The sequence below is a fragment of the Sander lucioperca genome, chromosome 10 (genome assembly GCF_008315115.2).
Source record: "Sander lucioperca isolate FBNREF2018 chromosome 10, SLUC_FBN_1.2, whole genome shotgun sequence".
Classification (NCBI taxonomy): domain Eukaryota; kingdom Metazoa; phylum Chordata; class Actinopteri; order Perciformes; family Percidae; genus Sander; species Sander lucioperca.
Window position 1 is genome coordinate 26,995,743 of NC_050182.1, and position 268,810 is coordinate 27,264,552.

General features: G+C 40.1%; 9 protein-coding genes across 15 annotated transcripts; 6 read left to right on the plus strand and 3 right to left on the minus strand.

Annotated features, from left to right (window-relative positions):
• Window positions 1-12,355: 12,355 nt before the first annotated feature.
• Window positions 12,356-15,542, minus strand: sec61b (SEC61 translocon subunit beta). Its single transcript, XM_031299149.1, has 4 exons — window positions 15,390-15,542; window positions 14,815-14,912; window positions 13,529-13,633; window positions 12,356-12,937 (listed from the first exon to the last, which is right to left on the minus strand). The coding sequence occupies exons 1-4, from the start codon at window positions 15,390-15,392 to the stop codon at window positions 12,850-12,852; spliced, it is 294 nt and encodes a 97-aa protein (XP_031155009.1). The 5' UTR covers window positions 15,393-15,542; the 3' UTR covers window positions 12,356-12,849.
• Window positions 15,543-15,793: 251 nt separating this feature from the next.
• On the plus strand, window positions 15,794-21,301 carry alg2 (ALG2 alpha-1,3/1,6-mannosyltransferase). Its single transcript, XM_031299147.2, has 5 exons — window positions 15,794-15,992; window positions 16,855-17,026; window positions 17,141-17,278; window positions 18,519-18,686; window positions 19,756-21,301. The coding sequence occupies exons 2-5, from the start codon at window positions 16,856-16,858 to the stop codon at window positions 20,494-20,496; spliced, it is 1,218 nt and encodes a 405-aa protein (XP_031155007.1). The 5' UTR covers window positions 15,794-15,992; window position 16,855; the 3' UTR covers window positions 20,497-21,301.
• A 198-nt stretch (window positions 21,302-21,499) lies between these two features.
• Window positions 21,500-22,881, minus strand: LOC116049474 (phospholipase A and acyltransferase 4-like). Its single transcript, XM_031299148.1, has 4 exons — window positions 22,781-22,881; window positions 22,193-22,316; window positions 21,757-22,058; window positions 21,500-21,654 (listed from the first exon to the last, which is right to left on the minus strand). The coding sequence occupies exons 1-4, from the start codon at window positions 22,832-22,834 to the stop codon at window positions 21,565-21,567; spliced, it is 570 nt and encodes a 189-aa protein (XP_031155008.1). The 5' UTR covers window positions 22,835-22,881; the 3' UTR covers window positions 21,500-21,564.
• Window positions 22,882-34,509: 11,628 nt separating this feature from the next.
• On the plus strand, window positions 34,510-38,660 carry LOC116049472 (DOMON domain-containing protein FRRS1L). The gene is made up of 5 exons (XM_031299146.2): window positions 34,510-35,090; window positions 35,529-35,613; window positions 35,867-36,005; window positions 36,716-36,962; window positions 37,054-38,660. The coding sequence occupies exons 1-5, from the start codon at window positions 34,886-34,888 to the stop codon at window positions 37,224-37,226; spliced, it is 849 nt and encodes a 282-aa protein (XP_031155006.1). The 5' UTR covers window positions 34,510-34,885; the 3' UTR covers window positions 37,227-38,660.
• Window positions 38,661-39,214: 554 nt separating this feature from the next.
• On the plus strand, window positions 39,215-52,007 carry tmem245 (transmembrane protein 245). 3 transcript variants are annotated; one of them, XM_031299138.2, is made up of 18 exons: window positions 39,217-39,879; window positions 41,486-41,603; window positions 42,298-42,393; window positions 42,973-43,080; window positions 43,283-43,486; window positions 43,573-43,742; window positions 44,497-44,520; window positions 46,818-46,922; window positions 47,017-47,099; window positions 47,206-47,296; window positions 47,413-47,511; window positions 47,601-47,732; window positions 48,072-48,194; window positions 48,841-48,986; window positions 49,134-49,234; window positions 49,340-49,514; window positions 50,250-50,444; window positions 50,532-52,007. In XM_031299138.2, exons 1-18 carry the CDS (start codon window positions 39,280-39,282, stop codon window positions 50,560-50,562), a joined length of 2,601 nt encoding a protein of 866 aa, XP_031154998.1. In that variant the 5' UTR covers window positions 39,217-39,279; the 3' UTR covers window positions 50,563-52,007. The 3 variants fall into 3 exon arrangements, with proteins under 3 accessions (XP_031155000.1, XP_031154998.1, XP_031154999.1); XM_031299139.2 differs by lacking the exon at window positions 44,497-44,520; XM_031299140.2 differs by lacking the exons at window positions 49,134-49,234; window positions 49,340-49,514 and having other exon boundaries at window positions 39,215-39,879.
• A 6,812-nt stretch (window positions 52,008-58,819) lies between these two features.
• galnt1 (UDP-N-acetyl-alpha-D-galactosamine:polypeptide N-acetylgalactosaminyltransferase 1) lies at window positions 58,820-238,007 on the minus strand. Of its 4 annotated transcripts, none has more exons than XM_036006171.1 (14): window positions 237,952-238,007; window positions 86,469-86,581; window positions 75,224-75,363; window positions 74,973-75,141; window positions 69,267-69,433; window positions 68,652-68,779; window positions 68,466-68,545; window positions 67,704-67,874; window positions 65,529-65,646; window positions 65,037-65,217; window positions 63,382-63,521; window positions 63,037-63,192; window positions 61,950-62,084; window positions 58,820-61,051 (listed from the first exon to the last, which is right to left on the minus strand). In XM_036006171.1, the coding sequence occupies exons 3-14, from the start codon at window positions 75,360-75,362 to the stop codon at window positions 60,905-60,907; spliced, it is 1,731 nt and encodes a 576-aa protein (XP_035862064.1). In that variant the 5' UTR covers window position 75,363; window positions 86,469-86,581; window positions 237,952-238,007; the 3' UTR covers window positions 58,820-60,904. The 4 variants fall into 4 exon arrangements, with proteins under 4 accessions (XP_035862064.1, XP_031155005.1, XP_031155004.1 ...); XM_031299145.2 differs by lacking the exon at window positions 237,952-238,007 and adding an exon at window positions 104,575-105,020; XM_031299144.2 differs by lacking the exon at window positions 237,952-238,007 and adding an exon at window positions 104,571-105,020.
• On the plus strand, window positions 109,352-112,779 carry LOC116049469 (SUN domain-containing protein 3-like). Its single transcript, XM_031299137.2, has 9 exons — window positions 109,352-109,543; window positions 110,109-110,199; window positions 110,317-110,522; window positions 110,647-110,741; window positions 110,906-111,026; window positions 111,136-111,248; window positions 111,360-111,533; window positions 111,646-111,735; window positions 111,926-112,779. The coding sequence occupies exons 1-9, from the start codon at window positions 109,531-109,533 to the stop codon at window positions 112,088-112,090; spliced, it is 1,068 nt and encodes a 355-aa protein (XP_031154997.1). The 5' UTR covers window positions 109,352-109,530; the 3' UTR covers window positions 112,091-112,779.
• ino80c (INO80 complex subunit C) lies at window positions 113,726-117,309 on the plus strand. 2 transcript variants are annotated; one of them, XR_004898526.1, is made up of 6 exons: window positions 113,726-114,021; window positions 114,562-114,678; window positions 114,779-114,890; window positions 115,373-115,440; window positions 115,543-115,903; window positions 115,951-117,309. XR_004898526.1 is itself a non-coding variant. In XM_031299136.2 (5 exons), exons 1-5 carry the CDS (start codon window positions 113,839-113,841, stop codon window positions 115,672-115,674), a joined length of 612 nt encoding a protein of 203 aa, XP_031154996.1. In that variant the 5' UTR covers window positions 113,726-113,838; the 3' UTR covers window positions 115,675-117,309. The 2 variants fall into 2 exon arrangements, 1 of the variants encoding a protein (XP_031154996.1); XM_031299136.2 differs by having other exon boundaries at window positions 115,543-117,309.
• LOC116049466 (transcriptional repressor scratch 1) lies at window positions 165,837-175,230 on the plus strand. The gene is made up of 2 exons (XM_031299135.2): window positions 165,837-166,813; window positions 170,913-175,230. Exons 1-2 carry the CDS (start codon window positions 166,699-166,701, stop codon window positions 171,638-171,640), a joined length of 843 nt encoding a protein of 280 aa, XP_031154995.1. The 5' UTR covers window positions 165,837-166,698; the 3' UTR covers window positions 171,641-175,230.
• Window positions 238,008-268,810: the final 30,803 nt, after the last annotated feature.

Consider the following 268,810-nt stretch of genomic DNA (forward strand, 5'->3'; position numbering starts at 1 on the left):
CGCGGCCGAGGCGCTTGTAGGCATCTAAGTGTGCAGAGGCTGTTGTATGTGGCTGCCATGGAGTGAGTTAAGGTGTGTGTTTACTCAACATGGTGTCAACGTCAGTCAAGGAAATCAATGTTTATCCTCACACGTGTCAAGAGAGAATCATGTGAATGTCTGTGTACACCACTTTGCTTTGCCATCATCTCTTCACTGTCCCCAAACACACACCGATACACACACATACAGAGACTAATGTGTCCTGACTCAGCCTTTATTGAGCCAGTGTTAGTTAATATACCCACCAGCTGGCCAACAACCATAGGACAACTCTATGGTAGTTTTCCATGTGTGTGTTAGAGGGCATGGGGGGTGCACAGTTGCTCAGAAGCTTGGGCTTTCCATTGTAATAGCTGTGGTGGGCGGTGTGAGAGCGTCACTACTGCTTCCTGTGTATAACAATTGTAACACAACAAGACACACAAGATAAAAAACAACAATGTGGCACACAGAAAGAGAGAACAGCATCACAATGCATCCACTAATAACATCAGGGTCGTCCCCTTTCTCTGTCTCTCACTGTGTCCTTTGGGGCGGGAGGTTTGTGGCCACTTTCCCAGCTCTCCCTCGAGAGTCGGTTCCAGCTGCTTCAGCGCCACATGGTCCCTAACATCAACCCGACTTCACTGACCACATCCACAGCCTGACATCACTGTCCAGGCGTCCACGCACAGGCAGCTCAGACCAGCGCATACGCACCGCTGCGGAGACGTCACAGCCAAGACGACTGACACGCAGTTGCATTGGCTTCTCTCTGTGGAAGTTGTAGTTCCCAGGGCCTGGGTTGTAGTTGTCAGGCATTATTGGTACTGGACTTGGAAATATTTATGACTTTCTATGAAACACTGATATGTTTGGTGGTACACCCAGGACGAACCACAATTTTATTAAAGGCATATTTACATTGAATTAGTATGCGGAAATTTGCATTTCAGCATGAACAATTACGATGATGTGGTCTGTACGTAATGTTAACATGTCCGCTTGAAAGTATCTGCTAATATCATAGCCTATTTTCATTTGCAGTTCCAAAAACACATATGGTAAGCCTACACATAGCTTGGGACACTGAGACAGAGTACAACATAGAAGAACAGCTGAGATGTTGCATGAATGGGGCTGGATATTTAACCTCGATACTTTGTTTGCTTATTTTTTTATCTAGAAAATCTAAAAATCATGAAACTTAGCTAATTTTGACTATTTGATTTTTATATGACTGATTGTTTTAATTGCCCTACACAACCATAGCTGAATTCTATTTAGCTGCTTCAGTTTCAGAGTCCTGTTATTGTTCATACTGGCTATCACCTGTGCTTATTTTTACTGTGACAAGTAAAACTGTCTGCTGTAAAAAAGGCCTGTAACCAGCCCTATGTGTGTAAAAAAACTGGCACACAGTGTGGGTCAAGTTCACGGATTCTCACATTTGTATAAGTGATGAGTGATGGCAAGTGGTTAAGTCTTGGTTTATGATTTCAGTGTATCTGTGTGGTCCTTTATGTATGCATGTTTGCATATTTGATGGACCTTGGAGGCAGCAAGCAGCATGCGTGCATAGTCCCTCTATCCCTGTTGCTTCGGTACTGGCACACCAGTCCCGTTTTCCACATGGAAGCATACAAATATGCATACAAATATGCCTGTTTGTGTGGGTGGAACTGTTGCATATTGAGTGTTATATATAACATTGTTCTTTCTTACATTTGAGTAAGAGTTTTAGTATTTTCTTTTAAAATATGTTTTTATTTGTGTGACGGTTACTTGTACTTGTTACACTGTAAAACATTTTAAAGTGTACTTTTTAGGCCGTAAAACATTTTAAAACTAGAAACCTATAATAAATTACCTTGAAATTAACAGAAATGATATATTTACATAAAAGGTTATTTGATTCTGACAAAAATTATCAGATTGAAATGTGGTGTTCGTGTAGGTTAATGCCACAAAATCCTACAAAGCATCTGTTTGCGATCAAGCAACAATGCACCACACCTGTCAGTGATGTAACAATGAATATTCACAAGTGTCCGAAATCTCTATTTACTGCTCACTATCCAGCCATCTACTGAGTGTTTAATCATGTAGGTAATAGTAAATGAGTGACCGAGAGATATAGCTTACAAATCTCACTGCCTCTCACTGGCTGTCATCGCCTTGAGGTGAACACTCTCAGTTTTCATGTTCACAGCTCTCACAACTCAATCTCAGCAGAAAAGTAGAAAACGAAAAAGAAAATAATTTTCTGAGAAATATCGAGGAGGAAGGATGGAGGTGAAGAGCCTCAGAGGGGAAAGGTTGTACTGTATCAAGCCTGGTTGAATCTTCAGCATTGATCTCATGAATAATAGAGCTCCAGTGGCCATGTGACGATATTAAACGTGACATCCAACGACAACCTGGATCCACCATTCCTCAGAGCCATGCAGAAACAAACACTTGCATGTGCGCACAGTTGCGTGTAACCTTGTAATTCTGTGATTAATCCGGTCTAATCTGTTTTAACTGTGAAAACATTTTCAAATGAAATTATCCAAAAGGTCATTGTTAACTTTAACTTAAGTTGAATCAAAGTTATTTCTGTTTGGCTACAAATCACTGACTCACAAAAGAGTCATTAATATAAAACACCCTCATAAAAGAAAAACAAGTTGCCTGCTTAACAAGACGATCTCCTGTGTTTCCTTGTATTCTTCAGCTTCTTAATAATACATAGAGAAACAGCTAACGTCCAATGCTCAGAGCTCACACACACACACACACACACACACGCTCCCATGCTCCCACTCTCATGTTAACTGTCCCCACTCATCACTCACCCTGACAAATCTCTGTGAGAAAAAATCTGCAAGTCTGCATTTTTCACCCCCAGCAGATTGTATCTTTGCATTTGTTTTACCTGTTCTTCTTCTCATCAATTTATTCATGCGAGCAACTAGTGAACATCAGGGGTAAGCAGGAGCCCAGAGTGGGTGAGCTGAAAGGACGAGGAGGAAGAAACCAGTGGTGGAAAGTAACTAAGTACATTTACTCAGGTACTATACTGGAGTATTTCTAGTTTATGTTACTTAACAAACTGTATACCAAGTAATCAAAACTAGCCCCACCTCAACTAGCTGCAACAGTAGACAGTATACAGTATACAGTATAGATACAACAGTATAGTAAAATGCTACTTATGCATTGACACATTATCAGTATGAACAATATATGACAATATATCAGTTACAGATGCCATTTTACTTATAGTTTTAATTTTATATGATGATTTTAAATGCTGGACTTTTACTTATAATGGAGTATTTTACAGTGTTGTACTGCATGGTACTTTTTCCACCACTGTAAGAAAGGGAGAAGAAGTAGAGAAAGCAAAGAACGAGAGTGCAGGTAATAGAATAAGAATAAACTCCTATCAGTTTTTTTTCCCAGCACATCAAAGAGGTTAGAAAAACACTGACAGCTGCAGGAGAATTATGAATGAAAGTATATTTTGAAAAGGGGTTGCACAAACATTCTTTGCATCCACATATTTTAATCTGACTTTAGGTAAAATATGTTAGGTCCATATGTGTTTGTGTTATGTCGTGAATGTAAAAATGAACTGCTACCTCCTCTGTCAGCTCTAGCCACTGAAAAGAAATAAGTGGAAATCAGGCCAATTACAAAAGCTGGTCAGTCTGACGTGGTGTTGCCTGAGCTCATTACTATTCATGAGCTCGACCAGTTGCGCTGGGTAAAGGATGCTGATAGCCAGGCTCTCATTGGCTAGCTGTTAGCCATCAGAGTCAAGCAGCTTAGCTCGTTGAATATTAATGAGAACTGGCACAAATCGAGCTGAGTCTTCCTGCAAGCTTTCTATACCACGCTAGAATGGCTTGACATAAGGTAACCAAGGCATTTTTTTCCACAAAAAAATGTTACAGAGTCCATGGTAGAACTTCAGACATTGCCACAAAGTAATGAAATACGTGTGGCAGGGCACCTTTAAGCGTTTTTACTCCCTGAACACTGAAGATTGCATAATGCACCCTCACCTACCACAATCTCTCACACACACACACACACACACACACACACACACACACACACACACACACACACACACACCAACCTATCAACCTTTATATTGTTTTGGTTTTTTATTTTCTGTTCTCATCAGCGTCAGTTCCAGATGCAGAAGGCAGCTGTTTTCAGCAAAAAAAGCTCTGATAAACCTACTTTATGCTACCTACCTAGCACAAAATGGAACTGTTCACGACAGCTAACTAGCTGGTGAACATAGTGAAGCATTTAGCGGCTAAAGAGCTGTTGGAGGTGTTGGAGTTGGTGGAGACCAAAAACAGAGCTAAAAGGAGAGTGAATATTGAACTTACATTTGACACAAACAGCTCGATGGTGTTTTTTGCCTCCAACGGTGCCTTCCAGGCAGCTAACCCTGACCTTAACCCTAAACATAACCATTGCCACGTTGCCTGGGAGAAGACGTTGGGGGCAAAAAACACCAAAGACCATACAAACACTACTTCAAATGAATGCTAATGTTGGTCTGTGTTGTGTGTTTTGTTTACAGCTTTTTTCCCGCTGCCCCTGAGTGGCCTTTACAGCCTTTTAGGAAAGCATTTATTTTAATGGGAAGCACAGCAGCAGAGGAAGATGATGTTAAATCATTCATTACTTTATTTAGTGAGTGATGTTATTTATTAGTTTATATGAAAGTCATGCCATGAAATAAACCTAAAGTCAACAAGAGTCATGTTCCATGTCTGTCCAGACATGCGACTGAAGGCTGCTCACATTGTATGTGAAGCCGGCCTTCCTTATTCATCAGCGCTGCAGCTCTGCCGCTCATTCTGTGGAAAGCTTATTAAATCATAAACCACAAAACCACCACGCCTGTAGTGTACAGAGCAGAGAGAGAGAGAAACGGGGATATTCTGAATGTTGGCATTCATTAATGAAACATCTTGTATTAAACAATAGAGAAAATGTTCCCTTCCCTAGGTAACCACTAACCACATCCAATCCATGCATCTGTAGTATGCACACACATTCCTGCCAAGATCATAAATCTGACAGCATCATTTTCTTGGAGACAAAAATAAATATTTCATCTCATTCAGCACATTTAGAATTACTCCTCATTTTGCTCTTTTACATTCACATCACACATTCAATATTGATCGTAGAATTTTTGTTTCATTTTCATGTAATGTCGGATTTATTCGATTTAGGAGCGCAGCACAGATGAACAAGCCAAGAACATGATAAATATGACTCAGAGATGAAAGTTCTTCGCTCTGTCTTTAAGAAAAACTTCAAAAGAAAGACTGCGTAGGTCATTATTTGGACTATTTCTCTTACTAATGTGGGTTTATAATGTTTGGCTCATTAAAGCAAATCAGCCTAGCATTATTTTAGGCTGTAATGCAAAATGAATTTAACAAATATTGCAACCATTTACAATTACAACAATTAAGTGCTAAAATGAACTGAAAACATAATATCTTTTAGACTACTACATCAGTATATTTTAATGAGAATGATTATTATACAAGAGCCAGGTGATCCCCAGCTTCATTGCCTCCCTCTCTCTTCCTCACCTCTCCCCTCTGTCGCTGCCCTGGAGCGCTGCACAAGGAGCACTGCGCAAGGAGCACTGCACAAGGAGTGGAAAATACAGTCACCTAAAAATACACTGTACATAAGCAACACACTTACAAACACATGGGTACACACACACACACACACACACACACACACACACACACACACACAAAGTGTCTTTATTATTAGACAGCACAAGGCTGACACCTGAGACACTCAGTGGTGTCACCCCCTCCCTCCTCCTTAAATTAGTCCAGCAGTGGCCACCATCCCTGAGGGTACAGTCTGATCTGCTCTACTGCAGGCTGGCAGTTAGTGATGAGGGGGTTTTGGGGTGTGGGTGCTGGGGGGACACATTCTTATGACATCACAGCCCAGTTGGCCCTGCATGCCTGTGGCAGTCACACGGGGCATCACCAGGCCTGACATGGCATTGCTGCTGATGGAAGGGGATGTGTGTGAAAAGGTCACAGAGACCAACGTGGCCTCCGTCCTGGGATTCTCCTTATCACACCACCCTGCGCACGCACGCGCACGCGCGCGCACACGCACACGCACACACACACACACACACAAGTTTGACATTTACAGTATATTCCGCTGTTTGAACCACTTGTATTTTTTTGGTATTTTAACTGATCCCTCCTTTAAGGTTTTAATTCAGCTCTTATGTTTGTCTTTAGTTTAGCCTCGGCCTTGTTCCATTCTTTTAAGTCCTTTGCATATATCACCATAGACCTGTTCAATTTCTCCCACCATAGACTGTCTCCACCTGTTTCCATCTTCCTGTAGTTATTCATATCTCTCTCCAGCACCTTGTGTCTCTTCTTCTCTCTTTGTTTTACCTCTTGCTTTTGCTCAGCCTCTATTTCTGTCAACTCTCTGTATATTTGTTTTATTTCCTTTGTGCTTTAACCTCAACTGTTGCCAAGAGCCATATCCTACTTCAAGATCTCAATTTCCATTTCTATTTAACTTACCTATTGACTAATGACATTTATCTGTTTTTTTGTTGATACATTTCTTTTTTCTTTTTCTTTTTCTCTTTATGTCCTATATGCTGTAATATATTTGTTGTTCTTTATGCTTCTCTTGTTTCTTATCTGGATGTTTGCACTGGATCTCGTGCTTTTGTTGTGAAATATTTAACTTTATCATTGATTCTTTGATGTGTTGTTCTAATTGATTAGTATACAAAAAAAACATTTAAATGTAGGCTTCCAAATAATGCTTTTTGTATTTGCATATATTTTTCGAACAAGTAGACCTTATTTAATTTGATCCTGTTTTGTTGTTCAGTGGAGCAGAGACTGTGGGGAAAAAGTGGAACTCCGATGAATGGCTGTAATTTGTGTATTTGGTTGTGAATGGTAAGAGTGTAGACATACCACGTCTAAATACTTGGTCTGAGAACTGAGAATTTGATCTTTGACAGTGACACACACACACACACACACACACACACACACACACACACAGCTTGCTCCTGAGCGAGTTGTCCTACACAGTTCATATGACAGCAGCCATGTGGTCTGGATGCAGAATATGGAGTCAGATAATTTTACAGTGAACAAGCTCTCACCTCTCAGTAGACCTACTGATCACTGGCCATTAACAGTGTTGCATTAATTGACTGCTAGTCTACTGACTAATCACTGCCTGATCACAGCATGAAAGCACATTCACAAAGAATGTAAAAGATTTAAACATGTATGATATGCTGTACACCTTTCTTCAATGTTCTGATCTTCAGAGATGGGAAGAGTAAAACTATGTACATTTATTTAGTTACTGTATTCCGGTAGCATTTTAAGGTACTAAAAAAATATATTAACATAAGTTTATAGAGTAAAAAAATATAGTATACAGCAAATTAAAATTCACAATAAAGCAATGCATAAATATGGTACAGAAATACAGAAATTTGCTATGTAAAAGCAATTTTGCAATAAAAGGTAAAAAAAATGTATGTTGTTGAGAAAAGCTGTTTTATGTGACTTTATACTTTTACAAGTAACACTGTGAAAGTTAAAGTAGAGATCTTTTGATTTTTACTGAATTACATTTATCCAATGACGGTAGTCACTTTGCTCTTGCAGGTAACAATTGTTCAAGCAAAACATTCAATAAGTTCATGAAATATGATGCACTCCACCATGGATTAAAACTTACCACAAGTATATAAAATGATCAGTTTTACTATCACATGGACCACCATATTATTTAAGTACTTTTTGTCAGTACACTTTAAAGAGACCATTCCCTAAAATCAGTACTTTTACTTTGACACTTAAGTAAGACTTTTATTCTATGTACCTGTATTGACTTTAGAATGCATGATTTTGTTTTTAAATAAAGTATTTTGTAATATTTTAATGCTACTTTTGCTCAAATAAGGGAACTGAATACTAATTCCATCACTGCCAATACTTGTACAGGCTACTACCATATGTAGTTAGACAGATCACGCTAACGGGCCTTTCATACTGTTTCACAGTGTAGATCCCGTCACAGGTGTCCCTGCATCCCCTTAACTAGCCCTCAGTTTTGGGGACACCGCTCAGGATTCACCTGTTCGGTGAGCGTGGATCGATTCCACCTGCCTGTCAATTCTTTCCACGCTTTACCAACCATGTGATCTGTTCAAAAATACACACACACACACACACACACACACACACACACACACACACACACACACACACACACGACATACGTGCGTGCATGACTGGGCACTCACACTCATCTAAAGAAGGAATATTCTGCGCTCTATCCTGTCTTTGAAAGGAAAGAAGAGTTTCAAATCCTAAGCCCATTGCTGCACCTGATATCCTAGCTTTGTTTACCTTCAGGGTGTTACCAGCATAAACATGTGTGATGGATGGGTGAGAGAGTGACTTAGCCATAGAGAGGGAGAGAGAAAGACCTAGAGTGCTGACACAATAAGCAGACAGCAAAGAACTAGTGGCTACGAAGGCCAACTGTGGCGTTTCACGTCTCCTCACGTAGCCTGTGTCTTGCCGAAAAAGTTCCACTTGAGCAAAGACTACAGTCGACGGCCAACTACCATGTACGTTCTGCGCCTGCGTGAGAGGAAATAACTCTCCATGCCAACAGGCGGTGGTAATCTATTCGTTATTCAAAAAGGGAAACTTGATATATAAAATAAACAACGTTTGCCCTCCCGAATCAGCCAGCAGCACGGTTAACCCTAACCCTATGGTCCCTGTGCTTCACTTCCTGCCAGGGACACCAGAAGATGACTAACCAGATTGTCCATCTCCAGGGTTGTAATCCGTTCTCTCTGCAAAGAAGTATCCCTGTGGTGGGGAAGTGGAGGGACAGAGCAGCCCGCTGCGGCCACTGGCTAGTTAGCTAGCTTGTTAATTCCGCCCAACATGCCTTCATGCTACAATGGTTACAGAAAATGAATCAAACAAAGTTGTCACTTATCTGGCAATAGCAATGAGCTATTCTATGTTGTGACAAGAGTGTGTGTGCCCTCTCACAGTCATCAGTCAGTGCTTGCTTTCCTCACTACCATTTTTCTTCTTGTGCTCTAATTCACTTAAGCTGAACAGCCAATCACACGGATTCCTCTTACCGACGGTGCTGAAGACGATTCAACAATTGGCCGAAATAAAGCCGTTGAAGGCCGACCAGTCTTGACGAGTAGCGACGGTGCAAACTAGGACGACAGATGCTCAACGATCTTCTTGTTGTGTCAGCACCTTTAAACATTTTTTACTTTTTTTGCTAAACCACAGAGCAGCATGTGCTATGTAAAACATAATACATGTGACCTATTTACAGGTCTCCTAAATTGTGTGTGTGTGTGTGTGTGTGTGTGTGTGCGCGTGTGTGTGTGTGTGTGTAGCACATGTGCGTTCTCGCCTCTCTCTATGTAAGGGACCATCCCTTGTAAAAGCATGCGGTTTCTTCACAGGATATGGGTTTCTTGTGAAAAAGACACAGAGAGGAAGCACTCTGAAGAAAGCTTCTTTTTTTTTTTTTTTCTCTTTTTTCTTCCCATCTCTCACTTATCTCTTTCTTTCCACGGGACAAACGTCATCTCACGCGTGGATGTTCAGGATGATTTATGTAGAATAGACAGATAGAGGTTCCGCTTGTAACATGCACGTTGATGAAATCTCTTCTTGCTGCCTCTATTGCACCCTTGTGAATATTGTAATGTGTTTATTGAGTGATTGCCAAAGAATTAAAGGAAACACACATAGTTTAGTGAGGTGCAACGAAGAAAAGTTTCACACTAACTCTGACTTAATGATTGTTATCAACTTCTAAAGATTAAAAAAAATCCAACATTTAAACGGTTACACTTTACTTGAAGGTCTCTACATAAGAGTGACATGACACTGTCATGAATATGTCATAAACATTATAAACAAGCCATAAACGTTTATGACATAACGCCTCTTTTAGTAAGTGTCATTCGGTTTTTGTCATGACAAGTTATGGTTAGGGTTAGAGTTAGGGTTAGAGTGTGTGTTCATGACAGTGTCATGTCACTCTTATGTAGATACCTTCAAGGAAAGTGTAACCGTTTAAACTAACTTTGGCAGGTGTGTCAAATCAACACCAGCAACAAATTTGTTTCCACATATCTAAAGCCAACAAGCACAAACTGGAGAAACGCCAGAGTAAAAAACAAACAAAATAGAAAACATTTGAGTGCTTACATACTGAGTGAGTTAAGAGTATTATTGATGTGTCTGTGTGTCCAAAACATGAAGCCTGAGGACTCTGGGAGTTGACTTGTATAGACGTGTCAAGAGGAGTTTGGAACTACAGGTTGCAGCAGTGTGGAGCGCTCCACGTGCTGCCTGGGCCTGTTTGACTCCTGAACACTGAGGGACAGCTTTGACACGGCTCCTTCATATTTAATTGTTATGTTGAATTATTCTGGCTTACTGCCGTGTTGTGCCACCATGAATTGGGCCTTAGTGAGTGTATCTGTGTGTGTGTGTGTGTGTGGGACAGGGACAGGGACGACAGGGAGAGTGATGTGGCAGTTGTGCCTGAGTTTACCTCGAACACTGGAAGCCTATGGGAAAGCACAGCCATAGCAACAGAATGAATTAATGAACAGGATCCGAATGCTACGTTTAACACAAGGCGCGCACACACACACACACACACACACACACTTACTTTCATATTCAACGCAGGTAACCTGGTGATGCAGGCTGGGCTAGAACTGCTTCTACAACTACAAAACACCCAGCCAGCAGCTCACAGCATTGAACATACTGAACATCATTTCATAAATTCTTCCACACTGTTTGACTTAATGTGGTCAAATCAAATCTGAAACAGTTTCTAATCATTCACTTTTGTTCCACTCTGCTCTGTGATAATGATTTTCATCTAAAATAATTAACTGGTTATGATATTATGATAATATGATTAGGTAAAAAACAAAATCACCACACAGAACATGTGTTCATGCACTCCCTCAGTCATGACAGAGTTATATCTTGATTTTCTCTCAGCCAGTGTTTTTCAGAAAATAGTCTGCAGCGCCCCCCTCAGGAAAAGACAGAAAAACATCTGTGCAAAATTTAGATGAAGATGATGAAAATGATGAAGAGGCTCTGAGCGATTTCACAGGAAAACCTAAATGCAGTATGAGAAGAATTTATATTAATATAAACAACAATAGCAAGCCAGTTTTGGCTCAAAGAAAGGAACTTCTTGACTTAATGTTTTTTAGAGAATGATTTCAACAAAAACTCTGTTTTTGTGTGTTTTGGATATATGCAGGTATATACTTTCCCTAAAACAGATGATTGTTATGCTCTATTGTCCTAGGTGCACTTATCCAGAATCAAATGACCAGCCATGTGAAAAAAATGAAAAACTACTATATAGTTAACATTCAGCATTTATATCATCAGACATAAGCCATACAATTCCTGATGTGAATGCCTTCTGGTATTACTCTGGCACTATGAAGACTTGCCACTTTTCAGAAACTAATTTTACCTGTCTGCAATTCTTTAGAGCTGCAAAACAAGCTTCAGTATTGGTGGTGAGGACAAACCTGGGGCAGCCCATGTTGGAGGCTGATGCCTCTGAAGCTCTATAGAGGTAAGCATACTGAAAAGTTACACTTCCATCCAGTCAAACATCAATTTAAAGCAGCTAGTATACATATGTATAGACAAGTCTGGGCTTTTCTGCTCATACAAATAAGATGCTTTGGACTGTGTGTATGCTGTGTAATCTTGTTGAACCATAGGATGACAGGATCAGTTTAGGACAAGGTTGATTACACAAGTATACGTGTGGTTTTAGGTGCCATCTAAGATTGAACAAATTGAAAAGAATATTGATTATGGAGTTATAAAAAAAAAAAAAACCTCAGTCAAATTTGTTTAAATCAAGCATTAAAATAAATCACACTGAAATGTAACACATCAGTTCTGTGGTTCTCATAATCCTTTTCTGTCTGAAAGCATTTTTTTGTTGAAACAAAAGGTTTATGAATAGCTTTTGGCAAAATGTACAGCTTTCAGTAGTCTGGTAGTGGTTATAGAAAGTACAAAAAGAGTATAAAATCCCACTTGTCACTGAAAATATGGTTGAGAAACATCTCATTAAACAGACAGGCACATTCAGCTTGAAATGTTTCAAACACAAAACAGGGTTATAATTTCAGAACACAATAATGGTACATTTAAACACATTGATTTTTACTTCTTTATTGTACAATATTACAATTACATTTGTACAAATGCTTTTAACAAAAAATGCACTTCAGGCTACGAGAGGAAATGTTTGCAGGGGCCTGAAAACATCAATGTCCTTGGGTACTGCACTGAACCTTTTTGCAGCAGTGGCGGGAACATACTGCTGCTTGGAGGGAGGGCCACATACACACATACAAACTAAGACATTTCATCCGAGATGGGTGAGCATGACTCCCTCCTGTTCACCCCTTCAGATCTTAAAAACACAGGAAGGGCAAAAGGATGGATACCAACATCAATGCAGATGATGATTATGTACTGAAATGGTTAAATAAAAAAAAACAAGTTTGTGTGTCTTGTATGTCTGTGGGTGTTGTAGTGAAAGTGCAGAAGGGAACCAGGGGAGTGAGATTGTTGTTCATTTGTTGTTTGGTCCAGGTCCAATGTGTTAAAAAGACGAGGTGCAGGGTCAGAAGTCATCGGGTGGAGTTTAAGAGCGGGTGTATTTCCCCCAGATGTGCAGCATGAAGACCGATGCAATGAAGAGCAAACTCATCACCAGCACTGGCACGGGGCCGCTGTCACAACAAAGAGAAACTGATCAACACTCAGATTAACACACACCCAAAATCCCATCATTTTCTCCAACCTGCGTCTAACGCAGGAACAAACACGCACTCGATATACAGCACTGTATGGCGAGTCTGCCCTCCTTCGACTGCTGCAGAGACACACTCAATAACCACCACAGCACCATCGATCAACTATGGCCAGCTGTGGCCAGGAGACAGGACGCCTTCTCTAATATTAGGGGAGAGGTTGTAGCAGAATAGAAGTTTGAGAGTTTTCCAAACACAATTGTGTGTGTGTGTGTGTGTGTGTGTGTGTGTGTATATATATATATATATATATATATATATATATATATATATATATATATATATGCTGAACCACAGCTCAGTGATGATTTGTTTTACCACAGAAGCATGTCTGCCCAATTTCCTGCCATTAAACATTCCTCCCATTCTACCTGATGAACATATATAACACTAAGTGTCGGAAATCCTGTGACTTATATGCGTTTGTGAGAGGAAGTTAAAAATGTCAGGGGCTAAATTTGTTTGTAAGTGTGTATGTTCTTGTGTTCTGCTTTTATAAACTGCACTTACACTTTGAGGCCTGGCGAGTCTTCTGTGTAGAAGCGCCACATGCCGCCAGTGCCTGCCGATCCGGTGGTCCTGCCACCGCTGCGTGTACCACTGCTGGTAGCTTTCCTGTGGAACACACACACACACACACACACACACATTTGAGTGATTTAACATATGTTATTAATAAGGTCTTTACATGACATCTGTCATGAGAAATGTTTCCTTATGAAATTTAATTTTCGTATAGTGCATTTTTCATGTAACAAAGTACTCCATAGGAAAACAAAAAGATGATTAGAGCAAACAGACATAATTTTGTGAAAATCTGATAACTTTTACTCATCCAGCAGTTTCTTAAAACCAAACATTTGGATCAAAAGAAAAACAATCTTTGCCATTATACACCGAATTCTGAATGTAACTAAATACAGTAGCAGCTGATGAAAGAGTGGAGTGATTCATGGCTGCTTTACTCGTGGTGAGATTAAACAGAGGTTAATGAGGTAATGAAGAGGGTGATAGTAATGGGTAATAATGAGAGAGGTAACAGCGTGCCTCTGATTACACACTGATTAAGCCCACAGCACAACATCTATCAGCTGCTCTAATCTACACAGGTCACCCAAAACAAATAAAGGGAAGGGCTATCTGAAAATCATCAATCAATCACTCGTAACAGTATGATGACGAGCAAGCGGGGTCAATGCTGAGGGTATATGTCAAATAATTATTGAGAAGGTGTGCGGGCTGCAATGACCACATAACTTATGTATAATGTAAAGTGGTCTTCAATGGCTACTTTTTCACAGTGGTGGGCATGGGCAACATACAGATGCGTGACAAAACAAATTAATAAGGTGACTTGGTATACAAGACCACGAGTCGCCACAAGAGCATTGATGGTTCTTCAAATGGGTTGACATTTGGTGACTTTTATCATTCTTAACTCTATAAAATTCTTGTATTTAATTTTATTTAACTTTTTAACTCAAACTTTTAACTTTATTGTTTTACTGCACTGTATCACCAAATCAATTTCCTATGTACATTGGGAGAATTCTGATTCTGACAAAGCAATTCTGATTCTGGGACGACCGTAGCAAATAATAAACATAATTTTCATTCTCAAACAATTCAGTGAGCCTTGAGTCCTACATGGAAGATCTTCATCCATTATGTTACTGCACCCATTTATTCAGGTCTGTCGCACATCTGTATGCACTTATGGAGACTTTACCAATCGGTCTACTGGATAAAGAGTAGAGGTAAAAGTTTGGTGTGTATGTGTGGGTACGTGTACATACCTCTGTCTGACAGTGGAGCCTGCTGCACGGGGAGCCACCGTCTTACTGGGGGAACGGCTAGATGCCCCAACATTGGTTGCACTTGCTGCTGGTCCAGGCTGAGGGTTAGACGCCATAATGAATACACATGAACAGGACTCAACTCCATTATATCCTCTTTCTGACATTCTGTCTCATATCTTACACACACACACACACACACTTTTAATAATGATGCTTAGGTAGCTAACATTTGATTCTCAACTGTACAGTGTGTTTATGTCAGAGACTGATGGCAAAGGCCTTGCTAGCTGCACACACTGTTCATTGCTTTCAAGTTCTAGTGATAACATGTAGAGTCTCAACTAAATATGTTCACGAACATATATAATTAATAATCTAGTGCTGGGCTAGCTTTAAATATGTGTTTTGGGACTGTTTGAGTTGTTTAAAAAGATCCACGTCCACAAATGATGAGCTAACGTTAGCAAGCTAGCTAACCGAAAGCAAAACGTTAGGTCTGACGTTAAATGGGTGCAATAGAGCTGGTTAGCTTCAACAGTAGTAACAGTTTTAGAAATAGCTGAGAATCTTACCATTTTGTTTTATTTGTCCGATGCAAGGTAAAACCCTGAGCCCCTCTTCAAGTTGATGTCCACTTCCAATGAACAGCAGACAGTCGGTGTGTGATTTGGTCAAAAATTGAGAAGAGATCCCACAAAGCTGACGCTTGTCTAAAAAGGACACGACTGCAAAACACAAGACCAGTGCAGGAGGCTTAGCAAAAGCCTGACCGGCTGATCGCATTCACCACAAAATAATGATTCAAACGTTATTTTAGGAGCTTGTTTTCCTACCACTGTAATGAAACGTATTTTTAAAAATCAGTTGTATTTTTAGTTCATTGAATGTATATGTTTACTTGTACTTTAATTTTAAGGCAAATATTCCGTCCGCTTTGATTCTGAAGCAGACGTGTCTCACAGGAAGCGCATCGAGGGAACTGAGGGAACCTGGAGGAAACAGGCGCCATTGTGGTTTAAACATGAAAGCGCGATTAGCCTGCTCACAACAGAAGATTTTGAGCCAACATGGCGTCCAAACGGTAGAGTTTCATTACAGTTCATGCAGCTACGGTGGACTAGACGAGCAAAATAACAGGTTTCCAAACTCAGACAAGGTAGACAAGAGATCCAAAGGTAAACATAATTACATTATAATTAGGTTTTACGGATATATAGCTAACTTTAACGTTAACTAGTTGTGTTCGGTAACAAAGACAACGGCTTAAATTAGCTTTCTCAAACGGGTGATAATTTCGTAAGCTAACGTAAACGTTACATAGGCTAGCATCCATAGTCGTATTACTGTAACCCTTAACGTTAACTTAACGTAGTTTAAGACAAAAAAGTTAGCTTAAGACACTAAGGATACGTTTTTTATTAGCAAATGTACGTGTCATTTCTGTTCTTGCCATCAGTTTGACTTATCCGCAAATTCAGTGCCAGCTGAAGGTTTTCCTCAGAGCACTCGGGGGCATTATGACAGCCACAATGGTTTGCAGTAGATGTATGTTAGGTACGTTTTCATGCCAAGTGCTTCAAGGGGTAAAAGTTATGAATTCAATAATGTTACAAAAACAGGACAAATATTCTACGTTTGTCAACAACGCAGATCTGAAAAGTTTTTCTTATTGGCATGAGAGAGTGGGTTTATAAATCTCTGGTTACTTGTGTTGGAGAGAGTTGTTTTCTTTCGCCAATATGAAGTTTTAGATTTGTTTGAATGCCATTGAAAATTAATTTGCTTTTTTAATCACCTCAGTTTAAGGCAGTCACGCCTCCATGTTTAAGCTGTTGTGACTATACCCTTTATACTTCTGATTTTACCTGATTTTTTTTTTTACTTGTGATTTGCACTGTCTACTGGCTATCTGTGCTCATTAGTTTATCCTGCCATTCTACATGATTCAGTGATGTACAATGTGTCTGCAAACCAACATTTTCTTGTAGGGAAATATATTCCAGATTTAAATTGAGCTTTATTTATTCTTGTGTGCAGGATGGCGCGGGTCGTGTTCCTCCATCCAGACCTTGGTATTGGTGGAGCAGAGCGACTGGTGGTCGATGCTGCTGTTGCTCTGAAGTCTCAGGGATGTGGCGTTCAGATATGGACGGCCCATTACGACCCAACACACTGCTTCTCTGAGACCCTGGACCCAGAACTGCCTGTGGTATGTTAAAACACACCTTACTACATAATACTGTCCCTGAAAGATACACAACAAAGACACACACACACACACACACACACACACACGTCATTGTTTCTATTACTCCTCTAATAGGTATGTGTTGGTGACTGGCTACCCACCAGTGTGTTTGGTTACCTGCATGCCCTGTGTGCCTACCTGAGGATGATCTACGTGGCACTCTATCTGGTCTTCCTCAGCGGAGTTGAGTACGATGTCATCTTCTGTGATCAAGTGAGTCGTCACACAGGAACTATCTGTCTGTTTGGTCGTCACTCATTTAAGTTCCTTGGAGCCTTCTGTATCTCGTGACTGTCTTTGTTTCTCAGAGAATGGCTTCCATTGTTAGCAGTGGTCCATCTCCCTTTTTGTGCAACACCCTTTTACTATACCATGCCATGAAGAGGACATGCCCTTGCTTGTTTTCTATTGTTTTGCTTTTCATACAAATATGCACAGGTATCACCTTTCTCTTGCACATAAGTACAGTACAGAGAAAAGTCATTATTTAGATCAACTAATGGTGTGACAGTACAAGAAGCCTCACTTTTTAAATAATTAAAACTGCTATCAACCAAAGCATGTCATAAAGGTCACATAGCACTTTTACAGTACTTAAGATCAAGACATACTTTGTTGATCCCGCGAGGGGAAATTAAATGTTTCACTCTGTTAGTTATTACACACAGGCTGAAATACACACACATGCCCAGGATCTATACATGCACTAATGGAGAGATGTCAGAATGAGGGGGCTGACCATGACCCTGAGCATTTGGGGGTTTGGTGCCTTGCTTAAGGGAACCTTGGCAGATCCCAGGAGGTGAACTGGCACCTCTCCAGTAGGGTTGGGTACCAAACTCTGTACTTTTTTGGGTACTGACCGAATTACGTCGGTACTACTGAGGACCGATTCACTTTAAATCAAACGGTGCCAAATCTGGTACCTGAGAGCGCGTAAGCGCAAGCTTATCTGAACGCTCTGCGTGTGGACAGAGAGCAGGGCTCAGCTCCAACACACGCGCAGAGGTGTGGACTGAGCGAGAAATTACGTCGCCTCAGCAGTTTGTTTAAGTCACAAAGAGTCACTGCAATGCCGAAAAAGCAGTTGCAAGAGTGGTTACAGTTTTCAAAACTCTACACAGACAGCGCTCACTGCAATATAATATTAATGGCGAGCCGAAAGAGGTCACGGTGTGGTTACACTTCCTCTGGCAGGCAGGCACAACAGTGTTCTCTATGCCCTGGTGACAGACTGACAGGCTGGAGGTTGTAAGCTAGGCAAGGTAACTTTATTTCTATAGCACATTTCAGCAACAAGGCAATTCAAAGTGCTTTACATAAAACATTAAAGAGCAGTTTAAATGAGATAGATTTTCTGCTACCATATTTGCTTCTGATTAGCCAGAAAGAAGTTTTATTTTTTAGGGAAGACATGTACATTTTTGTTCATACCCCTTTCATTCCACCCCAGGTGTCAGTGTGTATCCCAGTGTTGCGACTGTCCCGTCGCAGGAAGAAGGTTTTGTTTTACTGTCACTTCCCAGACCAGCTGCTGACCCAGAGGAAGTCAGCCCTGAAGAAGCTTTACCGCACTCCTATCGACTGGCTGGAGGAACGCACCACTGGCATGGCTGATATGGTACGTAACGGCTGAGGGATGAAGGCTGTATCATTCTACAGGTTGTGATGATCTGATTGCAGGGCAGGATGGTGCTAAAAATGCTTTGCCATAAATACAAAAAAAATAAAACACATTACAGTACAAAAACACCAGACATGAATTAAATAAAGTTGGATAATAATAATACAATAAAATAGTTGTATGTGATTTTTAAAATATGTTTTTAATGTGGTCTGAGTGTTTTAAGGGCCCTTGTAGTAAATGCTGTGTGGATTTATGCACAGATTTGAGAATGGCCAGAGGATTTCAGTCTAAAGGAGAGCCAGGGGCTAAAACTATGCAGGTCTTTTAAGAGACATTCCTAATACATTAATTTCTAAACTTATAGGACAATATGATTTACTTTTTTCTTAAAATCCTTGTTTTTGCACTTTTGCCGACTACAGACAAGAAAGTGATTTTTTTTTTTTTTTTTGGGCAGTAACAAGAGTTACAAATTAAATTTTATGAATGAATGAAGTTTATTCTAATTCACAAAGTGAGTTTATAGCACTGGATATAACATCTTAGATATATAATATACTATATACTTGTAGATCATGCACATAGTGAACTATATTAATATTGGAATTGTCAGTGCTATCACAGGTAAAGGCTGCCTTCAAGGAAAAAAACTAGTGAAAAATGTATGTTTTTATAGCTCAGCCGTTCACGTTTGGAAAACAGAGTTGGTTTGCTCAGAAATTCTTTAATATCACCCAGATGTTGTTTAACAGGTTAAGAGAGAATTAGTATGACACTTGATAACTGCTAAAACTATAGAGTAATAGAATACATCAATATACAAGGTATATTCTTTTTAACAGCTTGAATGAATCAAACTGATATTCAAAATGTGATACAGCCTGATCTCCTCAGGCAAGCTGTTGTAAAAGCTAAGGGCCCTGATAGAAATGAAAATGACATTTTGATTTTAGTCCAGACTTTAAAATAATGACTGCAGGCTGTCATCCAACTCATAGGGAATTAAAATGCTTGTGATATATGTGAGATCCTTATGAACTAATCTCTCTGTACTTCCTCTTAGATTCTAGTAAACAGCCAGTTCACCGCAGGCATCTTCAGCGAGACCTTTCGTGGTCTAAGAGGAGTCCAGACAGATGTCCTCTATCCCTCCCTCAACACGTGTACCTTTGACCAGCAGTCCAGTCAAGCACAAGGCCTGGGAGGGCTGCTCCCTGAGGGAACCTCCTGCCTGTTTCTCTCTCTAAACCGATACGAGAGAAAGAAGAACCTGGGGCTGGCTCTGGAGGCTCTTGCATTCCTGAGGTGCAGCCTTCCTCTAGGCAAGCGAGCAGGTATTCACCTGGTGGTGGCGGGGGGCTACGATGACCGAGTTACTGAGAATGTTCAACATTATACTGAACTGAAAGAGCTAGCAGCGCAGCTCCACTTGGAGGACTGTGTCACTTTCCTTCGCTCCCCCACTGATTCACTAAAGGTGGCGCTGCTGCGGGGCAGCACAGCCGTGCTGTACACCCCGAGCAGAGAGCATTTTGGGATCGTTCCCATAGAGGCCATGTACTGCTGCTGCCCTGTTATCGCGGTGAACTCTGGGGGCCCCCTGGAGAGCGTGGCAGACGGGGAGACGGGCTTCTTGTGCGAGCCCACGGCAGAAGCCTTCTCTAAGGCCATGGAGAGGCTCGTTAGGGAGCCGCAGCTCTGCAGGGACATGGGACAAGCTGGGAGGAAGAGGGTGCAAGATAAATTTTCTCTTCAGGCCTTCTCCGACCAACTGTACGGGTACATCGTCAAGTTGAGCCAGTGATGTGAAAGCTGGAGGAGAGGCAGGAGACAGGTGGAAAAATGATCCTCTACTGAACTGGGAATTGTCTGCGGACGATTGGGGTCTGCAGTGAGGTGATGTGGATGTCTTCTAACGGGGAATGTATGTGTAAATGTGCTGGGAGTTGGGTGGGTGGGGGGTGTTATGAGGACTCAGAGGACAATCAATCAGCATTCCCCTGGAGGGGTTGCTGAGAGGGAGAAAAAGGATGGAATCTCTGTACCAATTAAGAAAAGAGTAACGAGTTTACCTACCCTATCTCTGGAAAGGAAACCACACCTGCAAATGTGTACGTGGGTGTGTGTAATTGTACATGTGTAGCAGCACTGCAACCAAGAGCCTAGCAAATGAAGTGAAATGTTTTGCACTGTGTATGGTTTTTTTTCTTGCTTTGCTGCAGTAGTCTTTGTCTTTGTGTTTGGGGGATGAACAAGAAGAATGTATTTACCACCATGTGCCATCAGGCAGTGCACAGTCCCAGATCAATAAACAGGATGCTTTCCACTACTTCCTGTCTGCCCAGAGCTTTGTTCCTGTCCTCGCATTCAGAAGACGCTGGCCTGTTCGTGACTCTTTCTGCCACGTGGAGGTTATTAGCAGATGATAGAGAGTGGTTGGTTTTATTAGAGGTCTGGTTGATGGGCAGTGTGGCTTTGTCTGGGTCATTATCATCGAGGGGAATGGCAGAAGGTCGTTGTGTCTGTGCGCTGGCCTTCTCAGCCCTCCTACTGTATAGAAATGCTCTTATTGACATTCCTGAAGTCTTAATAAACAAGAAGACACATACTTTCCTGACTCTTATGGGGTTTTCTTTGTTGGTAAGTTTTTTGGCCTTTAATAGACTTTGTGAAGGATTTTGTGTGTGAGTGCAGACGCACCAAAACATTGTTAATGTTGTGCCAACCTTTTTTTCTTTTTCAATTTAACAGATTTGATTGTGCCTTGAGTTGCGAATGAAACATTCTCAGACAGTGTCAGACAAGGAGTTTTATTTTTGCTCATTATCAAAGTCAGTGTGACAGATATACATGAGAGGCACCGCAGAAGATCTTAAGTTTCTGTCTCCATCCGTTGCTGCATTATCATTTGCAGGGTTTGAGTTGTATCAACATGCGTGCCATTCTTTTTCTTAAAGGGAATCTGAAAAATAATAAATAATTGGAACATTAAATTATAGGCTGATTAGGTATAGATCTTATATTTACCACACAATCTCTTTGACTCAGGTGTCGTTGAACCAACCTGGTTGCACACAGCGTTGCCGTATCGAACAAATGTGGCAAAATGCTCACTGTTGAAGTTCATCAGGTCATATTTGAACTCCTGGTGCAGAAAAGTCTCACAGCAATTAATCATCCTCTCCTGTGGAGATGGAACCAGGTTGTGCTTGTTGTTGTTGACCCTGATGCGAGTTCCTGGAGACACTTTGATCTCCGTAATGCGCTGTGTGCAGATTCTGGTCTTTCTCAGAACACGATCACCATTTGACTTTGGAACAATTTGTTGAAGGAGGCCGCGGCAGGCTCTCTGTGTCATGTTCTCATCTTACAATTACAGGAAATACAGTAAGAAAGTGCATAAAATAAAGTTTAGTAAAATAAACCTGGTACGTTCTGAGTAACAGTACGTATGCAGCATTTTTTTTTTTTTCAAATAAAGTCACATTTCAGTTTCGTACCTCCCACTCCAAAATGGATAACATGGCCTTCTCCAACATAAACACCCCAAAGAGACAATCCTGACCATGGATGTGCAAACTCAATCAAGTCTCCAAACTCTGCTGTGGAGACACTCTGATCAATCTAAAGAAAAACAAGAGCAAACTTAGAGCAGTGCACAGTATCCACACACCATTTTGTGAGAAGAAACAATGTAAAACTGGGAAATTAAAGACGATGGACATGAAATCAAATAATTTGACTTTTTTTGAAGAGCAACCGGTAACAATAAAGGACAGTCAAAGTGAGACAATATTCATAAAACAAAGCTGAGCTGCAGCAGTACTGAAGATCTTGAAATAACTAGGCTCTATACGGACAAAAACATATGCTCTAATGTGTGGAATTCCTCATTTTGAGAAGCACACATTAAATTAGAGCTATCAGAGTTTTCTTAGCTCCTGTCCCCAAAATACTTTTACTTTGGGAGATGTGTTTATACCACCTCTTAAACGGGTCAACAAACATAAACATGCACATACTTTGACAGGACTGTAGGTTCTGCTGCATCAAGTTAAACATTTCTGGATATGTTAAATAATGCTCACCTGTCTCCATGTCATTTGGGGAAAAATGCTGTTCCAGTTTCCCAAAAGGTCCATTGTTGCTGTTAGCTGAAGCCAACAGACGGACTGAAAGTCAATTATTGGGACGCTGTAACCAGCCTAATATGTTACCTATTAATCTAGTATGCGCTCTATTTCTCTATCAGGTTCAGGGTGGCACTGAGTCAATCATTAAAAAATAAATTATTCTGATATTTGCTTTAGTTTGTTTAAAATGTGTGGTACCTGCATTGAGTTTTCAATTCCCACTTCTCATATTGATTCAGACATTTCTTCAGAGTCATTTTCAAAAACTGAAATGCAAAGAAACCAACAGCGATATTGCTTGTTTTTCAGAACTGAAAATGATTTGTCCCTATAGATCCAATTAGTGCAGGTGGCCTTGGTTTAATTTAGAATAGATACTAAGGTCTAGCATTTGGAATATCACAGTGATAGACCTCAATTTTTGTAAGTGATCCAGATATGTTTGATGTGTGCAAATAGAATAAAAAATTATATTCTATGCATATAGGTACCGTATGTTCTGTTCTGTATAGGCTGGTAATTCCCAGTTCTGTTTATTTATAACTGTGACATTTGTTGTAGGTATATGTTGTCTTCATATTTAACGTTTTAACAACATTTGAAAACCCTTTATAAAACAGTTAGTTTCCAGTGTGAACAATATACAGATTATACATTTCTTAAACCTGTTTTTATAAGTAAGGAAGGGAAACTCATCGAAATTAACCACACAAAATATTTAAAGGCAGCTGTAAAATGTAAAATGCTACTAGGGCAAGAATAAAAATGTGTGTGTGTGCGTGTGTGTGTGTGTGTGTGCGTGCGTGCGTGCGTGCGTGCGTGCGTGTGTGCGTCTGCAGTGTTTCCACATGCAGAGGTATTAAGAGTAGATGATGATGATGATGAGGGCGTTGCTGCAGTGATTTAGTGGCCCCGCTAGCAAGATGATAAAAAGGCCCTGTGGAGCCTGTAAAGGAGGGAAAGACCCACAAACAGGCTCATTTCAGTGTAAATGTGTCCCACTTTACTGCTTCACAGAAATATGGCGTCTGAAGTCTCTTTTCTATCCCTTCCTGTTTTCCTTACTCTTTTAAGAAACTGTCTTTACCTCAAAGTTGTGAAAATGGAATCAATGTCCCTTCCCTCCCTTCCACCTCACCTCCCCTCTCTCAGTGCCCTGTGGTGGGGTGGTTATTGAGATCACTGTGTGTCTGAGTGGCAGCGATAACCGGTACCCAGGTGCCACTGGCACATGGTGTTTAATTAATTAATGAGACCGCGGGCTTGGCTTTCTAATTCCACCTAGCCAGCACCGCGGTGTAGGGGAGATAGCTGCGAAATGTTTAGGTGTGTTTTCAGGCGAGGAAAGGAGAGATGTATGTGTCAGTGTGTGCGTGTTATGGGTGTATATCTATTTTGTTGGCAGTTTGGGAGCTGGTTTCCTTGTTAGTGGAATATTAAATATGTATGGAATATTTTTACTCTGACTTTTAATCACGCCATATGATTGGGAGTTAATCATGGGCTAAATGCAGATGATGATGAGAGAAACACAGTTAGTGTTAATACATCAATCTGAACCTCCAGCACACTAACCAGGTCATGGACTCATTGCCCTGAAACAGAGAAATGAGATTTAAACATAATGCAAGTAGCAGATGCTGTGTAGAGCAACGTATGGTGCGTGTTACGCAGGTTTAAATATAATGAATTAGATGATTGTAGGGTTAAGATCAGTAGAAGTCATTTAGACATAGTAGGTAAGGATCTTGTAACATTTTAACAAACGTAATGCAAACAAAATGACGAAACCATTTCTCCATCAAACATTTCCATTCCATTTAATTCCAGAAGCTGGAGAGCATGTATAAGAAATAAACGTTATGATAAGACTTTTCAGAAATTGAGTAGTCCACACAAGTCCATTATATCATATTTTATATATATATATATATACATGTAAAAAGTTAATAAAATAATATAAATGAAGATTAAAAAACATGTTAGCTCAGTTGGTAGAGCAGGTGCACATATATAGATGTTTACTTCTTGACGCAGCGGCCGCGGGTTCGACTCCGACCTTTGCTGCATGTCATTCCCTCTCTCTCTCTCCCCTTTCATGTCTTCATCTGTCCTGTGAAAATAAAGGCCTAAAAATGCCCCCAAAAAAATCTTTAAAAAACAAGTTATGCAACATCCATTAACCATCAACAACCATCCTATCTCAATATTTCTTACTCAATACAATATTTCATTCAAGATTCAAAGCTGTATTCACTGTACAATAACATTCTTAAGTTTCTATCCCCTCTGATAACCATCTATAGAGGAGACAATTTTAAGTTAAAAAAGTATTCTAAACAGGAGCACACAAACAGAATTAGGGAAGTAAAAACCCTTGGCTAAATACATATAAACATTTGTAAAAAAAAAATGTGTCCAGTTTGTGTGAGTTTGTACAGTACAGTTAGATGTATAATACTGTACACCAGATGTGCAATATCAACTAAAAAGGGAGGTGTGCAGTTCCAGTCTTTGGATATATTGCGGAATCTTAACCATTCAAAATTGACCAAACACAAACATACAAAAATAACATTTCTCTTTGATGTATTGAAAGCTGTTTTAATCAGTGATCAATCAAACAATCTGGATCTACAGATTATATTCTGCAATTTCCTGTGATGCGTGAAGATGCATTATTGTAAGATAACATCGCCTTCCATCTCGCTCCAAATATTTTCACAAGAGACAGGAGGAGTTTTACTGTTGGTAAATGCAGCGAGGAGAAAGAGCCTTCCTCGTCATGAATGATAGAATATGCTTCAACAATAGATAATCTGCATTTGTATGCACAGCTCGTCTTTAAGAGCTGTTTTACGTGGTACATGTTAGCAAATTATGTATTTCACTCTTTACTGCTTCCATAAACTATTCAAATATATTAGCTTACACCTCATAAATGTTATCACTGCACAACTCTTATACTCACACTGGCAAAACAGTATTAGGAGCTGATATCACAGAGGTAAGGAATGATTTACTAAAGCTACATAAAACTCTTCGCTATGTGGGAGATCACAATAAAACTTCTATAATCTCTGATCTTTGATATTATAGATAGCCTCTATAAAGATAGCTTTATGGCCCAGAAAAGAGAAGCATTACGACTTGTTCTACCCTGCACGTTGTGGTTTAAACCATCTTATAGCTTAAAGATAAATGAGTCCATAGATTTCATACATCATCTTATTCACAGGAGATTTATCCATAAAAATGTAAGGAGTCTTGTTTCAGATGTAAAGTTATGAGGAAATGCCCACTGTCACTGATGCAGTGCAGTCAGATAAGAAACAACACAAAATAACACAAAGAAAAAACAAACAACGTTGGTTGCACACTGTTCTGGTACACAAATATGTAACTTATTCATAAGATTATCATCAAAGTTTCCACAAAGCAATAGTGTGCTTCAGATATGTATTGTTAATGTTTAATTTAAACTGAGACGACACGTGTATTTTCTGGTCTGAAAATGTGACTTCAATTGAGTCTTGTCGAAGTTGCCAGGTAACCAGATGAGATGCTGCAAAGATGCTGGATGGCTGTATAAACTGTTGTTCATCAAGAAATAGTGACAGGGCGTAACTCTTCCTAAAACCACAAGTTGTCATTTTTGACATTTATGTTTTTAGTTATAGATTAAACAAACAGTCGACCAGGTTAGCTGTTTCCACCTGCGTCCAGTCTTTATGCTAAACTAGGCTAACCTAGCCTGCTTCTAGACCTCTGAATGGCTGTCCACATCTCAAATGTGTTTACTTATTTAAATAGGTCTGGTGTTGTTTCCAATGACAATTGCCAGTTGGAGAAACAAACGACCAATCAGAACTTTAAGGCGGAATTCAAAATGGGGAAGCCATTTTCCTAGCTAGCTAACTACCTATGCAACTTTCACAATATATCTTTCAGACCATAATTACGAGACACCGAGTCTGAAAATATTAGCCTTCTATTAAATCTCAGTTGGAGATATTGGAAATATTTGACAGCGGCAATATCTCCCACTTAGTAACAATGAATAAATGAAGTGAAACAAAATGGCAATTCAGTCTTTGATGCACAGACATGAAAGTGTTAACAGTTTTGACATCTAACTTTCACAAAGAAAGTGAAAAAGTATTCCTCAAAATGTTAATCTATTCCTTTAAGACAGGTCAACCTGCTGAATAGCCTTCAACTTAGAAGTGAATTTAGAAATTATATTGTGAACTTTCTGCTTTCATTCATCTGCTATCTTACATTTATATCCCAGATAAACTTAGATCTGAACACACACACACACACACACACACACACACACACACACCTATCCTGGCATCCTGGTTGCTCTTCCTGGAGCAGCAGGGTAATGCAGGAGGAGGAGGGGGGAGAAAAAGGAAGAGGCAACAGGAGAACAGACCTCCCATTGAACTTGGCTCGCTTCCAGCACTCATTCAGCCAGTAATCAGCTGTGAGTCAGTCAGTCAGTTATACTGGCTTTAAACAAACACATTAACATTTGAGCGCACATTACATGAACGCTCACTTGCGCACACACAAATACATGCTATCATCATATTAAACACATATATATACACACACACACACACACACAAAATCAGGCGTGAGTGTAGAAATCTGGGTATTTCTGCTGCGCTCTTAACTGGTGCATTTTTCCTGTTTTTTTACGCTTTTTTGACCTCAGAAGGAGAGTTTCTTTACAGACGTTGGCCTGAGGGATGCGTTTGATAGTTCTGGTGGGGACTGACTTAGGGCGACCACAGGAAGGGGTCTATAATGATGATGGTGGAGGGGTTGGGATAGATGACTTACATGTGGGGTGTTTATGCAGGCAGATGTACAGAGAGAGGCTGGCTTGGTACAACCTGATCAAGGGGGTACCATCGCCCACCTATGGCCCAGAAGGAACAAAGACTCGCCTGTGGGTACGACTCAACAGCGCTGCACACGGAGAAGCTGAGCAGGCCCCCACAGAGCTGGGGATGATAACCTCCGGCGATAACACTCACAGGGGTGAATGTCAATCATGCCGTCTGTCTGAATGTGTGTGTGTGTGTGTGTGTGTGTGTCTGCATGTGTGAGACAATGCCCCTCAATTGTTGATGCAAGTATGCTTTATGTACAACTATGCATATTTAATGTGTGTGTGTGTGTGTGTGTGTGTGTGTGTGTGTGTGTGTGTGTGTGTGCGCCCAGTGCCCAGTGATGGCCTGTTAGATTGAGCTGTCAGTCGGCAGGCAGCAGATGAAGATTAATGGAGCATCCAAACAATAAGAGGCTGGCAATGATCATAAATATGCTAATGGGCATTATCAATACACACTCACTGACGTGTGTGTGTGTGTGTGTGTGTGTGTGTGTGTGTGTACAGTATTCATGCAGCAAAGATTTGGGATAGGAGGTGATTCGGGTTACTGAGTTGAATTCGTTCTCCCTCCTCCCCTCGGGATTCACACCAAAAAGCCGTGCGCACACAGGGAATGGACGGGAGAGACGGGCGTCCCATGTATTATGTTTGGGTTGTGGGCTACAAGAGGGAGGAGGGCTCATTGAGTAGATGACATGATTGGTGTCGCATTAAAATGTGTTTATTTAGTGTTTGTGTGCGTGTGTGTAGGTGTGTGAGAAGGGCAGTGGATAACGGTGATGTCTGTGCCAAGCCTCTGATTAAGACTACAGGTTCAGCTAATGGCACAATGAGAGGCTGATTAAGAGAGGAAGAGATGCTGAAAAAAGAGAGTAGCGGTAGATAAAAGGGATAGATGGACAGATCCATTCACTAAACTGGTGATGGGGCTCTTTGTTGTCTTGTCCTATTCTACGGTTCTCTAGGGTCCTTCCTGTGTCTGCAGCATAAACAAATTTTTTAAATGAAAAGCTTCTTTCTTTATCTCTCTCTGCCTCCCTCTCTTTTCTCTTTTTCTCTCTCGCAGCCCATCTGGGTCACACAGCACAAAAGAGCAGTACAGGAGCCCCGAACTGATACCTGGTCATCCACTTCATCACTAGAAAAACACATTTCTTAACCTCCTTCTATCTACTTTTCACCCACGGTCGTCTCTTCTCATGCAACCTCCCACCCATTTTTCCACTCTCTACTGGGGTCTGCAAAGTCCACTGGGAAATGTCGGGGGCTCACAGGGCTCTCCGACCTTCCTTGTCCTTTAAACACACATACACTCCTCCAGTCACAGACACAAACACTATCCATCCGATCCTAATGGAGAGTGTAATTTGTGTGTGGCAGGGTGGCGATGGATGGAGCATGTAAAGTAGACATAGGGAAGTGGTTATGATTGCGGCTAATGAGCTCACAGGGGACGCTTGAATAGAGGAGGCTAGCCAATGGCAGGCCTGGCTCAGATACACCTCTCTGGAGGGTCCCTGCTGAGCTGAGACCCTCGTGGCCCCATGGGAATTTGTTTGTGTACGAGTGTGTATGTGTTTGGATCGTTCCTGTTTGAAAACCCAACAGTCCCTGTGGTCATTATACACTCATTCAGCTGAGCTGGTTATTATTGTGCTCCGTGGACAGGGGTAGTTAAGCATTTAGACGTCAAATCACATCGGTCATTAAGTCAAGGTCACTGCTAACTGGTAAAACACAGAGGGGCTTGCTTGTTTTTGGAGTGCCACTGAGCATTATACACTGCTCTTGGAAGTCAGGCAGAGCAAACTCATAGAAACTGATGATTGCTAACACTGCATCAGTGGGAAGTGTGGGTGTGTGCGAGCAGGTGTGTGTGACAGTGTGTCATTCTGTGTGTGTCTCATTACCATGCATCGTGTGTCAGTGTTGTCCAGGAGGCTGAGCCTCTGCGCGGTGCTCCAGGGCAGAGTTATAGATTACTGGCTGGAGCAGACAGGGGCCAGGGGAGCCACTGGAGCCCAGACCCGAGAACTACAGGCTGGGCATGGCTTTCAGCTCATCAGCCTGTCTCTCGAGGCTGCGGAGCTTAACCTGGAGCAAGGCTCTGATTAACCAGACTAATGATGGTGCATCCCCCAGCTCCCAATGCCCAACACCATAATCACTGCTTAAGGCCCTGGCCAGTCGGCATGTCTATATGGAGAGAGAGAACAGTGTCACAGCTTAATGGATAAGTCTACTGACAACAAGTATTTTAAGTCAGCTGTCAATACAAGCTTTTAGAATCACTCAGATGGCAGGAGACCAATGTATGAGAGGCTGGAATGAGATCAAATACATTCAGAGCTTAAATACATTTTTCTGTGTTTGTCAGCTCTATGTGTTCATGTGGCTGAGTGCGTGCATGTGAATGTGTGTCACCACAGTTGGCGGTGTTTAATGAGTGCTGATCGATGTCTCATCTGTGCCTTCTTATCTCTAAAGCAAACATTTCATCAGCACAATGGAAGCTTTCAGCCTTTGGTACACACAGAGACCCCAACAGGCAAACTGCACAAACCAAACGACATATGCAAATTAGACAAAGACAGACATGCTTTTCTTCATATCCCGCTCTTACAGAGAACTATCCAATAAGTGTTATAAGCATACACCTGTAAGGATGCACGTCTTGTTTATTAGTGTCTTTGTGGGTGTGAAGGTTGGGAAGGATGGGGTGGCGTGCAGGTGAATTTGCTCTGCAGACAGAAGAGCATGCCAGTAGTGTTTACTGTCCTTTGTGAGTAAAGTGATTTCTGACAACTCTTAAATGAAGCCCTGGGGGTGTGGTGACCTGCAGCTAGATCAAAGACCTGCTTTATGACTGTTTGTGTGTGTGAGAGAGTTAGAGACAGAGGTAATAGCTTGGCGTTATAAGAGGGGGTGAGTCGATAAGTGATCTACCCACTCTCCGATAGAGAATGAGGTGGGAGGTATCCAACATTGAGTTCAGATGCCAAAATAAGACTTAACCTACAGGTTTATTTCTGCAGCTCTACGAGGGAATACATGATACCACTGCAATTACACTTACAGTATAAGCCTCCAAACAGAACAAAAGGAATGTGCAGAGGTGAGATATTTTACCTGCAGGAGATATACAGGCAAAGAGGAGGCAGACCTGGATTATAAAATATAGCTAAAGTTGTTCTATATTTCTATTAAGTTCTATACTTATTGTCAATAAAGCCTATCAAAAGAGCAAAACCAGCAATATGAAGTATGTCTCTTAATATTATTCCATTGCCCCAAACCCATTTGTTCCTAATAAATAAAGTAGAAAACTTTTTAAAAAACAGGTCACAATTTCTTTCTTTTTTTTTAAGGGCTCATTAATTTATTACAACCAGCTGGGCATTGAGGTTATAGTGCATATGCTGGTGAATTTTTTTAATATGAAATTTTAATAGTTTTTGGACAACAGAGGAATAAGCTCAGGCTTTGGCGTCACAAACAATTCTGTTAGTAGGATGATCAATTCATTGTTGGTTTTGGTCCGTTCAGAGGATTTGTTGACATTAGAGTATCGCCAGCTTTATTTGTTAAGGTGACAGAATGAAGAGAAGAAGTTGTGGCAGAGTAGATATGAGTATGCAGGACGTATTCGATGGGCCAGTCTTCACGAGTCTACAGGGGCTGGTATTGACTGAGAGCCCTGACTAAGCCATTGACATTGCTGCTGATCCTCCATAACATCCAAGGCTTACCTTGTGTCCAGACGTACAATTGTGGGTGGCTGGATGTGTGCCAGCCAAGCATATTTCTATTAGTGTGTTTATGTTTATGTATGTGTTTAGCTCTGCCTTTACAAGTGCCTGTTGATGGCTATAAGCAGAAGACATCCAGGCATGCACTCATAGCAGCTGTGTTTCTGAAAGGATCCAGCCTCCATTGTTCTCCTGTCACTAACTCATCTCTCAGGCCCAGGAGACCCACTGCTGACATTTACCAGACCTCCCCTCCCCACCATGCCTGCCTCACCCTCTCCTCATTGCTTCTCTCCCACCATTCCCTTCCACTCTCCTGTCTCATTCTCTCTTTCTTTCCATCATGTCCCGTCTCTCTATCTCTCTCTATGGCATGATGTGTGAGGACAGATTTGTGTGGATAGGTGTGTGTGCGTAAGACATAGTGAGTGTTTGTGTTAATGAGTGGCCCTTTAAGGCTATTAAGATAAGATTGCTATGCCCAGAGTCCCTCATTACCCAGCAAGCATTGCCCCCTACACAGAATGGTAATTGGGAAGGAGACAGAGCGAGAGAGAACGAGAGAGAGAGAGAGAGAGAGAGAGAGAGAGAGAGAGGGTCAGGTGGTAGAAGTGGAAATAATAGGAAGATAAACAAGGGATAATTAGGCGGATCGAGAACAAGAGGAGCGATTGATCAGGTTGATTTGTGTCTGCAGAGAGAGACGGTGTGAAGAGAGGAAGGGTTAAAGGTCACACACTCTTGTATGTACACACGTATGTGCGCACACATGATACAAAACCCCCCCTACATGTTTACATGCATGAGTGGATACCCTTTAAACCTGCAAACTACACAATGTAAACTTAAAAGCACACATGCACACAGAAATGCTACAACATACATGGAAACTCAGAGTGAAAAAGTAAACACATGCCATAGGTTTATGTTGTTATGGCTTTTATTGTATTATTTCCTTTCGACCTTTGTGCAGATATTCATCAGACTTCATGTGTTTTGAATGTTTAAAGACATTTACATTGCTATGCTGTGTGTGTGTGTGTGTGTGTGTGTGTGTGTGTGTGTGTGTGTGTGTGTGTGCGTGCGTGCGTGCATGCGTGCGTGCATGCGTGTTATTGTGGATGTCAGTCAGCCTTTAATCTCGCTGACTGTCCTTGTCTATTTACACTTTTTAAGATTGTGTAACACCAGCATCACCTACGGGACACAGACATGAACGGCAACATTTCTCACCTGCTGTCCCTGCCAAAAAAAACTCTGGAACTCAAGTGAACAACTAAAGTAACTTGTTATATTATATATTCAATCAATTTAGGTAATTTTCATTAGTTTAAGCAAAACCAGCAGTCCAAATGTGCTTCGTAAAGGTGTGTGATGATACATTAAATATCATTGTCTAATGTCAGCACCATCTGTTATAAAACCAATTCAATATAACATATTATATATTTATTTCTAGAGATCTGTTTGTCACTGCCGTCATGATTTCTATTGGATAAATTCTGATGCTAATGTAAATTCCTTTGAGATGTTCTGTTAAGCTTGCAAGCAGTGTTAAACTTTCACTGTTTTATTCACAGTTCTGAGGTTGTTGACTAAATGGACTGACTCATGACATATTAAGTATTGAGAAAATTTGAAAATGACGATGACTGGACACAGAGCAAGTGTAAAACTATTAATGTCACTATCACATTTAAGTGTGTTCCTGGGTCAGAGGCATTTGCAATTATGTAATGTTTATTTGTACAATGGCAACAGTAATGATGATCTATCATTGGCTGCAGATTCTTTAGATTTTTTTTATTTCTCAACTATAGATTAAGTAGGCCTAATACACTCATAATTAACCAGGCTATCATCAGCTGTAAGACACAAGAGCACTGAAGTGACTGAAGTCCTTACAAATATTTAGGTAAACGTTTGCTTGTCAGTTGTCTTTAACCAAAGTTGATGAGACATCTTGTTCTAACCCATGCCAGTCCAATATATTACATAGTGAACTGCATCAGTTGGAAAGGTTTTCTGTGAAAAATGAAAAAGATAGATAGTGGAATAAGAAAAGACTCCCTAAGCCAACCTGAACATAAAACAAACCATGGCTTTATATCACCACCAAGTGGCAGGACTGTGTACAACCACTGGAAAAGAGAGGATGGTGATGAAGTGAAGATGGTGCTTCTGATGTTTTGTTCAGTTAAAACATGCATATGCATCCATTCACACTATGTACACAAGCATGTCTGACTACACATTGTGTATCAATTTAGAAATTCACCAGTACTATAGGTACACCTACTGGGTCACCTGTACTGCAGTGCTTTGAATCTTATTGGGACATTGTGAACTAAATACACAAATTAAAGCTGCACAATATTACATAAATAATGCATTTGATGAGTGCATACAAGGCTGCACAATGCTCATACATTTTTAAATCGGACCTGTATAAAAATATACGCATATTATTAGACAGTTGTGGGATATGTGCCAGATTTGTTTGCAGCAGGAAATACGAATAATTTAAACAAAGCAATTAGCAATTAACAACATGGTGGATATTTCATAGGCTGATTTCAATATTTTTGGACAAAGCACATTTAAATTGAGCTACATTTATATAAATAAACAGCATTTAAACCTTTGTGTTAGAAGAACTTACAGATAATAGAATTGCACAAATTAATTAAGTAATTTTAGAGACTTCATTTTTGTTGTGTCAGGAGTCTAAGTTTAGGGGGACTAAAATCATTTTCTTTTTTATTTCCAACCAACCTGTCTTTTTTTTTTTTTAAGCCTCCTGCTTTTTTCCTACACATGGTCTGGCTTTTTGAGCATTAGGTCTACATGGGATACGATTCATATAGGCCTACCACCAAATCTCTGAAAGACTGTGTAAACTGTTTTGGAAATACCTTCTCTATCTCTGACTATGGGGCATAATCCCCAATTGATTGATCCTTATAACAGCACGTAGCGGCTCCTCATTGGTTATTACTGTGATTGACTGAGGAGGGAGAAGAGAGGGAGGCCGGGCGAAACCATTCATCCGGGCAATACTCCGCCTGGAAAATATGTGAAGATTAATGAACACTGCTCGGCATCTAGATTCGGATTTCAAAGAGGATTAAGGGCGTGTAGCTGAATTAGATGGTACGATTACAAATATGGGTAATTAAGGATTGGATTAGCCTCTTAATCGCACGGTCATCGGCGCTGAACCCCCCCCCCCACATCCCTGCGAGTAAACAGCCAAACGGGCAATTGGGATGCGGGGATGATTTTTGGTGACGCTGCGATGGGTACCTGCGAAGATACCGAAATTAAAACAATAATGAGGATCCGATTTGATTTCATGTTGCTTTAGTCGTTTTTACCGCTTCTTTGTTGACATTTGTGGCCATGATTTTCCCGCGGAGGCTCGTGCAGCTGTTGGTGCTGCTGATCCAGAGCGGGTGGTGGGGGGTTACGGCGAGCCCCACAGATGAAGGAGCACTCCGGGCCGGCCACGGGGAGCACGGAGAGCCTGGACATCAGGAGCCTCACAAGGACTCCTACAGCACCTTCGCTTCCGAGTTCCTGGAGTCCAGATATCTGTCCGATGACGGTAAGGATCTAATGCATTGTAGCCTACTAAAGATTCCCAGTTGGTGGGTTGTGTTTACAGGTCATGGGAAATAGACAAACTTCTAACATGCAAGCTTAAAGCATAACCAGGGAGAATTAAAGCGAAACTGTAAGCAGAAACTCTTAACGTGTGCTGTTTATTTTGTCTTGTATCCAACCTGTCTCCACTGTGCAAGGCCTTTCAGCACCCAGGCCAGCTCCCCGGTGGTAGCTGCACACCCCTCCTCCTCACACACAACACACACACACACACACACACACACACACACACACACACACACACACACACACACACACACACACACACACACACACAGCAGATGGCCTCCCCATAGTTGGCCCTTTGACTGTCTTGAAAACAAGCATGCATCAATTGTTTTGTGTGGAACCAACAGAGTGCTGATTTTGTATTTTGCAGGTTATCCATTCCCCACTGCCCCACCAGTGGATCCCTTTGCCAAGATCAAAGTCAGCGACTGTGGAGTAACCAAAGGCTGCATAAGGTTAGAGAAGGATACACATATTTTTCTGATGGTGCAGATGTATTCCGCTGGGCTGCTTGATCCTAAATGCTGTGGACTGACAGAAAACTGGAGCTGAACATGGCCTTCTCCATTGTGTAGTCTTTGTTCTCTGAAACCTGGTGGAAATTCATTTATAAAGTGCCCTAGTTCAATCCCTTATGTTATTATAATATTCTAAATGTGTTTGTCAGTATTGCCTTTAAAGTGAAAGTATTTATTTGTCTATGTACAGATATGGGAAGCCAGGGTGTGATGCAGAAACGTGTGACTACTTTCTGAGTTATCGTCGCATCGGGACAGATGTGGAGTATGAGATGAGTGCAGACACAGATGGCTGGGTGGCTGTAGGTTTCTCCTCTGACAAAAAAATGGTGAGCAGCCGCACAACAACAACTTTGACAGTTGGGACTTGGTTTGGGACAGCATAACACATATTTGTGTTATTTTATAGCACAACTAATTTTACATTTTTTGTTGCATCAAACCAAGTTACTGCAAAATGTATGGTCTATAATCTATAATGAAACACATAGATGTGTTGCAAATGATGCATCTTTTTAAGCACGTACACTCAATAGACTGTGAAACCAAATGATTAACTACACAAAAATGTACTTTTTAAAGCACTCACAAAATTATTCTCACAATAATGACCTATTACATATCTGCCAGCTGAAAGTGAGTTTGACATGCATGCAGTCAATTGGGATGGACATCAACTAGACAGTGTTTCAGTTGATAATATTAAAGGAGGTTTTGACTTTTTTTCTTCCTATGTTGCCTATTCCTACAGGAAAAAAAATTGAAAACTTACACTCATGTTGATTATAATGACCCATATTAATACAAGTTTAGAGAATCCGTTGCAGAGTCAAAATATGTCTCCAGTCTCATGTAACTGCAGTCTCACTGTGTGACAGTTCTTTGGCAGAAAACACTGGAGCGTACTGCACTTGAATTAAAATTATTAGTATCTGTCCAAATAACTATATTTAAATTTTATATCAGAATCTAACCTTCTTTCAAGAAATGAATGTGTAGCAATTTGGAATAAAGCTCTTCATCCTTCCTATTTCCTCAGGGAGGAGACGATGTCATGGGCTGTGTCCATGACGATAATGGACGTGTACGGATTCATCACTTCTACAATGTTGGCCAATGGGCTAAGGAAATAAAGAGGAACCCTGCTAGAGACGAAGAGGGCATTTTTGAGAACAACCGGGTGACCTGCCGTTTCAAACGTCCATTATACGTCCCTAGAGAGGAGACACTTGTGGACTTACACCTGTCATGGTATTACCTGTTTGCATGGGGACCTGCCATACAAGGTGATTGATCAAGCGTTAGCATCAAGTCAACTGTCTTTGTGCTTTTTTTGGTCTTTCACGACATCTTACATCATCTTACCTTTTCTAACAGGTTCCATCACGAGGCATGACATCGACAATCCACCTGTCAGCGACCGCATGATCAGCATCTATAAGTATGAGGACCTCTTCATGCCTTCTACAGCCTACCAGACCTTCAACTCTCCCCTCTGCTTACTGCTTATAGTAGCCCTCACCTTCTACTTACTAATGGGGACACCATAATGAAGCACAGCAGAGCACATAGTGGGAAAAAGAGGGATGAGAAGATGAAGCAGCAATAAAAAAAGTTGTCTGATGCCACATTCAAGTGTGCACTTTGCACAAATAGACACTGTATTAGATATAGTAAACACAATAGAGAGTATATATTAATTACTCTGAACTCATACAGAGGATCTTGACAATTAATAAACCTATATTGTAGAGTTGTCATGTACTGGTGTCAGTACAAAACAAGAGGTCTGATAGTGTTATAGTCTAAATAGGCCAACTATTTTCAGTATTTATGATAGCTTCCAAGTATTTAAAAAATACTACTACACATGACAATAAAGAAATCTCAAAAGTCTTCAAAATACTGCATGCACTGGGAAATCTGGAAATTATTTCTAAAACCCGCTGTTCACCGGTGATGAGAAGACAGTGCCACGTGTTGAACTTGGCTAAAATGCAAAGGTTTTTAGAGGACAAAAGAAAACAAGCAGCTCAAAGCCTGTTTGCACACTCTTCCTGTCCCTTTACCCTCTTATGTTTATATGGATATCAAGCTTTGCAAAAACAAAAGATACAATATTTGTTGTTCGTACTATCACAAAATATAGTTCCCAAGGTTTTAGGGACTGTCTACAGTACAATATGCATTTACCATGCAATAGATTTTCATTAACTTTTTCTTTGGCACTCAAACACTTGGCTCATCTCACTTTTCCTCAATTTCCTTTTTTAGATCATTTCCCCTTTCTCAACCACAGTAGCTGTTGGGTTTGTTTATCAGTACAGACAGAGAGAGACTGCTATATGAGTTACTGTTGCAAGCAATAACACACTGAACAGGAGCAACCTGTGGATTGAAGAACTGTTTGCCTTAGACATGGACTATTTCCCCCCTGGGCTGTTATTGTAGCCTTTTGATCTGTATTAAAAATTGATTGATACGTTAAAACGCCTTCAACTGAAACAATCTGCTATGGTTGTGTTTATTATCAATAAGCCTGTGAAGAAATAACAATATAAAATACACAAGAAAGTACATATGTTGCTGTGCATGAACATACAGCTCTGTCAAACAGTACATGTATAAGGCCACCATAGGACATGATATTAAATAAAATATATATATAAAATATACATATTTAAGCCCCTAGCTACCATTGAGGACCCTGATGTCATGGCCTCTGTATTTTGAGAATGCACATGCTGTAGCAACCTGGTACTATGTGTAACTTTAGATTTTGATGAAAATCAGGTGTGGAAATAGTCTTCCAGGGTAACATCAGTGAGTACTACCCCAACTTATACTTATAATATATTCAACCATGAATGTTGTTTCGAAGGGCTTGCTTCCTTGGTTTCCATGCACAAATTGTATGCAACATTTACGTAACACAAAATGACCTGTTAATAAAAATGTAGTATATATAGTGGCTGTAACCATAAGCCAACTGTTAATCATTGTTCCCACCACATCAGATAAAAACACTTCTTATCCAGCCCCATGCAGGACTCTTTGCATCAGTATTTTAAAAATACTGATTTGATTCCTGACTTATTAAAGTCGCTGTAAAAAGGTGAGTGATTATAGCATCTTTTAAATTGTTCTGATCTGATGGAATATGTGTTGTGCATTGCTGTCTTCAACCATATTTTTTTTATAATACTACCACTGTGAGGCACCAAAGTGTGAAATTAAAAATGCTACATATAAGTTAATAGTTTTAAAATAATACACTTCCAATACATTATGCAAGCACCACACCTTAAAAGTAAAACAAAAACCTTATTTGTTTACGTAGATCAAATGTTTATTATTATTGTTAATATTATAAATAATGATAAAAGTAAATAAATAATTCAACAATAAACAAAACAACGAAATAAAAGAAAACTGAGAAAATATATTAAAAATGATTATTAAAAAACACCGGAAAAGTTTTTTTCTCGCTTTCACTTCATTGCCCATGGTGCCCTTGGGCATTTCGTTAGTGCTACGTCACATATTTTCCTCCCTCACGCGGTGGATAGCTCGGGTGGACAGACCGAGGCGGAATCGGGGAACATGGCAGACGAGGAGGACTCTGCGCCGGAGCCTGCCTCCGTCTCTCCCCAGGAGAGCCCTTTCACTGGGCGGCCTCACTCTGTCTTTTTCTCCGAAAGCGTTCAGCCGGCTGTCGGGATGGTGAGCCAGCTGCTAACCCAGCCGTCCTCTTTGAAGTTTGATAAAAACATCAAACAGGCCTTCTACAACACGGGGGCTATGATCTTTGTGGCTATATGCTGCGGAGCTACTGTCCTGGTGTACTTCATCCTGGAGGCCTTCCTCCGCCCGCTGCTTTGGGCAGTGCTCTGTGGGACCTTCCTCCACCCCTTCAAATACTCCCTAGCTCGGCTCGGCCGCTCGTGGCTAAGCGGCCTGCAGGAAACCGGGACGCCCATCGTGGTGGGGACCCTGCTTATCCCTGTGTGGTGTGTGAACTACGGGGTAGAGGCGATGGGCAGGCTGGTGCTGGAGAGGCTCACAGTGCTGCTGGTGATCGGGGCCGGGGCGCCGCTTGTCTACTTCCTCTACCTTTTCTGGAGCGTCATCGGCATGCAGGTGATCCTCGGATACATCTGTTGGATCATCGGGGCCGCGCTGGACTATTTCAACACTGTGTGGGTGAGTTAATGGACAGTGGCAACAGGAAACTACATCCCCCCTGTAATGATGACAAAAGACCCTCTGTGGATGCTACTGTGGGCGAGGTCAGCTCTGTCAACTGGATCCTCCTCAACAGGCTGCATACAGAGTGAAGCTGGGCTATATGGTTGAAATCTATATCACAATATTAATAGGAATACTTTTTCAATATTAATTATGTTACTGCCTGGAACATGTATGCAAAATCACCCTATACGATTCTGAAATTGATGCAGTTCATTAGATGTAGTCCAATGTTATCTGTAAAATTCAGAAATATAAAACAAGAAGTTAAACACAGAGCTACAACAACTAATTTGATTAGGTGATAGACAAAAAAATAATCCACAACAAGTTTGATGCTCGATTTGTCATTTAGGTCTCTTTTTTCTTTTTCAAGTGAAAATGCTCAAAGTTCACTGGTTCCAGCTTCTCCAAAGTTCAAATTATCTTTATTGTACCTTACAGGGAAATTGGTTTACAGCCAGGATTCATACAAAAAACACAAAACACCCTTACACTGATGGACAACAACAAACAACAGGACATAGTTTACAGATTGGTTCAGTAGGAGGTTCTTCAGTGTCCAGTGTAAATAGCTGTGAGTTTTCTACAATAGTAAATTATTTTGAATATTGTGATTGGCAATTTTCACTATGATCTGACATTTTATAGACTGAATGAGTCATTGATTAATTGAGAAAATAATGTGTGGAGTACTCATTTTCCTAGTTTAATTCAAATGAACTCACATTCATTAATGTGTATAAGTTACACTGTTCAAGGATGACACAGTATGATATTATCCCAACATAACTCCATAAATGATAATCAGTATCAACAATCGGGCTGAATTAAAAGTATTGCAGAATGACAAATCGCTGCAAATTGTTTGAATTGCATTTCCTTGAATGCGTCTGGGTTATTCCATTAACCTATTTTTCTTGGAACATATACCTAAATTTGTGTCTTAGCTAATCAAATTTCCTGCAGTTTCAGTGTCTGATCGATCAATACCTTATTATTCCAAAACAGCTGCAGGGGCCTGAGCCCAGCTACGCTTTGACTAGATACTAATTGTATTAAATGTTCCTCCTCAGACAGCCTGTCCTTTCTCTAAATGCAGAGGTAGACTCACACAGGGCCCTTGTCCAAAAATAGGATGGATCACACACTATATTCAATTACAACAAAAGATGTCTTTGTGTGGAGTGGAACCAGCTAAGACCTTCCTGATTATTACTGATGGAGCATCGTATTTCATGCTTTTCCTGCCAAACAGCAGATTATTGTCTGTTGGTTAACAGAAGTCTGGGAAATCCAGAAAGTAGTCTGATAACTTCAAGGTCTTCAAATGTTTTTGAAATGTGGAACAGTTTAGGAAAAAGATTAGGAAAATATTGAGATAGTAGCTAGCATCGATAGAGCACAATGTACAACATTTACATTTATAGGATAAGATAAGATAGACTTTATTGATCCCACACTGGGTAAAATCCCTCGTACCTCATTTATGTGATTGTACCCCATAACATCTCCTCAATTTTAATTTTTTTGCCACTCTGCCTCTTTTGTTTCCTTTCAGGTGTGCACTGTGGTGGTTGGCTACTTGTTGGTGGTTTGTTTCAAGTGGGGTCCCCACACTGAGCACTACCTGAGGGCCCTGGCTCTTCCTGTCTGGGCCATCCTGCTCTTCTACATTGGTGAGTGTGGGAATGAGGGAAAGCCTGCAGAGTCTGTTCAGACATGTTTGTTGTTATTTCATACTTGTATTCAATCTCCGTCTTTACCCCTGGGAAGGTTTTGTTGAAGTTTTGCCTACTTGGCAGGTAACAGGCAGCTTGAAGCAGGCTTCAGAATTTAAATAATACATTTAAACACTGTGTTTTTCCAAAGTCAAGGGAGTGAAGTTGTTTTTTAGTATCAGACAGAACCCATGCAGAGTTACAAAGTAAGATGAGGAAGTCTCCAGTATTTTTAGCACCCTTAAGGCGTGCCGTAAAGAGGTGTTGACCTTCTGGCGTGAAATGTTAAAAGTGACTGAGAGCTATTAAGAAGAAGTTCTGCTCAAGAGGAGAGCAAGTAGGGTTTTCACATGACTGGGCAAATCTGAGAAAATGTTCTCTGTTTGGCATGTGCCTTTAATAAAATTGTTACCATAGGATTGGCTAAAATTATCAATAGTATCAGTAATTATTACATCCTCATGTATTTTTATAAGTTCATTACACAAAAATACATATGTTTCAGCAGTAATGCACCCGAAGTCAACATTTTTCCAAGAAATAACCAGTAATAGAAAAACATATGCAGCAACAAGTTTCTCCAAAATAGCGAGCTCTCCAAAATAGCGAGGAAATCTGCCGTTACCAACCTGATTTCTGTTTCTGGTTTTAGTGTCTCTGACCGGCTCGTGGAGAGTGCCCATATTTGTGGTTGTGGTTACACTCGTCATTGTGGGCTCCCAGGAGAAACCACCTGTCCCTGGCAGAGGTGAAGATTTATGGACACACACACATTCACATTTACCACAGTAAGAAGTCTCTGCTCCCTGTCAACTGGGCATTCATACTGTAAATATGGTATAAAAGAGTACTGGTAAATGTATGAATCAAACAATAGAGATATAACATGTTAATTTATGAACTTTAGAGGTGCTGGTACAGTAGGTATATTTCATTACCTTTGGACATAGCTAGGTTAGCTTTTTCCCCCTGTTTACAGTCTTCATGCTAAGCTAACTGGCTGCTGGCTGTAGCTTCATATTTACAATACATGAGGGGGGACCAATCTTCTGATCTAACTTTCAGCAATAAAGCAAACAAGTTCCCAAAATGTCAAACTATTGCTTTTAAAGTTTTTTTTATAATTTGTTATAATAATTTGTCTTCTCTGGTCCTCAAGCTCAGCCAGCACTTAGATTAAGTTATTCAATAGCTTTACCTAAACCATAAGCTACTTGAGGTGGACAGTTTGGACCATTAGACCATGTGGGGAACACACAAACACTTTAATCCACGCTTTTTGCTCAGCAGTGTGACTGTTATTTTCTGTCTCTCTTCATCTCCCCAGGAGAGCTGTCAGGGCAGGTGTTGTCATTTGCTGCTAACACTATTTACATGGCAATTTCCTGTAGCAACCTTCAGATGAAAACTGAGCCTAGTGAAAACTCTACCAAAGGTAAGAGAGCTCACTTTCAACTCTGTGTTGTTTTATTTGACACATAAACACTTTTCTGGCCCATCTTCTAGCAGCAATTAGTGGAACTGCAGCTTAAGACACTTCTCCTTTGGCTTCCCCATTTGTGGTTTGCACCACTTTGTTCTATCTTTCTCTTCCTTTTCTATGCTTCCTCTGTGCTCTCTCCCTCATCTCCTCCAAGATGGTGTGCATTCTGAGGGCCCCCTACCCTCCACTCCTGGTCTCCTTCGGGGCTCTCGTTCATTACCAGGCGGCCTCTTCCAGAGAGAGAAAAGCTCCCATAGAGCCAGTGATATCTACTTTATTCTACTGGTCTGGGCCATTGTACTGGTTCAAGTCTGGCTCAACCTCTGGATCCTACAACTGCTGCCTATTCCTGTGGCTGGTAACACACACATGCATGCACACTCCCTTTCACATGCGTCGTCTCAGATCTACTGTACTCAGACTAGTGTTGCATTCATACTTTAGTGTGGGTGCTGAAGAAGCTGGTGGTCCACTTTGGCCTGAAGGGCTTTGCAGAGCGGACTCTCATCTCATGGTGGGCGGTGCTGGAGAAGCATGGACGGGAGCGAGAGGAAGCCCTACTGCCCGGACCAATCAAAGGCTTGGCTCAGTTCCTGCTGCGCGTCGACACCAAGGTAACGTCTCCGACCGATCTCCAGATGCTGCAGGTGCAGGCGCTTTCCTTATTTCCTCTTTCTTTGATTTCACACATTTTCATCCTGGCACGCAAACATTATCTGTTACACCGGTACGTGTTTTTAGTGTTGTTTATGTAGTATATTCATCAATGTCCGAATTATCACTGGACTCTGCGGTTCCTCTCAGTTCTACCGAACTTTATAAGGTCTATGAGTCGCTAATGCAAAAAAAGGTTCTGATAAATCGATTGTACACTACCTACTCAGCACTAAATAGCAGACAGACAAAGTTAGCAACTAGCTGGTAAACCTAGTGGATCATTTAGCAGCTAGAGATTACGATATTTCCAAAAAACAAGCTAAAAAAAGAGTAAGAATATTGGACTTCGAACACAAACAAGACTCCAAATAAATGATCATGTTGCTCCGTGTGTAATGGATGTATAAGTAGGCAGTTGTTTGCCATAACAGTTTTGTAAGGCGCCAACTGACACTTTTTACACTTAAAGATGTCTTTCTCCTGAGGTTTTTGGGATGTAGTAATGTTGTGTGTTTATAATCACAATGATTTGCATCCCACTGTATAGCTAGTCCACTGTAGTCAAATCCTGCCTGCCACGCTACACTTCCTGATCCCTCACTGCCTGTACCCAAAGAGGATGTGTTCTTGTCACACGGGTACATGTGATGACTGCTGCACAGGATCTTTCCAAAAATAATCTTCCCAATGTCTCTTTGTCTCCTCCCCAAGCTCTGGCATTGGCTTAACAAGCAGGTAATGATTTGGAGGAGCAGAATGCTGAGAGAAAGAGAGACTGACAGAAAGAGTGTGCATGAGAGAAAGCGAGAGAAGAAAGATAATAACCCGTATACTGTATATGTGTGGGTGTGTGTAAGAAGGCGTTAGCTCACGCTTGGACTGGCGCTTTACCCATCCACCGTCATTACCCTGGCATCCTTTCTACATGTCCATCTTCTCGCTGCTTTCCTGCTTCCTGCTTATATTGTTACAGGAAGCTACAGTCGGGGAGGTGGGACTCTTTGGTCCCTCTGCCTCGTCCGTACCTTCCCTGCTGTGATCTAACTGGCAGGTTTGGCTTGAGAGTGTATGAGCTGCATGGAGAGATGGCTGATGTAGACAGAGCAGAGCTGAGGAGAAGGCAGTGTTTCTGAATAAATGCTGGCTGATAAACTTGATGTTAACTATGTTTTTATAGAGGTGTTTAGGAGAAACACTGTCATGGAAGCCTTGGAGAGATGTGGTTACGCTTCAGGAGCTTTTATGGGTGGGAATGGGGCTAGGGATGAACAAAACAATGGAAACACCTAATAGTTTGTCAACATTAAGCACTAAATAAAAACCAACTTGGGCCAACTTTGACCTTTTTAGAAGAGTTTTACTTCTCTTGATGGTGCTTTTTTTTGAGGCTTTAACTGTATGTTGTAGCATACATATTAGATACTCCATTTTTTAGGGACAAAGGATGTGTTTTAGGAATAAAAGAACAAATCCCATAAATAGAACTAAACCAACAATAAATTATGTATTGTGTGTTATGTATTGAGAGATGGACTAAAATGTTGTTTATTTTGGTCGTTTCATTCAAATGTATTGACAATAGGAGAGTATAGAAAATTACTGTTACTATTCTTTAAAAGTTCAGTTAAGTTTAGATCTTGAATCCTGGCATGGTCATGGCAGGTTTTTGACATGAAACCCATGTTGAATGGTGATAGCCTTAATAGCATAACAAAAGTGTTAACGCAATGCATTTCTTGTAGGTATGAGACCTGTTGACTTTTACAAGATAGAAGCTGTTACAGAAACAGCCAGGTGTCCACTGGGTTTCTCAGTTAAAACATAAACTGATTTAGGTGCAGGACACATGGTGAACGGTGACTTAGCAGACTGCACTAACCTTTTTTGTCTACGGGTTGTGCCCCTACACTAGGATGTTTGTTGTTGTACATTAGCTTTGAAAACACAAATGCCAATTCATGAAGCATATAATGTCCTGTTTTTGTTGAGACAACAATGTCACAGAGGAGTTGGTGCAATGTTGAGATTTCTGAATACATCGTTTGTAATGTTGATTATGTATTTTTTATTTTTAAGGTCCGTTTCTACATTAATAAATGTGTGTTTGTAAAAACAGGACTGACTGTGTGGCCTTTTCAAAGTGTCATTAGTGGTTTTGTGTTGCCATTTTTTGCTAATTGGTGATCAACATACTGTACTAACTTATCAGTTGAAGAATAAGTCCTTGCTGATGTGGTCTTTCCATTTTGTTGTTGTTGTTCTGAATGTAATCCACATCAGTCAGCCTGCCAACTATCTTATGTAAAGTAAAGCTTCATTGTTATGGACGGTAAGAAAAAAGTTCAACATTCACCTAGAATAATAAACTGTTTATTCTGGAGTTTAGGACTATATTGCATAGTGTAGCTAAAAAGCAGTGGGACTTTTACTGCCATATCATTTCATCATCAATATAATGACAAACATTAGGACATGGCCTTATGGGAGAGAGGTGTTCACTAACAGTAACTAGCCATCCACTCCAGTAACTTGATTTTAACACATGACTTGTGTGGCATTAACACACACATATAGATGGAGATAAGATGACTGTTGGTGCAGTTTTGGAGCATTGAGAAACCTGAGTTAAGAATTTCACCACATTTCAACAGAAGGAACTTTGAAAGACTGATGGATGGGCTTGTAACAATTTTCAAATAAAAGATACTGACAGAAAAGTCATGCATTCAAAAGATAACACAACCTGAGTTTGTCACTTGCATGTTTCCATGTAAAGTGCAAGGATGTATGCATGCATGTATACAGATACCCTGGCTCACTCAGTCAACTACCTTGCTTTTCTCAGGGCCCAAGGGGGCAGCTTTCAGATCCAAAATGGCTTCTTCACATAGGAAGGACACAGGTTTCTCTATGTGTCTGATCACTGCATGTTTTCAACCTCTTCAGAATTGTACTGACTTCGTATCTATTCTGTCACCTCCCTGTGTCCCCCCTTCTATTTCTTCTGGTCTGTGTCCTCTCTATGTGTGTAGATGGTCGTATGGTTGGAGCGATCTCTGGATAAAATCATCAGCATCTTCATCATCTTCCTCCTGGTCACAGGGACCCTGCTCATGGCTCTGCTGCTCACCGCTATGGTTTTTGTTCCTTGTTGAATTACTTCACCGCATTTCAAATCACTGACATCGTCTTGGATGTGGACTCTTGAAAGCCGTTTTTTAATCTTTCTAGGTTCACCATGAAAGTGTTCACATCATCGACGTAACCAGTAACCTCATCAACGAGACTGTGTCTAACCATCCAGAATGGGCCAAGTATGACAGTTTACTCTCTTTTTTTATTTCTTTTTTATATCTTTTTTTCTTTTGTGTTTCGAGTTAATAATTTCTCATCATCTTTTCTTCTCACATTGTCCTCTAGTTTGCTTCCAGAGGCACGTGTGGTGCAGAAGGCTCTGAATTCAGCTGCTACTAATGTTTATCAACACGGTAGAGAATGGATAACACAAAAGGTAAGAATAATAATTGCCTAAATGTTTTCCACTGATATCTCTGACTCAAAATATGGAAGCAAAAACCGAATACTTTAGTAAGTTGTTATGCATTGAATCTTTCTTCTTTTGTGCAGCTCCATAAGATGTTAGGAGACAAGGTGAACAACACAGCTGTGATTGAGAAACAGGTTTTGGAGCTCTGGGACAGACTGTACCACTCCTGGTTTGTGAAGGTCAGGCCAGTCCATTTCACTTCTTGATGTTGGGGGACAGATTTGTCCTCTAAAAATATCATTCACAAAATATTCCATGCATTTTCCAGAACATGACCCACCCTGGACGCCACCGTGGTCAGAAGATGGTGGTTCAGAGAGGGAACAGCTGGCTAGGCGACATCCTGGACTGGAAGGACGTCGCCTCCTTTCTGCAGGAAAATATTGAGACTCTGCTGTCTGTAAGTTTGAGTTTGGTTAACACCATCTTCTGTATGAGGCAGATGATTTGCGTATATTTTGCTTTCATAGATCTGTCAGTCCATTTGCAAAACTCTTGGTTGAATAACGTTTGACTAAAGCCTAAGGGGTGTTACATCCTTTGTTTGTCCTTGTTGTCAAAAATTATATTTCTGAGAATCAGTAAAACGTGTTGCATATCGACCCTGCCCTGACTTGTCTACAATGGGCGTTACGACAACTGCAGGTTATAAATCATTGACATATTTATAACTGTGTCTCAAAGGGGTGTACATATTTCCTGTGGATGACATGTTTACTGTTGCCTCGGGGTTTTGTAGATCCTGGAGTCTCTGTGGGTGGTAATGAGTAGAAATGTCGGCCTCCTCATTTCCACCACGACCACTCTCCTCACCGTCTTGTTCCACAGCGGCACGGCTCTGCTCAACTTTGCCCTGAGTCTGGTATGAGCACTGAATCGTCTAACACAAAATTATATGGGGTGGGGTTATTGATATTTATTTACGAGGTTAATTATTTGTGTTAACACCAGCAAAAATTCCAACTGAGGGTAAACTGCTTTGCACTTAGAAAAGAAATTGTCTTTTGAAGTTCACATTTGCTGCATCTTTATTCTTTTGTAATGGACATATCAGCCTTTATCAGTGATTGAATGATACTATTCCCATTGTTGTCCCTGGTGTTTGCCCAGTCCACCAACATTTAGCAACCTTGTTTGTGGTTGGTGGGGGACCTCTAATGGTTGCCATTACATACATCCGTATGCATTTGTTTAAAAAAAGAACGTATGTGTTCTTGGTCTGGATAGTGCAGCCAATCGTTTTATTTATCCCTTTAGCCTAATTCTCACTTGGAGATCTAGAAATTAGAAAAACCCTCTTTCACTCTGCAGACTGGCCTTTATGGAAGCATTTGCAACAGATCTTGATGCTTGATATGTCTTAAGGTCATGACTATTCTTAGTGTGACGTGCTTTAGTGGTAAAGTAGAGGATTCACATGTACAAGGGGACTCTGTTCCTTTGTGTTTTTTTCCAAGCGTACAAGTACACGTTAAATCATCTGAATTTGCATATTTGTGCTGTTTCAGGTGATTTTCCTGACCACTCTCTTCTACCTGCTGAGCTCCAGTGGTGAATACTACAAACCTGTCAAATGGGTGATCAGCCTGACCCCCCTCTCCCAGCCTGGAGCCTCCTCAAATATCATAGGCCAGTCTGTAGAAGAGGCTATCAGGTAGACACACACACACACACACACACACACACACACACACACACACACACACACACACTCACACACTAACAATTTCATTTTTTAAACAATCTAAACATTTATCTAACGGAGATCATTTTTGACCGTGTGTGGTTGTTTGTTTTGAAGAGGAGTGTTTGACGCCTCTCTGAAAATGGCTGGCTTCTACGGCCTCTATACTTGGCTCACTCACACCATATTTGGCATCAACATAGTCTTCATTCCTTCTGGTGAGTCATCGTGTTCACAGCAGATCGTGGCGTCACTATAACTGCACCTGCCAAGCCACAGTCGGTGTTTTCTCACTCTTTGAATCCCTCTCTCTTGGCCTGAAGCTCTGGCTGCCATCCTGGGTGCGGTGCCTTTCCTGGGGACCTACTGGGCAGCGGTGCCAGCGGTGTGCGACCTGTGGTTGGTGCAGGGTGAAGGCGCCAAGTCCCTGCTGCTGCTGATCTGCCATCTGCTCCCGACATATTTTGTAGATACAGCTATCTACTCTGACATATCAGGGTATGAATGTGTGACACCAGCTTGTCTTATTAGAGCTTCCCCTTGTAGCATTGACACATTTGACCAACACATTTCATCAAACCAACTGCCTGGTTGCTACCCAAATATGGCTTTAAAAGGAAACCATTCTTTTTAGCTATAAACAGTGTGTCCATTTGCCTTGGGCAAAGCTGTTTGAGATAGACCTAATGAAAACAACACCAGACAGCGGGCCAAATAATGCTCCATCTCAGCTGTTATTGGCAGCCTGGCCATGTGTCCACGTCTATTCCCCTTTGAATAGTGTTTCCTGTAGCGCCGCCCTTCATGGTTTTACTTAACTTAGTTTAACGTTAGGTTATGTTTAGGTGTCACAAAAATGACTAGTTCGGATTTGTCTTAAGATAAGGGGAAACAGACTACAGACAAACATTGTAAAATTGCCCTGTAAATTTCATTAACATATAATTTACATTATTAAGTGTTTTCAAAAGCATACTTTGCATTCATAGCCTGGGTTCTACATTGTTAAATAGTAAAAAAGAAAGAAAAAATTGACAACTTTTTTAAGGTGATTGAAGTCTAAAAACGCTTGCTGTGCTTTTAAGTCATGTACAATACACATCATGATTTACATTACATATATGTCAGGTGAAATATGTAAAACAAAAATCCACTACGCATTTCTATTTTTTTATTTCATACATTTTCTAGGTATTTCTTTGTGTTGATCTGTTTTTTTGTCTCGTGTCTCAGGGGTGGACACCCGTATCTGACAGGTCTGGCGGTGGCAGGTGGAGCGTACTATCTGGGTCTGGAGGGCGCCATCATCGGGCCCATCCTCCTCTGCATCCTGGTAGTTGCAGCCAACATCTACAGTGCCATGCTGATGAGCCCAAGCTCTGCAGCGCCGACACCAGTGCAATCCACCTGGCCGCTCCACCCCATGAGGTGAAGATAAAAATCTGCAACGCTTTCAATGAGCTGATCAAATCTTCAGAAATATGCAACCAAACCATTATTGCTTGTCATTCTCAGGACCTTCACAGACTCCACCCCTCTGTCCTGAAGGAAGAAGACCAATGAGTGAGAGGGTGTGTCCCGGTGGAACGTCACCTGGCTATGTATTGGCTGATTCCTCAGGGAGAAGCGCTCCACTCCCTGAAGCTCCTCCCTACGCCACCTGGCTCTACAGGAACGAGAAGAGATGGCGGCGTAACGGCTGGTCACCCATGATGCCGTCAGATACCAGAGCTGTTTCTCTGAGCATCATGGCACCTGTCACTCTCATTCAAAACCCTAAACTTAAAGATGCAAGTTTTCATCCTGATCCCTAACATGGACCAATGGCGTCACATCAGGCATTACGATTATGAATTGTGGAGACGTTGATGCTAATCACATCATCTCTCAGAAATCCCAGTGCCTACATCAATTACTGTATGTAATGTTTAACAATGCCTAAAATTACTGTGCGGTTCGTGGTGAATCACAAGATGATATATTTTATCTACAAAGCCCCCGATTTCCACCCTGCACACTGTTTTTTTTAAGCTACAGACTTAGTATGTGATTGTGCAGTAACTGTACTCCTTACCTCTCTCCTCATGGAGGCTCAAGTAGAGTTTGTAGTGAATGCTTAAGAGGAGTTGTTGACTGTTTTTTAGTTTAACTTAATCTGTCATTCACGTTTCAGTGATAGCAGCTGTGAGTTTGCAACTCTAGATCTCTGCTTTGACAAAGGTTCAAGCTTTCATTACCACTGTTTTACTTCTTTAGTATATGTGCGGTTGAATCACAGCAAATGCCTCCGCTGATTTTTTGATGGGAAGTTCTTAAGTGGATCCGATTAGACATGCTGCTTTTGAGGGAGTTTGGTCTGAATCCGAGACCAGAGGATTACTGAGCGATTCTGTTTGTACATTTTAATTTATTTGAAGCTTAACTTGTTTTTTGTTTTTTTACACATTGTGAGTGCAAATACATGCAACTACGCTTTTCATTTTAAGCATGCATAGCTAATATGTCAGTATTGAAGCACGTTTACACTCAGAATAACTTGATATTGACAAGTTTGACTGAGTATTTCTGTGAGCACTTTAGAGTTTGCTGACTGTCATCCCCATCACATGATTTCATCATAGTTTTGACCTCACACACCTTAAATCTGTTAGAAATGTCTGTATATTTTCTACTGATCTCATCCACTCCCACACTCCATAGTCAAACTACAGTCAGAGCACTTGAATAGACTCTCTGAATAGAGTATGGATTAGTTAACATCACTTGAAGCTTTAATCAAAGAGCTGTACAGATGAATTGTGTATGTAATGTGACACATTGATCATACATGGCTACTATGTTAGCTGTTTGAGGGCTGTGATGTGTTCTCGGTCGGAACAAGCGTTTAGCAACGTTTTCACTGTTTTACTACATTACTGTAGTTGGTACTGTTGCTTGTACTGTTTTTTAATTACCAGATATTCACTGACACAATAAACAATTTAAACTGCAGTAGCTTTGTTGAGTGCCTTATTACTAGTTTGCTTTTTTTAATGAATTATGACTGCAATTAATAATTATTTCCATTGTCAGTTAATCTGATTATTTTTATTCACTTATACCTATAGGTGACATTTTCTCTGACCAACCATTGATTGTACAATGATACAATGTTGTGTACACATACAAGTGTTAAGCTCTTTTATTCAAGCAAAAGAACTAATAATAAAACAATTTCTAGTAAATGTACTGCATTTAAAATCTAAGTCAATGAATGGCTGTGTTTTTTATATTATAATGTATTAACATAAAAGTGTAAATTCAATGTTGTGGGTTGAGTTGATTTTAAATACTTATATATTGTTGGGTAGTTTAGTACATATATGTAGGAATCAAGTTAAAAACTGTCATAATATAGCATGTCATGAAAAGTCATAGTATAGTATGTCATATAAAATGTCAAATATTTAGGTATAGTTTTTAATAAAAGTCAAATAAAATGTCTTAGTATAGTATGTCATGAAAAGGTCAAAAGTCATTAAAAAAGTCATAGTATAGTATGTCATGAAAAGTCATAGTATAGTGTGTCATAAAAAGTCATAGTATAGTATGTCCTATAAAATGTCATAACCATTTCTTAGGTATAGTGTGTCATAATAAAAGTCAAATAAAAAGTCATGGTATAGTGTAGTATGTCATGAAAAGGTCAAAAGTCATTAAAAAGTCATAGTATAGTATGTCATAAAAAGTCATAAAATGTCATAGTATAGTATGTCATGAAAAGTCATAGTACAGTATGTCATAAAATATCATAAAAATGTCTTAGGTATAGTGTGTCATAATAAAAGTCAAATAAAAAGTCATGGTATAGTGTGTCATAAAAAGTAAAAAAAAGTCACAGTATAGTGTGTCATAAAAAAGTCATAAAAATGTCTTAGGTATTGTTGAAGCTATCCTATAAGCCTCGGTATGGATGGCATGGTGTTCTCAACGCGTAGCAAAAAGATCTTAAGTCCAGACATTAGTTCTCTTTGGGTGGTGTTCCCGTTTATTATAAAGGTAGAAAAAGGGTATTTCACATAAAATAGTACTTCACCCAGTGGTGATTACTAAAATGCTGTGGCTTATTGTCGGTGGAGTGGGTACTCGCTCGGCTACGGTAAGAACCGTGTGTTCCCCGCCATCACACCTTGCCCTCACTGATTGCCACACCTGTAGATATACCTAATTCACACTGACATACCACACCCAATGCAATACTCCCCCAAGTGGCTAAAATAAGTATTAACTAAATTAATCTAAACAAAAAAGTGGATATAAATGGCTCCTACAGGTATAGTATGTCATGAAAAAGTCAAAAGTCATAGTATAGTGTGTCATAAAAAGTCATACTATCATATGTCCTATAAAATGTCTTAACGATGTCTTAGGTATAGTGTGTCATTTGAAAAGTCAAATAAAAAGTCAAAGTATAGTATGTCATAAAAAGTCATAGTATAGTATGTCATAAAATATCATAAAAAATGTCTTAGGTATAGTGTGTCATTATAAAAGTCAAATAAAAAGTCATAGTATAGTATAGTTTGCCATAAAAAGTTATGAAAAAGTCATAGTAGAGTGTGTCATAAAAACGTCATAGTATAGTATGTCATAAAAAGTCATAAAAATGTCTTAGGTATAGTTTGTCATAAGAAAAGTCAAATAAAAAGTCATAGTATAGTATGTCATGAAAAGGTAAAAAGTAATTAAAAAAGTCATTGTATAGTGCATCATCAAAAGTCATAAAAAGTCATAGTATAGCATGTAATAAAAAGTCATACAATGTCATAGTATATTGTGTCAAAAAGTCCTGAAAAAGTCCTAGTTTAGTATGTAATGACATGTCATAAAAATGTCTTAGATATAGTTTGTTGTTAAAAAGTCAAATAAAAAGTCATAGTATAGTATGTCATGAAAAGGTCAAAAGTCATTAAAAAGTCATAGTATAGTGTTTCATAAAAAAATCATAAAATGTCAAAGTATAGTCTGTCATAAAAAGTCATAGTATAGTAAGTCATAAAAAGTTGTAAAAAGTCATTGTATAGTATGTCATAAAATGTCATAAAAATGTCTTAGGTATAGTGTGTCATAAGAAAAGTCAAATGAAAAGTCATAGTATAGTATGTCATAAAAAGTTATAAAAAAATCATAGTATAGTGTCATAAGAAGTCATGGTATGGTATGTAATTAAAAAGTCATAGTATAGTGTGTCATAAACAAGTCACAGTATATTATATCATAAAATGTAACAAAAAGTCATTGTAAAGTGTGTCATAAAAGCCATGAAAAATTCATAGTATAGTGTTTCATAAAAAGTCATAAAAATGACTTAGAGAATGCTTGTCATAGGAAAAGGCAAATAAAAAGTCATAGTATAGTATGTCATGCAAAGTCATAAAAAGCATAGTATAGTGTTTCATAAAAAGTCTTAAAAAGTTATAGTATAGTATGTCCTAAAAAGTCATAAAAAGTAATAGTATAGTAAGTCATAAAAATTCATAGTATAGTGTGACATAAAAAGTCATAAAAAGTCATAGAATAGTGTGTCATAAAGAAAGTCATAAAACATCATAGTATAGTGTGTCATAAGTCAAAGTATAGTTTGTCATAAAAAAGTCATAATATAGTATGTCATAAAAAAGTCATAAAAAGTCATACAATAGTATGTCATAAAAGTCATAGAATAGTGTGTCATGAAAAGTCATAAAAAAGTCATAGTATAGTGTGTCATGAAAAATTCATAGTTTAGTGTTTCATAAAAAGTCATGGAACTGTCTTGGTTAGGTTTGTCATAGGAAAAGGGAAATAAAAAGTCATAGTATAGTTTGTCATTTAAAGTCAAAGTATAGTATTTCATGAAAAGTCATAGTATAGTGTTAATAAAAAGTCATACTATAGTAAGTCATAAAAAGTCATAGTATGGTATGTCAAATAAAGTCATATGAAAGGGAAAGTTTGTCAGAAGAAAAGTCAATGAAAAAGTCATAGTATAGTATGTCATGAATAGGTAAAAAGTCATTAAAAATCATAGTATAGTGTGTCATAAAAAGTCATAGTATGGTGTGTCATAAAAAGTCATAACAAGTTATAGTATAGTTTGTCATGAAAAAGTCATAGTATACTATGTCATAAGAAGTCACAAGAAAGTCACAGTATAGTGTCATAAAAACATCATAGTATAGTATGTCATAAAAAGTTGTAAAAAAGTCATAGTATAGTGTGTCATAAAAAATCGTAAAAAGTCATAGTATAGTGTGTCATGAAAAAGTTAGAGTACAGTACGTTGTTAAAAGCCATACAAAAGTCTTAGTATAGTGTGTCATAAAAAAAGCCACAGTATAGTATGTCATAAAAAGTCATAAAAATTCATAGTATAGTATGTCATAAAAATGTCTTCGGTATAGTTTGTCATAAGAAAAGTCAAATAAAAAGTCATAGTATAGTATGTCGTGACAAGTTAAAACGTCATTAAAAAAGTAATTGTATAGTGTGTCATATAAATAGTGTCATAAAAAGTCATAATATAGTGTATCATAAATAAGTCATAGTATAGTGCGTCATAAAAAAGTCACAGTATAGTATATCATAAAAAGTCATAGTATAGTGTGTCATAAAAAGTCATAGTATAGTATGTCATAAAAAGTCATAAAAATGTCTTAGTATAGTATAGTATGTCTTAAAAAAAGGTTATAGTATGTCATGAAAAAACCCTTAAAAAGTCATAGTCATATAGTCGCTCACAGTAGTTCACAGTCGGTGATATTGCACTTTTTCTTTGCTGTTCTTCTTTCATTGTCTAATGACTGGAGAGCAGACACAACAATCGATAATCAAACGGATGTTCAAGTGAGTTTACGATATTGTTCTGTGTGAAATTAGCATTAGAGCCAATCATGGGCAATGCCTTAGTAGTTGTTGTGGTAGTTGTGGTACCAGTTTATGAACTCTTCCTGTGATTACAGCCTAAAGGTGAGAAAATGTATGAAATTTCCCTGGAACGAGTAGCAACCCCTTCAGAAACGGCTAATTGGCCTGCAGTGGAGGACTGAGCTGTAATGGGCAGCTTCCTGGTGGGATTAGAACAAGGAGCAAAATGGAACTTTCCCTGGATAAATAAAAGTTAAAACTTCCTTCTGTGTTCGTGTGAGTTGAGTCAGACGGTGTCATCTGTGCTGTGAAGTCTTTACAGATTGTAAATGTGTCAGCAAGGCTCCGGACAGATGGACAGAATAAATAACAAATCCATGCAAAGCTGCAGTACAGCTGCTGGTAAAGCTAGGCATCTTTTAACTGAAGTCTCCAGTAAACGAATCAACAAACACATTCTTCACATATTCAGATTACTAATATTTTGTACATACATGTATTTGTTGCAGGAAATAGAGGAAACAAAAATTTAGCAATAAAGTACATTATTTTGACCAGAAAGGTTCTTTGTGAAGCTAATGTGTTTGATGATGGCCACACTTAGACTAGTATGTATTGAATATAATCGAAAAAGTAATACATTTAACGTCATCCTACCGGAGAGCTAAAGCTGAATCAAAGTACGGCCGTCCAGGCAACTTCACACACTTATGATGTAAAAAGGCAAAGAAGATTTTATTTTTAAAAAGACCATGTTCCACAGTCAGGACTTTATTCAATTCATAGAAAGAAAGAAGAAATTGGCCAGAAAATAATACATCTTATTAACCTCAATTGAAGCTCCGCATGGATGCTGCTGCTGGTCGGCGTCTCTCTGGTTCAGTCTTCAACAGTTTAAAATGAGCACTGTGGTAATGTAGCAGCTTGTCAAACATGAGAAAATCTCTTTATGAACAGCAAACATGAATTTGTTCTGTCAAAGAAATACATTTCCAAATTGTCAACATTACTACATATTATGAGCTAAAACCCACTCATATTATGAAGTAATAACCACTGATTATTGAAATCTGTCATATCATTATCCACAATTTATAACTTAATTTCTTTGTCCAAAACATTCAACCATTCTGACCAAAAAGAGCAACATACGACCCAGTTCCACTCAACTAAAGATGAGTCTAATTTAATGAGTTAGCTTAGCGTTTTAATAATAAAATATAAAGCTGATTTGACAAACAAGGATAAATAAAATATTAAAACGACTAAATTAGACAGACACACGTCTAAGTCTGTTCCTCTGAACATGCTTCAATATTCTGTCTTTTCTTGGACGTTTCCCACCGGGCCACAGTATGATTCGGCTTTGATCCATTTCTTCAGATCAAAGACTCCATACAATTCTTCTGAAGTCTGCAGCACATAAACCAGAGTGGAGTCTTCCTGAGCTCACGCAGCTCGAGAATCTCCTTAACGGCAGAATCACTCATGTTATTCACACATGAGTGAACAGGGTGAGGTGTCTCCTTGAAGAAGACTCTTCTTGGATCTACAGAGCACATTAGTCTTCGAGGACCAGGAAGAAGCACAGAGATGCTGCAGATTGACGTTTTGACACTGATATATCTTTTTTGGCCTTTCTGGAGACATTTCAACTAGAATATAAAAAAACATCCCAATATCTAATTGACTATACAGGAGATGCTTTCACAAAACAAAAGCAGAGAATCAGCATCTTTCTTGAAGATGTGTATGCAAAACACTCTTGTCTTGTATGTCTTCCTGATGGCTCTTGGTGGGTCTAATCCAGACACATGAATAATTCAACAGATCAAGTCAAGGAGTCTGAATAATCCACTCTCAACAAAACATGCAGTGAGTCTACTGCCCAACTCTATTACCTTCACTTTACTGTCATGTTTATTAAAAAAAGACAGAAGAGTCCCATTATCTACAACACTTGAGATTATTATCTTTTCACACCCATGGGTGCCATGGGCAAAAGTGGTCACACCCTATGGCCATGTGGCTGCAGCCCAACTCGGTTAAAAACTGAATTCTTCTGAAGTTTTTACGAGTGGGTCCCCATTTTTTGTATACTGCACATGCACCAGGACAAGCATGCATGTGCACAAGCACACCACTGACGCAATATAGCTCCCGCCAGCAGTTTTGCAATATTCCATGATTGACAGTCGCTGGCTGCCATCAAGAAACGTAGCAATGTGAAATGGGCAGTGAAGAAGATGAATGCAAGCTAGTAAACATGGATGTAAACAATGCACAATGATTTAAAATAGCAAATTTTCAAATAATTGTTTATGAGAAAGGAAATGGATTCAAGACATGTCAGGCCTCAAGGATACACAGTTACTTTTGGTGAGAAACACTGAATGCAAACTTAAAGTGCTCATATTATGCTTTTTGGCTTTTTCCCCTTCCTTTATTGTGTTATATATCTGTTTTGTGCATGTTATAGGTTTACAAAGTGAAAAAGCCCAAAGTCCACCCCAAAGGGACTTACCATCTCCAACAGAAAACACTGTTCACAAAACAGCCTCATACTCTGCTTCTGACTGGGTAGTAGTCCTGACCTAGGACTGCGCATGTGCGACTCCCAACAAAGATTAAACAGAAGTGAGATGTCTCACTCTGTAGCTAAAACAGAGAGCTCAACACACAGGGGGAAAAGAAGAGCTGCAGCAATGTGCAGTACAACAAAAATATGGTGTTTTTGAAAATTAAACCACATAAACCTTTTCTGATATAACCTCTAAATACAATTATGAATCTGAAAATTAGCATAATATGAGCACTTTAACTCACATTTTTGTGAACTGCTGGCTTCTGGCAGAAGAGAAAGTGCGTTTTATGAGTGTGTGTACAGACAAAAAAAAGCAGAAATCAACATTTTCCTTGTATTGTTCTGTAAACTTTTTCACTTTTATTTTCTACATTTGGATCAGCTCAGTGTGGAAGCCTAGACATGTCAGTTAACGTCAAACCCTCAACCCTCCCCACCAAAATCTGAACAATCGTTACACTCCCTCTGTCTCACAATCAAAAAACGTTCACATCTTCCCTACACAGTCACTTGCTCTGACATGAAATCAGTCGACGGCCTCCTGTCACTATCGTGTCCAAAACAAAGATGAACCAGTGTCCTATGTGTAAACCCCTCCTCCACTGGAGGAAGCCCAAATGGTTACAACCTTTATGAAATCATCTCTCCTGCTCTGATTGGCAGGAGTGATACAAAAACAGCATAAAGAAAGCATGATGGTTGAAATGAAAATGACACACTGATGTAACTGTTCAGCTGTCTGGCTAACTGAGATATGAATAGTGAAATACTGCAGGTGAGCTTGCACAGTGAGATATGTAGTTATGGATTAAGATATGTCTGCTGCTGCTGCGCTCGTTGTAATCCACAGTTCATCTTTTCACTCCCTTCAGCAACCTCTACAATTATTAAAGTCTCCTTACTCATCTCAGCGACATCTCTTTGACAACAGCTTTCCAGGCTTCCTTTCCTACTGTAGATATGTCCTCAGGAGAGTGCAGAGACTCGGCTATGTTTAGAAAATGAAAGCAGCTTTTGCTCTTTTTGTACAACGGACGCAGGGATATGCTGATCTGACGTCAGTCTATGCTACGGGCTCTGTTTGTCCAACAGCGAGGAATCTGAGAGCCGTTTGTCCTAGTGAACAGGGAGCTGATGGACTGGGGATTAGTACTGAAGACACATGCTCGCACACACACACAACTGTCCACACACTCCACTGAAGGAAAGAAGCCCTTGGAGTGTATTTTTTAAGAGGTTATTGAGAAGAAGATATGACAATATGGATTAAAGTATCAGGCTAGTGCAGCCTTTTTCTTATATGTATACAGGATGTGTGTGTGACTATGTAGTGCCTTATGGTGGAGTTCCCTATAATTTAACACTACATTAGGCAGTGAATATCAGTTACATATGCAGAGTCCTCTGTCTGTATGTATGTCTGTATATGTGTGTGTGTGTGTGTGTGTGTGTATGTGTGTAAGCTCTATGTTAAACATCTTTAAAGACAACAGAGACGGACAGACAGACTAGGGTTACTGCTCTGTTGCACTCTCACAGTAAAAACAGACAAAGCCATGTAAAAACTTGACATAGAAATCTCAAGATATCACAAACATATTTCTCTATCTCTAGATCTCTGCGGATGGCAGACGTCGGGTCCTCGTGTTCGGTCCTCTTGTTTTTTTTTTTTTTTTGTTTTTTTTTTTAAATGTGCAGGCCCTTCAAAATTCCTCAGCGAGGCTTGTCTGTAGGATGAGATGCCGAGGAGAAACACTAGAGGGAGACATACACTGCTGCAGGACTGTAGGAGGGGCTCTGACCCACATACACATACACTACAGTCTCACACATACACACACACACCCTTCTTCATAAGAGTTCATTTTTAAAATTCATTACAAAATTAAATAAAAAAAAAAAGAAATCAACAAGAAATTCAGCCCCCTTCTCAAAGCATACATTCATCTCAGAGCGCACACACACACACACACACACACACACACACACACACACACGTAAGTGCACACACTCTCATAAGAGGCAGTGAGTAAACGTTAATTGATGAGTTGTGGGGTGGACTGTTTTGTCCAGGGAAGCTGTGAGTGCAAACCTTGACTCCACTGGCCAGTCTCATAATTCGCGCCCAGCGACTGAGTCACTCTCTGCGGTTAAAATCTCTTTAAAACAACAGCCATTGTCTCCTAGAGGGAGTCTTTCCTCTTCTGTCACTCTGAGGAGGGTCAAACACACTCCTCCCTCCTTATCTCTGGCAGAGGTAGTACCGTCCAATCCGTCCTCCTCTCTTCCCGAATCCCCTCGTGGGAAGTCTCTCCTTTCCTTGTGCCCAATTTTAATAAACACGTCTGTTACCCTGATTGCTTACCCTGGGCCGCTGTGTGTGTGAGAGTGTGTGTGTTTGGGAGTGTGCAGAGTGTGGTCAGAAGACCTCTGGTAGTGTGACGTTGCGGAGTAGCCACTGTTGGGAGCGTGTGTGTGAGCAGTCTTTGACGCTGGGCACCTGGCTGTCCTCCTCGCTGGCCTTGTCCAGACACTGGTTACTGTTGACGTGGATCAGGGTCAGCTTCTGCACAGTGGGGAAACAGAAAGACGGTGTGAGGGGGTGCAAATCAGGCTTTTGACCGGTAAATAAATACATATTCCTATAGCTATAGATTGTATTTTCAATATATAAAAAAAAAATTGAGACTTTAATTTTGAGATTCAATTTAGTTTGGGCTTAGCTCTCAGAGTGAGGCATGCTGTGGTTGAGTTGCGTAATGTGTCAGCTCAGATATATATCACCCTAAAACTGAAAACAACAAATATCCCACTAACTGGAATGACAGCTGGTCTTGAATGTGTCTATGTGTATTGGGAATACACTGTGTTTATTTTCTTTAAAAAAAACATTCATTAAAAAACTGTTTAAAAACTGTTAATAAATACAGAAATGAAGGTGAAAACATGATTTCAAAAAATTACATTTCCAATGTAAACACTAAAAATAGTTTCTTTACATAGCTAAAGGAAGTTTGGTGCATAATCAGCACCTCATTTGTGGTTTTCCCCAACTTTTCTTTTCACTTTTTATTATGGGATGTATTTTCTGAGCTGTGCTTATTGCAAGAGGACCTTGTTTACTGTAAACTGCAGTGGGAGGTGTCTTTTTTTAAATCAGGAAATACTCAACCTTTCGGATGTGTGGGGACATAACATTAAGGTGAAAATCAGTATCCTTGTTGTACTTTACTATGTCGTCATATGGTGTTATACTAATTCCAAATAGAAAAAAACAAAAATGATGTGTCTCTGGAATATATAACCTTCCAGGCTTTTCTGGTGTAAAGAACAACTTCATTTCCTGTACCTTACAAGACCCTCTGTCTATGTTAATATGTGTACATTTAATGTACCAGTAAATCTATGCATTTATCATGTCCTCACATACATCCTAACATGTACATTTAACTTATTCCACTCACCACAGGGTCGTACTCCCAGAGCTGGTTGCCTTTGAGGTGATGGCACTTGAGCATCATGACGGGTCCGTTTAGCTTGGACACGTCTAGACACAAGTCATCTGTCCTGATCTCCTTATTGGCCGTGTAAGAAAAAACCTGCACGTCAAACAAACAGATTCAGGATTTTAAAACACTTTTCCATCTTTCTTCCCTCCTACATGATTCCTGCCAGGAATGACCGTAATATCACTGTGGCCAACAGCGTTTACCGTTAGGAGCAGCGGCTCTACTCTGGATGTCTGAGCTCTTCACTGTATCTCTAAGTTTTAGCCCAGCCACCCTGTGGAGGGAACTGTTTTTGGATTCTTGTGTCCGCAATCTCATTATTTTGGTCACTACCTAAAGCTCATGACCATAGGTGAGGGTTGGGACGTAAATCGACTGGTAAATCGAGAGCTTTGCTTTCCGGCTCAGCTCCTTCTTCAACACAATGGTCTTATGCTCCATTCTAGACCATGAGATACTTGAACTTCTTGACCTGGGGCAGCAACTCACTCCCAACCCAGAGGGACCAATTCAGCGTTTTCTGGCAGAGAACCACGGTCTTGAATGTGCTGACTTTCCTCCCCACCACTTTACACCCGGCTGCAAAATCGCCCCAGTGCGTGCTGGAGGTCACGGCCTGATGAAGCCAACACAACCACTTCATCTGTAAATAGCAGTGAAGAAATTCTGAGGTCCCTAAACCGGGCACTCTCCTCCCCCCGGCTTGAGATCCTGTCCATGAAAAATCACAAACAGAATCGGTGACTAGGGACAATCCCGGTGGAGGCCAACACACTTTAAAAAATAGACTTGACTTTCTTTCGAGAATACGGACACAGCTCTCACTCTGGTTATTCAAGGACCGGATGGCTTGGAGCAATAGCTCGGTACCCCGTAATCCTGCATTAGCCCTCACAGGCCTCCTGTCTCAACCTGGCGGCTGCCAAAATGGGCCGCGTAGGAAAAGCTTGACCAGCGATCTGGAGAGGCCAGACACAGCCGTGGGGAGTTTGCAGTGTAATTGGAACCACAAGTTTATTAACCGGTAGGAAAACTTCCTCACCGTGGCATCCCTAGACAGTTTTTGTTTCTTTATGTTGTTTTTTTCTTCCTCAGATACCTGGTTGCCTCCCATGCCGTGGCAGTTGAAAATGCCGACTTTCTCATTCTCCTTGCGGGCCATGTTGTCCAGGCACTGGTTGGTCTCCACGTTACGGATCTGAGCAGAATACACACAGAAACCATATTAAGTAACAGATTCAAACAGATTCAGATTCATTGTGTCTGCCTAAAGGCAGTGAATCACAGATGCATCTGTGTCTGTGTCTGTATTACAGTGAATTACAGTATCTAAAATTTTGTGAGTCAGATAGTGTATGTTTGTGTGAGTGTGTGTGAATGAGTATACCTCTCCCAGGGAGTAATAGTGTCTGGGGATCTGAGAGTCAGGGTAGACGTTCTCCAAGTACCAACTGAAGGGTTTACAATGAAGCTTTTGTCTCAGAGCCGTGCGAGATGTGATGTCACCGTAGTCCACTTTGGTCACACCTGGAGACACAGACACACAGACACACACAGACACACACAGACACACACACACACACACACACACACACACACAGACACACACACAGACACACACACAGACACACAGTGTGTTTGCATGGATGTTAAATTCCTTTTTTCCATGTAACCATGATTTAAAGTGTGTCACTGTTAAAGTAGAATGAGGCAACACACTGATTTGAAGCATGTAGACCCAATTTCATTGAATTGCAGAGCTCACATATCTGAGGCCCAAGAACCTGACAAGGTGACACTTGAATATGAAGTCTATATAGACTAGGTGGAGCTTACTCCTTTGCAGAGGGCAGCAGCTGTAGTCAGCTTGGATTCATGACTTTTACAAAAGATTCCAAAAAAATACCTAGTTTTTAGGAGAAACGGTGCCAGATTATCCCGGAATCCTATGCTGTATGTTGTAATAGGATGTGTGGGATCAGACTAGCTATTGAGAGCGCTATAACAGAGCAGTGACTGCAACAAAGTATATAGGGAGCCTTTATACCATGAAAAACCACCAGTAAAGGCTTCTAAACCAAAAACTACACAAACGGACATGTTCCAGCAGTAATGTGATCCGAAATTAAGGAGAAAATAACATCTGCAACCAAGATTACAGGTTTCCCTTTTGCGTTATTATGAAACCCACGCAACTTCTAGGCAAGACCCGCCCTTCAATAGCATTCACACAATACTATTGGCCAGGCGTCCATGCTTACGCAAAGTAACGTAACCCGATTTGTTCAGGTCCTATCCCCTGACCAATCGGCTATCCTAACCACTCGAGATCAATGCCTAACCCCAACCAATCAAGCTACTTTGTAGGGTGGGACTTGCCTAGAAGTTACGTGGGATCCATAATAACGCTTCCCTGACATTGGCATGTAGCTACATGTAGCAGTGCGTGTAATGTAAACACAGCAGTAGCGTGCCTAGGGCAAATTACAATATATAGAAATCCAGCTTGGTTTGACGTCATACTGAGCTGAGAGTAGAAAAAAAACAAAAGTGGGAAATCGGAGGTTTTGTCTCTGAGGTTTTATTTTTCATATATAAAACTTATTGAACAAACTTATTATATGAAACTTTGTCCACATTTAATATGAACATTGGCATGTTTAGAACTGGTTTGACAATAACAGAACAGCTCCCCCTTGTGGATAATCTACAGTGTGCTAAACAAAAAATAGAGTAATTGAGTTTTTGAGTTCCAAGCCAGTTCTAAGAGGCGGTTTGCTTTACTTTTACTTGTCTCTCCTTTGCCAGAGTGTGTGTGTGTGTGTAAGTCAATATATGCTTCGTAGCGTGAAATTACTTGCCACCCCCCAACCCGCACTGTTGGGTCACCACTGCAATATCTCACTGTTACCTGGTTAATGGATAGATTACACCTGCCACAGAGATTAAACTTCACACATGAGCACATACATGCATACTTGCATGAATGCAAAAACACATAAATGCAGGCACGCACACATGCACACATCCACACAAACTCACCAGGAGAGATGATGTAGAAGAAGTTTTTAAATTCATCCATCCAGACTTCTGCCAGTCGTCGGTTGTTCTTGTTGATGATCTGTCCCGTTCCTCCAGGAAAAGTGTAGGGTGTTGCCTTTCTGAACACGTGGCCCACGTGAGAGCATGTGACAATCTCTAGAGTCCCACCGCACTGCCATATCTGTGAAACAACATATTTGGCATCAACACACAAATACAGTATACTGTGTAGAATAAACATACTGTAAGGCCTCTGCTGGGAGATGGATGACGTAGTTTGGTCCTGTCTGTGTTGTGACAGTCTGAATACGTTTCAGCGCCAGTCAGGATGACGCCTGACAAAGTATTTGTCAAGTCAACAATTTAGTCAGAAAAGTCAAACTCACAAGTGTAATGTGCATGTGTGTGTTTCTGACCTTGAGCAGACACTAATGCCTGCCAGCGCATGGAAGAACACAGTCATGGCAATTGGCTGCGGGTGTGTTCACTCACTCTAAAAGAGATTTCCAGGTTCTCTCCACCCCAGATGTCCATGCCTGCGTCATATGTGCCGATCTCCTGAAAATAATCTCTGTCTATGGAGAACAAGCCGCCTGCCATGGTGGGAGTCCTGGAGAGAGGCAGGACAGTAGGGGGAAATAGGAGTAAGGTTAGTTGCACTTAATTCACTGAAGGCCTGCTTTCTAAAGGTCACATAGTATCTACAGATCCCATCAAAGTTTTATGTATCGCCACTCTCACCCCCCTGTTATTCGCTGTTTTCCTGTTTTTTTCATTCCCTGTTTTTTTCATTCCCTGTTTTTTTTTTCACTTCTCTGTTGTGTGTCAGTGTTAAACAGCCTCGAGGCTCTGCCCCTATTTCACCCCCTCACAGAATGGTTTCCTCTTTTGTAGATCAGGCTTATTTTCTTTACTGCCAGTTTTTGCTTTCACTTAAGGTCCAAGTTCACTTAACCAACACACAATACCTTGCATACAAACAGACAAACACATTTGGCTGAGAGCGGAAAATAATAAGCAACACAAATATTAGCTAGCTGAACACACACACACACACACACACTTTGGCAATGTTATTAATAGACATGTGTGCTTATCTTTAAACAGATCAAAGCTCTCTAAACTCTTCAGCTAGGAATTAAATCAATATTTTTTATAAGACTCAAACACATCAAAGTAAAACAAACCAAACCTACTAATTTGTGGGAATCTTCCGAGATGTAAATTACAGTGCAAAACTATTTCTAATTAAAGACATTCGTCTAACAGTGAGTGTCTATCACTTACAATGAGTTACATAAAACATGTTTATTGCCTAAACCACACTGACATTTAAATGAACACAACTGCTACTACAATAAAAACAAACAACTGTAAATACAGGGCTGTATTTTGTACTAAGAATTTAAAATGTTTTTTTTTTCCCCAGGCCATCCTGTGGTAAATTCTCTCAGCTCTTTGTATGAAGGAATTACAGCATCTAATTGACACAAGGTAATTTAATATGTTCAGAGGTTTTTCCATAAGTCTTATTTGGACCTTGGTGTTTAGCTGTAAAGAGAAACTTTCTTAGTGACCTCAGACTTTTGCACAGTACTGTAAATTACAAGGTAGATGAGCCCCTAACAACTAGTTCAGCAGTTGAGGTTTCCTCCTGTACCGTCACTCTCTGCGGCTCCTCAGAGTGTGACAGCAGCAGGCCTGTAGCTTGCTAGGCACGGCTAATGAAGAAAAACTCTCAAGATAGTAACATTAGCAGCCATTTAATACCACCTGCAGATATGAGAAGTTGAAATTATATCAGTGCTACGCTATATACTTATTTCCCACTAGCACATTCTACACTGTGTGAACTACAGTATATTGGTGCTCGACTGAAACCTATACACAAGCTTCACTCTGAAAACTTGTTTATGAGCTATAGCTTTTAAAACTTCACAATAATAAAGAACTACTTCGTAACAGGACAGGGTTTATTTATGTAAGTCATGTCATTAGTCTAAAGTACTTCTTAATTTCCTACCATGACCCTACAACAATTTTGTTTTTTAGGCCAGTTACAAGACACCCCGAGGAAAACTTTGTCACGCACAGCTGTGAAAAACAACTAAAAACGGGCACAGAGTGTTACATAAGATATATTATGTGTGTGACCTTGAATAATGGCGTCAAGCGTGCATAGAAACAAGAGCAGGAAGAAGAGATGATAGACAGGCAGAAATAAGCTCTTGATTTTAGTCCCAAGGCCTGAGCCCTGAGGAATGATACAAGGAACAAAACATCTCGACTTAAGCTACACAGACAAGTTCAATCTTTTCTTTCAGTATTTCTTGCCTTAAGAACATTTTATGATTATTAACTGTGGTAAATTAAATGGTGAAGTACCATTACTCTGTGTACATTAATAGTGAATGCCTATCAGCAATGCTAAAGCTCACAGGCTATAAGTTGTTTTGAACAGCTGACTGACAGAGTTACTGTGTATGATCATGCGGTATTTTACCAATGATTCCATTATGTCCCTGTAGGCACATTTTTTTTTTCACTTGACCCAACAGAGAGGGGTAAGGTTCAGTTGCATAACAGCAGCCCTGGAGCTTGTAGGGATTAACAAACTAGCTGAAAGATACTTCAAAAAGGCCTTGATCGTCCCGCTCTATCACCCACCTGACAGGCAGCGTGCGGTCTCCTTTGCGGCGGTCCATCTCTCTCTGGGGTACAGGGTACCAGCGGAAGTTGAGCTTCCAGTTGAAGCCCCCATAAGTCATGTCGGATCCTGCCATGTACTCAAAAGTATCATCGCTGATCACGTCAATGATGGGGCATACTACCGTTCTCCTACAGCAAACACACAAACGCACCACCCCGCACACATTCATCAGTCTGCTCTTCGTAACCTTAGGTGGTCATCAGTCACGACTAAGTGCTCATCTGCAAGGTGTGGCACCTCCAGAGCCAAATGCATTTAAACAATAGATCATGCTGTGCGTGTGTGTGTGTTTGGGGTGCACAATGTATCATTTTTTTAATCGTTATCGCAATATCAACTGGCGCAATGTACACATCGCTAAAGGCTGCGACATATCGCGATAGACACTCAAACAAAAGAAAGAAAATATCAGTAGAAAATTACAGTTTAAAAAGATACTGTCATTCTTTTTTTAGTGGTGCCTTTTATATTCAATTCAATGTTAAATTTGTTCAATAAAATAATGTTGGAAAATATTTCCTTTCGTTTGTTTTAAATTCAACAAGCAATTTGTTGTATTTTAGCAGAATACGGAAAGCAGCAAAACTGAGTACACTTTAATAGCTGTGTATTTATCGCAAGAAATATCATTATTGCGATATTCAACAACCTTATCGCATGTCTTCCTCATATCGTGCAGCCTTAGTGTGTGTGTGTGTGTGTGTGTGTGTGTCTCTTACTTGTCTTGCTTGATGCGGGCGAGCAGAGGCTCTAGCCACCCTGTTGTGCATTCACAATGAGCATCCAGAAAGGTGATGACCTAGAAACATGGTGAGAAAACATTAGCCAAACCAAACATTGCACAGATATATCATCATATGGTGAGCAGGTCAGTGGATGTCACGTATGTGCACGGGCACACACACCTGGCCAGTTGAGATGGACGCTCCCTTGAGGCGAGCACGAATAAGTCCAGACCGCTGCTCCATTCTCACCACTCTGACAGGGACTTCAAGCCTTCTGACATATTGCTCCAACGGCCGCTTTAGGAAATCTTAAATATACAAATAAACATATATATGCAATAAAAGAATCAATAAACACACATAAGCACACAGACAGACACAACACAACACACAACACAAAACACACAACACACAGCCCTCTGATTTGCACCATCCAACCGAAGGTCCCATAGGGTGAAATGATGCTGTGTGGTGGTGGATTTGGGGGGGGGGGGGGGGGGTTGAGGGTAATAACAGAGTGTAATCCCTGTGGCTGGCGAATTAAAGACCTAATCTCCCCCAAACACGGATTAACAGTATTGCACAGGGTGGAGTGGCCCACACAGGCCATATATGCTGACTGGCTGTTGGGCAACACAGACACACTTACGCACAAATGCAGCTACACACACAAACCCCGCAAAATCATACAGTAGGTCTAAAAAAATAGGCCAAGCCTCAAACAAGAGGCACAAGCACTGAAGGAATTATCTGCAGTGTGTGTGTGTGTGTGTGTGTCTGTGTGTGTGTGTATACCTCTCTCGCTGGCATCATCCACCAGAACAATCTCCTCCAGCAGTGTGTGTGGAGAGCGGTCGATGACGGAGTGGACGGTTCGCAGCAGTGTGCTCCACGCCTCATTGTGAAATACAATCACCACGCTGGTACGAGGAAGGTTATCGGGGTATAACTTGTTCTTGCACCTACAAAAAGAAAGCAAAACTGAATCTTTAATTGCAAAAAAATGATAGATAGGAATGATAGAGAGATACTTAATGCAACTACAAATATGCATATCAGGCAACTTTTAAATCATTTCAACTCTGGAGACAACACACTGACTGTCCAAAATGACAAAAAAAAACAACAACAAAAAAAATCACATGGTACAACAAGAGAAAGTGTGATATAGGGCTGCAACAACGAATCGATAAAATTCGATTATTAAAAAAGTTGGCAACGAATTTCATTATCGATTCGTTGTGTCGCGCGACACGCCACTCAGTCGTGGAGATAAAAGCAATTGAGTTGAGTGCCGCGCGGAGCGAAAGAAAAGAAAAAAAGAGCAGAGCGGGGGTAGAGGAAATACGGAGAGAGACCGGAGAGACCCTTAACGTTGTTCTGAAACACACGGCGGAGGCAGAGAAATCAGTACGACCTAAGTCATCCAAGGTGTGGGAACATTTCACACTAAATAAATCGAAAACGTGTTAATTGCAAGATAAGCAAAAGCGACACGGCATGGCACGGGCGCACCACGGTGATGATTCAGCACCTAAAACGTAAACATGTTGGAGTCCTTGATGAGGAGGAACGGAGTTCAACAGCAGGGTAAAATCACTACACAATCCTACTTTTGTTCCGTTTTGAAGTGAGGAACGTAACGTCCCTCCAGTGGTGCTGGTGTTTACTCGTTATCCAGCTGACTAGCATGACAAGCTAGCGTTAGCTCGTTAATAACAGTAGTAAAGCAGGACTAAATACACGTTTTTATTCACTCGCCTTTTTTGGCCTATTAATTTTTCAATCTATTGTCGTGTATATATTCTGTGCTTTGTCCCATATCAGTTATTGTTGACAAATATATTTGTGTGTGTTGTACTTTTTAATTTCATTTTAAAGTTCTTTTATAGCACTTGGGCATCTTAAGATGTGTTTAAATGTGGTGTACAAATGAACTTAACTTGCACTTACTACAATGATGGTAATAATTTAATGAATAAGCTTCAAGTGTGTGTGTGTGTGTGTGTGTGTGTGTGTGTGTCTGTATCTGCTCTTTGGGTTACTTACCTTTACACAACTATTAACTAAAACAACAAGTATGTATTTAAGTATGTATTGAGTTGATGTAAATTAATGCTTTTTTGTTTTTTTTATCCGATTCATCGATTAATCGAAAAAATAATCGACAGATTAATCGATTATTAAAATAATCGTTAGTTGCAGCCCTAGTGTGATAATTGCATCGAAAAACCAACACAGAAGTGGTTACACAAAGACAACCACATGTGCAATAAGTGAAGTTGTAGTCTTTGAACACAGACAAAACTGAACTGACAGAGACAGAGCGAGAAAAGAGAAACGCACTCTAGTAGAGACATCACAGTCCAGCCTCTGTCTGATTGTAAGAGACTGCTACAGAGAGCTGCAGCTAAAGTGAGTCCACACGCTGAATAAGAAGGAAATAGCTAGGACTTAAACATCAACTAAACCGCATTAGTCAGTCATGAAATCGCTGCATTAATCAGATCATTGTTTATGGCCTCGTGAAAAATAATATTTTTATCGACTTCAAACACTGAAAACTGAGGGTGAATAATGAGCGAGCAGCCGAGTGTATATCCCAAATTTAGATGGAGAAAGACAGACACACAGAAATAGTGGGTCAGCATGATGACCGTTTAGTGATTAGTGATGCTAATTAGAGTGTGAGCCATTATCATAGCAGTGTAGAGCACACACACAAACATCAATCTCTCTTATTGAGAGACACACAGGGAAGAGAGAGCACAGCAGTCATAAGTGGAGACAAGAGAAGATGGATATGAGTGCCACATACTTATTTAAATAGCTCTCCAAAGTATTCCCTGAGAAATACTTCAATGGTCATACTGGTTGGTTTGCTTTGTTTAGGCTATTAAGTATGTTTGTGTTGTTTAAATTACACCTGACCACTTTCCAAAGCATAGTTATGGATTTAAGATTGCTTTTGTATCTCACAGGCAGCCATTGATTAAGGTTTATTTTATTTTAGTATGAAAATCAGCTTGCAGTGATTTGAAACTTGCTCGAAGTAGCTAGTCCAACATAGTGAACTTTTTACAGCAGTTGCATTTGTTTATCAAAAAACATATCACTATTTTGAGGTAAAGCATCACACATTCCCATGTGGTTATTTTAGCTATAAAAAGGATCCTCGTGTGAACTTCCAGAAAATGTACTGCTGTATTTTATGATACACTATATACATAACAGAAGATTGTATCCATATCACAGCTTATAAACACTTTTATTACTTTAGCCAACAAAATCCATTTTGGGGTTGCAAGAAAGACAATCTTTCAATTTGCGGGTTCCTATGAGAGTGATTGATGACATTTATGGCAGTTTTATTTCAGTGTTATGCAGACTACAGCATATGCTGCACAGAATACCACACATTAAAACACTGCACTGCAAACAGCTTGCAGAATACTAATACAATTCCAAAGCAATGTTAAATATGATTATCCAACTTAAAAAAAAAAAAGCAGTCAGTCGGTTTTGCTAGAGAATAAGTTAGAGGCAAACCTCTGTAGGGCAAGAAACACTGCAGCCTGCCATGATACCTGCATGCAAGCTCTCCGACTTAAAACTGTCTCACAGTCAAGTTTTTTTGTCAAGACGCTCAGTAAGCTGCTGAAACTGTCATCTATTCATGACAAAACTGAAAGCAGCTTGTGACTTCCTTCCTCTGACAGATTCAACCCTCACAATAGCCAGATGGAAAATGATCTCTCATCATAACTCCCTCCCTCCTTGTGATTATCCAGAGCACTGGAATGCTTCCTCTCTCTCTCTCTCTGCTGCTGATTCTGACAGAAGGAATGTAATGGCGACGGAGGAGAGAAGGTCAAGAATATACTCCATCCTGCAGCTGCCTCTGGAGCATGTTAAAACACACACACACACACACACACACACACACACACACACACACACACACTTCTTAGTCTGTGGTGTGCATGCGTGAGTAATTGTACTCTCTGCAAGAAAGAGATGGTGATGATTGCACAAGATAATTCATTGTAAAAACAGAGACACCCTTTGAGTCTTTCAACTTTTACACATCAGTTCGTTATTTCTGTGTTCTCCGTTTTCTCACAAACACAAACAGATCAACCAAGACTTTCCACTTTTCAGAGATGATCTTGAATGTGCAGCTGATGGAAAACAAGACCTCTGTGTGTCCACCCAAACAACATGCGTTTATTCACAATGACAAATACATTGTGTCACATCATGATCAAAAAACTGAGGAGTGGTTGTGAGTCCTGTGTATCCAAACAGTTGCTGGAGCAAAATCTGGCAACAGCAAAGCAGAGTAATGAGTTTCAGGCGGTTTCTCCAGCCAGTGGATTGTGGGGATAGTCAGAATGGGCGGGCAGAACTGAACTGCATCACTCTTGCGACATTAAACTCAGGCGCACACACACACACACACACACACACACACACACACACACACACACACACACACACACACACACACACACACACCTATATATGCATTCTCATAAACATGTTACAGCCAGAATCTTAAAAAGGAGAAAAAGTTGTCTGAAAGGTGTTGTCATGGAAAGTGTTTTTCATATACTGGAGTAGATCCACCCAACCGCGTGCGCGTGCACACACACACACACACACACACACACACACAAATGTACTGTCCTCTCCTGTTTAGGTCTTTTACACCCAACGACTGCTGACAATAATAAAAATAAATCATCAGTGAGTTTCCACTTCAAAGTTTCAGCTAATGGCGACCTGCTTGGCAATGATGAATTCATTCATCGTTTCCCTAAACCTTCTGATCCACGCACACACACACGCACACGCACACACACACACACACACACACACACACACAGCCTTGCTCGATATTGACTCGGTCTTATCTCCTAATTGGAAAAGCAGATAGACGAGAGAAGGCTGAGTGAAAACACACCTAGTAATCAACTCTCGCTCAAAGACTAAAACCTATTTCACGGATCAATGTCCTCTGTCTTTCCCGCCTGTCTAGTGTGCATGTGCCCCTGCCTGTCAGTCTTATGTCTGTCAGTCATTCTGTCTCTCGCACTGAAAACCTCCATTACTGATCTATGCATGTTCCTCTACTGAAGCGCACAAAGGGGCAGAGGGGGGGAGGGAGGCCGAGCTGGTTTCCACCTGCTTGAACTAACCTTGACATATTTTTCAAGCTGTTGGTCGGATGCACGCCTGTCTGCTGTTCTGACCGCCTGTCTAATGACTGAACAACCTGCAGCCGCTGGCACTGACAGACACTTAAGTACACTAAACTCCTCATTATAGAGAAGGACTTGTGGATTGAACATACAACCTAGTATTACTGAAGCACATTAAAAAAGGCAGCATGACAGCATGCATTTCCTTTTGAAACAGGCCAGTGAGGGGTTAACCTTTCGAGTGAACCAATGGGCTATTAGTCATGGTGAGAAAGGCAGTTTGATTTGATAGAACAGCCAGAAAGGCGGGATTGTTAAAGAAATCTGTCATTACTGTATTGGTTGGACCTTTTAGTAATGCCTGCAAATGTAGCATTAGGTCACCACATACAATAACTGGCTTACTGTGTCCCAATGACATACTAATTCTAAGCAGGCTTTGAGTCTGTGTTGACACCGGAAACATGACAAAATACTGACAGTCAAAACTGTCACTTTCACACCTGTAGTTTGGTTCATTTGGTCCGGATGGACCAAGCGACAAAAATGACATATTGCTGCATTTTAGTTAGGGAAAACATAATCCAGTGACTGCCCATGCTGCACTTTAATGCATCTTATGTGTTAATTTATGTTCTCTGGTGTCACAAAGAGCTCAGAAAGAAATACCTATTCATAAGCCTTAATAGTATTGATAGACTGCAAAAGAGTGTCTTGTACAGCAATACTATGGAGGGGGGTCACCATGGAACTTTTTAATGGACTTAATAAACTGTTAAAGTACACATAGGACACAAGCACAACACACCACACCACAGTGCTAACTGCTTTTGACCGTCTTGATCAGCTAAAAATCCCACACGCATCGTGTTATCGTGGTTTGAAAATGAATGGCATAAATATGTATATCGCTTATACAGCTCACTTGTCATAGGATCCCTTCCTGTACAGCTCACAATCAGCAGATGGTTTAACAGTAGTTAAGCCTTTGTTTCGTTTACTTTCAGACCACAAACAAACCGCACAAGAGTTTGCTTGGTACTGAGAACCTTGTGTACTGAGAACCTTGTTTTTCAGGTGGTTTCAGTTGTTTAGTCCACACCAGAGTTCATCTTTCACATAAGACTAAATCAAATGCACTAAACGGGAAAACAAGTTTGTGTTATACGCTGTGAAAGCACAAAAAAGCAGTTGATTTCTGGCTATTCCAACAGAGGATGCCAGTGAGAGCCATTTTGAGCCTTAATGAGTGGATTAAGTGACAGGACAGATGATTAGCTGCAGGGAGGCTGCTCACCCTTCCAGGCGGACGTCAGGCAGTGACCGATTGAGAGCAATCATCTCAGAGGCCATGAGGTTGAACTGGTTGATCTTAAACATGTCCTTCATCTTGTCCTGGTTCTCCTTAGGGATCACTACAGGCTTTCCACCTTCACCGGGCCCGTCCCGCGGCCTGGTCAGGGCATCTACACACACACACACAATGCTGAAGGGATGTGAGAGTGTGTCTCTGTGATCACTTGTATATGTGTGGCACTCTACACTTACCTTGTCTCCCGGGCAGTCCTCTCTCCTTTTTGTCATCACACTTGTTGCACTCACTGAAGTAGAGCAAAATGAACATGTCCAGCATCACCCACACCAGAGAGGTGGCCAAAACCACCTTACAATAGGCGAACCTCCGCATCCTAAAAAACGTAATGAGAGATAGGAGGGGAAGAGAGAAAATTTAAAGCTCTGGCTGAGGTGAGCCACACACACGTATCTTCCCAATTCCTCCATTTGTCCTTCCGCCTGCCTGCCTGTCTGTCGGCTCTTATCTGTCGGCTGTTTATCAGTGCCTCTCCAAATGGTCACCTTCACACTCAGACAGAGCTGCAAAATGAGCACTGTGCATTGCTGGATTTCTATCTTATATCACTCCAGAAGAAAAATAGTAAATCTTTGAGGGCATTTGTAAAAGTTTAGTCTGGATGGGATGTTTCAAGGTTTCTAAGCAAAGCTTTGGCTACTTTCAAGTTTTCAAGCTAAGTTACACGACAGAAACAGGCATCTTCTGTGTCAGAGTTCCCAAACACCCTGCAGTGTACAAGCCACCCTTTATTCAATCAACATACCAAATCCCTGTGTGCTAAAGACACACACACACACACACACACGAGAGAGAGGAGCTGTGATAGTAATTGCTTTTCTTTGGCAGGCAGCCTGAGACACACACAGCCACATTAAAATTCCTCTGCTCCCCTTTCCTTCTCTCCTCCAGCACCATCTCTCCTCTCTTTGGCTGGTTCTCTGCCTCAGTGATCCCTCAGGTTGCAGCAGCACAAGCAGAAGGGAGAAAATTAATTTGGCCATGGTGATTTCTCTCGTGCCCCTGGGAGGAAGCGTTTGTGCATAGCTAGCTTAGCTTAGCTAAGTTTAGCTTGGATGGAGAACTGCATAGCAGCATTTCTAGATTCCACCTGATTCCAGGATGCTGGTTGCACAAAGTGCCATCCACTGCAGAAAACTAGAGTGAAAATGTGTCTTCTCTCAGACTTTTATGTAATAACTACTTGCAATGAGAGATAAGAGCTGCAACACACAGTCAATAACAAGGCGCACTAAATTGTGACAAATTGATGGCAACTGCTGAGTTTGATACAAACCAAAATACTGCTCTCAGATGCCAAGCTGACCACAAGACTTAAAATTGCGTAGCTCTTGTCAAGCTATTCACAGGAGTTTGGTAACCTTGGAAGACTTTATCTCTCATGTTGACAAAGAGAAACTAGTGCAGAGAAACCACCAGCAGATAAATGCAACGCTCTGAACACTAGTTCTCAGTGAAGAAAATAATTCAATCAAATCAAGTAAACTACAGCAACAAGAGTTTTGACAAGGTTAATGAAAATACACCATGTTACAGCAGTTTAAACTGGCACTCAGCTGCAGACTAAATCAAATTTAAAATGTGACCTGAGTAGCCTGGCATCTATATGAAGAACCATTCATGTCAGATCATTTGACAGTGGCCTTTTTAACTTTAAGAGCACATCAGCTTTTTTGTCTTATGTGATATTGAACAGATATTGTTGGGTTTTGGACCATTAGTCAGACAAAACAAGAAATGTCAGGAGGTCGCCTGGGGCTTAAGGAAATTGTGATGCGCAATTTTCTGGCATTTCATAGACCAAAGAAAATAATAAGCAGAAAATCTCATACTTAGTTTGATGGAACATTTGTTAGTTGCAACCCTAGTGTTTCTTTTATTCAAATAGTTTGCAAAGCACTTAAGAGTTGCTGAAATCTAGTTGAATTATAATATTTATAAGAGGGGGCCCAGAGTTTTAATAAACATAAAGCAGACAACACCAAACACCACAACTACCTAAACACAGGCAAGACAATACATAGTGGTCACCACAATTAAATCTAAGGATCCGACTGCCAATCTCCCAGTCGAATCGCATCGTGTGTCGTTGACGATCCATTTTCGGAGAAACAGCTGAATCTCTCTCTCAAGAAGAAGAAGAAGAAGAAGAAGAAGAAGAAGAAGAAGAAGAAGAAGAAGAAGAAGAGATATATATATATAGATATATATATAGATATATATATATATATCTATATATATACACACACATATATATAGATAGATAGATAGATAGATAGATAGAGAAGCCTTTCAAGAGAAGCTTGGAAATATTGTATATCTTTTATTTATATCTTCTGTATATCTACAAAAGGGGGGCCTGCAGAAAATGTTTGGGAACCACTGAAGTAAGTGATTTTCGCACGTGGCATTCTGTACGTGTTATTGGTGGTGTGTGGTAGTGGCATGTTCACACCATTGACTGCAGTTGGTACTGCAGTTACTCTACAGTATAAAGAGAGTAAATGGCTGAGGGCTAGGTGCTATTAAAACATGTGCCATGCCATACGGTATGTAACTGTATCTTATAATAGCTTTCACCCTTGCTGTTTTTTAAGTCTACTTTCTATTTTACTGTAAGCCCTAGTTAAATACCCAGGTTTTCTCAAATGTTAGGGTTCCCATCACATCCCTGACATTTTGGTGTTACACTACAGTCAGGACTGTTGTGGGGGAAACCAACATAAGAGTAAATAAAGAAAAAAAATGTGGTATGTTCCTGTTAAATAACAGTAAGTTAATTCATAGATCCTCCCGGATATCCTAAAAGAAATCGTCAAATTGCTTGTTTAGACCACTGCTCTCAAAATTCTTGAAATTCCAGGATCAGTGGGAAGCCTGAAATACAGACCCTGCTCGACAATCTCCCTCCTTTCTGTTTCTCTGACCGCTGTTGATTGTACTGGCCTTGCTTGACCCCCACGCAGTAACATGACACAACCTGACATCACAGCAGGAACTTGGATCCTTTTCACCTTTCCTGGCGCACAGGCAGAGCGATGCACATATGCCAAACACATAACGGAGCGGGGCGGAGACTTTGAGGCACTCCGTCACAGAAACGCACACAAATATTCTTGCTCACAAAGTTGTGTCAAAAGGCTGTCAGAGATGTCAACTGGTTTCCCTGAATGCTATTTGATCACAGCGGATGTAAAAGAAGTAGACAGCAGCGCTCCAAGCAGCAGCAGAGAAGATTTATATGTATGTACATTGACTTAACACACCGTCTCACAGCCATGCCTTTCCACTCAATGTATTTCTAATCAGGCATGGCAGAGGACACCTCAGGTCTCCTCTGTGCTCACTGCAGCCCCAGGCCTTGCTTCTGTGTGTGTTGCGTGTTGTGTGAGTGTGTGTCAGTTTAGTTTATGCTGGGTGCTAGTCTCTTTTAAACAGCCTGGCTCCCTATGACATTAAACAGACACACAAATCTCCATCCCTCCATCTCCGCGCTTTCTCCCTAATCCATTAACATCTCATGTTCCATCCATTTTTATCTCAATCCTGGGCATTTTACTCTCTCTCTCAGCTGCCCCACCCCCCACTCCCGTTTGTCTCTTAGTAATGTCGTCTCCTTTCAAGAGCGGTTGCCATCACTACTTCCCTATAAGAACACAGTTGCCATCACTACCTCCCTAGAATAACACAATTTCCCCCTTCACATCCTTCTCTGTGTCTCTACCATATCCCCCCATCTCCTCTTCTCAACAGACTTAATCCCTTTTTGGAGATTGCACAACCAGAGTTTCTCACAACCACTTGGACAAACTTTGGAGCAAGAGAATCCAGTACTCGCTTTAAAATTTATTACTGGGAGCGGGGAGCCTCCCTTCTGCGGATTTCATGTTTATATGTGTAAAAGAAAATAAAGAGGGAGGAGAGATAGTATTTATATGAAGAAGTGCCAATAAGAGAGGAGGATTTATGTGTTACTAATTAACACAATGTTTTTGCTGCTAATTAATTTAATAAACTACAAACTGTTCATTTGCTTGCTCTCTGTACAGCCTGGTTTATTCTTTATGAAACCAGATGCCCTTAAATTAAACAACCTTGTCAGTTGTAAACAAGTGTGTAAAAATGCATGTTGCTGTTTGAAGCATCTTCAATGAGAAAATAGAAATCCAGAGATGGTGCTATTCAAGTGCGTGATCTGTCCTTGGGTCATATGGGCTTAAAAAGCCAAACAGTTTCCAAGAAACGCTGATGGGAGCGGTGATTTTCAGAAATGCAACGCCTCTCAACTGGAGCAGAATGCTGAAGATGCTAATATTAGGAAGGTGAAACAGAACAAGGTGGTCACTGAGAATTCGCTCTGCTGGTGTCTGTCTCCAACTTTAGCGGCGGCTGGTTTGACCACGGAAATGCGAGTGATGACGAGCATGAGCGCAGTCTGCTTCTGTGAGAGAAACAATGCAAGCTGCTACAGTTTGTATGTTCTGCCGCATCGCAGATTGCAAAGCAGATCTGACTCCAGGAGCCATTTAGCTCAGACTTGCTGAGTACACATACAGTAGTTGGTGCGGTTCAAGGCCGGATCACGTTCTCACCACAAACAAACCGCTCCAGAATTCGATTAAAAGCGTACCGAGACCACCTCTTCAAGCAGGTCTTGGTACGCTTGTTTGGTCCGCTTTTGCTGCGTATCAGAGTTAGATTTCTGCGTTCTCACCTGCCCAAACGAACCGCACCAAGGGGGAAAACAAACTCTAGTGCGATTCAACCTAACTAAATGAGGCAGGTGTGAAAGCCCCCTAACTCAAATATACTCAAACTCAAAATAACCCAAATAAAATGTCACCCCTTCCGCGGCCGGGTTGGGTCAGTGGTAGAGCAGGCGCACATATACTGAGAGGTTTATGTCTCGATGCAGAGGTCCAGAGTTCGAATCCGACCTGTGACAATTTCCTGCATGTCTTCCCCCTCTCTCTCCCCTTTCTCACCTAGCTGTCCTATCAAAAATAAAGGCGGAAAAAGCCCCAAAAAATAATCTTAAAAAAGAAAATGTCACCCCTTCTTCTGTAAAATGTTTTCATGGGGGAAACCCTGATTTATGCATGTTTTATTTTTGTAATTTGACTCATTATGGACATTGAATATTAGCCCCATAGGGATTTTGGGGACTGATGATTCAAATCATAAGTCTAGAGTCAACTTTAAGCTATGCCATTGTGGGCAGAGCAACGCAAGATAACAGCATGGCAGACTATAAACTTTTACAAACCCAGTCTTGACTCAAAATAACCTACTGTAACTATAAAACTAACAGAATAGAGAAGAAATGGAAACAGAGAAGGATGACAGAAAAAGTGACGGAAACTGAGGGCAGCATAACGCAAAGTGCTAATGGATTCAGTTTGCTGCTCTGACGCACTTTGCTCTAGAGCTGAATGTTCATGAAGTCGGCTACACTACTTTTGAACCAGATGCTGGTACAACCTTCTCAACTGCCATCCAGTATGATTGACACTTCGGCTGACAACCTGTCATGCAAGCAAGACGCTCCTCAGTGTGCTAGGATCTTTCAACCTGAGGCACACTTTTGATTTCTTTGACTGTATGGAAATCTTATGTTCACATCACAGATGATGAACAAAGGCATTAAAACAGATTAAACATGGGACTCATGTAGGCTGTTATACTGTACGAGTTTATTGTGGGGTGGCTGCTCTGCAGGTGCACTAGACTGTACCGTTACTGGACGGAGGTCGTGAATAATATATTTCTTTAGAATTGAAAGTGAGGTGTACAGATGGATTTTAAAGTTGATTGTTTTGTCAAAATACTATTTCCAAGGTCAAGAATGAATTTAGTTGTATCGACTATATATTTAAAAAATATATAATTTAAAATGTAAGGGATTCTTATTAAACATACTATGAGTTTATATAAAAAAGTGTATACTGATTGAAATACCATATTTTTCATTTTATATTGGTAATGGCCTCAAAAACAAGTATTGTCGGCTAAGAGTGAGAACTAGAAAGAGAGAGAGACAGAAACAGAGTCAGAAAACAAAGTTTAAAAACTCACTGTAAATAAGGCAAAGAGTGAAGCAGACAGAACTGCCCATGGCAGCATAAAAGTCCAAACTGAAATAGATTACCAATGCAAAGCTTGGCACAGGCGTAAAGTGGAATTAAACACTTCAATCTCCAATCACTCGGGTATTTTCAGCCAAAATCAATATACATTATTGTCACAGGGTGTTCCCCTGACAGTTGGAGAGTGCAGCTGCCTGTCTATACAGTAACAGACAACCACAGACACAGCACATGTATACAAATAAACAAATTACAACAAACATAAGAACTCACAAAACCACAACATCATGCCTCTTGGTCTGTGTGACGCCAGTGTGCTGTAATTGCTCTTTTAACAACTCATATCACACGGAGTGGAGGCTTTAATGACACTGATTGACAGAGTTGAAAAAAAGAAGAAGCATAATACATACATAATTTACACAATTAACACACCGCCACAGAATGTGTGTTAATTAACGCACACCCTGATCAAATCACAATACTTACAGTCTGGGCTGTTTGACCTGGCAGGTTTGTGTGTCTGGCCTCTGTTGTGTGTCAGCTGCTCTCAGCGCTGCTCTCCTACCGCTACTCATGCCAAGCAGGCAGGATTTACGAGGCTCTGGCATCACAGCAGGATTTCCCTGCCTACTAACCACTTCAATAGTCTACCTGGATTTTCTGAACATAAAAATGTGAAACTTGTAAAAGACATTACCAGTGATGTTGATAGGTTTTCACTGTAGTGAGTCCCCGGGACCCACAGGTGGTTATTTGAGTGGGTCCCAGGGAAATTGAGTGGGACGCCAATGAAATGTGGGGTTTTTTTGTCAAATTTTAGTGTTAAACTCGTGTTTAATGGTCTATGGTTATAATTACGGTTATATTCAAGTATGTTGAAAATGTATCTGAAAATTAAACCCAGAAATCCCAAATTTGAAAACTTTATTAACAAAACATTATACAAATGTCACATCTTGAGTTGAGAGCACCAAGACCATTTACCTAGTACCAAGTAAATCAAATGTGATAATAAGTGAAATCACAAAACATGAAACTTGATTAAGACAGTAGTAAAAAGCTGTCTGTAATTCAAGACTGTAGCACTTAAGGATTACTTGTATTTCATAGTGTAGAGCCTCCTCTCCTTAACCTTGGCATTTAGTCTCTCCCTCGCAAGATAGATGTGCAGACGGTAAGAAAATGGTGACCAGTTGGTAGATTTACAGATTCACAGATTTGTTGTCAATATTTAGTTTACTGCATCTTTTCTGATTTTGCTTCCGGAACACACGGCGTGTACCTGGCAACATCCCTGCATTACACTGTAAAAAAATCTTGAATTGTTAAGGTATTGTACTGGGAAGCCTTTGATGAAAAAAAAGACCACATATGATGTTTTTGCATGTTTTTTCTCAACAAATCATGTATCATTTACAAAATTGATCAGTATTTTCCAAAGCACAAATATATATATTTGAAATGCTTTTTTTCTTTCTTCCAGGCAGCTAACATGGTTAACATTGGTTTCAACATAGTATGGAAATCAACTTGCAGAGACTTGAAACTTGATTGAACTTGGTAATCCTTTACAGTAAATATATCAAAGGCCAAAGATATGAATGACACTTGAATCCAGGGAAACACAAAATAACCAAATATGAACATTGCTAAAAGGATAACGTGGTTTTGATGGTGATTTGAGGTGTTATGGGCCCTGAGCGTGGTCACAGATTATGCTGAAACAGCTGGAAAGCTGGAAAAAGTAAGTTAATTGTATGCTCACAACTTAGAAAAAGGAAAAATACATCAGAATTAAGTGAGGCTAAAGTTACCAATTTGCCAAATTGAGGAAAGATTGGTGACTACATCATTAAATAGTGTATGTAAATAAAAATCGAATCGGCACCCATGTATCGTGAAAGAATCGAATCGGGACAAAAGCATATCGTCCCAGCCCTATTACTAAGTATTTTCATGTTGATTTTGAGCGCTATGCATCCCAGCTAACCTGGAAAACATTTTAATCAGTAAGTGAATACAGCGTGTCGTGGGAATACAACGTCTCTTGTAGTGGGGAGTCAAAGGCAGAGGGGCCGCTGGGTTCGCTAACATTAGCGTCTTGTCTCATCAGGGGTCTGATAAACAGTAAATTAGTCAAAGGCAGTGCCCATAACACTATTTTCCAATCTACTGTAGCCGTCATACTTCACGGGACTCGCGTGCGCGCGGTTTTCATGGTCAATCAGCCGTCGAGGCTTTCGTCGCTCTGCCTGAGGAGAAACTGCGATACTTGTGCTGCTGTTTATTTGGTTGTCATGACTTCACAAGTGATGACGTCCTGTCATTGTTCCAGTTGCTCACCCTCAAAGGGGAGAGAGAGCATATGACTGTTTGCTTGAGTTCAATGGAGCAGAATTAACCCTTTTTTAAACCCTTTTTAAACGGGTTGTTAAATGTACTTGCCCAACATGGCGTTTAACTTTCCCCGGGCCATCGGGCAACCCTTATTGTTGAACCCCGCTCTTGAACGTGTCGTCTCCTCGTTCGGGCATTCCAAACAGTATCCAAAGACCATACTACAGTATTTGTTGTGTACACTTTCTAGAACATTCAACCCTATGTATCCACACACAAAACACTACCTACTGTAAGAAGTAAGGAAAAACTAAAATAACATGCTTCATTAGCACAGTCCAACAACCACAACTGCTGAAAGCATCTGCAATGCGTCAAAAACCCAAGAAAGACAGCTAATCACTAACTATGGATTTGGTTCATATTATCACATATTAATCTTAGAAATACAGCTACAGTATTAACAACAACTATACCAATTATATCTGCAATGAACCTTTGGGAATTAAAGAACATCTACATCCTAATACATTTTAAAAAGGTACACAACACTTGTATCACCACTGACCATTTAGATTTGACAGAAAAGGCTGCTCTCTAAGTGAGTTTATAAAAATCTGAAGAGCAGTGAGGATTCTGCTGAAAGAAGTAGTCTCCAGCATAAAAACACATAAACCATAGTATACAGAATTCAGAGATGCATCAGCAAGTGCTGTTGGCATGAGTATACCAGCAGAATAACAGTGAGGATGGTCAGGTTATTAGGGGTGTAATGATGGGAAAGTTACTTCCAAAATGTAATACACTATAGTTTAATAATTACTGTCATTTGAGAGTAATTAGTTATATTACAATATTACTGTCTCTGAATTGTAATGCTTTACACTATTTTTGCGTTACATTCACCGAAATAACCGCGGAAGTATGACTTGGCAGGTAGCTTGTGAATTTCACCACGGGATCAACAAAGTCCAATTTAATACATCATAAATTTATTTATTCATAATATTTTATATTATTAATCTGAATCGGCAACTAAAGTAACTAAAGTTATAAAAAATAGTGAAGTAAAATGTACAACACTTGACTGAATTGTAGTGGAGTAGAAGTATAAAGTAGGAGAAAAAGAAAAAATACTTAATTAAAAGTAAGCTACCTTATAAGTATGGTATAGTTACTTTCCACCGCTGATAAAATGTAATGCTAATATTAACGTGCAGCAAGCCTAAACGTTAATTCCCGACATTTTTATATCTGTCAGTTGCTCGGACACACTACTGTCCACGGGAACAGTGACGGGGAAGCACCTCGCTTCAACACAGCGTAATAACTCCTGAAAATAATGGGAGTATGTCCATCTTGCAAATGTAGAATCAATCTACTTCCAGCAACAGGAAATAACGTTACGCTTTTACTCAGATTTTTTTTCGCTGGTGCCAAATGCCGTTTCGCGATGTTGGTGAATTCTTAAAAAAACAAAACCACTTAATTTCTGGGTTACAATGCGTTGTAATTCGCGTTACTGAGAATGTAACGGGTATAATATTACCAAAATTGTATTAGTTATGCTACTGTGTTACAGCAAAGAGCAATACATTACTGTAACTGTGTTACTTTTGTAACGCGTTACTCCCAACACTGGTAACGTACATGAATCGATATATCGATTCAATCATCAATGATCCAATATCATCAATGCAAAGTGAAAATATTGATACATATCATCATCTTTAAGATTAGGGTTTGGGTAATGTTTGGGTTTTTTCCAATACCGGTACTAAAACATTAAAAAACGGGGCCAGTGCCTAAACCGATACAAAAAAAACCAACAACCAAGAGCACAAAATGACAGTCTGTGACATTAAAGAACGGGTTGTTTATCGCAAAGGCCATATGGTCAAATTTAAATGATTAATGATAACTTGTAACAATAACTTATTTCACCAGCCAATTGTTGGTAAACGACAAAAAGAAGAACTACTAGATGGGGGAAGGGTACAACAACACTGAATGCACCATGAGCTTACGAGGTGCAATTGAATGCACCATTAAGTCACGTCAGTGTTGTTTCTCCGACAACTCCGACAGTGGCCATGGTGTCAAGTGCAGCTAGTCTACACTGTGTCTTTAGCTGCAGACTGTTGCATGCCCTGGTGTTGTATTCCTTTCGAGTGAAATACACCCACATGTTAGACCATTTAGCTGTCAGCATTTTAACCATGTTTAAGCCCGCTAGTAGCTAACAGTAAGCTAATGTTACCCGCTGTGTAATGTTAACTAGCGTCAAGTGCAGTGATGCTTCGGTTGCCTGTAACGTCTGTTTCGGAACAACAGAGTGTAGCGCAGGCATTTAAGTGGCACTGAAATGAGGCACTGAAATCTTCATTGTTAGGCGGTGCGGTAGGTACCAGTCGTTTAGGAATGGCACCGGGCTTCGGTACCCAACCCTATTTAAGATGTGCTTTTATTTTGAAATTCCCACTTCGTAATTATTTTATTAAAAAAAAAAAGGTATCTTTTTAATTTAAATGTCTGGAACAGCTCGATAATAAAATTGTTGAATCATATTTTAGTTGCTTTTTATGAGTTGATATAAATGTAACTGTGTTAAATGGGCATATGATATTGTCTCATATTGATGGCAGCCCCCTGAATTGAATCAAAATCATATTGTGGCAGACTTTTTGATATCAGAAAACATTGTATCGTTGTCCAAAGAATCAATATAATATCGTATCATAATAAAACTTGTGATTTACACCCCTACAGGTTATATTTGACTCTTGAATGATAAACCTCTGACGCATCTGCTGTTTTATATTAATTGTCTTTTCAGTTTATTGTATTTTATGTATGTATTTTTTTGGCATTTTAGGCCTTGGTCAGTGCAAAAATGCAATGTGACATTTGGCTGAAGCTAATATGAGACTTAAGTAACATGATGCTCCATATATATATATATATATATATAGACCCATCATTCATATACTCATACCTGTCCAAGTGACTAAAGAGGTCTCTAGTCAGAGGTGCAGGGTGCTCCACCAGCAGAAGGCGCGGAGCGTCAGAGATCCCACTTCCTCCTTCGCTCGTCACGCGATCATGCTCCTTGAACGAGAGAGAAATGGACACAGAATAAAAATCTTGTTTCGCTACAGATGTGAAAGAGCAACATGCAAGTAGTTATGCAAAGATTCTTATGTGCTCTTGAAACCTAGAGTCTAAGTCAAGAAATAATCCAAAAGAGTTTTGACTGTGGTCAAATGGTTAGAAAAGAGTGTGAGAGTGTTCCGATCGCACTTCATGGGCATGACACCACAAAGCAACCACAGGAAGACCCGAGAGAGGCTGTCACTCAATGGCCTCAAACATACTTCCTGGCTGCGCACACACAATAATAACACTAATCTTTCTCACATAATCACACAGTCAGAGTCACAATGTCACCAGACATTTTTCCAGTTGCACCAATCCTTCCCGGTGTTAGTGGAAATGCGTCATCTTTCAGTCAAAGTCCTGTGAATAGCGGACTCTGGAAAGTTGTCAATCAGTTGCAAATTGCCAGCCTGGCTCTGTCTCTCTTTGTATTGTGATAAATCCATCACCCTTCCTTCCACACCCATCCAAAGGTCAAACATAACCAAAGACACTCTGCCAGCCTTGGAGCTGGATAAAATGAGAGGAGAGAAAACAGAGGGATGAAGGGGTAGAGAGATATTAGGATGGACAACTGACAGATTCTCGCAACTGCTCATTTCACTGGATTAATCTGCTATTTTTTAAAAATCCGCAGAGAATAAAGATGAGAGTGAATATGACTCAGTGTGTGTGCGTGCGTGTGCGTGTGCGTGTGCGTGTGTGTGTGTGTGTGGGTGTGTGAGTGTGTGTGTGTGCCTGTGTCCTTCAATTTGGTCCTTGGCCTACTTTAAAGCCAAGTCATCATTCTGGTCTACTGAGACTTCATATTGCCAGTCTGTGTGTGTATTAAGAGTTTGTAATACAAGAAGAACCATACCATAAATCTCTTCCTGCCAGCCCACACACTCCTGCGTTAATGAGTGTGAGGAGGCTGTACTGCAGTGCAGGTATGCTTCAGTATGTGAAGGATCCTGGCCACCAAAAGTGTCTGTCTGTCTCCTCCTGGGTGAGTCATCATTCCTTCTGTCCTTCCTACTTTTCTTTCTCTTTCTCTCCCTCTCTCACATGTCACAAACCCTCTCTTTTTTTCTTCCTTCATCTTGCACACACCTCCACAAAGTTTGAGTGGAATGAAACCCATCTGCAAATTGGAAGCAGGCCAAGCAAGAGCTTCTATAAATAGTAATACTCATCAGATTCCCCTGACAATCACAAAATAAACCTACAGAACCACACACACACAAGCAACCCATCTTTATCGCTGTCTGCAGAGCAAGCCGCTTCCTCTCCTCATTCTGCTCGTCTCATGCTGTGGTCATTGAGTGCTATACATGTACAGTATGTTGACAGTGTTTGGCAAGTTACTTTCAAAACATTATAGATTACTAGTTACTGTCATTTGAGAGTAATTTGTTTTATTACAATATTACTGTCTCTGAATTGTAATGCTTTACACTACTTTTGCGTTAGGGCTGAACGATTAATTGCATTTGCAATTAAATCGTGATATGTTAAAATTAGATTTTCTGATCGCAAAGGCTGCAATTACATTCTGGTCACATGACACGCGAGAGTAAAGCAGTCTGCAGAAGAAGCATGAACTTGGAAGTTGGTATTGTGCAAAACCTGCCCTGCTAATGTTGCTACATCACGGGGCAACACTACTAACTTGTATCACCACTTAAACTAACACCATAAAGCCATGTACGAAAGTTGCATGGCTAAAAAGGAACATACTTCAGAACAGAATGTGGAAATTACTCGAGCAGTAACAGGGTGTACATGTCTGCACTGGGGCTGGGCGATATGGAGAAAATCAACTATCACGATATTTTTTACCAAATACCTCGATATCGATACCGCAACGATATTGTAGTGTTGACTATTGGTGCTTTCACAAAATATTTACACAATGATATTTTTGATAAATAATCATCAGTAATGTGGATATAATGACTAAGTGGGTAAAGGCAAATAATAGAACAGTACAACATACACGCCAGGCCTACAGGAAAGAACAGTTTACAGTGTGTTTAATCTATCTAATATTGTGTTGGTGATACTATACAATGATTTATTGTTTGTCTTGTTAAATAATACAGCAGATAAAGAGCTCAAAAAATAATCACATTTTAAATCGCAATCGCTATATTGGTAAAAAAAAATAAATTTCATTATTTTCCAAAATCGTTCAGCCTTATTTTTGCGTTACTTTTGAGTTGCTTTCACCAAAATAACCGCAGAAGTACGACTTGGCAGGTGGCTTGTGAATTTCACCACGGGATCAACAAAGTCTCATCTTTATCCATTTAATACATCATAATGAATTTGTTCATAATATTTTGTATTATTAATCTGAATCTGCAAAGTAACTAAAGTTACAAAATAAATTGTGAAGTAAAACATACAATACTTGACTCTAAATTGTAGTGGAGTAGAAGTATAAAGTAGAAAAAATGAAAAATACTAAATTAAAGGACCTTACAATTATATTGAAGTATGATATAGTTACTTTCCACCGCTGATATGTATGTAATAATGTATGTATAAATGTAATGCTAACATTAACGTGTAGCAAGCCTAAACGTTAATTCCCAACATTTTTATATCTGTCAGTTGCTCGGACACACTACTGTCCACGCTGCCGTAGCGTTAACTGTTGGGGGACGGATGTTGTCCATTTGTGGTTCTGGCTCTGACCACGGGAACAGGACAGCACCTCACTTCAACGCAGCGTAATAACTCCTCAAAATAATGGGAGTACGTCCTTCTCCCAAATATAGAATCAATCTACTTCCAGCAACAGGAAATAATGTTACTCTTTTACTCACAGATAATTTTTTTCTCTGGTACCGAAATGTTTGCTTTGTTGCTCAATTCTTAAAAAAACAAAACACCATTTTATTTCTGGGTTAAAATGTGTTGGAACTAGCGTTACTGAGATTGTAACAGGTATAATATTACCGAAATGCTATTAGTAACGCATTATATTACTGCGTTACAGCAAAAAGCAATAATACTATTATTGCGTTACTTTGGTAGACGCGTTACTCCCAACACTGTATTTGAAGAGGAAAAAGACCAAGCGATCAACCAAAAAGTGCAAGAATGAAACTGGGGATGTTAATGATTAACCGTTTAAACATACACATTTTCAACTGATTAATACCATCAGTAAAATAGTTAAAAACAATATTATTAAAACAAAACAAAAAGTAATTAAAAAACGTTTTTTTGCACTGTGAAAGAAGAATAGCCTACACAATTTCTCTCTTAAAGGACACGTCCGGCGCAAAATGAACCTAGGGGTTAATAACACATGATTACTGAGTCGACCGTTCTCTGGGATATGTTTTCATGCTAATCGAATGTGACCAGTTTTAGCCCAAACCGCTAATTAGCTTATAACGCTAGTTGTTGGGGCACAGGTAAAGTAAAAAGAAATCGCTATTTCTATACCACTAACAAGCCTCAAAATAGCCCCACACTTCAACGGTAGCATAATGAGTTTGTGTATACATGCGGGCGCCATCTTGGGAAAGCAGTCACAACCAGTTGGATGACGAACGCCGTGCTTGAGCTATGTTACTGGTTACTGGTTGCACGGCGTTCGTAGTTCGACTGGTCGTGATTGCTTTCCCAAGATGGTGCCCGCATGTATATGTGAATGGTATTGTCTTTATAAACTATCTTTTTAATAAACTGTCTGTACACTTACAAAGTTCTCAATGCTTCGGTTTATATGTAGGGACCCTCATTATGCTACCGTGGAAGTGTGGTGCTATTTTGAGGCTTGTTTGTGGTATAGAAATAGCTATAGGAAAGTGGCTGCATGTGTCTTATCAATCAGAGATTGAGGAAGTAAACCTTTGTTTGGCAATACTTCATTATTGTCATGCAAATTAGAATTTTACAATTTGAATGACAAAGAGGTCTGTGTATTAGGCTGTTTGCCAGCAGTGCAGCAAGGTCGGGAGGCCTTCCAACATATACAGCTACCTCAGCTTTTCCTCCACCTGGGTATTGACTAGGGATGGACCAATTATCAGGCCATTTTTTGGCAGTTTGCAGAATATCTGTATCGGCATTTTATTTGCCTGATCACCGGTAAAGTGCGCTACTTTGGCTCTGCTACATCTCTGTGTCTGTCCTTCTGCTTCAGTTTCACTCACCACGAGTCTGACTTAATGTCCCGCCCACAACAATATCTGACTATATTTTAATGTTATGTTGAACGTTTCCAATTTATTAAATTGCTTAAAGGATTTAAACAAAGATTTGTGTTGTGTTTTGCAACATTCCAAAATTTTGACTTAAAAATGTTCATTTGTCACTGTAAATGCATATCGGTTCCAAATATCGGTTATCGGTTTCACTAACTACTAATAATTGGTATCGGTCTTGAAAAAACAGTATTGGTCGATCCCTAGTATTAACTGTTCTCTTATTAAATGCTCAGTCCTTTAAAAACACAAAAAATAGTTGTTACAAATACTGCTGCTGTACGACAGACCTGATTTCATACACCTTGTACATCAAGATGTCTTGCCTCAGTGGTTAGGCAAACAGATGGATGCTTAGTCAGATGTGTAATGCAGAGCAAATGAGCAGAGATGGACCTGTCCAAACAGTGAGCTGTGCCAGCGGAACATGACATTATTAAAGCCAACACTGACTGCACTGACACAAGCATCCAGAGAGCACAGACAGAAATTTACTGTGTCCACTTTGTTTCAGGTTAAGAGGATTGGTGTTGTTGTAAAGGCCCAGTACCTTAGTCTCAAAGTTCTAACATAAAAACATAAGTTTGTCCTATGACCTGATCACAGTTTCCACTATAGCAGTTGTCCCTTTTGTCCCAAAACCCCCATTCTCTGTAGGAATACACTGATACAATCTGTTGGACTCAGTGCCAGTACAGACCTTATTAAGCGGATCAAGTATCAACCAGATGTGAGGAATCCACATTTTCTGCATTGAGCTTGTTTTTATGCGTTTAGCCCCGTTCAGCTGTGACCAGCTGAGAACCAACACAGAGAATGCAGCATGGCAGTAAAAAGGCTGGGTCCTCATCGTCCCACCCTACTCTTGCCTCTGTCCTACTGAACACTCCCGATTACTAATCCACAAAGTCTTTTCTCCCACGCACGCCTCTTTCCATTCAGTTTGAGTCGACGTAATTCCTGTTGTAAATCCAAAAGACCAGTGACTGAGGCACACAAACAAATGCAGAGGTGAGGAGGAGCTCATGGGTGGACTAATGAAATCTTTGTTAGCAAGCACACGTTCTCTTTCAACAAGCAGAAAACGCTTAATACACACGTCATGTGGTTTATGCAAATATGCACCCACATAACACACTGCAAGCTAAAGTTGCCATGCTAAAAAAAAAGCATCTGAGACTTCAAAGCAGGACTGGAGCAAAACAAGGTTGAGGAGCTCTGAAACGACCATTGTTCTGTACAATTTAGAAGGTAGTGTGGGCTGAGCTAAAACTAACAGACAGTCAAATCAGTCCTTCACAATTCTCCAGGGTCAACATGAACACACTCTGACCAACCAGCCATGGCGAAGCATTAAACCTAACTGTTCCGCTCTCTCTCTAAAGACTGCCGGAGAAAGACAGAGGACAGAAGAGAAACTTGGTAAGACAGGAAAAAGATTTCTTAAGACTGTGTGATAGCTTGCTATGAGCATGAAGTGTGTGTGTGTGTGTGTGTGTGTGTGTGTGTGTGTGTGTGTGTGTGTGTGTGTGTGTGTGTGTGTGTGTGTGTGTGTGTGTGTATGTGTTTGGTTCCCAGCCAGGGTTTCTACATGTTATGTGACTCTGTTTGTAGCGTATGTTGTAACTGAGGGAGTCCAAAGATGACATCTTTGGTCTTAGCAACAACAAACCGTGCTGTGCAAATCCTGTGCAAACTGCACTGCTTTCAGCCCTCCCTTTGACCCCCTGCTCTGTCAAACACCTCATGCCTCCAGTGGTGTGGGAAAGGAAGGCCTTGAAGGGCCTGCAGCACCTCATGCTAAATAGGGACAAGAGGAAAGACAACAAAAGATGACAACAACAGTTTCACAGGCAACTGTAGCTGTAGCTCACCATTTCTGACAGCTTTCCAGGGGAAGCCCAGGGAGGAAAACAGGAATGCCAGGAATAGAGCAAGAAGAACATAGGTAAGAAGCAGCTTTACTATGTCACACATTTCCTGAAAGAAACTTCTCAAACAACAGCCTGTTTTGGTTTCCGTAATAAGGACATGCTGTAGGAGATGGGGGCCGGTCATTTTCTAGATATACTTACTTATACTTGTACAGAGTGAGGCCAGGTAGGTAGAGGAAGAAAGAGAGACCAAGGGACGGTCAGAAAAGGATAGATGAAAGGAGAGAGTCACAGAGAGAAAGAGAGAGATCTGCTTCCTGTTTACAGAGCCAGAACTTTCCCATCTATCTCGGTGTGTCTTTGTAACATCTGGAGGTTTGTGATTGGTTCTTGGTTCCACATCTCCCTGCTGTCCCTGCTCTGGCCAGCAGCCGTGTTTACAAGATCAAGCTTAAGAACGTGCATGCCCCCAGCTGTGGGCTCAAACGCTCCCGGCGACATTCCCAATCCAGGACAGACTTCCTAGCAATTCTACACAGCACGCAATCTCCTCCTCTCCTGGTGGCAAAATGTGGGATTAACACAATATCCTTACAACAGAAGCTGTTTTTTTAGCTGCATACACAGCAAGAACATTAAACTTTATTTTCCATGTGGCACTTCACAAATAGCAAAATGCATTTAATGTAATGCAACTTCAGTATGCCCAAAATTAGGATGACATGATACATGTGCAGCGGACATCTGGAGACCCAATATAATAGAACTGGCATACTGAGTGTGCCGAGTCACTCCCAAGTGTTACATACACAATATCTACGTCATCAGCCTTCAACAAAAAGCAAATATGTTGTTCTTTCACAGGAGAGAATTTCATTTCACTGTTCAAATAGTTCTGTCTGTCATTGGCAGTCAGTGCCATCATTTACACGCGCCATCCTCATTAATCCTGCTATTTAACACTACTGGGCCACCTTTTGATCTATGAGACTGTATTTCAAAAAATGGACACTCAATAGCCTATAGTATTGGCTGTAGCAAAATACACAATCAATCACTGGGCAAAGTTCTAAATATAGCCTACACATACAACTCCACATATGCACACGAACGCACACCTAACCTGGCTAACGCTATCAACATTTCATTTAAGCAGCTCCATCATGAGGTCAATAGCCCCTACCCACGCACGCACGCACACACGCACGCACACTCCTAGTTACACTACATAACCTTCAATAAGCTTTCATTGTTCCAAATGTTCAGCAATAACTTTGAGTAATCCGTTTTCCAATCTTAGTATATTAAGTAACAGATTTGAATCTCTATTCCTATCACTATGCCCCTGTTGATACTATTCTAATAAGGCTAGCTGCACATATACTTTGATATGTTTGAATGTTTTTGAACACATCTATCCAAGCACACAGAAAAAAACGCTAAATTAAATTACTAAATCATAAGCGCAGGTTGGCCTGCTTTACTTTTCATTTTTGTGAAACATGTTTTTACCCAGACTAGTCCCCCTACAGTAAGTACAGAGGCAGTAACCTGCTGCTGTCCCTCCCCGCAGAGCTGCAGCCACACTGACCCACATCTGGCAGATTAACACACACACACACACACACACACACACACACACACACTCTTGTGGCTCGTATGAATGCAATTTCTAATGGCTTAGCATACCCGCCCACGCGCACACACTCAGAAAAACAATGGGCCTGTTGTTCTGCAGTCCATCAGCTAAGAGTAACTGCTGATATGGCTATCAGTGTGACCAGGCCAGAACAACTCCACTCAAAGAGTCCAAAGACACACAAACACACAGACCCACACACATGCAAACAGACACTCAAGAGTAGCGGCCTGGTAGGAGATAAGAGGTAGCGATGGATGGTTGTGTGTATGCGGGCCCAGAGGGGAGTGCTGTACCTTAATCAGGGTGAGCCTGGGGCTGTCACACAACTAGTACAGAGCCCAGAGCTGCCACAGCAGGGGTGTATCCTTTCTGCCCTCCTCTAGTTCTCTTATTTTCTCTATATCCAAAAGTTACAGATACTTTTCTCTTTGGGACACACATTTTGCCTACGGTTATGTTAACCTTGAATGATCTAAACAACCTTGAGAGTCCAGCTTTGACAGTGTAGTCACACTTCTGATTTCTTCTTTTTGTGAAAAACAATGCGTTTGGGTTCACAGTCCCAAATTAAAGGGCAACCCTGAACAAGTAAACAAAGCTACATGAACTCACTCACTGCTAATCTACAGAACAAGAGTTGTAGTAGGGTGAGATCAAATTCAAACTGATTTGCGAGCCAGTAACTTTAGTCAAAACACAGTTGATTTGGTTTTAGTTTTCACCACTATTTACCTTCACTTGGTGTTAAAGGGGTGATAGAATGCAAAACCGATTTTACCTTGTCATAGTTGAATAACGACAGTTCGGTGGGTAAATAGGACATACATAGAAGCTCAAAATCCCATTGATACCCCTATCCTCTGCAAATCTCACATTTTGAAACTGCCGCTGAAAACAGACGAATCTCAACAAAGCTGGAAGCTGACGTAAGCATCCCAAATCCTAGTCTTTGTCACACCCCAACATTTGCACATCTGCCCTTCTGAGACTTTTTTATGCGAGAAATCAACTATGTAGAGGTCAAATATGGGCCGTTTTACGAAAATTGATGGCTAATTGCAAATTTTGTCCGACTGTGTGTCGCAGTTCAGCAGGAGCTCAGCAGGCTACGTGACAGTGGCTGGTGCTGCCTCGCCGCCCGGCATGTTCTACTTCATAGATTCGCTGTGAGCTAGCTGGATCTCCGTCACGAAGGGAAGCCAACGGCGCTCCATAACTGCGCAAAGTCACCGGTTCTGGGTTACTGGACTACAAAATGCAGAGGCCCTGATGGAGCTCCAGGGCCTACAGCTAGCCGCGATCTTTACCCATAGGATTGAAGGGACAGTAGCAGCTAACGAAATCCCTAGCTAATGTTGACAAAAATGCATTAAATTGAAATCGGACACCATTGTTAGCTTTATAAGACCTTGGGGTATATGTTATACAAGTGGCGTGACGAAATTCAAACTAAATATACTCTAGTTATGCTGGCAGCTGGCAGCCAGCCAGGTCGAGCCCCGGTCGTCCAGTAGCCGAGAAACGGTGACTTTCACTGGGTATGGAGGTTGTTTTCTCGTCAGACTGTGTGGAGCCCCTAAAGTCCGACACGTCTTACCAAATTTGCAATTAGCCATCAATTTTCGTAAAACGGCCCATATTTGAGCTTTATATAGTCGATTTCTCGCATAAAAAAGTCTCAGAAGTGAATTTAATAACGAAATAGCCTGACAAACAACGTATAACTTTGCAGTGTCTGAAATATGAGACCAGCTGTCTCGTCTCCAATGTGTTTCTATGGGGTTTGCTCAAACCAATCAGAGCGCAGCTCATCTAAATATTCATGAGCATACCATATTTGGAAGAAAAGCTCTTGTTCCAAATAGAGCCAAATTCACAGGGTAGTTAAGGGCCTAATAAAATAGCATTCTGGCAATTTTCAGCCCAACCAATGTTACATACCCTATTAGGAGACCTTAAGGAACAGTGTGAAATACCCTATATAATCATTCTATCACCCCTTTAAGAACAGATGAAGAACGAGCTGTATATGAACACCAGTGTGACTTGACTTTGTTAATAGTTTTCATCCCACTCCCATGTTGCGCTTGTTAAAAGGCAAAAGTAACTTTATACATTTTTAATTCCATTTAAACCCAACCTACTGTGCTTGTTCAAAAAAATGCTCTTATTTACAATGCCAGCCAGATTTCTGAACAAGAAAAATTTTGACTGTGTTTTGAGTGAAGTGACAAAAATATACATCATTTTTAAGCATGTTTGTTCCCTTGTGTTTCTACTGGTATAACTAAGTTATACTACCGCAGCTAAAAAGCAGCTTAGTCTCTTCCACTTAATATTTGCCATCAGAAATGACTAAATATGAGCTAAATTAAATAGATAATTCATTTGGTACCATTTCTATGTGCATGCTAAAAAAATTGTATAGCTAACACTGGACATGACCAAAAGGTTGTGTACAAAATATATGTATTTTCCTATAAGTAGGCTTTTCATTAACCTTAAAAAAGCTGAGGCATCATATTGGGCTTTTCTATTCATAACATTCAATAATGTCACCTATCCTCTACTACAATACATGTCACTTTATATTGTGATATCGATATACATCATGATACAGTAATTTTCCTGGAAGATCAACTGAGAAACTGTTTAGATAAAATAACCACACATGCATGTCTGATTTTGGCTAATAAAGCAAATGAAGTAACTGACAAATCAAAGTACTACATCACATTGATTCAAAAATCATATAAAAGTTGACACAAAACAGACTTTTTCCGCAACAAGGTCTTTCTTTGCTGTGCATTGCTTTTAGTAGTAAGGTCTCCATCTGAAAGCACTGTGAACAAAGACCACTTAACAACTGTCATCCAGGTACAAACAGGGTTCTCTTCTTTAGGATGAAAGCAGTGAAAACGGAGTGGTAAATCTCTATAAATCCTCTCTGGGCTTTCTTGATTAAGCAGCTCTGTGGATACAGTTGGCTCAGTGACTCAGTGTTCAGCAGTAGCCACAGCAAGAAGGTCCTGGGTTTGAACCCTGGGCTGACTGTTGGTGACAGGCATGCTACAGCAGGTAGTACTCCTGCCATTGTCCTTGACCAAGGCACTGGCTTTAGAACTGGAGTTTATCCCACGTGCAACTGCACTGTGGCTGCCTTCCGCTGAAAATACCCTTCCTTTAATTTACAGCATAAAGTACTCTTCTTTTTGAGATTTAAATTCCCATGACATTATTCAAGTCTTACAAAACAAACAGACGTACATGCTGGATGGAGAAGCCAACATACACTCACAAACAAACAGTGTCAAACACATTAAGAAGGCACACAAACAATCATTCCAGGCCGGAGTGAAGAGAGATGTGTGTGTGCAAGTATGTGTCACACAACCGTTTCTCCCCGAGTCAGCAGAAATTGGAAATATTCCACTTCCTCCTATGGCGGGTGTGAGGGGGGGATGGGCAAGGAGCAGGCCTTGTCGCCAAGGAAATTAGGTCTTTTCCTGTCGAGTCATATCTCAAGAGTAAAACAGATGCTGTGTGCAACATACAGACACATGAACAGCACACTCTCAAAAAGAGGGGAATTGTTGGAGCTAAGCTAAAACCAGTGTATAGAGTTACTCAATGCTACAAGGCTGAACTGTCCTGAGTCCTTATTATTTTACTCTGTTCAGGTGTTCCATGTACATCTTAAAGCTTCGTACTATCCAAGCACAGGATCTGTTTATGAAGTCAACCAAGTACTAAGTCAAAGCCACCTGGACTTGCAACAACAAGTCAATTGCAAATCCAATTGGATTTCCTTCAAGCTAACAAAGTTGCATTGACATGTCCAGGTGTAAAAGGAACATGGGAAAATAAGATTGGATAATACTAATGACGCAAACGAAAGTAGGGTTCAACATTGACAAGCATGTCTATTTTGTCTTTTCTAACATAGCCTAGATTCTCGTGCATTCTACTCACCCACTCTCATATTCATGTGCCAAAAACTTACTTTCTTTTCACATTGTCCCCAGCCACAGTATTCCAGCTGCCTCTCATCTTTTTGATTTGTGTAGTTAACTGATCTACGCCATTGGGATAGGCAATTCCTTGCTGATCACAGATTGGGTTTTGTTCTTAGACCTGCAGTAACTGATTTTTTGGCCACTTGGGGGAAAGCTGTGAACACAAAATTGACATATATATATTTCTAGTCATGTTTCTGGTAGTCTCGCGTAACCAGACCTGTGACGGTCTGGCTACACTGCTTATCAGTCAGGGATCAGGAATGTTGCATTTCTTTAAACCAATCACAATCGTCTTGTGTGGTACTAAGCCCCGGAATCACGGACAGTGCCGTTGAAAAATAGAAAGCAAAAACAGCGGAAAGGAAGGAGAATGCCTGACATGTTGATTCTTTTCCACAGAATCAATATTTTTTATTTTAGTTTTTTACCAATGATTGACCTAAATATTTTTTATTTATACGGTAACGCCGACGGTGACTACATTATATCGATTTCCAGCAGAACAGAGCGAAAGCAGAATATGTACTTCTTTTCAAATGAAATAAATGTTAGACTGACTGACGTGATGTGCATTATTTTTTAGAAAACAATTAGTTAGAAATGTCTCATGATATATTGTATCTAGAAGTGTATTATTCAACTTGTTTTTGTTAAAGAAGGAAAAGAAAATCGCAATACTCAATACTATTGAATCGCAGTACTTCTAGAATCACAGTAAAAATTGAATCGGCACCCATGTATTGCGAAAGAATTGAATCAGGATAAAAGCATATCGTCCCAGCCCTATAAGCCAGACTATGTTTTTGGCCCCCTGGTGAACCTGTCCAATATTCATACTCCTTTTAGCTAGTCTTTAACTTTTTTGGTTATTCGGTTCTGGGCAGGTAGTGTAGTCAGATTTTAGAGAGGTTTGAGAATAAAGTATGAACCAGAAAAACAGTAGCATCTGATAAAAGCAAAAAAATAAGATGAAGGAAGTGATAAAACTCTGTAGAGCTGAAGGGAACTGCAAATGCGTCGTCTGATTATTCTCTATGGGTTCATCACTAAGAGCAAGCCATTTCACCATACACCTGTAAGGTGTACGTCATTTAATCCAATTGTATGTTAAAAATACTTCTTGTAGCCACTTTAAACATTAATACAAAAAGCTCCTACATAGGATATCCTGCAAATTCTTTGCCTCATGTGTGTTAATCATTCTACATGCTCATAACGTTTCTACCCTGTTCTCAATGACAACCAGAAGCATGTCACATTTTCTTGTGAGGAACTCATCATTCATTTGCTGGAATGCGGGATCACTTACAAGTTGAGACTCGCTTCTTCAAAATATTTATGTATTCTAATCCACAATCATGCATCAGAGATTTAAGTTCTTCCCAGAAAGCTATTTATTGTGAGTGGTCAATACTGTGGAGGAAGAGGCCATGTAAATAATACCACTTGAAACCCTGAACCATTTTCACACATAAGCACACCTGGCCAGCGGCGGCAGAAAGTGGGCACAGACTATGCCTAAAAGACATCGTCAATGTTAGAAAAGTGCTTTCCGACGCTATCCAACAAACTTCATTTGGAGCAGCAGCTTTATTTGTATTGGATGGAAGTTAAGTATGATCTGTGCCATATTGTGCAATAATTCAGTATGCAGCTGTATACTTATTACTTCATGATGTCACCTCAATTCAACAATGCAGGGGCATAGGCAAGCAAACTGAGAACAGAAATAGATTACTAATTCCTTGTCAGAGGAGAATCCATGCAGAAAACATAAGACTGCATCTAGGAGATGAAATAAACCTCTGCTGAATACTGGGCTAAATCCTATTTTCTTATCATTATGCCAGCAGAAACACGGTGTCCATCCAGCTGAGACACACTGAGTGTGTGTGACAGGCTCGGAATCATCTGTAGAGGCCCAATATGCAGTCTAAACATACTGCGCAATAGCTTAGGCTTGCTGCTCTTTTTGCCTGCACAGCTTTACAGTATTTCCAGCAAAGCTGTTTATAAGGAGTCAAAGTACAGTGAACAAGGCGGGGGCATGTTATCTCAATGAATGAGAACAGCAAAGATCACTCTGTGTATAAACAGACACACCAACAATAAATACCAACAAACAGTGCATACACGTACACTGAACACACATGCACACAACTAAGGTTCATGTGTTTCTGTTGGTCTTTAGTTGGTTCCAGCCTGAGAGGGAGAAGGGAGCTGGCAAGACTCGCTGGTGGCACTGGCTGACCCACTTCTGTGCAACTCTATCCCTAATGTGACCCGCTGGAAAGCCAGAGGACACACACGCACAGGCAAACACGTGCACGTACACACACACAACTGAAATTGCCTGCCTACAAACCCAAGAGGACTGAGAGGCAAAACTAAATGCTCTCTCTCTCTCTCTCTCTCTCTCACTCTCTCTCTCTCAAGATCAACCATTTAGTTCTTTGCTATCTGATCCAGCTAAACTAGCCATCAACATCCGGAGTGAGTTTCTGGAAGGTCTACACTAAATCTAGGCTGCCAGTTCAGAGTAAAAAAGTCAAATCTAATCATACCAAAGGCAAGATAAACAGGTAGCATATCCACGGTCACTTTTTTTAATTACAATATGAATTGGTCCTACGAATATAAAGCAATCACAGGATCTTTCTTGCATGTCATCCCCTATCTTTCTATTCCCACGGTTTCTGTCACTCGGTCACCTCTCTAATAAAGGCTAATAAACACCCTAAAATGTCAAGGTATAATATCTGTCAGAAGCCAATAGGATTTTTGCTGTACTGCCACATTGCTAACATCAATGATGCAAAGTGTGGAGATAAGTCTGTTTGATGAGTGCTGTGATCAGACAACATTATTAAAAACAAAACCCTGTAAACAAACCCCAGTCAGTAATAAGATGTCTTACTGACAGCTGATGTTTGTGCAATGTTTTCTTGTGAGAGGAGGATTTATTAAAAAGACAACTTTGAAGTAAACTAATCTTTTTTTTCATCGGCTAGAAGAGATAACAGAAGAAGTGTCGCTACGCTTGCTCTAGTCTCTCTATGACAATAGTTATCCATATTAATACATTTAAATTTAATTTCTATGTCACAGCTTCTCAAGTCTGGGACGCACAGTAGGATGGTGCTTGATTATGGAAAAAAATCATAATCACAATTATTTTGGTCAATACTGAAATCACAATTACTCATTGACTTTTGGAAAGATGTTGCATTTATGGAACTTAAACAGTGAAACAATTAAACACATCAACAGTGAAAACACCTTGAACTGTGAAATTTCCCTGAATACATTTCCCATTGAACTTTTTAACCTTCCCCTTCAGAACACAAGACAAAATAAGAGTTTACTGGCAAAATGTAATGTGCAAAAAAAATCTTTCTTCCCAATCACATTGTTTTTGTGATCGTTAGGAGGTAAAATTTAAATCACGATCATAATTCAATTTATAGCACGGCCATAGTGGACTTTTTATTTGTTATTATTATTATTATTATTAATTATCCAGTTTGACAGCCAGTTATAATGAAAAAAATAACAAATAAACTACTTTAAACTAGATGTTATTTCGGGGCTAAATAACGTGGTATCAGATCGGTGCATACACTTGCATTATAACACGCAGATAACGATACCAGCAGGTTGAAGATTATCAGATAACAGATAGTTCCTGTGCTTTGCAGCTTAAAATACTAGCCACTCAGACGTAATGTCAAGTCTCTGGGCTATACGTGCAGGCAGAGAATTGATGTTTCACTGTCTTTTTATGTAAGCAATGACAACGTAACAAAGCAGGGTGACCTAAGTTTTGGGGGACAGGCAGGCTGGTATGAGCGCCTCTTGCATGCTGTGTGCTGAAAGTGTGTACATGCGTGTGTGTGTGTGTGTGTGTGTGTGTGTGTGTGTGTTTGTGTGTCTGATCCGGCCATAGTCTGGAAGGAGGAACAATGGCATTCCTGTGCTCTGAGCTCCAGGTGGCTGTGGAAACCCAATCCCAAACCAAGCCTTGCTGGCACACAGAGTGTCGGGAACGCCGAATGCTGCTGCCTCCCTCCGGAGACATGGGCCAGAATAGAGCTATTGTTCCAGACCAGCTCGGAGCAATAAATGCACCATAGCCACCCTCTATGACAAGCACATAAACTCACAAATGCCAATACACACAAACAATGTGGATAGCAGAGATTTTCACCTTAACATCTTGCACTTTCAATTTAATACCCTGAGCAGTAAAATCAAGGAAAAAACTAAGGACTACAAATGTCTGACCATGATTTCAAACAGAAACATGTAGCTTGCATTTGTGCACCCGCTTTATAATTGGGAGTTTTGTATATTAAACCAATTACATTCTAAAGCATACTAAGATCATGATTATTACCACCTGTATGACCATTACACAGTGGAAACACACACTCGTGATGTTATTTATTTCTTAGACACAGAACCTAATTTTTATCGCAATCCAAATACTCGCCTCTAACTGAATCTATGTCCCGAAGATTGGCTAAATGTTCCCAATTTGCATGACTCTCAAATCCGCCTTATAAAAGTATAGGAGAATAGGACACATACAGAAAGCAGGCACATCTGCTGAGGCTTCAACACAGTCAACACTCACACAGGGCAGGAAACGCATCACACCGACTCCACGGCCTTGAAATGAGGAACATGATTCATTTCCTTTCAATGCTGGATAGTCATGCCTTAACACAGGGCTGAGTTCAGATACAGCTCTGAGGCAAGGTCCTGAACATGACACACACAGCCTACAACTCAAATCAGGAAAAAATCCTGTGCTGACAACTTGCATTTACATGTACTATATCCAATTCAAGGCAACAAACACTATATTTGACGATGTTGACGTACATGGTCAAGTCAGTGCTTCTTTTACGTAGTTTAGCTGTATCACACAGATATTCCTGTTCAAAACATGATCAAAGCAATCAGCTCATGTTCAGGCACCATGGGACCAATGCTACAGGTAGCACAAGGCTACAGCAGATTCCCTCCAGCTACACAGCATATAAGCCTACTGCACACGTACAGGCAATGCCACACACGTACTGTGGATAAATAATACATGCTCCTCTTTTCCTTCCATTTAAGGAACATGACAGATTAATTTAATTGGTTCCCTGTCAATCCTAGCTTCATCTGCTCCGCAACTGCAGACTCTTGCAGGATTGATAGTGAATCCATTTTCTTATCTCTTGAGATAATTACAGCATTGAAAATGCATGCTCACTCATGCACCCTCATTCTCTCCTCTTTCATTCATTCAATGAGTCTCTCTTTTAAACACATCAGGCCCCACATGCTTCAACCGAACCCTATAAAAGGTCTCTCAGTGATTGAGTTACATGAAATGCGATTAACCTCTGTTCAACAGAGGAGGGCCCTCAAAATATGCAGCCCAACAAGGAAGGGAAGCCGTTCACTCCGGCCATTAGTTATTTTCCTCCTGTATCACCCTAAGCTAAATCATCTGACCTCTATCATGACACAGGAGACACAGCAAGCAGCAGGCAGGGGTTAAATTCCGGGTGCACAGCTCATCTTTCCAGGTTGTGATGCAACACTGAAGATCAGAAATGTTCATAGATAAATGAGGAAACGTCTACCAGGAAGAGTACATATACAATCCATATAGTAACCATTATTCTCAGCTTTAAACACCGGCTGCTTTTTAATCTTTTTGTATGGGTATTATTATTGGGCGTTAAGGTAGGCTATCTGTCCAGTCATTTGAATAGACCGTTAGGAAAACTCGCTGCAGTCAAATGCGGCAAGTGTGAGATAACATTAACCTGGCAGTGGCCCATTCACGACAACTCGACAGTAAAGAGTAAACGCTAACATAAGATGGCTAAAAAGTATTTATGAGCATCGATATTATCGACTAACCAGGCATTCTTTCATTTAGCATACTTCAGGCTTGTTGAGGAACAGCAATTGTAGGCTAATTAGCTGCGAAGTAAAGTAAAAATGTGTGTTTAACGGTGAGTCGCATCACATCCCCGTTGCTTGGCTGCTTCTGTCAACAACAAGCCCTCTGCCATAGCGCCAGTCTGCTACTAGATAACGGTAGTGGTTCATAGCCCAGAAACAAGCCTGCGTTGACAGTGTGGCTGGGAACAAACAAGTACGATGCAATGTTTTTCACATATATTGTTCGCTTACCTACAGTGACAGGGCACCTCAATCCACCGCTGTGGCGCAAGAGACCGCAGGCTAGCTACGAGGCAGAAAACTGACGCCGATACGGTACAAAGTATCACAGCTAAGTTAGCGTGCTAGCTAGCTTAGCGAGCTAACGATGGGGGGAGTGTGGTCCTCTCCGTGTCGTCGAGACAAACCTCAAAAACCAAGCCGGGGATGAGGTGTTCCTCGCGTTGAACGCGGATACAAGAGCACCGTCCAGTGTCAAAAGGCGGTATAAGAGGAGACATCAATTTAAAAAGACCGTGAATGTAACTGAGGTTCATCCGGGAGTAACGCTATGCGGTGAGGTCTCTCTCTCTCCGGGCGGACGCGCTGCCTCTGCCTGGCCTGAGTCTGCCTGACTGAGAGAAGATCCGCTGCTGATGTGCGGAGAAAACAGAGGCAGCAGCATCAGTGCTCATCCCTCCCTTTACTACCTCAACCCGGAAGAAATAGCCTACTATAGCTGATCCCATCCTCTTTTTCAGTCCAAAAATGTTACAACTGCATCCAAATGCTTTGCTGTACAAGGTGGATCTGTATGGCATCTAGTCTTTGCAAGTGATATTGGCTAGACACATTTGGATTTAACAATATATTAATTTATACATTGTTTGGTTAATCAAAATTGACAAATTATGCAAAATGAGAATGATGTTGCCTGAGTTTTGTTTAAGAATAAGGTGAACTGCATGAGTAACAGAGTGATTTAATCAAGTGGTAGCACACCAAATGTTGTGAAATACAAGCATCTCAACCTTCTCCTGTATGTGTTAAACGTTTTTGATGTTGATTTTTGAACAAGCCATGCAAATGAGGGCATTGCAACTCCTCACTGGAAAAAAAACACACATTCAAAGGAAACAATACTTGCAGTAAAACAAACAAGACATTTGCATCTCTATCCTGATCAGGTTTCATACCTGAATAAAAAACTGATGAAAAAATAAATTATATATATATATATATATATATATATATATATATATATATATATATATATATATATATATATAATTATAGTTTCTTCTCGCCCAAACATCGCTCGATTAGGGTACCAAATCGGGTCTGGGTGCAGCTGTGGCTATGGACCTGCTACACCCTGCTACGCTCTGCGATTCCCTGCAATGTTTTTTTGACTGTTACAGCATCTGTACAACAGGAAGACACCCACATGTTCCACAAAGCCTTTTTGTTTTAGTTTCTGTTAAATATACCTGTGTGCTGGAGTACACATAAACCACAAATCACTGATGGGAAGTTCAACAGGTCATTATGACAGAGGGCCATAACTTTCACATATTTTATGGACCACTACTTGCAAACATTCCACCAATCCAAGACCGTATGCAGCTAAGAGTCATATATTGTTATATACTGAGGAGAAAAATTGGACAGAAAAAGAAAATTGACTCCTCCTTTCCACCACAAGGAACAGGGGAGCTGTTTATGGCAAATGGGATACTCTCAGTTACAAGACGCTATAAATAATGTGTCAATAGTATTGCTCACTATTACTTGTTCCATCAGGGGAGTGTTTAAATGTCTTGACTGCAGGCATAACCTTTTTTTCGTCACAATTTATTACCAGAATAAGAGAAGCACTCAGGAGTGCTCAGACTATTGGCGGTACCAGGCAGTGCTAGCTGCCTGACTCAGTGAGTTCATTTTCTTCAGTTGATACCAATTCAGGCCTATTGACCGCTCATTCACAGTGATGGTCAATTGTGTTTGTTTTTTTTATTTAGGGAGTGTAGATCAATCAGCAAACCATACATAGATTGTCCCTATAAGCTCCCTTCCCCACCCTCCACCCCCGCACTCCCACAGACAATTGTCAATTGTGTTTCTGATTGGCAATATATTCACGGGTGTAATTCTGTGAAAGATTCACGGTGGCAAGCATATAATGTGCAAGATATGGTGTCAGTCCACTTTTCAGAGTTATGCATGCAAATTGGTTTGTGTCAGCATTGCTGCCAAACTTCTGTTGCAAATAATGAAGTCAGAGAGGAGCCGTGTCTCATTTTTATGACTCAACATTCTACCTGCACAGACAGAAAACACTCTGCCTCGACTTGATGAGATGCGAATTGCAAAACAGCTGCACTTCTAGGTCAGGTCATGCAGAATGGATTCCAAAAGTGAGATTCAGCCCAGTCAATGACTAAATATGTGATACACACAGCCTATTTTCATTCTCCCCTAACAAGCTTGCCATCTTGTATTAGTCATTATACATCTGCAGCGGTTATCACAACCTCTGGGTTTTTTGTTTTCTGTGATTATAACTTTCACTTGGAATAGTAAACCTACTGTCAGCTACTTTTGGGATGCAGCAAAGCTACTTCAAAGCTGTGAAGGCTTTATTTTAATAAAGCAATTTGATTTCTGTTATTCTTTAGAAATAAATATTGTCCACATCCTTTGTATAGCAGACAGATAAACTGAAAAAGATCAGATGGGCTCAGCTATGATAACTCTTTTTGTTATGAAATATATAGTTTGCATATCAGCTGAAAGCACACTTCTTGTGTAAATGTTCTTCTATTCACCACACACGCTCATACAGTACTCTTTACACACATACAAATGTCCTTAAACTATGTAGGCTCTGCCAACTGTATACACACACACACACGTGAGAGCTATCCATCCCCATTACAAACATTGACACATATCCAGCACCAGTCAATGGCCTGCTGACACAGATCAATAAGTTGTGCTTCAGGCTGTGGCTTACATGTTTGGCTTGCATACCAGAGTCACTGGAGCAGAAAACCCCACCAACACGCACATAATCTCATTTTAAATTGCATCCCTAGCAGCATGCATATGTGTGTGTGCGTGTCAACTTGAAAATCAACTTCACCATGAAAATGCCTTTTCTATGGCTATTTGTAGCAACATGATGGTTTTGAGAGCATCGCAGACAGCTGAGCAATACACAGCAGTTTCCCTTGTTTGACAGAGGAGCTCTGCGTATCACCCAGGTGTGTTTAGACTGTAAGCTTGAGTACAGCTGGTGCAAAATCTTTGACTTTGATGTCGCTGGTTCTAGCATGCTGCTCCAACCTGCTGTTGGCCTGACACAGAAAGGGGTGTGTTCAGGAAAGGGGTGTGCGGGTCCAATGCCTCACAGTTATAGCTCATAGTTTAACTTCACCCATAAAACATTCATATCTGTTTGCAACTGAGCCTGAGCAGAGTCTCTAGATATACTTTATTCATGTAGCTGGCAGCAGCAGTGTGCCAGCGCTGAAAAATGAATGAGACATTTGGAAAGACCTTCCTCTGAATCAGCATTTCCCCTGCGTGTGTGGTCCTCTATTTACTGTATAAGACAGGACAAGGACAGCAAAGAAGCAGTAAGGCTTCTCTGTGTGTGTCTCAAATATACATCCACAGTATTACACTAGCATCCCTCAGTTCATCAAGGTCTCTGCAGCAGCTCAGAGGGCACTGTGTTGAATTTTGATGTAGATCTTTTTTGTGAGGAGATGTCTGGATGCTGACAGGTCCTTCCCTAGTGGGCCAGCGTAGACTGATGGATATGCTAGAGGCACTTTCCCCTCAAAGGTGTTTGTGTGAAACACTGTGAACGACAAGACTATAACCATGTACCTCCCAAGACATAGCATCCTGCTCTAATCAACCAGCAGATTACCAGGGGCCACTACAGCCCGCAGAGTAATGCTGACAGGTAAGCTTGTTTAATTTTACCTGAACTACTTTATAGATCCCTGGAAGGAAATGTTTTTCTCACTTTCACTCTTTCACAGGTCAGGTCAAAGGAAGTGTCTTTGCTTTTATAGCTATATTAAAATAGGACTTTGTATAATTATTTGACCATGCTAACATATAAACCAAACAGTGTGCTATGGCAGTGCTTCCTAACCTGGGGGGTGCAAGGAATGTAAGGGCTCACAAAATGATTATTGGTACAGGAAAAAAAACAAAAACGTGTTGCTACTCAATTTTAGATTTCTCTTTTTCTGACATTTCTCTGAGCTTTGCTTTTTTCTTGTGAAGTACTTAATAGTTTGACCTCTTCAGGCCTCTAACAGTTTCAGATTCGGATTCAGATTAAACAATCTAGGTCAAGAGGAGAAAATCACTTTGGTTCAAACTGCTAACAACTCATGGACACGTAAAGAGTAAGCAGTGTGTGCTTGCATTATGGGTTACCAAAAAAAGAGAGGACACACGTTTTCATGACAATTGGTCGCAAAAAACTGATTATCACAAATCAGCAGCTTTATCATTTGGGTCCATTGCGGAGCTAAAAAAGTAATTGTCTTCACAGTGAATGTTCTCTATTAGGCTGTGATGTGATTGCTTGAGTCTGCACCGATCCCATCAAACACACGGTGGCAGCAGCACTCCACTGACAGAAGGCAATCAGCTGCTGAGCCTACAGGTTACAGTAATATCAATATTAATATTGGTTTTAGAAATAGGCCTACTAACTGTTGTTTTTCTTGATTTAATTTTCCTATTCATTGTGTTTTTATTTAGCGTTTTAATGTATTATTATGCCATACGTAGGCTATAGCGTTTTGTATAGGCTATTTGGGTTTGCCTAAACAAATTAAATAAGGATATATTATATTATGTAATATAATACAATTATTACCCGTGTGTGTGTGTGTGTGTGTGTGTGTGTGTGTGTGTGTGTGTGTGTGTGTGTGTGTGTGTGAGAGAGAGAGAGAGAATGCGTGCCGCGTTCTACACATGGAAGAGAACGGTTCTACGTTCATTCATTCTACAGTTCATTATGATGCGAATAGAATGCGGAACGCAACAATTAGCTTAGGGATTCTTTATAGATTGTATTTCATTAGGCTACCTGATTTCTCAGTGAACACAACTCGAAACTAGCCTTCTGAAGGAAACAAGACTCAAGACTTGAATTGAATTGATCTACGACGCTACAGACATGCCGAGTGAAGGTAGGCCTAAATCAGTATCAGTATGGTATGGTTTCTGCTATAAAATATTCAGATGTGTAGGCCTAATGTGATAAGTCATACCTTTGGGAGATGTATAATGCAAGCTGTGTGAGAGAGATGTTTCTAATAATGTTATGTAAATGGGGCTTGACAAAATGTTTGACACACTTTTCAAGAAAAATGTAATCCAGTCATGGCTTTTGTACATTTCCTACTATAGCGGCAAAGTTTCTAATTTGACAAAACATCCAATCCCAAAACTTTGCGACATTAAGTTATTTCTATGTCTATGTTGAAGACTATATTCACAAAAAGAAGAGTAGATGGTTAAAAAGCTTATCCACCACAAACTGCAACCCTCAAAAATGACTGTAAAGTCAACACATCTCTGACAGTTTTTTGGTTCTTGTGTATCTGATGCTTAAAAACATAAAACTATTGACATGCACTGAGTTGCTTCCAATAGTAGATGTCTTATAATTAGAAAACTAACAGTTCAAAGTGTATGACATAACTTGTTACAGTGAGTGACTGACCCTCTCCTCTGCTCTCGTTTCGTTGACAGTCACATCACGAAAAAGCTCTCGATTGAATTCAACAGGATACTACGACACTGAGGGAGAACCCTTAATTTGCTACAAGGAGACCAGGTACAGGTAAGCTGGAGTTTGTGTGTGTGTGTGTGTGTGTGTGTGTGTATGCCACAGTCATGCTGTATATGTATGGTATGTCATACTTTCTTCATTATACATCTTCATTTTCCTTTCATCCAGGATTTTCAGAAGACATCGTAGGAACACTTCTCAGTTAAGTACCAGCCACAGAACAGAAGAACAGAAGAACAGAAAGAGAAACACAGACAGCGACATACTCACTAACCGAAACAGCAACATACTTAGTATCCAAAACACCAACAGCAGGGCCTCCACTGTGTTCAAGATTTTTGGCATTCTCTTCTTCCTAGTCCCCCTGTGTTTTGGTAAGCAATCTCTCCTTCCACAAACAATTTTATCTAGTTCATCAGCTTGTAAGTTTGAGTCTCTATCTTTTGAATAAAACATCCCTGACTGGTTTCTCCTATACTTTATTTCTCCATCCAACAGGATTGGCATACTTGATCCAGGCTCTGAACAGCAGCTTTCTGGACTCCGGACCCTCAGAGTCACCTGTCTCAACTTACGTTACCCATACGACTATGGTATGACCCAAACAAGCAGCTTGGCTTTCTCTCTTACTTACATTCTTTCTGTGCATCTACTGTATAAACACAATTGCAGTCCAAAAATGTTTTCACCCAACCAAAATGTGAATCACACATTGATGTCAGCATGCATCATTAAATGAATCTCCACTCACTTACAGGCTGCATCATGTGAAGAGCTAGCAAAGCAAATAAGAAAGCTGCAGGACAGGCAGCTGAGGTTAGAAAACTACCTGCTACCGGTGGCGGACACACTGCCCAACTACGCTCTGGAGTCACAAGGTGAGACATCTAAATCACCGTTATCATTTTCGTCTGTCAGATTGTAATTTGCACACATAGTTTTTTTGTTTTAAAATTGCTTTCTCACTTTCTGTGTTTTTGTCTGCAGGGGCCTGTGTTTTATCTCATCTCTCCTCAACAACATACCATGCACCAGCAGGCTGGAGTTTTCTCTGGATACCTATGTGGTTAAAAAGTGCAGACCCAGAGACTGTAATTAAGGTAGGAACTACATACACAAATCACATAGGTATGATATTATGTTTGTGATTGTTTTATTGCCTATTACAACATACCATCTAAACTCTGTTTTTATACTCTTTCTTTCCTCAGGGAGACTCACCCCTGGTTATAGGGCACTGCTGGCCCTTTGCAGGTGAGCGTGGACACGTTTTCATTAAGCTATCCCACCCAGTCACCATAAGCCACGTGTCACTGAGTCACTTTTCAAGGAACCTGTCCCCAACTGGCACCATTACTAGCGCCCCCAAGGAGTTTTCTGTCTGGGTAAGTCACAAATTGAACACTGTTACACTGCAGACGTCCTGTGTATTTCACTGACACATCACATAGAGAACAACAAGGTGTTCAACTGGATCTCTATTTTTCTCTCTTGCAGGGCATGAAGACTTTTGATGAAGAAGGAACCCCACTTGGAACCTTTCTTTATGATCAGGATGGGGACTCATCACAGACTTTCAAACTACCTGTGAGTATTACACCATGCAATGAAACACACGCAAATGCATTTTTTTTAATTTCACCCACAAGCTAATATATATCATAAGAGTTACAGTTTGTCTGTCCTTATTGTACTCATTATATCGCTTATTTTCCATCCTCTCTGTTTTTGCTCACTCTGCTCATTCCTCACTCTGCTCATTCCTCACGTCTTTTAGGATCATAAAAAAGGTGTCTTCCACCATGTAAAGCTGCAAGTCGAGACCAACTGGGGCAATCCTGACTACACCTGTCTATACAGTTTCAAGGTCCATGGGTCGCTGGCAGACGAAGGACACAAAGGAGCAGACAGGACACCAACATCTGGGTGCAGAGACAGATAAGTATGCATTTGTGTAAAATTAAATCAGATTCCAACCATCTGTGGATAAATAGGCTTAATTTAACCTTGTGTTGTGGAATTTGCAGTCATAAAATACCAGCAAGTGTTAGGTTTATTTTTTAGTGTAAGTGGGTGGTGAGCTATGATAGCGACTCCAATTGGCTGGGTGGGACACTTGTACAGGGGAGGACAGGGTGGGTGGGTAGATGCTAGGGGGAAGTATGGTGTACTGTGAAGGTTCACCATACTTGCTTCCAGCGAAACCTCCTCCCTGCAAGGTGAAAAGAAGAGATATGTGGCTGTCAACACCACTTAGCCATTTGCTGGTATTTTCTGTCACTCTTTACTCTCACACTTTATATAATTTCCCCTAAGGGATCATTAAGAGCATGTCTTCTTTCTTCTTCTTCTTCTTCTTCTTCTAAATTCCACAACACAACGGCTATGTATTCACAGATGGTTTCAGTCTGAGGGCTACACGGTGGCACAGTGGTGAGCACTGTAGCCGCACAGAGGAAGGACTGTCTATGGTTCTGACTCTGTGCAGAGATTGCATATTCTCTCTGTGTATGCGTGGGTTTACTCCGGGTCGTCTCCGGTTTCCTCCCACACAAAATATGTGCAGTTTAGGTTAATTGGTTGCATTTATATGAATGTAATAATCCTAAAAATAAAGATCAAGAAAAAAAATGTCTGCTTGTTTTGTCTTTTATTTAAAATCCTTAAGTGCTACCTTGATATGAGTATAAAAGAACATAAAAATATAACATTGTTGATCATGAAACAACTTCAACAAATAATTTAATATTTACTTATGATAACAAACAACATAAAAAATGCCAGATTCAGATGAAAATAGAATATAAACTTGAAAAACTCATAAACAAATCAAGTCGGTTATTGTAAATAATGCATGCGCTCTGATTTCATACTGTAGCTCATTGTTTTCATTGACTGATCAAGGTCCAGTGGTTGACACACATCAAACCACAAGACATACTGTATGTGTAACATGTTTGGTTCAACAATATGGTGAGTATTCCTTTAAGGTTTTGGTTTTTCACTTTAATAAAGAAAAACACCCTTAGTGAGTTCACATGCTACACCATTTTTCATCAGAACCCCCCCCCCCCCCCCTAGAAATATCAATTTTTTTTAGAAACATATCAACAGGCTGTGCTATTTAAGGTACTAAACTGTGAAAACCTTGAACAATTGCAGCATTTGCACAAGGACAAATAAAAACGACTGCTTTGATAAATACAAATCTCGAAAGTGAATTTTTTATTTTTTTATTTATTTATATGTTATGTGTTGTTTCTGCTGAGGATTCCTTTTTAATCTCCCTCTCTCTTGTTTGTATTATAGTCTCTGAATACATATGGTCTCATAATATGATATAAGTAATGTTATCTGAACAACGCAAATTAAAAATAAAAACTATAAAGCCCATAACGTTATATTTGTTTTGTTTTACTGCATTCACATTTATAACATACACTAAAACGTATTTGTGTATTTTTGTAGTTACACATTTTAAATTCAGATAAAATATATACTAGGCCTATAACCATATTTATAAATTATTATTAATTATAATTATTATTTTAACGATTTATAAAGTTGTTCCCAGAAGTGAAACAATTCATATCCGGGTGAAGCGATGTATCCGGATGTTAGCCGGCTAATGCTAAGTATCGAGAGCAAAAGGTGTATCATATCGTATTGCAACGACTTTGCTCTCCACAAATGGCATCTCAGATCCCTATAACCGCCCGGGCTCAGCCGGCAGCCGCCAGCTCTGCCGCTCTCCGGGGGAAGAAACGTCCCGGTAGTCTGGCGGTTTCTGCCGCTCAGCAGGCCACCGGGAGCAGCAGCAGCAGCAAGAAGAAGAAAGGCCAGCTGACAGCGACACCAACAATACAGACACAGGTGATAGACAGTAATGTTATTTGTTACACTGTCTGCCTGTAGTGTTATTACTGAACATTACTCAGAGCTCAGAATAGCATAATTGATAATAAAAAAATACAAACAGGGTCTGGGTTTGTTCAATTGTACTTCTAGACAAATGAAATGTGCAAGAAAAATGCAAAGCTGTTAAGATGCAATGCAAGAAGGGTTGCAAATATTTTCATTATTGAATAATCTGCAGATACGTTTCTTGATTAATCGAAACAAAGAAAGGCCTGAAAACTGACTTAAATGACTGATCAATTATCAAAATAGTTGCTAATAGCAATTGTTTCAGATCTAAAGGCAGCCAAATAAACAGTACATCACAAACACACAGTGTACAAAACTGCAGGAAGTACAAATATGGTATGTAGTACAAGTATCAGTGTCATAATAGCTGGACACTTATTAAATTGTTCCTTTATGATTATGTTACACTGTGTTTACACTTTGTTTACATGGAAACATGCAAAACAAGTAGCTTAAAATGTGTGTTTGTCTTTCACTCTTCCTCAGATAACAGGAGTGGAGTTGGTGGCTGAGGTGAAGGCAATGGGAACAGTTGACTGCGGACCAATTGCCATCACTGAGTCCACAGCAAAGCCTCCACCCTTCAAAGACCCCACATTTATGGTGAGTGTCTGCATCCATCTGGGTTTTAAGTTCATCTGCTTCTGTGACTTTCCCCTCAATTTCCCCTTGCCTCCCTTTTTAACTCTCTTAATCTCGGCAGCATTCTGGGATTGGTGGAGCAGCAGCAGGTAAAAAGAACAGGACCTGGAAGAATCTCAAACAGATTCTGGCTTTGGAGCGGACTTTACCCTGGAAGCTCAACGATCCCAACTGTGAGTTTTTGTATCTTATTTTTACCTGATACACGTACATGTTTTTATTTTTTTTATCTCTAAACAAGTAGGCTCTATTTCTGTATTCTAACCCTAATGCCCAAGACATGAACTATTCAGTTCATGAATAATGTCTAAGGTGTGCAACAAATCTTACATTTACATTTTTAAAGTTTTAAAGCAAAAGGTTATATTAATTCCAGTGTTTCATTTTAATACTACCGATGACTAATTTGAAACTGAATTCAAGACTCGATACATCAAATTTGTCTTCGCTAAATGCATTTTAAATGATTTTCAGGTCAACATGGTGTAATGTTTTGGCAAAAAGAGGCTTTGAAAGTTCTTTACAGTATACTGTATGACAAAGCTGTATAATAAATAGAAGACTGCATTGATAAGTCCATGTCACTTTTAGAAGAACTGCCATATTGGGACAGTTTTAATCCATAGTTTAATTTATGAGCTTTCTGTGTTCACAGACTACAGCATTGACGCCCCTCCCTCCTTGAAGCCGCCCAAGAAGTACTCTGACATCTCTGGACTCCCTGTGAGTTATCACTGTGCAAAAGGTCTTATTGTACAATAAAGAAAATACCTTTTAAGTCTTGTATAAAGCACACACTGTATTGTCTCTCTTGTCTTTCCTCAGGCAAACTACACAGACCCTCAGACAAAGCTACGCTTCACATCCTCTGAGGAGTTCTCCTACATCCGCCTCCTCCCCACTGATGTTGTCACAGGCTACCTGGCCCTCCGAAAGGCAACTTGCATCGTGCCCTGACAGCCGAGCAAGGCTTGAAACCTAAAACAGGTTCAAACCAGAACTGAACTCATGTCAGTGTAGGAAGCTGTTGGGCCAGCCAGGAGACACTGAGAGCACAGGACAGAACAGCTGGAGCTCACAGGCCACTGCTAAACATTTGCACTGCTGTTTTAAGAAGGCAATCTGAGTCAGAATTGTTACTGTGTGACAAAATAAATGCAACAAGTTTTTGTTTTTTCAATTCGAAAAAAACGAATGTTTGAGTGATTGCTTAGTTTATTTGTGAGACATGTTTGTTGTCAATAACTGGATATTAAAATGGCACTCTATCCGAGAATGTCCGGTGAACATTTTTTATTCTTTAAGGGGACAGAAAGTGTTCATATGTCAAAAGTCAGCAATATGATTTTCTTATTCTTATTTGTTCATACATTTCCCAGTATCCTTGATGATATTTTCCCATTAAGTGTTCCTATAAACCCTGAGGCAAATTTGAGACCTTGGTGTGTATTTGCTCCTGCTAAATCCTTGGGAAACATAGTTGTTTCTCAAGTACTGAATACAAGTATTACTGGCTAGGATGCTGTACACCTCCTTGTGGTAGAACATCTGGCTCCAGTGGTGTAAATGCAGTGAGGTTGGGCTAGAGAGAAGTAGACAAAAATGTTACAAAGCTGTTGGAAAGAGTTTGTCTATTTCAGACCGTCAGTCAGCTTACTTGCATTGTTTGTTGAAGTTGGATTTCAGTGTCTCTCTTTTTCCTTTGTATAATACACATTTTCTTAGTAGATCGAGACAGGAAAGAAATCGGTAGCTGAAATCACTTTTCATCTCAGTTGTGCTTATATGACAACGTTTAATCAAACTTGTTGGACATTGATATAAAACACTCCCCTGTGCCTTCACTAAAACATCCACACCTGCTGCTGCACTTTCTGTTTCTTGGATTGTCTGTTCTCTGCAGTAGCCTGCATGTATGTAAGCTATGCAAATGTGGCTGGGCCAAGCCGGAGTCTTAAGCCAGGAGTCACCAAGCAGGCCTAATTTCACATGCGCCATATGTAAATGTGGAATTGGTTCCACATGGTTCTAATTCCACAGCTGCATTTGATGTATGATTTGCTCTCCGACTGGTAGAGTGAGGATGGCTCATTAATCACACATGACAGGCATCCAGGATCATTTCCATGGTATATTTTACCCAATTTTTCACACACTTGATGAATGAGGACCCTTGTATTTCTCATGTGAATGATCCCTATGCAAAAACTAAGAATAAAGCACAGCCATTAAGGCCCCGTTCCGACCTGGTTTTAACATCCGTCCTGAATGATCTGTTCACAAGTGGACAGCTCTAGGTACGTGTGTTTTCACCTGTCAGTAGAATGGAGCTTGGGAAAATTATAAAAAGGTTTGATTGATAAAAAGTAAATATCAATCAAACCTACATCTGTAAGCCCACCACTCTGACCAATGAGCTATGATGTCTTACCTGTTGAGATGGGGAGATACACTTGCTAATTTAGATTATAATTATTCTGCAATCCTTTCTTGATGCTTTGTTTACACAGGCCCTGTGAATACAGATCGACCAGAAGTCTTTGTTTGAAATAAGTCAGCTGTATATGTTACCAATAAAGAATAATAAGTTGCCATAAGATCCCATTGTTGCCCAAAAGCTATTAAAACATACATGAGTGACACTGGGTGATATGTTCCAAAGATATACAAACATATTAGTATTTCTGCAGATGACCAGTCTTTGCTCATGCCTGAGTGTTACTTCTCCCAGCTCTGGACTTTGTTGAAGCTGATGAAGGCAGTATAGTATATCTATGAGAGTCAGACCTGCATTTCCATTCCTGCTGTGGCATCAAAACCTCAACATAGTGATTAATGAACAGTGCCAGGGCTTTTTGCTACCCAAGCACATGACCCGCTACAATGTGTCTGTGTGTGTCTACAAGCATGTGTGTGTGTGTGTGTGTGTGTGTGTGTGTGTGTGTGTGCTTTTACATTTTGGGGCATCTTTGCTGTGTCCAAGAAAGTATAAAGTGGTAGTATCAGTTTGTGTTTAGGGCTAAAGTCAGAATGAGGTTAGGGTTAAGTCCTCAAGTGAAGTGATATAAACCTGTAGTATACATGCCTTGCATGAGTATCTTTATATGAATATGTATTGCATACATCTGCTTAACTGAGCCAATCAACTCCAAAATAAAAGGAAAATAGCAGCATGCGAGCTGTTTTTCACTTATTACGCAGCAAACAAATCCTCAAGGTACACCTGTCTTCTCAGTCACACTGTGTCTCCACCTGGGTGCGCCAGAGCTCTGCTCGGGCTGCCATCCAAATGTTGCTGAGTGTATTCGGTGTCCCAGCCCCATAGTGACTCCTCCAGATCACACAAGTGTGTCCATTACTGAGCAAAGTCTGAGATTTCCCAATTGTACCGAAGCAAGATCATTTCTATGTATTCAATCCATTCAAATCCTTCCATTCATCAGCAGGTGATTGATAAATACCAACTAGTAAAAGGCTGTGCAATGCTGAATAAATATGTTTTCAATTGCCATTTAAAAATGTTCACAGAGCTTGCATCTATTATAGCCTTGGGTAGGGAATTCCATAGTTTTGGTGCATAGTTAACAAAAGGCTGACAAGTTTAGGTGACAAACAGGCTTTGCTAAAAGTGATATATAGTATCCATAATTATAATAAAAATACAAGCACACTGATTTAAACAGGCAGATGACTAAATCATCATGAATCATTACAAATTGTAATATTTAAATGGAAATGGATGTAAGCAATTTAGGCCTACAGTTCAATCCTAACTACCATCACCAATAAACTTGTCGTGTGCATGAAATCTTCCTTTGATGGAGGATTTGGCACCTGCTGCATTTCACAGGATGTGTGTTTTCACGGAATGCACAGACAGACTTGCTAAAATCTCCTCCTTAGATTTTGTTTCCAATGTATACTTTGCTGAACTTCTGTAGGCGAGTTTCTCCAAAACTAGGGAGATGCACTTGGGTGAACTAATGTCATCTTGGTGCTCATTTAGGGCCTGTTTGCCCTCAGGTTTTTGTCACTGTCACATTTCACGATGATGGAGATGGCTACGGTGCTGTATAATGCCTAAAGACAGTAATTATATAGTTTATTTCACTTCCCAGTACAGTTTTTCCTGGACTGCTTTTCTCATTCTCATTTTCTCTTCTCTTTGTGAAGAGACATGACTCAGCATGCCATCACATGCAGGGAGTAGCTGTCACGACTGTACAGACATAAGGATGAGCCTTTCACAACAAGCTGTGTAAAAGCTGTTGATAGAAGCCATGATGCATTAAATCCATGAGAACTACCCTCAAATGTCAAGTCAGAGAAATGGATTGCACCCCCAGCTCTGGTAAGCTGATCGATAGACCAACTCCAGTGCCTGCTGAGCCAGCAGGGGAACTTTCATATTTATGTTTTTGACCTATTGGCACAGCAGAAGTGGCATTGTGAACTTCTTTACTCCCTGTTAACAAAGACATAACAGTCTCAATTTATTCGATGCTGCTTCACCATATAAACTATTTTGTTACAGCGGTTGAGGCACAATGTTTATGGTTGTGGTGGTGGTGAAGCTATCCTGCATTAGATTCAACATGACATTGAACACCTAGCTAAAGACAGTGATCAGCTTTAGACACATGTAGAATGATCAGATTTGTAACTTTAATGATCTTCTACATGGCTATGCGCAAACAAGCACCAAGCTCACAGCAGTTGATCACCAGGCAAAGACATCTATGAGAATGAAAGCAGAGTACTTCCACTAAAATGTATCGTAGTTCAGACAGCGAAAAAAAGCGTACTTACTACTTACTTGTAACTTCCTTCCTGAAACCCACTGTCACACCAGTTACATGCACTTTTTGCAGCGAATGGCAATGTGCAGGTAGATGTGAAAAAAGAGCAAAGCTCCACAATCCTTACACAGCATCTGTGTTGGAGATGGGAGGAGTGCAGCTGAAATCTAAATCAAGTTCTGAACAAAAGATCTGTCAAGAGATAAAAGAAGAACTTTCCCTGCACCGCCACTCCAATGTTTTCGAATCCCAGTGGCACAGCTGGTATTTAACACACACACACACACACACACACACACACACACACACACACACACACACACACACACACACACACACACACACACACGCGCATGCACGCACGAATGCAGGTAATGAACATACCTGTAAATGCAATGTTTTTTATTTCTGTAGTATTTATTGAACGTGTTCAGATCTACTTAATTATTGTATTGTATTGTATTGATTTATATACATATTATTGTATGTTTGGGTTGTATGGTGGCAGCTTGATTACTCCAGGTTTGATAGAGACTTTCCTTTCACATTCATTGTATTTTGTGTGGTAGGTTTTAGCATTTGTTCCCCCACATTACATAGTTTTACCTGGTTGCATGACTAACCTAACCCCTAAAGGAAAATAAAGATAAACTTAAACTTGAAGTTGACAATCTACTAAAAATGTATTTAATGCAGTATACCCATTTTCACAGATTTTACGGTCTTACAGTTGATTTATTATTAATATAGCATTTTGTGATGCTTAGGCAGCTATTTTCTCTAGAAACTTCTTTCTTGCCCCCTTTTCACTCAACATCATCTCAATTTGTATGTGGCCGTCTTAAATCACAGCTTGCAGCTATATTTGTTGTTGTACTTTTGCCTTCTTGGGAAACTTTTGCCCATCATGGTTGTATTTTGTCACTGCTTGTGTGTCCCTGTCTCAACAGGGACAAACCACATGAAAACTGATCTTTAACCACAACTGATCATGCCATGGCTGCCCACACAGTGACACACTGTCATGGTTCATTTAGCCGCCTCAAGGAGTTCCATATGAGTTTTTTTCTTTCTCTGCCTGTTTGAATGCAGCCTAAGCGAACAAGTTACTAGTTGTTATTGGGCTGTAGAGGTCAAACAGCAAAGTGTCATCAGATAGCTAATCAACTCATTCAGATATCATTACACTGGGCTAAATCCCTGTTAATCCCACTGAAGATTCAATCAGTGTTCCCTCACAGGTCAACTTGTTCCCCTGTGTGTGTATGTGCGCTCGCGTGTGGGCATAAGGGACAGAGAGAAAGGTAATTCTTCATGTTGATAGACAATGATTGTCCTTCAATGGTCCACATTCACAGTCTCCTTGCTATCTTTCTCCTTCTCTCCCTTTTCCTGTCCTGTCCACTCCTATCTCACCTTCCTGGTCGTCTTGCTCCTCACCTGGCTCTTCTTCTATCTCTGTTGGCTGGGGGATTAGCACTCTGCTTCGGCCTTTGATTGATAAGACTTCTGTCAGTCCATCTTCCTCTGTCTATCTGCCTCTCTTCTTGTATGTTTGTGTTATCCTCTGCCCTCATACTCATTAGCCTAGCCCACTATTTCTGTAGTGGAGATACTAATTTAGGCCTGTTTGTATGTGTAAAAGTTGCCTGCTGTGACTGTTGCCTGTGGAAAATAACACAATGACTACTACACTATCTGTTGACTTTCAGCTAAGCCTGTTTGAGGTCCAGGAAGTGGGGTTTCTGGCACATTCATACTATATTGTATTTCTGAAACCACATGTAGTCTCATATCTAGCAACAGGAGATTGCATTTACTTTAGATATCTATCTATCTATCTATCTATCTATCTATCTATCTATCTATCTATCTATCTATCTATCTATCTATCTATCTAACTAACTAAACTTGCCTTCCCATCTTTCTCTGTTGCTCAGATTAGCTCCATCCATCGCAGAACCTACATTCAGGTGAATAAAGTGTCATTGAACGGAGAGAGATGTAATAGGAGGGATGTGACCCTGCAACCCTCTACACGACAGATGGAACCAATCTCACCAACGAGACAGACCATCTATTCATACCTACCTACCATTGTGTGTTTGTGTGCGTGTAATGATTGTGCCCATCCATTCACACTGCTGCTAGTGATGCAACTCATGCCTCACTGTGCTTAAGTGTGTGTGTATCTTTGAACCTGTGTCTCAGACCTTATATTTCATCACCAGCTCAGCTCCAAAATCCAATTAACTGTCTGATGGCTGTTGTGTGAATTTCAACTGCTGACTGCAAAACATAATCTTGGATGACTTTGAATGAACTTGCAAATGATCCGTCTCCCCTGGAAGTGTATAATGCTGATTTCCTGACCATTATATTCCATACATTAGCACATAAATGGGAGTATCACAACTCACTTTTTTTACTGTAAATAGAAGCATTTTTGCAAAATAAAAAATTAAGCACCACCTTGCTGTAAAAATCCTCTACCCTGTAGCTATAAAGAAAGTTTATATTGCTCCTGCAAAGGCTTTATGAGCTACAGTCTCCAGTAACTACTCCACCTTCTCACAAAGAAACACACACACAATCACACACATTTACTGCATGTCTCCTAGCCATATTCATACATTGGATACACCGCAGAGAGAGGAAAGAGGTAATTGCATTGACTTTAGAGGTAAAACAACAGTTACTGGCTTAGTGTGTGTGTGTGTGTGTGTGTGTGTGTGTGTGTAAAGCTTTCATCCATCCATATCACTGTGCATAAGAACTCTGGTCCATTCTGCCTTCTGCTCTGCTTGCCCTTGTAGAACAATCCAGTACCTATTGACTGCAGCAGATATACAGTAAGCTGGTCTCCCATACACACTGTCATTTAACTTTTTAGCAAGTGTGTCTGAGTGCATTATTTGTGTTTGTGTGTTTGCTTGTGTAAGAGAAAGTGTGAGGCAAAGAGCATGGACATGAAGAGAAAGAATGACCCTGAGCACGCACGCACGCACACACACACACACACACACACACACACACACACACACACACACACACACACACACACACACACACACACAGTTAGTGTTTTGGGAGAGTGTGACGGTAAATGAAGCGTGAAATGAAGAGTTGGGGATGTTAGAACATTCCTCCCCAGGGAAACTCTAGGGCGGACTGACACAGACCAGGCAAAGATAGATCAGGACAGCCAAAACCAAACATTTAATCTCACTGCATCGACACGCCCCCTGGTGGGTAGAGTATGATGTTTCCCAACCCCCCTATTTTCCACCAGCCGCGTCTGCGCTGCGTTCCGGCTGCGCAGTGGTTTTGTTCCGTCATCCGCCACGCGCCTTACCACACTGGGAGCACCTCAGAAGCAGAGAGTCTTGCTACCCGACTCACAGATTTTATTGTCTCAACAAGTACTTGAAAGAACAATCATGTGTTTATTAGCTAGTATCTACCTTCCACTCCAAGCACAATAACTCCATGCCTTCTCTTTTCTGACGTTGTCCTTATTAAAAGGATCTGTAATGTCGTATTATGTTTTTCCACCTCCAAGATGAATCTCTCGTCATCAATAGCCTCTTTCCGACCAAGTAGTTACAGGAACGTATAGGATATCCGTTATAGGAACAGTCCACTTCTAAACAGTTCTACTAACTACTCTCCCCCAAAACCGTCTTTTTCCATTTGCATTCGCACTGGCCAAGTGGCCATAGGAACTGGTAGGAGGGGTAAGGGAGTGACGCAAGCACGGAAACTGTCTTTATAGCGTCGTCACTAGACTTTAGCGCCACATACAACAACAAACCAGCATGGAGGACACCATCGGAATGTTCCTGCTGTGCCTTGCCGGGATCCTCATAACAGAGTTCGAACGGCGGCGTTTAAAGACTAGGCTGGAGTACTTAACAGAGAAACACAGAAGACGAATGCTCCAGCTTAATATCCTAATTAATATGATGGAAGAAGATAGAAGAGCAGAGCGCAACAGGCAAACGAAATGACGGATAAGTTTAACTAGCATTAACAATTAGCTGGTTGAATGCATGTTTGTCTTATGAGTTAGCATACGTAGGCGAATTGCAACAGAAGAATATGTACTGTTTGTGTTTCAGATGTTGCTAGGTCACTAAGGGTTCCTATGCGGAAAAGGGAAAAGACCCTGCCCTGAAGTAAGAGCTGAAAGAGTTACAGGAACTGCGGTCAGAGGAACTTAATAATCCCCAAATTGGTCCAGTCGGAACACGAGAAATGCAGATGCGCCTGGTGGAAAATCGGGGTAACTCCTCTTGACTGTACTATGTGGATGAACACAACTTGAAATATGACACTAAATGACTACGTTCTTTACCCCCTTTTTTCCCAATTTATCTTTTCATTTCGTTTGTAACATAAAGATCCACAAAGAAATCAGCCTGATATTTGGCTGACATCATATTCATGAATTTTTGTTTGGAGGTTGGGGGATGAATTTGATTTATTCTACCCTAACCGATTAGTAACAAGTGACTGCTGCAGTAGCGGTTGCTAGGAGTAGTAAATGTTTTTCATAGAAGAAATGTGCCAATTTAAAATATATTTTTGTAAGTTGACTTATAACTACCTGTACAGCTGCGTCAAACTAATCCATGCTCTTTGCGACACAATTTGCCGTTATTTTTCTGGCACAGAGAGATGACGTCCTCATTCTTCTGCACAATTCACTCCTACAAAGCTCTGATTGGCTCAGTTATTTTTTCCAACTGGGCAAACAGCCAATGAACACCACCTATTTGATTCATTAAAAAAACAAGCTCTGGGTAGTAATTCAAAGGTCTACAACCAGGCTATAAAGAAATGCCAAAGAGAGCTGAACAAACAAATATTTGGGGATATCTATTGTACCAGTAGTGCACATTAAATTCAATGAACAGAGACACTGATCTTTCTGTACAGATCTGTACATAAAGTTTCAACATTAGTCTTAACATGGCTGAATTTATCTGGCTGAACAAATTTGGCCAGATTTGATCTCCTCGAGTGACTGTAAAAACTGTCCGTATCATCAGGTTTTCTGTTTGCAATTGACTCCTTGAAATCTATTTTTCCTTAAACGAGTCAGGAACACTGCCAGTGTGGTGTTGACCATATTTCAAGGGGTAGCATTGTTTTGACAGAAACTGACATTTTTCAGATGTCCTTCTCCTAATCCCAGTATAGAAACAACAAACAGTATAATCTGTTTACAATACCACTTTTCTAGTTAATTAGCTTCAAGTGCTTGTTCAGATGAAGCGTGTTACTTGCACATATGAGTGACATACTCCAACATTAAAAGTAAGTGGTATTTCCATTTAATGGCCATTGTTAACACTATTATCCCAGACTTGACTGCCGTAGCAGGTTATCTAATTCTATTGGAGACAGCTTCAGCCTTTCTCTCCTCCACCAGAGTCCATAACAATCGAGGCTTATCTCCTCTAATATGCTCTGCTGTTAATGAACAATCAGTCCCGTTAATGTCCTGCTAATTAATGGCCCATCAGCCTCTTCAGAGTGGTAATTAAGTGCCAGTTGAGGCGTCTAATTGGCATGGTTTCTGATTGGATCGAGTCACGCTTGACCCTCTGGGACCCAGGAAGTGAATTATAGCATTGTCATCGTTGTGGAGAGGACTTTTACAAAGACTGCTGACTTGCTTGTTTAAGAAATAGAATCATCTTGTTAACCTGAGTAGAAGTGAACTGAATGACACTTTCACTTGAGTGACTGTCAGAGGACAAACTGTCAAATCTGAATTAAAGAACAATCAATGATAGAAGCCTGTTGTTATCTACACTTTCAAAATAACTGATATGAAAATGTAATACTAAAAGTGAAAAAGAAAAAAATACTATCTGCGTACAGTGTGATACATTACCACCCCATGCCACATACTGTATATAAGGAGACAAGAGAATGCAACATCTGACATATTTGATATATGATCAGAAACGTATTGTTACATTTGCATTTATTGATTTTTCTGGACACTTTGGGGCAGCACAACAAGCTAAAAACAGAACATGGATATATTATCAAGTTGTTATGATGAACGTTAGCCAACAGTCGCTTACTCCCAAGTCCAGCAGACATAGAGCAACATGGTTATTCATTTGAGTCGTGTTTCTGGCCACCTGGTAAATGTATGTGCAATATTCACTCTCCTTTCAGCTCTTTTTTTTGCTTTCCACTAACAGAAATGACAGAAATATTTGCAGCATCAGTCACTAAATCCACTTCTGTTTCTCTGGTGAGAACAATCAGAGTGAACGATGTTGTGGACAGTAAAACCAAAACAACCAACTAAAAGACAATAAAATGCTCCGTAGAGCTGAGAACTGAGGATTCTTATGATAATTTTCTGTGTGACACCTTTCACATTTCATGTAATTGTTTCATCCATTGCTATATAAATATTGGTTATAGCTTTAAGAAAAGTAGAAATAAAACACATTAAATGTAAAAATTCACAACTTAGCATGGTATCCCTAATGAGGGACAGAAATAGCTTGTGGCCAACACAGTTTCAGTACAAACAAGGCACAAGTTCACACACGGCTGATGGGAGCTCCTTCACTAATTAGTTATACTGAGAAAAAAAAAACACACAATAGAAACGATTTAAGGCAAACACAAATTCAGCTAGAATTATGAGATAGATTCACATATGGTTGAACGCTGGCTGCGAGCTGCTCGTTTAATTAGTTTTACTGTTAAAAAGGACAGAAATAGCCAAAGGTTTAGGGCAAAGTTAAAGGCAAAAAGCAGACTTTATATAAAACAAGCAAACAGTGTGAGGTGGCAGTTTTCACTCACATATGGCTGACTGGTTGCTTCAAGCCGTTAGATAATGAGTGAGAGAAAGGTAAAGAGAAAGGGGGGAGGGAGGTGTAGTGAGAAAAGGAGGCTGAGAGTAAAGGGGAAGGAGAGGGAGGGAGAGAAAAAGAAAGAGATGGGAATAAGAGAGGGGAGTTTTTTTTATAATGAGGGGACAGAAGAGACAAACACCTGAGTAGAGAGAAAGAGATAGAAGGTTGGAGGCTAATAAAGTCTCCATTTGGCAGTCACTCACACACACACACACACACACACACACACACACACACACACACACACACACACACACACACACACACACACACACACACACACACACACACACACACACACACACACACACACACACACACACACACACAGCATACTGGTTGCTTGGAGCAGCTTGGGATAATAAGAAACATAATAAGGTGTTTTTTATAATGAGAAACAACAGCTGAACCACCGATGGCATTGAGGAGAGTGAAGAGGGTTGCAGGCAATGGACAGCTCCACTTACTGTACAAAACAAGGTTCTGCACAGAAATAGAAAGTTGTTATATGACACCTATACTTACTGAAAGAAAAAGTATTGAGGTGGATGTTTAATGCGTCCCTGACTAAAAGACTTGCCCTTTGTATGATAGGTATTAGGACTAAGAATGTACTGCTGCACAGTTTATTTTACAAACTATGGTGCCAGGTGGCAACGCTACAAGAGACAATGGAAATCAGTTACACCTTTGTCATTTACCGTAAGCACTGGCTGGAACTCCTGTCCAGTTATGAAAGTTATATTTAGAGTCTGAGGACCTGTTACGACTGAGAACACTGAGGTAATTCTATCTGAAAATTGGGGCAGTGTGGCAATTTGCAGACATTTTTGAAAAGAGAAAAAAACAAAAAACAAATGTTGGATTTTTACAGGCTGATTTTATGGCTCATTGACTTGGCTTTTTTTGCTACCAGATTTTTATTTCAAGGCTTTGAAACATCATTTAGACAATCATGCAGGAAAGCAAAATTTACAGAAAATATCATTAAACATTGAAAGATTTTGGTGACTTAGTTTTTTTTTTCATGCGTAGGTGGGGGAGCGTTAGAGGGGACTTAGACTTATGATCTCAGTCCTGCTCAGGTCATCAAAACCTGTTTCAAAACCTTAAACCCATTCTTGGAATTCATTAACAACAGATAGTGACTCTGAACTTTGTTTATACTTAGGGTAGTGCTCCTTATGGCATAGGCCATAAGAGCTACAGGAAGGTGTGATGAAGAAAGAGGTACCTAGAAAGTACACCAAACTGTTCATAGCAGAAGCACTGGAGACTGCCAAACAAAGATTCACAGCTCTGGCTACCTGCCTGAAGAGGTACACTACAGAAGTAGAAGCCAGGAGAATAAACACAATGTTCTCCACTGAATGTGTGTCAGAGCCACTATCCAGGATGAAACTACAAAATTCCAGGAATACATTAAGAAGATGGCTCCAAGTGATGACCTGCTAAGTGAATATATCAGGCCGCAGAAACCCATTGATGAAGAGGCAGGGAAAGAAGAGGAACCATCATGGAAGGACAAGCCCTTGCATGGCATGTACCACCCACAGATAGAAGAAGCGGCTGGTATCGAGAAATCATACCAGTGGCTGGTCTGAAAGATAACACAGAGGCACTGGAAAAAGTTGCAGTGGAGAATTTGACAAAGGTAAACACTTCATACAAAGAGATGGTCGCCTGGAGTCAACAGACCTTTTTCACAGTATTTTGACTTGTAGTAGGAAAAGCACAGGTGTAACTAATAACATTAACGATGGCTCGCTCTATTCAAGTGTCTTCAAGTGTCCCAGTAAGTCATGGCAGTGTGACAGTGAGCCAGCATGCACAATGCCACCACCCTGAAACTGAAGCAGCTAAATGTAATCCAGCCAACACTACTTAATAGTTTGTAATGAACATCCATAAAAAACATTTCAACTGTATTAAATGTACAAAGTAAATGTGCTGTTGACATTGCAGCAGGGACACACAGCCCAGATTGAGATTATAATACATAGAGAATGACATTTAGTCAAGTGGCTTTTTCTGTTTATGTCTATGCATGTGACCCTATATATGGAATACTCAGGTGTGTGTGTGTGTGTGTGTATGTGTGTGTGTGTGTGTGTGTGTGTGTGTGTGTGTGTGTGTGTGTGTGTGTGTGTGTGATCAGAGAGCTCTACAGCCTTCCTCGTTTTTTTCTCCTGGATAAGCACTTTGTTGTCCTTGGACAAGACTGCTGGTGCTGGGCTCCTTGTGCACAGTCGCCAGGCGCTGTTCCACTGAGCCGTGCACGTGAGGTGACCTTCCTTTGCCTCTGGCTCACAGTCACACCTCTGTGCACCACACAGACACACACACACACACACACACACACACACACACACACACACACACACACACACACATTTATTTATATATATATTTAATATGTATTTAAAGCTATGTTGCGTAGTTTCTGTCTCCCCTATGAGGAATTCTAAGTAATGACAACAACTATATCCACATGATGCAAGCCTTTGTGGCTTGTGAGGAAACGGTGGATTAAAAAACGTGACGCGAAAGTCGCCGGACGGCACCATTTTGTAAACATAACCATACTGAGAAATACAGAGAGAGTTTTGTGGAGCTGATAGGCTAAATTAGCTTTGTATCAACTCATTTGGCAATGACTTGAATGTAATGAATAGTTGTGCACTATAGCTTTAATGTACAACAATGATGCGAAACAATTGTGGATCACTCTCTGCACAATGTTTTGACATCTGTAAAATGTGTTAAGCATATTAAAACATTTAGAAAAGAAATAGAGAAAAGAAAGTCTTCATTTACTGGAAGATTGAAAGTTACATCATGTAACATATTATTTGTCAATTGGACTTGAGACTTGACTGCTGTGCATCTGAAGACTGGAATTGACGTCAAGTTCAGTGAAAACAATAACAAAAGTCAAGTTTTGACCCCCTTAAAAACAAGTAGGGGACAGGGACAGACAGGCTTTGCATTAGCACACATCTTGAATACTAAATCCATGGGTTTATCCAGTGAAAGTGGTTTGTCTCAGCTCTGTAAAACAGTGGTTCACAAAGTTTCACCACATAAAAAACACAAGGTGACATTGACGTTAACTACATTTTTATATCATGTTTTTAAGCGTAGCGAAACAGAAAACAAATATGCAATAAACCTTACCATATCAAAAATCCTGTTCAGCTGCGGCTAGTGACAACAAACAACCAACAGACAACAATGCTGATACATCTCAGCCCTCAACACAGTCTGACAAAACCAAACCTGAGGAGACCAAAAGAATGAAACTTGGTAATGATGATGACTTGGCTTATAGCTTCTCGTGGAAGCTAGCTGTCCCTCAGTTGTCCCACACCTTGTCTGCCATCATAATAGTCAGCATTCTGAGACATCGCAATTAAGTTGCAAGTTGCCTATAAAGACTTGTGACTTAGTTGACTTTTCCCCTATAGCTTGAAAATCCCCTGTATAATATTACGTCACATTTTATTGATTATATTTTGTATTATTAATGTAAAACTGCAAAGTAACTAGTATCTAAAGTAATCAATTGAATGTAGTGGAGTAAAAAGTACATTTGCCACTGAAATGTAGTGGCGTTTAAGTAGAAAATGGAAATACTTTAAAAGTAAAGTACAAGTACCTGAAAATTGTACGCAAGTGCAGTACTTGAGTAAATGCACTTCTCACCACTGCAGTGATATATTATAAAAAAGTTAGGTACTGTTTTGTACTTTCTGCACAACCTCTAATTTTTGTAGGGAATCTCCGAGCACACTACAGACTTCCAAAAAAAGAAGAGTCTTAGTCATATAAACCACATATAGAAAACACCAGTGCTACCTGTGTTAATACATTTTAATGAAAGCAGTTATTAAAGTGTTGCAGGGTGTGACAGTTGTTCTTTTAGCCCAGATGTTGACCTCGCTCTAAAGCCTCAGAGCTTCTGTGAACATGGGCAGAAAATCACCCCGGGTGTTTCTGTGGTTATCAGGTCTGTACTGACAGATGCTCATTAGAACAAACAAGCACACCTATACACGCACGCACGCACGCACACGCACACATACACGCACACACACACACACACACACACACACACACACACACACACACACACACACACACACACACACACACACACACACACACACACACACAAAGCAGATAACTTGAAACTGTAGCTTCTCCTCACTTGAATAGTTCAGACCACCTTCTGTCTTTGAGTGTTAGATCTCTAAAAGAATGAACATCACACCAGTTTGATTTGAAAACATTGAGACCCTGATTCATTAAGGATTTATACTTCCTGCAAGACCTAGAAAATATTAAAATAAGAACTTTTTTTTCTTTTAACAATGTTTGACATGGACATCGTGTGAAGAATACGCCTAAACTGCTTTGTGAAAGTGTTTTGATGTGTTTGATGTTTGTCTCATCTGAGAATGTTTTACATTAACTCATTACCGTAAATTTACAACAAATAATTAGGCTGGGAATTTGGGGAAAAAACACCTCTTTGACTGCCACACCCACACCTCACAACTATGGCTCCCAGAAGAATGATTTGAATATGACACATTGTTTGTCTGCTACATCGTTAATTCAATCTTTCATACTTTTGATTCACACATTTTAACAACACATCTCCTGTTGAAACTGTTGGTTGTGACTTTGATTTAACTGTAATTTAAATACACCCCAGAGTTATTTTTGTGTTTATTTTCATTTTCTTTCTTTTGAAAAAAAAAGTGATATGTTTTGTTAATATTAGGGCTGTAATGTCCCAGTTTCTCTATGGAGATTATACAACTTCAATATTCTCTTCTCTAACTTACCCTGTTTTCTAAGTTAAAGACACACAAGCAGTGTATTTGCAAGCATACAAGACAGAGTTTGTACACATTTTCCCAAACAACACAATTTTAGTGTTTCGTCTGTTCCAAAAATGAGAATACAAGCTATGTGGATCCACAGGACCTGTGGACCTTCAGCAACAGTGAGCACAGAGGAAGTAAGTCAACCTTACTCTCCACAGAGGCAGATATATATTTATTCATAAATTCACTTCATCAATGTTTAATATCATAGTGATTTTTAGGCCATAGTGTTATGCCTGAATGTGACTAAAAATATTCTGCAGACTTTTGATCCAGTCTGTGCATCTTCACAATACACCTGAGTATCATTATTCTGCATTTAAAAGCTACCAGCAGGTCATAACTGCAGAACACATTAGCATACCATAGTGGTTATTAGCAGGCAGACAGGTGTTAATGATCCTCTGAGGACTCAGATATTTATTCATGGTTACACTTCAGCCTAATTCTGTTCCTATATCCAAATGGACTGTGATGGCCCATCCAATTTTCACTCTGTTTTGATGTACCTTTGCTGTATATCAGACACAGCACACTGACAGAAAGTGTCATATTAAATCTTCATAATCGTTTTCCAACCTTTATTATAATTAATTTTTGTTGTGACTGAGACATTGATAGATTCAGTTCATCATTTATCTATTGAATATAACAATGTTTATCACCAATATAAACCTTTGACTTGAAAGTACAAATTAAAATATATTTATCTTGCTTTTACTGTGAATTTATATATTGTATCCTGCTATTTAGTTTTCGTGATAGATTTGAATTAAGGGCAATGCAACACTAAGAGATACAGTATATGATATATGAATAATTATTATTGGGAATTAAACTTATACAACTCACCAAATTTCCTGTGTCTGCAGATCTTTGAAAGTGGACGTGAAAAGAGATACTTTCTTGTGTTTTTCTTTTTAGACGTTTCTGAATTTCAGTGATTTTTTACTCAGTCAAGTTTACTAAATAAATATTCTTATTTACAGTAAAGCAAAAGCCTTGGGGAGGAATTTGAATTGAGTGATTCTCTTCTTCAGGGATTATCTCAAAATTGTGTTTTCTATTTTTTTTCTGTTTTATTTAAAGGTTAATGCACTGTTAGTATACAGTAGACTCTGAGTAGACAGACAATATTACATGATCCTCTGTGGATTTTTCTTTCACAGATGTAATTCATTCTTCTTCTATAACTCTATAACTAAACTAAACACGGTGCCCCTAAATGTATGAAAAGTGCAATTAGCACATTTTAAAATATAAGCATAATATGTTTGATTTTCAATTAGATTAATTTAATGGGGAAAAAAGACAGATAACCAGGATGAAATGATGTGACTTATATTTATCTATAAATTCTACTAAACAAAAAGACACAAGACATGCAGAGAGCAACAGAGCTTTAACACTTTTCTGTTTTGTCTTTTTAATAAAGTGTCACGCACCTTTATTGTACAGTAAGCACAGTAAGCAGACAGACGGGTGTAAATAATCCTTTGTGGCCTCCGATTTTTATTCATAGATTCAGTTTACTCTAATTTTGCCGGCTCATTGTTGTGTCTGTTGCAGGCTCCTTTCCTGGCGGCGGCATGGCTCATGCATATTAATGAAACAAATCTGCATAATTAGATGCAGTGTTATCATAATAATAAAGGCCTACAGTATATAGTATCTTTTATAGGATCCGTGGACCTCAGATCAGATCTTTGACCTAGAAAAAAACAAAGACCGAGATAGGTCCTTGGATCTGCAGCCATGAGAGTCGCAAACGCACAAAACTTTGTCTCTAAGTTGTTTTTGAGCTGAGCGCCTCTGTATGAACATGAAAATCCATATATAAAGTGCGTTACAGAGGAACTGTTGCAAGAAGTGCAGTTTTATTGGGCTCCAGTAAAACCTTTTTATGTTCAATAATTGTTACATGTTCCATTTAAATGTTGTTTGATTGATCTCTGACGCATCTTTTTTTCTTTCTCTACTATCATATTGTCTATATTAAGAGTTAAATTAGAGTAAGACATTTTCTCTCTCTCTCTCTCCTCTTATTCAGGCATACAGACTTCCACTCTACTCTTCCACTTCCGTCCACAGGTTTCTTGTTTTTGAACACACACACACACACACACACACACACACACACACACACACACACACACACACACACACACACACACACACACACACACACACAGATGATAATTAACGAACCCACAGGGGGGTTGCCAGCCTTGAATTTGGATTTAATGTGGTTTCAGAGTTTCATATAAACTGCAACACTGTGGATGCAGTAGATGCAAAACGCACACATGCAATTGCACACATACACAAAATCACAATGAGACACACATACCTACATAAACACATTCACTCATGAGCTTGTATGGTCAAATTATATGCACACACACGTACACATACAGTACACAATATACAATACACACACGTGCAATATAATCCCCTTTACCCCACCCCTCACACACACACACACACACACACACACACACACACACACACACACACACACACTCTCTCTCTCTCTCTCTCGCTGGCTATGTCCTGTGGTCTGTGTGTGCTGATAAGGGTTTAATCCTGATTGGAGCTTCAGTAAAAGGCTTTGTTATGAACACTAAATAGACTGGCCCTCGGCGAGCACACTGGGACACTGCTGATAACGTATACACACGTGCACGGACACACGCAAGACAGAGGCATACGAACACATGTATACACACGTTTATATATCCATGCCGACAACACACAGAAACTCAAGCTGTATGCATTATATACCTCTACAAATTTACGCACACACTTACACACAAACACGAATGTCCTGTAAATGCATGCCTGCAGACACACACTCCATACATTTGTGTGCATGCATGTGTGTCTGTATGTAAATGTGTGTACGTGGAGTTTATCAGGGACTTGATAAAGCTCTGGAGAGCGGTAAGTGTTGTCAGGCTGAATACGCTGTAAATAGACTACTAATAGAGAGAGAGATTAAAGGAGTGGAGGAAAGGACAGCAGAGGAGAGATTTGAAAGAGAAGAAGAAGAAAAAAAGAGATGAGAGAGGAATAGTAATGTCAGCAGAGCCACATTTTAGTAATTCACCAAACATGGGAGGAACCCCCACCATGTCCCACCTGGCAAAGTTAAACTCACTGGAGTTCTTAGAAGTGTGAGACAGTTAGACCCCTTTAGACATCTTTTTGTCACTGTACCTGTTAGCTGCCTTAGTCTAGACACCCCCCAGCAGGAAGGTGGCACACTTCTCATACAATAGCAGTTTATTTTTGTCATACTTTTCGCCATGTTCTGTGGCAACCCAACAGTTTTTCAGTATCCCTGTTGCTTGCAAAAAGTGTCTTGAAGTTCACGATGATGGTTCATACTGCAAACCTGCATTTCTGTGTAAAAATGAAAGCTGCAAGGATGAGAAAATTCCTGAGCATCATTTTTATCTGTGCCCCAATTATGAGATGAGGAAAAGCAGTATGGATCAGAGAAGAAGTAAATTTTACCAGAGGAAGATAGAGGCAGCACGAATGGAGCAGGAGGAGTTTTTCAGCAGACTTCCACCAGAGTTGGCAAAACAATGCCAACATGTGTTCTCCAACACTGCATCCAGAGCTTTCAACACTGCAAAGCATCAGTTAAGCCTCCTGAAGCAAGATGTATTGCAAGAGCACCCAGTGCCAATTATGCTTTTGGAGGTTATAGCAAATGCTGGACAGAAAGTTGGAACATTAATTGACTTGGCTTCAGATACTAACTACATAACTCACAGAGCTGCAAGTAGGCTGAACTTCAGGAGTGAAGACATCACTCTCATTGTCCATGGAGTTGGAGGGATGAAGGTCCATGTGGAGACAAGGCGCTACCTTCTAAAAATCAGAGTAAAGACTCCCAAGGGCACACTCAAGTCACACCAGTTGATTTGTTATGGATTGGACAACATTGCGGAAGTCCAAAAGCATGTGACATTACCGCAACTACAAAAGTTCTTTCCAGATGTCCCACTGGAAATTCTTGTGAGACCAAAAGAAATACATTTGCTCATAAGCCACAGGGAAAGTCAGCTAGCGCCACAGAGGAACAGAACCAACAGAACATTGGTGACAAGCCTGCTGGGTGCATTGCACAGGTAGCAATGCATGAGACTGCTAATCTTCCTCCCTTCACCCACCTCAATGAAGAGCAGCGGGTACTCCAGGAAGACAGCTATGTTGATGACATTCTCACATCCCACAACAGCCTCGACCAGCTAGAAATCATCACCGCAAATGTGAAACGGATCCTGAAAGCTGGTAGTTTTGAGCTCAAGCCTTGGGTCCTGTCAGGTCAAAGTGGGAGGAAGGAGAACAGTGGTGAAGTAGAGGAGAGTAGAATAAAGACAATGATCCTACCAAACCAAATGCGTGATGATGATAACAAGGCACTTGGTCTAGGCTACATTGTTGAAGAAGACAAGCTCCACGTCATGGTGGGAATAAATTTCTCCAAAAGGAAGAAAAAGATGTGGCTTGGTCAAGATCTTCTACAAGAGCAAATCAGAACCCAGATGCCAAATCCCCTAACAAGAAGAGAGCTTCTCAGCCAAGTATCAGGGCTGTATGATCCCATCGGCCTGGTGGCTCCTGTAAAGCAGAAGGGAGTGATTCTGGTACGCAGAGCTTTCCAAAAAGCAAAAGAGGGAAGCTGTTCGGCCAAAGACTCATGGGATACAGCACTCTCAGACGGAGGATGGAATTAAGCTCTTTGAAGAGTATCAACAACTGGGCAAAGTCAAGTTTAAAAGGGCACTGACTCCCTCTTGCTCCACAACTAAACCCTTGTCACCTTTTCTGACGGAAGTGAGCACACCTATGGGGCAGTGATGTACCTAAAGTGGGAGCCAGACAGCGGCCCAATTGTCAGACTGTTCAAAAAGCTGTCGTGATTGCCAGCTAAAGCATGCAAAACTGATGACACCCGAATGGCAGCCGGTTTTTCACCTGCTACTGCTACTAAAGACTAAACTGTTAAGCATCTTTAAAGACCTACAACAATCCAAATGCCTTCATTGGCTGAAGCAATCATTCAAATGGAACTGTCAAATTGAACTGAACTATGCCAAAATAAAAGGAGGAAAAAAGGAAAAGAAGTGTTTGGTCATTGAGTGAAATCCAGTTCTTTATTTCGGGGTGGATGCATCAAATCCCTTTCAAGTGGGGAATCTGCACAAAAATTAGAAGAGACTTGACAGCTAATGTACTTTTATAGGGTGGGCAAAGCTTCATGATTTTTGAGCTGAATGCATTATTAACAGGCTACTTCAGAATACATTTTTATTACCATTAAAATTATTTGCCAAACAGTCAGCATTTCTTTTCACCATTCTCATGTGACTCTCTCACATGGATGTCAAAACAAAAAACAAATGAGTGTGAATTTTTTTAACAAATCAGGTAATCGCTGCACGTGCAAGTGCATGCAGACAACAGCAGAAGAGAAGAAAAGAGTACATGAAGAGTGTTAATGTGGCCCAGAAGGTGATCTAACATGAGACAGATCCATTTTTGTTAGTTCAATCTTATTGATGCTTGTATCAATACTGAAAACAAGATACTGTGCTGGTTTCAATACCTAAAGGACTCATGTTTCAGACAGAAAGCGCCCTTTGAATGATCTGTGAGCAGGGCTAACCTGTAATCTTTGATAACAGACGCCCAGCTTTTCCTCGCTTCGCCATCTCTCTCTGCTCAATCGACTGTCCGGTCAGTTAATCAGCAGATCCAGTCCCTTCCTGAGGTCACCGTGGCTGTGGGACATCTGCTCTTGACCTTTCATCAATGAGCTTTCTCCTGCCCAGGGGTCATTAGATGCATCCCAGTATATTTACAACTGTCCCAAGAGGTCAAACCCGAGGTCAAGGCTGCTCCCACAAGGTCAGAGGTGAAAGGTCGCTGCTCTGTCATCAATAACAAACAGGATGTAAAGTCTGTTGTTGTCTACAAGTAGTGACAGGCAGAAATCGGGGGGTGGGGGGTTCATCAGTGGGATCAGGAGCGTAGCTCGGCTTTTGTTTGTTTGTATGTGACAGTTTTTTAAACGCAGAATACATTATGCACTACAGCTGCGCTATGTGTTGCCCTTTTGGTGTTGAAACCACTCGCTTAAGATGAATGTTCACCTTGTGGTGTTTACTCAGATGTGGTGGCTTATTCAGGCATACAGACTTTACTGATTCAGTCCACAGGTTTCTTGTTAAAACACACACACACACACACACACACACACACACACACACACACACACACACACACACACACACACACACACACACACATCTGTGTACGTACGCACACCATGTTTACTGTCTGGACCACTTGCTCTCCCTGCCTCATGTCCTCAATGAATAATTTTGTCTCCTTTTTTTGGCATCACATCCAAGAAACACAGGCCTTTTCAAAAACGCTCAAAGTGAATCAATCTGAGGATTCTGGATTTGCTTTTTAATGTGGACGCTCACACAGAGCTTTTCAAAAATGCTGAGTATTGTTTGATTGTCATCTGATCCACGACACATCCAAAATGTCTCTGCAGTACAGTCTGCTCTTCACGTTCGCTCTGTAAACGACAAACAAAGCCTCAAAGACTGCAGAAAGCTGCTCGCATTCAAAGGGGGTATGGTTGCTGGCTCAAGTGGTCTGTACCAATCCAAAAGAAGAGTGTTTTTCTGCTGTTTCATTGGAGAAGGCAAACTTTTAAAGCAAAAAAAAATCTAAAACTTCTAGTGCGGATGAAAAACTTTGGATTGGCGTTTTCAAATTGTGGACATGGCCTCGCTCACCTCCCTGCTTGTCACAATCCCTGCTCTGTTTGTTTCTCTTTACTTTCTCATTCAACTTTTTCCTTTGTTTCATTCTCACCTTCATTTCCTCATCCCCTTCTACCGACTCTGATCGTGACCCCCTCCCTCCTTCCCTTCCCATCACACCCCTCCCTCTGTGTAACCTTGCGGGGTAAAGCTCCATTGACATCTGCTTCATAAGTATTCAGGACTCAGCGCCTTTGACATTAATCAGCCTACAGTACATTATCTCGCCACTCCTCTCCGGTCTCCCCCCTTCCCCCTTTTTGCCTCCTGCTCCTCCTCTCATCCCTATCGCCCCTCTTTCACCTCTCTTCTCTCGCCTCCGCTGCCTGTCTTTGCCCCTCTCTCCCTCCATTCTTCTGTCCTCTCCTCCTCTCCTATCATGATTTTCAGCTTTCCATCCGCTGTTTCTTATCACGGTGTGATAACCAAAAGAGAAAAGGGCATTACTATACTAAGTATGTATGTTGCCTACCTAAATGTCTGGCTATCAAGATATATTTTTATGTACAGTATATATATATATATATATATATGTACAAAATATCTGTTTGCCTGCCAGAGTAAGACAGCAACTTTGATACAGCAGTCACAATACAGCAAGGTCAACTCAGCCTGTATGATTATTATTTGACCTAACATACTGTAGGGCATGAAGTTCAGACAAGCAAATATTTATTTCATCTTAATTTTGTTTTGGTTTGACTGGTCCCCCGTCTCTGTTTTTTTTTTTTTTTTTTTTAAATCTCCAGTTGCCAGACATATATATTTATCGCCCTCCCCGCCATGACCCCGATTGATGGATCTTCATACTACACTTACTACTTTGCTGCCCCAATGCGGGAGAAATGTATGAGAGAAACCACTCTAATTGTTCTACAGAAGAGATACATTTTCAGGGTTGTTGAATTTTGCCAGAATTGGTAAAACTAAAACTGTGCTATACTCACTGGTTCTGAGTAAATATTGCCAGAGGTAAAATGGCTAATGTAATATGGTAGAGCTTCCTTTGTACTGTAGATATAGTAATTATGCAGCCATGAAGTGGCGGGCAATCATCATTCTATTCTCCTTCTCGATGATTGTAAGGTAAACAGTTAACATTTTCACGATGAAATTCATGTTACAACGTAACCTACTATGAACGTGTGCTTGCTTGTATTTGATTGGCCGTCGCGGTACAGGTAAGGATAAGGTAAGGATGGCGCCCCATTGCAAAAGTTGAGCTAGGTTAAACTTTTTTGCTGGAAAATCCTGCATTATTTTGTCAGAGGTCTTTGTGTTGTGCCAACACAGTTGCCACGTTGAAATGCATGAAAGAGCTATGCAGTGCTCTGTTGGTCTGAACACAGCCCACAGGCTGCTAAATAATGTTAAAGGATGCCACAAACTACATTAACTTTCCCATGATACTTTTCTAGAGTAAAATGATTGCCGTCAGGTGGAGGGGGAGATTCCGACAACACCAATGGAGAACAAATTTGAGCGAAAGGATGCGTCTATCCACTGAGTCAGAAGAGGTTTGTCTGAACAGACATTACCCTGAGGCATATACTACACAAAGCTTTGAATGCTATATAACATAACATTAAGTGGATATTGTGCCTATAATGGCTTTTGACCCCATCTGGCAAGCAGAAAACGGCTAACGCCAACATATACACTTTACAGTTTGTACTGTGATTCTGTATTTTGCTGTAGACTGAAGGGAGATCATCCTGACAACAACTGTGGTGTGTACATATTATCACCAAAGTAGCTGATAGAGTGACTATCCCAGAAGGAGTAGATTATGGGAGTAGATGAGGACAAGGCGAGGTGTATTGTCAGATTATCTTGGAGGTGTGATGTATGCCTCCGCTGCTAGCTAACAAGGGATTATAAAGCTTCGCATAATCCTAGATGGGCGGGCTAGCTCAGGACTCTCACTGTTACTGCATTAGCATTAAGCATTAATAGTGCCATAGTATTAGTGTTAGCAGCTAATAGTGTCTTAGAATACATTAACAGCTAATAATGCAATGCTGTAAGATTAGCATTAAGTTATAATAATGTCATAGCATGCATTATGAGTGTGAGTGTTAGAGGGCAGGATGTGTATGTGTGTGTCTGAGGAGCGCACATCGATGCCTATGACTGTGTGTTGTGTGTTGTGTGTGTGTGTGTGTGTGTGTGTGTGTGTATGTGTGTAGGTACCTGTGTGTTGATGTATGTGCCAGTGGTGTGTATAGGAAAATGCATTAGCAGATGACAGAATATGGACAGAGAGACAATAGAAGGTTACTGAAGACACTGAAGAAAGGAAGATGGACCAGGTAAGAGGTTTAACAGAGTGTGTAGCAGCATGCATTAGTTTCACTGATGCAGCAATCATACACGCACGCACACACACACACACACACACACACACACACACACACACACACACACACACACACACACACACACACACAAGGTCATCTCACAAAGGATATACATTTTTCACAAATGCCACAGGAAGGTCAAATAAAATAGAATAGGATCTAGAAACTTTTGACAGAACATCATTTGCCTGTGCTTTCCTAAACACAAACATGATGTACTGTATATTATGTCGGTTTGTCTTAACGGTATGCTCCAAATAAACTGATTCATACTACTTGATGTCAAATGGCAAAATTGATTGATTATAGTTGTTGAAATGGCTACGCTTGAAGAGTCATAGGAAGGGGCGAGGCATGATCATTGTGTAAATGGGGATAAAACAGGGAGATGAATGGATAGATCAAGCTAAAGTCTGATTGTAAAGTGAACTCTGTCAATAAGGAAGAAGAAAGGTTGGAGGAGACAGAGAAAAGGAGAAAACAATAAGAATAAAAGCTGGAAGAATGGAACAGACAAAGAGGAGAGATGCAGGCAAAAATGCAGAAAAGGGTAAAAAGACATTTCACAGAAAGAGGTATAATCATGCAGCTATTCAGTGGAGCCATTATCGGCTGCGGGCTGCTTGGTTCTTTACAGAATAACAGCAGGGGTTCAGAGTAGCTTCTAAACCACCCACAGATACACACCGTGAAAGGTCCTGCCAGCTACAGTACTATCTTTAGCCACATTTTTAAGTGGCATACCACTCAATCTCAGATTTTCTTCCTATGACCCAGAGAAGCAGAATCAGGATTTATGAACTCGCAGATTAAACTGTATATTTTTGAGGAGGTGTTGAGCTGCTGAGGAGGTGGGTTTGATGCTGCTGTCTTATTTTCTTAAATGATTAAAAGAAAAACAGGCAAAGATGGAGGGAGACAAAGAAAGAGAGAGGCAGAGTGATTGGTTAATTTTTGATATCAGATGTTAATGGATAACATATGTTAATAACTGCTGTTAATGATGCCATAGATTACCGCGGTAGATGACACAGGAAGGTTTACAGCTGAGACAAAAGGTGTATGTGCGAGTGTGTGTCTCACGGTCACCTCTTGAAATCACAGTGCTATTAGAAGTGCATGTTAGTATGTGTATGTGCATAAGTGTGTGTGTATGAAAAGTCCAGTGTAATTGCCCTGTCTATCCATATCCGCCCACAGCACCATGTGGGACCCTGGGTAAAGTGGCTGCCACTGCTTTAGAAATAGCCATCTTAATGGCTGGAGGGAGTTGTAAAATACCCCATTGTCTCGATGGTCACATAGCTCGGCCTTAAAGGGCCCATTTACTTACTCACTCAAACAAAAAGAGGGCACAGAAATTCTTTCTTTGTGCACAATTGTTGGATTTTCAGAGAAATGCATTGTGAAAAGTGGTAGTTGGGGTTTTTGGAGCGACATGATTAAAGTTCTTGCTTCGAACAGTAGACCTTTAATATAATCCTCAGAAATCCCAAATGCCTGGTCTGCTGAACAGGAAACGTACAATTTGATTGCATCTGCCTTGTTAAAGGGATATCTTGACATTTTCAATCTAAGTTGGTTGCTTTCACAGGGCACACTGAGGGAAAAAAGTTTGCACATTTGATGCTCATTTATCCCCCAATGTTTGCTATTCCCAATACAAGGACAAATATTGTTAGGATGTGTCATACAAAATCTATTTCCTGGCAGTTAAGTGGATGATTAACAATAAAAAAACATTTGATGGGCTTAATACATTATAAAACCTACAACGAGACAAGTTAAGTATAAAAAGCGTCCAATGTATAGGTCAAGGAAATAATACCTTTCTCTTTTGAATACATGCCTCTTAAAGCCTAGCATAGCATTAGCATAAAGACTGGAAGCAGGTGGAAACAAATACCATGGGTTTGTTCAAAGATTTAAAAAAAAAAACTGCCAACACTTCTAAAGCTCACTGTTTAACACGTTTTATTAGACAAACAAAAAGGTTACTACTCTAAAACCTTTATTTCACATTGAAGTATTTAGAGGTAGTCACAGCCTCTCCTCTCTACTCAGTCATCCCAATATCTTTGTCTTTACATTTACTTCATCTCGTCTGTTTCTCTCTTTCCTTCCACCATTGCTCTGGAGACATAATGAACCAGTATCATGAAGCCCACATACACATATGCACACAAATACTTGCTCATAAAGACAGTAAATCCTCACTGCAGCTCTCGGAGAAGGTTTATGTGTTTACTATTTGCATATGAGCAGCAGTATGTGTGTCTTTGGCTATAATGGGGATCATTATGCATTTAGCTGAACATTGAAGCACACTCACTCTAATTAATCAAATCCTGTCACCAATCTGTAATCATTGACATCACCACTGCTTACTATATGTCTGTCTGGCAGTTTGAATGTGTGTGTATGCATGTGTGAGAGTCACCTACACCATCTGGAGTATAGGAGAGTGTGCAAGAGCATGTTGCAACACAGAGGGGGGTCCTCCGAAAACAGGGACAGAGACATTCTACCCCCAACCCCTCCCCCACCCCAAGCTGCAATTCATAACACACACACACACACACACACACACACACACACACACACACACACACACACACACACACACACACACACACACACACACACACAGATTAATGTGTTCATTACTAAGCGTAATCACAGCCTACATCTTGCACCTGTGTTCTGGTCTCTGTTACATGCTTGGAGGTTCGTGTGCATGTATGTGTACTGCTGAAAAAGGAATCCCTCATATCAGGATGGCGAGAACCACTTTCACTTTCTACTTTTTTGTAACACACAACTGATAAATCTATATAAAAAAAGATCCTTCATTTTTGCTTTGTCCTTTATTTGATAGTTGAGAGACAGTGAGGAGCATGACATGCAACAAAGGTTTCAAACGTCATGATTACTTAGTACATGCCTTAGAGTCTTAGACTTTGACCACTAAACCACAGAGACACCCCTCCAAAATAATGTTTTGTACAACTGCATTAGTAATAGTAGAATTTTGGTTTTGTAATACTAGAGACTAGAGATCTGTTTTTTGATTTATGATTTTGCATGTACAAGTACATGTGCTCACACGTTTACTTAAGTTAGCTTTTTCTCTTTTAAGACATTTTTATTTTATTTTAAATATTTGACTAAAATGTCAATAATATTGTTGCAACAGTACATTGCCATTTGTAAGATCTTGCTTTCCCCTTTGTTGTATTTCACTTTTTTATATTTTGCAAAGTCCATACGTAATATACTGTATAGTAGACTCTTGATGCATGTTTCTTGCTTGTGCCATGGCTGTGAGTGGATTTGTTATTTCGTATGAGATGTGCTACATGTGCTGCAACAAGTCCCAGTGAATGCAAATATTGTAAATCCTCCAAAACGACTCAAATGAGTGTTTTCAACATGTCCTCCTGCTTGGGTTAAAAGTACTTTGTTTACTTTATTTCTTGATTTCTGTGGTGAAGATGTGGGTATGCTTTGACAACTGATGTCACAAGGTTACGGAAAGACCACCTGGTTAGAAGAAACAAACGTTGACTGTTGGTAGGAGATGGGATCAGTACAGCATCCACTGATGTCGAAGCAGACACGTTGTATGCCCATCCATCCATCCATTTAGATATAAAATACCAAATTAAATCAATCAGCGTCAAGCGACACGTCAAGTCAACCTTATATATATATCCCAAAATCACAAATTTGCCTCAAAGTGCTTTATAATCTGTACATCACACAAAACCCTATATTCTTAGACCCTCAGTCAAATCAATTAAATCATAGACTCTATTGTTCTGCTTGTCTGGCATTTGGAAGCCCTTTGACAACAGTATCTTCAAAGACAAACAAAAGTTAGGGGCTGCCTGGCAGTGTGTGCAGGAGCATGAAAAAAAAGACATTCACAGGAGCTGTACAGACACTGAAAGTTTGCTCAGCGGTACTCACAGAGATCTGAGGTCTTGAAAGAGATGCCAGCATGCCTTTAATTTAGTGAAGTCCCAAGGCAAGAGCAAGCTTAGCTTATAGAATGATGCAGTCTGAGGCTGTATACACACTCAAGGACAATAACCTTGATCATGGGAGCTCTTCAGAATTCATTACCGCTTGGAAGTATGATTTATGTTTGAAAGAACATCTTTCAGGACACACATAGAAACACAGAAGGATGCAGCACTCACAGCATAAAGGCAGGGGTTCCCTTGTACACTTCTCTCTGAGAACATACTCAGTAATGCCATTACTATAATCCAGAGACTTGTTCAGGGACAGTTTCAAACAAAAAAGAGCTGCAGCTGCAATATTTCCTCTTAAATTCAACACAGGAAATAACCTCCCAAGCCTCAAGCTGAGTAATGCTGGGAAGTGAAACAGATGCCTCTACTGTACATGTTGTAAAGTGTGAGGATGCTTCATGATGACTAGATAGTGAGATGACTGTGATGAGAGCCTGACACATGCAAGAGTGCCAGTCAAGTAGACAACACATTCAGAACATGAATACAGTCACAGAGACATTGATGGAATGATTCAATTACACATTTATTGAGTCTTGATAGCATTTTACCAGGTGTAGATGAAAAAGAAACATAAGTTAAGTGGCCTTAATTAACAGAATAATATTGTCCTCTTTGCTGTTCATTAATGTACTGCAAATGTGTGTGTATGTGTGTGTGTGCGATGGGGTTTATTTCATCATCTACATGAAATGAGAGGTGAGAGGGCCACTGCATTGTTCCCCCTAAAAACAAAAAAGCGCACACACACACACACACACACACACACACACACACACACACACACACACACACACACACACACACACACACACACACACACACACACACACACAGATTGGTATTCACTGTGTCTTCCAGTGCTCATGTGTCTTTGTGTCTGTGTCCTTTTCCACACTATTGTTTACATGTTAATCCCAACAATTCCATTCACCAAACCTCCCTGCAGCTCCACATGGGGTAAGGGTGTGTGTGTGTGTGTGTGTGTGTGTGTGTGTGTGGTTCAAAGCAGACGGCCTATGTACATCTCTTGCCATTGTGTTTGATCCCCTGTAGTCTGTCAGTTATATCAGTGACCCTTCTGAAGGCGATCCACTCATCTCATTTACATACAATGAAACTGACATTAAAGAAATAATAAACAATAAAAAGCACTGAGGACAATTGTATATTCATGCAACAATAAACAAAGCTTAAAAAAGAAAATAAATAATAAACCAGTCAGATGTTTTTTCATTGTTTCAGAAGCCCCAGATAACAGAGGCAACATAATCACAAATCTTTGATGTCTTTTTTTTTTTTTTTTTAAACAAAGTTATCCTGATATGGATTACATCCATAATAGTTCATTTATTATTAATGCTATGGTGCAATGGTAATGGCCTTTGTCTGGATCCATTCCAATATGTTTACAGTGTTTTCCCTCTAAGTTCTGCCATACCGCATTTTGACATACTTGGTATATGATTATTTCAACCAAAGTGGTGTGGTTTTTATTTTTATTATAGCATGAATGTTCGTTTCTTTTTTACTTTGATTTGAAATGTGAGGACTGCGTACAATTTCTAAACATTTGCAAAAGAGTTTTCAAATTCTTTGCAATACTACAATACTATACAGTACTGTGTGTGCGGTGGTAACATTGTTATGGCTGCGAAAATCTCAAAATCCAGAAGTCCTTCATAATTTAATTACCTACCTGTTTTTTTATTGTGTATGCCAGTTATGGCAGACTATATGTATCTAATGACCAAAGTGAAAGTCCAAAACAAAATGCACAAATTACAGCTGCAAGTGCAAAATGTGGAAAAAAAGCACCAATGTTTCAAAATCATGCTCTAAAAGAAGAAGTTAAGTTTAGACTAATTGTGCAATAACAACTTTACAAAGGGTTAAACCTCAACACATGAAAATGTTGTGATAAGCAATACAAATGTCAACTTCACAGCATTGTATGACGTGATGGCTGGTTAGTTTGGGGCAAAATAATATCAAATTAAGCCATCTGTGTATCCCACTAATGGTCAACTAATTTTCTCAACAAGCTTTCTTTTAAAATGATTGCTTCATTGCACGTCACTTAAGAAGAACACAGTGATGGCTATGCTTTTGTTTCCATCCTTTATATATTTCCAACAATGCTACAGACCAATAAGAGCTATCAGATGGCCCTCAACTCCCTCACTGATGGACACAAGGTGGACAGTGCTTGCTCAGGCACATGCATGACGTACATGCATGCAGACTTATTTTGCTCTATGGTGTCTGAATCTTTTGTAATCCTGTCCTTTTTGCAAATCAAGTTCAAATAAAGTTCAGCCTCTTGATTTAGTAGCAATATTCTTATACAACAACGACACACAAGAGACACACAACTCTATCCCTCATTCAGCTTGATGATACAAGAAGTAAACCATCTACAGTAAACACAAGGTGTGTGTAGTTTTGTGCTTGTTTTCATTTTGATTAGAAGTCTCATTAGTAAAGGAAACTTTAAATAGGACATCCTCACCGCCCACAATGTCAGTTAGCCTGTCTGCCCTGAGGCTAGCTAAGACAGTAAACTGGAGACAGAATGTGGTGACATGTTGAAGGATTTATGAGGCGGGCAGACGGGTGCACTGCAACAAGTGAAAAGGAGGCGACACCAGGGCTAATAAACAAACAAAGCTATACTTATAACTAAATTTTATCTAAACTGACCTATCACATATTGCATGTGAGGTCTATGTTTTGTTTCCCTAACCTTAACCAAGTGTTTTAATTTCCTAATCCTAGTCCTACTATAACCATAGTTTATTTGCCATTGCCACAATGTGTTCCTAACTGTAACCATAACATCGCCATGCACAGATATTGTAAAAAATTAGGAATTTTTAAAAACTTTGACATTAAATGTAACAAAATGTCATTATTTAACATAATCTGGGGTTTTGCAGAATTGTCCAATAACAATTCTTGTCCGGTGATACTAGTTCCCAATCATATATATGCATCATCCCAGCAGTTGTATGATTACAGTGACTGATGGATCTAATAATGACAACAATATTAAGTACTTTAATCAGCCATATGTTGACAGGCAGTTTCTAGAGTTTTAAAAAATGTTCAGTGCTTAAAAATGCTTCAAGACTTTAAGTAATGTCACCGTAAACCAGTCTTTGATTTTATAAAAAAAACATACTCTGTCGTAAGATGACATTTGCCTCTCATAAAGACTATGTAGCTTGATATAATACAAATACAAAACCTTAATCTTTGTATTTTAGGGACCTACTGTATTAAATGGCAAGCTCCTCGATTCTAATTGGACTCTTAATTTGTGCTTTAATAAAGCCAAGTGCACTGAAAAGGTCAACCAAATACTGTTTATTACACAGGGTTAGTATCAAGATAGTCTCGCTTTGCCAGACCATCCACACGCTGCGGAGCGGAGAAGGGTGTGGCTAGTCCACATAGCATTCCGGGATGGGAGAAAAACGTGCTCTGGTTCATTGGCATTTCTTCAAACCAATCACAATCATCTTGGGCGGCGCTAAGCCCTGCAAGGAGCCGCTGTAAAATAGTTGTGCGAGAGAAAACTCAGATTTGACAAATAGCCTAGCTAGCTGTCTCAATGTACCAAGCAGCGATCTGAGGAGCAGTTAACCATAGTCTTCATTAATCCACCGGAGTTTAAAATTCCAACACAAAGAAAGCGGAAGGAAAAATACATGCATCCGGTGGAATTTCCTGCAGCACCAGAGCAATCCCGGAAATGGAATGTCAAGCATATAGATGAATCAAGATGAATATGTACTATTTTGCCAACTACAGGTGCCTAATTAGTGATCAAAATGTAAGTTACAAACATTTCTTAATCCTCTTATTTGTATGCTTACTAATATTCTCTACTTCAGGTCTTACATGAATATTCACACTGAACTACAAACATCAAATAGTCCATATTATTCAATCTGTTGGAAATGAGATGAGAGTCTCGGGGGTCAGCACCTCGAGTGGCTATAATGTCAGTTGCAACTGTAGCTGATTATTTGACTCACTATTAAATACACAGCTTGGTTGAATACTTGATTCTGATTGGTCAATCATGGCATTCTGCGGTCTGCTAATTCTGTATAACAGACCGTTGCCATGTATAACAGAGCGTTGCCATGGACACAGTTCGGATTACTCTGGAGGACATTCATCAATTCGCAGAAAAAAGTCTGGTAATTTATCTAAAAGTGGGGAAAAGTGGAGCAAGATCCTGTCCTCCAAACCAGGCAACTGCAGCAGATTTGGTGAGCGCCTATCGCTACATCTTCATATTCAGTCTATGATCGCTACGCAGTAACTTTAGCCGTAGGGACAACAGTTACATTACATTGTAACATTGTGTTTACAGGTGTGTCAATTGCAGTACCTGTGCAAGAAGGAAACAGGATGAATGAGGACAGAAAGGTCAACATAAATATTCTCAAAGAAGTCCCATTCACCTCGTCTGACTTCACCATCAATGGAAGTTTTCAGTTTAATGTGAATTATTACGCTAGGCTACAGAGTTTACTTTGCAATGGACACAGTGTTCCAACTGTAGAAATGGAATAGACTATTTTCTTTAGCAGAAACAATATAATTGTTTTTAAATCAATAAAATCATTTTTTAAGTCAAATTATTTATTTGGTAAGAAGCCTTCAGGCTGATTCAAACCCCCTCGTGTCGGGGTCCTGCATCACCCTGTTGGGTTGTATTCGCTAATGACCGACTTGCTCTACATAACACATTCACAATGCACTAATCCACACAATTTTTGCATTAGATCAACATCCAATGAAGACATATGGATTGAGTTAGTGCCAAAGGAGCCATAGCTGTTGTAAAGTTGATGTTTAAGGGGAATATACAGTATGTGATATAAACTTAACATAAAAAGGGTCCAGATGTTAACAAAGATGTTGTCTTTGGTTCTAACTTTCAATACAATCAAGAATACAGAGTACATATAGTGTAAAACTGAGAGTGATACAGATAAAGGAAAATAATCATTTTATACTGTAAATTTATACTGCTGAGAAAGGAGAGGGGGAAATCAGAGCATAGCTGCTCTTTGTCTCCAGTCTGTCTTTTTACCCTCTGTATCTAATGAGTAACCAATGGTCTGCCAGACAGAGATGAGGGGTTTGGTGTATGTGTGTGTGTGTGTGTGTATTCCTCAGTGTTAGCCTGTGTATGTCTCTCCCTATGGACTATAGTGTGACAGTTAGATGGATGTTTCCCTAGCTGATTACTACACATGCAGTCAACATATACAAGCTGAATGAGCATGTGTCAAAGACATGTGGTGCATATTCATTGGTCTGTTTTCTGAAATGTAAACAAACATATATATGACAATGTAGAGCTGTCTGCTTTGAACTTGGCCTGCTCTGACATTTGTCAAGGTTTACAAAGCAATAGGATCTAGAGATCAGGGACATTTTTATTCTAGGAAGCAGGAGATGGGCAACTGGGGGACTATAATATCAGCACACTATTGCCTCTTCGAACAATGAGCTTGAGGAACGAGGACTTTTTGAAGTTATTTGTCCTCTGATTGATGTGAACAGTTGGCTTTAAGAATCTATGACTGAACTTCAATATAAAAAAACAAACACTTAATCTAAAGACAACAAACTTTTATTAGGGAAACAATTGGTTTTAAAATAAAAGACGCAAGAGAGTGCATGATGAGAACATGAGGCCACTGCTGCTACTATTTGACATTCATAAATATCTTTTCATAGTTTTCACCCATGCATTTATTTACAGTATTATAATGTTGTTGTTGTCCATTGTGTATGTTCATATTGTGTATATATATTGTTTTGCTATTTCCTTTTTATTGTGTGTTGTTCTGCAGACCAACACGCCAGGAATAACTGAAACTGGGTAATATAGCAATGACAAACATGACAATATAATTGTCATATGATATCTCTGAATGCCTGTGAACAATTACCAGTATGGTTAAAATGATTGGCAGCCTTCATCTCATGTTAACAGCAAAGCTAACATTACTCATGGTCCACAGCTGCAGACTGAAAGCTTTAAAGCAACTCTGTACTGGAGAAACAGCCCTGTCTTTTTAAAGTCCTCTGGGTGTTCTGTTCCTTAAAGCAATTCAATACAATGATAGTTGTGTTGGTTTATAATTTTTTAATCATGTTGATATAATGCTATCATGTTTTATGGGTAATAAAACACAGCACTTACAATTTAAATTTTTTTTAAATTTCATATCCCTGGCTGCACTATCTACTGTAGATAAGAACCCTTTCTTCTTAGAGTTGCATGGCAGTAAGCCAAATGCAGCACAGATAACCTTTATAAGTTAAACTTCAATGTAACTTTAAGCTTTTGGCAATAATTTGAGTCAGACTTGGTCACTATGCACTCAGCTCTATTTATAGAAAGGCAACAAATTCATATTATAAATGGGTGAACATAGAAACAGCGCTCTTATTTATAAACTATTTGTCAAAAGCTCCTGATACATCTCAAAGAAGTCAGTTTCCAAAACATTGTCTCTTTTCTCATGATGCCATTATTAGTAAAGGGCTCATCTCCCCTGTCTTATAGCTTTGGAGTAAAATCAGTCATGTTATCAGATGTATTGTACTAAGATTGTAGAAAAAAATAATATATGCAATTTTTTTTCTTTTTTTTTAAATTGGAACTTGTGCTTTGTGTGAAGATGAAATTCAGGCAAAACCGTACAGTAGTTCAGATTAATAGCCATGTGCAGCAGAGCAGGCGGCTTAGAGCCAACTGTCCCTTCTGCTAATATGGACAGGGCCAACAGCCAATTAAAGCCCCTGTTCAGGTCTTGAGCCAATAAGAGCCATTGGTTAGCAAGTGTATTGGTCAGTGCTTTTAGCCAAGCCTCTCTCCAATACAGGACAGAATGTTGTTAGTCTGCTTCGCTTATTGCTTATTATTCAACAGTGAGTGAATGTTAAGACTTAATTCTAACAGTAAAAGGCATTAAAAGAAACATCACTAGCTGTATATCACAGGCCCCCATACACAATGCACAGTATCTGTACATGACGGTCATGAGGAGCTGCCCTTGTTGGCTCATCCTGCTCTTTTCTGTTGTGGTCAAGCACAGGTCGAGGCTTTTAGCCAAGAAAGGAGAGGAGAACCATCAGTCAGCAGCTCGAGCCAATAAGACCCTCTGCTCTGCAGTCGGAGCCAGACAGGGAGGTCAGGCCGGGGTCAGGCGGTCAAGACTGGGGTCAAATGTCAACAGACTCCCTCAGTGACCGGCAGTAATACATGTCACACACGCACACACACTCTTTAATGACTGGCAACCCTGTCCAACAGTGACCAGTGACTGTGACCGATTTTCTCTGCTGCCCAGACCTTCATTTATCACATGGCCTGCACTGATTTGAATGAGCAGCCAGAAATCCTGGCTGGAAAGAGCTCCAAACATCTTAATAATGCACTCAGCACCAGGCTCTTTGTAAGTGTATAAACCCGACAGTGTGAGATCCATATGTGATTACTCGCATGTGCTAAGTACATGCTCACAGAAATCAAAACAAGATAAAAAAAAAGATAAATGGTGATGTACCGTGAAGACGAGGGGAGAGAGTTTGGTTTGATGCTAATCTTTTTCTCCCCTCCTTCAGTTGGCCTCTCTCAATAACACATCACGGATTCAAGCAGCATAAAAGAGCAATCACAGAACAATTTAACCTCTCCTGCTTCTGTGCTTACACTCTTAGAGCGTGTGTCGCCACAGCAGAAGTGGCAGTAACTGCCAATTCACAAAGCTCCCACTCGACGAATTCCTCACAAATGATAAGTTTCGGGGCCCCCTAGCGATAAAGTAATTTCTCCATCTCTCCTGTCGGGGGCTTGGGGGACAGCAGAGGGCTGTGATAATCTCATAAACAGAAGCTGTGTAGATATGGGCCATCTATTATGACCAGGAACAGTAGCGTAGATAGCAGCATTTATTATCTGAGACAGCAGACAATACATTCTCATTCTGTGATACTACTGCTGACAGACACAGAGTGATCCATCTTCACCGACCGAGTGGAGAGAGAGGAGGGAAGAGAGACGGAGCGACAGATGGGGAGTGAGAGAGGTACAGAGAGAGAGAGAGAGAGAGAGAGAGAGAGAGAGAGAGAGAGAGAGAGAGAGAGAGAGAGAGAGAGAGAGTGAGAGAGAGAGAGGGGGGGAGGTGTGAAGAGAGGGAGAGTATATGTACAGGAGAATTATTATTGCTCTGCTTTAGCTCTGCTTGTGTCTGCCGTGGTTATATATAATAAGACATACTGTATGCACACACTCTCACTCACACACTCACATACACAGAGGGGCTTTTCCACTGGTTGATGTAGCTGACAGGGCACCGGTTTGCTGTTGCCTGAGGCTACAGCTAAATAAATAAATAGGTAGATATAGTGGTTTTATTCGAAGGCTGTTATTTCACTGCTAATACTAATATTTTATAAACCAACTGCCCACCTGGCCTCTGTCTGGCATTCAGTCCTTCTGTGTTCGTCATCTGCAGCTGCTGTGGTGCTCAGAAAGCATTACAAGAATCATATGCACATTATTAGCACTGTGAGTGCATCTATAATTATTATTTTAGTGTAATCAGAGTGTGTTAGAACAGACGTTGCTTTATGAGGCATCTTTTGTTGTAAATGACATTATATTTTAGCTGAATGCAATTGTTTTATATTTGCAGGATGACCACATTAAAAAAAATGTTTTTTTGCTTTCACTTTATTTTACTTTTAATGGATCCACAGTCGGTGGGATTTATCTTTGGTACAGCAGGGAACACAGTGTCAGCCACAGGCAGGAGCATCTGCTTGTAATGTATCACAATGCTCCTTAATTAAGTGCTAACTCTCTTGTCAAATAGCCAAATAAAGTCCAGGGAAAGGATGTAATGAATGTTAGTATTCAAATGCATTTCAAAACTGTTCACTATTTAGTCTTAAATAGCTAGCGATCTTTAAAACAATAATTCGAAACTTTGGAAAATACACATATTTACTTTCTGAGAGTTAGATGAGAAGGCAATCTGACAATCTGATCTTATAGCTCTCAGAAAGAGAGTGAATAAGCATATTTCTGAGAGTATGTCAAACTATTCCTTTAAAAGATTTTGGATGAGGCCATTTTCAGTGTTAGCCCTGACACCCATGGCCACTGTTAAATAATGCACTTCTAATTTATCTCTGGCATCAATGCATGGAGATGTTATGGAGGACACGGATGTCTTGGCAGGAAACCTGCATCTTCGGAGAGAAGGAGCGGAAAGAAAGAAACAAGTAAACAAACAAACACGCATAAACAGAAAGATAATAAAAGAGAAATTGGCAAATAGATAATAAGGAGTGAGGCAGAGTGGGGACAATGGAACGAGTCCAGGTGATATTTTCATTTGGTTCTCAGATTCTTCCTTCAACTCAGAGACAGTGGACTGAAAGAGAACAGGTATAAACACAGAAAGCTGTGGCTTCCTATCAGTGTGTAATGGCAGATGACAAGAGAAGCAATTAGAATGAGCCATATGGATGATCATATGGTCATTTTATAATTAGCATTAGTATCTTAAAATGGACCACAGACTTGCATAAAACCAGAGAAGATGGTGGTTGATTCACAAACAACTTTTTAAAGAGAGTGATTTGATTCAATTAACAAAGAATGCAGAAGAAGGATTTCAGTAGACATGTTCTTCCTCTCCAGGACTTGGTGCAAATCATTCAGAAAGTGTTCAGACATCTTCTTAAATTGGTTCATTTGTCATATATTATGAGTAGTCCAACCCACCAGCTCACTTCGGCATTTGCATTAAAGTGTGACTGACCTCATAGTTCAGGTACTGCTTCTTCTCTTGCATCTACTACTGTAAATCTTTTTACTGAATTTGATCTGAATTTCTAAAGATTTTCCCATGTGTACATATTCCATTACCAACTGACTGCTTTTTATGTTCATGTAGTAATAATATGTAATGTAATGACTACATTCATTCAATACATATCAAGAATTATAGATTTTGCAATGTGATACCTTCTATCATCCCCATTGTTCAGAGTATAGTTTATCCCTCCGTCTTTTTATTTATTAAAGTGCCCATATTATGCTCATTTCAGGTTCATAATTGTATTTTGAGGTTGTACCAGAATAGGTTTACATGGTTTAATTTTCAAAAAAACACCATATTTTTGTTGTACTGCACATTGCTGCAGATCCTCTTTTCACCCTGTGTGTTGAGCTCTCTGTTTTAGCTACAGAGTGAGGCATTGCACTTCTATCCCATCTTTGTTGGGAGGCGCACATGCACAGTAGCTAGGTAAGGATCACATCAGCTGGCTGTTTGTTTCTACAACTTCAGTTAGTACAAGGCAGGATTAGCCAGGAGACTTCTTCTAAACAAGGGCACACTTCCAATTTTGCGTGGAATACCTGCAGAACAGGGACATGTAAGTAGTTCTTTTGTAGATTATGGTGAACTAGTGTGTGTTGTAGCAGTGTTTTGCCATTGAGAACGAGCTAGCATGCTAGCGCTAGCATGCTACGGTTAGCCACCTTGTCTCGGCTACTGACGTAGAAAACCCTGCAGATTTTGAACAGCTCACCCGGAGACTGAAGGCAGGACACATTCAGAAACCCGTATCTCACTCAAAACAGCATGGATGGGTTTTTTTTTCCAAGTTTGTATGCGTGTGGAAGCACCAGAGACACAAAATAACACCCCAAATCCTAGAAAAGGTGATTTTTTTCATAATATGGACACTTTAAAATAACTATTGTGAAATGTCTTACTTGTATTAAAATCTGTCAAAGTGAACAAGCGTTAATGACAAACAAGACAGCTAAAGAAAGTTGGCTCCAGCTTTGAGGGAAAGATGTTCAGGCAGAAGAAAAGACAGAGAGGAGAAAATATGAAACGACCTATACAGGATAGTTTGTATTTTTCATTGTATAAACCTAAATATAATTTACTTTCAACAGTGTTGTTCCTTTGCACAGTGGAACTCTTGCATCCTCGTGATCCATAAAAGGTCACTGCCACACAAAATGCACAACGGCAGTGACATTTTCACACGACACTCTCCAAACACTGGGGGAAACCCTGGAGACTAACCTTACTGCCTGTGTCCCAGAATTAGAAACAGTCAAGTCCTCACTTAACACTCACCTATACAGTTCACCTTCTCATACTTTCCCCACCTCTTTAATGTAAATTTATGTTTTCCTTCATGTATTTCCTGTCAAAACTTACTTCCAGACGGTTCGTGAGGCTGTACATACTTTATACGGCTATACGCAGACATGTATAAAGTACTAGAGACCCATACTTGAGTAAAAGTACACAAAAAAAGTGACTTGAGTAGAAGTTGAAGTTCTCTTTAAGCACCACACTTACTAAAGTATTCAACATTTTTTGTACTTAAGTATTGCAAGTAGTTTATTTTAAAATGTACTACTCAAGTACTGAAAGTAAAAGTACAAGTATTGTGTTATGTAGTTATTAAAGAAAGCAGTCAAAAATTTGAATATCATATTGTTTATATTATTTTAAATGTTTAGCCAAGGCTGTAGCCAAAGGAATTAACAAATATTAAATATATAATATTATATTAAAAAATAACAAATATTAACAAATACTGAAATAAAATGTACAATTATCACACTGTGCAAGTAAAATGAACATCCTCTCCAGCACAGTAACAATTAAAGCCCCAAAAAACGTATCACACACTAGCTAGTAACATGTGTGATGAACAGGAAAGTTGGCAAGCTAGCAAAATACAGATAAACTAGCCGCTTCACATCACAGGGTACAACGGTTACCATTCAGTACTCATTGCAGACTGAAACAACTCAGGAATAGCTTAACAATAGCTAAATAGAAAGAGTACAAACTTACATCGTCTCTGAATTCTGAACAGGCGACCGTAATGAAAAGAAACACAAAGCGATCTCTGGGATTTCTTACGTAACTAACGTAGCCATAACTAGGGCAGGGCGATATGGAGAAAATCAAATATCACGATATTTTTGACCAAATACCTCGATATCGATACCGCAACGATATTGTAGTGTTGACAATTGGTGCTTTCACAAAATATTTACACAATGAGATTTTTGATAAATAATCATCAGTAATGTGGATATAATGACTAAGTGGGTAAAGGCAAATAATATAACATTTACAACAGTCTGGTAAGTTCAGAAAATGACATAACTTTACTGTAATGCAGCCTTTAAAACCAGGAAAAGACGACACTTATGCCATATCACGATATTAAGATATCCAAAATCTAAGACGATATCTAGTCTCATATCACAATATCGATATAATATCAATATATTGCCCAGCTCTAGCCGTAACTACACACATTGTAACCTACACAGCCTCCGTAGCGCGAGGAATTCACAACAGTAACGATTAACGATGCAGCACATAAAAAATGTATCGGAGTAAAAGTATTAAACTCATCGAAAATATATACTCAAGTAAAAGTGGAAGTAGGAGAAAATAATAATACTCCAGTAGAGTACAGATACAGCCTTTTAGTACTTAAGTACAGTAGTGAAGTAGTTCTACTTCGTTACTATACATCTCTGGCTATACGTCATGTTTTGGTTTGTGTTTTAAAAACTTGAATCAAATCCGCAGTGAAGTTGAATATGGCGACACAGAGCGTTGTGGTGCCTCTGAGGGCTCTTGCACAAGATATTCTGTCCGTACTGTTTCATAAAGCAGAGACAACATAAAAATAATCTCAGAAAATGGGAAAAGGCCTAACACGTATTCAGAAAAATCACATTACAAGAGAATAAAAAAAATATAGTTATGTAATGGGTTCATTCAAAGTTCATTTCATTTCTTCATAACGGAGATGTGTTTGTAAACTGTTTGCCCTCTGGAGGCATATAAAGTTGATTTAGCAGTATTGACAAAACATAAGAACATTTGAACAGCAGAGTGTTAGAATAGTAATGCGTTGTCCTGCTGATGAAACATCAGGCGACTACTGACACTACAGCACCGCCTCAGGGATACATACATACAGACTGTGTGTGTCTCTGAGCATGAATTTGTGTGGTGCACGTGCCCTGCAGGGTGCCTATGTGTATCTGTAATCATGTGAGCATGTATATGTGTATGTGTGAACATGTGTGTATGAGTGACTGTGTGTGTGTCTGAGAGACAGATTGCTTGTGTGTGAGATGAAAAAAAAAGTCTAAGACATAAGAGTGGTGTGGATGGAATAAAAGAATGAAACCTCTGATGATATTGGAAACCCTCAGAGAGGAGGAGGGAGGAAAGGAAGGGCACTGAGCCTCTGAATCCACTGAGGATGCTGGCTTCTTTTACTGATTTTCAATAAATAAAACATATCTGATCCATGTTACCGAAAGCACTGAGGGCTGTGAATAGTCTATTGTTCAGAGCATTGAGTAGAAGAAGTTAAAAAATATTTGAACTTTTTGCAGGATTCATGTTTTTCAGTAGTTTTGTATTGTTATTAGTTAAACCTGCAATAACCAATTTTATGAACACAACACTGACGTAATATCGTTTGAGTTTATGTGGTAAATGTATTAGCAAACAGTTGACCATTTACAAACTAGTCTTCCTAATTAAGGACAGCATTGTTTGTCTGTGTCTCCCAAAGCTTTCGCAAATCCTGGTTGAAAAATAAATATTTTTTATGATGTGACAACGCTTTGGTTAAGGTTTGGTTAGGTTTAGGGCAAAAACAACTTGATTAGGTTTTACTTTGTTAAGGTAGGAAAACATTGTGGTTTGGTTTAAAGTGACAATTTGCTAAGATTAGGAGACTTTTGTCGTCATGGCTACAATGATAATTAAACATGTGGATAAGGTTAAGGAACTATCTTCAGTTTGATAAGTGGAAATGGACAGCGGTCTACTGTTTTGAAGTCTGATATTTAGTTGATCCATCCATTTACCTTGACTCCCTCCTTGCGCACACTTTGTCGCTCTATAATACCAACATGACATCATGACTTCGCGTAAACATACACGCCCACGTTATCTGTATGCATGTATGTCTACACTGTATACAGCGGACGTTAAATACACGCCACTTTCTAAAGCTGAGTGGTGTGTTATCTGTACGCATTTTGAGCGCCATATACAGCGGACGGGTTGGGTTTAGGAAAAGAAGAACCGGTTGGGTTTAGTAAAAGAAGAAAGCTACGGTTGGGTTTAGGAAACGTGACACACGGGTTGGGTTTAGGAAAAGAAGAATGCGATGGTTGAGTTTAGGAAACGTGACACGCGGGACACGATCCCCGGTCTCCTGGGTGAAAGTCCTGTGTTTGACCCATTACCATCCCGACCAACCTCCCTATGCGGATTTTCGCCCTTTCATACTACTCGCTACGGCGTAAATTCACACGCAATCGCAAGGTAATGTAAGTCAATGGAGGCCAAACGGCGTTTATAAACACACTAAAAAGTGAGTATGCGTCTTGATAACACGCCAATAATGACATACGACTTGGCGTGTCATACATACGCCACTTCATGAGATCAGTCTGATAATACTGCTGTCATAATTACTATGGCTGCTAGAAGGCTTTGTCACTTGAACATAAACATACTTTTGTTTTAGGGAACATCCTTAAATATGCGTATTCTACATACCCAGCAGATATGGAGCAACAGTAGCTTTCATTTGAAGTTCTGTCAAATTTTTCACTCTCTTTTAGCTCTGTTTTTGTTCTCCTGAGTGGAAATATCTGGGTCCTTAGCTGCATAATGCTCCACTACATTCACCAGCTCTAACTGTTTCTGTCTGCAGGTAATGTACAGTTTTAGAGCCTTTTCACTATGAACAGCTGTTTGTTGCAGCTGAAAATGCTATGAGAGCAGAGTGAGTGAATCCTAACAGTAAAGTTCTGGTCCAAAACAAAAAAACTAAACAATTAGCTGAAAGATACTAACTAGATATGCTTAATAGAGAGGAGTCAAACGGCAGAGTCAGGTGATAATTCTCTGAGGGTTCATTACATTGACATGTAAGAAAAGTCATTTCATTATTTCATTATTTATTTTTTTATTTAAATCAATATTGATTATAGCAGCTTTGGTGCAGGATGTGTTTTTTAAAAGCTATTTTTATTCCTGAGGTAATGACACACCTGCCTTGATTTTACATGGATTGTTGGCTGCAGCACAAACACACTCGTGCTTCGCAGTCGTGTGATCCAGTCCTGTAACAAACAAAACCTAAAAAACATCAACCTGTTGCTGCAGTGACTGCCTTTGTACTGTACATGAATGCAAGCTAAATAAGTAATGTCAGTTTCAAAGCCAAAGTTTTCATTTGCATACAATACTAAGACTTTATGTGTGTTTACTGGTAAAATTTGCTTTCAAATATGTGATTTGCTTGATATGTTTGCGGAATGGACAAAAAACTAAAATAATTTTATTAAGTTATACACTCTTGTTAAAACCCATGGGTAAAATTGATCATTTCTGACCCTTCTTAACCATCTGCTTTCCTAAATCATGGTTGAAGTGTTTTATCTATCATCTATCTGTTCTATGCTCAAAAATCACTGAATAAATGGCCCAATCTGTAAAACAAATAGAAATCTTACCTGGAACGTTTCCATAACCCTTTCACTCACTTTATCTCTGTCTCTCATCCCTCCTTTCATTTTTCCTTCCTTCCTTAAATCCTACCCCTTCACCTTTCTGTGTTTCCGAAATATGTCTCTTTTTATCACATGCGACATCGCAGGATAGGCCTGTCTGAAGCAGGTAATGATTTTTTTGTTCTTATTTCTGCGTTGAGAGGGATCAGAGTAGGGCTGGTTATCAGGCCATTTATTACCCTGCCAGCTCACCACTCAGCTGTCTGGGTAAATGCAATCTCTCCTGATTCACACAATTACCCCAAGATAGAGAGGGGAAAGAAATATCTCTAGCAATGCCATTGTGGGTCAGAGAGAGTTTAGGGAAATACACAGAGAAAGAGGGAAAGGCTACTTCAGTGTTTTTCCAACCAGACCTGCGGTTTGTATGTGCACAAGGGCTGTTTGTTTGTGTGAATATGTGTGATGTTCCTACAGCAGAAATACATGCCAGGGGCATTAATCTATTAAATATATATCCTACTTTGCAGACTGTGAAATTTTCTGTTATGGATCCATTATAAACATTATACAATTGCAAGAAATTATTAACTGGAGCTCATCACTTCCTAAAGAGCACATCAATCCTCTATTTCTTCCAGATTAATTTAACTAATGAAGCATTTTGTTGGTTTTCTAGATCAGGCTGTAAAGACAAAACACTGAGAATGTGTGTGTGTTTCACAGTTAGTAATACAGCGTGTACTCTGGGTCAAGCAATGACAGTAATTCCAATTTATACCATTTGGTGGATGTAGATATTCATTTGTATGAAAACTGATCAAACAGGCTTTATACTGTAGGTTTTTTTTCTTGTTGGTGCTTTAAATAAAAACACATGGCTAATATAATAATAATAATAATAATAATAATAATAATAATAATAATAATAATAATAATAATAATAATAATAATTCTCTGCAAAAGTACTACTGCAAAATCTCCATCAGTTACTGAAGACGGTGAGATACTGTTGAAAGCTCCAGCGCAAGCGAGTAAGTGGACCATGTGTGGAGATTGTTTTGTCAACAATGGCTCTTGATGTTTAACATACAGTAGATCTGAATTTTTTATGTTCTAAACTGTCAATGAAGGAACTGCAGTTTTTACTTGGTATCTCCTCTCCTCTCCTCTCCTCTGTTTTGGGACACTCTATCCTGTGCTAATGTACGCTGCATTCTGTTTCACCAGTACAGCGGGAGTCATCAAAAACTGCAAAGAAACAGGCCACATTTCTCCCCTAGCCCAGCACTTCTGCATGTGTCTGCAAATGTGCATGTGTGTGTGTACGTGTGCATGTGTCTTTGTGTGTGTGTGTGTGTGTGTGTGTGTGTGTGTGTGTGTGCCTGATGAGAAGAGCTGCTCAGCAATATTTAGCGTTACTGCGACAGAACAGCTTTAGGACAGAACAGAACAAGGCTCACCTTCAGAAAAGACGAAGTGAGAGGCAAAAAGAGACAGAGAGTGAAAGAGACAGAAATATATTCTTCATTTAAATCTCAATGCCAAACACTAAGACCACATGCATTTCCTCACATGGAAACTCACCCAGGCAAGAAAAGGAGGGGTAAAAACAATGACTGTTATGACCTTTTGTGGACAGAAACAAACCTTTAATTTTTCCTTGAATTGTCCAGAACCAACAATAGAACAAAAGTAATTAGAACACTCAAAATAATTTGTTACTGATTTGTATTACTGTACATATAAATAGTTTCTGCATCATCTATTGTTTTCACTATGTGGTGCTGAGAACAACTTAAATACTACAGAGATTAGTGAAGTTATTGAAGTCAGACTCTACCAGTGTGTGTGTGTTGTATAGGGTCAGGGGTGATGCATGATAATGAGTCATATGTCTGAAAGCACTGTATTTACAAATATCTTATGTGAACCATAAGATATTTGTGTGTGTGTGTGTGTGTGTGTGTGTGTGTGTGTGTGTGTGTGTGTGTGTGTGTGTGTGTCTGTGTGTGTTTATGTTTAAAGCAACAGCTGCTTGCCTGTCACATGCACCATGCACCTTATACACACACCCCCATCCACCTACACACACATGTACACAGACCAGCTGGGCAGCGGCTCCGTGTTTGGTGTTGACAACACATGTGTCCGCCTTCAATGTGGCACAGCATCAATTAAACCAAACAGGACATCTATCACAGATATCCTTAGAGCAGCGCCTGACACACACACACACACGCACACACACACGCACACACACACGCACACACACACACACACACACACACACACACACACACACACACACCACAAATTTATCCTATCGCATAATTCAGACACTGAAAATCATTTTGTAGTAAGAGGTGTAAATTATGTCTTTCACTGACATTTAGCTCTACAGTCACTGTCAACTTTGTTATACAGCACAGTGTAGCTTTAAGAGCTCACTTTGATGATGATGATGATGGATAAAGTAGGAGTGACTTTTGCTTCAATCCTTTATATATACATTATTTATATATATATATATATATAAATAAATAAATATACGTATATATGTATATAATTACTTATGTATTATTTGTATAAAAACTACTATAGTTGCAGCTGACATAAAGCAATAAAAGCTCAAAGTATGTACAATCCTTTTTGGGTTGTTCACAAGGCCTGCTGACAAAATAAAAAAATCTCCTGTGTGTCCCAAAAATAAAGTGAGGTGCTGTTAGCGAAGTGTAAGGATGACACCAACAAGAGAACACCCAGAGCTTTCCAATTTTGGCTGCAATTTGCACTCATGTGAGCTGCAGTGAAATATTGTCCATTCCATCTTTAGAAATTACTCTCACATCCTCAATCTGATAGAGACACATTGAGTGACTCACTGTCAGTTTGGTGCTCAGTCTTTACTGGAAGAATATACTGTATAGTTGATATAAGTTTGAAAATGCCAGATGCCAATGATTGTGTTTAGTCAAAATCAGAACATATAACACTTTTCAGTAGATACACATCTACATTTATGTATGTGCAAGCCTGAGTGTATGTGCTGAGACCCGTTGGTATGTATGCTGGTTCTGTGTGTATAAGTGTGCATGTTTGTTTCTGTCCATATGTGCCTAGCTGTTAGGTTGTGTATGTGTGTGTTCACATGACCTGTAATGATGATGAAATATGTTAATGTTGTAGGTTATTTCAGTCGACTGACAGTTGTTGTAGAGGTGGTTGTATATTTTGTTTGTGTTAAGCCAGTCGTGCGTGTGTGCATGAGCATGTGTGTTTAATTGGACCTCCCTGAGCCAGTCTCCAGGTGATGGAACTCATCTGCTCTTCCCCTGATTAAGGACAACAGATGGACTGGAATCACAGCCCACACACTCTCTCTCTCTCTCAAACACACACACACACACACACACACACACACACACACACACACACACACACACACTACTTTTACAGTCATGAGCCATCATCAGACACATTGAACACACACATTGTACAAGCCTGTAATCAATACTAAATATGCACAGAGTGGAAATATATCTGGCCCCTAGATAATCATGCATCAAGCTCAAATGACCCAGATGCCTCAGTCAGTTCAGTCTTCATCACCACTACCCAGCTCATCATCATTGTCAACTACGCAAGAAAACTTCCGCAACATGTCTAACACAACATCTCCACTGTCCTTCTCCATCTGTTTGACTGACAGAGATTACAAGTTCATTTATTCAACAGGTAAAAGTCTCATTCAAGAACGACGTGAACAAAAACTAACAAGGTGCCTGGCATAGAAACTGCCTTTCCTGTTGCAAAACGACTTTCTAAATATTCTAAATACTTAATATTTAATTCATGAATATTTTTCTCCCGCCTGTTGACACACAAGCAGACTCAAGCACACACTGACAATTTTTGAATAAAACGGCAAATAGAAAGAAAAACCAAAGAGAAACCAATCTTTCGTTACTAGTACACACCTTACACAGCAATACATAAATGGGTAGATAAAAAATACAGTAAACTTAAATATTCGTATCATGGAATATTAAAGTATTTATTTTGAAAATTAGGGTATTTATTGGGTTGCAATTTCAAAACGTAATTAATAACTAATGACTTTCAAGTCATTTACAATGCAGTTCACAGTTGAATTCATAATCTATGTATTTTATTTACATAAATTCCCCATATTGTCTAATTTTCCACATATCCTAAGTCATTGTGCAAAGTTAAAGTCTCAAGTATCAACTTGACAACTCAGTAAGTCCAAGTTTCTGCAACAACAAACCCTATTATCTCCAATACTCTGACGGGGCGAGTGGCGACAAACTCTCCTCTCACTGTGCATACCTGATCTGTGGTTTATCTCTGTAGATCTGAGTCATCCACTGAGCTTCCTTTAACCTTTAACAGATGTTCAGCAACTTTGTAACAGCCCAAAGACCTGAGTCAGTGTGCCAGTATACCTGCCTCATTAAAACACAGCAATATGTTTTAATCACCGTTCAGTAATGTGTACTTTCACTCCTTGGGACTAATTAAAATATATTTATACACTGCCATTCTGGGTCTCAAACTGATAAAGTGAGATTATGAACGGCTTCAAACCTGCCAGTATTCATTTTTAAGGTCCCAGGCTGTAGTTTACATAAATCACAAACTTGACAACAAGGTTTAAGATGGTCCATGACTTTTAAAATGAAATCACCAGAATGCTTTAATCAAACTTGTTGTTATGCCCTCTGAATTATCACAAACACATCAGAAGCACATTTGTCTCTTATTTTTAAATTTTATATTAAAATTATATTATTTAATTTTTATTAATTTCTCAAAATGATCTTTGTTCTCTTTACATAATGTTGACACGGAGCAGACACAATCCTAGACCTTGCTAGTGAACTCAGTGTGACCCTGGAGCAGATATTACTCTACTCCCATATTAATCCGACAGTCACTGTAAAACAATCCATTTGGTCTCCACCCATTTGGCTTCGGGGCCCCATTAATGATAATTTCGAGGCTCTCGACATGCTAGTTAATATCCCCCCATTTAATCAATGCCATCGCGAAAAACAGCAAAATAGAATATGATTAGTAGGTGATAAAAGAAGAGAAAAACAAAAAAAAAAGAAGTATATGGATGAAAAACCATGCACAATGGGACAATACTGTATTTAAAATTCGTGTTGAACGCTGCGATAGCTGAATCAAATCGACGAGTTTCAACAATTTCCATTCTTATCTCCCTGAAACATGGCGCCTCACCTTACACACAGAGAAAGTCATACACACACACACACACACACACACACACACACACACACACACACACACACACACACACACACACTCAAAAAATGAAGAGAGAGGGGAAGGAGGGAGAAAAAGAATGAAAGACAGAGAAAGAAAGAGAAAGAGGGGGGTGATAACAGCTTCAATAAATCATCCGGGCCAGTCGCCACTCCCCGGGGATGTGGGATGGATTAAATTAAGCACTCCCTCTACCCGTGTGTCTATCCATCTCTCTTTCTCTCTCTCTCTCTTTCTCTCTCGCTCTCTCTCTCTCTCTCTCTCTCTCTCTCTCTCTCTCTCTCTCACACACACACACACACACACACACACACACACACACACACACACACACACACACACACACACACACTGCGCCGTATAAATGCCAACAGCTGATCGCAAGACGGCACACTCACGGGAACACCTCGCGGACGTTGCAGAAAGAGAGAGACCGAGGGGAAGAGAGAGAGAAGAGAGAGGGATACAGAAAGAAGGAAGCTGTTGATCCATTTGGCCGCAGGGAATCTTATTGTGATTTTTTACCGACCTGAGTAGTTGTCATTTACGGGAATTAAGGACTATTTCTGCGGGAGGGAGAGGGAAGAGCAAGGTGTCCGACATTTTTTGAAAGCTTCCAAAATCGTCCTCTCTTTTTCTCCCCTTCCTATTTTCTTCGCATCCCTTCCTCCTCCTCTTCTTTCTCCCTCATCTCTTCTTCCTCTTCTTTAAAGGAGCCCGGGACCACTGCACGCGCTACAGGGTGCCTTCCACCGACTGTTATGTTTTTTATTTTATTTTTTTGACTGCTCACGAGCCTCTGCCCCCTGTCCGCGAGCACAGAGTGCGCGTGGCACCCCCGGTGGGAGCTGTCCGGTGCTGAAGTTGCATTTCTCACCCTCTCTGCACGAGGACTAAAGCAGGGAGACAGAGGACAGCCAGAAAGACAGAAACAGAAAAGAAAGACTAACTAAGCGTTGGTTGAACGTCCAACTATTTTACCGGATCAACTCACAGCTCGCGCTTCCTCCAAAATCTGAAGACAATCTTCCTCCGGTTCGCCTGTCTTGTTGGTGTGTAACGGGCGAATCAGCACGCTGGCCAGGCCGTCGGCAAACGGCTGTGTTTGTGAGTGTGTGTCGTTGTGTTTGTGAGAGTGTGTGTGTGTGTGTCGGTGTCGCACCACCATGCCAAGGTCGTTCCTGGTGAAAAAGGTGAAACTAGATGATTTCTCCACCGGAGCGGATTTGGAGAACGTCTACCGGCACAGGACAGACCTCAGCCTGCGGCTCCATGACAAAGGTAGGTCAGGCTGGCTACACAGCGAGCACTAACAGGTGTCTCAAAAAACAACTCGGTCTGACAGAGGAGGAGGATGACAGACGGAGAGAGGGAGCCTAACAATGCTGTTTCCAAAAATAAGACTTTAGCTATGCCTAAAAGGCGGATTAACCTGTTGTGTCCTGGAGGGATTCCCTGTGACTGTACTTTAAAATTGATCTCTGCAGAACTCTAACTATCAACAAAAGATAAACTGTATAAATCACACAGGGACTTATGGTGTGTCAATAGTTATCAATATTTATAATGAGCGTAGTTTATTTCAGTTGTGCATGTAGTATTACACCTGCTATTATAATATTCTGTAATATTACCGTAGCCTTTCCATTTGAAACAGCATTACAGTCGTGTTGCTACCTGTAGGGTGATGTGGGTGTACTCCAGGCAGATAAGTAGCCTCTAATCATTGATTACAGACCAGTGGCAGGCAGCCCAGAGCTATCACATAGTTATTACCTTTCTGATGGGTAATAAAAGCTTCAAAGCCTAGCACTAAGTAGTCCACTGCAAAATAAATGATTCTACATGACTTCAAAGAATGATCAGATGAGATTGACAGGATTAAACTGTGAATAAGAACTGCCAATCTCAATAACCATGACACCCTGCTCAATGTTACCAGCCCACACAAACACTTGTACTGGGAGTACTGAAGCTTGATTTAAGTGTTTGGTCGGTTGTAAGAATGGAGTTGCCACTGGAGAGGAAAGGTCACTTGAGAAATCAACTCAATCCAGCGCGCCCCATGTTTCATCGATTTTTGGCTCATAGTCAGCGGGGATTTTTCCCCCCCAGGCAGGCTAAGTAAGGTTAAAAGAGATAAAGACAGGACAGTGGTTATTAATATCTGGTCCACTTTCACTTGGTTTTGGGGAATTAACAAAGGCAAAGCTCAGTCAAAGTCAAAGTGTTGTACTTGTCTGGACATGCTTCTGATGTTGCATGAAACCTACTTCCTTGTATCCTGTAGGTCAGGTGTAGATGTTTTTTATAGAAAATAAACTGACAAAAATTGGATAATAGTTTACAACTGTACAATATTATCCACCAACCACCTCGAGATGCAGCACAAAAAGCATTTGTTTAGTTCTCCTTTATGTAACAATGCTGTGCCCAGAAACATTACCACCAGTGGCCCAGTTCAGTGTTTTCTTGCTTGCATATAAAGGTATCCCCATCACAGGCTCATAGCCCACATAAGTTTATTGTTTGTGCTCCATGTCAAGGTATGACAGTTTTTGCCGCGTCTGCAGATTTTTGCATGATGATATGCCTACAATAGTGCTACAAGCCTACATTGTCAGGATACCACAAAAACAGAGTTTACATTCATGACTCTTATCTCACTTTATAGTCACAGATGAACTGTTGAATATAAGTTAATGGTAACAGATTATGAATGAAAATCACATCATTCATTATTTTTGGACTGTCTTGGTATACAATATCTTACAACAATATTTTCTTTAGGTAGAACAAAGCAGGGCTCCATTGCAGGTATCCTGAAGACAGTGTGATTCATTGTTTAGTGCTGCCTCTTTGCTTCTGAAGCTGTGAACTTCTCCACACCCTGTAACTGTGTGCGTCACATTTTACATGAAAAACCAGAGATGCCTTTGCCATGTAAATGCAGCCACTGCATTGCTTCCACCCTAATGTCATTGACACGTTGTTGCACATCAACATGTGTACTCCTTGTGCAGTCTTGCCTGCATTTCACTGCTTGTAAAGCAAAGAGCTGTCAGTGGAGTATTTATAATGTCGAGGTTAACAAGCCCTGCTTGGCTTAACACGCGATCTGCCGCCTCAGCAGCAACGTGCAACGCTGCCTGTCCCAGCCACCTTTTGTTTCCATCACTAACACCTGATAGTAACAGCTTAATGCAGCTTCTGCATACAGTACAGAATAGGCTCTACCCACAACGTTAGGAATAACTCTCTGGTTGAACGAACTGGCTTTTGGAATAATTTATATCCCACCCGTGTTCCGTGCGTTGTGTGGGATGGGACTGTGTATTCAGATGGGACGCTGTGGCAGATATGTAGTAGGCCTAGCTGTTATCGTATGCAGGCAGATATGTGGGGTCAGATAGAGCGTGTTGCTTCTGCATCTTGGTAAAAAAATCCTCCAAGAGACTGGATTAATAATAACAACAAGAAGAAAAAAGTAAAATACTATTTAGTTTTCCCGAAGAATGCATATGACAACCACATCTGTCTGCCTTTTCTCGTGTCCATTTGATCACAACTTTCATCATACATTATAATGCTGTATAATCAATGTCCCTGTGTAAATAAAACAAACTGTAAATGAGCAGGCAAAAACATATGTGTAATGCCACACTTGTAGATTCACACTCAAAAACCAAGACTGCCAGGGAACCAAATCTAAAGGTATTTTATAATGTGGGTAAATATGCTAGTTAGTATGTATGTATGTACTACAAAACATAAATGCAAATATGCATTTCTATATTTAGACATTATTTTCATATAATTTCCACAAATGTATAAAGCCCCTGAAAAACATACATGAAATGTGAAAGAAATTGCATTTTTCCAGATATACAATGAGTTTTAGCATCATCCAACCTGCTCATATATATCTATACTGTTTTAGAATGAGTCTCAGTAACTGTACTTTGCCGAAAGGCTTGTCATGCAACTCTTCAACCCCCTGATCTGCAGAAAAATCCCTGTACTGTTGCCTGCACTGACTGAGCCTGTACAGCAGCCTTGCTGTCACTGTGCCATTGACTGCACTGGAGCTGTCCGTGGTGCTGATGCTCATTTTCACAGCCTAAATCAGCTTTCTTAAGTTCAGGGTCAGCCTGTGTGCATTTATCTTTCTCAGAGGAAGTGTTTAAGCTGCAACCTTTGAGAACTGTAAGGGAAGGATATTGCTGAATTATCTCTAGACTATTACTGCTGGCTTTTTTCACACTCCACTACTGGCCACAGGTGTGCAGGAGAGAGACAGATGTTTTGTGCTGCTGCTTTACTGATTGTGCAGGGTAAATGCAGGGAATGGAACTGGGCCATAGTTTCTGCAATATTACTACACTACTACACAGTATTGTGTATTGTTCTTATTCAAGTTTGTATCAGTACATTTAGAGTAAGAGGAGGACCATAACACTCAATGCCTCTGATACAAAAAAACGGTATATAACCACAGATGATCTTGTGGTTTAGATGTCCTGGAACTACATGTACAATTGCTGAACTAGGATCAGATCTTACAGGAACCTTATGTTTAACCGACTGTGTTGCCTTCTTTACTTTTCTGCTCTTCCAGTTTAAAGGAAAAATGCTTCTGGTTTCTCAACACATACAGAACTGTGCTGCCTGTCATGTTAGCATTTGTGTCCATCCATAGCACTTAGTGAACAGCTTAATGGTGTTTCTACATACAACACACAGTAACATGTTCGAAACAAGTTACTGGTTGAATGAACAAGTTGTTTGGAATATTCATGTCAACCCATCATCTCTATGCTTTGTGTTATAATAAATACACGTAAGTGGGATGCAGAAGCAAAAAAAAAAAAACTACCATGCATCTGTATAAGGCGAGCTGTACAGTATATCACCAATATCACTGAGTAAGCAAGTACGCAGTTCCACCAATTCAGACTGGGTAATGCTGGTCAATATACTGAATCTATGCATATTGTCTCTGTGAAGAAGGATAAGTTGCATTGTACTCTGTTCTCCTATCCAGCTGTCTACAGCAGTTTAATAGCGTTAATCCAAACTTTCCACAGTTGTGTCTCTGATTAGACGGAGTGCAGTAGAGAATGTCTGTCATATCACATACTGGTCCGTGAGTCTCTGATGTGGTGGGGGATCGTTTTGTGCATGTGCCCCTCTGTGCCTCCTAAGATAAGCATATTAACTAGCTAACAAGTTATGTCATGGCTACATCAGGGACAAATACTTTAGTCTGAAATCTGTATATCTTTGATTCCCATGCCAGGCTTCAGTGTAAACCCATTTATATATTAACTTCCAACTCAGTGTTCTATAACCTAACACTGTTTTCTTTTTTCCATGACAGCTGGTTACATCAGTGACTACATCAGCCCTGTTGTGTATGATGGTGAGAGTGACGGTGGGATCAAGGTTCCCTCCCCTGACCCCCTCTACGATGGTATCCACAGTGACTACGGTGCCCCTGACTCTGAGTCTCCTGACAGTCCTGGCTCTGAAATCACTGACGGTTACATCAACGGTGATGCTGCTGTGAGTGAGGGTTACACAGTCGATGCCTTCTTCATCACCGACGGCCGCTCGAGGAGGAAAGCTATCAGCAGTCCCAGGACCATCCAGAGGCACACCTGCAATGAGTGCGGAAAAACCTACGCCACGTCTTCCAACCTGAGTCGGCACAAACAGACACACCGCTCGCTGGACAGTAAGCTGGCAAAGAAATGTCCAACCTGCGGTAAGGTGTATGTGTCCATGCCCGCCATGGCCATGCACCTGCTCACTCACGACCTCAAGCACAAGTGTGATGTGTGTGGGAAAGCGTTCAGTCGACCCTGGCTTTTACAGGGCCACATGCGCTCTCACACAGGTGAGAAGCCATTCGGATGCGCCCACTGCGGGAAGGCCTTCGCAGACCGCTCGAACCTGCGCGCTCACATGCAGACCCACTCGGCCTTCAAGCACTTCAAGTGTAAACGCTGCAACAAGACCTTCGCACTCAAGAGTTACCTGAACAAGCACTACGAGTCTGCCTGTTTCAAAGGCCCCTTCTCTCCTCTCGGCCCCCTAGATGAATGACCCCCTGCATAGATAAAACAATAGACAAAACTGCAGACATAAATTACCATTATCCCTACAGACTGAACTGCAGACACAAACAATCTATTTTTGGTCAGAAGATGACCTTGCTTTCCCTCCTCCCCCTCTCACACTTTCCCCACCTTGCTTTCCATTGGAGCCTATTCATGATGATGAAGATAGCACAATTTTTCTCCTTGAGATTTGCCCACTTAAGGATTTAACTGATACGCATGCACTTCCTCAAAAACTCTTCACCGCCTCTTCCGCCGTCTGTTCTGGATGGAGACAATAATACTAACACGGCTTCCTTCTGGCATCTAGCTACAGTATGGCATCATATATTTTAGGACACTGATGATGATGATAATGATGATGATGATGATGAGGATGAGGATGACGACAAAGACATTAGTAAGACTATAGCTACTGGGTTCCTCCCTGCACTGAAACGCAGTGAAAGAGTTATTCCTTCTGATTTTGTTTTTTGGGGGAATAATAGTAATAATAATAGTAATAATAATGATAATAATAATGTTCTGCTGCACCAAGTGACCATATTCTCTCCACTACTGAGGTAAAAATACTATTTATTTACTTATTTATTTTAGCTTTTTGCTTGTCCTTTTTTATTTGTTGTATGTTTATATTTGATTTGATAACAATGAAGTGATACTGTTAACTTATTTGTTGCACTTTAATTTCTGTATTTGGATATCTGCCAACCTCTTTTTATTACTACAGGCCAAAGCATATGTCACTTTTTTAGTACTATTTCTTTCCTATTATATTGTTTACCTTTTTTCTCATTAACATTATTGCATGCAAAAAAAAATAATGAAATCTATGCCAACATCATAAAAGCTTATGATTTTTTGCCAAATTCCTATAGATAGAACCTGAGGGCAATATTTTTCTCTTGGAGCCTCCGTACGACTCTTTAAAAGCAATAATCACCTAATGCATGGTATTTTATGATGAAGTATTACCTACTACTGTATAGCAGTTTAAAAATCAGGTATGTTTTACTTCACCTATAGTCATAAACAGAAAAAGACTAATATTACAGACATCAGGGAACATGCCAATGTAGTGTTAGAGTAACAAAAAGAAAAGTCCTGTCTTAACTCTTTTGTTATGCACTGCCTGCCTCTTAGTGAGTAGAACTAATATAGGATGTAGGCTAGGGAGGCTGGGATCAGCTGCCTGCTGGGTGTGAGGCCTATTGTAGGATAACTGTAACCCTGACAGACCTGTGCTTGGCTAACTCTAGCATGAAATAAGTCTGCTAACAATAACCAGGGGAGGCCTAACTTTGAATTAGGCCTCTCAACATGTATTGGATTATTGGTCATTCATGAAAGTTCTATAGTTTATTAAAGATACTGGGATGTTAAAATGGCACCTAAATGTGTTGAAAACATATTTTCTGTGTCATGCAGCCAAATAACAATAGGCCTTTAACATACTTTTTTATAACCATATTTGTTCTCATACAGATAAACAATAAAATAAGGTTAATACAGCAATCAGATTGCACCGAGATGTGCACCAACCTAAAATGATAGTAAGCATATGGCACTTAGCAACTCTCAGTATGCTTTCAATAGCAAACCAAGTCAAAGTTTGGTGCATTTAAATGCAATACATTATTCAACTATCCTTCCAGTGCACTTCCAAACCACAAAGCGTGCATTCTTAAACCACAGAAAAAGCATTCACTTTAGCTGGAAGGTCCGATTGCAGCTTAATTGTTACAGTCCAATAGACACACAAGGCCAAGCACTGATTATTCTGCAGTAGGCCCCATTTAACCCTACTGGGCCGACCATGGGCTAACTCTATGAGTGATACACCTACAGACAGGCTAACTCTAATCAACCCCAACCCATAGATTGTTAAACCTTTGATCTAGGTGGCCAATGCCAGTGTTGCTGAACCCAGTTCTCTGCAGCTCAGAAACCTTTTTCTACAGATTCATGGAGCTTCCTGAGAGACAGACTGAGGACACAGATCTGCACAAAACATAAACTGCTTGTTTATATGCCATATGTATTCATTGTAACCTTGCATAGACACAAGTGCATGCCCACACATGCGAGCACACAGTGCTTGCTGATGAGATGTTGTGGGAGACACACGGAGAATCTGTGGCTACAGTCAAGCTTCTAACAATTGAAAAGAAATGAGTTTAATAATCAGATGTGAATCTCTGATAAAGGCAGATTTGATAATTACAGCGCTTCCTCAGGCATGATATCAGTCAATTAGAGATTGGGTTGACTGATATTCAACACCATTAAGGGTTTTAGGGACAAAAGGCGAGTCTGCACTGATACATAGAACTATTACCTAATTTCATTCACATCTCAGAGATAAAGTTATAGGACCTGTATTTCATCAAAGGCAGAAAGATTGGTTCTGAAGTAAAAAAAAGAAAAAAGTCAACATTTTGTAATGGAAGTCTTGTGTTACAGGAGACGATAACAATATTTAAGTCTTTTACAAAGAAGCTTTTTTTGTGTGAAAAATGTAGCTCACAAGTCAAAAAGAAAGAGGCGGTTTCTGTTGTGACTGAAGCAATCAGTATGCGAGTCAGCAAATTACAAGACTTATCTCTCTCCCTGGTGTGTGAACAAGATTCAAGCTGCAATTACTTGAATTGTATCAGACGATTAGTCATAGAGCTTCAACTTGTTAGGGCTGAAATGTTTGACTTTGTCTTTTTATCAGTGATTTTAAAGCCTCGGCCAAAATACTCACAATAACTAGTAGATAATAAACATTAAATTAAGTGTTTTTAAACACAAGTACTACGCAAATACAATTCCAAACGAACAGCATAAGTATGGCTAAGAGACCATATATACATAGAAAACAAAATATATATACTTTCATATTTCTTAATACATCTAGGAGACATCATTCCCTGGTAGAGAAATACATTACAATATGATATTATTTTAACCACCTGATCAGTGTGACGGGTACAAAGTTGCTAAACAACTGGCAGCGGTGTCTCCAGTTGTTGTTTACGTATCACAAATTGTATCATCGTGTTTTAAAACACTTTGCAACTTTGCACTGCAGTCCAAACGTCTTAAGGCTATTTGGCTAATGTTGTTGTTAGGTGGCTGTTTAGTGGTTTTGAGGCAGAAAATCTGTGTGTGTGTGCGTCTGTCTGACTGTGTCTGTCTCTAGGTGAGCTCCAGGTCTGGTCTCTCTAAGCACTTCCATTCTAGTCATCTCCACCTTGAAGAAAGTAGCACAATGAAACTAGAATTCAGGTAGAGAAGAATTAAAAACCTTGTACTAGCTTGACCTCTCTTCTTTTTTTTGTATTTCCAAGTTAAAGAATGATGATAACCTAAATAATCATTTATTGCAAGAGGGTTTGTAAAGAATCCTTTGGATTGAGACATTTTTACTGCTGTATAGCGATATCTAACACACCTTATCTCAGAAGGTTTGGCTCTCTGTTGCAGAGAGAGGATCTCCTGGGGTTTTTTGAGCCAGAATTCAGACAATGTAAGCACAATGAACACAAAGCATTTTGTGGCACTTCATAATAAAGAATAATCTTAACCAACCAGGGCAGTTTGTCATAGTTTTTTGTTTTGTCTTGTTTTAAGATATAATAAAGTCTTCCAGCAATTCATAATGAATACACACAATATAGAAAATAGGAACAATATTAGACTGTAGCTGCTATGCTGCACTTGAATGGAGAGGAATATTTTTTTTCTCCATTCCTTTCAAACTCTTTGACCCTTATAATTTATCTTCTGTTTAAGTAGCTTTTAAAGCAATTCATGCAAATAAAACAAGCTTACCTTTAAGTGAGAAAAGTGTTCATTTACATAGAATAACTCTCAACTCTGCACTCCACAGCCCATACTTTGTATTAGCTTTGTCAATATTGTATGTTGAAAGAGGGACTGGGCTAACACTGGTGCACAGTATGCTCATTAGCACTCTTTAGGCTGGAAGCTATCTACCAGTAATGGGCTGCCTCGATGGCTAAATACAGCGGTTAGTTGATTCCATATTTGGACATTTAGCAGTGGTTAAGTAGAGTATCACTTAAAAGCCCCTGGAAACTGTGTTTCAAATATTAAGTATTTCTCTATAACCTTAATTATGGAACAATCAAAGTTAAAGTTTAATTATTTAAACTTTAACTAAGTTTAGTTTTATTTGTTACAAAGATTTAAATCTAGGCCCTATGTTATCATTGATGTTTCAGGTGCTGCTCAATACAAATACTACAAAAATAGTTAACCATATATACATACTACACTACCAACACATTCTCACTCCCGACTCGTCACATACAGCTGCTTGGTCAGGACCCCTTGGCGTCACGTTTCTAACTCTGGGTACCCCTTTGAAGTCATTTTTCAACGCGCAGGGTATGGTTAGGCTTAGGCAAACAAACTACGGAAGTAAATAAGTATGTTTGTTACGTAGCTTACGTGCGTGACGTTAGTTACTTATTTTATGTACGTAACTTAATTTATGTGTGTAGGAAGGAATCTTTTTCACTCGATAGAATTTTTAAGGGCTGTTTGCAAAAGTTCTGTAAATAACTGCAGGTACATAATGCAATACTATCGTTACAGAAAGTTAGACATTTAAATACACAGGCGAGATGAAATTGAACACTTCCTGGACTGAAATTCTAACCTTATTTCTTTACCTTAATAACAACAATAAAGAAATGGAAACACAAGGGCCTGATGACCTTTCTGTGCACTGGCAGAGGCTTACCACAATGTGAGCTTCTGCCAGTGCATGGCTCTGTGGCCATGTGGACTTCCACTGATATTGCAGACATGCAGCATGGAAAACCGCCCAACTAACCTTTATCTTGCAGTGACTTTGGATTAAAGGTGACCTGGACAGGCATTGTTTCAGCTGGACCCTCAACTCAAAGCAAAAACCTTTCATGTAATTGGCAATTTGGAGAGCCTCACTGCAGACGTTTTACTGCTAGTTATTGAGCTCAGGACAATTTGACAACTCTCTGTAAAAGTACACGATGTATACCTAATGTTGCATTTTCTTTTTCTCTTTCTAATGCCTTCATTGGGCCAACTTTTGGTGATGTCATTGATATTTAGTCTATTATCTTATTTTGAAATCAGTTTGTATGATCACCTGTTACATCATATCATGCAGTGGGCGGCCCATCCTCAAGTAGAGTTACAGTAGAACTTTGCTGTTAGCTCCTTGTGCGCAGACAGTCAAAATCCATTGTTGCTATGCCAACACCTGTGGTATCCAAGGCAATAAAATATCTAAAGTATCTATAGCAGTAAACTATCTAAACGGCCTCACCAAAGACACAATGCAGAACTCTGCAGCTTTATGAAGTACAGTATATTTCCCAACCCTAACCAGAAAATTGGTTCCACAGCAGCTGCAAAAAGACATGTGACTGCCCACATCTATGAATCACCTTCTCCTGCGTCCTGTCTTTAAATTTCCCCTTTTCTCCTCACCTCTCTGTTTTCTCTCACATCTTTTCACCTCTCTAACCCCTCTCCTCACATCTGTTTTTCTCCTCCTTTATCCCCTCCTCCTCCTCCTCCTCTCTTAACCCCCTCCCCCCCATATCTCCAACCACTTCTTCTTTCTCTCTCCTGCCAAGTCAAACCAGGCCATCAGGCCTTTGAGGACCGGAAAGTCATTTAACTCCTGGTAGATAATAAGTCTTAGAATATAGCTCCTCTCAGATAATAAGCTTTATCACTTGATTGCTCTGCACGCTCCCTACTGTCTTTAGATTCATGTCCAGGGACCTATTCAGGCGAATCACACTATTTCCTTCCTAGCAAGTCAAATTAACACTGTGTGTGTGTGTGTGTGTGTGTCAACGACTACTCATTACAGGGAATGAGAGATTGCTGAGGATGCAAAATATAATCAAACAAGCCCAAAGGTTAGCGTCCAAAAATGAATGTGTCTGGTGGAAATAGTTAAACGGATAAGATATAACGGCCCACAATTGTGACATAAACCTCTTTATTTAACCTCATGCTGACTTTAATTTTGATCAGCTTTGACAGTCCCTCAGAAACCTCCGTCTCTTCACCTCTCCTCTGTCCTATCCTGCTCTTTTACTTTCACTTTGACCTTCTCTCTCCTCTGCTCCACATGTCCTCCTCTCCTCTCTCCTCTGTTCCCCCTCACCACTGAACTCCTATCACCATAATCACTACCTTATCTCTGTTATTAGTATTTTAGTTATTCATGTGCTACCTGTTGATAAATACTGCAATCAAATGATATGAAAGTAGACAGGAATTAAAACAAGAAAACCTAAAAAACTTGATGAAATTACAAAATGATGTCTCCATGCTCAGTAAAAGTGTAATGCAGTGAGATTTTACAGTTGAAGAATTTGGCAACTTTTAGGCAATTTGGCTGATTGTCAATGTGATTTGTTTTGCTGAGATTGTTTCAGAGACTAGGGAAAGCCCAGACAGCCTACAGTATAATTTGGGGACTTGACTGCCCAGAAAACATCCAGATGTTGATCAAGGCTGCATAAGAGCTTGTAAGGAGTTAAAAGACCAGTGATGTAACAACTGTAAGCATGCTGCTGTAAGTAAAGGCTTAATTGTTTTTGGAGGTTTTGCTGATGCAGGTGTACAGAGAATTACAGTGAGATGTAATTTAGGCATGCATAAACATGTACAGTACTGTATAAGTGTCTTTGTGACAAAAATGACCCAATTTTGTAAATCCTCCTGAGTTAACAAAACAAAACTCAAACTTAAAAAAAGCAAAACTCTGCAGGTTAACCAGCTCATTTAGGCTAAGTTGGTTGTCCCATGTGGCATCAAGTTTCCAGGGTCACATCAGTTGTCAGAGAGCAGATGTCTACAATGTGATGTCATGGCTAATAATGATGACCTCTAGATGATTGAGAAATGTGTCTGTGATCAGCTGTGGGAAATGTTTTGCAGGTTGAGAAAGCAGAAATTTAATGAGCACATTACTCATCCTCTCTCTCATTCTTCCTATTCCCTCTCCTCTCGTTGTGTCTCCTCTCATTCATGTCACTCCTCCTCCGCCCAACCTCTGTAATATTAGGCAGAGCAGTAATAAGTCCAGCTTCCTCTGGGTTCTATGATGTCATCTGTCAAAGCAGGCATCATTATGTGCTTTATGAACTAAGTCGTGCCATGCTGTGCTGGGATAGCGCAACTGGAATTAAATTGCATTTTTTTGTCTGCTACAGCAAACATATCTGCCCTGTAAGCCACTTGGTTTCATGATGCAACCCCTAGTTCTGCATTAATTCGAGTTGATACTGGAGTACCGCTAGGTACCACTACATAGATGGACACCTTATTTGGATACAGCCAATCAAATTGTTGCATAAAGCAATAACGTCAGAGCCACAAAGTTTGGACAACAACCCACCCTTTCCCGCTAAAGTCTCCTTCTTATCGCACTTACAAACATGAACATGCGTCTTGTCCTGCACCGTAGCTTGTTGAACCAAACCTGACATCCAAACTAACTCCAAGGAGTGTAATGTACCAAGTAAAAAAAAGAAAGTAGTTAAAGCAGCTTTAATCAATACTGTTATAACAACAATGTATCAAATCACAATTTTAAAACAAGGTGATAATGGGAAAGGGGTTTCTTGTAGTGATGAACTTACAGAGAATTATCACCTGAATCTGCAGCTCCCCTCAGCTTCATGAAGCTTTAAAACAATTTCAGCTCCGTGTTTAGCTGTCTGGCTCACAACTAGGCTGTTTTAGTTCACTCCCTGTCATCGGGATGTTTTACAGCATCTTCAGCACTTCAGCAGCAAAATGTGCATATAAAGACAGAACATTTTCTTTAACAAATCTCCCAGAGATAAATAAAGGGATGTTGCACCAGCTTGGTACGATTCCATGTGGACGTGGGTAAATAAACAGAGTGTGCATCAGCTGTCCATAATATACTTGTATTGTTCTTTATCTGCTGCCGAACAGTGAATGGTAAAATATCAGTGTGTCGAGACGTTGTTGAGAGCGAAGCAGTGTCGGACAGGGCCGTGAATGTTCTCACCACATCCCAGGCTATTTGTAGAGATGGCAGCTGTCATCAGAAACATCAACAGGCTGAAGACAAAATGCTGTTCACAACTCTGGTAGGTGGAGGTGTGGAATGAAGGGGAGAGATGTTGCGCTAGTGGATTTTCACTAAGATTTCTCAGTAGTCTTTGTATCCCAAGTAGCTCGCCTTCTCAATTAACAATTTATCATTGTGTAATAAAGTGTACAGCTGCAGAATGCATTCCTCTGGTACAACTTACTCAATATGCAATGTGCAAATATGCTTGTAGTACAAGTGATGATATTGAGCTGTACAATAACAAGATGGCAATTGGAGAACAATTCATTGCTTTCTTTGTTTCGCTTACTCTCGTGCACACAGTCACAATCAGATCACATTTTTACTTTTTCCAGACAACTAACATACTGTGCTGGGCGATTCACACATTTATTCCAGTAATACTTGTTGTCAGAAAAACAATATTCACATTTACAAAAGAGTATTTGCAGGAGGAAAAAGCAGAGTTGCTGCAATGAAAGCTAACAGCCAAATAATTCCTTCTTCTGGATAAGACACATTAAAAATATATCAAAGCTGTAAGCACAATGTCTCACCTCAAAAAGAGCAGCCACATGTAGCTCGTATAGCAACACACCTTTTATAGTAGAGCCGGGTAAACTGGTTTCTACTCAATCTGTTACCAGTGATGACAAGATGACAGGCACTGCAACGAGATAGACAGATGTGTATGAGAGCATGGGTTAGAATACACTAATTGCATGTGTGTGTGTGTTGAAATGTGTGTGTGTGCTGCGTGCATGCATCCATGTGTGTTCATCAGAGTTTGGCTAAAGGTGATATAGCTCACATACAGCTGAGGACACAACCACTTTGAGGCCAGCTGCAGGGCCAGGAAATAGACTGAGTCGAAAAAGCAAGATGACATCATTTGTCATCAAGGATTTTGTTATTCATTAAGCATAATGTGTTGTTTTGATGTGAGTCATGTAGATAAGACTACGATAAAAAAGAAAACACACACACACTCACACTCACACACACACACTCACACTCGCACTCGCACTCACACATCATAAGTTGTGTTATTTGTAGCTCCTAATTTGATACTTCTGTGGTGCACTGCAGGCAGCAGACTTGAAGCGTCAGCAGCAGGGCTACCTGCGCTTACAGTGACAGGAGACGTTGATATGTTTTATTTATTGTTTAGTGGCCTGTTGTTAAGTTTCCTTCATTCAGTTGCAGAAACCTAAAAACAAACAAAAAAGCCCTATCGTCCCTGATGTTCCAAATTCAAACTACAGTATGTTATGAGCAGATGAATGTTGATTATTGCACCACTGAGCCACTGAAACAGTTTTAGTCTCATTCAGTTTGTAAGGCTGCTTCTGTTCAACTAAAATAATGATGCTAATACTGTATCTTGTTATACTACTGAGCCATTTTTTTTTTTATTTATGTTCATGGTAAAATCAATATTATCACAATTAGCATTATCATAAGTGCCTTCATGTTACTCCTCTTCAATGACACTGTCGCCAAATATACCATTACACCCGATACTTCTTCGTAATGATAATTAGCATCAATATTACCAACACAAAAAACAGAGCCCCTAACAGCAGTTTACAAAGTAATAACCAGTGCAACAACAACAACATACAATGGACACTTGTTAAACTTAATGACCAACAATATAAACTAGTTCAGTCTGAGAAATTGTGACAAGGAATTGACCATTTAAAGAAAATAGTTATACAGTTATATTTGGTAAAAAAAGGCTCAGCTCTTTGAGTAAGCTCTCAAAGAATCCGAGGATTCTGCCGGGAGAACTAATCCCCCTTAACAAACACATACATGAGCAGTAAATCTTAGAGGAGTCAACAATGCCAAAAGCTTAGCACATAAGGAGGAGGTCGTAGCAGCGAACTGTGCTGGTATGCAGCAGAGGTATAGCGAGGACTGTAAGACTGCCATGTACAGTACACCTGTATGAGTATGATTGGATGTTACTAGTCCGCTTGTAGCCAAGCAGCCGATGAATGAGCCACTGGTGTTGAAGCATGAATGAAGCAGTTAATGCAGTTGTTCTACCTAAACTAATACAAAGCTCAATTAGTAGTAGTGCCAGTGACAACAACATAATGTTAACACTTAGTAGGTTTAGCTTGAGTCATAAAGGGCATTGCATTACACACACACACACACACACACACACACACACACACACACACACACACACACACACACACACACACAGAAAATAACAAATTATTCATTGTGTCTCTCAAAAATGTACTGTATAGGCATCTTTATTTTACTTGGACACTGGGTGAGAGCACAGGCCTGCCTCTGAGCTCTGTAGCTAAGCAAATACTCAGAGAGAGAGAGAGAGAGAGAGAGAGAGAGAGAGAGAGAGAGAGAGAGAGAGAGAGAGAGAGAGAGAGAGAGAGAGAGGAAGAGAGAGAGAGAGAATGAAAAAGAGACGGGGAAAAACAGAGATGGGGGAAGAGAAAGAAAAAGAAGTTGGGAGAGAAGAAGAAAAGAGGAGAAAAGAGAGATAAAAGGAAATGAAACAGACAAAGAGAGAAAGAGAGAAAGCACTTAGGGAGTAGAGAGAGAAAGAGAGGAGGAGAGGATGAAGGGATAGAGGTAGCTCAGGGAGGAGAGGAGGGAGACTTGACCCAGATTGGGAGCCTAACAGCAGCAGCAGCAGCAGCCGCTGAGTAAGCCGGTGAATGTTTAATAGCACCAACCACTTACACACTGCCACACACATGCATGCACACAAACACAAACACACACACCCCCACGCACGCACGCACGCACAAACACACACACACACACACACACACACACACACACACACACACACACACACACACACACACACACACACACACACACACACACACACACACACACACACACACACACACACACACTGTTGACTGGGACTCTTGTTGCTGGAGTTCAGCTCAGGCCTGTTGAATTACTGTGACGGTGATGTGATTATCTATGTAACCGGAATAAAAACACAGTCCTACCATGCACTGGATTTACTGGTGATGAACAGCGAGTATGTCTACTTTCTGTTCTGCATCAGCACTACAGTGATGGCCACTGTGGAAATCCTCCATCCAGCTTCTGCAGCATTACAGTATGTCCGTATTTACCGTGTATCAGCACTACATTAGCTGCCCATCCCATATTCAGTGAAAAACACAAACTTACTCATGCATACACATAATTGTAGACTCGACTTTATTCCATTGGCAAAAGTTTGGTCCTCTAACGTTTGTCAATTCATTAAAAATGTCTTAAATGCCTTGACAAACTTGACAAAATAAATGAACAGGCTACTACACTTCTGCCTTGCATCTGTCCCACAGCAGCACTTTAATGGATGCTGTTTAATCGTGCATCAATACTGCATTAGTGTTGCAGCAGCAGCCACTGCAACCTGTTCTGTTTCTAATGAATGAGTCCGTTCAACAGGCAACCGGAAACTTGCTTATGCTTGCAGCATTCCCTACAACAGTGATTAACAATGAAATTAACAAAGCATTAAATTAGACTGGACATTATACAAAAATGTTATAATTATACATATTATGTTATAATAATATTATTGTCATATTATTACATTATTCTCAGCTGGAAAAAAAAAAATACTATTCAAATAGTCTGTAAATCCATCAAAGGGTTGTGTCCATTCAGATTGTTCACTCAGTCACTAGTCCGCATTTATAATAGACAACCAATACCTTACTCTATTAAACTCTACACAGCCTAGCCAGCCTGTTTCACAGCAGATTTTTTGACTTGTCACAGTAGGAAAAGCACAGGTGTTACTAATAACATTAACAATGGCTCTGTTGTATTCAGATGTCCCAGTAAACCATGACAGTGTGACAGTGAGCCAGCATGCACAATACCAGGACCCTGAAACTGAAGCAGCTAAATGGAATTCAGCCATCATTCATTTTGATCATTTACACCTGTGCTCCCCCTTACACCTGTCAAAATGTCTGCTGTTAAAAAGGACTGTTACTATAACGCAGTCAGGTCTAAGCAGCACTACCTGCAAAGGCCTGACAAACCGAGGCATTAAGGGGATAGCTACATCTGTGTTGTAGCGACAACAAAAGCTAACAATTAGCTATCAGGTTGTTTATTATTGAGCAAAACACCACCACCTTACAAAAAGCTCTGCACGAAAACTGGACAAAGGGATGATAGTTGTCACCAGAAAATAAAGACTCCTTATTCAAGCTGCGTTCACACCGAGAAGTGTCGCTATGGGCACGGTCGCTTCAAAAACTCCTCATCGGGCAAAAGAGATGCGCCTTTGGAGCGGGGCTGAGTAGGCAACTGGGCGATCAAATTGCTGCTTTCTCTCAAGCAGAAAGAAAGCAGCAAAATTAGTGGTTGCAACTAGCCTGGCTCCGCCCTCCTACTTACTTCCGCTCAATTTTCATTTCCTTTCAGTACTCCGTCTGGGTTTGCGGTATATTCTTAGGTTTTCTCCGGTCAAATATTTGGCGGTCCAACCAGCGAACAGAGGGAGTGGCTGAGAACGATGACGTTGAGGACATGCACTAAAAAGATGCAAGCGAAGTCATTCGGTCCGTTGTGGCAGCAACGCTGCCGAATATCCAGAAGTTAAAGCCCGAGCAAGAACAATCTTTGCTGAGTTGTGTTGGTGGCCATGATGTCGTGGCCCTCCTGCCCACGGGGTTCGGGAAAAGTTTGATTTTCCAGCTCGCTCCGTTAGTGGTGAAGGAGTTGGCTAATGCTAACGCTAGCAATGCTAATGCTAAATATAAGCCGATAGTTGTTGTCGGTCTCCCCTCTTGTTGCACATGCGCACGACATACGTCACGACCAAACGTTAGCGATTGGTTATGACAGATCCAGAGTGGCTCTGGGCAGATCCAATAGTTTTAAACTTCAACAGAGTACCCGCCTTCAAGGAAGTTAACACTTGTCAATGGAGAGAGGCCAGACTCTCTGTACAAATTAAATGTACGAGAGTCTGGTAGGACCAGGCTAGGTTGCAACTGCTCCAAAGACAAAAGTCACAAGTCACAGTTTGGACTTTATTTTGCAGATAAATTGTAAAGATTGGGCTTGAAATTAGTAAACTAGTAGTACTACTAGCTCTCTTCCTGGACCTGATAAAAAACAAACTTCTTATGATCAAAAAAGTTGAATATGCCCATTATCAGCATTGATCATTTTACAAAACTTTGCTTTCAAGGTCATACAAATGTTTCATAATGTTGAGGCAACGCCAAGTGAAAGAGAAAGGTGAGAGCAACAGTGCAGCATGAAGAAAACAGGACGAAAGGATTAGTAGGATAATATGCAGCTACTCCCCAACACGCACATCTCCCTCCTTCCCCTGTCTCAGATACACACACATACACTCACACATACACATAGTAAGTACACTGCATTTTGAATGCAGCAATGCTGAATTTCACCGCTACGCACAACTAAGCAGAAATAAGACTGAAGTGAAGCTGCGCTCTAGTCTCTTCTCTCATTTATTTCTTTCCATGTCACCCTGTTTCTTTCTCTTTGGCTCCCTCTCTCTCTCTCTCTCTCTCTCTCTCTCTCTCTCTGTTTTCCTTGTTTCAGAAGTCAGCATTCTTGTTCATGTTTTCAGCTCCAGTGAGTCACCCTCTCTCTGTGTGTGTGTGTGTGTGTGTGTGTGTGTGTGTGTGTGTGTGTGTGTGTGTGTGTGTGTGTGTCAGGCTGCTATTTCAGCACTTTCCAGGGCTATCGATTCAAACCAGCCTGCAGGGGAAAACCAGGCACACACACACACACACACACACACACACACACACACACACACACACACACACACACATACACACTTATATACTACATGGATACAACTGAAAAGACAGACACACACTCAAAAAAAAATTTTTTTACCGACATACATACATATGCACTGTAGTTGATGATCATGTGTGTTATATTTTGACACAGTCTAGACATGCGTGTGTATACAGTATGCATGTACTGCATGTACACTGAGTGTGAGGATGATTGTTTTCATGCAGGTTTGTATGTTTGTGTGACCTTCACTTACCGTACTATAGACCCAGCAGGGAAGGGATGAGGAGTTGCATGCATGCAGTGTGATGACTCAATGCTGTACTAAAGCCTCTACTGTGCATGTGTGTGTGTCAGAGAGAAAGAAAATATATTAATTCATGTTGGTTTGCAAGGTTAAACTATTTCTGTATTTCTGGTTACATATGTGTGTGTGAGGTGTGGAAGCATGTGCGTATTTGCACATGTTAAATGGCTGAGGTATAAGGTTTGTGTGTGTGTGTGTGTGTGTGTGTGTGTGTGTGTGTGTGTGTGTGATCAGTTTACCAAATGTGTCCAAAACAGTTTGAGAGGAACTAGAGTATTTATGTGTTTCCAGTGAGGCAGGACTGTGTGTGTTTAGACTCCCAGTCAAGGTCACCCACACACACACACACACACACACACACACACACACACACACACACACACACATACACACAACACACTCTGACAGTTACCTGTTTTCATTTGGACACGTGTTGCATATATGCATGCAGCTTTACTTACATGCGCACACGCACAATCTCTCTCTCTCTCTCTCTCTCGTGTTTGAGTGAAGGATACGCAGCAGGTGTGGGTCAAACCAACAGAGCCACATCACACCTCTCAGTGTGGCATACTCCTCCGCTGCTGACCTCAGCTGAAAATAGAACCAGGAAGTAGTTATTTTAGTACCTCATTTCCACCCGCACCAGGGGTAGACCACAATTAGCACAACATCTCTCTCTCTCTGAGTGCCTCCTATGGCGCTCCACTACTACACTGGAATGTGGTCAAGAAATTTCTCTCTGTGATTTATGCCGTGAAACAAGCTGCATTTTGAAATTAATGTGGGATCATTAACACTGCTACTGAATATGGTCTTTGCTTGTGAAGCAAACACCAACTGAATCACACATGATGTATGTACATTACATGTCATCATCATCATCAACTCTTTCATCCAAAATACTACTTTGCTGTGTCAAATACTTTTTGGAGTAAACATCACTGGATTACATTCACTGACTTACATTCACTGACAAAAGGTTTTTCCAATCCAGGAAATCCTTTTACAGCACAAACAGTAACATAGAGGAGGATTTTGACACCATAGACCAGGGTTAGTGTCCTGCATCCCACCTGTTATTTTTAACAATTTGCACATGAAACCCCTCTTTCCTCACATTTCCATGTCGGAACTGGGGGGCTGTATTCAACAATTTTCCGACTTTCTGACTTGAGGCTCTCATTTTTCATTCTTCGCACAACTACTTCACGTTTTGTGTACAAACGAATGAAACGCCATACACGTCTTTTCGGGGATAGACTATCTCACACACAGTGTGCATTATTATTCCCATTTATACGCTAAAATTTGATGCATGTCCCCCCTCGCTTTTAACCCCATCATTGAGTGTAGCATTTGGAACAGCTAAAAACACATTTAGCTTCAGATGTGATCGAACAACATGTTGTACAAACGTGTTTGTTTCAGGCACACCTCAACCTTTAGGCTACTGACAACAAGGGATTGTGGTTTTGGTAAATATTGACAAATTCAAAATGCCCCATCTCTTGCCTAAGGCAACATTGACTTTTTCAATATTAAACCAAGACCTACATTTTTTCCTGAAATCAAACAAGTGTGTTAAGTTGCTTGATTGCAAGGGGCAGATTTTCTCGGGAAAATAAATTAAATATGTGAATAAATAGTTTGCAGATGTGTTTAATTTTAAATGATTCCTCGTTGTGTTAATAAAAACATAACATATTCCTATAAAATATATTTGCTAATGCAAATTATTGTATATAAGATAATGATAATAATAATAATCATAGTAATTTTTAAGTTTTGCCATTAGTATCATCACATCTTGCTTTTCTTCTAACTCAAAAAGCAAGTGTTTGTATGATTGAATTGAAGTGGACAAAAGGGAGGTAGCTCTTGATTGCTCCTGAACAGCATTAAGGTGTTAAAAGATTTCTTTCTATAAGAAACTAATACCGCTGTATGTAGTTACTGATATCACTCTCTGTCTGTCCCTTTATCTGTCTTTCATATGCTCCAGGTTTTAGTTTCTAATCCTTCTCCATTGTGTCCTTCCTGTCTAACTCATCCTTTCTCTGTATTCTCACACCATATCTGTGTCTTTATACTGTTTTCCTGGATTTACCTCTCTGTCTTTGTCTCTGTTTTCTGCCTCACATTCCCTCTACTTGTGTTTTATCCCGCATTTTTGTCTTATTTCTCATTCATTCTTTCTCTTTCTCTCCCTGCCTGTTTTCTCAGTGCTTGGCAGGGGTTCTGTCTTTTCTGCAGTCTATGTTTGTGAGTGTGTTTGAGTCTACAGTCTCTGTGTATACACTCCTCTGTGTGCTTGTGTGTGTGTGCATTCATGCATACATGAATGTGTGATAGCTGTGGTTAAACAAGCAGTTTTGCAGAACAGTCCTGAAAAGGGGAATGTGTTTGTCCCACATTCGATGATTACTGTGAATTTATTCCTTCAAGATATTACCCATTTATTAAAAGCACATGCTTTGGATTTCAGTAGGTCTGGGGAAAATAAAAATAGACACATACAGTATACGTTGGATATTCAAAAAAGCAACAAGACTAAAATCTGTTTCCCAACTTCTGTCCTCATCTCAACGGCAGTAAACTAAAACGTACCCATTAAAGCTATAAATAACATTTTTTCTTAAAACCAGAAACTGCATCCATGGAGATGTTTAAAATACTTAAATATACAAATGCTTAGAGGCAAAACAGATTTCTTCAAATGTTCTCATCTGACCAGGACACCAAGAAATTCTCACCAGCAGTTGGCATTGCATAACTAATTGTTCGACTTTTACGATGACCACGAGCAACCCTCAGCTGTGTCTATGTTCAATTTCATGACTTGAGAGCAATCAAGAATCAGGAATCAGCTAAATAAACAAATTCATCTGTCTCCCACATTCTGTATACCCGTGGGAGGAAACTAAAACATCTTCAACGTCCTCATATAAGTTGAGGCAAATGTGACAACTGTACTTTTCTGAGTTCTGTGAAACAGAGGCTTCAACCATGAGAAAAGGACAAATTGTTTGGGTTACACCACACAAAATGACAAAAGCGACATTAACATGGGCTCAAATACTATGAGGGTCAATATGATTTTGAGCTTGTGAAATGTCTGTGGTCTTATATCAATTTTATTTCTACAAATCTTTTCTAAATATCTATCTATATATATATATATATATATATATATATATATATATATATATATATATATATATATATATATATATATATATATATAACATTTAACATTTGGGGCAGTGGTGGCCTAAAGGTTAGAGAAGCTTGTGACCAGGAGGTCGTCGGTTCAATCCCCAGACCGATGGTATAAAATCTGGGAAAGTGAAAGAGCAGCGCTTGTCCCTCCCTCATCACCACCACTGAGGTGCCCTTGAGCAAGGCCCTTAACTCCAACCGCTCCAGTGGAGCTGCTCAGTGGCCAGCAGATCAGACTGTGGTTGTACTGGGCAGCTTCCAGGTATGAATGTATAACTGTGTGAATGTGATCAGGATGTTCCTGCAAAAGAGAGGCTTCATCTCAGTGAACCTTTCCTGAATAAATAAAGGTAAAAAAATATCCCAAAACTAAGTTGCAGGTTTACAAAAGGTGATATACAACAGATTTGGGAATTATCTCCCACAAGGTCAAAACCGTAATTGATCCTTGTTTGAGCATATAAATTAACAGCAGGTACTATACTTAGACACGTGACCTTATTTCCTACTTGATAACCATTAAACCCTTTGAAGTGATTTACTGTACAGTACTTTGCATGTGGAATCCAGAGATCAGTTAAGATAAACTAGATAAACTCTAAATGTAGAGTATGTTTATCTAAATTCATCAAATCAAGGAGTTTACTGTTGCTGCAGACTTCAGCAGAAACACTAAGGTTCACATTGTCCAAAGACATTCTTTCCTCTTACTTCAGGAGTCGGGTTGGCTTTGCCTGTTCATGAACAGTTGTAGTATAATCTGTGCACAAAATGGCTTACTGGAATCAATTTAGCAGTCGGTATGGTAGCGTCACTAAAAGTCACTGCAGGAAATCATGGATTGAAAGATTGGATCAGAAATTAATGGCTGCCTGCTAATCTCTGAGTGTGTGTCTAAACAGTTAAGTGTGTATTTATAATGTATACTCTTGATAAAGCCGGTGTATAGCTGTTGTAAAATGGGATCACAGAGTAAATGACTGCCTGATAATCTTGCTGCTTTAGCCAGTCTCATCCGCTCACTGTCTCATTACAAGGCAACCACATACAAAAGTAACACACACACACACACACACACACACACACACACACACACACACACACACACACACACACACACACACACACACACACACACACACAGTCTCCTACTCTCCATTAATCTTTACAGGGAACATCTAGACTGCAGAGGGAAATACTGTAGTGTTCCTCCTTTGAACAACTTCCTAAATGCAAACTTATGCATCACCATCTTTGAGCCGCCTGCTTTGAGACAGTGACATTGGAGAAATGCCTAATTGTTTACTTTTTTCCCTGTTTTTGCTAATCGTAGAACAATTAAAACCCATTTCTCGTTTCCTTGCTGATGTAAAGCTGAAGAAAGAATAGAAAGGGTAAATTCTGTTTTTGTTGTTGGATTGAGTCACTTTCCAAACTGATTATTTTCCTGCACATGCGTGGTACAAAGCTTCTGATACAATGCCGACGAGCTGTGACGAATGTTCTCCTTTTTATTCACATTATGCTGACACACAGATTTTTTTGTAATGTATAATGCATCTACAGGCTATGGTGATATACAGTAATACAAATACAATTGCATTCAGACTGTCAGTCTGTGTGTCTATCTCCCTTTTTCTTTCTGTGCATCTTTCACTGTGGGACAACATTCCTCTCTGCCAGCGATTAGCTTGCTTTGATTCACAGCCACAATATAAGTTGTACTTTTAAAGCCCATCGGGCTGTTTCTCTCACCATACTGTAACCTTGTCACAATTTACGCAATTAACCCAAAGACTGGCACTGCATTGCTGTTGTTTGTTTGTGTGTCTGTTGAAATCATCGGAAAACCAGTAAATCCAGTAAGTAGTAGTATGTCCGTTTTTTTTTGTTTTTTTTTACTTTCCGCAAAACCTTTTCACTATGAATCTTAAATGTTCTGTTTGTAATCATTTTTCCAGATTACACCAGACAAACTTTGCCAGTTGACAAAAAAATATCAATTTGAGGTCGATTCAGTGGCTGGAGCTTTGGTTGTCACATAATCTTTGTCAGTATATGGAGTTGTCATGGAATATGGATATTCAAATTTCATTTTTTTTCTGAGCACTTTAAGGACATCTCGTTCATTTATTGGCTTTAAAGTTGAGTTTCAAAATTCTCCCCTTACTTTGAAAACAGTAGACCTTATCTACTGCAGAACAGCCACTAGGCCTTGCAGTGAGACTGAAGGTCATACGCTTATTTACTTTATTGCCCAGAGTTAGATGAGAAGATCAATACCACACTAAATATAAAGTCAAATATGAGCCGGCAGCTGCCTATCTTAGCTTAGCATAAAGACTGGAAGCACGGGGAAACAGCTAGCCTGGCTCTGTAAGTGTAAAAACCACACAACAAGGCTCCAGGTGCAGCCAGCCAAGAAATATTTTGGCGCATAATACCCTGATAAAACCACTTCGATTTTTGTATGAATTAAACAAACAAAATATAAATCATCATAAAGTGTGTTTCTATCCATCTTTTCAATTTGGGCATAAAAAAACATGAGCAGAAACGCCATAAAAAAATGCCAAAAATATCGCAAAAACGTTTTTACGCTTGGCTGAGGTAGAAAAGATGGTGTATCGATAAAAGCAAAATGTGACAAAGTGCAATGGAAACAGATTTAGTGAATACATTAAGGCATACATGAAATGTGGAGTGTTTCCTACAGTATAAACTCTAGCAACTCAAATTCAGCCAGCACAAACCCCACAGCGGGGGTCTAATCCCAGATCTGTTACTGTAAGACCCAACGCTGCTGCCGGCCACAAGCCTGCTGTGGCCCCCGGGTGCTGGGGTTTGAGTTGCTACAGCCGCTAGGGTCTGCCTCATAGCGTAGTGGTGGGGAGGACCACGAGGTGCACTATAACTATCTAATTCAGAAGTGGATGGAAACAAGCATTTTCTTTTGCAGATTTTCTCAAAATTCAAATGTGCATTCAAATAAAATTTGCAATGCATTTGGATGGAAACCTGACTGCAGTCAGCTTCAGAGGTGCTGGTAGACAGATGAAATAGAATAAGCATATTTACCAAAAGGTTAAACTATTCCTTGAGAGACCATGCAGTTGAATCCTTGCCAGTCTGTGACTCCCTAAAATCCAAAATATCCAACTTTTAGCCTTAAGGCAGAAGGTACACTGTTAAGTCCATGCCACAGCACCTGGCTGTCACTCATCTTGAGTGATCGGCTCCGACACAGTGAAAGGACGGAAATCTTGTGTCAGCCATAAAAAACTCAAATCTACTCTTGAGCCTGGTGGTTCTGTTGTAGCCGCCTTTGGAAGAGATGCAACACAGCCAGTTTATTTTATTACTGTCTCTAAAAGGTGCTTTAAGTTACTGTAATGGCTAATGCCTGATAGCTGCTGTTACATGGTCAGTTTTTAAGGTAATGTTTGTGGGCTATTCAATCAACTATTATCCCTATTTTCATTATATATTGATACTCAGAGCCCACTGTATCATGCCTATTGATTTATTGCCACTCTCCATTCTTACTGGAAACAAAATCACCATTGCCTCAAAACATTCAATACGGCCTCAAGACAACACAAGCAGACGCAAGTAGATACATAAAGCTCTCTTATAGCCTCTAGGCTCCCTGCTCTGGTTGTCACTGTGTGTTTGTTATTTGTTTGGATACTTAGAGTACTCTGAGATTTCAGTTTTAAGATGAACATCTTCGTTCCTGTCTGTCTGTCTGCCACCCACTGGCTCCCCATGTCTCTTTCTCTTCCTCAACATCTTTCTGCATTCATATCATTTATATCTCTCTACTGACACAAGTGTGGAGATCTCTCTTCCTCTTTCCTTCCACCTCTCTGCTTCTGCCGGTGTCTGTGCTGCAAGACAGATAATTAATCTCAGATGGAACTCTGAGCCCTTCTCCATGTTTACATCCCATGTGTGTGTTTGTGTGCACCTCCTAGGTGTGTGTGTGAATACGAGAGTGTCTCCGTATATGTGTATGCATGTTTATGTGTGTACAATTTTGTGCATGTGTGACTTGAGCTAATTTGATTAACGGGTGTAAACAGTTAAGCTAACGGTAATGACTACCAAACAGTCTGCTGCTGTAGCCAGTGGGCTTCATACTGATTACTATCATCATGAAGATAAACCCATGGAGCCAGGAGATGTGTGTGTGTGTGTGTGTGTGTGTGTGTGTGTGTGTGTGTGTGTGTGTGTGTGTGTGTGTGTGTGTGTATGTGTGTGTGTGTATGTGTGTCTCTCGCTGTTCACAGTAAGCAATCTGTGTTTGTGTTCTGAATATGTGAATATGTGTGTGTATGTGTGCACGTACTGTGTGTGTTTCCCTATCTGTGTGTTGGACCAATGCCTAAGGCTTTTTGCATGTTTTTCAGTGTGTGTGTGTGTGTGTGTGTGTGTGTGTGTGTGCGCGTGTGTGTGTGTGTGTGTGTGTGTGTGTGTGTGTGTGTGTGTGTGTGTGTGTGTATGTGTTTGTGTGTGCGCTGAAACCAGTTTTTAGTCTATTATAGTCTATTATAGCTCAAAGAGAACTACAGTAGGGAAAGATAAACTTCCAAATTCCTGGCCACCATTGACGCCACCATTGACGCCTGTAATGAAACAAACAGTGACAGTAAACATGTTGTCCATCACATTACCTCTAGATGGACACTGCTGTCCTGACGAGACAATGTCATCTGCTATCTTTAGGAGTTTCACAAACGGGTCTGTTCTATTGAGGTCTTATCATTTTTATTAAGCAACAAGTCCTCCAACCCAAACAAAACACATAAAAGTGTTTCTAATCTGGCACCCCTTGGCAGGATGACACTGGTTGTCAGTTCCTTACAAATATTACAAAAAATATTTATACAGACCTTTTCTGATCTGCCACCTCTATAGTTAAGGTTTGATTAAATTTAGCAACTTAAGCTACTTGGTTAAATGTCCCATATTATGCTCATTTTCAGGTTCATACTTTTATTTTGGGTTTCTATTAGAACAGTTTACATGCTTTAATGTTCAAATACACATTATCTTTCTTATTCTGTATGTCTGAATAAACCTTTATTTACCGTCCGCCTAAAATTCTCCATTTTAGCGCTTGTCTCTTTAAGACCCCCTCCCGAAAAAGCACAGTCTGCTCTGATTGGTCAGCGTTTGCGGTACTTCTGCATCTGCACTCTGAGTCTCTGAAGCCGGGGAATGACTGTAACAGCACTTTCTACCAGTATAGTTGTGACATCACAACTGGAAATTCTGATGGCTTGTTTAAAGGCACCATTTCTGTATATGGGATTTCTCTGTAGATTGGGCATTTTGATACTTTCACAGTATTTATATAGCACCTCAACCTGCTTTATAATAAAAAAAGAGATGGAATTTTTTTACAGTATGGGAAATATTGTGTCATGGTTAAAAGAGACCATAATGGTAGGAGACAGCGGGCCCTATTTTAACGATCTGAAACGCAAGTATCAAACGTCAAACGCAAGTAGCTTTGTGGGCGGATCTCGGGCGCTGTTGCTATTATACCGGCGGGATAAATGACTCTTGCGCCCAACGCAAATCTAAAATGGGTCGGTCTGAAGTAGCTACATTACTCATAGGTGTGGTTTGGGCGTAACATGCAATAAACCAATCAACGCATTATCTCACATTCCCTTTAAAAGCAGGCGCGCTTGTTCCATGTCGGATTGCTATTATAATGGCGGATTTGCTAGGCGCACGCTCTTAATACAACCATGGGCGCACACCAGGAGCGGTTCACAGCCGAGGAGACCGACGTCTGCTATAGATTTTTTTTGTGTCAAAATGTAAATAAAGAAATGTCACAAAAACATACTTTCCGATGTTTTAGGCTCACTCTCACTGAATCACGAGGTTATGAATGCATGGTGATATTTTTGCAATGTAGTCTAACATTAGACAGAGATTACCTCACTATAGACAATGCAGCTCTTCTGTCTCTCCTCTCCCGTGCTGCTGCTGGGGCATTTGGGTTAAGTGGCATCGGCACATGCAGTTGAACATCACATCTCCTTAAAGGAGAACTCCGGGCAATTTTTACGTTAATCTTGATCGCTATACGTGTGTGAGTACTAGGGATGAGCGAGTACAGCATTATCTGTATCTGTATCTGTATCTGTTAACCATATGAATTATCTGTATCTGTATCTGTACTCGGACTGGGCGGGGCCTAACCCAGAAGTGGGCGGAATTTAACCCGGAAGTGGGTCGGGTTGTCTTGAAATGGGTGGGGCTTTAACCGGTATGTTATTTTAAGCATACAATTGATATGGGTTGATCAGAAATTGTTATATTTATTGCTGATTAGAAAACTATTTACATGACAGCATCAGCATTGAGCTTCAGATCAATGGTTTTGATCACGATAACAAACTATATACAGAACAAGTTTTGCAACAATGAATACAACACATGCGGTTGCAATTATGAAGTAAAATGTAATGAACAGTTTTCATACTCAACATAACTTTCTTTTTTTAACTTTTAATTTTTTTATGATCAGTGTGATTTTTTTTTTTTTTTGGTTCTTTTTTTATTTTTTTTATTTCCACACCAGGTATGTGTGTGTGTGTGTGTGTGTGTGTGTGTGTGTGTGTGAGTGAGTAACAGAGAGACAGAGAGAGAGGGGGGCGGGGGGGACTGTGTTCTATGGATCAAATAGTCCGACGCTGTTTTTCAGATCTGTTTAGAGCCAGCTGACGGTTTAAAAAAGAAAAAAAATCTCCGACAGGCAGAGACGCAACGCGAGTCGCATTCTACCAAGCACCACGTCTGAACAAACCCCACGTTTACCAGAACTCTACTGGTTAATAAGGAAGTACTACAAACCGAAGTAAAAAACAAACCTGAAGCTGAAGAAACCCTCAACGTTAACGGAAAAGACCCGCGAACCTGAGTGACTGAGGGAGAGACAGAGAGAGAGAGAGCTGTTCTGTGTGAGTGAGCAGAGCGGGACACAGCAACACAATACATCTGTATGTGTGTAGGGGAGGGGCGCTGTGACGACTAGCCTATCACAGAACGCAGACACAGTCAACTACCCAATGAGGATTTTTATTCAATCCGAGCACAGATATTGACTCGTATTACTCGTATAATACTCGTACTCGGCAAAAGTGCTTTATCCGTACCGGATACTCGTTTCAGCCGAGTATCCGGCTCAACTCTAGTGAGTACTGTCGATAGCAAAAAAACAAGCCGAATCGGTGGTAGCAATATGGAGCTGCTGCAGCTAATGCCGAGAGCTCCCACTTAGCTGAAACGGCAGTTTTGGGGACATAAGATAAAGAGTGCCTTTGTGCCTCTTAACAGACACAAAATGCAATAAAAATGTCTGTGCAACATGAACAGGGCCCTTACATGACAACAAGATGCGTTTTCAACTCAGACATTGTTTAAATTCACTTACCCTGTTAGCTGCTAGCTGCCGTCTGGGATGAGTGAGTGTGTTCAGCCAGGCTTCGGTAATAATCATCAAGCAGCAGTTCTGTGTGTATTTGTAGCATATATATCCATTTTGTGTGCGATCCATCTGGCGTTGGTGAATAGTAGTCTCTGCAGTGGCGAACTGTGGCATCCTTCTACTTCCTCCCCGCCTTCCTCGCCTGCCGCGGCCGACAACAATCCAGGGCGCCCGCTGGTCTGGTGGATGTCCTCCAGAGGACAGTTCATGCTTTTGCGGCGAAATTTTGAAGTTTATTTCGCCCTCAAAAATAGGTAATTGAGCACTGTAGTGGTTATGATCATATCAGTGACTATGTAACTACATGTAAACGGGCCAAATTATGTCTGTTCCTTGTAATATAACAGCGTTACAGAAGGCTAGCTGTAGTCTTGCGCTGAAGTCCAGCGGGCGCCCGTGGAAGGCGGGGAGGAAGTAGACAAAGGCACTCTTTATCATATGCCCCCCTCCCCGTTTTAGCTAAGTGTTAGCTCTCGGCATTAGCTGCAGCAGCGCCGTGTTGCCACCACCGATTCGGCTCGTTTTTTTTGCTATCGACAGTACTCACGTACGTATAGTGACCAAGATTAACGTAAAAATTGCCCAGAGTTCCCCTTTAAGTCCTCTAATATTTCCTCATTTATGTCATCAACAGATCCATAATTCATGGAAATGTTGCGTAAAACAAGGTCATATTTTTCCTTGTATTTATGTATGATTTGCAAAAATGGGAACTGCTGGGTCTGTGAGATGAGAGAAGCAAAGTGTATGCGCGGTGTGCACATTCTATATTATGGCCAAGCATGCGCCCTTAAAATAGCATCTGAATAACACGCCACTGACTTTAGACTAGGTTTTTCCTGGTCTGTAGCGGAACTGTTTTCTGAAACTGCAAAATAGCACTAGGGAACGTTTGCGCCGGAACACGCCTCCTCTTTTTGCTGAACCGCCCCCGGGAGCGCAAGTTCATTCCCTAATTTACCGACGTGAGTCTGCTGAGGGAAAAGTCTGCTGTGCGTTGGGTGCAAAATAGGAATGATACATGCGTCAGTGTACAAAGTCAATTGCGCTGGGTGCAAGATAGGGCCCAGCATGTGAAAAGCAGTCTCCAGTTTTGCATCATTTTCACAGTGTCACACTTGGCTTCTGTGCACAGTGGTGGTGAGCAGACAAACCTGCGGAGCTCAAGTACCAAGGGAAAGAAGTCAGAGGTTTGCTGTTTTTCCTATCGTAATGTAAGCAGTGCAACAACAATGCGTTCATTTAAAGTGGACCAACCTGTGGCATCTTCTGTCCATCTTCATTTCCTGTAGAGCATTAATTTAGGCCAGGGGTCTTCAACGTTTTTTAGGCCAAGGACCCCTTAGCTGAAAGAGAGACAGAGCAGGGAATTTAATACTAAGGTATTTAAATAATACATGTATGTATGTTTTATCATTAGAAAACATACATGTAGCACAGTAAATCCTTAAGCTTATTCTAAATATATCTGTGGATGGCTACCTTAGGGGCTAGCTATTCTATGAGGCAGTAGCCTGTCATCAATGTTGTGTAAATTTAAAAACAAATCACAAATAGGCCGATTTATCTTTGCTAATAATATGTTGGACTTGTGTTTATAATATATATATATATATATTTTTTTTTTATAAATCTATCTGAATGTATATATATATGTGTATATATATATATATATATATATATATATATATATATATATATATATATATATATATATATACATTCAGATAGATTTATAAAAAAACATGATTAAACAATAACTTGGGCCCCCCCTGCAATAACTCTAAGGACCCCCTGTTGAAGATCTCTGATTTAGGGTTTGACACTGTCACTGTCCTTCATGAGAAACTCAGATTCAATTCAATTAATTTCAGTTCAATAATATGTAACTGAATTGTTGCAGAACGGTTTGCATCAATAACCTACTTATACAGTTGAATCTGTAGTAGAGTCTATTGTGATATGTTCCACAATATGCTCCTCTGTTCCCCTCACGGCTCTCTGCTCAGCGTTTAGGTTCACACTACTCACATACACTCACCCACACTACACGCTACTGTACATGCACAAACACAGGCATGAAAGCTCACAAGCAGAGACACTAATAAACACAGAACACACACACAAACACGCCAGCACTCACACAGTGGCAGAATGCAACTGGGAGGCTGCTCCCTTGCCTTGCCTGGAGAGGGAGAAGCTTATTATGGAGCCTTATTGAAGGCTTCAAAGAGTTTAAATTAGGGTGGAGAGGAGGGATTAGGGGTAGAGCAAGAGAAAGAGGAGGGGAGAGGCAGAGGAAGAGCGGGTAAGTTAGAAGAAAGGAGGTAGATAGAGAGAGGGAAGAAGTGGAAGAAGAAAAGAGATACAAATAGAAAGAGAGGATAAGATGTGAGAAAGGGGAAGTTGGAGAGTGGAGGGATGGAGAGGGCATGGGGGAGGAGAGAGACAAATGGGAGGAGGTGAGTCAAATAGTTTGCTGGCTCATGCTGATCTTACACTAGATGATGTTTTAAGTGATTTCAGAGTTTATTTCTAAGTGGGAGTCACATCACTCGCTAGGAGTAAAACTCAGTCACAGCAGTCACAACACAGTCTTCTCTCATAACGATTGTTCTCACAAAATCAAACATATGACACTGTAGGAAATGTGTGACTGCAGGTGCAATGGATGAAACCGTCTGTGTTCATCTCATGTACAAAAACAACACATGTAACCTTGACAGAACAAAGGCTGTACGCTGCAGTAGTCTTAGAAACAACCAAATGTGAATGTGATACAGTAGACTAACACTGTCAGTATTTATTGATATCACTTCAGGGTGTTTTTTTTTAGTTGGTTCGATTTTTGTCCATGCCCTCAGGTAAATGATTGAATTTGCACATTACTGGTATTATCAATCACATACAGTATATGCTATTGTTGACATTTTCTCAGATGAAAACTCAAGATGTGGATGCTTGAGAAGTTATCAAAAAAATGTCATAAAATACTCCAACTTGAAACAAAATTCATGATTGAAATGAACATGAATTTTATAAAACTTTAATGTGCTTAAAATATATAAATATCATTAAATAAATCAAATGACTAAAATGTGACAAAAACTAATACATGTTTTTGTCAAAATGGAAGACTTACTAAAACAGAATCAGGTACCAAGCTCAACACTGGACATACATATATTATAAGAGACTAAATGTCCTTTAATGCACTGTTAAGTATTAATCTACGACATCAACCTGCAGGCTACAGCAAAACAGCTAACACTTGCTCAATACTGACAATTCACTGGACGCGGCATTGAGTTTGTATCTGTCTTTGTAACAACATAACACACTGGGATAAATCACAGGTTGTGAATAGGGAGAAGTGAGGGCAGTAGAAGGGAGAGAAAGGAGAACTGTGAAGTGATGAAGATAAAGAAGGGAATGAGAAGAGAGGGGACAGAGAGTGAGTAGTGATGGTTTGACCTAGAGGGATGGTAAAAAGGCTATAAAGGTTGCTAAACATGGAGCACAGAGGAAAGACCAAGACAAGAGCAAGAACAGAGAAGAGAGGAGATCAGAGGAAAAGAAAAAGGGAAAGAACAAAAAAGGCATTAGAGAGCATGGGTGAGAAAGATGGAGGGGAGAGGAGGAGGGGAGAGGGGGAATAGTGTGACTCAGAGCAACAGAGAAAGGCTGTCAAGGTCGCTAAACAAGCAGCAGAGAGAGGACCTAAAGGGATTGGCTGCAGTGCTGAACAGCAGTGACCTGTTAGTCATGGACAAACACACAAACAAGGAAGAAAGGATCAAATACAAATGAATTTACTGACAAAACAGAGATGACAAAGATATAAATAAAAACAGATGGAAAAGAAGAGGAGAAATAGAAAAAAAGGAAGATTTAAAATGTGGTTTGGCTGAACTTGATTTATGAGTGTATTTCACACAGCAGCATCCTAACCTCTTTAACGGTCCTTAACAATTTTCAGAAACAGTAAAAGATGCCACATAAATGCAGGAGGTAATTTACGTGTTTCCTTGAAATCTAGTCCACATCAACACAAAATGACTAAAATTAAATTTAATGAGCTTATCTTTTTTCCCCTCCAAGCTAAACCAATTTGGGTCAATTCAGTTTGCCTGAGAATCTTGTTGTTTTTCGTAAATGTGCCACCAAAATACTGAACACCACTGGGATACATGGATGATACATGGACAGGCAGATACTCTCAGTATGATAAACTGTCTGTCTGTCAGCCAGGGAAGAGTTAAAAACAGAGGTGGATGGTGTGTGTGTGTGTCTGCTCTGTGATTGCCCTGGGGAGAACAACATGGCATAAAGCAGCCACCTGTGTGTGTGTGTGTGTGCGCATTAAAGAGAGTGCCTTAGGGCATACAAAGGTAACACGGTAACAAAATCTGCTACAGAGTTTGGAATAATTTTACAAACACAGCTCAGATCTCAAAGTAACATGCCTGCATCTGACACACAAACACACACACACACACACACACACACACACACACACACACACACACACACACACACACACACACACACACACGCACACACCAACACAGCAACTCTAGACCTTTTAAACAAACAAATGGTTAAAGTACGGTACTTCTACAGGAAATAGATGTTCCTGTTACCTGTGATTAGTTTCATTTTACTGTATGTCTCATAACATAAACACCAACCAGTATTATTGAAATAGTATAGTATTATTTGAAAGCACTTCATTTTAAAATAATAATTGGTCAATATTTATTTCATTAATGATAATGTTGCTTCATGTCTGTTGGATGTGTAAATAGGAAATTTGCTGACATGTTCTCCATATCACATTTATAAGGTTATAATATCTCAGTCTTTACATCTTGTTCTGTTCCCCCCAAGTGGCTAAAAAAATCAATGAACAATCTTTTAAAAAACTTTTGGATTTTAGACCATTCACATCATTCCAGAGTCTATGATCTCAGTGCACTTACCGTATTATTATTTATCTTGGAAATTCTAATGTGTCAAATGACTCATTTTGCGTTCCATTGTTGTGTAATTACTGTACATCTTTTGTTGAAAAGGGGATATTTAAACTTCCACTGCAGTATTCACAGTGATGCTATTTAATTCGACTCATACAGTACTTCCTGAAAACATGGTGATAATCACTACTTCCAGTCCAAGTTTATTGGAATACATTGTCCTTCTTTGATTTTTACACCCAAATGAGCTCCATTTCGTAACAGCACCAGCAGTTCTAAACCAGAAAATGGGCCCATAGCCTTGAAAAATGTGTTTTATTCCAGGCACTGTATATCTAATTGATTTATTTACACTAAAAAAGCAGTTGCCAATGTCTGCTGAATGTTTCATGTTGTGTCTTCTGTAGTCTGCTCTTTGAGGAATTGGCAGCACTATCAGCTTTCTTATCATTGTCCCGGTTGGAAGAATACATCAAATTGTTATGAAACAGGATTGGCACACAGCTCAGGGATGACCAGAAATAACAATCGGAGTTTGTAGAAGTAAAAAATCATAATGGAAATGGATTTATATGGATATATTTTAACATATTTATGACAAATACCCCCATGGTTTTCCTTCTCATTCCCCATCTTTCTTTCTCTGTCTTTATTTGTCACTGACATCAAAACTGACATCACAAAAACTCACTCAAACGCACACACACACACACACACACACACACACACACACACACACACACACACACACACACACACACACACACACACACACACACACACACACACACATTTCAGTGTAACTATCGGAAGCGTTATCTCTGCATTGCAGACTATTAAACATTGATGTGTTGTTATTGTAACACTAGCAATCTGGATCATCCAGGCTGAATGACCCAAAATAAAAACACTTTGGTTTGCGACAATACGGATTCTCTGATAAACAACTGTTTTGTTTGCAGTGAACAATTAGAGCAAGCTTGTTGGGACCCATTTTGGGGCAAGATAATCTTTTCTTGGAAGTTAATGTTGTTTGAGAACCTTTTTTGGAAAGTGGTTTCTATTAGCAATAGTAAGCACTGTGAGATGCTCACAAAAAGCTGTGAATAGGACCAGAAGTTGAAGGTCCAAACTCTACTACTCACACTATCCCTTTACTGTATTTGATTCATCTTTCTGAAAATGGCTGTACTCGTTCCCTGTGTCACTGATTGATCATCAGTCAGTGATGTTCCATGGTGGCACGGTGGTTCAGTGGCTAGCATTGTTGCCTCAAAGCAAGTTGGCACTGCAGAGTTCGACCCCTGGTCTAGGCAGGGCCTTTTTGTGTGGAGTTTGCATGTTCTCCCCGTGTTTGTGTGGTTTTCCTCTGGGGGCTTTGGTTTCCTCCCACCATAAAGACGTGCATGCTAGGTAACACCTGCCATTGCCCTTGATGTAGGTACTGGCGTCACAACCGGAGTTGGTCCTTGGGTGCCGGACTATGGCTGCCCACTGCTCCTAATTAGTTAGGATGGGTTAAATGCAAAGGAAGACATTTCACTGCACATTGTACTGTGTAGGATTGTGTATGTGACAAATAAAATTTGGATTTGAACTGAACTGAATTTTAATCACAGGATTTTTGAGACGTTATTCTCAGCCCTGCCTGTTCCTACTGTTCCTAGATTGCATTCTGGCACTCTCTGGAGAACATCATTTAATCATCTGCAAACCACACATGGGAAGAAAGTTAAAATTATTTTGTAAGGCAGTAGGTAATGTCTGTTTTTTCCTCTGCTACCACAATGTGCAATGTTTCCGATTACCCAGACACATGCATGACAAACAGTAATGTTTGCAAGTCACAAAAGGCTTAAGATTTATAATAGAGATTGTGGGGAGAGATAAGATATTAAAGAAAGTGCCACTTCACCGATTTTACACATGAAGATCGGTTTACTCATCATTACGACTACTCAGTCTGTTAATACAGGTGTATAATGTCCTTTGTGGTTCTGGAGGGATTCCTTTAGTTTGTAAAAAGAGTTACCTTGGAAATATTTTACAGAAGCCTGAGTTACAAACTGGGGGCATGGAGTTCGAAATACATGGATTTTTACCAGTCAGAGGGGGTTTAATGACAAACGCTATCGAGCTGCATTGTGGGAGATGTAGGATCCATAATTTTGGAAACTTTTGGACCCATAGTAGAGACAAAAACTAAGGATATCTCTCTCTTTTTAAAGATCCTGTTAAATTAGCCCTTCCTGGAAAACAGTGCATCTTCGGTGATGACATCATGCTGCACTCGTGGGTGTAACTAAAATGTCTAATGGATAAAGCCATCTCAAACTTTTCAACAATTCCGCTCTACTGCCCGAGATGTATCCCTCACGGTCCTATTTTAACAATAAATTAAGCTTAGAGACAGTTCAATCAGGAAGACTCCCTTTACTCACTCATTCATCCTCATCTCTCTCTCTGTTTCGCCGACTTCTACTCTAAATATTAACTCAGGTAGTCCAACCAGATCTTGCATCGATCTCTCTTAGCCAATCATATCCTTGCTGTCAAACTTTAAAATCTGTTCTCCTCTCTGCTGCTGTCAGCTGTCATTTCAGTACGAACGGACGTGAGTCTGTGTACTCCTCCACCCCTTCACCTCCAGTCTTCATCATATCAGCGCCCAATCCTGCTCCCCATCCCATCATCCAGGTCTTCAGCAACTCTTTTTACCACCACCACCAGTGTCTAGACAAAATATCCTGAACTAATCATAGCATCACTAAACTAAACTAAATATACTTCCACGTCATGATTAGGTCTTATTGTCCAAGACTCTTATCAAATTCTTTTGATCATGCACTTGAATAAAAATGTATTGTTCACTCGAAATTAAGTCTCTCCGACTGAAACAAATTCAGTCATTTCATTTCAGGCAGTGGCGGCCTAAAGGTTAGAGACGCAAGCTTGTGACCAGGAGGTCGTTGGTTCAATCCCCAGACCGACAGGATAAAATCTGGGTGGGAAAAGTGTCCCTCCCTCATTACCACCACTGAGGTGCCCTTGAGCAAGGCCCTTAACCGCTCCAGTGGAGCTGCTCAGTGGCCAGCAGATCAGACTGTGGTTGTACTGGGCAGCTTCCAGGTATGAATGTATAACTGTGTGAATGTGATCAGGGTGTTCCTGCAAAAGAGAGGCTTCCTCTCAGTGAACCTTCCCTGAATAAATAAAGGTTAAATAATACAATTTCAAACACTGTTAAAATATCTGACAAGCACTTTGTTTAAAGCATACTGACCCCATAAGGAAGCAATGACACTATTTCATGGGACTTTTAATCTGTCTCTTACAAGTCTCCTAACTTTATAGAAGTGCAACACTAAATCTCTGATGTATCCCTTTAGGTTTTCTTCCACAGGTGTCCTGGTGGCTCAGGGGAACCGCTGAGAAAAGGAACTCGACAGACAAACTCAAGTCAAAGAATATGTGTGAATGTCTCTCCATAGTGGAATTAAGGAATTACTGGCTTCCAGGGTGACTAATAGACAGACAGAAAGGTTGGTTTAATTCAGATGAGACTTGTGCCCTCGCTCTCTTCCTCTCAATGTGTATGTGTCAGCAGCTCAGTCAAGCAGGATAATTCAGTTCTCACTCTGCAGATAAGGACTTCCATCCAGCTTTACTCTGTCACAACATTTGTTCCACATTTAAATTAGACTGCTGCAATGGGATGATTGCATATAGATTTGAGGAGGGGGGAGAAGGAAAGTGGAGAGAAGGGAGTAAAGGAGGGAGAGATGTGGCAAAAGGAAGGAAGATGGGAGAGAAAACACAGCGGGGGAGAGGCGAGAGATGGTAGAAAGAGGGGGGAAGAGAGAAGACAAAAAGGAAGAGTACTACTTTTCCTTGCCAGAAACATTCAGTAAAATCAACTGTTGTTTCACCATCAGTCTGGTCCCCATGACAACTGTCCTGGATTCTAATGCATGCATCTCACACAACAACACACATCTATTATAAATAGGCTGGAAATCAGACGTAGCATGTGTAACTCCCTAAAACTATGCAAATATACTCAGAAGTGCAACATACAGCACACTACTGCTATAATCTGTTGGTAGTTTAATAACTATTATATTTTATAAGAAGAAGAAGAAGAAGAAGACATGCCTTTATTAATCCTGCAAGGGGAAATATAACCTGATCATATGTTTTGTAGGAATGTCCCAATCGTCCCAAAATTTTTTAGACCCTGATCTCAATCTGAGTTCTTTAATACTGGGTATCTGTTGATACCGAGTCGGATCTGATACTTTTATTTACTTAAATGTTGATTAAATATGTATCTGACACATTGAAATAACAGATGTAGCTACACCATAAATCTGGAGTAAAAGATAGCCTACAATATTTCCTTTGGAAATGTCGTGGAGTACAAGTATAAAGTAGCATAAAATGAAAATGTAAGTAACTCAGGTAAAGGGAGTAGGGGGGAAGACTGCACTACGAATGTTAGTTTACATGCCAAATATCTATTTAATTAGTCAGCTGTAGCACTTAAAAAACATACATGCTAATGTAAACATAGGTCAGAGATGCACAATGGTGTTATTCTTCTGTAACATTGCTAATGATATTTTGCCTGTCCCTTGGCTTGTTACTGTAGCTACACTTACCAGCGTGTCGTTTGTTGACATTGTGTGTCAGTGTCCCTGCCAGCCTCAGATGTCAATCAAAACACATTGACCAGCCTGCTAACTCAGATGATTGGAGGCTAAAGGACCTTATTTAACAATAAATGTACTGACAAATTATTTTAGTTTTTACTGAAAAAGGGGATGACTTTTGTGATTTCGATAACATGCCATTCATAAAACACAATGGCTATTGCACCCATTTCAGGGTTTTACCAACCAACCAGATCAATATAATAGCATAAGGCTAATACATTTAAACAAATGATGGCTCATTATCAAAGTGGCTGTTAAAGGAAACAAACTTGACAGACTAACTCACTGCTAGTGTTAATTTCCAGGCCTCTCTGGGCCCCAGTTTTTATAAGAAATAGGGTTGGGTACCGAAACGCGTTGCCAATAGGTCACCGGTTCCGACGTGAACGGTAGTAACGAGACCGAATAAGAACGAAAATTCCGGTGGCTCATTTCGGTGCCAGACTTTCTTTTCAGAAGCATCGCTGCACGGGACAATACATTACCGTTAGCTAGTAGCTGGATTAAACACAATGCTTAAAATGCTGACAGCTTACGTTAAGCGGTGTAAAGTGTGACTGTATTTCCCTGTAGAGTGCATGTGTCAAACTCAAGGCCTGCGGGCCAAATCCGGCCCCTCGCAAATTCTGATCCGGCCTGCATATCAATTTAGGTTCACAATCAATTTTGGCCCATTCTAGTTGTGCGCCAAACCAAAAACATGGGAAACTGTTTTTCAACTTGCGATTACGTGACACTCAAAGCAGAATTTGGCAAATGTGCCGACTTTGAGACTCAGAAATTGCCACAGAACCAGAGAGTTTGCATATTCAGGCTGTGAAAGAGCTTGTTGTGAGTTGGCCTTGTGCTAGCCTACTTAGAAAATGTAATCATTGTTTTGCTTGATTTGCTAAATTCTAGGATGACTTTGGAACTTTTTTGCTCACTTTTTCAGGGATTTATGTCGACCAAACTGTAAGTGAGAAGACTATATGAGACATGCAATAATTGAGTCAAAGATATTTTACTTTTTCGATGAAATAAAAGCATGTCAATAAACTCATGTCACTAAACTACATGGTCCTTGATGTGATTCTCTTTTTCCAGTGTGGCCCTTAGCGAAACTGAGTTTGACACCCCTGCTGTAGAGGATTCCAACACTGGGACGTAACAGTCCACAGCTACTGTTGTCAGAAAAAAAACACAGACGGTGCGTTTACTTGAAACTTGCCAGCCTTGTGGTGCATTCAAAGTTATTGTAAAATACCCTTTTCCCATCTGGTGCTTGTTTTTGTCGTTTACCAGCTATTTAATGGTGAAATAAGTCATTATTGTTATTACATTATTAATCAATCATTTAATTTTGACAATATGGCCTTAGCAATAAACAACAAGCAAAAAAACGTTCTTTAATGTCGCCAACTCTCGTTTTGTGCTCCTTTTTTAATATTTTATATTATATACATTATAAATATATTATATATATTTCGGTTCAGGCACTGGTTCAGGCACCGTTTAGGTATCGTTTTAGCACCGGTATCGGAAAAAACCCAAACGATAGCCAACCCTAATAAGAAACTAGTTCAATTCTTTAAAAAGCTTTTATAGCGTATGTGACATACTCTAAATGCCAACTAACAGGCTACTATTTAAATTTGGTTTACTTTGGGTGTGAGCTACAGCAGGTGGATATATTGATGTTAAGTCTTAAAAGCTCCAGATAAATGTATTCTTGTATCAGGAGAAGCAAAAAGTGAACGCTTCCTGTTTTCACTGTTGAATGTATTTTCACTAAATACATTAGAAAGCTATTCACTGTTCATTCCAGAGCCAGAAGCAACATGTGTGTGCTGTTCTGGGTGTGAGTAAGAGGATGCATGAAGATTTATGTTATGTGTGTGTGTGTGTGTGTGTTTGTGTGTGTGTGTGTGTGTGTGTGTGTGTGTGTGTGTGTGTGTGTGTTTTGTATAGCGTGTAGGTGTCTGTCATATCAAGCAAGGAAACCTTTGCCTGAGCGTGATCTCCCCATATCTGTGTGTCTCTGTCTCTCCCACACTTCCTCTGTTTCTCCCCCTCTCTCCCTCTCTAACCGATGGTGACAGTTGTGCTTTTTAAAGCAGAGTGGATCAGAATGCAGGCGGAGCGGCTGTTAATTATGGATGGCCTGTTTATCCTCCCAGGAGCACCCAGGGAGGGAAACATCTATTCTAACTTCGCTAACCGTGCTAATATGACAGTCCGGAGTCCACATACAGTACTGATTCTGCTAGCTAACACCTCAAAGTAACAGCCCCGCTTGTCTCACATAGGCAGACCTCTCCACACTTCATTTTAGCGCTGTGCAGCATAGCCCTGCTAACCTCTTCTCAACGTACACAGACCAAACACAACACTAAGTCATCTGGAGTACTGAAGCCACTCAGTAACTAACATGTATAATCAAAATTGAACCATTGAATTAACATAGAAACAACACTTATGAGGTCACAACATCAACCTGATTCTACAGTAGTTCAACATTTTCTGCTCTTTGCCTTTCCCTGATCCCTAACTGAATATGTTTCAATCATTTTTCCAGTTTGTATATAGTATGTAATTTAAAAAAAAAAAAACACATTACTACAGATTAACAGTTCCTAAATCAATGGTCCTATCCTAAATTAAGATAGGAAAAGTGTATTACAGAAGCATCCTAACTCCCCAAAATTTTAAATTAAATTAACTCTCCATACTTTAGGATAACCGTTGAGCTGTCCTAACTCTTTTTTCTGCTAAGTTCGTGGCTCACACGACCGACTGCTGAATGGCGCTCACAACAGAGAGCTACGTGACAAATTCCACTATATCGATGAGGAATGGCGTTTATGCGTAGGAATATGTTGAGATAATGTAGTGCTAAAGGAAAGGGCTGGTGAAAGGTAAAGCGGTGAAGATATTTTTTTAGGTGACTAAAGTAGGCTACATTTTGCTGCTCACCCTGTCCACAGCAGCTTCTGTGTCATTCATTTTCCAGTCTTCTTCTCCAAACTGGCCGTATGCTTACTGTACTGCCATTTACTGTAGGTAATGCCCTTAATGTCAATTGTCAATTGTCAAGTACCTTAAACAACCCCACATAAAAAAACAAATGAATGACATTAAACTGATAGTTAAATGTCATTCCATTACGCACCTCAGCAGCAGGTGTAGAGTTCAATAGTATTTTATTCAATCCAAATCCTTTTGGAAGAAGCCAAATGCCGATTGGGAGGCATGGAGCACAGTAACTAGACAATATAGTTTAAGTTTGGCCTATGGGCAAGGTACTTATAAAATAAAATGTTAATGTTTGTCATTTTACTTGACGGTCAGTGCCAGCTAAAATCGCGAAGCTTGTTACGTGTTTTGTATATCTTTGCTGACAAAAAAGTAAGGAGAGATGAATGATTCACTAAAAGAACCCAACCCTAATCAGCAATACTATATGAGAGATCAGTGTTTCCCATACATAGGTTATACTTGGGCGCCCCGCCCAGGTAGCTTGATACCTGCCCAGGTAGATTAAATCTAAATTATTACTTTTTCTAATCAACAATGTAATTTTATTGCACACAGACCAGCGGCCTCCAGCCCCCCCTGCCTCGTGAAGTCGTGCGCCGCATGCATGTCAACAATCCACTCAGGCCAGGCTCAGAGCCAGGCTTACGTTAGTAGCACATTAGTATTAGGGCATGTTGCTTGTGATGTTGTGGCTTCCCGTGGGATTAACTGTACTGAAAAACCGTAAAAACGCAGCGGCCACACTGCTGTGAAAGCTCCCCAAACGTCATTTACACAGTCTCCGCGAAAGTGTCTTTGCTTGAGCTGATTTATATTTGGAGTTAACTGGAGGTAACGGATACATATATACAACATCTTGTATTTTACAGCAAGGTAATTTTGAACTGTGATATACACTGCAGCTATTTTTTCAGTGCACATCTGTTTCACTGGTCTGCAATTTAAACTGCATACATTTTATTGGTGTTCCTTGCTGGGTAAGAGTGATATTACCATTGCAGGACTTGTAGATTCAGAAGTAGTTGTAAGATTTTATTGGCAATTACATTTCTTTCCAAATTATATAAAAAAATGCTCCCTGCTGGCAAAGTTTACTCAGTTTAATTTGTTTTTTTGTGGATACATTTAGCACAGTGAAAACATCCAACTTTCCAATGATGAAGATGCGGCATCCCGAGGGGCACAAACTGCAGTCAGTGTTGTGAATGCAGACAAATTAGCAGTTACAGTTAGAGCGTGCTTGACTTTATATACAGTAGCTGTCTTGCTGTATCTGTAAAATGTACTTGTGATTTAGCTGAGGTTCTGAATATCAGCCTGTGTAAACACACTTTTTCAACGTGTTGTGTCAAACTGAAAAGTGTTGCTGTTGTTGTTTTAGATGAATGTGTTTCTCTGAGTGTGCCTATCTCATCCTCAAAGCCCCAAAACCAATCAGTCAGTCCTCTGTTGACTGATGCTCATTTAGCTCTTTTCTGATTGGTTATGAAGGCAAGAAAAGAGCAAGAATTTGTCCCAGTGGGAGGTTGGGAATTGGAGTTTTGAAGTTCTTTATGTGTTTCTCTTAATTTCCTCAAACTCTTTAATGTTTGTCTATATTTAATGTGTGTGTGTGTGTGTGTGTGTGTGTGTGTGTGTGTGTGTGTGTGTGTGTGTGTGTGTGTGTGTGTGCATGCTAATTCCTCTAAGTGCAGTCGACTGAGTAAGGCTGTGTAATCAAGAGTGTTTGTATGAAAGCTTGTGTGTGTATATAGGGACATTTTAATTAGCTAAAGCTGCCAAACATTGTGGCAATATGTGGTCGACAGAAAACCAGATGTTTATTGTTTTTAATAGTCTAACGAGGGTGATCTCTGCCAGTGCTGCATAGTGGAAAGTGTTGCCTACTGTGTCTGTAGTCAGAGCCAGAGAAAAGTAAAAGTATTATAGTAGTATATGAAGACATACTGATTGATGTATCATCACTATATATCACTCTTTAGTAACATTAATTGTTGATTATTGCTGTGTGACACTGCAACAACACCATCAAACATGTCTTCCTGCTCAACCTCACATATGTATTTTTTCAAGAAAATCTGTATTTTGAGTTTATTTGGGTAACTTGAGTTACTTGGCAAATTTGGATAATTCTCACTGCACATTTAATCATGTTTAGGAAGACAATACTAATATACCTTTAACACTAAATAAATAAGTAAGCTGGCCTATTGGCTTTTTATCTCTGTGTCCCTTTAGGTGGATACATAAGTGTTAAGGTGAGTTATATATCTGTCGAGATGAGAATAGCAGCCATAGCAAAGCAAAACACAACAATATTCACAAAAAAGGGATGAGAAACAAAAGACCAGCAACACAAACAGCTGAAGGTTTGAAGGACTAACAATACATTAGCTTCCCTGATGTTGAAATAATCTAAATGGCACACTGCAGCTGCAAGTGAGGAAAAACAGTCACTATTAGGTATAAGGGAATACAATTTTAAACTGAACACAATTCTACTTTTAATTGTGTCAATGATTTTGTTTACTAAATTCACCATGGCAACGTGAAAAGCTTGTCACTGCAGCTGAGTAACATCCAGTGTCGATTGACAGAAAGTGAGGAACAGACAGGAGTGGGTCTGCAGGGAGTTGATTCATGGCTGCTGAAACAAGACTATACTCCAACATTTCAGTCGTGCACTTTCATAAAGTCTGGGGACTTGCAAGAGAAAGACAGCAATATTTAATATTTATTTTATCAATGCAGCAGGGGCTGAGATATCCGGACTGAAATCTCTAATATGGGTAAAGGACTAAAAACACTGGGTCCTACATTTCCCACAATGCTGCTCATTAGCATATTTTATTAGACCTCCTCTGACTGTTAAATGCCTGTCTTGCAAACTCCAAACTAATTTGTTTAACTGAGGATTTCTGTTCAAAATCTATAGTCTTCAAACCAAAGCTGAGTAACTCATAAGTTTCAGGTTAAGTGAAACTCCTGGTGACTAGGAAATTGAAAATTGATCGAGTGCCCTTTAAATCCCCAAGAACAAACTATATGTACATTTGTATTCGTCACATAGATAATTCTAGCATGTGCAATGTGACTTATAGCTTAGGGTGGATTAAGATACCTGCATTTTATCAAGGTGATGCAAAGTAAATGTATAGCATTAACTTCATTTTCACTCTGAATCTCTCTGTCCAGTCTCAGCATCTTTTCTTTTGCCATCTTTTTCTCTGTTCATTTTTGCGTCAATCTGTCTCTCCAGATTTCTCCAATTAACAAACTCTCTAGGGATAAACCGATACCACTTTTTTTCAGACCAAGTACAAGTACAAGTAATTACATTTGGGTACTTGCCGATACAGAGTACCGGCATGAGTACTTAATAATACCATTACAGTTCTAACAATTACTTTGAAAACATGCATTATTTGCACCTGAATGCATCATGACTTTACGAACTTTACCTAAATGCACCATGAAGTCCCATCGGGCTAGAGTTGGGTTGATTTTTGGTTTCACCGGTCCAGTCCAGTGGACGAGGAAAACCGGGTTGATTTTATGCTAACCAGTTAAACCGCCATTTGTCACTATCACACCTTCTGGCAAATTAAAAAGTAGCCTACATTAGCACCCTGTGCCGCCGGCGATAAATCTAACTTGTATTGCAAGCAGTGTTGGGCAGTCGTTACTAGTGTAACTACTTCTCAATAGTGTTCCAGTTTCTTAATTTAACTAGTAACCTACGCTACGCTGTGTCTTTAACTACAGACTGTTGCACGTCCCGGACTGGAACTCCTGGTGTTTCAACCCTTTCAAGTGAAATACAGCCACACTTTAACCGTGTTTAAGCGTGTGTATTAGCCAACGGTAGGTTAACGTTACCTGCTGCCAAGTGTAGTGGTAACTAGCGTCACAATCAGTGATGCATGAAGTGGTGCGGTGGTATCGGAGTAGTTTTAAGAGTACGAGTACATGAGCACAGCATCGGACCCGATAGCCGATACTGGTACTGATACAAACTGTCTTTGATTCATGAAGAGAGATTTGCTGTATTAATCCGGTTTGACACAGCTTAACGTTAGTACTCCACAAATCACACATTTTATGTGATTTTGATATGATTATGTTGTTCTTTTTTTACCAGCCAACTATTCACAGACACACACACACACACACACACACACACACACCTTTAGGACCAGAAGAGACCAGGAAGTGTCCACAGGCGCCGGCCAATCAGAGTCCAGCACACAGCAAAAAAATCCCCCTAGGCCTGCCCACCACAAAAGTGCACACACTGGCTCATGCTTGTACTAGAACACACACACACACACACACACACACACACACACACACACACACACACACTCACACACACTCTCCTTTAGGTTGGGTTGCCACAGTGCCTAGGGAGTAACACCAGTACAGAGAGGACACTGGGAAGGACTGCAAACACACATGCAACCACATACAAGTGCACACACCCACACACACGCAGGCTCACACACACACACACACACACACACACACACACACACACACACACACACACACACAGACACGTACAAAGGGGAGCAGGATAAAAATACTGTGCTGACAAGTCAATTAATCAGATGTGAAGGTGCCGAGCAGAACAATCCCTTACAAGGCTTGGAGTTCAAAAACAGAGTGTGTGGTTATGTGTGTGTGTGTGATATTGAAGTTTCTGTGCTTAATCACCTGTGTCATAAGCTGTTGATCAGAACATTGTAAAGAAATAAGTTTAAACGGCTTCATTCTTGTTGTGTTGGGTGAGAGCTGCACTATTTTTGACTCTATGTCTCTCTCTATTTTGGTCCCAGTTTATGTTCTGATATGAAAACATCACTATATGTTTTCTATATTTTTCAACACAGTAGGTGTGTAATTAAAAAACATTGATTAAATATGCGCACAATAAAAGGGGGTGTGGGCTCTTTAACGATTAACACTCATTAGATGAGACGTGAAAACCAGCTGCCTGTCTTTTGAATATCTATAGCTACTATCCAATTAAGAAGTATAATCCTAAACTGCACAGGCAAGAACCATCAAAATGACATTTTTTAAGTTCTGTTCATCAAGAGGAAAACATTTAACAAATGAATTCTGTGATGTAAAGATTGCAGAAAGTTGTTTTTTTGTAGTCAGTCTAGTCTAACTGTGTTTGTTAAAATGAACTAAATAAATCAAACCAAAGTCTGTCACTGTGTTTATGAGCCAGTATACAGTTCTCTTCTTCAAACTACTGTACTAATGTCTGTGTCTATATCAGGAGACATAATTACTGCAAATGTGTGTTAGAGAAGGTTGTACCACTGTTTATGGAGGTATAAATACTATTGTTTTATTGTTTGTAAAGCACATTTTGACAAACTACTAGGTACTGGTCCAATTATTCAATAATATTATTTACACATCAATAACCAAGATATTAAAAATAACTTGAAAAATGGGGGGAGGGGCCCTGTTGGAGCCTGCAAAACACATGTAGTTAGAAATCCTATGAGATAAGTTATCATTTCATGATGCTAGAGACAGCAAGCTGGGCTGCTGAGAGAGGACATTTCTTCAATGTAATAATAAAGTGTATAAAATAAAGTAGGAACCTTAAAAAAAATATAGTTGTTGAAGTAGCTGACATTAACTCTAGTTATTTTTGGCTTCTACCAAAGCAAACATGATTTGACTATTTTTCAAATGTGAAGCCCCCAACTGCAAATTCTGATTCTACAGGTAGGCCAATAACTTTGTGTAGTAAAACTGTGTTAATAAAAATGGACTAAATCATCAATGGCCAGTCGGTACTGTCAGCACCACTCAAGTGTGTTGACTTTGGCTTGAAATCAACAGTGTGACTGACTGACTGACATCTCCTGAGTGGTGCTGAAAGCAGTCAATCAGCAGTGGGTACTGCAGTAATGACAGGGATGTGTGCACTCCCTCAGGAAGAGCTGTCAGGTCAATGGATCACTGCCATTCTGAGACACGCACTCACGCACGCACTTACACACACACACACACACACACACACACACACACACACACACACTCACACACACACACACACACACACACACACACACACTCTAAGTGAAACAATACATCCGCTTATAAAATATGCTGCCATTATGCCTGTGCACACAGAGTACTCTCAAACTCTCAAACATGCAAACAGTTCAGTGTTGACTGACTTTCGTGCTGTTTCTGTCCTGTTATTCATTATGGATTCTTCCCAGAGGATTGACATGTACGCACAAATACAAACACTTTTTAAGTACTTTATGTGCATGTACTGAATTGGAATATAGCTGACACTGTAGTTAAATAATAGTAGTTCAAAGTTGAGGATATCTGAGGATACAAAGAGTATTGTCTGTACCACAATTGCAGAGAATTAACTGAATTTTGCTGGTTGGTGGATGCTTCCTAATCCTGTTTGTTCCAGGATATTTCATCGGGCTTGTGTCTCAGGCGGAGCAACTACATTCTCTCAGTTTAGGGCCCCACACGACAAGAGCACTAATATGTTTTAAATTGGCCTGAGCCCTGGGGTAAGAAACTACATTCACTCTGTTTGGGTACCTGTGTGATGGAAAAACTATTATATTATAACGGACCTGGATCACAGACTTATTTTCTCATCAGAGGTGAGGAGTGAACAGTTTTTCAGGCAACGTCTGTGTCTACATTTAACAGTAGGATTTATTGTCAGATAGAGGGCCTTTTTCCAACATATCACAACAAAGAAATAACATACAGGGACATATCCTTGTAAAGGCAAAGGAGTTCTTTAATAACACCAGTTAAACTCAATGCAGTAATTACCTTTTAAGTACAGAATGCTGCCATGTTCACCTATTTCCCTCAAATTTAAATTGGCTATCTACAGTAGGTACTGGATATTTATACCCCTCATTATAGACCTTTGATTGAAAGCAACACATTGACAGCTTCTGTCTGGATTTATTGAAAAGCAGTCTAAAAAATTGGACTAAAGTAGTGGGAAACTAAGAGAAAAAGCTACACCAAAAATAAGCACACAAACTCCTTTTTGGAGCCAAGGTTTCAAATTTGTGCAACATACAGTATATGGAAGGTACTTGCTCTTTGCTTTTACTGGCTGCTGAGCTCCCGTTCCCTGCCGCAGCATGGTCATCCATCCACCCAACCTCCATTACTCTCCCTCTTGGCAAAACAATAGCAGAATAACATTTTGACTTTCTGGTACAGACACCAGAGTGGTTGCTCCTGTCCTATAAGCTCAAAACTAGGGATGCACCGAATCCAGATTTTTGAGATTCTACCGAATCCGAAACCGAATACCAAATACCGAATCTTACTCCCATCTTCAGTCCATTAACACAGTAAACACATTAATGAAGTAAACAACGTTGCATAACTTGTATTCTTTCGGATGTTTCATACGCAAATGTTTTAACAGCAGCGATGTTGTGTAATGTTTAGGGTCCTTGCCACCACGAGACAAATCGGCATTGCAAATTGAACATGTAGCTCGACTTGAATCGCCTTCTTTTGACTGAAAGTACTGCCAAACAACACTTTTTCTGCTCACAAGTTCCAGTTTCACTTTCTCACAGCCTACTGCATTGAACGGTCCACCTACGTAAACACCTTCCCGTAATCAACGGCGGCGTCATTACGTCGACCAGCGTAGCGCGCGTAGTGCAAGCGTAGGGTTCGGTGGAAAAAAATTCTAAGGTTCAGCAGAAACCGAATCCTGTCAAAAATATTCGGCCGAATCCGAACCCGGATCCTGGATTTGGTGCATCCCTGCTCAAAACCCTTTCTGCTCAATCACATCAGTCTCTCTCTCCTACATGATCCTCCTCTACTTCCTCTAAAAACCTTCCCTCCCTCTATTTTTTCGTACAAGTACTTGTCTCCAAGGTCAAATGACTGGGCTTTGTACCTGATGAGTTTGTTTCACTGCAAATGACAGTGCATGACAGCGTCATCTGTGGACCTATAATTTAAATGGAAATGAAACACCACAGAGAGGTGCAGATAGAGTAGACAGAGTAGTATACAGGTTGTTTTAATGACCTTTCATATCATGCAGGGACATGTTTGTTTACAAACAAACAGAAAGCGGTCAGACTTGTTTACCAATTAAACAGCAGTGACAGATGTGTTTACAATCCACAAACACTGCCAGCCTCTGATGATTTTAATATTCATACCTGGCCTCTCCTGAAAACCTCAGTAATAGAGGAGCGGAATGCGATTAGAATGCTTAAATAGACTGGACATATTTTTAACACTTAAAGGTGCCATAGGTAGGATTGTGAAGATCCAGGACTTTCAACAACATCGAAAACTTCTTAGTCCCTCCCCCCTTTCCGCTAAAGCCCAAAACGGTCTCCTAAGCACCTCCCCCCACAAGGGAGAATGAATGCGTGTGCATGAGCAGTGATTGACACACAGTTAGACACCCCCCCTGGCCCTGATTGGTGCATCTGAACAGGGAGCTGTGGATTTTTGCAAATCGTACTACAAGCTGTAGGTGGTGCCAGAGGAGTCAGATTTTTTTTTTTTTTAATTACCTGCTTCATGTAGTTCTACTGGAACATAGGGTCAGTTTCAGCAAATATGACAGAAAGTTTTACCTACTGCACCTTTAAGAGACAAGCTGAAAATATTCAAAGTATTTGAAGGAACTGAAATGAGCATCTTTTTTTCCATACTGTCTGTCTGAATATACCTGTTTGAAAACGCTCAGTTTTATTTATTTACTTCATTAATGTTTACAGGTCTTCCTCATCTCCCCTCTCGACGTCTCTGCACCGTCATTGAAGCCGGGGAATGTATAGTACATTTGAGGCATCACAACCGTACGTAAGTCCCATTAAAAGGCACCGTTTCTGAATACGGGTTGTGTGCATTTCTCTGTGGATAGAGCGTTTTGATACTTTCACAGTATTTATAAAGCACCTTGACCTGCTTTATAATCAAAAAAGGAAAATGTACTGTATTAAATCAATCAATGACCACAATATGTCACACAATATTAAGGAAACATGCTAAGATAAAATACTATCTTCTCTGACAACAATGCTAAAGCCAGTATTTTCTCCTATGAAATTTCCATTCCGGGACAAAATGTCTGTTTTTGTTTTGGCCTGTGTGTTGTTGTAAACTGCCAATTTTAACACCCAGGCTGCCAGACATGAAAAGCAGAAACACCATTCTGGCATGGTAGCAGCAACCAAACGAACTGGAGTAACAGAGATAGATTCATTCTACCTGACCTAAAAAAAAACTTCTTAACAGTTGCATGACCAGAGACATGGTAAAACACGGGTAAATATTGGAGATGCATATTAAAGATGGAAACAGCTTAGAGCCCAAAAGGACCGGCGTCCTTTTGGCTAATTTCCTCCTAAACAGGTCAGCATTGAGCTTTATGCTAATTTATCACGGCTAACATTACTAGTAGGGATGGGCATTTTCAGTCATTTCAACATCCATGTGCTCGCATTGAACTACATATATAGAGTACTCAAGTTAGTTACTCGCAAAAAAATTGAGACACAACCGGTAAAGTGATACCGACTGTTAACGCCGCCCTGCAAACACTCTAACTGCTAACGTTACCGGAGGACTGGGCAAGCGAGCCACAGCTGAGACATACATACAGACATATGACAGAAACTGCAAGTTGGACGTCCTCATAATGGAAACATTAATTTAACTTTGGCAAAATAACAGTGTAGCCTGAATTGTTGAATCGGGTATGTTACATTATGGAATATTCTTGTAGCTAACGTTACCATCGCCAGCTTCAAAGTTAGGACATGTTGGACAGTAAGATGATTCCCACTTTGTTACAAACTAAATTACAACCATAATGTATAGTGTACAGTGTATAGACAAGCTGTGTAAATTATTTTGTAGATCATGCAACAACAAAGATTTGTATTCATATGGAACATAGGCTATATGTTTATTTAATTTTTTATACATTACGGGGTCTGGAAAGTAGTAGAAATAAAAATCTCCCCCCTGCCAAAATGTTTCCCCTGCATCTGTTCAGTATTGTTGGGTACAGACGGCCGCAAGCTTGCGGTCTTTTAACCGGTTGTTGCAGTAATTTAAAGCTGAGAAAGGGTGGCTGTCAGTCGGGTACAGAGGATAAAGAGTCACAGTCTTTTTAGCAGTTGTTGTTGTTATGTTTAGATAATACAATGTGACTGTCAGCCGGGTAAAGAGCTCCAAGGGACCACGGGCTTTTATGGCCGTCAACATAGCCAGCATCTAGCTACTCCGCTGTGCTGTGAAGTAATGTCTGGCAATGCGAGACTAGCATCTAGCTAACATTGACATTGTGGGACATTGGGTTCAACGTTCTCCACCTGCCAACCTCCGTGAACCTCGAGTCTGGGGAGGAGGGGTGGGGGAGACGACTCTCTTCAGTATTTTGAATTTGGACTGCAGTAACCATTTTAAATGCTAGCTGTCAGTATTACATATTGCCCCTTTAAGACTGGGATTTCTGTAACTAGTATCTGATTATTTTTTGTGCCAAGCAATACTGTAAGCAAAACCAGCCGTCCTGGCTGGTAACTGTTGAACCTATGAGAAAGCTTGAGGGATTAGGGTTATTTCAGTGGCACAGCTCTCTAGAGAGATGACTATGGAATATTTATACAGAACTATTGCCTCTGTCTTACGGATTTGCCTTGATTTATTGCTTTTGTTTTCATCATTCTATGCATTGTAGTTCACTTCAGGTGTAGCTGCCTATATAAATGATTCATAATTGATTCCATTTTCTCAGCTTTCCTCCCTGGTGCTGCAGACAGGTGGGAAGTAGGGAGTGCAGAGAGGGAGAGAGAGGTAGATGAAACATTGAGAGAGAAACAGAGAAGTTATGGAGAGGTAAGCTGAACAGAGAGGTAGAGGTAGAGTCAACAAATAGAGAAGATGAGAGCATTGGAAAGAAGGTTAGAGAGGCAAGACAAGATGCATGAGAGATGTAAGGGTAAGAGATAAGAGATAAAGAGTAGAAAAAGAAGAGACTATAGTGGACAGATTAATGTATTTACCACTTATATTCTCTGTATGTTCTTCCAGGATTTGTTGTCATGTTCCTAAGGAAGTAAATGTTACATAAATCTATGGACCATAATTTCAAATCTTTAGAAAAAAATGCTACTTAATACACCCTTATTTTATTTTTCTTAAATCCATATTCTAGGTCAAATTAAACAGTGCTAGTTGCTACACAGTGTAAAGTATACTGCATTAGTTAACATACAATAAAAAAATAAAAAACAAATGGTGATTGGAAAGCACTATTGACCACAACTTGAGGGTTCAGTTTCTCACTCTTCCTTTTCAGAGAACAATAACATATGCTGTGGGCAACTTCACATGCATAATAAACCCGTGCATTAGGCCTTTGATATTGCCTTCATGCATGCACTATCTTCTTGCTCTTGAAAATTTCCCACGCTGCTACTGCAGAGTGAACCTCACAACTGTAGGCTACGTTTTCTTTGATGTTGTACAGGAAATTAATCGTAATTTAATGAACTTTGGCCTTCACATTCCACCCGCAGCCTTTGTATGTTTCTTATTTAACTAAAGAAGACATTAGCCCTGCAGTAAAGGTTACATTACATTTACAATTACAATTACATCTTACTGATCCAGTGTTGAATGTCTATCTTAAAATGTCTAATTTTGTTTTAGTGTTTAGTCCACTGGATTAGCGATTTACCCACAGATTTAACTGTTACATTTGTTTTAAGCTGTCTTAACTTTTGGAAGGAATTGAAGAGTGTTTTCTTCCAAATGTCAACTAATACAGTATATAAATAGCTTGGGGGGAAACATAGCACAGTGTGTGCAACTATGAAACTTAGTATTGAGATCTATCCAGACTTGTTTAACATCTACAACTTTTCTCTCACCCTTACCAAGAATCGAAAAATATATTTTTACCTTAAATAAGAAATAAAGAGAACTTGTCACCTAATAACATCTAAAACTAGAGAACACATGATGATAGAATAATCAGAACAAGAACAAAAGCTCCTCTGAACTGGCAAACATTTTTTATAACAGGTATCACTGCTTAAATAAATGAGCCACATGTCATGTGGAGAAGAGAATTAAACTAATTCATTTTAATTCTTTTTTCTAGACTAAAGGCAGTGAGTACCGTATGAATGCAGACATTTTCAGATGTAAGTTTGGTGTATACAATCCAACATGTGGATGGAAAAAGCACAATGACCCTAATGGTTTATATCGGTTAGACATGGGCAGCTAGCCCTTCTTGAACTATAGATTTATTAGTATGCAACACACACACACACACACACACACACACACACACACACACACACAGCAAGCCAACACATAGTAGTACTGCATGAGTTCACATGACCTTAAGTGGCCTTCTTCATCCCCTCACAGCAACATGATAAGCAGACGGAAGGACTGGAAGCAGTTTTTATGGGTAATAAATGCCGCCTTCTGCAGCTGAACTTGGATTCATTCACGCCAGTGCATCTACAATCCGCCCCCTCAGGGAGCGTCTGTCTCCCATTCAATGCAGCGTTAATCAATACTTTGAATTAACAACTGAAACAAACTCAAGTGACAATATCACACAGAAAAAGTACATTAAGTATAAAAAGTAAACTATATCTTCAATTTAAATGCAAAACCTTGTCCTTGTGTCTCAGGGTGGGTGTTTGCAAGCTGACTAAAGTATGTTTGTCAGTTGGAGTTGTTATTTTTCTCTGCAGCATACGCCTCAATGGGCTGTCTGTGTTTTTGGATGGAGCTGGGCAAGACAAATTGACATCTTCACACACACACGCACACAGGCCCACGCACACATATACAAATATATATACAAATATATATACACAAGCCACAACGCCCCAATGTGCACATACAGCTCCCAAGCCACAACCGCATGAACACACACTCATACAGGCAGGCATGCATTGGCTGATAGACTGAGTGACAGTTTATTTTCAAGATTTAAATGAACAGAGGGATAGAATTGATGCTCTGAGGCAAAGGAGAGCAGAGTAAGCAGAAGAATATGATCTGTACTGGCTGCTTGAAGGTGGATAGATTCTACGACACACGCACTGCCCTTTGTCGCTGCCGTGCAACTGTCTGTCCGTGTTGTATTCAATGACCATTACTGACAGAGTTGCTGAGAGAGCAACAGAGGAAAGAGTGGATATAGAAACGTAGATATAGTGGTCACCCACACATCTCTTTGACTTAAGTCCTGCAGCAGAAGTGCTACAGCTTTTGCAGAGGATTCATCTTGAAAGAAACACTGTAATACAGTACGTAATTGGATCTATTGTTATTGAAAATTCCTTTCTGTCAGACAATTGGATGTCAGCCCCTTCGTGGATCAAAATGTGAAAAGGAAGAGAAAAAAAGCAAACGTTTTACAAATTTCCACTTAGCGTGGATCAACAGCGCAGCAAAAAAAAGAACGACTTTGATCAAGGCTCTGGTTTAAAAGTAGATAGTTTGACTAGAATCGGCAACTTACTGAAGCAAAAATGTGTTTAATTAGGATGAGTAGGTTCTGAAACATTTTCCAGTTCGTGAGCAGGAATAACATGACATAATGCGAAAAAAAGAGAAAACAGGAAAAGCCTTGAGAAGAGCTGACTTTGGAGATTTTCTCTCCCAGTAGTCTAACATTACACGACAAGAGAAGAGGAGAGAGGAAGGAGACGAGAAAGGTCAGAGGGAGTAGGGATCATCCTCTACCCTTCACCTCCTTCCCGTCTCTTTCTCACCTTGTATGAAGGTTTCTATAAGCTTCATTTCACATACTCTCTCTATTTTGTCGATTCTGCTTCATTTCTCTTTTTTGTCACCTTCTTCCACTCCTCCCTTCTTTATTTCATCCTTTTCTCACTTGTCCTCAGGCTACATATCACATACATTTCCCCTATGTTTCTCTCTCTCTGCACTTCCCATTCTTTCCCTAATGACTTTCTCCCCCTCTTTCACCTCCCTCCTGTGACCGGATGTCCTCCACTCTCTTGTCCTCCCTCCTCTCTTCTCTCCAATTTTTGTCCTCCTCCTGCTTCTCTTTCCTCTGACAGATTTTCATTTATTTCTCCTCATCCTTCCTCTTGTTTCCCAACTTTCTCCTCTTCCCCACTCTTCCAGCTTCCCTTCTCCTCCTCTCCTCTTCTCCTCTTCTCCCCACATCCTCCATATCCTTCTCCCTCCTCTCCCTGCTGCTGCTGTCCTCTACCTCAACTCCCCTCCTCCGCTTCTCTCTCCTATTGTCCCATCCCTTCCCTTTATTTCCCGGTCCCAGGGCTCGTTAAACAATGTCCACATTCACCTGACATCATCTGCAGAGAGCCTATAGGGGTGACAGTGTGTCTGTGTGTGTGTGTGTGTGTGTGTGTGTGTGTGTGTGTGTGAAGGAGAAAGTGTATATATATATATATATATACATATACGTATACAGTCTAAATTAAAAGACTGCAAGTGTGCATTCATTGCTTTGGAGAGGAAATAATAAGAGTGAGTATATGCAGAGGTCCAAGAAAAGGCAAAGTTTTACACACACACACACACACACACACACACACACAAACAAAGTATTATGATTTGAAGTGAAACTGCACTGAAAGTGAGAGGGAGACAAAGACAGAGAAAGAGGGAGAGATAAAGAGACGTATTATATTTTGGGAGTTTTGCAGTAGACTTTTATCAGTGCAGAACAATTGGTATTCAACAGAGTTAAGCACACAAGCTGTTGGTCTAGAGACAAGCACCAAACCCTCTGTTACACCCAGCCGCCTTACACCCCCAACCTCACCAACCACCACACACAGATTTCCAATTATCCCTCTTTTTATTTCTTTTGTCTGCTATCATTCACACAATAACCTCGCCTCTCTGTCCTCCTATGTTTCCAAGTCTTTCCTTTTCTTTTTCCCCATAATATATATATTTTTTGTCTACAGATCTACTTTTCTCTCTCTTCCACTTCCTCTCTCTGGATCCTTTGATGTCAGCTCATAACTGCTGCCACCTGTTCAGTTCTTAGCCTGACAGGACTGGATTAAACTAAACTACACTGCAGTGGACGGAACGGGGCTGAGCTGGACCGGCCTGAACCAAATAGTTTTAACCGCATACCTTTCATTCTGATTAAAGCCTTAAACCACTTACTTTTGATATACGATAACCATTAAGTTTACTTGTGGCAAACACCTTAAAATTGCATATGTTAATTTGGGGTTATTGTTACATAATCAAATCCTGTGGAGGGACTTCAGTGTACTAATTTTCACTAGCAAATACATTTTTAAAGGAAATGTTTTTAAATCAACATAAGGAAAATTTAAGGAAATATTTTTAATGAACGCAACTGCAAACCTGCAAAATGGTCATGATGAATGTATCTAAAGAATATTTCCTGACAACGTATTTTATTTGTTTTCCCTGCAATGTCCACTCATGGTAACAAAGCATGATTATTCTTTTTGTGTTTATGTTCAGGAAAACAGTTAAGGTTTGGGAACGATTGTCCTCTTCTATAAATACGTAAAAGTCAAAAGTAACAGCTCTAGCTCGCTGGATCACCGCAGGGAGGTTCAAAATGATACGTTTATTGTAGGGCAGTGACCTCTAGTGGCTGTAGTAATTATGACGGGAGCAAAGAAGGAAGTCAGGTGACGTAGTTAAAAGGGCGACAAAATCCACGTATAGAGAGGATGTTGGGGTAAATGGATGGGTAAAAAAAACAGGACTTTCGTCCAGGAGATTGCTGTTTATCTCCTGTGTGAAACCAAAGGTCAACACGTTGACTTATTTTAACTTGTGTAACACACTTAACTTGCGTCACATATGTAACGTACTTAACTTGCGTACTTAAGTTACATAACAAAAACATATTTATTTTAACCCAAACCATGATCCATTCCGAAACCAAATCAAGTAGTTTTGTTTCAATTCACAATGCTACCCACATGTTTAAAACTGTGACTGCAGTCTGCCCTGTCTGAAGCATTATAATGGTAGTGATAAATAATGACCATTCAATGGGCTGATAACAGGATCTTTCCCTAGCCTTAACCAAATGATTTTGTTCTATAGAATGCAACATGCAACAACTACCACAGCTGTATGTCATGGCCTAATAACTTGTCAATCAAAGCAAACACACCCCAAAACACACTATACTTTGAGCCTACATGTTGGTTTAATGGAGCAATAATCTCCACCAAGGCACACATTAGCAAAAGTGAGTTTGGCTAATAGACACTTTACATTCCTGATAAAAACGTGTGTGTATATATACACATGTTTTTATCATATATATACATATATATACACACACATATATACACACATATATACACACACACACATATATATATATATATATATATTAGGGCTGTCAATCGATTAAAAAATGTAATCTAATTAATTACATACTCTGTGATTAATTAATCAAAATGAATCGCATACATAATTAATGGTGCCTGAACCGATACTTTTTAAGAAAGTAAAAAAAGAAAAGAAAAAAAAGGGTACTAAACAACAGTTGGTACATATGGTCAAAATTAAATAATTTAATAATAATGTATAACAATAACAATAACTTATTTCACTAGTAAATTGCTGTTGAACGACAAAAACAACCACCAGATGGGAAAAGGACATTTACAATAACTTAAAATTGCATATACATATATATATATATATATATATATATATATATATATATATATATACATACATATACATATATATATACACACATATATATACACATATATCTATATATACACATATATATATATATATATATATATATATATATATATATATATATATATATATATATATATACATATATATATATATATATATATATACATACACACACACATATATATACATATTTACTATGTTTTGTATTGACTTAAGGTTTTTCTTTTTCTTTAAAATTCATTCAAAAGTTTTTTTTGGACAAGCTGCATCTTAAGGTAATTCCACAAGGGCTTTAACATTCGCTTGATTTTCTTTTTTCAGTCTGAGTTTGCTCTGATCTTTATCATGGTCATTTCAGTTCAATTCAGTAAAACTCTTTTCTGTTTTAATCTGTCCTGTCTAACATTGTTCCACTTTGCTCGTTGTGTTTCTGGTCTTTTCCACTCTTTCGCTTCTTTGATCTAAAGGAATAGGTGAGTTGAAAGGTTAGCTCGTTCTTTGACCATGACTGCTCTAAAATCCTGAACAGAAACATGAGCTTTGCTACAAACTAAAGGAGAGAGGCCAGAACGAGTGTGAATGTGTGTGTGTGTGTGTGTGTGTGTGTGTGTGTGTGTGTGTGTGTGTGTGTGTGTTCTCCCAGGTGACGGAGCATGGACGAGAGAGATACTCGTTTGATCCCTGGAACAAAGAGAGAGGGGAGGGCAAAGGAGAGAGCAGTGGAGGGAGACAGCGGGAGGGAGAAAGACAGAGAGACAGGAAGGGAGAGAGATGTGTGAGAGAGACAGATTGCTGAAGGGTGAAAGAGAGAGAGACACGAGGCAGAGAAAGTGAGACAGTGGGTTAGGAGGGATCAGGCCTCACGAGAACAGAGCTTTGTTGAAGGGGGTTTGAAGATCACGAGGAGCTTTGTCAAACAGAGTGGGAAGGGAAGGAGACACTTTGTGTCCACACACTGTTCAGTGTGCACACTAATAATTGTAATGGCTAGCTGTGATGTTAACTGTTGCATGAAACCTGGAAAGAAAAAAAATAAATGTAAAGGGTTGGTTCATGGTTAAAATACCTTTTCTCATTTACCTCAGTGCTATATAGTTATGCAGTGATTTGGATATGTTTGCTTACTTCTTGAGATATCTGTCTCGGTGATATCTTCCACAATTTAAGCCTCCACCCCAAAACAACAGAGGTGAATGGAATTGTGTGGGTGGTTCGCAACAATAATGATAAACCACATAAACAATACAAACAGCTACATTTATTTTCCGAAATGTCTCCATTATGCTGGATAATACGCAGACCTTACTGTAAATGGAAGAAAGAAATGGAAAACCGTCGACAGCAACATCTGGAATGTCCAAAGTGACTGGGACACTGATCCCAGAGAGATATCTTGCTGTGGAATTTTCCACAGCGTCATTTTTCAGCAAAAGTGTCATTTGAAAAGCTGTGAGCAGCACAAATCCATCAATCCTGTCTCATTAAAATTACAGTATGTTCATAATGTATACGTTTTGCAACAACAGCGTTTTAAGAGAAACCTAATGCCTAAACTTTTTTTTTTTTTATCAACATAACAAGGGAACCTTTTTAATGAATGTAGTCGCACGATGTTCACTCACAATACATTTTGTTTTCCCTACAATATCCCACTTTTGCAACACAATATCCACTTTTAGCAAATAAAGCATTATTAACTTTTGGTTATGTTTAAAAGCACTTGGGTTAAATAAGAGAAATATTGTGATCATTGTTAAATATTGACAAATTCAACAGTGAATTGGAATAGGAGACAGGACTTGTTAATTGATATTGGACCAAAAACACAGTCTTCCCCCCACTAAAGTTCTTGCGTTGCCTAAACCCAACCACACAGGGCCCTTGGGATGCACATCTGTGGTGTCAAAGCCCTGTGCCACTGAGTTTTACTGGGGAAAAAACATTACCAGTTAATATAATACAGGCAGCAATTATGTTCCCTCAAAACATATTTGGCAAAACAAATTAGTAGTATATAAACACAATTTTAGGAGACTTTGGGGGTGCTTCGGGGTGGAACTGGAAATCTTGGAGGGAGATATTTCAAAACCTAGGGAATAAAACCTGCTGCATTGTTACAAACCACCAGTGGTAAGTGGGGCAATGTGTTTTTTTGTAATTTGGGTAAACCAAACATTTAACACAGTGCTCTAAACAAACACTCTACCATTTCAAAGTCTGTACTTAGATCACACTACAATTGTTTTCTGCTACAGTAATTGACAGTTTTTTCATCAGCAATGCTGTATGCGTATGCAGTGCTGTGATTTCTATTGCCTATGCAATCGCTCCTAGAAAACAGCCTACACTACCATCATGGCATTTTACTGATGTCGGAGAAAAAAAATGCAAGGGAAATCATTTTACATCCAGTACGGTCATCAAGGCTCCTGATCAGCAGGTACTGTAGTGAAAAGTGTTTCGACGTGCTGAAACGACTAAAAGGAGGCAAATGGAGGAGAGGAGGAGGTGGGAGAAAGAGCAGAAAACAGAGGTCAAAGCAGTGAACACTGGACTGGCTTGTAAAAAGCTAACATATATACAGTATTTAAAATGGTTTTGTAATATATGTTTTCATCTCTACATACATATAAACCATTGTGTGATGTTTCGAATCCAATTAAAATCTAATCTGGTTCTTCGTATGTTTATATGTATATGTATCAAGGCCACTGCATACATTATAATACGACTGGATCACCTTCATGCACATATGCACACAATATTATAATGTACACAGTAAACCAGCTCACTCTCCTTCAACCCCCCACTTCTTCACCTCCACCAAAGACATTTCACTGCACCGTTAAACTGCAGTTTATTAAAAGGGTTTTGCATGTTGAAAAAAAGAATACTCATATATATATAGAGCTGCAATGATTAATCGATTAATTGAATAGTTGTCAATTATTCAATTAATCACCCACTATTTTGATGATCGATTTATCGGTTTGAGTAATTTTTTATAAAAACTTCTGATTCCAGCTTCTTAAATGTGAATATTTCTAGTTTCTTTACTTCTCTATGACAGAAAACTGAAAATCTTTGAGTTGTGGACAAAACAAGACATTTTTAGGCCGCCATCTCAGGCTTTGGGAAACACAAATCAACTTTTTTCACCATTTTCTGACATTTTATAGACCAAACAACTAATTGATTAATTGAGAAAATAATGGACAGATGGAAAATAATCGTTAGTTGCAGCCCTACACATATATTGCGGTATGAGAAAGCCCTGACCGCATTACATTAAAACATTATTCTATACTAATTCTGTGATTGTATAGGAATACATTTCACAATCTGCCACATGAACAACGAGGACAAAGAAATTCTAGCTGGCAGTGTGTTCAGGTGCTGGAACAGACCATTGTGTTATAAAGCTCCTAATTGTGGGTCTGTATGCTAAAAAAGTGCACACATACTCAGAGAGGAGGATAAATAACAGTTAAAACTGTAAAATGTACCGTTAAGTGTTCAGTAAAGCATCCCGCCTCGTGCTTCACTTCTCCTGACATACTACTGTATATTGTAAACGGCTTTCATCAAAAGTGCCTTAAAATACCAGGAAAGCGTACTGTACATCTTTCGTGTGCATGTGCCCAGTGGGAATAGAACCAAAGATGTAAAACACGTTTTTATAAAACGCAGAGCGTCTACCAACCCAACCACCATATCCCCACCCACATCTACCTTTTTATTCTCTTCCTTTCACAGAGACTTTTATTATGATCCTCCAAACATGCCCAAGAGACATGTGAGTCACTCAGAGAAATAGACTTGTTACTCTACAAGTTATTAATTTCATCTGAGCATAAGATGAGGCACAATCCTAAAAATAGTAATCTATCCAATTTCCGACAATCAAAATAAAATAGATTTTTGCAGTGTATGATCTCCACTGGTATGAACCATATCCCTGGGACTCTGAAAAGGATTTAGATTGTATAGAAAATGTTTTACCCTATGTCATAAGCTTGCATATTTATAATAAACACTGGCTACAAAAATGCTGTTACTCCTTGTACTCTAGACATTTCTGATTGTGTACTGTAAAGAACAGAGGTGGAAATTAATAACTTTGCTGATTTGAATTGTTAAATTCAATTCAAAGATTTGTAGTCGCTGACTATGTAGTTGGTTAATGTTTCTTTATAAGCTAAAATAATGCATCACCTGTCAAACACATCATTAGGTGATTAAAACAACTTTGATAATGATGTTAATGTTCTGCTTTTATCTTCAGTTCAGTCTTGGGATGTTATATTGTAAGTTTAGTCTGTTGCTTGTTATGGTCAGCTGAGCACAAAACCAGGCCTACAATATATAAACTCTTCTGCCTTCGGTGCACAGCTTTGCAGCAAGCTAAACACACTTCCAAAAAAGGTTGGCCTCTGAAGTCTTTACTGTTATTATGAATCAGAAAATGAAAAGGGCACAATGCTTAGGGCAATGGTATTTAAAAAAAATAAAGTAACGATAAGAATGAATAAAAAAAAAAAGTATGGACTAGACACTGATTGGCATTTCATCTCAGTGCACGAGAAGAGAAACGGAAGTTAGGAAAGCAAACAAACAACTAAAATCAAGAGGGTGTGAGATCGAAAACTAACTTGTTATATCAGGTAAGATTATTTTTTTTAGCCATTGAGCGTTTTAGCAGAAACAGTTTGTAATTGTTTGTGTTATTGTCATTCTGGAGAGCAATGATTAACTGTTTATCTACTGAACAGCTCTGGTAAAGAACCTTTTAAGACAAATGTGTGCTTGAAAGCTTATTATGCATTTAAAAAGTGTTTGAGAAGCAGGAACGAGAGGAAGACAGTTTTGGTAATTTACTGGTGGCCTTTCCCTCTGTTTTCTCTCCCTCCGTCATTGAACTAGACAGTGTTGAATCTAAGCTGCTAGCCTTTCTCTCTCCCTCTGTCTCTGTCAGACAAGAGCAATAGAGAGTGCTGACTATGAGCTGGTAGCATGGTGAGTCAGCCAGCAGCTTTACATTTAACACATGCCAACGCTAGCAGGACTGAAAAGGAACGCAGTGGGGGTGCTTTCTCTCCCTCTGTCTTGGTCTCAGTCTGTGGCTCTCTTCCTGTTCCTCTCTCTCCCTCTTTGGCTTTTTCTTTCCTCTCTTTCCTTCTATCACATCTCTCTTTCCATCCTCTTCCACCTATTACCCATTGCACCCTCCCTCCCTCCAACTCTCTATTTTTGCCCTCCCCCTCTCACCCCCTCTCCTTCTCCACCTCTCCCTCTCTCCCTCTCTCTCGTCTCCCAGTGGTCTTGCTGAGGGGCATATGCTGTTGCAGGGAGAAGGGGATGTCAGCTTGGATTTTAACACTGTCACAACAGGGAAACACACGCAAGCATGCACGCATGCACACACACACACACACACACACACACACACACACACACACACAGGAAGCAAACGGCTACTTATAAAATATGCTGCATTTCTGTCTCACGCACGCCTCTACATGCACAGTCATAGACACAAATGTAAACATGAATCAAATGACCACTTGTACAGTGTGTGTGCACAGACACATACACATACAGTGAAAAGAGTCTCACCAGGGTAGAAAGCAGTGCTTGTCTGCAAACTGCCTGACAGGCAGAACATTGATATGGCATGTCGTATGACATAAAAGGTCAAAGAGTGCCGTGCACATGTTTTTGAATTTGAGCTCATTCAAAGAGGGATGAATGAGCTTAAAAATAGTTAAGTTATTTTTCATAATGAAGATTTCTTCATTTCCCTGTCACGTAAGGGTAAACAACAACAACAATACTTTGGTATCGTTATCGGTCTAGAATTGCACAATCGGTGCATCCCTAGAAAGGAGCCAATGAGTGTGAGTGGGAGGAAAGGAAGTGGAGGGGGAGGAGAGTCAGGAAAGGAGAAAAGTTGAAAATATTAGAAAAAAGTAGAGAGGAATGTGTGTAATGGAGGACACCTGAGGGCTGCAGTGCTTTATGCTTGGAAACTAGATCGCACCAGAAAACCAACTAACAGCTAAATGATAATTTGTCCAAAACAACCTATTCTTTCTCTTTTTCATTTCCCCCATCCTTCCCTAGTTCACAGCCATTTTTTTGCCAGTTCCTTTGTTTTCTTCTCTAACCTCGAATTCTCTGTCTCTTTCTCTCTCAGCTCCTGATATGGTATCAATGACCTTAGCTCAGTACAGCATGGTCACACAGTGGCCTGACCAGAATCCCATTACTGACACCCTTCATGTGTAACATTACTGCACTGTGTGTGTATGTGTGTGTGTGTGTGTGTGTGTGTGTGTGTGTGTGTGTGTGTGTGTGTGTGTGTGTGAACATGCGTGACATTGCCCTTTCCATAGCAACAATGTTATGGGTGGTACGTAGCAGACAAACACAAACTGACACACACATACACATGAAACACAGACATAGCTGAATACAAAGCACACATACACACATACACACACACACACACACACACACACACACACACACACACACACACACACACAAGAATTATTCCATTCTTATTATTACAGCTCGCTCCTCTAAAGTTATTAATCCCCTACACAGGGTTTTTTGAAACATTTCCATCTGGGAACTGAGCTCATTAAAACGGTGCTCATGTGGGTACCGACCAGAAAAAAAGCCCTCTGAAACAATATGTGGCTTGACTCTAAGTTTAAAGCAGCAAAGAAAAGTTTATAAGAAACGTTTTATTTCCCCATCTCATATCACACATGAGGTTTTAGAGCTCCACCATGGTTTAAATGTTTGAATAACATAATTTTCGGTAGTTACACACATTTGATGTAGATGAGGAGCATCTGCTCCACTGCCTCTGAGGGTTGCAGTGGGTGGGCTCTGCTATGCAAATTTGCCAATACAAACCCTCATCGGGGTGTGTGTGTGTGTGTGTGTGTGTGTGTGTGTGTGTGTGTGTGTGTGTGTGTGTGTGCGCGCGCGTGCGTGCGTGCGTGCATGCATGCATGTGTGTTTGTGTGTGTGTCTGTGCGGGCGGGAGGGCCTTAATGATTTAACTTTGATTTATGCTGTAACACTTCTACATTGTTAGCTACAATTTGTAAGTCTAAAGAAACACCACATTATGTTTCATTCAACAGTTAAGATTGAGGACTAGGATAGACCGGATAAACATTGTTAGGCTTATGATAACAAGCAAAAAAAAATTAACCAAGAATGTGTCTTTCTACATCTTGGGCTGCCTTTACGTTCTATATAATACACATAAAGGCTCCTATGGTCAAAGACCCTATGAGGACCAATACTTATAGACTACAGGATTGATTAGAGAAGAACGGCTTTGATTTTAAAAGCTGCTGTTGAAATTGCTGCATCAGCTCAATAGTGGCCAAATGCTTTGTTTCATAAGGATGGAACTGGCAGCCATGACAGTTACATGACTGAGAAGAGTTTAGGTTTATTGAAGCAAATACATAAAGAGTACTGTATGTATAAGATCTGAACACTTTGGTGATAAGATGCACAGTAAAACAATATAAAAACAAGAGGATAATGTAATTGAAAAGCACCCACAAATGCATAGGTTTGGAGAAAGTTACAGTAAATTTGGGCAAAGGCTCTCATGTGTAGAATCCTGCGAAACACCGCATGGGTCACACTCAAAGCTTATCTGACCATATATTATGTTACAGCATATAGATCCAATATGGTGGCTGTCAAATTCAACAAGGCTGGCTGATTTTTCTGTGAATTATTCTCAATGATTAATGGTGTTATTAGTATAGCCGCCCATCCCTTCTCATCAAATGCACACAAGAGAGATACAAGTATATGATTAGAGGGGTGGAAATGAGCAGAAAGAGGAGCAGTACAGAAAATAGATGGGGAATGGCTGACAAACTATCAACATAAAACTGATCTTACAGTGGATGTGGGAATCGTTGCACAGTTACACTGATTAATGTCTTTTCTGGCCGTCTTACAGCAGCTCTCTTTATACCAAATAAACTAGAAACAAGCTTTTCACCACAAATGCCCCTGATAATGAAACAGAAATAGAATAAACTGTTGTAGGGAGAATGAAAAACTATGTGTGTCAAGGGTTTGAAAAAAAGACAAATTAAAGGATGTGAAAAGGACAAATCTACATAATGCATAGTATTGTCGAATTAGCAGTGATAACAGCCATGGCATATGCTTCCGTTCTTCAGCTGGAGGTAAATAACTCTGCACTACAACAATTGACAACAAGACAAAAATAAATAAATAAAAACAACAACAAACATGTACTCCGAGTGGAGCCTGGCATTTGGATGCTCTACAGCGTTCATCTGGAAACTGCAATCATGATGAACAAGAATTAGGAATACGTGCCTTAATGAATGTTTGTGTTTGTGTGTGCATCTGTGTGTGTGTGTGTGTGTGTGTGTGTGTGCATGAGACAACATGCTCTATTAGAGAGAGTCTGTATCTTTACCTGACATGTCTTTAAAACACCTGTACCCTTTTGCAGAGAGAACCTCCGCTCTGTATTCCTGACTGGAATAATGTAAACATTACCTCCACAGACTTGTTAGAACATGTTTTGTGTTATAGAGGTCAATGCAGTAAAGTTACTCTCATTCGTGCTCCCATACGAAGTGGTTCATTTGGGGTAAAATAACATCTGTTCCTTCTGTTTGCACGATGTGATGTGGCATTTTCATGGTTTGCTGAGTACAAACTTTCTTGTAATTGGATGGCTTTCCTCTTAGCAAATGCACTGACCCCTGTCAGAGGTGATTAAGTGTGAGGGAGAGATGCTACTATTCGCAAAACAGTTGATCTACATTTCACTGACATCTGTAAACCAAAAATAACCACGGACCAGTGTGAAATTAATATACACTCTGAATTGTCTTAACACACTACTACAATATGCTAAATATTCATTCACTCATTCATTTATTCATTCAAATAGTTCTTAATATTCAGAAAATGTGTGTCATCATCATCACTCTAAACTTTGAAGCTGAGTGAACGCCACAGTTCATATAATCATTCATACTTACTATTTACAACTTGTTTTTGTATCAATTCCTTGTTTGATTAACACTCTGTGACATTTAATTTCTTCTTTGTGATAAAATCTGGTGTAATTATGAACAATAACAAGTCAAAAGCATACAGTATATCGCCCCTGCTAGGATTTCTGTACCTCATAAATTGTGATAAAACAAAGTGCAAAGTGATGGGGAGAAACATTATTCCTGAAGTACTGAACAGATGCTCAGAGGACAGGCATCAGCAGAGCAGAGAAGCAGACCCACCAGGACAAGAAAAAGTGAAGAACTGGCCTCACTAACGCTAGATTAGAAATCTAAATAATTAGACTAACAACCCAAAGTGCACGAACAAGCAACTCTCTCTTTCTCCATTTTACTGCAGTAGCACTCAGTAAAGAACTGAAACAAACTCACTCACACAAATGTGTCCTTCGAGTTTAATAAGAATAAACAGTCATGTTTCAGTTGAGGGTTTTTCTCCCTCATTATAGGCAAAAGTCTCAACCACACTATTGTAACAACTCTCAAAAAACAAGTTTTCTATCACTTCTTTTATGCATCTGTTACTCAGACTTGAAAACTGAATTGGACAACTGCAGATATATTTTGCACTGACTATCTGCAAATTCATCCCCATGACTCACTCATAGGGGCAGAGGAAAGCTCACGAAGGCCAAAGTCACTGCCTCAAGTGCAGTTTCTTTTTTTCTTCTTTAAGCTGAGGAGCAAACGCTGCTGCTTACGTCACTCAAGCCACTGCAGATACCAGCTCCAAAAATATGAGTTGTGTGAGACTTAAAGGCGATGGAGAGAATTAAATCTCATTCCTGAGTGTGACACCCTCATAAAAACAGCTTTGTTCCAGCTGCAATCACACTGATGAACAAGCTGTAAGAAAAATTGCACAATTTGCACAGCCTGTATTTGTGTAGGCCTATTGGCTATGTTATTTATTCATTCATTGGTTTTTAGATTTTATGGTGGTCAGTTTTTAGTGTTTTCATTGGTATTTATTAGACATTCTAGCATCTTGATTAGCACTAGAGCACTTTAACTGTTTTATTTATTGTCTCATTGTATTGTTATTTATTGTCCCATTATATGTTGTCTGTGGTGTCTGAAACGGTGTGTCATGGATGCCCTGCACTTTTTTACTGCGCAACAAATTTACCTACAGGTACAAATAAAGTAACCTGAAACTATAAGGAACTACAGATTGTCAGACAACAGCAACAACGTCAGTCCCTCAAAACAGCTGGAGTATGTTCACATCATCTCCCCACATCTTACCCTGTTTAGATTTTTCACAGTGTAGTGAGACAAAGGCGAGAATTGTATGAAATGAAAAGAAAGAAAATCTCAGGAGGTAAATGAAATGAAACATGAAAAGAGGAAAAGAAGGATGGTAGGGAGAGGCAGTATTAGAAGGGGAATAAAGTGGGAGGCAGCCAGAAAGTGATAGGCTATAGGTAAGGTTAGACAGACAGTGAGAGAAAGAAGAGTGAGGTGAGTTGGAGACAGAGGAATGCACGGAGGGAGCGATGGTTATTGTGACTCAAAAGGTGTGATGCAAGGAGTAGGATGAGTATCTAATTAGTTTTTTTCAGCTCAAACTTCAATCTCTGACTATGACCTTAATAAACAGATGATATAAACACACACTCACACACACTCCATGGCTGCGTGCGCACACATCCATACGCACACAGTGTGATGAAAGTGTTACCTCAGCATTTTCCAGCTAAATGTACTCATTAGCCTAGTTGCACATGGCTGACTGGGAAAACAACAAAGTCAGCTCCAGAAAGCAGAAAGCATTCATCTAAGAGGCTGTCAAAGTGGGAGACAGAGAGCAGAGGTCTCAGCACTACCAGAAACTCATGGCTGCATTATTTTCTCTAAGACTTACTCAGATTACATGCTATAGCATAAGCATACATTCCCACTACATGCTTAATCAAGCAATGTTCAGCTTTTCCTCACAAGCAGTCCCAAATAAGAGTTGTGAATGAATGCAACCACCCGTTTTAATAACACTGCCACCAGTACTCCATTTCAAACCGGTGTCTTTACTGCACAGCTTGTTAGGACCAGGACCTAAACCAACTCTATAGGCACTGCATGCTATATAGTACATATACAGTACAGCACTGTGTAGATAAAGTGTTTTCAAGAGCCATGTGCATATTGTGCATAGGGAGATTCATACGCTAGATACATGCAGCATTTGTTTTATACTCCAGCATCTCACTCCTTGTAACATTTACCAGTCAAGAACCAATTTATTCACTTATTGCACTGTTAGAAAAAAGATAAAACACGATCTTATGCAGCTATGACCTTGCATATTTACCTTTCCAAGCACCTGTTGCTTCAGGGTTAAGGTTGGATATGCATAAAAATGGGCTTGGGGTGAGGTTAATCATCCAAAACAGAATACCACAGAGCATAGTGAACCAAGCCAGCGATCATATAAGGTGTGGGGATGAATGTTCCAATTGTAGGACAGTGGCTGTCCCATGGATAACAAATTCCGTCCCATATGTATTCATGCATGCATCCATTACAGTATATGTGTAGAGTTGCAGCGGCTGGAACCTATTTCAGCACACATTGGTGAAAGGCACGGAACCCCCTGGACTGTTTATCACAGGGCTAGCACACAAACAGACAGACATCTCCTCACGCCTACAGAAAATGTAGAGTATCAAATCCAGTTGACCTGCATGTCATCAACAAAAGGAGGATACCCAACTGTCTTCTCTACGACTGTGTTATACACTGACTTACCCAAGTCCAAAGGGGCCCTTTTCTGTTGCAGTGAAGGCAGGATGACCATCTGATTCAAAGGCTGAGCTTCTGGCAGAATCTGCTGGAGGAGAGGAGTTCATGAGCATTTCTGACTGCTTTCGTGCATATTTCAGCCTCGCATAAAGCTTTAGGCTCATGTTTGATGTCATAAAACTCATGGTTTCAGAGGGGGTGCTGGAGGACCCACACACAAAGAACACATGGGAGAAAGGGAGGAAAAAGACAGCCAGTGTGTTGCTGAGTACATTGCTTATATAGTTTTGTTACATGTCATGTACATGTAACATTTCTTTCTTTTCTCAAAGTGACAGTGCAGTAACACAATTTCTTTCCTGGCAGTAAATGAGGTCCTCTGAGACTAAATGCCCTTCGGTGCCTGTACTAAAGCCTAAGGAGAGGTGGGCAACAGGAGTGTTTCCCATCCCACTAGTGCATCGTTCAGCTTTTCAGGAAGACTAAAGGCACCCTCTATGTAAAAACACACAGTGGAGTGGAGGCTAGTGGAATCCAAGCAAGCTAAATGAGGCAGGATGTACTGTATGCTCCATCAATGCACTGAGATCAATCTCTACAAGTGGGCAAGCCACCAACTGACCCTAGCTGATTCCAGCACCAGTGATGTAATTGCGGTACCTACTAAAGACGATTTGAGGGGGGATGAAATCCCTCTTGTCAGCAAAATTACCAAAATCCTTGCGCCTAGTTAACCTGCTGCCTAGTATTATTTACTAAATAAAAGTGAATAATACTAGGTCTAATAATACAGCTCTAATAATTATTAACTTAACAAAAGGTTATTTACATATTACAACTAAAGCAAATGTATATGTATTTAATACTTATGACTGCTTACATGTCACTTTTGCCTCACATACATCTGTCTTTAAAAATATTATATCTATTTGTTTACATTGTAATTGACAAGCCGACAGTATACTGTACTTGGATATTATTAAATGGATAAACAAGGTCGGTGTGGGATCAGTTTTCAGTCTAAATGTGATGTCATTTAAAGGTGAATGCTTTCACATCATGAGCAAGAAATATATTAATTTAGATTATGATTGAGAAGTATACAGTATTAATTGAGACCCAGTGGTGGCGTGATAATTGAGGAGTTCAATTTATACATATTCATTACTCCATAATGTGCTGTATATATAATCTGTGTGAGCTAAGCTGGAGATGCAAACAAGCTCCCAGTGAAATGTTTTAATTGGCCTGTTCCATTTCCATTTCAATAAGATGTCCCTTCCTCCCCTCTTCTCCTCCCCTCCTCTTTTGTCCCCTCCACTTCTCTCAAGCTGTCCTATCTGATATTTGACATGTTGGCTCCCTTTCTTCTTCCTGTTAATGGATCGCTTAACTCCATAATTTGGAGCTGTATGTGAAGAGATAAAGCCGAGTGTATGTGGACGTGTGAGTTTGTGTGCGATTGGATGCAGCAGGACAAGAGTAACACAGGAAGTTGAAAGAGGAGGAGATGGAAAGATGAAAGGAGAGACATGAAAGGAGATGGGATGAAGAGAGAAAAGTTGAGATTCCATGAACACTACAAGAGGAGCTCTGGCAACTGAGATGAGATGTACTTCTGATCAGAAGCCATTTCAGAGTGACACCACCAAAACTGTAATCCAAAATTATTCAGAATGGGGCCATTTTATAAGCACTTGAATTCAAATATCAAGATAGCTGTGCATTCTGAGTTGTATAACCTTTTTGTAATGTAAATTAATTTCAGACTGGGTTGATACTAATGTGTGATGCCATAATAAACTGACATAAAATGAATCCCGAAAGTCAAATGTTCAAATGTTCAGAAGAAGCCCATCAGAAACTAAACTAAAGTCTGCTCAAAGCAATTCTCGACACACACATGGAAGCCAATTTGCAGTTATAGACATATAATGCATATAGCTGAAAACATGTATAGTGTTCAAACTGCCCCCAACCCTCACTAAATACCCTTCAAATGTGACAATTCATAAAAATAATATAAATGAATTAAAATTAAGACCACAGTATTTGCAATACATAAATGATACATAACAAAAAAAGGTGTAAATCTGTGGTAACTTCTTTCAAACCGTAATAAAACAGTTTTTACTCTGAGAGGCATGGAAGCAGTAATGTTTACAAGTCAACATGTTCAGTGTTGTTGGAGTCCTACAGTATCATGGCTGCACAACTGAAGTCAGGAAGCCTATTTGCTTCAACAATCAACCACTTCTCCAATTTGTTCCTTGATATTAATATGCAGATGAAGAAGAATTAGGGAGGAAAACAGTTTGGATGAGAAAGAGAAATAGATGAAAAGAAAAAAAATCTAACATGTCTCCTTATCCCAACGCTTTGTTTCTTTTTCCTCCCCACTCTTTCTCTCTCTCCTCTGCCCTTAACTTCTGTCTTTAATTCCAACAGCCCCTTTCCCCTTCCCTCTGTGTTTTCTTTTAACCCCATTTCTCCCACCTCTCCAGGCCTCTTGCTCCCCCTTCAACCTCACATTTCTCTTTACTTCTCTCCTCCTATTTTTCTCCCTATTTTCCTGGATTTCCCCCCCCCCCATCAGCCCTCTTTCTTGTTCCTCCCCTTTCTTCCATCTCAACCCCTCTCCATTCGTGCTGTTCGTCTTTGTGTGCCTTGCCATTCTCCACGCTGCCCGAGGCTTGGACATATGGCACACTCCTCTCTGCTATTGTCATCCATTAACACAGTTGTCGGTGGGAATTACAGACACATAGCGCAACACGCAAGCCGTGTGCTCTAGCTGCTGATGCTGGAGATGGAACAAGGCGGGGAAATCTGTTAGGTGTCTTAAAAGGGCAAGAAAAGAAATGAGATACGCTGCATTTCAAACATTACCTCAGAGAATTCAATTCAATTGTATTTATAGTGTTAATCATTAACACAAGTTAAATTGGGACACTTTACAGATAGAGTAGGTCTAGACCACACTCTATGACTTACAGAGACCCAACAATTTCCACAAAGAGCAAGCATTTGGACAGTGGCAAGGAAAAACTTCCTTTTAACAAGCAGAAACCTCTCCTGGGCTAGCAGTTACTAGCCCAGTGAGTCCTCCCTATGTCACCAAAGTTATAGAACCACATATTTGTCTGTGCAACTCTCTAGTTACTGGGCATTTAGCCAGCATTTGATACTGTAGCTTTATAGCCAACTAGCTAGCTACATTATTTCATTGACACTCTTGTTGCAAATTTAAAACTCAGGTTTAAGTCCTTTAACTGTTGCTTGTTTAGACACAAGGTATACTCACGTTAAAGCAGATCAGTAGGTAGTATGCTACGTTTACACGTTTACACACTATTTTCATAAATGGACATTTCAACCTCTCCGTTTTCAAAAATAACATCGTGCACAGCTGTCAGTTTTCAGAAAAGTGTTCATTTACATGTACCCGTGTATATATGCCGTCAATGCCGTCAAGAGCATGCCAAACCTGTAGGTGGCAGTGTAACGAGAAGCTCAAGCCCACGTTAGATGATCGTCAATCAGAATCCCGAAAATAGCAACAACAGCAACGAATCACTTCCTCTCTCTTCTCTTCCTCACTTCCTCGGCTGCCTAAACCTCAGTTTGTCTCAATTTACATGCAAATGTGCAAACAAAGTTTTCCAAAATCTCCACTCTGGCCGGAGGTTTTAGAAAGACTCGTTTTCAGAGGCAAATTCTCCGTTTGCGTGTAAACGAAGGGCACAAACGAAGGGAAATGTCTCAGTTTTTCAAAATAACCATGTACGTGTAAACAGGGCCGTAAACTGTCAAGGGAGTCAGTCATATTCAAGGTTGTTCAAAAACCAAAATAGTTCCAGAAAGTTCTGAGAACATTTCTTGCTCAATAAACTCACACACTTGCTTTTCTACACACCTTTACACACAGTCAGGCAGAGTGAACACAGCTGCATCTTATAAACTGAATTATGGGTAAGTTTGATTCAGGTGTGCCAGTTGGCGAGCAGTGACAATATTACTTACGAATTCAACTACTGACTTGCTCATTAGCTTCTCCAACACACCACTATGAAAAAGCTCCCTTAAGCAAGCAAATGTGACTATTACAACTACTACAACTACATACTACTTACAGTTTGCATATTTTGTGTGTGATTAACTTCAGAGTTTGCCTTTAAAATATAAATGTACCATAAATGTGTTTGGTCTAATGGATTCAGGAGACGAAAATGTGTTTGCACTGCAGTAGGCTATAAAAAACAAATGTGGGCTCTAAAACATACAAAATGTGGCCATTGTGATTAAATGCCACTATAAGATAAAAGTGAAGTTTGCATCCCCTTTCTCAACAATTGACTTGATTACTGCAAGTTTGATTAGACTGGAAAGAAAATCACAGCACATGCACACGCACACGCACACACTTCACCGAAGTTCTAATTAAAGTGGTTTTGATGACAGAGCTTGGAGTGTGATGTACACAGCAGACACGATCACATCCACAATTATGTTTGTGTGTGTGTGTGTGTGTGTGTGTGTGTATGTGTGTGTGTGTGTGTGACGGTCAGAGAGGGAGAGAGAGGGACAGAGAGATAATAACAGCTCTATAATAATCAGTCGATAGGAAATGGAAGAGCAGAGAGCTGTGACAGCTTGTCCGCCAGCTAACTGTCAGTTACACATACACAAAGACACCCGTGCGCAGACACATGCACACATACACCGATGCTAATCAAACCTTACAGTTGTTACATCTGACTTCATGTCAAAGTGCTATTTAAAGATATTTTTTTACTTTTTGTGTAGTAAACAGTTGAGATATGGGAATTGTGGTGTTTGCTGGGTAATATGGAGCAGCGGAACGAGATACAGCTTTTTAATGCCATCATGACAGCTGATCTCTAATTTGCAACATGAGAGGAAGAATTGGCTGCAGTTGCTGCCGATGCAGGATAGATGCCACTTTGTAACACAGGCAGAGTGAAAGGTAGACAGACTGACAGACAGTCAGGTATGGAGGCAGACAGACAGGCATGCAGACAGAGACAAAGCCTGAGGTGGTGTGTTTGCATCTCTCCTTCATCGTCTGCAGGTTTTGATTCTGTTTGAAGTTCTCCTTTTTGTGATGGGTTTTGTTAAGTCTTGTCAGATTGTTGTCTCGAGTTGTCAGGAGAAGAAGTCTTTAATCTTCCTTATCCACCGTATCAGCAAAGAAAAGACAAATACAGCTCTTTTCCTTTTTTTCGCTCATAATAAACCCACAAGCTGTGTCCATATTCCAGTAATTCAAGGCTCACTTTGATATCATAGTTGTTAGAGCACGTGTTAAATAAATTGACATTTCAGATCTTTAATAGTGGGAGAAAACCAGAGGTATGTGAAGGAGCAGATTCAGTAATTCAATTTTGCCTATACATTATGCAGCAAACCTCTCACTCTCATTCACACACGTTCAACAAAACAAAGCAATGTATTCTCCTTTAGATTGTAGAGCTTATATTTAATGACCAATTACTGTGTTTTAAAAGATATTTCCCAGAGGTAACATATTACATACTTTTCAAAGTATACATACATACAACTATCATAAAGGATGTGGGTGTCAAGGTAATATACTTAAAGTATGAGTAAATATCATGTTGCAGCAAATCATATCAGTTTGTAAAGAGCATTAAGTTGTAGAAGTAGTTGTGTTTTAAAGGTCCCATGGCATGAAAATTTCACTTTATGAGGTTGTTTAACATTAATATGTGTTCCCCTAGCCTGCCTATGGTCCCACAGTGGCTAGAAATGGCAATAGGTGTAAACCGAGCTCTGGGTATCCTGCTCTGCCTTTGAGAAAATGAAAGCTCAGATGGGCCGATCTGGAATCTTCCCTTTATGTCGTCATAAGGGGAAAGGTTACCTCCCCTTTCTCTGCTTTTCCTGCCGCCCACAGCTGCCCAGAGAATTTGGCCCACCCATGAGGAAATAGAGCTACAACCGTGGCCACAAGCTGGTCAAGGCCACACCCCCACCCTCCACCTTGCCCCCCCTTTCTCCTCCTCAATAGCATTTAAAGCTTCATGCACAGAAATGGCACGTCCTAAGGAAAGCTCATTGTGGGACTGGCTCTAGTGGCTGTAATTCTGCACCAAGGCTGAATTTCGGGAAAGAGACTTCAGATACAGTATTAGGGGACCACTAAGGCCTATATAAAAGCATCCAAAAAGCAGCATGTCATAGAACCTTTAAGTACAAGTACAACCTGTTGGTAAGTGTATGTAAGCATGTATTTTAATGCCATGCTAGAGTATATATACTAACAGGTGCAAGTGTGATGTATATTCCTGAGTCAGTTGGCTTCTGTCAGTATCAAGCACTAAAAATACGTGTCTGGTTGTCTCGCAGCTAATCTGCCACCAACTGTAACACAGCACAAAATGAAATCTATACAGAAGAGAGGAGAATTCAACAGAGCAAACAAAACAGCAGATGACACAACTGAACTGAAGTGCAGAGCAAAGAAAAGTGCCACTGAGCATCCTAATCTTCAGTGACTTTGATGGAAAGATCTGGATTCCTTGACCGTTAAAGTTAATCTCATCATAATACGGGTCTATTTTCTAGCTCACAGTTTGCTGACAGAGGAAATCATCATGCTGGGGAGAAACCGAGCGTTCACACTTCAAATTACCAGTGACCTTAATGCACGCACACACACACACACACACACACACACTCCAGGAATCACAATTTTTTTGGAGGATTCTGAGTTGACCATGTGCAGGGAGGAGAGGAACATCCCATCTGGTCAAGGTTCTCCTTAAAGAATGACCTTGTCCCACAGACATTTCTCTCTTCAAATTACTAGAAAGTCATTCACACCCTCATATATCTTTGAGCCCCATAAAAAAAACATTTTCATTATAAAAGATCAAGACAAGCACAAGCTCCTACATGTGGACACCAATCTAGGAAAAGCTATTTGAGATATAAAAATGTAAAGAAACGCAACAATGTTGTGTGCTGTAAAGTCTGCAAAAGATCCCGTTAGTTTATTATAGATACTGTATAATCAATGGGTTAAATGTTTATTTTTTTCTTAATTTTATTATCATATTATTTGAAACTGAACACCAAAGGCCACACAAGTTTTTTATTTTTTTATTTTAATAACCAATAATCAAAGCCTGAACTTGAGCAAGTTAGCCTATTTATAGCTCGTTATGCTTTTATTAACCTTATGTTTTTGCAGAATTACAAAATATAAACCAATTCTATTAACAAGATATTACTAGTTGTGCTGATAAGGCTATTTTTTAAACATAGTACGAGTTGTCATTTGAATATCTCAGTCTCTGTTGGGATGATCATTACTCTTATTTTTATTTACCAGCCACAGTCATCTCACAGCAGGAGCATAAAGGCACTATCCACGATGAGGTCCCACCTGCTTTCTGTTTTGTCAATGCACAACAAAATTTGTGTCCTGATAAAACGATGAAGAGTCTCACACACACACACACACACACACACACACACACACACAAATACACTGTGTGCAGAGGGAATGTGGCTGAGGCAAATGCAGGGAAAAGCAGAGGAGTGTTCTAAAAGTCACTTACAATTTGGAGAGCTACTTAGTCAATGTCATTATTGTACTGAGTCTGTGCATGTGTGTGCATGTGTGTGTGTGTGTGTGTGTGTGTGTGTGTGTGTGTGTGTGTGTGTGTGTTTGCATTTGTGTCTGTGTGTGTGTGTGTGTGTGTGTGTTCATTGCATATGTGCATACATCTGTGTCTGTCTAGCAAATACAATAATGCAGCCATTTTCAGATATTCTACAGTGCAGTAAAACCATTAAAAGTCTGACAGAAGCACTGACTGTAGATTACAGTACATTGGCTTTAAATCTGAGCCAGGCATTATACACGACAGGCCAAATGTTGTGTTACCTATTGCAGACACACTTCATACGTGCAAATTGCAAATGGTGGCAGCATCACGTTTCGCAAATTTTAGATAAGCCCTACACAGGTCTGTCGAAGGCTCATGCATTGGTTACAAGTATGGCAAAGTACACACGCTGATACACTGGAAAGAGCAAATTACGTTCAACCATGTATCCAGCTAATTTAAATAGCTCACGTTACTGTATTGTGTGAACAGTTACCTTTAATATTGTATGTGGCATATTCTTTTGCGTGGGTGCAAATGTTTCACCAAAACAAGGTTCTTCCAGGGACTATTTTGGAGAGCCACCGTCACTGTGTCCCGAGCTCAGAGCCGCCTAATTCAATTCAATTCAATTCAATTCAATTTTATTTATAGTATCAAATCATAACAAGAGTTATCTCGAGACACTTTACAGATAGAGTAGGTCTAGACCACACTCTATATTTTACAAAGCCCCAACAATTCCAATAGTTCCCCCAAGAGCAAGCATTAGCAGTGGCTATTGCGACAGTGGCGAGGAAAAACTCCCTTTTAGGAAGAAACCTCGGCAGACCCAGACTCTTGGTGGGCGGTGTCTGACGGTTGGGGTTATGACGGTACGGGATGTAGCGTGGCACAGCAGAGCATGGGTGGACGCGGTGGACGCAGCAGGACGTAGCCGGACATTGCAGGGAATCGCAGAGCGTAGCAGGGTGTAGCAGGTCCATAGCCACAGCTGCACCCAAGACCCAGATCTTGGTGTCACCCTAATCCGAGGCGATGTTCTGGGCGAAGAAGAAACATAAGGACTCCGGGGAGTAAACTCCCCAGAGCTAGGTTAGTAACAAGCACTTCTGGGACAGGATGTGCATAAAAGGAAACAAAAGACGATTGTGTTGGTTTAAAGAAATGCAAACAACCCAATCATATTTTTCTCCTATCCTAGAATGTATGTGTGGTGTGAGACTACTCAAATATAGAGAAGTCAGTCAGTATGAAATTATTAATCATTAATGAGTACGTGTTTATTATTATAATAATTACTATAATTTTCTTGTTTTGGAAAACAACTTATGAGGCCTCCCAAGCATCACTCCCACTGAAAATGTATTGCATAAGTAATATCCTGCCATGAACTTTGACTATGTATGATAAACACACTCATGCATCTATTTGCAACACAACAGAAGCTCCATTTAATGTGTTTCTGCATTGCACTACAGTATGATTAAATAATAACTCAAGTGTTACAAAAAACTCCTAAGACGGGGATTCCTTACAGCCTGAATAGGTACAGTAGTAGCTGTGTGCTAATGGTTTAGTTGAGCAGTCTATACAGTACATCCCGCCTGGCGATCTTCTGTTGCCGATCAAATGTTTGGGAGATGATTGATCTCAAGTTCACTCCAACAGCTAAGCCGGGAGGAAGAGAGAAAAAAGGAGTAAAGAGAGGGAGACAAGATTGAGGGGGAGAGAGAGTGAGAATGCAGTTGGGGAAGAGAAAGAGAGAGAATAGCAGCATGTGTGAGCCTCTAACCACCAGCTGACACTCTTCATCTGTTGTGTTGTTTCTGCATGCCTGTTTCACCATCGGAGCACTGTGGGTTTGTCTGAATACATCAAAACAGCCAGAGATACAGAGAGTGAGCGAAAGAAAGACGGAGTAAGAAACAGCGTTTTCTTAGAGAGACTCCAGCATCAGCTTTCTGTCTCGCTTTCTCTTTCTTTCATTTATCTCTATGTAATATCATTTGCCCACTCTGTCCTGCTTTTATCCCACTCCCCCTTTCCTTCTCTGTCTCTCTCTTAGTGTCTCCTCTCAGAAGCAGAGTTGGGAGTTGGGAGCAAAAGGCAGGAGACAGACAAGATAAAAGCTGTTTCCTGATTCTTCAGTTCTCAGCTTCTCTGCTGTCAGGCAAGAAGACAGTTAGTCAAGACAGAGAATTTCCTGCTAGATATATCCCTGCACACCTGCTGTCGCTAACAGGCAGACAGGCAGAGAGAAAAGAGGTGGAGAAAGACAGAGAGAAGGACAGATGCAATGACAGAAAGACTGGTAAGCCGATATGCAGACAGGCAGAAAAAGAGACAGACAGCAGATGATCCTGCAGACCTTCACTCTGACCCCTTTAGTAAAATGCAAGGAAGTTTGTGTTTCATGTTTACACAAAAAAAAAAATCCTAATTTCAACATCTGTTGAGTGTAAAAAATCATTTTAAACTGTTGCCAGGGTCAACTGTTTTAAACGATGTCCCACAAAGAGGAAAACAAGTGATGCATGTATCGATGGTAAGAGTGATCTGGAAACGTGCATATTAAAATATATTAAAGAGAATGTCACACACACACACACACACACACACACACACACACACACACACACACACACACACACACACACACACACACACTTAATGGATACTATCATGGGAGCTGACAGTAAGATAGTAATGCATCCTGTAAGTGATGGAGAGAGTATGTCTTTGTGTCTTCCTGTGTCTGTGATGGCTGGTGGTATACTGTACACGCACGCACACGTGCACACACACACACACACACACACACACACACACACACACACAGACTTCTACTTCTACCCTGACACTATCATTTGAAGCCCTGGCCTCAAGCTTGTTGTCTTGCAATTTGTTAGTTTTATCTGTGGGGAAAGAGTCTCCAATTCTCCAAGCAAATATATAGCAGATGAACTGGAAGCATGACATGTTCACAAGCACACAAAGCACCCTGGTGGTCTGATGAAGGTCTGGATATAATGCCAAACACTTGACTTCAATACTAGCAAACACCACTTGTAACAGAGTGAATAGTGTGTCAGTTTCCTGTGACTTCCCAAGGGAGAAAATCTCATGCTTTATGAAAAGCATGTTTAAAATTGCCAGACATTTTCTGGGTTGCCACAGCATTCAGGTTAACTAAACTGACTCACCATAACATGGTCCTGCATAGGTCCATGCCCTCAATCAAGCTGTGCTGACATGTTGTACCTGTATTTGTGGTCACACAGGCAGCAATGGAGGGGCCATATTTTTTTGAAAGATTTTCGATGTTACAATGATCTGTTTTCAGAGCTGTAACAAACTTTATATAAACTTGAAGAATTGAGAAGAATTGATAATGCATACAGCTACAACTAGTCTCGCATTGCCAGACCTATCTCCACAGCGCTGTGTCAGCGCTGGAGTATGGTCTGGCTGCACAAGTTAACATTCTGGTATATAGGGAAATAATGCTCTGGGTTTTGTTGTATTTCTTCAATCCAATCACAATCGTAATGGGAGGCACTAAGTCTTGGATGCAGCAGTGGTGCCCTTGCAAAATAGATAGGGGAGATAGCAGAAGGGGTTAGGGTTAGGTTTACACTGTACACTGTACATCCGGTAAGCCAGACTAGCTACAACTGAATAAAGGATGTTATGAGATCAGTCTAGTGTCTTTAGAGAAGTGGGCGTGATGGACAGGGCCAGACTGACACGTCACATGAGGTGGTGTGGTGTTGTTAATCTGTTTTAACCCAGCCAATGCAGATTGATTGAGGAATTGATTCAGGAAGCAGAGGTGGAGATCACTCAACACTTTTACTTTTCATTTATTGCATTTTACAACACATCCTTTGATGCTTCTCTCTCTGTGCTTCCCTTATATGAGCATGTATTTTAGCACTGCCACTCTGCTTGATAAGTACTGTACACACCTAAGTACACATGTGCATACTCCCTCTGTTACACACAAACAAACACACTCTGGCCCACAAACACCCAGTCTCACGCTTCTGGCTGCAGATGCAAAAAGCGCATCAGTCACACTGTTCAATTTAATTTGACATGTTTCACTTTAATTATTAAATAACAATCTTCCGTTTGGTCATGTGTAGTAACACTGACGGTGTTCCTAAAGCACTGGCAAAAAGGACAAGCTTACTAAGTGATTTATCTTGTATTCTCAGTCATCAAGCTTGTGAGACACACATCTTCTCCCTGAAAATAATTTGGGGTTGGTGCCACCTTGAATGATGCCAAAAGTCAAACAAACCAGTGTGAAACATTTGTCTGCATGCCAGCTGTGGTGACAAAAGTCAGTCTTACATTGTGAGATATCAGCTGAGGCTGATAGCCAGTATTACTCATGCATTAACCTTTGTCACTTCTCCATGTCGGTCAACAGTCTGGCCCCTCTGTACATGAAATTCAAAATGCATTTTGACATTCAGGTCTGTAACAGCTAACTATTGCTGCATGAACACAATCACAGTGCTACATAGCTGCCACTGTTGATTTTGCAGCAAAACAGAGGGAAGTTATTTTGTCACTGCCCCAAACATCAGGACCAAGAAATGTCTTTGCTCAACTTGCCTTATTCTAAACTTCCATCAGACAGGACATCCAGACATGTCCCATGAGAGTACAACTTTCTCTTCTTTCATGATATAATTCACTTGACACCAGTGTTTTTTTCTGACACTGTCTGAGCTACAGAAACATACAGGAGGAGCACTGTCCCATCAGACTCTGCTGCTCTCTCTCACTGGAGCAGATATCATTCTCTCGTTCTTTTTTCCCCACATCAACATCATTTTTGTCATCCCCTTGTGTCTGTCTTTTATATTGTGATCCTCTGACTGTGGACTGTCCCTCTCTGTTTCTGTAGTCTCTGCCTGCGGGATGTCGGCTGGGATGTGTGTTTATATATTGTGTGTGTACCCCCTCCAACCCCATAGGGGCTTGTATACCAGTCTGGTCCTCTCTGCCTGCCATTGTTATGCCAGCTTTGTGCCTTTGCTGTGTGTTTATACCCATGAATGTGTGTATGTGTATAATACGTGCATGTCTGAGTGTGTATGAGTATGATGTGTGCCATATGTGCATTTTGCATACCGTATGTGTTTAATGTGTGTATGTGAGTGTGTGTTCAACTCCTTTCTGCCAAGACCCGGCTCCTCTCTTTGTCTGTCCATTGTGTCCAGTATTGTGTTCAGTGGCTTTGGGCATTTAGAGGACAATGCAGAACGAACAATAGTCGGACAATAGATGGCATACTCCGTGGAGGAGCGGGATGAGGCACCTACCATGCACTTACAGCACCAGGAGTTTGAGTGCACATCAGAAACCAACATCTCTCCAAACCTATCTGCCATTCCCCATTGTTTACAAGATGTAATGTCCTAATCATGGCGTGTAATAATACCTAATGAACTATGCAATATTTTGTGGTGCTTTAAAAGCATCAGGTCTAAATCTGACTGGCAGCCAAGGCTGTAAGATATGTGTGTGTGTGTGTGTGTGTGTGTGTGTGTGTGTGTGTGTGTGTGTGTGTGTGTGTGTGTGTGTGTGGTATTTAGCCATCTAGCCATCATGCTATACACCCTCCTCCTCCAATGACCTCCTTCGTCCAGCAGAAGCCAAATGGCAGCTTGACATCCTGTATCTAAAATCTATTAGTCATTCCTTCTCCGTCACTCCATCCATCTCTCTGTCTCAATAAGCCATCAGTGGTTTTGGTTCTGATCCAAATCAATCCTGTTCTGACACTGACCCGAATCATTCATCTCTCCCTGCTGTCTCTCTCTATTTTTCTGCCTCTCTAACAGTAGGAGTGTGTAGCCAGCTGCCAGCTAGCATCAGTCATGTTGTCAGAGTCTGGCTCTGCTGTTGGCTCTGAGGGCAAGTTCTGCCACGAGTTTCTCTTCAAGTCTGTCCCTAAACAGCTTTGAGGCACTGACGGCATTTAGTGGTCTTGGCCTTGTCCCATGGCTTCGGAGCAGAATTTTAGGTTGTGCAAGCAAGGACTATTTCAATTAGTAGGGACTATTTCTTTGATAGAAAGTAATTCCAATTAAAAAAAAGTTTTTTTAACATGTAAGACAAAATGTCTTCTTATGTTTCCCTTTAAATATTCTGTTTTATTAAGACAAAAATTGAATAAACTTTAAGAGAAACTTGACAGTAGTTAAGTAAATGGTTTTTCATGTTTATTCATGTCATAGGTATAAGAGGGCAGAGCTGGGGAGGATGACACGACTAAGCCAGTGCAGTGTACCGTTATGGTTTCAATGCCGCTGTGCTAAGCTAAATGCTTAGAAGAAAAGACGCCGATTTTCAACCGGCTGACGCGAGTCATCTAGCAGAGTTTTTCCAGCTTAACGCTAGCTAGCCTTGGTTGATGCTATGCTACCAAACACTGCACAAGACATTTTTAGGTGACCAAAATGTTCCAATTAACTTTCATGAAGTAAAAACACACATTGAGAGGGTCAAAGTTTAAGACGAAAACAAAAAACAACGGCCAAAACAACTTATCGGCTATTTTAATGTACATAGTGCCATGGTTAGCATTGCTAGGCCTCTGTCCTGATTGACAGGTCGGCGTGTAGCCCCACCCTAAAGTATGCCTTGCTTTATTGTCTCAAAATAAATGGGACTATAATTTACAAAATAAACATCACGCTGTGTTAAAGAAGACTTGAAACTAGCAATTGAGACTATAAACTGGAACATGTTTACTAAGATAATACATAAAGTAAGAAGTTGGGTCATTTTCTCATAGACTTCTATGCAAACAGACTTCTTTTTGGAGCCAGTGGAGTCGCCCCCTGCTGGAAATGAGAAAGAATGCAGGTTTAAGGCACTTCCGCATTGGCATTGCATTTTCAGACCCAGAAGTTGCCGCTTGGTCAGTACACCATGGCATTACTGGTGGGTGTTGTTGCAGGTGTAACAAAGCAAATACAGTAAAAATTATCACCTTTTTAATCCATTAATAATGGTACTTTTCTATTTGCAGTACATTTTCAGTCTTTTGTGACTGAAGTGGTTGGTTAGGCTTTCTCACTGGAGAAAACATCCTTTTTGCTGATGTGGCCGGTATGGTAATGCACAGCAAGAACAGCTGTTTCAGGTTCATAAAGGCACATACAGTGATATCTTACTGAAACGGCTGAGCTTCATCTTATTGTCTGGCTCGCACATTATTTTGAGAGGTTTGTTGTCTTTGAACATAATGTTGAATCACACACACACACACACACACACACACACACACACATTTCATTCAAGTTTATTGTCTTCACCTGTGCATCAATGCTATGTGTCTTCTTCAACGTCTGGGCACAATGATTAGCTGAGTACCTAAACTAACATCATGTTTTCCACCCCAAAGATCTGAGTCACATACAGTTAAAATTAAATTGCGAGTGTAACAGCAGCTGCATTATGTAGTTTGTATGTTATTAATTCCTGTCTTTGTTGTAGTTAATCTTGTCCTTATTCTTTCTCCTCTCCTGCAGCAAATGTCATTTACCTGCTGTCTACTCTCCAGGCACTCCAGAAAAATACTTTTACAAAATTAAGAAAATATTCACTCCCCTACACTCATGTTGTCTTTCTCTGTTACCGTTTCTATCTCTTTCCAACCACAGACCTTTTCCATTTTTCTTACCCTCTCCTATCCTTCCTGTTTCTCTGAGATCAAATACAATCTATCTGCCCGACATGACAAGCAGTTAAAAGCTCTTGCAGGCCTTCAAGATTATAAAATGCAAAACTATTCTGCTTTTTTAGATGTATTTTCCACCAAAGCCCACATAGTCTCCTCCAGATTTAATTGGCCCTATAAATAAACCGTTCTGCTGTAAAAGTCGTTTAGAGGGAGAGAAATAGAGGGGAACACACACAGAGAGACAGAAAGATAGTGAGATGGAGAGATAGAAAGACAGTGCGAGAAGACAGTCAATGAGTGAGGGTGTGAATTACCACAGTAGATGAATGTAATTCTCCAAGTCTTGCCTGAGCAGTGTTCAGACAACTGACTTAGGATGGTGGCAGATAGTGATGGCTTCATCAGAGCAGCTGAGAGAAGGAGGGGTGTGTACTCATGAGAGAAAGAGGATCTGTGTGTGCCAACACAAAACAGATGCAGAGGGAGGAAAAAAAACACTTGCAGAAAAAGTGAAGGAGCAAGATGTTTATCAAAATGTATGATAATTGACACCTGGAACTTGTAATACTGTTAAGAAAATATTCTCTTGCATACACTATATGACTCGGCTTCTTACATACAGACTCACATCTGTTTATCCAAAGCACTTTACAATTTTGCCTCTCTTTCACTCAACACCTTTGGGTGTAAACGGAAGGCCCCCTTATCATGGGCCGACCTCACTGATGCTCTTGTGGTTAAATGGGAACAAAAAAGGTCCAAAAATAACTTGGAAAGCCTTCCTAGGGGAGCATAGTGTTATAGCATGATTTTAAAGTTTGTGGTTTTAGAATTAGATGTTCAACAATCACACAGAGAAAGGGATATGAATGTAATTTACAAGTGTCCACATACTTCTAACAGGACATTCTGGTGATGTATCTTTCACTTGTGATCCCTGTTCCTTCTTCTTGTGTTTGTTTATGATGCTTTTGAGAGTATATTACATTCATTTTATTGCACCTGCAACAAACTGCGAATCTCAGGTACAAAGGCATCTGTACACAAATGGCTCATTAAGTTGAATACCAATTAGCGGCATGTGTAAGCTTTAATAGACGTTTGAAAATCAGAATGTTTTTTTATGAGCGAGTTTTTAACAGCAACATAAGGCAAGTTAAAAAATGAAGCCACATTCTTGCTGCCTAAACTGCTGGTGCATCAGTCACATAAATGGGGTAATTGTGCAATGTTGCAAAAGGAAAAGCTCCAACAATCACGATGCCAAACATGCCAATAATTTGATTAGCGAAGACAAACAGTGATTACATTGTTTGTGGTCACAAGTTAAGAAAAACAGCTCATCCCAATTGGATGTGTGTAAACATAAATGCATTGGTGTTTATGTGTGTAAGAAATTTGTATATTTGCATGTTTATGTTTATGAAGAAGCTGGAAGAGAGCGAGCATGATTGTGAGATTTGTGTGTGTTTGTGTGTGTGAGACAGAAACAGTGTAATCATCGTTGTGCAGGGTGTTGACTCTACAGGGATGTGCAGAAACATGCCGTCTAATTAACAGTGTCCTCTCCGTGGCGAGGCTGGTTCCCACAGCCCCAACAGCCATGATTAAAAGAGATGCTCTCAAAGGACGGGAAGCTCTTCCAATTCACTCCAGATACTTCCCGGATGCCCTCCACACACAATCAACCATCTCATCTTGACCAGAACGGACGCTCTTTTAACTCTCCGTCTCACTCTGTGACTGGGTCTTTCTCAAGTACGCACCCACTTTTCTCTGGCTTTCTCTCTTGTTCCCTTCATCTGTGTGCCGCTTTTTTTTTTTTTTTATCTCTGCTCTTCTTTTTCCCACAAACACTCGTTCTCTCTTCCCTCCCCCTCGCTTCGCTCACCCTTGCTGTCTGCCAAGGCTTCACATCAAAGCCAATGATTGGTTTCTAACTGTTCAGTAGGCAGTATTTTATCCTGCTTTGTGTAAAGAGACCAAAATAATCAGCATGAATATGGAAAAACTTGCTTCTATGGTAATATCCAGCCCAGTAATATCCATATCAGTCAAACTAACTTGGCTTAAATTTACTTACATACAAACGGATGGCAACACTTTACTCCAAAGTCCCCTTGGCTCACATTGTACACACTTTAACTTTGACTTATGTGTATAAATATACCATCTTGTCAAGGTTGTTGGCTCAGTGCTGAATTTGACTCATGTACAAAAAGCAACGATTTACTTAATTTCAGTTGTTTTCTTGGCACTATCTCCACTTCCTGACGTAGAGTCTTTTCACCTTGGTTTGACTCTTCCGTACACCACCACTACTCAAGGTTTCTGGCTAAGTGTTGTGAGGCTGTTTTAAGAAGTTTCTTCAGCAAGGTTTCTGACTAATTTGTTAGTAAAGTTGAATTAAATTAGTCTCTTGTCCTTGGGTTCAAGTTTTCTTAAAATAAACTCATTTGGGATATGATATCAGAAGTTTTAGGTTTCACATGAATTTAGAAACCCTGTGAAACAATATTTAAATGTTTGATTATAGTATCAAAACTTTTATAAGTCACAGTTTTAGAAGTACACAACCGGATGATGAACCAGAATTATTGTAAAACGAGTTAGATGTCCCTTTGTCATTCTTGCAAAATTGACGTAGAACTTAGGCTACTTGGCGAACTACTGTAGCTCGACTTTTAACTGGGACCAAAAAGTGCGACCACATTACACCGGTTTTGGCCGCGCTCCACTGGCTTCCTGTTTGTTTCAGGATCGAATTTAAAATTGTATTAATTGTTTTCAAGATCTTAAATGGGTTGTCGCCTTCTTACGTATCAGAGCTGTATCAGTATGTATCAGAGAGGTCTTCCAATCAGATGCTCCTTGATGTGCCCAGATCCAGGTTAAAAAACAAAGGTGGCCTTTGCAGGCCTTTGCAGTGGCTGCTCCAAACCTCTGGAATGGTCTACCTATTCATGTAAGAACAGCTCGGACCATTGAAACATTCAAGTCCTTGCTTAAGACCCATTACTATGCATTGGCTTTCAAATCAAGTTGAGCTTTGATATCTTGACCTTTTTTCTACTGTTGGTTATTTTGTATTGTATATTGTGTATTGTTTGTGTATATTATCTCTTTGATTTTGGACCTTGTTAAGCACTTTGGTCAACTATGGTTGTTTTTAAATGTGCTATATAAATAAAATTGAACTGAACTTGAACTGTAGCTGGCGAGTTAACCGCTAACATGCTTGTCAGCCGGTAATATGCTAGTTCTAGACCAGGGGTGTCAAACTCAATCTCACTACACCACACTAGAAAATGAGAATCCCATCAGGGGCCAGACATGTATAGTTTATTGACATGCTTTTATTAATCGAAAAAGTCAAATATTTTTGACTGCACGTTTCACATACTTTCACATTTGGCCCACATAAAGCCCTAAAAGAGTCAGCAAAAATGTTCCTTAGCCATCATAGAATTTAGTCAACAATGCATTCTGATTCCATTTTTAAAAGTAGGCTACCCGACTCACAACAACCTGTTTCACAGGCCTGTATATGGGTGGGAATTTCTGAGTCTCAGAGTAGGCAAAATCTGCCAAACACTGCGTTGAATTTTTTTTTCCATTTTTGTTTCGCGCACAACTAGGCTAACAAAATGTATTGTGAACCTAAATTGTTATGCTGGCCAGATCCAAATTTGCGAGGGGCTGGATTTAGCCTGCAGGCCTTGAGTTTGACACGCTCTAGACAGTCAGAATAGCTAGCTTGCTAACTAGACAATTATTGAACACAATTTCAAGAGACAAATTTTTACCAATGTTTCCTGTCTCTGCAAACCATCTATCTTTTGTGGAGCAGTTTACACTCTGGCAGCGCAATGTTATGTAAAAATGAATGGTGCAAAAAAAGGTAACTGGCTATGATAGCTTCCTTTTTTTTTTGAAATTTTTTTTTTCGAATGTTAAAAAATAAATACAGCAAATATTTAGATTTTACATTTATGAAAATTGTACACAATTTCAAAACATGAACAATATGGTCTGTAAAATATTGTCTCACAAAAGGTGTTCTGTAATGGTACCTGGTATTGTGGTGAAATAAAGCAGTGACCGCTGCCAACACTTCCAAAGTGCCACCTGCAGTGTGTCAAACAAGCCTTGGATTAGCAGCTAGAAATGACACATTTCAGTAAATTACTTCCAGTGGGTTTGGGCTTTAACTTCAATCAAAGTCTCCTACAAACCCTGGCCTCATTGATAAGCTATACCTTGGTTTCATACATTATGAGGTGTAGATGACAAACGGTCTAAAAGGAGGGACAGTATCTGCCCACACTGGGGTCTTCACCTCTGTTCTGCTCTCTGCTCTCAAAGTTCTGATTAAGCATATTTAGATATTGAAGTATTAGGAGGAATCCCTATGGCTCAGTGGATTAAGTGATGTAACATGATCTGAATCCTTGTCATTTTCCCTGTTGCTCAGTGAAATGTATTAAGCAGAAATTATTTTTTTGAGGCAGAAAATGGAGGGAGAAATACAGAGGGACTGTAACAGATTAGGGGGGAAATGGGGGGGAGGGTGAAAAAATGTAGTCCTCTTTCAAAGATTGATAAAAGAGAGATATATGTGTAACTCCGGGCTAATTCAATGAGTAGTGCCAGATCTCGCTTGGGATTTACAGGCCTGGCTTCCAAACAATTAGCTGGAGAATGGGAGGCGTTTAAAAGACAAGGAGACGAGGAGATCTTAATACAGCTGTGGGTATTTCCCAATGGAGGAGTCATTTTTACAACCTCCTTACAGAGTCTCACTCTCACTCTAATACTGCAAGCCAATCTCCTCTGTCTCGTTTCACACAGAAGACAATTTTCTGAAAGCTGCTGTAGGGGAAAGAGAGGAGAGAGGAAGGAAAAAGGACAGCGCTGCCAACAGAAAGTGAGGAGAAATTTAAAAATGAAAGCTATAAGAGAGTGTGGAGTCTGAAACAGTGTTAGAGAGAGGAAGGGCGAAACTTAGAGAGACAGAAAGACTGGATATGAACACAGTTTGAAGTAGGGAGCAGGGAGGTGGGAAAAGAGAGCTGAAACAGTGAGATAAACGGCAACAAAAAGAGGCAGAACCAGGTTGTGGTTGTCTCGGGAGCTGCAAGATTGAACATCCCTCTCTCTTTATGAGGACTTCCTGCTTGCTGCCATCTGTATGCCGAGGGCCAATCAGTGAGTCCATCTGTCCGTGGGGGCCAATCAGTCAGAGCGCAGAAGAACTAAGTCAGCATGTCCTTGTCCACACAGGTAATCAAAGACACTGTTAAACCTCTACCACTGTGAATGCTCTTAAACCAGGGTTTTCCACGCTGTGGCACTCACAGCAGAGGCTGCCTTTAGGTAGAGTAGCTCCTTTTCACATGGCAGTAGCCAACTGCAGGCTGAGTTATTGTACACTGTTAACCCCTTGACTTTAACCCTGGGGGCTAATGCGGCATTCAGGTGGAAGTTACCATAATTACCAACTTGTTATTAACTCTCACGTCAACATTTAAAATGTAATTAAAAGCTCTGATATATTGGTGCTAACTGCTAAATAATAAAGAGGTGCCTTAAAAAGCAAACATATGCGTCATGACAAAGTCAGTTGTTCAAGGTAATGAAATGTAAAGCTGCCCAAACTCATCATTTTTATTTTTAGACAAACAGCGGACCCCATGTGTTATGGTTTTGTACATTTTCTGTTTTTTTTTTGTATAATTCTGTATATTTCTGTTCCCTGTTGTGTCGTATCTTGTTGTGTCAAGTCTCTGTGTTTAGTTTATTTCATGTTTCCTGTCTGTTGTTCCTGTTTCCTGTTTTATTTTGATACTCTGTTCTCTGTTTTCCCGCCTGTGTGATTGTCTGATGTGCTCCACCTGTTCCCCAGCCCTGGTGTCACCTGTTTTGCGTCTTCTCGTTACCTAGTTTATTTAGCCCCTGTGTTTCCTTTGTCTGGTGTCAGATGTTTTGTGTCTGGTTGTGTTCCTGTCCTGTCAGCACGTCGTAGCCTGTACCATTGTTTTGGATTCCTCCCTGCTTTATTTTGTAAGTTTTTCCTCTGAGCTCTTCATAGTGTTTCCAGCCTCGGTGCTGCCGTTTTTTCGTTGTCAAAATAAATTCCTGAACTCAAGCCATCTCCTGCCTGCCTGCCTCTCCCTGCATTTGGGTCCGCTATTCCTCACTTAACCATGACACCATGACTACATGTGATGTGACAGAAGATGCTGTCACATTACAGTGACAAACCCACAGATAATTGTAACCCGACTCTGCAACTCTACAGACCTTTATAGCATCTTTTGGCTAATTTTTCTGGTTTTACACCCTGCAACTTTATTGTTTTGGTGAACTCTCACAACTCATCAACTGCATAAACCCACGTTGTGCTTACTGCCTAGCAGCAAACAGACAAAGTTAGCATCTAGCTGGTGAACATGTTGGAGCATTTAACAGCTAAACAGCTACATATTTGCCCTAGGGAGTTGAAAGAGACAGTTTGCCAAACCAACTTTGTGGTGATATGTCAGTATTGTGTTACTGTAACAGTTTCTAGTGCTATATGACCATGCACACAATGTTTAATCCTTATACTGTACAAGCAACTCTGGAATGATACAACCCTTGAGTTGTCAGATGATTCCATCCCATATGACGTCATCACAGCATAAAAGCAAGAATAACCCCTTTTTTTTTTAATGCAGTATGTAAATCCGTGGTTTGCTCAGAGCTACAGTACATGTAAATTAGTGTACAGTTAAAATGTTGTCAACACTGCATTACTCAAGCTGAAAAATGCAAAACAGCCAAAAGAAATGTTGTGTAATTTTGTGCTACTTCCCCCCTATTTTTGCAATGATTTATTATGCCTCTCAAGCTTGTAGTGTCTCTTTACAAGTAGCTTTTTAATGCTGTCTAAAAGTGACAAAACTGGGAAAGATGCAGGAGAGGTTTCTCTACTAGCTTGACTTGTTGCCAACAGTGGGACAATCCTACTAGTGCTATCCATTACTATAAAGCAATAGCCACCTGTGTACCACTGTGACAGCCTAAACAGTCAAAAGAAAACAATTATATTTTCAGTGCAACCATAAAAAAAAATCTATGCAATTTCTTTTTTTTTCTTTTTTTTAAAAGGACACAAATCAAAACAATTCCTCCCGGGACAGTAATGCCACTGGCTACAGCTGTATTGCAGATTAGTGGGATCAATCGCAGACATTGATTTTTCTTTTTCTTTTTTTTTTTTTTTTTTGGGCCAATTTACACATTAAGCAGGCCTCCAGGACATTTGTCCTGAGCCCTAACTTTGAGCAACAAAAAACAAACATTGCAAAAAAAAATGAGATTGAGATGTCCTGTTTATCTGTCTTAACTAAAAAGAGTGTGCCCAGTGTTTTATTTTACTTTAATTTTACCAGTAATATTACCATTAAGACTTTTATAAGGGAGTCCTGGCCAATACAGCAGCATATAAAGTTTCAACATAAAAACAAACGATGGATTTAAACAGCAAATTACAAAAAAAATCAATGATCAGAGTTCAGCAACAGGCCATGTGCATTCAGTGGTCAGAAAGTCCTTAATGCTGTTTTTAAAATCTTTCATGCTAATGAAATAATCTAGTTTGAGGTGACTTTGTAGCTCACACCATGATGCCGGAGCAAAAAATTTAAAAGCACTTTTACCAAACACAGTACGGGTCGAGGAATGACGTACATCATCTGTATGTGTGACCGAAGGCTGCAGCTATTAATAGATTAAGGCGTCAGTAGAGAACATAAATAAGGAGGCAGTTTGTGCAATACGGCCTTATAAAGAATACAAATATACCAGTGCTCCATTCTACGGTTGAATAAAGAAGACAAACCAACTTTCTCAATACAAACTGCAATGATGTGTGCAGCAATGTAAACATTTGACCCTTTTATCAAACCATCTATTGTCGGTTATCTATCTTGATTGGGTAGAATTTTGTGACATTGTTAGTCTTATTATCAATATTACTCAGTAACAAACACGTCTTTTGCACATATACCTAAAATATATACACATACAGCAGTTCTCTGTGGTGCAGCAGTCCATGTCATCAGACTACTCCCACTCACACCTCCTCCTCTCCGTATGATAAATGGACTTCTCCCTGCAGAGTAAACAACAAAGTCATCCAACCTCAACCCTACCAGTCACTGTCACTTTCAGGGATAGAGAGTCACAGGTTACATGTGGCAGAAATACATTTATTAGACATTTAGAAACATTGCAATGAAAACATGTAACAATGTCACACCAGAAGGTGATCATGACCTGAGGCCTTCCTCTGACCTGCAGGGTTCATGGAGGAAAAACTGTTTTTATTTGTGAAGTTTAACTTCTGTAGAATGACAGTATTTATTAAATTATTCAAATAAAAACTATTAAATGAATCGCCAACTACTTTGATAATCGATTCATCGGTTTGAGTAATTTTTTATAAAAAAAAGTAAAAATTCTGATTCCAGCTCCTTGAATGTGAATATTTCCTTCACTCCTCTATGACAGTAAACTGAATATCTTTAAAAAAAGACATTTGAGGACATCATCATGGGCATTGGGAAACACTGATCGAAATTATTCACAATTTTCTGACATTGATGTTGATGTTATAGACCAAACAACTGATCGAATAATCGAGAAACTAATCGACAAATTAAATCGACAATGAAAACATGGCATCGGCAGATGCAGCCCTAAATTAGAACTCTGGTTGTTAGACAGTACCTACGTATACTTCTCTCTTTTCTCCCTCACAGTGTGCTAAGAAACTTAATGAAGTATATGGTATTTTGGCAGTATGTTACATTGCAAATAGACCTAGCTTTTTGACTGTTGCTTGCTGTCTTTGTGACCATTGTGTCTGTTCTTTGATGCCTTGTGGGAGTCAAGTATTGTCCCAAGCTGCTGTGAAATCAATAACAACCTCTGAATCATAAACACTAAAAAAGAAATGTGCTTATCTCTACACATGCTGGACTTCTGTCTTTTTGTTAACCTGAAGAAAATTGAAAACTCTTTAAGTAAGAGCACCACAGTTAGACAACCACTTGTGAATTCAACAGCTTTTCTGCCTGCGTATTCTGTTTTTATTTCAGAGCTTCTGTATTATTTGCATGTTAAGGTGTCTCTGTCACTGGGGACCAATTAAATGATAAAGCAGTGCTGTTACAGGTTTATGGAAATTCACCATGCAAGGGGCTTGTTTTGATAAATGGCGTGGAATTACAGAACAGCAAATAACTGCGGGTGGTGTACATTATTTTCCCTTTCTTTAATTGATAAGGTTGAAGAGGAGAATGTTGTGTCTTAGGGTGAGTAGCAAGCCTTTCTCCAGGGTTCTTATGTTTAAAGAGAAAAGAAGGGAGTAAAATAAAAGAAATGCAGAGGGTAGAAGAGGAAGAAACACTTGCTCTAACTAATGTGGTGGCTCAACAGCTTGTTCAACTCAGGACCCGAGTGAAAAATCCTAATGTGGCAGCCAACATCATTAAAGCTGCATTAAGGAGTATTTTTTACATTAACATTAAATCAGATGTCTCCCTGAATCAACAGCCCAGTCTGAAGCTGTGCTGCTTTCAGACAATTTTCCCGCTCTTGCTTTGCAGGACCAAAGGAACCCAAACAATGCTCGTTCATATAAAATCAGGGACAGATGTGATGAGCACACAAGTCATTTCTACACTAGATATACTGTACATTAGACTAGATGAGAAGTGACTGGTGAAAAACGTTTAATATTTCGCAAGCCAAAGAGTCCAGGAGTTGTAGTACCAAACCTGCAGGCTTTTACACTAGCCATACATCTATATTGTATGTCAGTAAGTAGAGTATAAAAGAGAATAATTTAAAGTGTAAAGTTATCCTTGTTAACTGTTGTCATGACACATCAGTTACAAAGACGTGACCAAAACAAATTTCACATTACATTCCTCTACATGTATGATTACACTTACATGAACGCTCTGTACTGTTACTGTAATTTGAATAGAAAAGGGCACAAGTGTAATTTTATGCCGCATTCACTTAAGATGGGAACTTCTGCCAGCACTACTTGGTTGCTAGAGGAGTTCAGTACGAACTAATCCTTATGAACAAATCTTTAAATGGTGACTAAGAGCACCGTTACATCCTCATTAAAAGCCTATTAAAAGACAGCGAAAGTCACAGTAACAATCATGATCTAATAACTCTGTCGTAAATATTAGGCTGCTGAGACATTAACCTCATGTACAGTGCTTCCTAGTTTTGTACTGAAGTGAACGAGACAGCTTGGACCACAAACTAAACTTATGTAGTCAAGTGCTTTTGAACAATGATGCAACTGCTTTGCTTAGGGGGAAAAAAAGTGAACGAACTACATAGTCAGTGACTATGAAACTGAACTGAACTGAATGAAGTGATTTAAATCAGCAAAAACAGTTGCAATTCCCCCCTCTTGTAACAGAAGCTTTTAAATGTTTAGGTGGTGACTTCAGGATAATCCTTTATATCCTAAAATCTAAGTTTTCCAGACACCCTTGTTGACGTTTTTTTTATTTATTATTATTGACCATATTAAGTGTGATACAGCCATCCTTACTGTAATACTGTACTACATATAAACAAAACAAGTTGTCACTCATTGGCAAGTTAGTGTGAAACTAGTTACTAGTGTCTTAGGATCAAACTCACATTCCGCTGGTGCAACTGGCAGTTGGGCATAAACACGACAGTGACGTTTGGACTAATATCCAACAGGTGGTCAAAAAGAGAACTCTGATAGGATGCCCATGTTGCCCCGTTTATGCCAGATTTGTAAGGAGGCCATTATTTGCTAATATGCTACAAGCTCATTATTTAAATACCGTATACTCGTACTTATCCCATTTGGTGAAATTAATCTAAGTAATTGTCTCATCCAGAATGATCGATAGAAGAATGTCAAAGAATGATACACACAAGTTACATTATCACTTACAAAGTGGCTCTTTCTACTATATAACAAGCTGGACCGATTTATATAAAAGCATGTGGAATTTGTATAATTAATTAATCCACTTAGACGAGATTGACAGGCACAGAGACAGACAGACCAAAACATACACACATGCACACAAACACACACACACTTAGCCATGAGTCAGAAAGGCCTCTTGATGTTCTCATCAAGCCAGAAGGCACAGCAGGGACTGACGACTCACTATCAACAGACAAATCAGCACACGCACACACACCTAAACATTTCCTCCAGGGAAGCAGTGATTCTTTCATCAAAAAGTTAACTGTGGTTCTCTAGGTGGGGTGTGTTATTTCATTTCTAAAATTTGCTCTTTTTTTTTTCTTTCTATGCCTTGTGAAAACAGAAGGAGGGATAAAGAGACAGGATGCAGGTAGTTATTGTCTGCTCATTTCTTCATAAATCAGAGTGACAGATAATACAAAAGTGTATTAATAGCAATACTATTGAGTGAGCACAGAAAAAGTTAAGATGTAATCAGTCTGCCAGTCAAGGTTTGTGAGCACAGAGGGACAGTTGTTTAACACATATTTTACTGGTTTAGTGCTAAAGACTCACATTTAAAATGTATGTCTTGTCCCACATCCACTTACCACCTTCCACCTCCTACCATAAAATGTTTCCTAAATTACTGTACTCGTCCCACACTTGTGTTATGATTCCTGCAACAGCTTCAAATAAAAAAAATAGCAATAGCTCAAAAGTGAAAAGATGCTTCAATGAAGCCAAGATGCCGTTAAAGCTATGATGCGTGGTTTCTCTCTCCCCCATGATACAAGCATTCTGTGATCGCGCACCACCCCCACTCCTCCTCCACGCAGCTCTAGTAGCCACGGAGGACACGGAGGAGTAAAAAAATATGATGGACTCTTCAGAAGAGGTAATTATCTTCACTCGATTTTTGTGCGTGCGAAAGTCGCCGGACGACACCAGTTTCTGCACATAGCCATTCCAAGAAATACAGAGAGAGTTGTGTGGAGCTGATAATCTTAATTAGCTTTGGATCAACTCATTTGGCAATGGCTTGCATGTAATGGACGTTCATTAATATAAAAAAGTTATACACTTAAGCTTTAAAGGACAACGGGTTAAAGTTAAATAAAAATTGTTAATCATAAATAAAAGAAGGACCACGGAAAGTCAATGAGTTAAAATACCCTGTTAAGTTCACATAGGCCTTTTTCACAAAAACTATTTTGACATAACATTAGTGATGCATCAATCCAAGTCAAGTCAAATTGTCCAAGAGGTACAGTACATAACACAGAGTGGAGGCAACACTGAGTACACCTGCATGCAATCAACAAGCTTCATGTATTGATTCACAGCAAGTGTGAAGGTGAACAGTCTCACCTCACATAAGCAGTGTACAACTAAAGATTTAAACTTCAATGGTGATCAGTTTCTTTAAAATGACAGATGATGACTATGCGTTTCTAATATGTCCTGACAAGGAACTCTAGCCTGGATGCCAGCCGAACTTAGCCCCGCCCACAACATTTGAGGTCGGGAAGTTCGATCTGGACTTGATCCGTTGTGAAGCAACTATGCTCGAGCCAGAGCTGTTCGGACCAATCAAATTGTCAGGGCGGGCTTTATACGATGATGGACAGATGATCAACAGCAACATAATCAACCACGTCACCAAAGAGCGCTTGGGTTGAATTTGTTTACAACAAAGATGGCTGCCATCGCGTCTGTTATAGAAAATATCGACAGCGCATTAATTTTAAAAGAGAAACAGAGAACCGCAATCACGTATGTATACACATTGCCACACCCGTCCGCACGACACGGAAACTGCCGCCTCTGCCTTTGCTCTGTCGAAGCCTGCCTTTGACTTGCAGCTTATGTGACGTCTGTCTCCGTTGCTCTGATTGGTTGTAGATCTATCCAATTGAGTGCAGAGGCATTTTCTTTCCTGGTTTGGTTGAAACACGCCCCATAATCACAGCCCAATGGAGCAGTATCAGACTCCTATTCTGACTAGAATCTGAGTATGACGACGTCAGGCTAAAGGAACTCCCCTACTTCTATCGCAACTACACTTCAAGCGATAGTCTAGGTGTCTGTGATACTAAAATCCCTTTGGTTCAACACAACTTTTGTATATACAGTACATGCTTTTAACTGTCTGTAATTAAGTACTGGCAATCCTTAACGCCTTCTTGCAATCTGGTGTTTTCCTCTGTGTCTTTATCAAATGCTGTATCACAGAACTTACAGTAAGAGCAGCTTGTGATTTCAGTGACTACATACCACTGCCACATAATTGTGGATCCCACAGAGATGCTGTCATTGGCCTGTCAAACCAGTAGGTTAGGATTATAAATTAGGTTAAAAATGGCTGTATAATTGGACTGGAAATGGTATCATTTGTGTATGGATTTGGTTTGGTTTTGTACCTGAATCATGATTTTCACTGTATCTGATGGTGTACAGTGCAATTTGATTGATCATGAACAGGATCATCCAAACCATGAAGCTATCTATATTTGTTTGATAATAATACAATATGTCATGATATGTTTAATATATCCATCATTACAGTGTAGTTTAGTGATGTGAAACCCTGCAAACCCTCACAGGTGCTCTCACTTCCTAATTAGACCTCTCCTTGGAACTGTGTGGGCGTATACAGACAGTGCTCGATTGTCATCTCCCTCACTCTCTCTGTTAGCTTTTTATAACCTGCTGAGGTGGGACAAATTACACCTTTACTATTCATATTGGTACATGGAGTCTTGTGACCTCGTGTAATTCCCTGCACACGTCCTCCTAGCTTCAAACTGAGCGGAGGTCTACTCAGCCATGATAACTAAAAACACTTGTGTGTGGGTGTGCAGGACTAAATCTGACACATTTACTAGTAAGAGCTAAAGTGAACAATGTCAAATCAATAATTCTCTGACCCCAAAAATGTACCGTCATTTTGAAATGCCATAACTTTCATTTTTCCCCATCATACTGAAATGGTACATAGATTATTCGGAACCATCCTGATTATTCATTGCATGTTGATCACACCAGTAATGTATTACGACAAACTGAACCTGGATCTGCCATAAATCATCCTATAACATCTCTCTGCTGAGATCTCCTGTAACAGCCACTGTCACCACTCAACAACCTAAACTCTTTGCGAAAGTGTTTCACAGATTGCGTTTGGTTTAAGTATCAAACCGTTTCATCTTTGTTCGATTTTGTTTTTTGTGGCACCTGGCAACACTGTGAAGCAGCTTTAGAACATTTTTTTGCAAAGGATGAGGTACAATGACCTCGTACACCCCTGACTTAGAGAAATGACTGTAAACTTTGTGTCAGACCACACCGTTATGTAATATATTGTCTGTGACACACTTGCCAAAGTGCTCTCTCCCCAGGTGGACATTTTTTTCACACACTAGCCCAGTGAAAGTGGTATGTGCTTTTGACCTTCATCTTTCCAGCTCATGAACTCTGAGAAGGGGTTGGCATTTCTCTTTCAAGTCCTTTTCGAAGCACAAATGAAAGAGAGATACTGAAGCACACTGAGGACTGAGAGGCTGCAGTGTGCTCTTATAACTGGCTATAAACTGGCTTAAGATCAATAAATACAACCATAGCTACAGTATGTGATGCAATGAACTGACAGGACGGACTGACTAATAGGGTTAGACTGTCCTCACATTGACAGCAGATGTGGATGAGGTGATCTGCTCTGTGGGCCTGTATTCATCAGCATGTTTGTCTCCGTGAATTTCAAGAAAACTTTATCAAGAGGACTGTGGTACATTATTTCAAGAGCAGAAATTAGCTTTTTCATTTTGATTTTAGAAGGAACCATGTAATTATTTAATCTTAATTGCCACTTTCAAGGACTGCAGGACAAAAAGCATCAGTTATTAAAGTTTGTAAGTGGTCTTACTGTTTGTGAAATGGAATTTCTTTTTATCAGCCAATATGTTTTTATCAGATTTATAAAAACTCTTTGTAACCACCTGACAAACTGCCAGCAGTAAATGCATTATACATCGATAAAGGGATATTATGTAGGGAAAAGTTCATTTTAAAGTATTTCCCAGACATACTTTTGCCCAGGGCGTCACCACGAGCACACTCCATGGTAGAGAGAGATAGAGGAAACACGTGATTGGGATGAGGAATTAATTCCCAATCAGAGAGAATCATATAAAGGTGAGGACAGAAGTAAGGTAGAGGAGTGTGTTTAACCAGAGAACCAGAGAAGTATGGACATCTGCACAATAATATATCTCATGTGCATTTTTCTACATGCTATTTCCCTATGTATTGTGATGTATCTGATCTTCCATAATGTTGAGCATTATGCTTCTTCGTTTATCTTGGAAATAGCAGTTTTTCATTTTTTCTGGCGCTTCCAGCTACATCTTATGGCCAACATCAGTGGATGGAATTTATTCAGTTGTCATGGAGATGGTTCAGTCACCA

What these genes read in the sequence shown, in the direction of transcription:
- galnt1 (XM_036006171.1), bottom strand. Translation starts at nt 75,362, where the DNA reads ATGCGGAGGTTCGCCTATTGTAAGGTGGTTTTGGCCACCTCTCTGGTG. An exon ending in ACCTGGAAATCTCTTTTAGA is followed by an intron (nt 65,218 to 65,528) that starts GTGAGTGAACAC and finishes GTTGTTTCACAG; the next exon opens with ATATGGCAGTGCGGTGGGAC. An exon ending in CTTCTACATCATCTCTCCTG is followed by an intron (nt 63,522 to 65,036) that starts GTGAGTTTGTGT and finishes CTGTGTCTCCAG; the next exon opens with GTGTGACCAAAGTGGACTAC.
- sec61b (XM_031299149.1), bottom strand. An exon ending in GGCTCCACTGTCAGACAGAG is followed by an intron (nt 13,634 to 14,814) that starts GTATGTACACGT and finishes TGTGTTCCACAG; the next exon opens with GAAAGCTACCAGCAGTGGTA. An exon ending in GACTCGCCAGGCCTCAAAGT is followed by an intron (nt 12,938 to 13,528) that starts GTAAGTGCAGTT and finishes TTGTTGTGACAG; the next exon opens with CGGCCCCGTGCCAGTGCTGG.
- alg2 (XM_031299147.2), top strand. Translation starts at nt 16,856, where the DNA reads ATGGCGCGGGTCGTGTTCCTCCATCCAGACCTTGGTATTGGTGGAGCA. An exon ending in TGGACCCAGAACTGCCTGTG is followed by an intron (nt 17,027 to 17,140) that starts GTATGTTAAAAC and finishes CTCCTCTAATAG; the next exon opens with GTATGTGTTGGTGACTGGCT. An exon ending in CCACTGGCATGGCTGATATG is followed by an intron (nt 18,687 to 19,755) that starts GTACGTAACGGC and finishes ACTTCCTCTTAG; the next exon opens with ATTCTAGTAAACAGCCAGTT.
- LOC116049474 (XM_031299148.1), bottom strand. Translation starts at nt 22,834, where the DNA reads ATGGACCTTTTGGGAAACTGGAACAGCATTTTTCCCCAAATGACATGG. An exon ending in TATCCATTTTGGAGTGGGAG is followed by an intron (nt 22,059 to 22,192) that starts GTACGAAACTGA and finishes TGTAATTGTAAG; the next exon opens with ATGAGAACATGACACAGAGA. An exon ending in GCAACGCTGTGTGCAACCAG is followed by an intron (nt 21,655 to 21,756) that starts GTTGGTTCAACG and finishes ATTATTTTTCAG; the next exon opens with ATTCCCTTTAAGAAAAAGAA.
- LOC116049472 (XM_031299146.2), top strand. Translation starts at nt 34,886, where the DNA reads ATGATTTTCCCGCGGAGGCTCGTGCAGCTGTTGGTGCTGCTGATCCAG. An exon ending in GTAACCAAAGGCTGCATAAG is followed by an intron (nt 35,614 to 35,866) that starts GTTAGAGAAGGA and finishes GTCTATGTACAG; the next exon opens with ATATGGGAAGCCAGGGTGTG. An exon ending in TCTCCTCTGACAAAAAAATG is followed by an intron (nt 36,006 to 36,715) that starts GTGAGCAGCCGC and finishes CTATTTCCTCAG; the next exon opens with GGAGGAGACGATGTCATGGG.
- LOC116049469 (XM_031299137.2), top strand. An exon ending in TACAAGGAGACCAGGTACAG is followed by an intron (nt 110,200 to 110,316) that starts GTAAGCTGGAGT and finishes CCTTTCATCCAG; the next exon opens with GATTTTCAGAAGACATCGTA. An exon ending in CACAGACTTTCAAACTACCT is followed by an intron (nt 111,736 to 111,925) that starts GTGAGTATTACA and finishes CACGTCTTTTAG; the next exon opens with GATCATAAAAAAGGTGTCTT.
- tmem245 (XM_031299138.2), top strand. Translation starts at nt 39,280, where the DNA reads ATGGCAGACGAGGAGGACTCTGCGCCGGAGCCTGCCTCCGTCTCTCCC. An exon ending in CTCTGCTGCTCACCGCTATG is followed by an intron (nt 46,923 to 47,016) that starts GTTTTTGTTCCT and finishes TAATCTTTCTAG; the next exon opens with GTTCACCATGAAAGTGTTCA. An exon ending in AACCATCCAGAATGGGCCAA is followed by an intron (nt 47,100 to 47,205) that starts GTATGACAGTTT and finishes ATTGTCCTCTAG; the next exon opens with TTTGCTTCCAGAGGCACGTG.
- ino80c (XM_031299136.2), top strand. Translation starts at nt 113,839, where the DNA reads ATGGCATCTCAGATCCCTATAACCGCCCGGGCTCAGCCGGCAGCCGCC. An exon ending in GAAGCTCAACGATCCCAACT is followed by an intron (nt 114,891 to 115,372) that starts GTGAGTTTTTGT and finishes CTGTGTTCACAG; the next exon opens with ACTACAGCATTGACGCCCCT. An exon ending in CTGACATCTCTGGACTCCCT is followed by an intron (nt 115,441 to 115,542) that starts GTGAGTTATCAC and finishes GTCTTTCCTCAG; the next exon opens with GCAAACTACACAGACCCTCA.
- LOC116049466 (XM_031299135.2), top strand. Translation starts at nt 166,699, where the DNA reads ATGCCAAGGTCGTTCCTGGTGAAAAAGGTGAAACTAGATGATTTCTCC. An exon ending in CCTGCGGCTCCATGACAAAG is followed by an intron (nt 166,814 to 170,912) that starts GTAGGTCAGGCT and finishes TTTCCATGACAG; the next exon opens with CTGGTTACATCAGTGACTAC.